Genomic DNA, 247382 nt, shown 5'->3' with positions numbered 1-247382 from the left:
GGATTTGAGAAAAGATTTCACTGAAGCTCGTTACAATGGAAATTGTGATGCCGGGCAATTCTCTGTAATCACGGTCACAATACTTAACAAAATCGAAAATGAAATATGAATTGGTATTTTTAACCAGAACGGCACTTCGTGCACATATGGTCTAAATGTCGATCTCAGCAATCTCTGATGTCTTGGTATAGTCGTAACAAGTTTCAACTAATGACCAAAAACAAGATTGAAAGTGAAAGCCAACAGTGCCTAATGGCCACTAGTATAGGTGTATGTCTCTTGGAGTCGGATAAGAGGATTTACTGTTAATTTTATAACACGCTCAAAGCTACAAGAGTATAGCGTATTTAATGGCGTCACATCTCGAACCTTGGAGCCTTCAATCAGTAGCCTGGCACACTAACCACTAGACTACTCTTTGCCCTATCAACAATGAAAGAAATAATTCCCAAAGCAGCACAGAACCTGAAATATTGTACGATTAATTTCATTATGTTGTAAAAATACACACTAAATTCATCGCTGGGCACTGGACTAGCAAGTTTTGCATTTTCAAAGTACATTCTGAGATCAGAATGGAAGAAGTCTGCGTTTTATTTTTTTCAGAATGGAAGAGGTCTGCGTTTTATTTTGTTGTAACAGCTTAAGCACAGTAAAAATAACCAATTGCGTAACTTTACGCTTAAAACAAAATAAAACATTTTTGAAACGTAAGTCGTTGAAAACAAATTATTATTTTTTGTGCATGTGTCTCATTTGATCGTGTCGCTTTTTAACTGATGCATGCACAGTGAGCAGTACTTGAGCTTAATTTATAGCATATATTCAAACATTTTTCCAAACATATTACACAATTGTTTAGTATGGACATAAACAAGCTTTTGATCTTCATACATGTTTCAGGTAATTATGAAATATATTTTATGTATTTTTCCTTGCGATTCGAAAAATTAATTGATGGTAAAAAGCCTGAAATATGGATTGGCATAGTTAAACATATAAGCAACTTCTGATTCAGAAAGTTATTTGCGCTCAGAGACTTTGTGCAGAGTATAACTGTACAATTGTTAAATCAGACATTATTTGAAATATTTCCATAAATAATTTAAACATTAAGTGTAATGTAACTTTAAAAATAATTACACTGTTGCTTTATAAAAATGTTAATCAAAGTGTCATTCTAACACATGCTTCAATATATTCAATACATTCCAAAGCTAGTTGAATTAAAGTGAAATAATTCCATAGGTGAAATAGTTTGACACTATTTTTGGAATGCAGTATTATAAGTTTTAAAAATGGCGGAGTTCTAAATCTAAAATTAAAAAAAAAAGAAATTTAAATCATTATAACTCAGTGCATACCCAATAAAAATGAAGAAATAAGCATATACTTAGAAGTTAATAACTAGATAACTATCATCTTACTGCTGACTCATTCACAACACTTTAAGATAATTTATGTGAAATCTATAAAATCTTCCACCAAGTTTATGACTCTGTTAGATATATACACTCCCATTATAAATATGACTGTTAGATATATACACTCCCATTATAAATATGACTGTTAGATATATACACTCCCATTATAAATATGACTGTTAGATATATACACTCCCATTATAAATATGACTGTTAGATATATACACTCCCATTATAAATATGACTGTTAGATATATACACTCCCATTATAAATATGACTGTTAGATATATACACTCTCATTATAAATATGACTGTTAGATATATACACTCCCATTATAAATATGACTGTTAGATATATACACTCCCATTATAAATATGACTGTTAGATATATACACTCCCATTATAAATATGACTGTTAGATATATACACTCCCATTATAAATATGACTGTTAGCTATATACACTCCCATTATAAATATGACTGTTAGATATATACACTCCCATTATAAAGTTTGGCCGTTCTTTCTGAAACACATAGATTTTTCTTTTAATAAATGCTGCTAGTTTTATACGCACAAAGTGCAGGCCCTATTATAATATATAACCTTGTTATCGAATCTGGAACGACTTTTCAGCAAGTACATACTACCTTCAGTATCTCCAATAATAAAAATCAATACTCTAACAAATACGAAAAGGTGACTAAAGAGAACGAGCGGGTCAAAGGATATTGAGGTAAAGTTAACGCTTTCTCGACAACAGTCAGATTTCATTCACAAGACCAAGGTCTAAAACACTAATGCTTTTAGTTCTTAATTATTTTTTTACACATTACATTATGGTGATTCTTTTCTTTTTTTTTCAGCGGTTCTCTTGAAAAAGATCAAACATATATATTATACTTTTTGTGATTCGTTTTTCTACCTTCTATATCTGTTATACATTTTAATAAATCTGTTTTCATAAGTACAGACTTTAGAATATGTTACAATTACAAATCTTTAAAATTGTGTTGCAAAATAATTTTTGTCGTTAAGTGTGGCAGAGCTACTGACACTTGAGCGTAAGACTCGTGTATCTAGGTCTATTCTCACACTCACGTGCAATAAAAATATCACACGTTTTGGTCAAATCAGCAGCTCTCTATAACGTATTTTCATAGAATAGCCGGCTGGATTCAGGCCAAATTCATCATCACATTGATCCAGGAAATGCATCATTTTGCTTCATTGAATAAAACATTTTACAGAAAAATAGACTTCAAGTCCCTCTGTATGAGGCGACCATCTTTAGCCCTTGCAGTGTTTCACTGCGTATAAAAATTTAACCTTTTCAAAAGTCTCTTCGAACAGTAGTAGCATTAGATGTATGGTTATTACACGACTTCTTATATATAATATTTTTGTATCTTTGTTTAGTTATTATGCATAAAGCTACACAAAAGGCTATCTGAGCGTTGCCCATCACGGGGCTATATATACAAAAATATGCCCTCTAGTGGCACAGTGGTATATCTGCGGACTTATATTATTAGAAACAGTTTCGACAACAGTGGTGTGCAGAGCACAGAAAGCTCTTTGTGTTTTGTGTTTAATAAGAACAACGTTTTTCTATATCAGCACGGAAACAAAAATAACTTATAGCAGTCCTACTAAAGCTATTAAATATTTTATTTACAGGAGAGTAAAATATTTCAAACTAATATAACAAAACAGCTTTAAGTTAGACATATTTATCAGTATAAACACGATATCTTAAGTTACTCTTTTCCCTGAATATTTTTCAAAGAAGCAACAAAAAAAAAGATTAGTTAAGATTCGATCCCACGATTTTCTCTTCACTTCGATTTATTTTTGTTCTGCTTACTTTATAAGAATAAACTGAAACTGTAAAAGTTGGTATATCCAAAATAATAACTTTGCGTGTTCTCAAATAAAATTATCTCCTAGATGGCATTCAGCGCCGCATAAAGTTGCAACCAAAGCTCGTAAATACTGCGACACCTTTTGACACTTTACTCTTTCCTAATAATGCGTTAATTTTAGTTGTGTGTATATTTTCTTATAGGAAACGGATATTCTGATCAAAGTTATTTTCGTCCGACGTGAGAACTATTGTTTTTCATACACTCGAACTTAATCAACTCAGTAAGAAAATGTCCGCCTTATTTTACAGGTCAGAATGACACAGAATGTTTTAATAAACATACAAACAAATCTTGAACCTTGCCGAAACTTACCAGTAAAAACAAACAAACCACCCTAACATCTCTAATACAGAATTAATAGCCATTAACAATGATTTTTAACTACTGCAGTTCTAACATTACTCGAATAGTCATTGCGATAAATGAAAGTAATAACCCATACCGCTGAGTACAAGACATCGCATTTCCTGGCTTTCCAACTGTGTGTGGGTTAACTAATAGGCTCGCACTAGTTTCAAAGATATTGCTTACGTTAACAATCGATCATCCCCAAGTGTCAATACATTATGAAAAATAATATTAACACCGCATTTAGTGGAAGATGTTATATCTAAGTTTATGATGTTTGAGGCACTTTATTTTATCTCTTACAAACTTAATTATCGTGAATTTTGTTAAAAACATGATCAACTGCTATGTAGAAGTAGGGTTACGAAAATAATTGTATGAATTGGCTTGAAAATTAGAGTAAGACAATGTAACTATTAATTAATGTAAAATTCATGGATCGTTGGCTTTCATAAATTATTATATGACTTTTCTGGTTAAATGTACCAGTTTCCATTTCTGGTACTTAAAATTTAAATTTCGTCAAATTTCAAGTTTTATTTTAAATGAAAGTATTCATAATTCAAAAGTTTGTCTGTTTATAATTAAGCGCAAAGATACAAAATGGGCTATCTGAGCCTTCATATTTACAGCTGAGTCACCGGTGAGCAATTGTAAAATAGTTGGATGTTAACAGACGTTAAGCGTTTTTTTAATTACAAATTTTCATCGAACTTGTGCATGTCTTTAGATATTATTTTTGATGTGATTTAACCCGAAATTTCGATTATATAGAATTGTATTATATAGTATCGGGCAGAAATAATAATACTTTTAGCCGAGCTTAAAATAAATTTGCCTTTTAGACTTGTTTGTGATCAGGTCAATAACTATAAAGTTTATTAAATTAAATCTGAAAAGCATTTGAAACCAAAACATCTGAATTTAAATGTACTAATAAGCACATAATTAAAACACAAACAAATTGAAATGGTACGAGGCGTCAGAAACAAAACAAAATAATAAATGTTAGTCGTTCCTCATCTTAAAATTAAATGTTTCATGAATTGTTTAAAGTACATACACCATACGTTTTACTAAAGTGCTTGTATGTGATAACCAATGCTGAAGTGTTTCATTTCTATTGGATTAGAGATATAAAATTCAATAAAAGTTTTAGAGTGCAATAAAAACCATCCGAAACTTCAGTCACTTTCTTTTTAAGATACAAAACTTACGCAGAATGTTTGAAAGGGTTTTTCTAATATATGAGACTCAAAGCTAATATATACCGTGCAAGGCCCGGCATGGTCATGTAGGTTAAGGCGTTCGACTCGTAATCCGAGGGTCGCGGGTTTGAATTCCCTTCGCACCAAACATGCCGTGGGAGCATTATAATGTGACGGTCAATCCCACTGTTCGTTGGCAAAAAAGTAGCCCAAGTGGTGGTGATGATTAGCTACCTTTCCTCTAGTCTTACATTGTTAAATTATGGACTGCTAGCGCAGATAGCCCTCGAGTAGCTTTGGACGAAATTCAAACAAATAGACCGTACAACGCCAAATCAGCATTCCAAAGGTATTGATGCCCTCAGAAAATTTGTAAAAAAAAAGGTGCTATGAGATTAAATGTGGAAAAAATTTGCATGAATTATAGCTTAAACAACTGTATGACTGTTTATATAAAATCTATAAACATCCAATGAAAAGTCAACAAATCATTCTGTTGTAACACTGCATGGAGAGCCAGACTTAAATTAGCATAAAAATGCATATTTTGTTATATTAAAGTACTGTATTATCTACATGGAGAGCAGTTATTAATGGTTAAATTATATTACTATTTGAACAACTCTGTACAATAATAATATATTAACAATTTCAATCATTAGCTGTCACATAATTACATGTATGCACTACTGAAATAACACGTAAGCATGCTCCAATCTTCGGGAGTGCTTTTTAATAAACAACTTACATACAATTTCGATGTTGATATCAGTGTCATAAATAGTGTGTATTAAAGTCAGAGCAATCATTCTTTCTTTGCTTTGTGTATAATTCAAATAATTATTCAACTGTCGGAGTGCAGATACCGAACGTTCGCATGAATATGACCTTAGTGGCGATAAAGGAAAAATATCAGTATTAAAGATATTTGTTACAGTGAAGCACGTTTGTAAGCAGTCAGCCAGTATTTGTGGCATGTCCTGGATAAGTATACTAAACAATCTTGTCTTCCATCGAGGAAGTTCTTCATCAAAAATATCAAGATTTGGTAGATTATTCCTATAAAATTCTATAGCCTGTGTCTAATGTAAGAGATAGAAATATCTTGTGTGAGTTTTCTTGGCATAAGTTTCTAAAATGTTGCTGCTTGCTTTACATCTGCATCCAATCTGAAGAGAGTCAAGAAAAGGAATGATTACTGTTTTCCCAAAGTAATCCTCCATGGAATTATTTTCTGCATTTGCACATTTGGCTTTTTGTTAACTATGGTGTATTAACATTAATATTAGATTTGTCTGCAATATCATTACTGTGCTTGAAGATACAATATGAATAATCATTTACGTTCACTCCCAGTGACGGTGGTCTTCACAGAGTTGTTCTGTTAGCGAAACACTAGAAAGAATGTTTTAGCTTAGATCTTAAACTTATAAAAGGCTTCATTCAACTAGCAAGGGAAACATTGTAAAGCTACGAAATGAAAAAAAAAACATGAATTCAAATATTTTCAGTATTTTCAGATAAGCCATGGAATTTTCTTATTTCAAAAAGCCCTATTGTCATGAAAACTTCAAATTTATCATCTTCTTATGAAATAACCTGACACATGTGAAGTAAGAATGAATGATATAAGTAAAACCTTTCCCAATCTCAACCCGGTATATAATGCACACATTTAATAGTGGAAGATATTAAGAAGCTGTTTCATATTGAATGTCCTTTTCATAGATTGCCTTCAATAGTTCCCCACGTTTAAGTAAGAATTTAATTATTCCTTTAATTTGTTCAATACAGATCCATATTGGAGAAATTAAACAAAAATTTATAATAGCAAGGCTAAGTACAATTACGACAGAAACTGTTCGTACCCCTGCGTCCCGAGTAGTTTTTTGATCATAACTTAAAAGGTATCATGGCTAATAGACGTAAAATATATTATAAATAGTATACTAACACACATCTACATAAATTTTTATGTAAATTAAACGACAAATAAACTGTTTATAAACAAACAACCAAAAATAGGAGGAGCAGAAAAAGTTCGTACAGTTCAGAACATGTGAAAAAACTGATATTCCCATAAAAATTTTGTTTAGGTTGGCAAATAAACTACATTATACCATTCCAGAACTAGACACTGGGTTCATAATTATTGGAATTTAGCCAGCAAAACATTTACTTCCGGCAATTTAGCGCCGTCTCCGTCATTATCTGCTTGGTCATCATGGCGAACAGGAAACAACTGTCCAGTGATTTAAAAAACCGAATTATTGTAAAATACGAGTCTCGTGTGTCTCTTTCCGGTATTGCTACACAACTTAATGTGCCGAAATCTACTGTTCAAAGCATAATTGTCAAGTTTAAGCTTACAGGATCAACTGCTAACCTCCGTCGTTCTGGACACCCCACCAAAACTCCAGAGAGAACCAAGAGAAAGGTTCTCAGAGAAGTTAGTAGGAACCCTCGTTTAACACGTAATGACATACAGAAACTGGTAAGGGAAACTAGGGTTAAAGTAAGCACCTCTACAGTTACGAACATGTTACGCTCTTCTAGGTTCAAAGCATGCCGTCCTCGTAGAACTCCATATTTAAAGCCTGTTCATTTAGAAACACGATTGAGGTATACAAGAAAGCATGTAGGTAAACCCTTTACCTATTGGAAAAGTATTATTTGATGAGACGAGTCTAAAATCGAGCTTTTCGGCCACAATAATGTTCGCAATATTTTCCGTAAGGGGAAACGAAATCTTCCAAAAAACACCGTCCCTACAGTTAAACACGGAGTTGATTCGATCATGCTATGGGGTTCCTTCAGCTCTTCTGGTGTAGGCAGCCTTCACCGCGTCAACGTAATCGTGAAAAAAGAAGAGTACATTGATATATTAGGCACTTATATCAAGAATAATGCTCGGAACTTGCGACTTGGGCGTCGTCGGATCTTCCAGCACGACAATGACCCGAAGCACACATCGAAATATGTGCAATCGTGGTTACAGAGGAACCATATAAGCGTTCTGGAGTGACCATCGCAGTCACCCAATCTCAACCCAATTGAAAACGTTTGGCATGAGTCGAAGATCAGGGTTCATCAGCATCATCCGAAAAACTTGCAAGAGTTGGAGGCCTTCTGTAAGGAAGAATGGAAGAAAATACCAGTCGAGTAATGTCAAACGATCATGGAGGGCTATGAAGAGAGATTGCGCCAAGTAATTCACCTGAAAAGCTACACAACTGACCATTAAAATAGACGCATGAACACTTTCTGCCCCTCTTATGTTTGGTTATTTGTTTATAAACAGTTTATTTGTCGTTCAATTTACATAAAAAATTATGTAGATGTGTGTTAGTTTAATATTTATAATATATTCTACTTTCATTATCCTAATCATGATATCTTTTAAGTTATGAGGAAAAAACTACTCACGACGCAGAGGTACGAACACTTTCTATCGTAACTGTGAGTGTCTCGCGCATATCTCGAATTGTTTCTTGGACACCAGATCTTTCGCTAGCTGTGGTGGATGCTCCATCATATTCTTGACTGCACAAGTCATTTAGAAATAATCCGACATTAGTCTATATTTTTGTAATTGCAAATGCAATATCAGTTGTTCTGACCTTTAGTAGCTTAACAAAGCCAATAACTTCTTCCCTAATTTCATGGCTGTCATATACAAAACGGAGACATATTGGTAAATGTTCGACATTGTGAGAAGGCGCTGAATAAGAACAGGGAAGAAAACAATCTTTCTTAGATCGTCAGTAACATCTACTCAAATTAAAATCATATCCTATGACACTGATGATGTGAGTTTGTGAAGGGGGAGATAAATATGTATCATTTTTACCTTGGGATGATACAAATTAACTATCAGTATTTTGTCATTTTCATCATAATGTTTCAGCAAGGTTAGAAATTTGTCAGCGTCATTGGCAGAATTTATATCTTTGGTATTACCATGAAATGCCAAGACTTATTTTCCTAAAAAGAAAATGGCAGGAACAATTTGGTGAAGAATAGGTTTATTCTGTGTTATATGTGATTGATAATATAAATAATTCTACTGGATGATGGATGTTAAATGGAAGCCTTCAAAGCATCAACAGTTTGCAAAGAATCGCGATGATAAATAAGCTTAGAATGTTTGCTTAAAGTATTACTAATTTAAATTAATACTTATTTGTTAAATGATTTGTTGACAAGTACTGCTTTATCACATCGACTATAGTGGACGAAGGATGAAACAAGGACTGCAAAAATGCCATCCAATTTTGGAATGTATAATAATTAAAGCGTGGCTCAGTGACAACAAAAATGCCGTGACAAAAATCTCTAATGAACCCATTTGCATTGTATCGAAATGAAGTGATGAGAAAATTTTAACACACACATACTTACATTGTATCGAAATGGAGAAGTACAAGTAACATGCATATGCACTGTTTCAAACTGTAGTAAAAACTACTTGTAACAAACACTTGCATTATATCGAACTGTAGGAATAACAAAGATAATTTCCACGAAAGGGTACCGAAGACCGCCTGGAAGTCGTGCATTGTCTGTCAGTCGATAGGCACTAAAATGACATCACATAAGGATTTGTTTGTTTGTTTGGGAATTTCGCACAAAGCTACTCGAGGGCTATTTGTGCTAGCCGTCCCTAATTTAGCAGTGTAAGACTAGAGGGAAGGCAGCTAGTCATCACCACCCACCGCCAACTCTTGGGCTACTCTTTTACCAACGAATAGTGGGATTGACTGTCACATTATACACCCCCACGGCTGGGAGGGCAAGCATGTTTAGCACGACGCGGGATCACATAAGGAACGCCTAATGTTGCAACTTGAATATTTGTGACGTCAGTAAAACGTGCACATGCCATGAATCACAAGAAAAATTATACACTCAGTGGGTTAGAGCAAAACATGACATATGAGCTTCAAAAGGAAGAAATAAAAATATTTGCTCCTTGATAACGAGAAAACCCACTTGTAGAGAATTATATATTTAAAAACAGCTGATGATGACCGAAGAAGGTCGAAACGTTGTTCACTCTTCTACTAGTGCTTTCTCTACTCATACCAGGCGTTTTTAAATATATAAAAAATATTTGTTGTTCTTAATTTTGTTTTTTTCTACTCTCGAAACAAAACACTTTTAAGGATCCTACGGAAATAAATCTAGTCTGTATTTCAAATAACAGTAAGTAGCAATAGTTGTTGCAAAAATTGTATTAATGTTTGTTTGTTTTAGAGCAAAGCCTATTGGCCTACCCGTTGTGTCCACCACGGAGAATCGAGTTACGGTACATACATCTTGTGATTATCAAGAATTAAACTTACTTCTTTGTGTTTATATTTTAAAACAGTTTTCAAAAACACCGCTAGAAATGGGAAATTCCAAGAGCTGTATGATGTTGATGTATTTTAATGTTATTTTATTCTATCACAGTAACCTTCTGGTAATACAGTTTGTATAAAGCAGGGGTTCCCAACCGGTGGGTCGCGATCCCTTGGGGGGTCGCGAAGCCTTGGCAGGGGGGTCGCGTAGCCTTGTTAGAAGTAGCTTGGGATAGCATTAATTTTATTTCATCAATTACATTTTCATGTCGCGAGTGCTATAAAGGTTATCATACAAAGACAAATTAAGATCTTTGAACCTTTCTTTTGAAAAATAAGAGTTAGAGGGGACCTGATTGAAGTGTTTAAGGTTCATTAGGAAATTGATAATGTTGATACATCCTTTTCTGTTTCATAGTTAATGGTGAGAATGGTAAGATTAGGGAACACAAATATAAATTTTGACAGAATAGGAGTCACATTCAGGTGAAATACTTTTATTATTTTTTCTAACAGGAAAGTTGGTCTTTGGAATGAGGTGCCTTCAGATATGGTAAATTTAGGAGATTTTAATAGAAAGCTTGATAAATATTTGAAAAATGAAGTTTGGCCTTGAGTGATTTTAGTTTTTAATTTAATTTAGTGGAAAAAGGATAACCTAGATAGACCAAAAAGTTTCTTATTGTCCTTTAATGTTTTGTTGCGCTAGTTATATGCGTGTTTATCACAAAATATGTTTTAGGTGTTAGCATTTATTATATATTTAGATAAGTTAAGTCTTAAAATATACACATGAAAAAATCAAGTAAAGCCTACTTAGGACTAATGTTTAGCAAGCAGTTAAGCTCCGTAATTCAAATACATCAGTTACCCGTAAAATAAACGGCGAGAGGAAATGGTGATGGAGTAAAAATATTAGTCTTGAATTTTAAATGTCGAAATTACAGTTTTACCTGAATAAACATTAAACATGCAGTCTTGCAATTGTTATTTTACTGTTAGCTCTATCCACTTGACTGTTGCATATTTCAATGTTACAAAGTATTCTGGCAGTCTCGAATTCTTGAACTCTTGCCACCACAAATAAACTAGATAATTTTCATTCAGAACGTAGTGCTACAGTTGAAGGATTAAAAAGTAACTATAATTAATACCGGTAACTGACATATAATAATACTCAATTAGAATTCTTGTATTGTTTGTTTGTTTGGAAATTTCGCACAAAGCTACTCGAGGGCTATCTGTGCTAGCCGTCCCTAATTTAGCAGTGTAAGACTAGAGGGAAGGCAGCTAGTCATCACCACCCACCGCCAACTCTTGGGCTACTCTTTACCAACGAATAGTGGGATGGACCATCACATTATACGCCCCCACGGCTGAGAGGGCGAGCATGTTTAGCGCGACGCGGGCGCGAACCCGCGACCCTCGGATTACGAGTCGCACGCCTTACGCGCTAGGCGGAATTCTTGTAAAAAAAAAAAGGTATAAATTCACTAACTTTGTTATAAGTAACGGTAGTGTGTGATCATTTAGTGAACATAATCGTAGAGTTTTTGCAGTCAGAAAAAACATAATCGTGCAAGTTTAAAAAAGACCGTGGCAAAGTCTATATTCACAAGCCAGACAACTTAAAAACTACAAAATAAATCACAAAATATTTGGCTTTAACGGTCTATTATGCAACCCTCTCGTGACCATTATTGTTTTATATTTTACGATAAACTAATAGAAAACATTACAGAGAAATGTTATAAATCCCTTTAGCTCTCAGTGACATTTATTTTGTTGCATTTTTTTTTATTTCACACTGATATTTCACCAAATGATAAATTTTCCTAGATGAAGAATGTATTTTATATAACGACACCAAACAAAATGTTTTAATCGGATTCAGTATTTCATGGAGAATAGAAAAACAAAATTGTCCTGAGTTTTACAGCAGTGTTAAAATTCAAGAAAAATTGTATAACTTAGTCTATACATTTATGATTAATATTTTCGCATTAGCAGTCTATCTTCAGCAGTTTGTCCAAGTATTTTCGATGTTTGTTTTACCAAATTTTGTGAAAAACACAAAATTAAAAAGGCAAGTCAAATGAACATTTTATATATGTATCGAGTTATTCTACATGAATTTATTGATTTATCCTAAACTGTATACTGTTTCTGACCATTATCTTACGATTACTACTGTAGTTAACAGTTTATGAAATAATACATTGAATAAAGAATTAATTTCCAAAATAATTGTCAAGATTCTAACTAAAATATCTGCATTGTAAAAAAAAATATATAACATTACTGCAAAAAAGAAGAGATTTGCAATATAACTAGAATATAATATGTTTCTTAACCTATTATGGAATAATATTATACAAACAAGATATTATTACATTAGAAAAACAAGAATAAATCCTCACTAGTTACATCTGCAATTTTATCTCAAATCGCTATGAGCTAAAAGTTTGTACTTTAAAAATCAAACCCAGAGCCAATCTATGAGCCATTATACTGGGGCTGGCATTAATCGTTTACTTTAAAAGTTCAATTTCAATTTATTTCAGGCAATAAGCTTTACATCTGTTTGGTGTTTTTCACATTAGTAACACACTCATTTTTAAATAGGGTTAGTGAGCCAATGAATCTATAATTTGATATGATTTCCAACTTTTCTTTATTCTTTTTTGTATGGTGTTTAATATAACATGCGATACATTTTCATAATGCTTAGGTTAACAACATGACTATTGATACATTGTGTTCTGAATTAATGAAACAAGTGTTAAAATGATGATTTCTACAAAGAATAAAGAGAAATTGGGTGTAGAAAGTTAAAGTTTACCAATCGTTTATAACTCTCATTATAATGACAATAGATACATCTTACGATGTTGCAATGCTTTCAGTGCATAAACCATTAATATGTGATGAATTATGTTAATATTTAATTATAGGATAATTTTAATTTTAAAATGTTCTTGTTAGATAAAAACGTATTATATAATGACTAAGAGTTCAATATGGTTAAAAAGTTCTACTTATAACCTGTGTTACGTATGATTAAAACCCGTCGCTGAACATGTATGCCTCCTTTTCAGCCATGAGGTCATTATAATATAACAGTCGTTCCCATTATTTGTTGGTAAAGAGTAGCCTAAGAGTTGACAGTGAATGATATGATATTGGCTCATTGTCTTCCCTCTGGTCTATCACTTTAGTATCATGGACGGCTAGCACAGATAGCCCTCGAGTAATTTAAGAAAGGAGTCAACAAACAGACTTAGTATAAATATTAAAGTCAACTTAAAAAAAAAGATAGGGACAAATGAGCGCTGAATAAAATATGGAAGATAGACATGTCAAAGAAATAACAACACAAACTTTTATGTATTTTCTCTTGTACGAGAATATGTCTTAACAGAATAAATAAAAATTAAATATAAAGGCAAGAAAAAGTATAAACTTCTGAGAAATTAAAGGAAGAAATATTGGTATTGGAAAAATTATAAAAGAAACGTAATCGAAGCTTGCACTAAAATATAGAACACATACTTTTGTGAATTTTTACGATAAACATTTAACGTAAAAAAAAACTTAAAATTTTTTGTTATTACATGCAGAAAAGCACAGTGGACTATTTGTAGTATATCCACTGTGAAACCCCCAAGTAGCACAGCAATATGTCTGCGGACTTACAATGCTAAAAATCGTGGTGGGCAGAGCACAGATAGCTCATTATTCAGCTTTGTGTTTATTTCAAAACAACAACAACAATTCGCCTCGGAAATTTGGCCCTAATTTTAGCGTTATAAGCTTGTAGACTTGCCACTGAGCAACCTTATGGGCTTAAGCTTAGAATATTATTTGTTTATACTTAAAACCAAAAAGACATGAAAGGTTATTGGTGCTCTCCCCACCCGAAGTATTGGAGCCAGGATTCTAGTGTTATAAGTCCACAGACATACCTCTGAGCCACAGGGTGCACCAAGTTTAGAAAACCAAAGCTTCACAAGTGAAATTAAAAATGAGAGAAATACACAGATAAAACGAACTTCCTTTCTGAACTACAAGTGTTCAGCGGGTGTAATGGTGAATAAAACGAACTGCCTTCCTGAACTACGAGTGTTAAATGGGTGTAATGGGGAGAAAATATATACGAACAAGAATGCAAATAAAATATTAAGTCTTTGTTGAGTTATGTATGTGTGTGTGTTTTCTTATAGCAATACCACATCGTGCTATCTACTGTGTCCACCGACGGGAAACGAGTCTATCCGAAGACTTACCGCTGTCCCAACGAGAAACTGTTGACTTCTGTAAGATTTTAATTTTTTACGACGGTAGCTCAAGCAGTTGCTAGCATTTTTTTGTGTTCTCTAGGTTAAATCTGTTATTTCTTTACTGTTATTTTCATTAACAATGTTGGTTATATTACTTCTGATTTTGAATGTTTTTCATTGTCGTAACTTTTATTTCGCATTGTTAACATAATATGTGTATTTAGGAGTAACCCAAAACTCCTAAGCTCGCCGAACATTGTGAAGTATTATTGGGTCGAAATTATTGGATTAGGTCGAAAATGTCGTTAATACTGAGCTGATAAAACAATACATTCTAGCATTTATAAGTAGAAACCTAAAAACATATATATATATAATTAGCTGTATTGATTACCAGGTTTGTACTTAGTTTTGATTTAAGTAAATGCTTGCTCTGGTTGGAATTTAATATTAATGATTAACAAATTGTCCTACAATTTTGGCCATGGCTCTAATTGTGTTTATTCTATTTTTATAAAACTGTAAAGTAAAAGCTGATAACTTTTAATTTGTCACAGATGGCTGGCAATGACATGTTTTAATACATTGATGTTATTCAGACAGTTTGATATTAAAGCCATGTATAAAATGGTAGTGATGAAAAGAATATATGTGAGTTTACTTTAGGTAAATACCTGTATAATATTATAACTGTATAAAAGGGAAAATTCATAGATAAACTCTTTAGTGATTGGATAAACTAAGAATTTTTCTCCCCCCAGGTGAAACTCTGTAATTAAAACCTTAGACAATGTTGATTTAACAATAAATAGGAAAATAAAATAAAATTTTAACTTTGTGATCTTCATAGCTAGCTGAAACACTTCTACATTTGACAGCTGAAGTAGGGATTGAAAATCGTTTTAAAATATAACCGACTAGTGTCACTTTTTATTGCCGCATTTGTTTTGGTTTATTTTGAATTTCGCGCAAAGCTATTCGAGGGCTATCTGCGCTAGCCGTCCCTAATTTAGTAGTGTAAGGCTAGAGGGAAGGCAGCTAGTCATCACCACCCACCGCCAACTCTTGAGCTACTCTTTTACCAATGAATAGTGGGATTGGCCGTCACATTTTAACTACCCCACGGCTGAAAGGACGAGCATGTTTGGAGTTATGGGGATTCGAATCCGCGACCCTCAGGTTACAAGTCGAGTGTCTTAACCACTTGGCCATGCTAGGCGCATTTGTTTTGTTTCAGATACTTAAAGCAATTATATGAATAACGAGTAATCCCTATATGCCTTTAAAATTGTATTTTATATTTTCCTGTTTATATACTATGTATATGTATATATTCTTGGTAGCTATAACATTTGCAAAAAGTAAACCACAATAACAAATTTATAAAATGTAATCCTCATTTTGACCTACAGATAAGTATATAAAGCTGCTAAAGTAAATATTAAATTTTATAAATTTGTGATTGTTTTTAATTCTTGTTTCATTACTTTTTATAGCAAAATCCGTACTTTATTTTAAAATTCTTTATTTTTAATACTCTTTTTTGTTTACTTTTTATATTATACCTGTATAAAGTATATACTTTACCTTTAGAAACTGTCCCGTGTTTGTCTAATATGTAGCACCATCTGTTGGGTTGAATTCAATTGAAAAGATCTTTAACTATGTGCATATTATGTTTACCATTTATATTATATCTGTGTATCCATATATATATATGCATCTCTGTGTGTGTGGATTTTTTGGGGGGATATCCAAAGTGAAAACCACAAACCAGTTTAGACAGCTGAAGAAATCTTGTAACCATAATCCGAATTGTCTAGGTGCTGGCCCTGCTGATGTGACCAGGTGGATAGCTTACAAACCTTTTGCTGTTTTAAAATTATTTTAATTGTTATATCGGAAATGTTAGTGATTATTTTATCATATTGTTAGTATATACATGTATATGGTTCTGTAAATATATACAGTATATGTGCGTGGCCTTTGTCTCCATATGCCCGCCGCTAGTACAGCGGTATGTCTACGGATATACAACGCTAAAATCAGGGGTTTGATTCCCTTCGGTGGGCTCAGCAGATAGCCCGACGTGGCTTTGTTATAAGAAAAAACACACTTGTCTCCATATTTTAATTTTGACCTAGACCTCTTTAACTATGGTTTGAATGTCAATTTTCAGTTTGAAAATAGCCAATAGCAAATTAATATGCATTATTTATATTCTAATTTATTAATAATTGTGTTTTGTTTTATGGTTATATTTTTTCTATATTTAATTTATTTTATTTTATTTTTTTACATTTTCAGTTGCAAACATGTTATTTTAATAAAGACACAAATTTAACGCAATAGAGTGCGCATATTCTTTTTTATGTACTAGAAGCTAAAAGTTTCCATAGCGGCATGGAATGTTTTAAGAATTTATGAGGTAATATTAATGTTTACTATCATAATGCATATTGTATAACATGCGAATTTTAAATACTTGTTACTTGTAATTAATAGGATGCTAATTGTTAATGTTGTAAGTTTAAAAAAACACAAGTTTATTGAATTTAACATAAGTTTAAAAATCCCATGACCATTTGGAAAATTTCGCTCACAGTCTTACTATGAGTCATAGTCATAGTGAATGAAACGTATTAGTTTCCGATCTTCTTACCAAGTATGAAATGTTAATAAAACTTGTGTTTTAGAAAACGTCTTATGCATATATACGTAAGTAAATTAATATAATGTACTGTGTATTTTAAGACGTTACTTGATTATCGACAAACGTATTTGTGAAGTGCACTATTTGTAGTGTGTGGGATTTTGTGTTTTTGCTAGACAGTGAACCTATATGGGGATTTCGTACTACTGATTTATTATTTTACGTTGTTCAGCAAGCAAAGTGTTTAAAATGAAAAAATAAAAAATTGAAGTCCAATTCATTATTCGTTTCAATACTGTTCACTGAGTTACGCCAGTTTCACTTTCATGGAATTTCACTTCCCATTAGTAACCTTCTAGTACTCTAGTGCACATTTCAAATGTGTAATCCGACGTCATAGTCAAGCACTTTTCACATTGTAATGTATATACATTAATATTGATAAATATTACTCATTAACAGTAGTAGTACAAGATACTTGCAAAAATAAAAACTATGTACCTATTTAAATGAATAAGTAGTGAAAGAGTAGATTGTTGAAAATAATATGCATGGTTTTGTTCTTTATTATTTCAGGTAGTACCATTATGTCAAAACATATTAGTAACAAATTCTTATTGCTGTATGGTTCTCAAACTGGACAAGCCAAAGCAATAGCTGAAGAAATACATGGAGCTTCTCAAAGGCATGGTTTGTTTGCTGAACTTCACTGCCTAAGCCTAACTGATAAAAAGGTGATATGCTTGATTAATGCAAGTACATGTAAATGTGCTCTTGATGGGCATGACATTTCTATGAAATGCTTAAAAATCTAAAATTAAAAGGATGTGTTGCTTGATGGTATGAAACTATTTCTATTACGATGAATATTAAAGCAGACGTTTTTCATTCCTTAAATAATACAAAGTGTACAACTTAAATCTGTTTAACATGTTTATTCTTTGATTTGCTGATAGTTGTGATTTGATACATGTTTACTTCATGATTACATTCAAACAAGCTAATTGTACATCATTGCATTATTTCTCTATCTGGCAAACATTTGAATTAAGGTAAGTCAAAATATATTAATAGAGCCATTTTATTAGCCATAGTTAAAAATTTGTTGTTTCTTTTTTGCTTTAGGAAAAACTAAAGAAACACCACTTTCCTTGTTATTGATAAAAGTGATTAAGGTGTAATATATTGTGATTGTATAAATGTAGATGTTTCTGACTCGGAGGTCTAATTATATATGACAGTTACTATACTCACTGGAACCAAAGACTACATGGGTCTTGATCATGTAAGGTGATTGATGTTAAACTACAGTATCTTTCTCTCATTCTTTGATTGCTATAAAATCAATGTTCATTCTTGCCATTTCTGCTCCTACACTATAGTAGTTGTGCACGTATATTGATAAAAGGATTGTAAACATATGAATTAAAGTCAGTACAAAGCTAGGATTTAAATGCAAGAATGTAAGTACTGGTATAACATATACATCTAAACATATTAAACAGTTTTTTGCAGAATATTTTTTTTAACTTGACAACACATTTATGCAATTTAGTCTGTCTTCCAACATATAGAACTTCAAATAACAGTAACTTTAACCTATGAGTTGCAATTTTATTTAGAATGGTAAGAAAGATATAATAGCTTTGTACATCAGTTACACATATAGATATGTTAATTAATAATATTCTTATACTTAATTATCAAGGTTTTCTGTATATATAAAAACATGTTGATCCACTGAACCCACCTCTATTAAAATAAATTACTAAAAACAAAGCATAATTTACAAATTTAGATATCAACATCATTACTCTTACAAAGTTCTCAATAAAATGGACACTTTAAACTTTGCATTTTTAAATACTAATATTTCAAGTATGTTATTTTACATTTACTACTCACATATTATTAGATAAAAAAAAGTGTTCTTGATTGAGAGTTTTTGTGGATAGAGCTTATAAACTATAATTTTTCCCAAATGAGATTTCTCATTGCACATTTTAACACAAAATTCATTCATTTCTGTGTGAAGTTTATCCTTGTTAATTACTGTGGGCTTAGAACTTTTACAAAATATCACAAACTTTTAAAAATCCTCATATGTACATGCTAATTTCTTGGAAGAAATTGTTAAAGGAAACTGCTTTAGTACATTATAGCCAATGGTTTTACCTCTTCATTAGTTTAAACTCTTTTTTTTCTTTTCTTTATTTATATATATATATAATGTTAATACCAGCTACAGCTACATAACAGTTCTGTATTTAAGTTTGGTATCATATAGTAGAAATGGGCCAGACTTGTAATATGTACAACACAAATTAAAATCTCAAACACTGCAAATATGTAAACAAAACCTTATAAACAGTATTGAGTGGTAAACAAACCAACTGCAGAGTTACAAGCTGCTAAAGTACTTGAGAAAATCAGTACCATAAAAACAAAAATTTCATATAACCATAAATTTGTCAGTCTGACAATTTGACTAATGTTGTTGGAAAGGCATAGATCTCTTTTGCCTTCAATTTGTGCAAATGTTAATGTATATGATTGAATTATGTTACTTTGGCTAAAAGTATATTTCTGAATTTTACATAATGTTGGTAATAACATTTAATTACATAATTTTCATTCTGCATTATTGCTATTGAGCTAACAGTACACTAGTAGTCATATTCTGTGATTGCGAGCATACTCCGTGAATTACCAAGTAACAACCCACCCTTATCTCATATGCAGATGCATGACTGTTTATGTGTATGCACTATATGATCATCATGCAGCTTTGTAAACTAGATTTAAAAAAGTAGATTCTCTAGATCTAGGTTCTTACTATGAATCTAACCTTTGGAAGTGAAATTTTCAGTTCTGTACATCTATGTTAAAAATTCTGTATTGAACAAAGTCTATCATAGCAGTCAGTACCTAAAATGGGTCTCCTATGTGAGAATGAATGCTACTACTGTCAAAGTCCTGCACATGTTTGCTGGAGAGTTCTGAAATGAAAACATGAACAATGACTTGTATAATTTACCTTTGAATTGTTTTCCAATGAAGTGTGGCCTGTTGACATCTGAAGTTGTTTTTGAAACAGTATGAATTTTAAAATGTATTTTCCAAAAAGTTTTATCAGAAGCTAATCCTTTCTAAATACTCAAATTTAAAAACTTCAAAAATCAGTGGTTTTGATACTGTTTTTTTGGTCCATCCCTAAACAGTCAGGTAACTATAATGTCTCCCATAAGCAAACTGTGACTGTTGAAGCTTTGTCTCATTTCTGACATCAAACACCCCACTTACGGTGCATGCATTTCATTAGGGTTGTGTAATGTGATTACATACATGAACTATTGCTGAAACAAAGTTTACAACAGATAAATGTAACCATATACACCTTTCATTTTGTTTGAACAAGTATAAAGTTACAAAAATAATACGAAGTATGAATGGATGGAAGATGGATATACCACTTTTGAAATTGTACCATATAAAAAAAGTAAAACAAATCACATCTATTCCTACCTTGTTTTTTTACCTTTTGGGTGAGTGGGTAGGTTTGGCATTTTATGGCACAAAGCAGCTAGGTTACTTTTTGGTGTTCACATTCTTACTTATTAATATTTTATTTCAAAATTTATGATGCTTGTATCAAGTAACATCATTAATTACTTTACAATAGATTTTGCTAATTATATTCTTTACCAATTTAAGAAATGTAATTTTTTATGCCTTGTTAATATTCTTGAACATTCTGAAGACTTATCATTCTTTCTTTTTTAATTTATGGAAAATTTAACTATACATATTAATTCTGTTTCATGCATTTTGTTAAATGTTAAAACTTCAACTGGAAATAATTATGTTAGACATACCTCATAGTACATGTAACATATTCTTATTTGTATTTTATATAACATTGTTATATTTTCATTACCAAATCAATATTCTAGCTGTTTATTTGGTGATTTAACTAATCTTTAAATCTGGATACTAAGAAAACAGTGAGACTATAAATTCAATTTATTTTATACAAAATTTTCATATGTTCCTGGTCTGTTTGCCTTGCTACACCTTGGTCCACTATATATACCTGTTGACCACCATCTGACCAATCACATTTTTTTGCTTTCATTTCACCAGATTTTCAGCCACTTCTACTCACTTGTAGACCCACACTGTGGTGTTTAAGTTCTTTTTTAGTAAGATGTAAACAGTTTCTGTTGCTTTTCTCTGTTGTTTATTCATTCCTTTGCTGATTATTTTAGTTTCCTCTTATTTAGGCAGGTGCCCTGCTTCGTCTGTATGTATCTTCTGACATCTGCTTTGTGTTTATTTAGTCTTGTTGTCTGGCCCTTGTAGTTTCACCTGTTTAGACTTTACTGCATACCCAACAGCACAAAGAGAGATTCAAGAGATGAGAGATGATCTGCCCTTCCCAAGGGAACATTACCTAAAACTCGTATCGTTGTATGTAAGATTCAGACTTTTTGTGTTCATGGGACAAGAATACCATCAATATAATGGGCTTACCATTAACTACTGTCCTAGCTTCTCTAGTAGTGGAGTCATTGGAAGAACATGATGAAGCCATCATAAGCAAACACTTGATGTGGCTAAGAAGTATGGATGGCATCCTGGACATCATACCAAGAAGACAAGACACATAGGTGACATCAGCAAGACTAAGTGGTATGATAGAATTATACAGTTCACAGTATAAGAATATGAAGATACCATTCCTTGACACTTTGACTTGTAGAGGTGACAATAGACCTAAACTCTGTATAGGAAACAAACTGACAGAAATGATTTTATACACTTCTTAGCATATATCAATAAAACAAAGGCAGATGTAACATTAGACTTCTTCCTGAGATCATTACAAATATGCAGCTCTGAATTCTGAAATAAAAAAATGAACACACAGTGGAAGCTTTCAATACCTTACAGGCATATTCATAAAGCTACAGCATACAGCAAGGAACACTGTAGAAAAGAATAATGAAAGCAAACAGGATGGGATAAACAAGAAGTTCATAGTGGTCTCTAGACTATTGAAGCACATAAATCACAGAGGTGATAATGAAAACAAGAATAAAAATAGGAAATATGGTAAAGAACAGAAAACAAACACACAACAGACAGCAGCATAATATAAAGCATTTCATGTTGGGGATGCAGTAAAGTTTATATTGGTGGAGCTTACAAGAGCCTGACAACAAGATTAAATAAACACAAAGAAGGTGTCAGAAAGCACAACAAAACCAGTACAATAGCAACACTTGCAGGGAAATCATGGTACCTGCCTGAATGGAAGAAAACTAAAATCATGAGCAAAGGAAGGGAAAAAAAGCAGAGAAAAACAATGGAAGCTGCTCATCTCTTACTGGAAAATAAACACCACAGCAAGTGTCTACAAGTAGGTGGAAGTGACTGCAAGTATTGTGAAATGAGAGCAGAATGTTGATTGTTCAGGTATTAGTTGATAGTTAGCAGTGTGGACCAACTAAGGTGTGACAAGGCAAAACAACCAGGAACTTAGTCCAGAAAAATGAATACTCTTGTATAGGAAATGCTGAGAATAAAAGATCTTGTTATAACATCCATTTCTCAACATGAATAAAACTAATCTTTAAAAACCATTATCCATCATTTTGTATTTTCATAAACAAATTTTGGCCATACTCTTGATGAATTTTTATTACTTGATTTGACACAGTCAAAACAGTAGCATGTCATAGCAGTTCATTTCAGATGTTACACTTCTCTAAAGTTAAAATGATAGTGTTTTTTAATGGGTTTTTATTGGTCACAGCATATGGTTAGGGAGAGCGTGAGAAAATTCAGGTAGTTATGCTGATGTTACATTTTACAAAGAAAATTAATTTTGTGACAGTTGTTGAAACTAACAGCTAATGTTTATATGTTTCTTAAATAAGGTATACTGTATTATTCCTGCAATGTTACTTTTACTTATAGTACTCGTAAGATTGTTTGTCTTTGTTTATTACAGATATTGTGTAATAATGTTTGCTGAATGCACACACAGTTAGGACCAACCAAAATTTCCTAAGCTGGCCAAACCTTGTGAGGTACTGAGACTATAGTTGGAAAGATTAAAACTTTTGAGAGAACACAATTGATGGAACAGTGCATTCTAAATTTCATCTGTACTCAGTATCAGGTTGATGTGACTTAAACTATCCAAACAAGAAGCATGTCATTTTCTGTTGTGTATCAAAGAAAAAGTCAAGATATTTTTATTCAACCTCAAGTTTTTGCAATGATGTCAACTAGAAATAATTGAAAGTGGCTAAATTTCTATTTCATAAACAAAATAAAACTAGTTACTTAAATGGTTGTGTTTACTTCAAGTTCTCAAACAGATTTTAGAGTATTCATTTCTAATTTTGTGCCTGTAAACTGTGTTGGGTCACAAGGTTTGAGTTTTATAATGTACACGTTAACTCACTGTATCTATTTATAGCTCTTTAGTTGTTTAGGCAATTTTCAGTTAGATTGTTCATTAAACAAAATTGTTTAATAACACATTTTGATGTTTTCAAGCTGAGAAAGTTTGGAGTTGGAAAGTGAGTTGTGAATTAAGCATTGGTAATTTATCCTTAAAAAAAAAGACAGTTAGTAAAACACAAAAAACAAATTACACAACTTTATTCTAATTGGCTCAGCATGGCCAGGTGGATTAATCTGAGGTGTTGTAGGTTCAAATCCCAGTTGCACCAAACATGCTTGCCCTTTCAGCCATGGGGAAGTTACAATGTGACAGTCAGTCCCCCTATTCATTGGTAAAAGAGTAGCCCAAGAGTTGGCAGTGGGTGGTGATGACTAGCTGCCTTTCCTCTAGTCTTAAACTGCTAAATTAGAGGCAGTAGCTGTGTGCGAAATTCCAAACAAACCAATCTAATGTGAAAGGATGAGTCAACTGAATTTATGGGAAGGACGTTAATATTAGTAACCAACTTTATGTACTGTTGTGTAATTCATGGCTAATGCATTATTTAATTTGAATTATTCTTTGATTTGATTTTGCTGTAGATATTTTCTAGCTGAAACACCAGACACTTTTATGGCATAATCAACTTGTATAGGAGAATTTTGTAACTACTGTAAGTGGCAAAGAAAATTTCCTTTTTCTTGTAATGTGGATAATAGCCAAGAAAATGCATGCCAAAGAAATGTAAATTAACATTTTTCAAAAGTAATCATTGTATAGCCTGTGGTCAAAAGTTATTATGTGATAAGAATGGCACAATTTTAAATCCAGAGGAAGTAAAAGCATTGAAAATGGTTAAAAATGTAATTTAAGTAATGATAGAAAATTGCCAATACTCTCTCATCAGGTAAAACATTTTAGAACTTACAAAGTAGTAGTTTAGCTTAAGAACAAATCTTGATTACTTTGTATCCTCCATTTTTATTGCATGTCAAGGAGGGGTGAAGCATGACAGCAGGGAAGTGGCCATGCACTGGCTCATTTAAGCCCCTTCTCTGTGTCTTTAAACATGGCATTTATGTACATTTACACTGCTTGAATTGAAAGATTATTCCATACATCCACTACTCTTTTAAAGAAAGAGAACTTCCTAAAATCCAGTCTTGAACACTGCTTATGTATTTTACACTGGTGCTCTCTGGTTGTACAGTTTTAACTATAAATAAACTTAGTGTTTAATCCTTCAAAGATCTCAGTTAAATTGCTCCTTAAGCAATGGGTTTCAAATGATGTGTAATTTCGGTAACCTTTCATGAGAAAGATTATGATAATCTGTTATCTTAGATCTTCTTTTCTGAACTTATTCAAATACACAGTTTTTTCAATGTGTGGATGCCATATTTGGAGAGAGTATTCTAGGTGAGGTTTGTTTAAACTAAGCATCACACTACTTTTTTTTTTTTAATAGTTCTTTTAATCTTTCATAAAATCAAATTTGTGGCTTTCTTAGATTCAGCACATTGTTTCCTAACGTGAAGGGATTTGTGGATAATCATTCTTGGGTTTTTCCTTTCATGAACAGATTCATTAAAACTGTTGTGTAGAAAGTAGTCATGTTGTTTATTGTTGAAAACCAGGTATAAACAAACAACTTCTGGGTTTAAAAAATATCTACTTAATTGATCAGTTTGACATATTCTGAAAATCTTTGTGTAGACAAGCTGCAGAAGCTACAGTTGCTACTCTGTGGTAAACTTTCAAATCATCTGCAAATTTTGAAAACCTACTACAGATGTTTTTATCAGTGTCATTAATATAAATAAAGTGGGAGCAAGCTGTATTATCTATAACATCTAAGTTCCTATATCCAACATTATCATTGCACCATTCATAACCAATTTTCATTGGCAGTTTTTCAGGACTCATAATAGTATAAACATATAAGTCATTTTTAGTTATATACAAAAGAACAACTGGGCAACAGTTGTAACAAGGAAACCAAAACTACATTGTGGAAGTTCACATGATGCTTTATCATAATCTTAGTAGTAGCCTTCTTACTCTTACATTAAAATTTATGAAAAGTGACAAAACTTTAGTTCCTTTCACCACTATTAAACTTATTGTAAGTTTTGAAGCTATTGTCAATAATGTTAAATCATTATTTTGACATTGTTACTCTTTGATTGGCCCTTCTAAAATTTAGATACTCGTGACGTATTAGCTATCTTACACATCAAAGATTTGAAAGTTATTTTCTGAATTTTAGCTGATTTATTAAAACTTGTTAGTATTAAATAGAACTTACTGTATGTTTTTATTTTTTCAACAGTTAGACATTCATTTTTACTAAGGAAGATATAGGGTTGTTTCTATAAGAGAGTCTTCATAATATTCAGACAACAGTGGATCATTTTGTACTTTAAGGCTGTCCTTGAATACCCTTTAGAATAGTAAAAGTTCAAACCTACTTTTTGTATGTGCTAATGTTTTTCTGCAATATTTTGAATAGTGCCATATGATTCGAAGTTAGTTAATGGTACACCTCTTTTTGAAAGGTGGTGATGAAAATTGTTCTAATTATAGACATGTTTGTCTTAACTTAGTAATGGGAAAGGTTTTTAAATGATAAAAATGGGCATTGCTAAGTCGTTTAACAAATTTTAAAGTTTTGTTGGATAATCAGCATGGTTTCACTAAGAATATCTTGTCTTACTAATCTTTTTTTAACATTCTTTGAAGAGGTTACTAATTATGTAGGTGAGGGAAGGGTATGGATTTAGTGCATCTAGATTTTAAGAAAGTATTGATAAGGTGCTGCATAAGTTGGCTTTTTAGATAGGGAACTGACTAGATTGAAGAAAGTAGAGGGTCTTTGGAAATGGAATTCAGATGAACTAGATTAACATCACTAGTGAGGTACCTCAGAACTTGTTAGGACTTTTGCTCCTTTTGATTTACATCATTGACATCGTTGATGATGGAATGGTTAATATAGTAAGCCTTATACTAATGTGTTTTTTTATAGTTAATTCTAATAATGCTTCCCCTGTTTGGTAAAGGTATTCATAACAGTTGTTATGATAACTCAGATAACTGGACCAGTATTTAAAACCATCGTTTTTTGTTTTATTTATAGCACTACATGTGCCTTAAAATTTGGTTGTAGTAAGTGTTTGCTTCCTTTACTATACCATGTGCAGCAACTACTTGATATGAAAGTGTAAAACTTAAGCATGTAAATAAATAGATAAATAGAGCTTAACTGGTGATTTAATTCATGTCTCATTTGTGAATTCCATTAGTTATATCTATGTGGCAACATCCAAAAGAGTAATTTATTGAGTGGTTTCAGCTTTAAATAGTCCTAATGGTAAATAATTTCTTTATTAAGTAACTGAAGCGTGATGAAAGTGTGCATCAGTGAATTAGCAGTAAAATAAAAGCAATTTTTGTAACAAATCCTCTGAAACAGTTTTTCTCATATGTTACTTGTATGTGTAGTTCTGTGTAGAAAAGGAGCACTGTGCTGTGATTGTAATTTCAACAACAGGAGATGGTGAATGTCCTGACCAAACCCAAAAATTTATTCGTCGTATCAAAAAACGAAATCTACCTGCTGATTCTCTGAGTAACTTGAATTACAGTTTGTTGGGTAAGTGTATTTAGGAGATAAATGCTATTGGAATTTGTTTGGTACAGTATTATCAAGTGTTTCTATAGATTTTAGTGTTTTGCAATAAATATGAGGAATTTATATATAACTTCTAACTTGCACATGTGCATTAAATATAATATTTATTTAATGTAGCATAGGTTTCTGCAATATTCAGAAATAATGTTATTTAATGTTTAGTTGATAGATTACTCAGATAATCATAAGTCTTCATTGAAGATCTGAACAGTCTAAAGTGATTTACATTTGCACTAACTAGAGATATGTAGTTGTGGCAGATTTAGTATATTGCATTATTTTAGTAATGAAATATAACTAAAATATAAAGTTAATCTTAAGACAAATTGTCTCGTAATTTCTTGTTTACAGATTGGCTGTTTTTTAAGTTTATTACATAAGGTAGCTCAATGTAATACATAGTATTCTACATTAATGGTAAAGTATACAATAGAACAGCAATTTTAATTTATTTTTTAATTTTTGTGGTTACTTATATAACCAACAGCCACTAGGTCATACCCTTACATTCATGAGTTATACCTAAGTAGTCTTACCAATTGATATATTAATAGCTAATATTAAAATTACTTGTACATTTGAAAGAATAAAAAATAGTAATATTTCAAAACACTAATTCTCATTAATTGATTATTTTTGAGATAATACCTCATATCCACACTTGCAACAGTTTAACTACTTGTTCTCTTGACTATAAGATTTGCATGTCATTAGCCTTGAACTAGCTCTCACCTAAAAATCACATGACACAAACTATTCCAGTATGTGTAATGATTGCATGTGATAATAGCCCTCTATCAATAGAAGAGTGACACAGCCTTCTTGTGTGTAACTCCCCTAAACACTTCCCCTTGATGTAGATTCTTGTATGTGGTGACGGGACCATCCAGAGAAGGTTCTGTATTTTCAGTTTACCTCCTCTGGGATCTAAACATTCACCTGAGTGTTTGCCGTGCATGGTGACCCATGAAGGGGAGGAGAGGATCCTGGTGGTTGAGGGGTCCAACTCCAACATACCACTTTGGCCTTGAATTCCTCCCCAAGATCAGTTGACTAGTTCATTTTGGCCAGGGTCAACTGAGTGCCAGCGTAGGATGTCCTCAACAGGTGTGGTGGACGTTATGTCTGATACTGGTGTTCGGGTATAGTGCTCACAAAACCCTGGTGTCACTGCAGTGACCTTATATGGCACTGTAGTGCATCCCCTCGTAGGGCTCCATGGTGGGTGGGGTCAGTTGGCACCAAAATATTCTTTTTATTATGGATACCCCTCAAATAAAAAAAATAAACAAGCATAACAGCATAGAGGAAAATCCGACTACTGGCAAATGACTGCACATTGATAATTTTGTATGGTCAAACTCACAACTTGAATCTGTCCCACAATTTTTAATTATACATTCTTTAACTGAAAAACCCTTAGGGTAGATGTCTCCAGTTTTTATTCAGAAGGGCTTGTGGGTTCACCTAAATCAGTAAATAAATTACAGTCTGGGGACATTTTAATGGAAACAGCTTCATCACAACGTTCTAAACTCCTCTTGAAGTCGAAGATCATTGGGGATATACCCACTGAGGTTACTCCTCATTCTACTTTGAATTCTTCCAGAGGAGTTATAGTTGAAAGGGATCTAAAGACCATACTAGAATCAGAGATTCTCGCAGGTTTCACCAGCCAAGGTATTACAGCCGTGCGCCAAATTTTTACTCATAGATACAGGATTATGGAGTTGACAGATGTTCTAATATTAACATTTACAATATCATGTCCTCCTACCACAATCAAGGCAGGATATCTGAATTGTAAGGTACGGCCTTACATTCCTAACCCTGTTAGATGTTTTCATTGTCAACGATTTCGTCCCTTGAAAACATCTTGCCATGGTTCCTTAACATGTGCCTGTTGTGCTGGTAAGGACCATGCTGCTTTTGAATGCCAGCTGGAACTGCACTGTGTTAACTGTAATGGTCCACATTCTTCCTGTTTTACTTCTTGCCTTAAATGGTTCGAAGAGAAAGAAGTACAACATCTCAAGACAGTTCATAATATTACTTATCCAGAAGCTCGGAAATTAATATTCCCAGTTCCATCTCAGACTTATGCTGCTGTAATCCATTACACTACTACAGTAGGAGTCCAGACAGACCTTTCTGTGCCTCCTACAGAATCCTTAACAGTGCATCTTAATCTAGTACTCTCCAAAATCAACAAAGTTAATAAATCAGTAACTACTTCTGTCTCTGTTCATACCACATCTTCCAATCCTTGCCCAACTTCACCTTGTTCAAGCTAAGGTGTTTCCATGGGGTTTTCCTCTCTTGACACCCCAAAAATTAAACAACTCAATCGTTCATGTCCTCAGTCACTGGAACATCTCTACAAACTCCGACCTGCCTACTCAATCCAGAACAGGATCACTAGAGAGTGACCGACCCACATTCAGTAAAGAAAAAAGCACGAACTCAAGCAGAAGGTCTCCATGCCATATTCTCCTGTGAAATAAAGAAAAATGGCCATGCTAATCCAATGGAACTGTCGAGGATTTCAATAAAATGTGAATGACATCAAGGATTTGATTTACTTTTATCATCCCAAATGTTTTTTTTTTTTACAGGAATCATTTTTAAGACCTACTAATACAGTTGAAATTTGACAATACTCCTTATATTGCAATGACAGATCATGTGTAGGACAAGGACATGGGGGAGTAGCACTGCTGGTTGATCATGTACCCACCCAATACTTGTCATTGAATATGCCCTTGGAAGCTGTAGCCATCCATATCTCCTTGGGTTGTACCATCACTGTTTGTTTTCTGTACCTTACCCATAGAAAAAAATTATTCCTCAGACCTTGATGCCTTTATTGAGCAACTGCCAACCCCCTTTTTAATTTTGGGGGATCTTAATGGGCATAATCCCCTCTGGTGTGGTTCTAGTATTGATGTGAGAGGTCATGCTATAGAGCATATACTCCTGAATCACAACCTGTCTCTCTTCAATACTGGCTCTTACACTTATTTTCATACTCCTAGTCAGTCATTTACTGCTGTAGATCTTTCTGTCTGCTCCCCTTTGCTTTTTGCTTGGTTTTCTTGGGAGGTTGACATAAATCCATGGGGTAGTGGTCATTTTCTTATCATATTAAGAGAGATTGGTCGTGGTCAGTGCCACCTGACTCGTGTGCCTTAGTTGAAGTTGGACCAGGCCAACTGGCCCTCTTTCACTGCTCTCTCAGAACTTGATCCTGCTGTCTTATGTAAATCATTGATAGATGATTGTGTAGCAGCAGTAACTAACTGTACTGTCCAAGCGGCTGCTAAGTGCATCCCCTAAACCTCGACATCTTTCCCATGACATCCACACCCTTGATAGAATTCTGCTTGTTCTAAAACATGAAAAGCTCAGAAACATGCTTGGGCTAAATTTTGTAGATATCACATGCTTACAATCTGCATTGCATTTCAGCAAGCCCATGCACAGGCTCGGCGAGTTAGACGTCAAAGCAAGAAGAAATCTTGGATGAAATATACCTCCATCATTTCTTCAGTCACCATTCCAAAAGTTATATGGGACAAGATCCGGAAGGTGAGTGGACGGTATACTTCTGCCCCCTCTCTATCTTAATATTAATGACCATAAAGTTGCTGATGCTCAGAACATTGCCAATATTCTTGGTGAACATTTCTCTTATGTATCTAGCTCTTCAAACTCATCCCCTTCCTTCTTAGCTATTAAAACACGATTTGATCATCTGCTTCTTTCCTTTTCAACCAATCATCCCTGTGACTACAATCGCCCTCTTTCACTGGTGGAACTCAAACTTGTTTTATCTATCTGGCAATACATCAGTTGGACCTGATGATGTACATTATGAGATGCTATACCACCTTTTTATGCCTATCTTACTATTCTCCTGGCTGTCTTTAACCAGATATGACAGGAGAATGTCTTTCCTGATGCTAAGTGCCAGGCTATTGTTCTCGCTATTCTTAAACCTGGGAAGGATCCAAAGATACCTTCGAATTTTCGTCCAATTTCTTTGACAAGTTGTCTCAGCAAGATCTTAGAGAGGATGATTAATGTTGTTCTTGTTTGGTTTCTTGAATTAAACAACCTTCTCTCACCCGCTCAGTATGGGTTCCAAAGACAACGCTCCATGATAGACCACTTAATTCACCTTGAAACATCAGTCAGGGAAGCCTTTTGAAGCGACAACATCTTGTTTCTATTTTTTTTATTTAGAGAAAGCTTATGATACAACGTGAAGATATGGCATCTTGCAAGACCTTCACTCATACGGATTGCTTGGTAATTTGCTACGTTTTGTTAAGCATTTTTTAAGGAACAGCCGATTCCAGGTCCATGTGGGCTCAACGCTTTCTCATTTTTTTCCACAGGAACTTGGAGTCCTTCAGGGCTGTATACTGAGTGTCACACTTTTCATTATAAAGATTAATGCCATCAGTGAACAGCTACTCTCTACAGTTGCAAATGGTCTTTTCAGTGATGACTTTCACATCTCATGTCAGTCATGAAACATGAGGTTTATTGAGTGGCAGCTACAAACTGCAATCAATCATATGCTTAAGTGGACCACAGAAATGGTTTTCAACTTTCTCTCTCTAACACTGTTTGTGTACATTTCTGCTGCCAATGGGGTATTCATCTAGATCCAGAACTTTGTATTGATTATGCTGTACTTCTTGTCATCCCTGAGGCAAAGTTATTAGGTCTTATATATGACTGTAAATTAAACTTTATTTCCCATATCAAGCAGCTTTGTGTCAAACATGTAAGAGCACTTAACATCCTCCATGTCTTCTCTTCCACCTCTTGGGGAGTGGATCAATACTTCGTGTTTAAAATTTATCGTGCCCTTATATGATCCAAACTTGACTATGGGTTTATGGTTCTGCCAGAACCTCAGCACTGAAAATGCTGGATCCTGTCCATCACCAGTGGCTTTGGCTTTGCACTGGGGCCTTTCATACTTCTCCAGTCCAAAGTTTGTATGTGGAATCCCATGAACCCCCTGTATATTTGCTGTTTGCAATTATGTATGCTTCCAAACTTTGCTCTTTACCACAGCATCCCACTTGGGGTTGTGTTTTACATCCTCAGTGAGCCACATTTTCTATAATAGAAAATCTGCCATTGTTCCTTTTAGCCTTTGTATTTGGGCATAATCAGAAAAATTGGATATATCTTTGAATAGCATAGCAATATCAACAGTTTGGCCTCTTCCACCATGGCTAATTAGTATCCCCAACTATGACCTATCTTTGAGTCATCTGAGGAAAGCCGGTACTCCCAATTGGAAATATTGCTCTTTATTTGCTGAACATCTTTCAAACAATCCATCCATTCCCATATATACAGATGGTTCAAAATCAGGTGACTGTAGGTTCTGCCATGGTTTGTTACAGTTCGTTTGTAGCACACAGACTTCCCTCTGCAGTTTATGTGTTCACTGCCAAATTGTATGCCATTTCTCTTGTCCTGAATCATATTGAAACTATACAATATACAAATTGTGAATCCATACTGATTCACTCAGCTGTCTATTGACCCTGATATCATTCCATGTTAGTTACCATCCTATTCTTATCAATATCCAAAACAAACTGGCCCATTTCTTTCTGTCCATTTTTTTTGGATACCAGATCATGTTGGTATTCATGGGAATGAGCTAGCTGACAGAATGGCAGAAGTTCATCTGCTCTGGCTCTATCTCCACCATCCATGGTCCAGTTTTCCAAACCCGACTATACACCAGTTGGCAGTCGACCTGGAGTGAGAAATGAAATGATAAGCTTTTTTCAAATCAAGCCTTCTTTAGCTCTTTGGCCATCTTGTTTCTTAAAGATTGAAGGAGGAAGTTGTTTTGGCTAGGCTACATATTAATCACAGTTTTTTAACTCACCACTTCCTTCTATCTGGTACTGATGCACCAATGTATGGTCTGTGTGGCACTCAGGTCACATCCGTCCATATTTTATTATCATGGCGTCATTACAACCAAGAACGATGACACCATTTTAAACATATTTTTAAGGTAGCTTTCCCCTGACATTAGTATCATAGGTGATACTGGCTGCCTCACTCATGTTTTTACATTTTTAAGAGCCATTGATCTTTTTACCTGAATTTAAGGTTTTTATTGGACTATACACTGTTTTAGCATGATTTCTTTTACACATTTTATTTTGACCTGAACCCAGGACTGGAATGACCAACTTCAGGTGACTGACAGCAAGTTTGAACTTAATGCTTCAGTCTTCCTGGCGGGTCTTGATTTTACGTATTTTACATATTTTTATCTTCATTTCCATATACCATTATAATGTACTACATCTTGTTTGGCACAGATAACCTAGTAGCTTTGTGCTAATAAACATGAAGTACCTACCTACCTACCCCTAAACACTTACACTCCAAATAACTTTTATTTTCCTTGGCATTTCTAGAATGGATGTGTTTTAACTTATTTTGTTATGTGAGATTTGCAATAATTAATAAATTTTCAATTTTGTACAAATTTAACTGATTTTTTTCATTTGTAAAAGAAAAAAAACCAAAAAAAAAAACATTTTCCTGCTTACTTGTCAGAAATTTTCAAGTGAATGTAACTTCTATTTTATCCTGTGGGGTTGATGGTGTTACTATTGTAGTACCTGTGCCTCAGTTTCTACCAGGGAGTCATTGTCTGTAGAGAACTTGACAGGTCTTATTCAATGTGTTGATTGTTCCCTCATGCACATTGGACCACCAAGAGTTTGATCTAGGCACTGCCTTACCTGTGGAAGAAAACCCTCAATCTTCTAATCTCATTTTAGATGTGATTTTGCAAGTGTTCTATTCTTTCTCCAATGTTTTTTGATATCTACACTAAATCCATTTTCAAGGTTTCTTTATTTTCCCTACTTTGTCTGATATTGGGGTTCATGCAGTCTTATTTCTTGAGCAACCTCACACCTGTACTAACATGCCTTGTCCTCCTTGCTAACATGTCTCTTTTGTCCTGGCTTACAGCTATTCAAATTTTTTTTTCTTTGTTCCCGATCTTTCAAACCTGTTTTTTTACCTGCTAGGGTGGGAAGCAGATCTCTTAACTTCTATTTCACTTTCTAGTGCCTAGTTTTTACATATTTTATGTCTTTCTTACCACTGTCTTATGATACCTCTTCTTCCTTCACCTTGTTTCTAAAGCACTTCATAAATTACTTTGGAAAGGTATTCTGGAAAGGTTTGTTCTCATTTTTACCATTTCAGCCAAAACTGCTACTGCTATATTTCATCTTACTTGTTTCTTCTGCTGTTGGGACTTGTTGGATTGTAATTCTCTCCCCATTAAGGGTTTCCTTTCTCTTTCTTATATCTGCAATTTTTATTATTCTTTTTTTTTCTTTGCTCAGAGGTATTTGGAGGAGTTCTTAACTTTTTGAAAACCCAAGCCAAGGTGACCCAGCTTCAATCCTTATTGTCTTTGTCAACTTTGTTTTTCTGCTCCTGTTCCAAGGCCTGTTCATTGCATGTCTTCTATTACCATTCCAAATTCCTGATCTTCCCATCTCCTCCCACTTTCAGATGTCAGAGTGGTCACTTGTCTCATCGATGACTATCCTGTTGTGTCTGACTCAATTTTTGTTGATCTGTTATTCTGAAGGTCATTTAATAGTACAGTTTCTAATAATTTAATCTTGATGTTTCACTTGGATATTGCAAAGTGCTGTTTTTAATAACTTAGTGTTGATTCCAAATAAAAGTTTGGCTAATACTACTTTGTATTATGTTCCCATTATTTCTAGTGATGTCTGGTTTTGGACTCATCATGGCATAGTGACTAAGATGCTCAAATCATGAATTGTAGAGTTTGCTGTTCACATTGTATTCCCATAAAAATATACTCTGTATTTTTATAGCTCTTGTTGCTGTATAAATGTTGTGATCAAATCCCACAATTAAGTTGGATAAGAATAGCCTCAGGGGTAGGTTCTGTTGACTGTCTTCCCTCTAGTATATAAGGTCAAAATTAGGAAGAGCTGTGTACTGATAGCTACTTTGTTAAAGTTTGAAAGAAAAACTGTGAAATGAATGTTTCATTCAGATGAAGCTGAGTTCCAAGATATTATGCCTGAAAGACATTTGATTTATTAATTTTTAGACATTATTTTCATGAAGATTAATTAGTGCAATTTTAGAAGAAAGTGTGTTATGTCTTATCATTTCAAGTGACCTGAAACTTAGTTAAATTATAATTTAAATTTAGAATTTAAATAAATGTTTGTATGTTTAATTTTTGATATTTGCCAACAAGATTGATACAATTTTTTTTATTAACCATTTAGCGATGAGTTATAGATCAAAGGCCATGTCATTGCATTTGTTGACTTGCATTCAAAATTTTATTGAACTACTGTTTTATGAATTTATGTCAATAAGTTTGGTATCAATGTGTAGATTATACTTCATACTTTAGTGTTATATACGAGTTAAGTTTTTATTCAAAACACATCTAAATATCAATTTTTGTGAGTCATGGTATGTTGAATGCAGCATTGGTTAAAATTAGATATTTGTGATATCAAAACACAAAGTTTATAGTTTTGTATCAATTAGAAACTCAAGTTTCCAATATTAACGAGCTAGAATATAAAATAAGAACCTCGTGTCTTTTTATTTTGCCGAGATATAGCTTGTATATTGAATCAAACACGTTGGCCCCATTTACCTCTTTCCATTTTTGGAAATGATCACTTACATACACTTACTTCAATATGTGACATGTTAATAACCAATTGACAGCTTAGAATGTTTCCTTAGAGCTTTTCTCAGCCATTTTAATCTGTTAAAGACTACCAGAAATAAACATTAATAAATATATAATGTTCTGAGACCTAAGCTACATGGACTAAACATTTGTACTTTCGTATTATAATTTGTAGTAATTCTAGCACAAAATAAAAGCATGATTTATTTTTCCTAATTTTTTTATGATGGTTTTGAAGTTCATCAAATTGATGGACTCCATGCAGTTAGGGTAGAGAAAAAAATAGTCTTACTCAAATCAAACATTTGAAATGTATTTGGGAGGTTTTAGAGATTACACAAATAAGATTTGAGATTTTGGGATGAAGAATAGTTCTTAATCATAACATAAAATCACTTTGTACTCATACTAATAACTAAACAGACTCAAAAGAAATCTTTAGTAAAAATATGTCATTGAAATTTTTTTTTTTTGTACAGAAATATTGAAATCTTCACTAAAAGTCCACCAAATTTTGTGAAGGTGCACCTACTACATAAAAAGTTATAGTATAAATGCTTAACATGTGTTAATGTGTATACAAACTTGTATGTTGCACTAAGCCCATTGCAAAAGCATTAATACAAATACATTTTATTATACAAACAGTAATTCTATTTTACAGTAATGGTGATTACAAATAATGATCTACATACAGAAACTTTTACAACTTAAACATTATTGAATCACCTGTATGGTCTGGAACTTCCTTGATACTTTATCAAGGGTTTACAAATTTTGAGTTAGGTAGATACTGTAGGGAGCAAGCTAGCTCTGTATTTTTCTTACTTTGCTGATCTCAATTTTTTCACTGCTGAATTCACTGTCCAGTGTGAATCTCTTGAAGTTAGCAGTGTATGATGTTTGAAATCTATGAATGTTCCTGGTCAAATGTTTGAAGTTTCAGATTAATAAGCATTATATCAATCTCAGTTATAGCTTCTGGGGTTTATAGCACCCCAACTATTAGAAATCATTAATATATACTGTTTCTTGATGCATCACATTGGCTATAATTAAATATGTGAGGATAGTTTCTAGAAATTTAAATTTGCACAACAATATAGACCCATACCCCAGTGTTTATGTACACACACATTGTTGATTCTTACACTCAAGAATTTTCTACAATTTTAGGGGATAGACAGGAGTTACACAATGCTGATTTAACAGTATAAGTTATGCACATTTTTAAATATAAAATCAACTGAAACAGTGATATTAAAATAGATATATGATAGTAAATATGTCAAAAGTGGTACTTAGTTCAAAAGTCATAGTGAAGTTTTATTAGAAATACAACATTAATAACACAAGTATAACATACTGAATAATTGTAAATGTAACATGTCTTCTTGTGAGATATCAAAATTTTTTTGCTGCTTCAGTTATAACATAGCACTTAAACAAATCTATATGTGAGCTGTCTCAACAATAAACTGAAATATTCCTTCTTTATTATGAATTCCCCAAATAAAAATAAAATAGTGAAAAAACAAACAATATGTAAATGACCACATCTTGAAGATTCTGAACAGCAATCTTTAACTTCAACAACTGTACCTCATTTTCTGATATTACATTTTTTATCAGACAAATCTTTAGGGCAAATATCTCCCTTTTTTTTTTTTTTTATTCAGAAAGAATTAGAGAGGCTTACTAGCACTCCAAAGTTAGTCAAACAACTATGTTCTGGGGACATCTTGGTAGAAACATTCACTTCAAAACACAGTGAACTCCTCTTGCATTTGAAGGCTATTGGAGATATACCCATTGAAGTGACTCCCCATGTTACTTTGAATTTGTCACGAGGAGTTATAGTTGAGAGGGATATGAAGAACATTCTCGAGTCAGAGATCCTTGCTGGTTTATCCACCCAAGGAGTTTCTATAGTGAGGCATATCTCCACTTGCAAAGATGGAATTATGATGCCAACCAGTGTCCTAATTTTGACATTCATATCACCATGTCCACCTTCCACCTTCAAGGCAGGTTACCTATATTGCAAAATACAGCCACATATTCCAGACTCTCAGATGTTTCCAATGTCAGCAGTTCAGTCACTCAAAAACATCATGTCGTGGTTCCTTGACATGTGCTCATTGTGGTGGCAAGGACTATGATGCCTGTGAGTGCAAAATGGCCCCTCATTGTATTAATTGTAGTGGCTCTCACCCCTCTTACTTTCATTCATGTCCGAGGTGGGTGGAAGAAAGAGACGTACAGCATTTGAAAATGGTTCACGACATTTCTTGCCCTGAGGCTTGAAAGTTACTGTCCACTACTCCATCTCAGATGTATGCTGCTTCACTCTGTTCCACTGTTACAGTTGGAGTGCAGACAGATTTTTGTGCCTCCAATAGAATTGTTCTCAAACCATGTGAAAAGTCTTTTTCCCTCCATGGTTAAGAGAATTGATCAGGAAGTCAACACCCATCTCTGTCCCTACCATTTCTTCTAGCAGATTTCTGGACCCACTTTCTTTTGTTCCAGGTTCAGGCATATCCTCAGGTCCATCTTCTTCAGCTTCAGGATGCAGAAAAATTATTCATTCATGCCCTCAGTCATTGGAATTTTCTAATGACAGAGACCTGCACACTTGACCCAGGGAAGGATATGTGGAGGTCGACAGACCTCCTTCTAATGAAGAGAAGAGTCATGGTCGAAAATAGAAGGGCTTTCCGCCCAATTTTCCTCCACATAAATAAAAATGGCCACATAGGTACAGTGAAACTGTTGAGGTTTCCATTCTAATTTAGATGATATTGAGGCAATGATTGATTACTATTCATCCTGTGTGTCTTTCCTTAGAAGAAACATTTCTAAAACCTGCTGATACAGTCACCCTTTGGGAGTTTTATTTGTAAGGAAATGACAGGTTGTGTCATGGACGAGTGCATGGAGGGGTGGCACAACTGGCTGATTAGCATGTACAGGCAGCTGTTCAGTGTATTCCTAAAACCTCAACACATTTTTTTCATGGTATCCTCATCCATGGTGGAATCCTGCCTGCCATGTGGCACAGAAGGCTCGAAAATGGGCCTGGGATACCTTGCATAGGTATCCCCCACATTCGAACCACATTGCTTTTCAGCAAGCCCATGCATTTGCTTGGCAGGTAAGACGTCAAAGTAAGAAGGAATCTTGGATTAAGTTCACAACCAGCATCTCTTCTACCTCTAGTTCGAAAGTCGTATGGCAAAAGATTCAGAAGGTCAATGGGCAGTATAATTCTATCCCCCTGTGAATGTTGCTTTCTGATAGCCAGAAAGTTGATGCCCAGAGCATTGCTGATACTCTCAATGAAAGCTTTTGCCAGGTATCTAGCACTCCTGCTTCATCCTTTACCTTATTAGCCATCAAGACTTGGGCAAAGAGATCTTTCTTTTTTGGCTGATCATCTCTATGACTGTAATCACCCCTTTACATTGGTGGAACTCAAGCTTTCTATTCATTGGTCTGGTAGTACATTGGTCAGACCAGATGATATGCACTATAAGATGCTGCACCATCTCTCTCCTGCTTCTTTTGGTGGTGTTCTGGTTGTTTTCAAATGGACCTGGCAGGAGAATGCTTTTTTTGATGTGTGGCAACAGGCTATTGTCCTACATTTCTCTAAGCCTGGGAAGAATCCCATGATTCTTTCATACTATTATCCAGTTACTTTGAAACATTGATCAGGGAAGTCTTTCTTAAGCTACGACATTTTGTGTCAGTATTCTTTGACCTTGAAAAGGTTTATGATACTACATATAGGTATAGCATTTTCCAAGATCTCCACTCATATGGATTGCGTGGCCATCTGCCCATTTTTATTAACTTTTTTAATAGGCAAGCAATTCCAAGTTAATGTGGGTTCAACACTTTCCTGTTTTTTATTACAGAGCTGTATCTTGATTGTCACACTATTCAGTATAAAGATTAATGTCCACATCTTGTGTTGGTCATCAAACATGAGATTTATTGATCAGCAGCTACAGACTGCCCTCAATCATTTATTGAAGTGGATCACAGCAAATGGTTTTAACTTTTCTCTCTCTCAAACCATTTGCATGCACTCTTACTGCCAACAGGGTATTCACCCTGATCCTGAGCAGTGTATTGGTGAAGTTGTGCTTCCCGTGGTCCCTGAGGCAAAGTTCTGGGGCTTATCTTTGACTGTAAACTGATCTTTATACCACACATCAAGCAGCTACAAGTCAAATGTACAAGGACACTGAACATCCTCCATGTCCTCTTTTCCACATCTTGGGTAGCAGATCAATGTTTTGTGCCAAAGATCTATCGTGCCCTCATTCAATCAAAACTGGACTATGGTTCTCTGGTCTATGATTCTGTCAGCATCTCGGCCTTGAAGATGCTGGACCCCATTTATCATCAAGGGTTTTGGCTCTGCACAGGGACTTTCTGCACTTCCTCAGTCCAGAGTTTATACATAGTCTCATGAACCTTCTATACACCTCAACCATTTGCAACTGTCTTTACTGTATGCTTCAGAACTTTGATCTTTACCACAGCATCCATCCTGGGATTGTGTTTTCCTTCCTCAGTGGGACATGCTTTTTCAGGACAGATGATATGCCATTGTTTCTTTGGGCCTTTGTATCCAAGCACAATTGTATTAATTGGGTTTGTCTTTCTTGACATTGCTGTATCCACTGGTCAGCCCATCCCATCATGGCTTATTACCATCCTCAAATGTGACCTTTATTTGAGTCATCTGAGAAAGATGGATACTCTTGATTGGAAGTATCATCTTTTATTTACAGAACATCTTTCGAACCATCCTTCCTTTCCCATTTATACGGATGCTTTGAAATCAGATGACTGTGGGCTCTGCCATAGGTTTTGTGGTTCAGTGGTTGCACAGAGAATCCTCTCTACAGTTTCTGTGCTCGTTGCCAAATTATGTGCCATTTCTCTTGCCCTGGATCACATAGAAGCTAAACAGTACTCTAATTGCACTATTTATACTGATTTTCTTAGTTCTCTAATGGTTCTGGAATTGCTTCACCCTGTTCTCACTGATATTCAGAACTGACTGACACCATTTTTAACATTTACTTCTATCCAGTTCTTCTGGATATCAGGCTACATTGCTGTTTGTGGGAATGAGCTCCCTGACATCACGGCTAAGTCTGTCTGCTCTGGTGCTATCACTGCCTTGCCTGTTCCTTGCATGGACATGGTCCTGTATTCAAGGCTCAGCTCCACGCCAGTTGACTTGGAGTGAGCAATGTGGTAACAAGCTTTTCTGGATAGAACCCTCTATTGGGCTTTGGTCATTTTGTTTCCAGAAGGATCAGAAGGAGGAAGTTAGCCTAACTAGACTATGCATTGGTCACATTGTTTTTATTTTTAACTCATCATTTTCTTTTATCTGGGACTGATGCACCAATGTGTGGTCTGTGTGACACTCAAGTCACAATATCTTACATTTTACTATCATGCTTTCATTATGACTTTGAATGGCAGCACCATTTTAGACATTTTATCCACAGGTTTACCCCTGACACTAGACAGTGTCATTGGCTATGGTAACTCTGTGTCCACCTTAGAAATTTTTTTAATTTTTTAGGGCCATTGCCCTTTTTAATACTATTTAAGTTTCCAAATCAAAAATTGGACTTTGTTTTGTTTTAACATGATTACTTTTTACAAATTTTAATAATTATACTTTGTTACTTTATTTTTTATCAGTTGTTTGGTGCAGATAACCTAGTTGCTTTACACCATAAAATGCCAAACAACCAACCAACCAATTGTTTTTATTTTTATTTTATTTTTTTTTCACATTTTCAACACTTATCAAAGCGAACAAGTAATATAATTGAATTATAGTCTGATCAACCAGTTTTCAAATATAATTTCCATTATATAATTTATAAAATTATAAATGGTACACATGTAACTGAGACTGACCATCTGTTTTGTTTGTTCTCATCACTGTTTAATTACATGTATAAAAATATATGAAAACATTAAAAGTTGTATAATTTCAGGAATATTAAAAGGGAATATTATTTGTTTCTAGTTGTATTATTGCAGACATATAAATCTAGTTTTAAACAGTTTGCTCTATATCGTAAGCTTTTATTTTTTTATTAAACTAAACATTAGATATGGGCTTCAGCTGAAAATAAGTTACATTTAGGTTTACACTGTTGTCTGCCTGTTAATTGTGCTGTCTTCTTAGTAGCTATGTGGGATTTTCTTCTCTAACAAAACATCCTTTTGTAAGCTCTAGGTGATTCAAACTATAATAATTTCTGCAACTGTGGTAAAAGTCTTGACAAACGACTAAAAGAACTTGGAGCCAAGCAGTTCTACCAGTCTGGATATGCTGATGATGCTGTAGGGTGAGACAATTTTATAATACTTACCATTTTGAAACACAGTACAGAAATATTTACTAGTGGTAATTACTTTTATCAATTGTATGGTTTGTTTGATATATTTTAAATCTTTTATTTTTGAGCCTGATAATATCAACCCTTATACACGTATATGTAGTTCTTATGTGATGAATTATCTTAAGTTTTACATTAATATCTATATCATTAGAAACAGAAATATAGATTAAGAAATAATGGTATATGAATTTTAAAAGAAATAAGAAAAAATCTTTGGAGGAAAACACGTGCAAGCTGCACTCAAAACCATTGGAGCTATCTGTAACTCAGAATTGCTGAAGGGGTAAGTAGGCAGCAGCAAAAAAGTGAGCATTTGGAAAAGGGGTAATGACTCATGTTTTAGGCTAGAATGTCCATATCTTTGTTATTAGTCACCACTCACAACAAAGTAATTAGAATCCACCAAATATTCTACTTAACCCCAATTTCCATCCTATTACCACAGCATAATAAAATATTAATTAAATAGATTTATTTATGGATGGATAAACAAATAGATAACTACATAAACTGTATCTGAAAATTGAGGACGTGCAACAAACTTTCTCATCTCTACCCTTGCATTAAAAATGTATTATGTTTGTACAAACAACTGAATAATTTGCAAAGTATAAAATTATGGATAAAAGAGCTGTTTATAATCAATCTTGGTACTAAACATTTTCATGGTTTATAAAATATTTTTAGATAGTTATGATGATAAGTTTAAAGCGTGTAGGAATAATTGTTAACTTTTTGTTAACAACTAAAACAGTTACAAGAAAGCTGCATCACTAAATTTTCAATATTTGGTGTTCGTGTACTAGAATTCCTTTTCACTTTCAGTAATGGATGTTTTTTATGTGCCTTTAAGTTTCAGTCACTTTTTTGTAGGTTTTGTAACTGGTAGTTAGTAATTGTAGATGTACATGTTATTTTTATATATATTGTAATGGAAATTATGAGACGCTCAAAAAGTACGTGTGCATAGGTCACAAATGATTAATGAAAAATGGACAGTAAATTTGTTAATGTTATAGAACATTTTTATGAATAATACAAAATGGGAAAGCCAAATACATTGTATAATTCAGTAGTATTTTGTATTTTTTTTGCTTTACAGAGAGTTAGAACTTGTTTTCATGTTGCCTTACAGTTTATTGATCTTTTATTGAGAAATGTTGTTTCAAGTGTCCTGTCTCTGTAATTCAGTGATGTTCTTTGGTTAATTTTCATTTATATTGGTATTTTTGAAATGAGATTGCAAACATAAGCTAAAAGTACATAAAGTCTCATGTAAGTTTACATCAAATTACATTTCTTTATATCTGTTGATAGATATGTGGATCAAAACAAATCGGCTGTGTATATATGTGATTGACAAAGAATAGTGTTTTATATTACTGGAGATAAAACCTGTTGCTTGAACACTGGCAAGTTAATCCAACAACATTAAGAATTACCCATGTGATAGCAGTCAACTTGAACTTTAAACAAAGATTGTTGTTTGATTATTTTTTAAACTTATCAGATAATTAGGTTAATAAATGTTTAATGTAACAAAAATTAGTTATACTGTCATAGTTTTTTTTCTGCTTCATAATGGAATTTTTCTTTCTCCAGCTTAGAAATAAAAGGCAACCTTTTTTATTATTAGGTTGGAAACTGTAGTTGAACCATGGATTGATGGTTTATGGGAAGCTTTGAAGAACATTTTGAATATACAGCTACCCAAAACAAACATTGATACTGATGTTATTCCTACCCAGTCTGAAAAAAATAGGATCATGCCATTCACAGAAAAAACATTATCAAGTTCTGTTTCAGAGAATGGAATCTATGTTACTAAGAAAGGTTTTTATTCCAAGGAAAAACATATAGAAATTAGATCTAAAGAAGGCCTTTCTAACCATGCTGCTGATTCTCTAGCAATGAAGAAAGAAGAAACTGATTTTGTTCAGGAACAGTCACATGAAAAAAGTTGCTCTCGGCATACTTCATCTTTCAGTGTAAATATACTTGTTCAGTCCACGTCATCTTGGAAAACTACTGATCTTAGGGTACCGAATTTACCTAAACCATTCCTTAAGGTTACTTTCTGCCCAGAAGAAAATGTGGTATGTACATGCATACAAATTTAGTAGATATTTTTGTATCTATATCTGCTAGTTAAAAAACATGTTCCTTTTTATTTAAAAAAAAACAACAGAAAACTATACTTTACTTATGGGTTTTTTCCTTGTACAACACTTTAGTTTCACATTCTCACTGAAAATGTAGTTTTTCCAGTTTTAGAATATAAATATTTTGTTTGAATCTATTTGTAGTGTTTAAATGAGCCCAAGATGACAAAAACTACACAAGTTTGTTATAATGGAGTTTTAGAAAACAAATTAAAGTTAGCCAAAACTTCTGTATGTGCAACAATTCAAAGATTACTTCTGAAACTCTTTAACATCATCATCTAAATCTGAAGTAGTTTGATTTAAAGAAACAAATCATATATACTAATTAATGTTCCAGTTTTTCTGTACATCCCACAACTTAGTTTCACACTGACAACAAAAACAATAAAAAATATCATTTTGTCATGGAAGTAGCATTTATAATATCTTTCTATTCTTCAAGATGTATGCTTTATGGTGTTATTAAAATTACACTTTATTTCAAGTTCCTTATACCTACTGCTAAGCTAGAGCTGCAGTCAAGTGAAACTGTTCAATCTGAAATTATTCAGTTTTAATTGGTTACTGCACAGTTTCTAATAAAATACTTAACATATGTTAATGGGTCTTTGTAAGTGAAGTTTAAGGATAAACAAAGTATTGTATTTCGTGTAAGGTTGCATTCTTTGTAATATATTAATAATTTGTGTAGTGAAACATATCTCACCAGGAATATTTGTTCTTTGAAACTAAAACCAACAAATGTTTTACGCTAGTTATAGTGGTTTGAGCATAGCGTAATTGAAAGTTGATGTCCTGTAACCAGTAGTTAGTAACTGAGTTTTTCACATACACATTGCTGAAAATTTTGTTCATGCTACCAGGTGCATCAGGTATTTAGTGTTAAATTCCACACTTAGCAACAGATGTTTCTGATTGGTATTTATAATTTTAATGACCATGACTATTAGAATTTCATCTTCTTGGGCTGCTTCATCATGTATGTTCTTACTATGATTATCATGTACAGCTTATATTCATTCATACAGATAATGTTCATTAAAAAGTGAGGCAGAAACTAAGAGATCTTCAGAATGATAATACTATTAACATAAACACAGTATAGTAATATCTAGAAATCTGTCATTGGTCATTCAAGTTGGTATGTGTTTGGCAGCATACTGTGGTAAAATATAAAGAAAATGAAAGAATTACAGAAGTTTTAAACTTAATGGAAGAATGCCTTTAACTTCTTGAACAGTAAATTAAAAGGATTATGCTGTTGTTACTTCACTGAACAGATGAAATTTTGTCATTGTTAAGATAGATTTCATAGTTCCTAAACATACTTACCATCTAGTGACACTATAACTATTTCTCAATCTTCAGGGTTTCTGCTCTTTGTTCAGTTAAGGTGATTTGCTAACTTTTCATAATTCCAAAAGCTCATTAGTCCTGCCCTTGGTTGAGAACAGGTTCTATGTCCCCTACATAATTCTGGGGGCATGTGGAATACTCTTTGTCCACTTGGTTGGGGGAGTGAGGATGAATGTTTGCATTTCCAGACTGGATGAATTCTGTTCCTTTGCTTGAGTATGATGTTGCCTTTTGGACGTCTTCAGGTGGAGGAGAAAGAAGTTTGTCCACTTAGGTGTTGCTTACTTTTTTGGCATGATTCCAGTGGTGTGAAACACATCACTGTAAGACTACAGTTGGGATCCAATCAAAAGAATATATGTATATATGATATTGCAATTCAATAACCCTAGCTACTAACATGAAATATAAATACCATTACCTCTTGATTTCAACACAACGTTGTGGAACCTTGGCTATCTGGTTGGGGCTAGCCTATACTGGTGATTAGTTTTATTTTGTTCTTGATGTAACTATTCCTCTTGTACCATCTTTATCTTAGTAACAATCCTGTTCTTTACAGATGCTTTCTGTATGTATCATGCTACCACCAGCTCTTCCATCTTCTCAGTGTGGGACTCTAGTTATAGTGTCAGCAGGTAGTAAGTATGTTTTGAAAGCTAGCATTTTCTTAAACTAAAAATGTATTTCCAATAATGCTTACCTCTTCTGACACTCTCCCACCATACCTCCCATGAAAAGCCAGTTTGTCTCAAAAAATTTGATTACCTTATCAGAATGAGGTGCTTATATACATTTTCTAAATAGAGGGTGGAGAAATTTGCAAATTATTATTTTCCTAAGACATCGGAGTTGGATAGAAAAGAGTGGAGGAAGTATTCTCAATGCTGAGATGGGCAAAAAGTGGAAATTCTAGAGATCAAGAAATAGCTGTAGTGTCTGTGTAGGTCAGTATTACTAAAAATAGGCCTGACATGGCTAGGTGGATAAGGCACTTGACTCTTAATCTGAGGTTCATGGGTTCAAATCCCTGTTATACCAAACATGCTCACCCTTTCAGCTGTGGGGGCAGTATAATGTTATGGTCAATCCCACTATTCATTGGTAAAAGAGTAACCCAAGAGTTGGTGGTGCGTGATGATGACAAGCTGCCTTCCGTCTAGTCTTACACTGCTAAATTAGGGACAGATAGTCCTCATGTAGCTTTGCACGAAATTCAAAACAAACCAAACCAGTTATTGGAAATACATTTTCAACTTAGGAAAATGTTAACTTGGATAATATTACAATACTAAATCATTTGTTGTGACAATGTTTGATTTTTTTTTTTTTTTCGTGACAATGTACATGGGGACTATTTGCACTAGCCATCTCTAATTTAACAGTGAAAGACTAGAGGGAAGGCAGCTAGTCATCATCTGCCACTGTTAAGCTACTCTTTTACCAAGAAATGGTGGGATTTACCATCACATCATAATGCCTCTTGGCTGAAAGGTCAAGCATATTTGGTGGGATAGGTATTAGAACCTGTGAATCTCAAATCACAAGTCAAGCCATGCAGGACCTTATAATAATGAATTTGATAGAGAAATGTATGACACTATAAAGAAAACATTTCATTAAACACTTGAAACACACCCTATAAGCATAATGTGTATGCTAATTAAATGATTCTTACATTTAACATCTTATGATGAGGAAGAATATGAAATATAGCAGGGATTAGACATTATTCCAGTCTAATATCTTTCAATTAGTATAATACATAATCTTTTAAAATATGCTTTTTGTGTCATGTTGTTGCAGTCATGCTGAAAGATTATACTTTTTTAATGAAATTTAGGAAAAGTTGCATAGATATTATTTTATGAAGTTGATTTAGTTTAATATATGTGTCAGAATGCAGAAGCATTTTTTTTATATTTTAATCCTAAGTAAATTTCTGGTGAAATGTTGAAATATATTGCTGTATTAAATTGTGTTATTTAAGATGCTAAAATAACTAAGTATCAGTGTATACCATCAAAAACACATACAAACTTTAAAAAAATCAACATATGCAAGAAACCTTACCAATTGTTTTATATAAGAACTAAAACATGACAGACTGAGTGCTTGGTTTTAGAAATGTTTCAGATTTCAAAAAGTTTATTTCTACCAGACTTTTATTTAGTGACATATTTGTTTGTAATCATGATGTTAGAAAAACATGTAGGTGCAGGAAGTCTTGATAGAAATTAATAAAAACTCTGTAACTGAAGTGCTTTTGAAAGGTCAACCTTTCATTGGTGCTTGGGTTATAGGGTTTTTATACATATTTGTTTGTATATAACTTTTAAACTTTTTTTAGGACCTGAATAAACTTCCAATTCAGAACAACTGTCCACTTCCTGGATCTTGTTCTTCAGTGCTTGAGGCAAAGATTTTGCAAGCTAGATTTTTGACAAATCCGGATGCTGTGAAAACAACCTTGGAAATGATGCTTGATATTGAGGTAAGCTTGAGTTTTATCTCTGGAATATTTCAAAAGAAGAATAACAAAAATTTATAGATTGCACATTTTATACATGTTTCAAATTATTGCAAATAATAGGAATTTGTAAAACAATTAGCTTATGGCTTTAACATTCAAACAAGTTTAACTCCATACAATGTGCAAGTACAGACATGTAGTGTAATACAAATATGTCATATACATCTTAACTCATGTTTGGATGTCCTAATTTAGAATAGTGGAATATCTTACCAACCTGGAGATTCATTTGGTTTTATATGTCCAAATCCTGATGATGAAGTTCAAGCTTTATTAGAAAGGTGAGATTAAATTTGATGGAAGTTTCTACATGATCTGACTGAGTTTTTACTGTAACCTATACACGTATTAATGTATTTCTTAACATCTGTTTTAGATGTTAGGAGCATATTCAATGGTCAATATGAAACTGGTTGATACTGTAACCTATACACGTATTAATGTATTTCCTACGTCTGTTTCAGATGTTGGTAACATTTAATGGTTGATATAAAACATGCTGTGTCTTAGAGATTATAGCAGAAACATATGTTTAGCTGCATTTATGTTCAAGCAAAATGTTTGACTTTCCCAGTTGCAAAGAAATTAAACATTAAAGAAGTCTTATAATGATGAAATATTAAGGAAGTTAAACTGAAAAAAGCAATATTATTTCTATATGCATTATCTTGCCAATACGTTATTTCTATTTCTCAATCTTATAGTCACATGGTGTGTAATTTGAGCCACATTTTGTGTATTATGTTTGGAGACATTTAAATAATTCAGTTTATATTGAATTTTATACTTCACATCTGATTACTATGGTATTTTTATCAGTGGCTTATTGGTGATTATGAATGTTTATAATACTTAAAACCTGGTTTCATATCCACGTTGTACTAAACACATCCCTTTGTGTAACTTTGTACTTAACTGTTGTATTTACAGTAATGTGCAGCTGTTTTCTCTGAAAGCACATGTAATCCTAATTTACCAAGATATTAGAAAAATATTAGAAAATCATGCTTAAATTTAATCTTATAAGAATAGGGTATCTTAGCAAATAAATGCTTTCATGATGTATCCATTTCCAAAACTTTTGTGATATCTCTATTTAATATTAAAAGTGTTATTCCAGGAAGCCATGTAGCCTTAACTGGTTGTTTTTGCCTAGGACCTGGGTGCTCTTTGATAAATGTCTCACCTAATTCTGGTTATTGTTAATAACCTTTTTTTTTTTTTCACTAACATTATTTTTTTAGATTAAAGGTGGCAGCTGAGGCAGATATTTGTTGCAAGCTTTCACAAATTGACACAAGTGGAAGTAAGTCTCTTTCTAAAGTACCTCACCTACCTCACAGATCAACATTGAGATTTATTCTGTCAATGTGTTGTGAAATTAGAGCTGTTCCTAAAAAGGTAAGTTACTATTAGCAACTTAATTTCATACATGGTTTCAGTTAAGATGACATTATAATTGCCTAGAATTTGGAGATGTAGTATGCAGAACATGTAAATATTTTAACAGTATATTCATACACATACAAACATCGTATAAAGTCTATTTTATTCAAATTCAGGTATAAGAACGTGGTAATGTTCTGTAGTCAGTTTTTCATGTGCAGTGTATATTTTGACTTGTGTGTTGTGATTCATATATTTTTTTGTAAACCTATTAAGGAAGGAACATGATATATTACCCTAAACATTCAGTTGTATCATAAATCTGCTATTGGTCTTCACTATTTATAGATAAATATTTTGTGTACTTTATATATTTGGTTGGTTGATGTTTGTTATATTGGAAATTTTAGACTCTAGGAAATGTTTGATTTATTAGAAAATGACAAGAAACCAAAATTCTATTAAAGAATCTCATAGTTTATATCATGGCACATGGTTAGTTTTCTATCACAATGAGAAAATAACTAACTCAATCTTCTTCTTTTGACTGAGTAATACAAGTTATGTAGATTCTCTGATCCCTGAAGTAGTGATAGTGAACCATTCATTAGCACTTGTATTCGGTTGAGGAATAATTCGTGAGCGTTTTTTTCAAGTTAAAAAAATATATTCATAAATGAAACGCTTTCGCAAAATATTTCATGTCATTTGGTAGATAATTTTTTGCTCTAATAGATGGTGTGTTTGATTTTCATATGTCTTTAATTTTTGCTTTCATTTTCAGCTCATTAAATGAAATGTCAAGTGGACAAAATCGAGCATTTTCGACACCATCTGCTTTTCGCATTTAATTTCTTGCAATTTCGTTTAAAACAATGCATACTATATACCTAGGTATTACATGAAATAAAGTATCATAATAAATGTTTTGGGTGTAATGTGTTCAGGCATTGAAGTATTGTATAGTCTTGCATGTAATGCTTGAATGAAATTATTTAAAAATGCTCACGAATTGTTCCTCAACCTAATACTTTCTTCAGTCACGCATGGAGAAAGTCTTCAACAATATGACTACAGTTTAGAAGCTGATGTTCCAGTTAGCTGCAAAGTCTGAGGTACTTCATTTATGTAAAACTTTACAGCATAAAACTGAATAAGAAATTAGCTTTTTTAATCACATGAGAAAGAGGCCTAAAGAATCATCTGCTATAGCAGGTTATCAACTGTGATGGGATAATACAAAATGCTTATTAAACATTGAAGAGTAGGAGGGAATATCTGTTTTCAACTAATATCAGTGTAGCCAAACTACATTTACATCAATATTTTTTCAGCCTTTAGTCATATTTTTTAATGAACATCAGCATGTTGTAAAGGATAGTTAATGCAACTTTTTTTTTCTTGTTTTAGTTTTGGTATTTATTTACTAATTTGGGTGAAAATTAAAACTATTACTTAAGGTATTTTAAGAATATAATAGAGTTGTGTAGACTTAAATTTTATTATTTTTCTTAGTTTAATTTATATGAATAGTGTGTATTAGAACGTTATTTACACAGATAAATCTGATTGGATATATTAAATTGCTTTCTAGGCATTCATAAGAAGCCTTGCTGAGGCCACTTCTAATGAGAAAGAGAAACTACGTTTGCTTGAGTTATGTAGCAGGGAGGGTAATGTACTTTACATGCAATATATTAGAGAGCCTGAACTCTGTCTTCTAGATTTACTAATGGCTTTTCCATCCTGTAAACCAAGTGTTGAAATCGTGCTTGGTAAGATTTGCTTAAAAACTGAACTGTTAGCATGTTCTTATTAAGAATTAATTAGTTTTCCCCCAATAATATATTAACCACAGACATGTTTTTGAGTAATACTCCCCCACCCACACACAGTGGATCACCAAAGTCTGAGGGATTATGTCACTTAAACCCTGGGTTTCAATACTCATTGCAGGGAGGGTAATGGATATCATAACATGAAACTTTGTGCTTAACACAGACTGTAAAGAAAATGAAAGATTATATTTTGTTTTATCTTTTATCTCTCAGTGTTTGATATCATTAAACAAAAGGGTTACAAGTTTAAAAATGTAACAGTTTATAAACTACTATTAACTACTGTTAAGGTCCACATATTGCATCCTATCAAGTAATTTTATGTTTTTACATGTTACAATATTAGGTGAAAAGAACTGAGCCAAAAAGAAATTGAGTAAAATCTCCAGTTTTCTGTGCAAAAAAAAATAAATAGTAAGATTAACTGCAGTGTTTACAATATTTTTGTTTCCATTTTTGGTGTGTGACTGTTGTGCTTATTAGTGACTCTGTGTAGCAAACAACCAATACAGCTATAAGCAATTTGGCACATAAATAATTTAGAAAATGTCTTTAGAAAGCCAGTGGGCACAAACAGTATTTGTAGGGATAAAAGCTTAACTGAAACATTTGATGCTTTGATGTGATATTCAAATCATATGCATTTGATATATAAGTATTAATTTTTTCTTTGAGACTATTTGTTTATAATTGTTTTTCCTAAACTATGGTGTATTTTGTTCTTCCCTCTTTGTTTTTAGTTGTATCATCTAGCCACGTAGTAACATTTTGTTGTGCTTTTTGGTAACTAAGCAGTAGTGTATTCAGAAGTATTGCTTTTTTTGATAGTATAATATATATACATACATACATACTTTATTGTTTTTTTCATTTTTAGAGCATCTTCCAAGACTCCAACCCAGATTTTATTCTGTCACAAGGTAAGAGTTTGTTTTAAGTGTTAAGTAGAGAGTATAATTATGATGGATACTTGTATAAGTAACTGAAACTTGCAGACTGTTAAAGGATTAAAATAATAGCATGGGAAAGAAAACACTTTGACTGCCTTTCCAGTTAAACACAGGTGGAGTACAATATGATCTAAATACTTGTAGATTTTCAGCAGTTTTATTTTATATTTTGAGAATAGTTACAACTTGAAATGAGTAAATTGATTTGACTATGGTAAACTGAAACAGAAAACATTACACATCTGATATTTCAGTAAAAATTATCTGCTTGTTGGTTACAGAGTTTAGAAATGTATATATATTCCATAGTTGTTGTTTTTCATGTGTAATTGAGGCATTTGAACTTAGTGTTTTCAGTTCTAAAAGAATTTAAAGTTTTTATAACTAATCTTTTAAGTTGTCAGCAGTTAGTGTAGTAATTATTTTAAAAATGTGAATAGTAACCAGTAGTGTATTACTTTAATGACTTTTTCCATGAACTATTTTGCCCCAGAAACTTTATCTTCAGTTGAACAAAGTTCAGCTTCACACAATTATAGTTGTTTATCTGTAGACAGAAATTTTAAACCAAAATGTGCAACTAATATTTTATGCTTGTTCTGAAAAACAGAAACTTTAGTAACTATTCTTTTCTTTAAAGCTTTTTGAGATACTTGCTCTCCAGTTTCTTTCAGCTACTGCATTTTTGCTATCTGTATAATTTACAATATGTATGTTGAAGAATGTTGATTTTAGCCCACAGTTGTTGGATTAAAGAATTGTACAAGTTTAAATAATGTGAACTGTTGTGTTATATATCATCAGTCTTTTTACTCATTTATGCTAGCCACATGTACTGTTCTAGTCTAAAAAAAATTGAGTTTTCATTTTCAATTTCCTTAGTTATTTGTTATGGAGAGTGTGCAATTACGTATACACAGTTTTCGCAATAAATACATCATGGCACTTTAAAATGCTTCTGTTAAGAGGCCTTTGGATTGTCAATATTATTAGGGTAATAATCTATGGGAATTAATATAACTTTTTATCTGCAGGAATACACCTCTGAATTGACATAGTTTGAAAGATAATAAGTTTTGGTCATGGACTGTCACCCTCAGAAAAAAATTACTTTTATGTAACTAATAGTATGTAAACATCTCTTTTCTGTCATATTTAGAAATAGATGGTTTTTGACTTACTAAAGATTTTCATTCAAATGGAGATTTAAGAATAACTTTCACCAAATTGATACAATAATTTTTCAATTTAGATCCTTAAATAAACCACATAAACAAATTGAGAGGTTCAGTACACAAAAAATTGTGAAATGAATTATCTGTCAACAAAAATTTTTGTTTTTGATTTTCCTTTGTTTTATACTTTATTAAACTTCAAGATCCATTACTGTTCAGGCCTGGCATGGCCAGGTGGTTGAGGCGATCAACTCCTAATCTGAGGGTCTCGGTTCGAATCCCCATCGCACCAAACATGCTTGCTCTTTCAGCCATGGGGGCATAATAATATGATGGTTAATCACACTAATTGTTGGTAAAAGAGTAGCCCAAGAGTTGGCAGTGATTGGTAATGACTAGCTGCCTTCCCTCTAGTCTCACACTGCTAAATTAGGGACAGCTAGCACAGATAGCCCTCATGTAGCTTTTCACGAAATTCAGAAACAAACAAACCATCATTGTTGATATACTGTTCACAAACAAATGTAAAAGAAAAACAAAAATACAATGGTTAACAGTATAAATTTTCTATATAAATGCTTTTAAGTTATTTTGCACTATCTCAAGTAAAATGAAATGTATGAGAAATATATTTTGGTTTAGTTTCTCTTACAGAAAAAATGTAGAAAAATATTATGTTTCTTTTTATTTCATACTAGCTCCCCACTGTTGTGTCCTGCTCAGTTCACCATAGCTTTTAATGTTGTACAATTTTCTAAAGAAGGTGGAAGATGGCAAGCTCGTCAAGGAGTGTGCACAGGATATTTACAGAGAATCTCGTCACATGTACAAGGCTTTTCAAATCAACCATTCTCATCTCTTGAAGAATCTTTGAAGTCAATGGTTTTGGAATCTTCTAAATGGGTAATTTTTGTTATATTTTTATTATACCATTTTATGAGTAAAAAAAATTATTTTTTTTAAGAATTAAAGTGATACCTTGTTTATCACCATATGCCAAAAGTTGTTTTTAGCAAAGTTTTAACAGTTGCTAAAGAAGTTTCAAAAAATCCTTCCATTAAAAGGACACCCAAGTTTTGCTTTTATAACATTTTGATTATGATTTACAATCAATGGTGTACATGTATAATTGTAAAAGCTGCTTTTACTTACACCTACAGGGTGTCTGTCCTTTGAAGCAATAAGGTGAAACACTGAGGTAATAATGAATTTCCAATGGATAGGGACTGTTTCTTTTCATTGGATCCAGTCCTTTGTTTGAATAAACCACTAAATCAATTTGCATAAAACTTGACACAATTTTTCTGTTGCTTTTAGAACATGAATAATAATTTTATAAATGAATTTCAGGTTAAGATTTATCACAGACACAACACTCGTTTCCACTTACCTAATGACATCACTGTTCCTCTAATCATGGTGGGACCTGGAACAGGTGTGGCACCATTTATTGGATTTTTACAGCACAGGTAAGAAGGTGTTTTAAAATTTAAACTCAGTTGAAGTGAGTGGAAGTTTTGTATTGTGTTATGCAATATTGGGAAAAGTTGGCTTGTTACCACTCTTAGGTTGTATAGTTTGTGGTACTAGTGAAGAATAGTCAAAACCTTTGGTTTATTTATTTTGAGGTTTAGTTCAGAGGTAAAATAAACACTTTTTGCATGTAATTCTTATGAAAATTGAAATTATTGAGTAGAAGGCTGTAAAATAGGGGAATAGTTTGCATCTCAGAATGGCTGGCATGGGTATTAACACTTTTATTGATAAGCAGAAAACATTGTTTTGACCTTCCAAGGTTATCTTCAGATTAACAAAAAAAACATCACAGCACTTTAAAAAATATTTGGATTGTCAATACTGTTAGGATAATCTAACTAACCTTTTTTTTTGTTAACCTGAAGGTGACCTAGGAATGTCGAAACATTGTTCTCTGCTTATCAATAAAAGTGTTAATACCCATACCAGCCATTCTGAGATGCATTTTTATTTCAAGTGGGTTTCTTGTCATCTTATTATTTATTATTAAGCACAAAGGGCTATCTGTGCTCTGCCCACCATAGGTATTGAAATCTGGTTTTTAGTAGTGTTAGTCTGTAGACACCCCTTAGCCACTATTGAGCCTTGACACTAGTGTTTACTTCAACTACATTGTTTATGATACATAATCTGTAACCAAATATTTTTATTGCAATTAAATTTGCAAATCTTTGGCCTAAGAGAAGATAATGTTTGTTATATGCTGACCGTAAGTTCAGTTTTTTTACACGGAATCTCAGCTCTAATTATAATGAATATAGTAATGATAGTGATATAATAGAAGATATGGTCTCAAGAGTAACTAACAACATGGAACTATAGTATGCATCTAACTCTTAACTTTAAAGTCAGTGAATGATATAAATCCCACCTGTCCTGCATTTTTTCATGTATCATGTTTTTTCATGTATCATGTTCTTAAGATTGAGTTATTGTTTGCCTTCAAGTTTTCCAAAGTTGACAAATCTGATATTCATTTATTGTTGTATTCTCCTCTAAATCAATTACATTTTAATATCTAGTGGCTTTGTTCCTATGATCTTTGAAAATAAACTTAAATACAATATTTACATAAGTAAGCCAGGTATGGCTAGGTGGTTAGGGTACTTGACTCAAAATCTCAAGGTCATGGGTTTGAATCCCTGCCCTACCACACATGTTCGTTCTTTCATCCATGGGGTCATTATAATGTAACAGTCAATCCCACTAGTCATTAGTAAAAGAGAAGCCCAAGAATCTGAGTGATGACTAGCTGTCTTGTCTTTAGTCTTTTAGTACTAAATTAGGAATAGCTAATGCATCTAGACCTTGTGTAGTTTTGCAAAAATTGAAACCAAGACCAAACCAATTATATTACTCTGTAAATATTTATGCCCCCTATTGATAATGAAAACCACTTATTTATTTTATTTGTACATGAATGCCTACTCATTTTACTGTTGTCAGATTTGCTTTAAAAATCAGTAGTCAGTCTTTTTATAATTAAACAGAGACCTTGGGAATTTTTAATGGTTATGTTCTGTGCATTATAAGTTGCAATTGATGAATAAACCTATTTAGTAATGATCTCATTTATTCAGTATCTGTTTTTTTTATTACTTTAAGAAATGTATTGTAACCATCCCCTACAATAGAAACCTTATCATGATTTCTTTGCTAAGGTTAACCTGTCGAATTTAATTAAGGTTTCTTGGTATTCACATGTATCTGACCAATAAGTCACCTTAGACAGTTGAAACTGATCATTATCTAACTTCTAAAGTAACAGGCTTGAGTTTTTGATCAATTTTTTACATTAAACTGTTTGACTAATTTTATTTGTGAAAGCTTACACAATTTGAAATGTTACTCTTGTAATTTACTACAGATGCCTATGGAAGTTTATAGTTATAAAAACCTGAAAGCTTTAAAGTGTAACTATAATATTTAGCAAACATAATGGCAAATTAGAGAATAAAACTTAAAAGCAGAAATAGGAGATCAGATATCTAATTCATCAGAAAAATAGATGCACTTTCAACAGGGAAACTTTAGAGGATTCAGGGAATACAATGGAGGTTCATCATTTGGAAGTTGCAGATAGAAAAAGAAAAACTAACTTCCTATTTATCTAGCAGACAAAACCACAGACTTAAAATATTTGTCTTATTTAAATTAGCCTTTAATTTCAGCAATATTAAAAGAAACTAAGTACAAATAAAATGAATTCATTTTTAGGATAAACTTGTATCATATTTATATTTACTATTTGTTGCCACAAGAACACAGCACGATAAAATTATTTCAATTTGAATTAACACATAATGAACTAGTATCAGCTGTATAATATTAGTATTTAGAAATATTCTTCTCTAAATTATTAGTGAATTAATTCACTTGTATTGCAATAATTAAATTGTTTTCACAATCAACTAAATTTGTGCAGTCAGCACTGGTCACCACTCATCAAAGCAATGGTGTAAGTTTAGAGGCCTGTGTAATAATATGAATTTCCACTGTTAGATTTCCAAAATATCTATGACACAAGTATTAGTTTCTAGGTAAAATGTAATATATTTTACTTGGCCAATAGCACTGTTAAAAATGGTTAAATAATACATTAAATACATTTCTGTTGAAAGATAATATGATACGAAGAGCATGTGATGATGCAAATGCATTAGTTTCATGGTGTGTGTATATATTTTTTCTTGAGTGATGGTCTAAACATCGTTTTTGAAAAGTAAAAAACAAAGTTGAAGGTATGAGGAAATAGTAATTCAAAACTGAGAAACATTATCTTTGAAAGTAGTTAAGTGTACGTTATATGCCACTGATATTGTAACTTCCTTCAGTGAAATGATATTAATATATTTTTAATTTGTTCTGTGAGTACAGGCTGAAATCATTGAAAATTTATTTACTATTGTACCAAATAGTAGTGATTTTTCTCTTTCACCTTTTTAAAAAATAAAGCTGATGCTTCAAAAAGATTGTATTAGATATATATTTACAACAAATTATATGCTAAAAGTTTTAATCATGTAATCTCCTTCATAGATTGATAATTATTTATATACCACAAGAAGGTTCACATATTTCTATTTAAATAATAAAAGTAAACATTTGGTTTGGTTCCAAAGTATTCACATTCTTTGTTGCAGTGAGTTTCAAGTAATCATTATGATGTTTCTAGATTTACCTGTTTAGTCTGAAAGTTTTGTTTGTTTGTTTGTTTGTTTGTTTTTTGTAACATTAGCTCTACTATTTTATAAATAGAAATATTATTATTAATCACATGTGGTGTCAGTGCATTGCATTTGCTTGTGATGTATTCGTATCATTTCTGCACCCTGAGAATGGAGAAAAATAAAGTTCTCTGCAATAGGAATAGGAAAGCAAAATGGGAAAATTGTGGCCTCTACTGTAAATCTACTGCCAAAATTACCTGATGCTTCACACACAATTTTTGATAGTATACAGTAGTTATACTCAAAGCATAAGTCTTAAATTTGTCTGTTTCAAGTCAAAATTTGTTTCCTTATTTTTTGGGCAGTTTGAGTGTTTTGTTTTCATTGAAATTTAATGGACACAACACGATTAAAAGTATGTGTACGGTAAATAACTTTTCTGCTTTATGGGCAGAATGGAGATTTTAACATTTAATGATATTTTAAAATGTTATCATTTTCATTGAAAATCAAAAGTACATTTGGCTGTTGTATAAATCAAATGATAATTTATTTTTGCTAGCAAAATAATCATATTAATAAAATCAAATGCAAACTATGTTATAAAGCACAGATGTATAATTTGACAGGAATTACTGGATATATAACATGATTATAATCAATATGCATATACAAGTAGTGAATTTTGAATATTTTGTTTCTATGTTTTTATTTAATTTTAGAGAGCAACAAAAGAGGAATTCTCCTTCTCATGTAAAATTTGGAGAAACATGGCTTTTTTTTGGTTGCAGACACAAGAATAAAGATTTCCTTTACAGGTACTTTTAATATTTTTTTCATTTTGCTCAGTCTGATATATTTCAACTTGTTTAATACATTTTGATTTATTGATTTGTTATAATTCATTGTATTTTGATAGAGAGCTGCTACAAGATTTTTTTTTTATGCTTATAAATTTTTTCTTTAATGATTTCAGATTTCACGATTTTTTATTTCTGTTAATTACTCATTCAAGTGCAAGTCTATATAATGTAAAATTGCTTAGCTTCAAAGTTTTTAGTCATTTTTCACATTCATTGGTATTACTAAGAATACTTTAATATTTTTGGCATATGTCTGTACATTTATAAAAATGGTTTAATAAACATCTAATAATGTTGGTCCTGGCACTTGTAATGCAAATCAACTATTTTATACTTTAGTAACAAAGTATGGTGTAACCATTACATATGTACTTTTCTTTTACAATAAGTAAACTGATTTTCAATAATACTTTTTACCTTAAAATTGCATACTATCTTATTAAAGGATAAATAAAATAGCAGGTCCATTGCTCATTAGGGTTCGTATCAAGTGATTGATGTAGTTACAGGAAAGTGGTAATGCCACAACTTTCAAGCCACCATTTTGTTACTCGGGCTGAATGAGCGGTAGCCATATTTTGCACAAAAACAGTGCTTTATTTGGCAAACTGATCATTGTATACCCAGGTGGAAGCATACAAGTGTCTGTCCCTTTCCATACCACTGACAGTTCAAATGTCAAACCACACCATAACAAGAACATTATTTTCATCATAGAATCAGGAGGTGAAATGTTTAATGGCATGATACCATCTGTGTTTCTTATTGCTGTTAACAAATGATATTGCCTTGAATATATAATATCATCTGTCTAGCTACTCTGTAGACCATACTATGAATATAATTTCTGCATTTTTATCCTCTTCAGTAATTCAAATAAGTTTACAATTTCTCACTCATTTTTACCACCCTCATGATACATGTGACCTCATTAAGATGTAGTTAATTTCCAGGATACATTTATTCATCTATGTCTGTACATATCTGGTAGTTTTTATCACATTATATTTGTATTTATGTATTAGGATTATTTGCACATGATGTCACAGAGATTGTATAATTGTAGGAAACTGGTTACTTGATGGTCTGTGTACATTTTGTTGTTTTCTTACCTTTTGCAATGAGAGACATTCTTGCTGCTGCTATGTGATGCACTTAAATTTATTACAAGAGAACATAATTTTTTTCATCAAAATCTATTATATTGAATTTAATGAGCATACTTCATTAATAGAACAATAATCAGTATACAAAGACAAATTTATCAAGCAGTGACTCTAAATGTTACTCTAACAAAATACAATTGAACTTAAATTACTGTATTAAAAGTTAAGTGTAATTTATTTTTGTGAAATACACATATAACATTGTGAATTTGTTTTGATCCAAATTTGAAAAGAATACCTAGTTATGTGTGTCCAAAAGCATTCAATGAATGTTTTCATGAAGAGCTAATTATTTCAACAATATCATGATGTATTTAAAATCTTCATCAACTTTTCTCCAACTCTTAATCATTTTAAGAAACTAATTACTTTGATTGTTTTCATGGACGTGGACTACATTTCTGTTAAATATCAGATTAAGATATCTTACATTTTGTGCAAAAATAAGTTGCAAGTTCTTTATTATTTCCATATGTGATTTTTTTTATTTTTTAAATTTAGTGATCTTTATGAAACCCATAATGAGATATTGCATGTGTAGTATATATATATTAACAAGAAAGTTAAGAGTTGGTTACCATTTCTTTAAATAAAAGACTGCATTCTAAAAGGAGTCTTGCATATATTACTTTATAAGTATAATAAGTAATCTTTAATAAAATTATGAATTCATATGGTAATTAATTTTCAGTTGTTTTACTTCTGACTAATCTTTCAGAGGAAAACATGTTCTGTGTTGAAAGGTTTAGAAAAGTCTGACTCTATTTTCAAAAAAAGTTTCTTTTTTTTCTTACAGAAATTGTTTTACTATTTTTGTAATATTCTGAATATTTCAAGAATGTTTAAGTAGTCTAATTACTATTAACCTTTTTACACAGAAAAACCATAAATCCAACCTATCAGTCAGTATAGTTAATTGAATATATTTTCTTATATTTCTGCTTATAAAGATTATAATGTATTGTTTCATCAGTTGGGAACCTTCAACATTAACAATATTTTATTCTGATTGTTTTAATATTCTAGATGTTTACAGATTAATTTGAGTGGATATTCAAAATTATTTTTTCAATACTCACTATTGGAGAGCTACAAGTTTTTCTTTTCGTTATGTCCAAGATGTACGTTCATAGACATCTTGAGGATTAGTAAAATAATTTTGTTACATAGTTTTTACTTTTTTGCATGTTTTTGTTGTTTTCAAGTAACTGCAAACTTTTTTGTGTAAGTTGCAGATCTCATTTCATTGAACTTTTGATGGTATAACTTTTTTCATTAAGAGATAAGACAATCTGTTTTATATAAAAGTGGCTTTTAAACAATACATTTTTCATCATGTCCAATGTATAGCTGATGAACATTTAGAAAACAAAAAACTGTTACTTATAAAGCATTAATGTATGTTTTATTGCAGTTTTAACTAACACAGAATATCATTTATTACTGATTTGGTGCATTTCAGTGTTTTTTTGGGGTTTTTTTGCATAATTTATATTAGGGAAGAACTGGAACACTTACAAGCCAGTAATGCTTTGACTAGGCTTTTAATATCTTTTTCTCGTGACGAAACTGAAAGTGGTGAGGTTGAAAATTTTAAGCCTCGTTATGTCCAAGACAATATCAAAGCAAATGCCTCAAGCATTGTCCAGTTGCTTGAAGAGAAAGCTGTAGTTTATGTTTGTGGAGATGCTAAACATATGACAAAGAATGTATATGAAACCTTTATCTTATGTTACCAAATGGCTAAAGGTATGTGACTATATATAGTTGTTAAAACTAAAATTATAATGTATATATAGTAAAATATTGTAAATTAACTCATTCATTGTGGCTGTTACATATATGGGTTGGACTAATTTTTTCAGTACATTGCAACTGTGCTGTTTATGGGATTTCATTGTTGTTGTGAGAGGTACCAATGAGAAAAGACAAAAACTGATTGACCCATTGTCTAGTAACAATGCTTTAGTAAGAGGAGAGTGCCTTCACACACATAAATGCTCCTTACCAGTACACACACAAAATTTAAAAATGAAGTTTCAGATACAATACAGCTGTAGCATACTTAATAAAAACATCTAATCTGTATACATGAGAGTTGCAGTGAATGTATAAAGAGATTTGTCTTACAGCAAGAATTTTAAAATTGCTCAATTGTCATTTTATGTTTCAGTTCTCTGGTGTAGTTTCATACTGTGATCAAAAAGTGTTTTTTTTCCTTAATGATAATACCTGTCTCACACACAACTATCTCAATCATTGACTGCTTTCTAAGCATATCTAAAATAATTTTAGCAATCAGCATACCAGTCTTAATATTCTCAGTTTTGTGCCATTTGTGAACATGTATCGTGACTACTCTCCACCTATAATAGTGCAACTATCTTCCTTTGCTATTGTCACTCAATCCTCACTTTCTCAATGGATGTGATAAATATTATGGGTTTAATTTTTTCAAATGTGACTACAGTTGTTGATTGTGCTTTGTTGCCATTTCCAAACAGTTTCTTCAATTTCTCATTTTTGTTTGATTTCATTTATTTTCATTTGAAATTTTCTCATTCCTGAATTCTCGTGTATTTTAGTATGAATTTGAGGGTTTGTTTGTGGTTGACAATGCTATTACTGCAACAGCTAACAGTGCACATGGCACAACTTCCCAGGACAGAGGTTCAACTTTTTCTGATTCCACTATTCTTTGAAACCCTTTAGTTTTTAGTGTAAGGTTTGTGTTGATTACGTGTGGCTGGCTTATTCAGATTTGTGCATGGAAGATTGTCATCTCCCAAACACCTCTTTGCATAATATACATCTCATTACTATGTCTTCTCGCCTTCATCATTCTTTGAAGGAGATCGTTTGACTGGAATATGAACTACCCCCTTTCATTCATCTCTCATTATCTGCTAGGTCTGGCTGTGCCTTCCTCTAGTGATTATTGTTTTCCTTGTATGGCAGCACTGAACACATCTGTTCACCTTTAACTGGGTAAATCTGCTTACTTCCTTTCTTTTATGTTTTCAGCTTCCCTAAGCTTATTTATGAATCCCACATAATAGTGTGGGTTGCCTGGTCAGTTGTGCCTTGTCCTAAACCTGTACTAAAAGTGGTAATTATATAATACACACTGTTCAGAATGGGTGTTTCTGTAAGACTGCTGGTTCTTTCTTGGTGGTGTATGTCTGTATATTTACACATTATATTTAGTACTATATGAGTAAAGCAGAAGAGGACTTCTGCTCATCCATGTTGATCCTGTGATTCCTCAGTCAGGTTCAGTCTGCTTTTCAAAATTAAGGAAACAGACACTGACTGCATTATTTCCTGTGTAACGTTCCTCCAGACTCCCCACTGCCTTCTCAATTTTTTTATATTTTGTTTTCTTTGAGTGGACCATGGGAGTCCCTACCAATCTCAGTTGCCAACTGGGAGGGTAGACCATGGAAGCTTCCTTTTGAGTGTTACTATATTTATGCCCATTTATCCACTCAGGAGAAGAGGGCAAAGCTGGTTCCATGCTGGCATAACTCTCAGATGTTTTCTGAATGGGTAGACTGCACTCAATAAACCAGTAATAATATATTATTTGTGGCAGCTACCTCCTTGGTATTCTCCTCATAATTCCAGGTTCAAGATGACAATGCACTAATCCTGCAGCTGAGTGCAGCATATGCCTCTCTTCTCTTTAAAGCTTGTTACAGAACATTCTTTTCTGCTTCTACAGCTGGGCTTAGAGATTTTGTCTGCCTTGTAAAATCTGCAACAGGGCCCATGAACTCTATTCCTACAGTTAGGCAAATGCTGCTTGCCTTTCTCATACTTCCAGTTACAGGATGTCTCTACCCTGTCATGTCCCTCTCCCACTATGGTTTTTTGGGTGTGTTTCAGTTACAACCATTTGCTCACTTCTTTTTTTCATTCCAGTTGCTTGACATATGGTGCTCTTTTTACTTATAGTTGAAATTGTCAGATATTGATAACATGTTGCATGTTCTCTGGCCATCTGTCATTATTCCAATTTATTTTATCTCATCATATGTTGATACAGCTTGCACATTATTAATGCTGATTACAGTTTTGCAAGCATTAACTTTTCCACCAACTTTATGTTTCTTTCCTAATTCCTGAGTGAAGAACACACCTCTTTCAGAAATAGTGCAATCCCTCTAAGTGTTTCATTTTCAGAACCAAGTAAACCTATTCATTGTAGGCAATTGCTTTCATCTTGGATTGTTCATTGTACATCTAAAGTGGCCCTCCACCATTGCAATGTTGGGTTCTAGCTTTGTATAAGATCGTTTTAGAAGTTAACATTTTCTCAAACTGAAAATGTATTTCTGATAGATACTTCCTCTTCTCAATGCCCCCTACCAATTTTCAAAAGTGAGGATTGTACAGGAACAGCAGAGGGAGCTAGTTGTGCCATTATAGGTTGCACAGTTCTATAAGTGGAGAATAGTCGTGGAGTATGGACACATTAAGAAATGGCGTGAAATTGGTGGGGTATAAAGATCTGTGTACTTAATACTAGAAGTCTTGTAACAGTGCTTAGAAGGACAGTCAATGATCAAGTCTCGTATGTGAGAGGAAAGAAGCACCTTTTAAAAATACATTTTCAGTACAAGGAAATATTAATTTTTCAACAGTTAATGTATAAATATCAGATGTTTCATCTTAATAATATAAACTTAATTTTCACTAAACTTTCATCTGTAAAAGTGCTATAGTACATTTCTTATTTTAGCTTTAAAATGTCAGGTGATTTTTATGACACTTTTTTTTAAGGTTGTTCTGAAGCTGATGCTAAGGAATACATCAAAACAATGCAAGAGGAACATAGGTATTTACAGGATGTGTGGGCGTGTAGATGAGCATCTCATCCATCTTTCTGGGCATTTTCATATGGCTGATACAGGAAGCAAAACATATATATATTAATGATTAATTGTGCCAGGTAATTGTCATGAAGGATTGACATTGAACACGGTTACACTGAGTGTGTTAATATTCATCTCATATAAAAATATTTGTGTATATCCAAAGACATGAGTGTTTTAGGGTTGTGTATTTTATTTACTTAAACAATAGAAGGTAATCACTCATGAAAATTACAGTCATTGTAAAGTTTTATTTTTTTACTTAAGCTTCCCATATTCCTCTAATTGAAAGCAATTTTATATCATGTGGTATTACTACAACTGTCATTTGTTTGATGTTTCTCTTGAAAAGTAAAGTGAAAAAAATACCCACTTTTTTGTTGTTTGTAAAATATAATGCTCAGTAGCATTTTAATACATGAAAACATGCATTCTTCCTCCCTCAACCCCAAAAGTAAAAATATTTTTACATTCTGAGAAGCAACAAACACTGTTAGAGAGTTATATGCAACTTTTCTTGAATAAGGGAGTTCTTTGGATGCTTTCAAAGAGCCTACAGGTTTGAAACTATCCCATTAAACATGCAACTACAGCTTTTAATATTTATTATTAACCTTACACTTAGCTACACATTTTTAGTTGCTTAACAAATGACTTTTTTATAATAAACATTAAATTGATGTATACAATATCTGTGAAAAGATGATTTATGTTTTAACTTGTATGAAAACCTTTGATTTTTACTTAATGAACTTTTGCTCTAAGGAGCAATTTAACAACTGCTCAAAAGTAATAAATTTTACAGGATTTTGAGATGAAGTGTATTAAATGAAGCTATGAAGATCAGACAAATGTTTGATTCTGCAGTGAAGTTTGTTTCCACACCTTTCTTGTTAAACTTCATTTGTTCAAGAAGTTTCAGTAATTCAGGATTTTATATAATACTGTTTCTTTCAAATACTATAAAATATAAATAATTATTGGTTATAATAAGTTCTCAAGTATTCTTAAAAGGATTCATATCACTAATGTTGATGTATCAATTTTATATTGCATGTAATCATGACAAGCTCAAAATTTTATTGAGATATGATAGAATAAAGTGATAACTGAGGTCATATGTAATAATTTTGAAATACTGGAGGGTAGTTCTTTACAATACTTTAAATAAAATGTATTTTAATAAGAATTTTTACATTATTAGAACAAAAGGAATGTCTTAAAATATAGGTTTTCATATAAATGATCGGCTGATAAGTGGATCTTGACCTTTTTGTGCCTGCACCTTCAATCAGACATTTGAACCAGCAACATACCACAGATACATATAGTTGTCACAGATCTGGAGTGGATTATATTAACAGAAAGCTGACAAAAAAATAATTTGAGGATGAATCAAATATTTGTAAACACTGAGGGCTGGCTTGTGGAATATGTCAGTACATCCCCAAAATTGTCCACAAAGTTGTATCTTCTTTTAGTGTTTTTCTAGGTGCTGAAAAGGTTTCCATTTACTACAGGTTAGCACACTTAATATTCTTGTATCAGTAACATAATCTGGATATCAAGTATATTTGTTATAGACTTTTGATGAAGAAAGGAAAACAAATTAGAATATTTTAAATAAAGTTAAAATGAAACAACTGACTATGTTATATGCAAAGCTTTAGAAGAAACCAATTATATGTTAAAAATAAACATACAGGACTAACTAAAAGTGTATAATTAAAAATAGAAATGTTGGAAGTTGGGTGATGTATTGTTTATAATTGAAATTGGTTGGAAAAATTGTGCAAAGGTGATTGTGTATACCATTTTATGTGTCATAATAATTAAAAGTACTGAAACAAACCATTATTAATACAAAAAATATTGTAAAATGAAATAAAGTAACCTGTTCAGTGTTTAAGAATTCTTTATTGTAATGTAGGATTCTGCATTCTGTTCATTAGTATATTATCTGGTAGTAGTTCACAAATTTGTTTAAAGAATAAAAGAAATTGACTTTACCCAAATAAACTTTTGTACTGCAAAATTATATGACCTTGTAAATGTAGAATTTAAACTCCAAGAAGCAATCCAACAACTGCTCAGAATTGTGAGATATGAATTTATGAAGATCAGTAAAATGTTTAAGATGCACTGAATTTTCTTGAAGTCTATCTTGTCAAACTAACTTGTTCAGTAAGTTAGATTCTAAGCTTGCCACATCACAAAAAAGATTAGTTTGAAAAAGATAGTACATTATATCCTACACAAGTACAAGTATCTTTGAAATTATATACCTTGCAAAGCAGTTTTTACATCGCACACACATAAAGAACAATTCTAATGTCTTATTGTAAAAGTGCAGAAGACTCATTAGACCCAAAAAACTGTAAAAATTGTTGTAAGAGTTTTAACTGTTGCAAACTATTCAAACAAGATCAAATACATACCAAGAGTTAATGAAAAATTCTGAGGCAGTGCAAAGATTTAGATCAGTAGAATGAAATCATGAACAGAATAAAGTCAGTAGATGAGGTCATATTTTCAAGTGAAGAGCAATCAGTCTAGTTACTTTAAGAAATAGGTAAAAATGAAAATCAACTTAAGATTTAACTAGCTTGATTCTTAAATATCAAAGTGAATTATATGTGCCATAAATTTATGAGATTTTACACAATTCATGAATGTCGTAGTGTATATTTTGGGAGATGGAGAAGCTTTGGGATATCCATTTTGCTAACAGGAGATGTCTAGTTCCATGTGGTTAATGTTAAGGGTGTTTCTTCTAGCAAGATTACTTAGATACATTGTCTTAATTATCTTAATAAATAATTCATAGAAATACTAAATTTTTGATGGAAAGTAAAAAAAAAACCTAAAATAAAACACACAGAAATACAGTTTGCTTTATTTTAATCTACTTCTTTTCTGGACTTATTAGAAAATTAATCATGCATTTACAAAATTTAGAACCACTAGAGAACATCGAGAAAAATGTGAAGTAACAAGTTTTCTGGATTCATGTTATATTTTGATATTTTCCATCCTCTTTACAAAATTTTACAGTTCTGATGAATAAGAAAGTGTGAACAGGCAGCATTCCCTGTCTTTTAGGGGTCAGTATCTTTTAAGCACATGGTAGTAACTGTAATGAAAGTTAGGTGATGAGAAAGAATGAATAATTAAAATTCCAATAAATGAAAATGTGCATTCGAAAACAAAGTAGCATACGACTTGTAAGAAGATGTTATAAATTATAAATAGTGTTAACCTTTCCATGACTGAATTCATACCTATTTACTAAAATTCAGGTAGTAAGATAGTCAAAAAGTGGCAGTAAAATGGTTTTAGTAAAATGCTGGCACTGTTATGTAAATATTGGAATTGACATTGTGGTGTTCACAGATAAAACCAGTTTCTCCTGATAGCAAAATAATGGGGCTGCAAGGTAACAGTGGATTTGACAAGATATTTATGCCAAGCTAATTTAAAATTTTTTATGTCTAACTTTATGAGAAATAGAGACTGGACAAAAATACAAACAATAAGAAATTATTCAAAACACAAAAACTGTGTTTTAGCACTGAAGATGGTCAATTTGCTTCAAATTAATTCTTACATACCTATCTGTTATGGAATCTGTAAATTGGTTACATGCCAACAAATTCATTTCACATGGATCATAGAGGTAAGATAGTTAGGTAACAAAGGTCTCTTTTCCCCCTCCCTCTCTCGTTTTACCTCTTCCTGGATCTATGGTTTGGACATTTCAAACTTGTTGGATAAGGCAGCTGTTGATAGTTGTTGTGGCTCTGAGCAAGTTACTAAATGTGACCACAGCTGACCCTTTTAAATGTACAGCAAGATGAATAGTCTGGTTTTTACTGTTCCACCTGTCCACTCCAAAAGTTATTCTTAACTAAACCTAAAATGTCTCCCATGGTAGCTTTCAGTCATAGCCCATTGGTTTCTTGATTTGTTAATGTTGTTGAACTAGCCAGATACATTCTGGAACTGGATTTGGTTGTGGCATGGCTTAGGTGATCCCAGAAGGATCTGCAGTCATGAATGTCGATGGAGTAGTTTCTCGTCATCCATATAGAAAAAGGTGTTTCAGTCTGTCGTTGATTTTTTTACTTTAATCTTGCCACTGCAGCCTTTTTTGTACTTTAATTCTGTCATTTCAATCTTTCAGTTCTTTGTTGATGTATAACTGCACTTTTTAAAACTTGCAATCCCTGTGAAAATCTTTGATAGCTTTGTAGTTCTTGTCTTTGTTCCGAGTTGCTTTATTTTTGTTATTCTTTAAGTTTCCATCTTGTTCTATTAATTCTTTACTGCTTTCTTTTTGATCATTTAATTTTCTAACTCTTTCTTCTTTACATCATCTCTAATAATTAAAGTTTAGGTCTAGCTTTCCAATGGAGTGGTCATCTTGAAATTGATGTTTAGTCAAAGTTAACCAACATACTCAACTTCTGGCACCAGTATTAGAATGTGTCTAATGCTTCCAACTGTAGCTCAGTGGATTCTTGATTTGTTGAACTGGCCAACTAAATCCTGAAACTGGATGTTATAGTGGCATGACTGTAATTCTGGGAGGATTCTGCTGTCACGAATGGCGTAACATTAGTGGGGATAACCTACCTCCTGACACCAATATTAGAACGTGTTCTATCAGTAGCAGGTTTGTTTGGATAACTTGATAAACATAATGCCAGGTCTGGTCCCCATAATGTTGACAACTTGATTTGTTCTTTCAATAATGATTTCCTATGGTATAATTTAATTAGGTTTCCAACATTAACTTCAAATACAACATTTCGACAAAAATTCCAAAATTAATCAGGCCAGGTGGTTTAGGCACTCGACTCATGATCCAAAGGGCTTGAGTCCAAATCTCCGTCACACCAAACATGCTCGCCCTTTCAGCCGTGGGGTCATTAAAATGTGACGATCAATTCCATTATTCATTTTTGAAAGAGTTGCCCAAGAGTTTACAGTGGGGGGTGATAACTAGTGCAAAATTCAAAACAAAGCCATAATCCAAAATTAATTGTATGTATACCTAAGTTGCTCAGCTTAGATAAAGAAACATACGGACTCATCAAATAAGTGAGTAAAAGAATAAACTAGAAAACACTCACTTCCAACAAAATAACCTTTTTAATATTGAACTGAATTACAATTACATCTCGCTCCTTATTTTTATACATCACAAGAAGCTTCTCGATTTTCACCTTTCGAGGTCTTAATGGCCTTCGTCTTCTAGAAAGCATCTAAATTAAAACATTGAAAATAGAGCTTACAACACAATATAATAATTTTTCATCATGGAAACCGCTTTTCATACAGTGAGCTTAATTAAAAGCAGCCCATAAAACATCATAACAGAATCATAGTCACTGCTGATTGGTTTAATTTCATGCATTACTTTGACAAGTAATTTCATGTTATCTCAAAGATATGGACATTTGGTGAAACACTCAGCCACAAACTACAATAGTGAAAATTTTCATTAGTTTTTAATTTATCTGGAAAAGGATATTAGTATTTTAATCAAATACTCTCTCATAATCACAGGTGAAGAGAAATAACTTTTTAAACACCGAACTGAGTGTGGCTAGTAGCTAACATGCCAAACTGTAAAGCTGTGGATTCTTTTTTCATGTTCTACCACTGCAAAAATAAAATTCTGCTCTGAACTTTAGACTGCAGAATAAGGATAATGGTCAAATACCAACTTTCAGTCAGATAAAAGTAACCTAACCATTGGTGGTGGGTACTGTTGACTAACCACATTTTTTCTAATCTATTATTTCAAAAATACAAGCAGCTAGAAATGATAATCTTGAGGAGCTTTGTAGTTTGTGAAAATACCCAAGAAAACAAAGAAATATCTGGTCAATAAGAGCAATATTTTGTGGAAACATTCATACTAAATTCTAAGGTCAAGAATAATGATGAAACTTTTGATATTATCTGTTGAAAAGTGTAATTTGTTGTGTTTTTTTTTTATATAGAAGAAACAGTTAATTGCACAATTTATTTAAAGAATAAAGGTACCATTTTATATTTTAAACTATAAAACTGAAACACTCCTGAATGAATATTTGTTAATTCTTGGATGGAAGTAGACCTTTTTACGGAGTAATAAAATAAAAGATAATACAATATACATATAGAAAAAATAGTCACCACTAACCTTCATTATGTCTCGGGACTGTTGCAGATTTCTTGTTACTATGTCTGCACTATTTGCATCTAAACCCAGCATATCTGAACTGCCCTAAATGTATCTGTTTCTTATGACAGTGCCTCAAGTCTTCATCCTAATAATACTAAAGTGCAGACCTCCATTCACGTTTCTGCCTGAGCTTGGCAGTGGTGTCTGATAGCAGCAGTCTGTTGAATGGTATAACTCTTCAAGAGTCTTTATGGATCCATGATTGGCAACTGCATGGTGGATGGAAGGTGATGCAATCAAGTTTGCTTGGATGTTGGTACAGTCATTACTGTTGAAATGCAACATTAAAATCCATCAAGATTAAATGTTTTGGGCAATGGAGGCTACATTAATAGAAAGCATCATAAGTTTTAGAACCAATGGAGATGAATTTACTTGGAATACCTCTAGCTGGGTTTGGACTCTGTAAATTATCCAATTTCCCTGGAAATTGAGATGCACGCATACTTGGATCCACCAATGAGTGTTGATAAATTAATCTCCAAAGGGATGGAAGTCAGCCATCAGCCCACATCCAAAGCATATTTTTCAGCCCTCTCTTCCAAAGCAATGTATGGGTGGAAGAATCGTCAGCATCTACTACAACACAAACATCATGGTTTTATGATAATGTACAGCATCACTTGCATATGAGTGACTCATAATTTTTTGTTAAATCCACGTGACAAATTTGATTCACGGTACTTTAAATTTATAAAAGAATGTTTGAGTCTGGTTCATAAGTCTTATTCTAAAGTTTTACTTATGTTTTTAAAATAATGTTTAGGCAGAAAAACAAGTATACACATGTATTATATCACAGTACAAAAAGTGATTATATGTATGCATATATATTACAAAAGAAGTATTTGAATTCTAAATCCTTGTCAAAAGTAATGTTTTGTTTGTTCAATTTTTCAACTAGGTTATTTATTACAAAAATAAAATATACCTCTTGTTAGAAAAAAACTGATGTAAATTACATGGCCCTGGAAGTAAATAGACTTTAATAGAGGGCCATGTCACTCAGTTTTCTAAATTGAGAAAAAAACCATAACTATAAATTTGGCAAAAAAATTACTATTGGGTATAAAAAATTAAGTTGGACCAAAACAAAATCCCACAAATATAACCTTAGGAGCAAACTTGTTCACGTTGTGAATAAAAGACTAAAGAACCAGAAGTTATGGGATCATCAAACTGAGTGGTATTGAAACATCAACTTCCTATGACAACATCTAGAATACCTGAAAGGATTAGTTAGACAACACAGGATTGAGAAAATAAGCTACGAGACAATACGTGTTTCAAACTTATTATTTAAAGAAATATATCCACCAGTTCACAGGTTTATTGACGGGAAGTCTTACTGTGTGTCAATTCACACAGGTTCTGCACCAACAATAATTTGACCTGATTTGATAACAAAAAGTGGTAAATTGCCTCCAACATTGATGAAAAAGATGGAGTGGTGTGAATAACAAATGGATATGAAGTTCCAACAAAAATAAACATTGGATTTTAAGAATGATTAATAAAGACTCCACTTTCTCTTCACTTCCCTGGAATGAATATTCCAGTATTGTCTAAGTGGTTTTATACCTCTCATATAATTTTTTTTGCCAGAAAGTGTTCACTGCACACCCTGTGATGCCTGAAATCCTTCACGACTTCTTCGACCATTGTTGACGAACTGCTTCATCAAAAGGGAACCTAAGTATGAAATTGTACTGTAACTGATTTTGAAGATACACTTTCCGACATCTCTCCGCTACATCTGTCTAAATTTTGTCTTTCCAACTTTTAAAATCGGATAAGAAAAAAACAGCACTGGGGCCAAAAACGTGTTTAGTCTGCGCCTAATTTTCACCAGCGCCCTTTGCCATTCATGATATGGCTGCTTTATTGTTTATTCATACATAAATACTGGTATATTTAATACCTCAGTCTAAATCAGTACCATATCAAACTCAATTCTGACGTCCAATATCTTAATTAGGCCTAAAGTGTATAGTCTAGTAGAAATTGGTATATTACAATACAGTTTGGCCCTCTGGGCCTTGACAAACGCAAAGCAGGCAACAGTTTGCAATTGCTCGAGCTTCAAAGCCTTCGTTTTGAAAGAAAAGTTCATAAACGTGAACACTTACTCATCGAAAGAGATTCCTGAAGCGTTTTTACAGTTATTCGTGCACTTAAAACAAGCAGAGTTCTCAGACTTGTTTGAGAAGTTTGCAGTTATCTCTCAGTGATACTTACACGTCCATACTTGTTTTGACATTGGCGGCGATTTCCCCATGTCGTAACACGGTCACGTGACCAAAGCTCTCTCTCTCTCTCTATTTATAACTTTGGAAATACCACGTATATGCGATGTAGTTTGCTTATATATGCTTCTATAAAATTGAATGTTGAATTGTAACAAGTACAGCTCTTAAGTGGCATTGCCATCAAATTAAGTGATTTCATGATTTTTATTTAATTACATAAAGTAATAAGATGTAGCGGTTTATAGCCTAAGACGTACTCATCGATATAACGTATCACGCACGCTGCTTGCAGTTTGATAAAGTGGCTGCTGTGTGCATGTGTTGTGTATGTGTAACTGGTAATCTTTTGCACGTAAATAAGGGTATTGGTTCAATATTCTGACCTTCAATCGCGGATACTGTAAGAGTCTGGGTATATCTAGTTGTTGTCTTGTCCAAATGGATAGTATATATGTCAACTGTAATTGGCATTTTAAGAAAAAACAGAACAACTATACAAAAAGTACTAAACACATTGTTTTGTCTGTGTTTATGTACCTAAGTATATTAATATTATCGTGGTTTCCTTCAACGTACTGTTTTTATTATCTTAATTTAGATGGCACGTGGACAGCTTCAAATGGAAATAACAGTAAGTATATATTATAATATAAAATATATTCCTGTACTAAGTATCATAATATGATTCACTTCTATAAGTGTTGGGTGTAGTCCTGTAGTACAAATTTAATTTGAGAGGGGGCTAATGTTTATGGAGGCCATTAAACCTGTGGAAGTGGAAGGTTTTGGAATTTATAAAGTGAAAATGCAATTATATTTGGCCTGGAATTGAGTTGCATTGTAGATTTATATCTTTCCCAATAAAAGAGTAAATTTGAGGGTTTATTTTCAGGTTCTTATAACAGTTTGAAACATTAAACAGGATAAAAATTAGTATATTGTTCAAATTATTTGTTCGTGAAAGAGCTCTCTTTGCACTTCACAATACAGTTCTACGTACACTACATGACTGTATTACAATACGTGTAAGATAAATACGAATAATACTGTTTGACAGAAATGTTTATTTTGTGTTGTGTACTGAAAGTACGTCTATAATACTTTTTTTTTCCGAATTGTGTTCTGATTAATGCAGTCGTAAGTCTCACATAATTTTTATCATTTTGAACATCCTGAAGTACGCTGATTACTGCGTGTAAGCCGTGTAACTTAAGCTTGAGCCACTGTGAAACTGAATTTCTACAGAACGAAAATCTAAAATACTGTAATGGCAATATTCGTTTGAATGCTTGTATAATACCGTATGATAATTAAAACATAAAGCAGAAAGAAACTTTGTTCTAAATCACGAGAAATCACGAGCTCCACATTTAGAATTTATACATGTCTAATTTACAGTAAACCTCCCAAAATTCAAAATGTAGTGCCACCATCATAGACTTGGGCGAAGAGATCTTTAATAGCAGTTTCAGAGAAAGGTTATTAGTACAGCAAAATTTTTGCATAAATCAAAGAATGCGAGTTTAATAAGAAAAACTAATTCGTTTAAATCATAATTCATAACTTTTACAACTTACTTTAATTAATTAAACAGTTAAAGATATGAGAGACAATAAGTAAAAATGAAATGTTTTTAACATTTGAAATGATTTATTGAAGCTAATGCTCGTCACTTTGGGTTAGCATAAAGAGATTTATTTTACAATTTACAGGCATACAATTACTGATGAAGTGTTACTATAAAAATAATAACAACTTAACAGTTTAAACGAACATTTAATAAATTACAGTAACCTGATTAATAAATAAAAAAGGTTTCTTGGTGCCTCCTTACTGGCTCAGCATGGCGTATGAAGTTATATAACACTAAAGTTTTGATACCTGTAGTGGGAACAGTACATATTGCCCACTATATATCTTTGAGCTTTACAACAACCAAAAACAAAACAAAGTATAACTAGAAATCAGCAAAACATTTAAAATAGAATAAAATTTAAGTTTCAAATTTATGTAAAATATGCAAGTTTTTCACACTACTTTTTTCTTTTATTTTCAATATTTTAAACTCAAGTTACGAAAAAAAGTGTTTTTAGTGATAATTTATTGTCAGAAACCTAATTGAAAGGAGTTTTTAAATTGGCATCAAAATTAAAATATATTTTTAGCTTTAATAGCAAAAATGCTATAATATACAAATTTCAGAAACCAAAGGTGTTATTTTAGCTACTTTAAGGCTATCTGCGCTAACCATCTCTAATTTAAGTAATGATATATTGGGGGGAAATGAATTAGTCAACACCACTGTCGGCGAATATTGGGATTCACCGTCACATTATAATATTCATACCACTGAAAGGGCGAGCATGTTAGGTGACGGAGATTTAAACCTATAAAACACAAATTACGAGTTGATCGCTCTAACTACTAAAAATAAGACACTTGATATATTTGCCTACGTAAAAAGGAAAGAAAAACTATAAAAGTGGAAATGGAGACCAAGTTGTGAATTAACCCTTTTTATCTATGAAATATGAATGCTGTTTTGTTACAGTCTCAGATAAATATTCGTTAATTGTTATTAGTGTGTGTGTGTGTATATATATATATATATATAATTTGTTAGCTTCCATTTCCACTTTTATAGTTTTTCTTTCTGCGTATGCAAATATATTAAGTATCTTACTTTTGTCTTTATTTTTTCTTTTACATAAGAATTTTTTACTAATCTCGGTGCCCCGCAGTGGCACAGTGGTATGTCTGCAGACTTACATACTAAAAGCCGGGTTTCGATACCCGTGGTGGGCAGAGCACAGGTAGCCCATTGTGTAGCTTTGTGCTTAATTCAAATCAAACTTATCTTGATTTTTACGATCATTTTAGGTATTGTTGTTTCTGCTAACGTACCTGGTGGAATATACACCGATTTGGTGAAAACAGGTGCATTGGGTGATCCGTATTTTAGGTACAACGACTTAGAATACCGCTGGGTGGCGTTAGAAAACTGGACCTTTACTAGAGATTTCGATGGTAAGATCTTCAGGAAATTATGAATACATAATAAATCCGTTATTTTGGGTAAGTCTGTTAAGTTACAGTTTGGAACTGAAAGAATTACGAGGCTGTATTTTAGTAACTTTTAAAATATTTTGTTTTCTTGCTTTACGATTTTACTGTGTGATGCATTACCACAAAAACAAAATTTCAAAACTTCAATTTTACACTGAAAAATATGCAATAAAAAAAAAAACTTGCAAAGGCCATTGCAATAAAACCACATAAGTTATCTGTACTTTTTCGCTAAATTATATACACACTAGCAAAACTCAATAATTCTTAATGTGATAACTATCATTATTTCTTAAGCCAGTCTACTGGTATTAACAGCTTTAACTTTCTGATGCTTATATGGAAATAAGGTTTTGCTTGAAAATACTATAAAAACTCCAAAATCTTATCCATATCAACCTGGCTTATCAGAAAACTAATTATCAAAAAGCCCTACACCAAAAGTGAATAGAAGTATTTCCAACCGCCTGGTTACTTTCTAAACATTTAAAATTATTTTCACACCTTTGGAAGATAAAAAACATAGGTAACATTCATGTTTTTATCCTTCTAACTCTTGCTTTATATTCAACAACTGAGTATCCATCCGTACTGACCTGGAACAAGTTCAGATAATATTTTCCTGGAATAAACTTACCTCTTGTTTGTTTTTTTTTTTTTATTTTGCTCAAAGCTACTCGAAAGCTACCTGCACTAGCCGTCCCAAATTTAGCAGTGTAAGACTAGAGGGAAAGCAGCTAGTCATCACCACCAACTGTCAACCCTTGGGCTACTCTGTTGCCAACGAATAGTGGGATTGACCGTAACATTATAATCCTCGCGGCTGAAAGGGTGAGCATGTTTTGTGCGACAGGGATTTGAACCCGCGACCCTCAGATTGCGAGTCGAACGCTTTAACCCACCGGGCCATGCCGGGCCCACCCCTTGTTATGTTGTTTGTGTGTTGCTGTTAAACGTAAAAGTATACAATAGATGTTTGTTCCTCTACCCACTGCAACTACTGAGATTCTGTAAGAATTAACGCTGAGCGTCCGGGGGGGAAGGAGATGGTTCTTGGTACCCTGAGAGGAGGCGTGAGCTACAAATATTTCTCAACCTAAGAAACAGAAATTAACATTAAGCCTGATTAGAATAAACTATTTATTTGTCCAGAGAAAAAAAAAGTAAAAATGAATTATTGATATTAAAATAACTTTTCTGATTTCCATTTTTAGTGCCAAATGACTTTTTGAGCAAAACGAGAGTGTCATTAGTGGCTCATGGATTAGACACCGTAGGAGAAATTTCTATAAACGATCAGCGAGTGGGGACTTCCAATAACATGTTTGTTAGATATGTCTTTAACGTCAAGGATATCCTCAAGGTATATTTTATTTTTCGGATATTTAAAAATAATTAATTTACATGTTGAAATTGCCGTGTTTTTACCCAGAAACTATTGCTGAATTTAGAATTCGTAATTTCTAGCTCGAATTTGTCACACCAGCTTCTTTCTGAATATCTTTAAATCTGTAGGAATGATTTAGGGAAGGATGCTTTTAAGGTATACGTTTAGTTTATTTTGATTACCATATAAATTGTTTTTTCTTTCTTGTTTAGACAGGTGAAAATTTCCTGTTCATTTAAAATTTTCAAATATCCTCACGTGTGTGTGTGTGTGTGTGTGTGTATAGTTATTACAACTAAGGCCACATCTCCCGATGGGATAGCATTAAATCTTCAGACTTGCAATGGTACAGTCTGGAGTTTGATTCTCTTTAGTGCACACAGCAGATAGCCCGATGTGGATTTGCTGTTGTATATTTATTTTAATATCGATGTCTGTTTTTATTAAACATTTATTTATAAATTCAAGGAACTTTACTGTTAAATGCGTATTGCGAAATTACCGCATATTCCATAAATTTGTAGAAGATTCTCGAGTGTAAGAATCAACAATATACGTTGTGTGTATATAAACACTAGTGATTACCACTATTGTTATCAGATGAAATTTCTAGAACCTTGCCTAATGTTTATCAATGAATTAGCTATCGCAACACGCGGAGAGACAGTATATTGTTGTTTTGTTTGCTACATTTCTTATACTATAAACCTGGGAAGCTATAATGATTATTGACACTTATCAATCGGAAGCTATAGATATTTGACCAGAAACGTTTCATAGATTTCGAACATTATTAACTTCGGGTGTTAGTATTTTTTGAAAACATTGCATAACTTCAGCGGTGAAAAGTCAGCTTGTAAACGGCGCGACACCAGCGAACAATAGAGAGAGCTAATTAGCTACGCATTAAGTGAATCGTACTGATATCAACTCGAAAGTAATTCGCTCATTGTGAAACATCGATAAAATATTGAATTCCAGATCAGATAGAAGACTCAATACCATTTATAAGTTTGTAGAACTCTTTTATATAAATCATTATTTGTAATAACCGTTATTATAAATTGTATTATTGTTTGTATATTAAAATATAGTTTGAGTTAATAAAGAAAATTGTGTGTATCAATTATGTTGGCAAATATCAAAAATTTAATACAAGTCGGCATTTAATTAACTTCTAAATTAAAATTAAACTTAGCTTTAGGCTATTTCAAATTATAATACGTAACATAATAAATTGCAGGCTCATCCGAGATAAATTATAATACGTAACAGCTATAACAAATCACACGCACTCACCAAAGACTGATTGTCCACGCCAGTGTTGTTGCATAAGCAACTTTGTCTATTTTATTTTTTTCACAAAGGTTGTTGGCTCTCCGAAACAGTGTTCATCATATATGTAAATACGTTTTTCATATTTATTTGGCAAGTGATGTAATTTGTGATATCTGAGTAATGGCGCCATTCTTATACCTCATGATTTAGGTGCTATAGTACTCGTAAGATGTGATACGTACTATATAACTAAATTTTACATAAATGTAATACACACATGTAAATATAATTTCACACACTGTTTAGTATTTAAAGATGAACAGGATTACAGGAAGCACACAAACCACCATGCTGTTTAATGATTGTGTCACCTGAAACATATTTTTTCTATAAAAGTTTATTGCTTAGATAAATTGTGTACATCAAACCCAATGTATTTGAAATTAGATACAAAATAACGGAAAACAACGTGGTATTATCATGTGAACTGTTTAACTCTAGAGGTAAGAAAAGATAATGGGAGAAACATAGGAAAATATTACACGGAATTAAATCCTAATTTCAAACTGACTAGGTTGTAGGAATAGACCAAATACTTAGTAAAAGAAAGCAAAAAATGAATATTTCATTAGTTCAAAAGCAGTTAAAGTGACGAGTGCACACAGACACATGATAATGCTATTTTCTGAGTAGAGACTGACTAGGTGATCCAAAAGAAAATATGGAATCCATCTAAATAAAACTGAAAGAATACGACTTCACATAGAACAACAAGAATATACTCTCCCAGACCACATACGTTGTTCATTCATCAGAAATAATTATAAGGTTATGTTTTCGAAGTGTCGCCAAATAGTCAAAAACTCTACCAAAACTACATGACGTATAAATCTACGTAGTTCTACAGCTACGTCTTCTGTATAAAAGCTTTAGGTAATATATATTAAACAGAATTGTTCGTCTGTTTCTGGCATCATAAGTCACTGAACCAGTTTTGGTGCAACTTCGAATAATAATTTAAGTAGACCCCAAAGATAGAGTTTGAATAAGAAAAAGAATCAGACGAATCGTTTTTATCGTTTTATTGATCGTTGTTTGGTCAAGTGACCTGGGAAGATCAAGTACATCCTTGACCTGTAACTACCACCCCTCCTGGGCTGTCAGTCGAATGGTTCACATTTAGCAACCACTTCAATTTTACAGCTTTACTACTACGAATGAGGGTAGTAAGTACGTGAATCCTGCACCACAATAACGTTATTTACACGGTTACGACAGAGAGTGTTCGTACCCCTGCGTCCCGGATGGTTTTTTGCTCATAACTTAAAAAGTATCAAGATTAGGCTAATAAAAGTACAGTATATTATAAATATTATACTAACACACATCTACACAAATTTATATGTAAATTGAACGACAAATAAACTGTTTATAAACAAATAATCAAAAATAGGAGGAGCAGAAAGTATTCGTACATTTCAGAACGTGTAAAAAACTGATATTCCCGTAAACATTTTGTTTAGTTTGGCAAACAGGAAACAACTGTCCATCGATTTAAAAAACCGAATTATTGTAAAATACGAGTCTCGTGTGTCTCTTTCCGGTATTGCTACACAACTTAATGTGCCGAAATCTACTGTTCAAAGCATAATTGTCAAGTTTAAGCTTACGGGATCAACTGCTAACCTTCGTCGTTCTGGACACCCCACCAAAACTCCAGAGAGAACCAAGAGAAAGGTTCTCAGAGAAGTTAGTAGGAACCCTCGTTTAACACGTAATGACATACAGAAACTGGTAAGGGAAACCGGGGTTGAAGTAAGCACTTCTACAGTTACGAACATGTTACACTCTTCTGGGTTCAAAGCATGCCGTCCTCGTAGAACTACATACTTAAAGCCTGTTCACTTAGAAGTACGATTGAGGTATACAAGAAAGCATGTAGGTAAACCCTTTACCTATTGGAAAAGTATTATTTGGTGAGACGAGTCTAAAATCGAGCTTTTCGGCCACAATAATGTTCGCAATATTTTCCGTAAGAAGGGGAAACGAAATCTTCCAAAAAACACCGTCCCTACAGTTAAACACGGAGGTGATTCGATCATGCTATGGGGTTCCTTCAGCTCTTCTGGTGTAGGCAGCCTTCACCGCGTCAACGGAATCGTGAAAAAAGAAGAGTACGTTGATAATTAGGCACTTATATCAAGAATGATGCTCGGAACTTGCGGCTTGGGCGTCGTCGGATCTTCCAGCACGACAATGACCCGAAGCACACATCAAAATATGTGCAATCCTGGTTGCAGATGAACCATATAAGCATTCTAGAGTGGCCATCGCAATCACCCGATCTCAACCCAATTGAAAACGTTTGGCATGAGTTGAAGACCAGCGTTCATTAGCTTCATCCAAAAAACTTGTTGGAAGAGTTGGAGGCTTTCTGTAAAGAAGAATGGAAGAAAATAACAGTCGAGTACTGTCAAACGATCATGGAGGGCTATGAGAGAGATTGCGTCAAGTAATTCACTTGAAAGGCTACACAACTGACCATTAAAATAAACGCACGAACACTTTCTGCCCCTTCTATGTTTGGTTATTTGTTTATAAACAGTTTATTTGTCGTTCAATTTACATAAGTGTGTGTTAGTATAATATTTATAATATACTATACTTTCATTATTCTAATCGTGACACTTTTTATGTTATGAGTTAAAAACTACTCACGACGCAGGGGTACGAACACTTTCTGTCGTAACTGTACCATAGCAACTACAGCATCTATCCATCAATGAACGGGTCGTGTAATATGACTGAAAGTAGTGGCTGTGCAACTGTTCAGTCTAAAGCATTACGGTGTCGAGTATCTTTATAGTACATGTTTACGTGGAAAAGATGAATGTAACAGAATCCAATTTATACTATAATTTGTGATTGAATGATGAATTTGTTTCCTAAATTTACATATATTTATATGTATTACATTTATATTGAGAATATACTCTTCCTTTATTTCCAAATATTAGTGTCAAAGAGCCCAAGCAATGGAAAAGACATTTGTGGCATAACGTAAATAAAATAGATTTATTGACTATCCATAACAAACTGCCTTGCAATGATGTGAGAAGTTTTTCTACCGACACTAAACCAAGGCACTCGGTTTTCTTTAAATGATATTTAGATCTTGAAGTGTAAAAACTTTACAAAAGTGTAAGGACTGCTCTCTGGTCTTTCAAACATTGGGAGAGGGGTTTTGTTTATAACCAGGAAGTGTGAAAGTTACACAGCATCACGGTTTATAGAACCACTAAAGCTATTATATTATTTTCTGATAAAAATAAGTCATAAAATTCGGGAAATATTGTTTGAAATAATTATTTTAAATACATCAAGAAACTTTTCTTTAAAATGAGTTTTTTTATTCATGCAAACGAGAACTATTTCTTTCTTTAAACCCGAACATTCTGTTTTATTTGTGCTTGTATTGTGCTAAGTCTTGAGACATGTGATACTTTACTTTCCTTACAATGATGGCTATTGCAATACCAAAATTTGACCAAAAGTAGTAGGTTAAAATTTAACTTTTACTTTCCACTAGATTATTATTAAATTTGATATATATGTTTACAATGGGACAGGATGCAAAGTCTAATTTTTTAGAGTTTATGTTTAATTTTATCAATAGAAATTTTAAGCACTTCAGAACTTTTGTTACAAGTTCCCTACAAAGTGTAATTCTTAGAGTGTCGTTTATTCTTTCTTTTAACAAACTTCAATGTGATAAATCTGTTGTATTTTTTACTTTAAAGAGTGTTTCGCTCATTTTAGAAGAATGGTTCATCTTTTCGGTTTCAGAAAGAAAATAACACAATTAGTGTGAAATTCCAATCAGCAATATTTTATGCTAAGCAGAAACATTTGGAACAACTGGTGCACTATGTTATACCTCCCGTATGCCCTCCTCCTACTCAGAAAGGTGTCTGCCACGTAAACTACATTCGAAAGATGCAGTGTTCCTTCAGTTGGGACTGGGGTCCAGCCTTTCCATCCCAAGGCATTTGGTGAGTTTTATATGCTTACATGTAGGATTTCTACGTTCCCTTTTTTTTTGTTGTTGTTGGTCGTTTAGGGATTCATTTCATTTATTAATACAAATTGTTAGGTGTACCTAAAGAATCCTAAGCAACGTCTACAGTAAATACAACTTATTATAACATTTTCAGACTATAATGCAATTAGTAAATATACTTACCATATGCTGAATCACCCCTCCAAAAGCAGTTTCTTATATCGAAAATAAAAGTCACATATTGTAGAATTTTACTTTATCATTTAAAACTAATATTATGCCCCCCGCTAGTACAGCGGTATGTCTCCGGGTTTACAACGCTAAAATCAGGGGTTCGGTGGGCTGAGCAGATAGCCCGATGTGGCTTTGCTATAAGAAAAACACACACTAATATTATACTGAGAAATTCAATAGTGAATAAACTTAAGACTAACTAATTTCAGTATTGAAAGTGTGGTATACGAATATATTATTTACTGATATCTTCTTTTTATATTTATTTATTTTGAATTTATCATTTATTCTGCATATGAGCAGGTCTCCACTTAACAAGTGGTCCATAAAGCTGTTTAGTTCTTGCTACCTTTGTTCCCTTGTTATTCTTAAGCAAATAATATCTGTATAATGTGCTGGAAGATCTATTGTAATACTGTATATTATGCAAGGATGTTCACACCAGTATCGTTTCGTCGTAATTCAGGTAATGTTTCATGTTTCGAAAATTACTCATTCTGGGTAATTGCATTGCTCTTTGTGAAGTAAGGATCATTGAATTTAGAGAGTTTAGCCCACGGATTTGGCCTGATCATTTGAAGCTAGAACATCCAGTAAAAATTATTATGCCATGTAAGTACACACACACAGTTTGTGTTAACTCTGTTTTAATAAAGATTGTTCTAGTCATGTTTCATTTTGTTTGCAGTTTGCAGCAAATCCAACCCATTGCTCTAATGTTTACTCAGTTTTACTTGAATATACCACAGCAGCGTGAATGTTAATCTTTACCTACGATAATGTTAGCTAAAATTTCTTATTTTAGCTGGATTCAAACAGTGATTACTTATTTTACGATGCCTGAAAAGGAAAATGTTGAGTTTCATGGCGCCTAGATGGTAGCAGTTCACAATTCTGCAACTGCCAAACTGTGGCACAGAATGGTTACAACGTAAACTATAAGTAATGAACATATATGGCAATATAATTATTTAAATAACAGTGTGTAGTCCCACACGTGTGTAGGGTCATTACATGGAGTCATTCATGGGAGTGGGGGTCCGGCATGGCTAAGCGTGTTAAGGCGTGCGACTCGTAATCTGAGGGTCGCGAGTTCGAATCTCCATCGCACCAAACATGCTCGCCCTTTCAGCTGTGGAAGTGTTATAATTTAACGGCCAATCCCATTATTCGTTGGTAAAAAAGTAGCCCAAGAGTTGGCCGTGGGTGGTGATGACCCGCTGCTTTCCCTGTAGTCTGTAGCTTTGTGCAAAATTCAAAAACAAACCGTCAACAGTCACATTCAAACTATCTCTTTCTTAACCTGAAGATGACCTAGGAAGGTCGAAACGTTGTTCTCTCCTTATCAACAAAAGTGTTAATACCCCTACCAGCCGTTCTGAGATATATCATGGGATACATGTTCTATTAGTTAACTTGAGCATGAGTACATGTGAATCCCACAGAAATTCCATTGGTCAAGATAACCTGTTGATTACTCTGCCTCTAGAAGTAATTTTTAGAGGGAAGTGATAATAATAACCTAGCAGTTATGACCCTTTTTTAACCTAAATATATAACTGACCTGACTAATTTGAAATCATCTGAATTTGCATTTTCAAACCAGGCTTTTACAACTTAATATTGAGTTCTTTATCATATTGGGCCTATTGTCTTTAACTACCCAGTGGTGTTTTCCTTACTCTTTTATGTGCTGAATCTTCCATTATTTTAAATTGTCATGAAAATCTATAGTTAAAGGTACAAGGATGAGCATACATCCAGGACTTTCTATTTGGTGAGGAGTTGGTCTTGTCCACTAACCTAAAGATATCTGGAGTTAGTCTGACCTTTCACTTGGTAAATCTGTAGATAATGATGTGTTGCTGTCCAATGCATTGGATGTTGAGAATTTCACCAAGTCATTTATCTGACCAGCTGTGAACTTTCCAGAGGCCAAGTAGCCCCAGTCAATTGTCAACATGCTCATTGGACCCAATCACTCACTGGATTTAGCGATCATAGTATCGGCAGAGATCACACTGCAGGGCACTATCCCTACAATGGTCAGTCTGAGCGTTCCAGAGACTTGACTACAGTTGCTGATTGTCACAATACAAGCTGTTAAAAAGGAGAAATTAGATATGTCTGAGGATCAAGAACTTGCCCTTATGTGTTTTGATAGAGAATCTCTAATGACAACAAGAAAAAAGCACCAGAATTGCACCTATCCCTTTTGGAACCACTCCATCCCAAAGCTGAGGAAGATCTTTTAGAGTTAAGTTTGCTCTGAAGCGTTTACTGATGGATTGGAAAAGAAGAAGAAGAAATACAGTACTTGGCAGATGCAACATCAAGTATAGTGGAAATTTCATCAGTCAGTATTACTGTTACCAAGGGCTAGAGTTTGCTGGCTAAGAATGCCTCAGTGCCTGTATCACTACTGCCTCCAATAATAGTAAAAACCTTCAGAGTGAATAGAAAACTCTTATCTTAATGGTCCACTAGACCACAACATAAACAAATCAGGGAGTCTTTACCTCCATAGAAGCCAAACCACTAACACCAAAGAAGTCCTGAAAGTTGACTCAAAGGCAGCTGAGGTTGACATTTTCAACTGCACCAACAACCATCATGAAATACCATTCTTCATTTCAGTAGATGCAGCTTTTGAAGTGGTATTACAATTAAAACCAAGAAAAAGATTGGCTGCAGCAAAAAAATAACACCTCCATTATGGCTTATAGAGGCCTGCCACTTAGGCCAACCTGGTATATATGAGAAGAGCTATAGATAAAGTTTGTGATATTATCAGGGAGTTCACTGCAATCAATCCCAGGACAACTGCAATTTTTTGAAGAATTTGCTGATCAATCTGAAATGAGGGCAATTATATTGTCATATGGTAAGTAAGCCCTAAGACATCCCATTTCATACAATGATTTTTTTTATATACCTACAAGTCTGGTGTACATAAAAGGAGAATTAAATCATGAATTTTTGTCCTTTCAAATTTTTTTTGTAGTATTATCTTTTGAAAGAAATGGGAAAAGTACCTGAAATGGAATTGGTCATATAAGCATGTAGTATATATACTTTAATTTTTGTTTTAATGCTAAAATGAAACTTGTGTAGTTTTTCTTTGTCTTGAGATTGTTCAATACATTTTAAAAATAATTCTAAAGTTTAAAATGATACATACGTAACTCTGCATGTGATAACGTGTTCAGTTTCAAGAACATGAAATTATGAAGAATCAAAATGTAGTATACATAACATGAGAATGAAATGATATTTTTGTTGAATGTTTCACAACTATTTTTGTAACATCACTTTTGAAACAAACAGTAAAAATTACCACAAATGAAAAACCAAAGATCAAGTAAAGTGTAGTCTAATAGTAATATGAAAAATATAAATAAATATTTACATATGTATAATTGGAAAACATATTTTTCATCTATTCAATGGAATATGATCTTGTAATCATTCGAAAAACTAAAATCTTGTATGGTACCAAGCAGGGTCGTAGATCCTGGGGGGGGATGGTGGGATACATACCTCCCCTACAGTTTGGTCTGTTGAATTGTTTTATTGCATCACAGGCCTACAAATTGTGTTTGTTCTTGTGATTCTCGTGTTCTTACCAATTGAATTACATAATTAGGCTTAGATGTTGGCTTTTTTAGTAGCCGAAATGTACATCTTTAATATAGGCGTGCTTCTAAGCTTTTCGATCTAAGCGATAGTTCGTATCAGTCAGTAGGCCTAAGTATACATGCAAGGCTTGCAAGCACTATCACAGAATCTACCCACGTCTTGTACTTAGTGTGAGATTAAGTAAACTTTTCATCACAGCAGATTGAACAGAGCATGAAATTCGAAAATATTACTCTCAAGTGTAAACTCCTGTGATCTAGATCTGGCAGGCCATTTGTAGCTTGCAGCTGCATCAATATTATGTGTATATTGTGCGGTTTTCCTACGCCATTTGTTCTTATGCATGTATAGCCGGTTTTATTGTCAAACGCCTTACTCTCATTAGTGTACAGTTAACGACAGGTTCGGGCCGCTCGGATCCAGACGCGCTTTACATCACACCCCTCCGCTCCCTTTAGTCTGAGCCTCCATGTTACAACAGGGCTCATTAGACCTGTGTTTGTGGCCCTCATTAATCCATGAAATTTCAGATTATCACCGCCCTCTAATAAAGTGCTGGTGCTTTATGGTAAAAGAACAATATGTCCTCTTACCATAGATAGTAAAAATATTGTATTTTCTTGTATAATTAGAACACAAAAGGAGCGATTTCAACTGCCTGAAGCCTCTACTCGAATTGTATTGCTAGTTTTTGTTTAGGTGTTTTTATTTAATAGATGTGCTTATAGACATTATATCACAACGTGTTTGCTTTTTGATGAGCTTTAACAGGAATATAAACTCAAACTCAAACTAACGTGGCAGGGGTTTAGTTTAGAGAGAGAGAAATCAGAAGAGTTCTCTCTCCAACTGGGGTGTTCAGGAACGTTGTGGTTCCTCTTCGTCCCCTTTCGTGAATTGTTATTAGGAATAAGTTTTTTTTTTAATTATTATTATTATTTTTAACTCTTTTTTGGGTGGAGGATGTCTCTCTAAATGTTGCCTTGGGTGGAGGCAAAGGCAACACTGGAAAGAATGGCGGGACCCGTCCCGAAAGGAAGTCTAGCAAATGTCAACATGAATACAATTCAATTCAAACGGCGCGATTCAGGGTCTGGCAATAAAGTTGCTTGGGCTGGGATCTAGAAATCCAATGCCTAAGTTTTTGCTGTGGGGGGAAACGGGAGTGCCCCGAGAAAACCCACTTTCACAGGACAGGCGCCGAAAGTTTTGCCTGTCGTGTGCCCGGTATCTGAAAAAAAGGAATACATATTATTGACATGAATTTATTTATTTAGATTCTTTGTTGAGTAATTTGTGATTCTTGAAATATGTTGTAAGGTGAAATGTATTTTGTTGGTGCACTGGATAATTTGTGTAGTGATGCCATTAGTTTGTTTCTATTTTCTGCTTTGAGATAATAAGTGATATTTCCGTTATTCTATCTCTTAGTGTTGGTAAATTGCTAATTTGATGTATATAATTTGTTGGCGTGAATGATGGTAGACTGAATGCAGATTTTAATATTCTGTTCTGTTGAACTTGGATTTTCTGGAGTGTGTTGTTTAACATATTGTATGTTACTTGACATCCGTACTCTATTAGTGGACGGATGTAAGCCTTGTATATTTGTATAATGGTGTTTGGTGAACATTTCGATTGTTTACTGGTTAGAGCCATTAGATGTGAAATCCTTTTGCTGATTGATGAGTTATATTGTTTATATGTTTTTTCCATGTTAGTTTTGTGTCAAAAGTGATGCCAAGGAATGTGATGTTTTTGCTCATGTTAATGGTTGTGTTTCCGAGTGATAGTTTTATTTTTTCTAGATTTTTTCTTTGCTTCTTTAATTTCCTATAGAAGGTGATTGCTTGTGTTTTGGTTGGATTTAACACGACTCTCCACTTGTTGCTCCATGTTGAGACGTTGTTTAGTGATTCTTGTACGCGAGACATGGCCATCACTGGGTTTCTGGAGGTGCTCCAGATAGCGATGTCGTCTGCGTATTGTGAATTATGTGTTTATGTTAGATTTGGGAAAGGTATGTCATTGACGAAAATTATGTATAGAAGTGGAAAGAGGACTGATCCTTGGGGCACTCCTGCAGTTATATTAAATGATTTGGATATAGTTTTATTGACTTTTACTTGTGCTGTTCTATTGGTTGAGAAATTTGAAATCCATTTAACTATCGTGGATTTATTTGCAGGTGATTTAGTTTGTATTTGATGGCATTGTGCAAAACGCTGTCGAATGCTTTTTTGACATCTAGGAATACCCCGATGGTTACTTGATTGTTGTTGAAAGCTTTATAGATTGATTCGGTGAGTCGTGTGAGGTGATCTGTTGTTTGCCTATTTTTTCTGGAGGCGTTTTGAGATTCTGGAAGGATGTTATTCGATTCGCAAAAATGGAGGAGACGGTTGGAGATAATTCTCTCCATCAGTTTGCCAAGGCAGCTTAACAGACTGATGGGGCGGAAATTATCTGGATTTGTTCTTTTGGTTTGTTTCTTAGGGATCGTTGTTATGATGGCTTTTTTCCACGTGTCAGGGTAATATCGGGTCGCTAGTGAAATGTTCATGATGTTTGTGAGGTGTTGTAACAGGAGAGTGGAGCTTTTTTTTTTGGTATTTGGTCATATCCGGGGGAAGTGTTCTTCAAGTTTTTGATATTAATTTTTAGTTCGGTTATGGTTATTTTTCTATTGATTGAACTTGAGTATGCTTCTAGTGTCTCGCCAGGGAATCGTGGTGAGAATGAAGCTTGGTTTGTATATTTATGAACTTGTTGACATGGTGTTGGTGTTGTGTGTCAAAATCTATTGAGTTAAGGTCGCTAAATGAGGATTTGTAGTAGTCAGCTAATAAGTCAGCTTTCTCTACGTTCGTCCTTGCGATTTTATTGTTGTGTGTGATATGTTGTAGCATGTGATTTGTGTTTTTGTCTGAAGCAATACTCTTGAATTTTTTCCAAAATTCTTTTGGATTGTTCTTGGTTTTTTCTAAGTTTTTACAGAAGTTTTGCCAATTGTTTTCTCTTGCTTTTTTTAATTTCTTGTTTAATTTTTGTATTTGTTCTATTGATTTCTGTTTTAATGTGTGTATCGCGTGTAACATAGTGTGTTCGTCTTAATTGTCTGCATTTGATTATTAGTGCGTGAATTTCTGGTGTTAGGGTCCATTGAATAAGTGATTGCTTTCTTCTTGTTTTAGAATTGTGTTTTTTATGGCTCTGTAATTTGATCTACATAATTGTCTAGTTCTGTTTTGTTGTTAGCATGTTCAATTGGGTGAGGTAGGTATGAGTCCAGAAAGGCATTAAAAGTGAGCCAGTCTGTTTTAGTGTAGGTGTATGCGGACGGAGTCACGTACGCCACGGCAGGGTGGCGCGGGTAAATCATACATGACATGGGGAAGTGGTCACTGGTGATTTCATCATGTACTTTAAAGTTAGATATTCTGTTTACCATGTCCTTGGGTGCGATGATGAAATCGAGTACATAGTATGAGCCGTTGGCGGCTGAGAAGTGTGTAGGTGTATGGTCATTAATTAGGTGCATTTTGTTACTAGAGATAAAAATTTTTATGCACGATCCTCTGCGTGTGTTTCTGTTTCCCCTTAATTCTGTATGTGGTGAATTAAAATCCCCCATAATAATTGGTTTGGGTTTACGATTAGCACATTTTTGAAGGAAGTTAATGTCGATATCTTTGGTTGGTGAGCAATATATGGCTAGAATCGGAATAGTTAGCCGGTTGGTAAAGTGTATATTACAAAAAATGGTTTCATTTATGTTAGATTTAAAGGAATCTTCTATCGAGATTAAATGCGATATTTTCGTACTAAAGTAAGCTATTATACCTTTGTTGTTTTCTGAGTGAGGTATGCTGTGCGTGATGAATCCGGGGATTGTGGTGTTTTGTTTCTCTGTGCAAAGTGTTTCTGAAATGATGATTATGTTGGCGTTTATATGTTTGTTTATGTTGTATATTTCTATCCTTTTGTCTTTGAGATTTCCTTGGCAGTTGATGTGTAAGATTTTAATGTGTTGTATCATTGTGTTGTTTTATTTCCCTTGCATGAATTTTGAGTAAAAGATGGTGTGGTTTGAGGTGGGGAAGGTGAAAGTAATAACTTGCAAGGCTACAAACAGATTTGAGTGATTCGTGCCTCGATTCGAATGTGGTGAGATTACTCAATTCTATTAGCATTGCTAGTAAGTTTGTGGTGAATTCTGTGGGGTTGAATGCTTGTGTTGTTTTCGGGCGTGTGACGTCTGCGTAAGTACGTGTTGGTTGAGGTTGAGAGTGTTTGATTTGTGAGTCTGCTGGAGTTTGTAGTAAAGGTTGTTTGGTGATATGGGTGCCTTGGGTTTGATTGTTATTGTTCGTGGTTTTGAAAATAAATCTATTACGTATTTGAGTGTATTTAGGGCAGCTTTTGTAACTGGCTGCGTGAGGGCCCTGACAGTTTGCGCATCTCACTTGGTTACGCTCGTTAGGACACTGAGCAACCTCATGAGGTTTGCCACATCTCACACATCTGTCCTTGGCCATACAATTGGTTTTTGTGTGTCCGAACCTTTGACATTTGTAGCATTGAATAATGGGTTTTTGGTGTGTTTTTTCCGGTTCGGTCGTGTGTCTCTTGAAAAATAGGAAGCAACCGTTTTTTAATAATTTGTCTTGATCGTCTTTATTTTTGACGGTTACCTTGATCAGTGGCGTTTTTTGTTTCGTTCTAAAGGAGATGATTCGGTTTTATGATACAATGTCGTAGCCTTGAGTTTTTAATTCATCTGTGATTTCATTATCTTCGATGTCGAAATCGACACCTCTAATAATGACAGTTAATTTTGGCGTGTTGTTTTTTGGTGTACTAATGGTGGCTTGGACCCCGAAGGCATCCTTGGGCCAGTGGGCCAATATATGTGCAAATTCTTGTGGTTCAGAACATTTTAACATGATTTTTCCATTAGGAAGACGTTTGATGTCCTTAAACTGGATGCCCGGGTAATAGGCCCTCAGTTTTTTTACTATCTGTGGGATGCGTGTTGTGTTGTTAATTCCTTCAATGAACAGAGTTGGGATTCTGTAATGAGGAGAATCATGTGTTTGTGTGACAGTGGTGGTGTTCTTAGAATTAGTGGCGTTAGCGGTGTTGTTAGTATTCAGGTTAGTTGCGTTATTTTTGTTAGAACTAGTGGCTTTGTCATTCTTAACATTGGTTACGTTATTAACACTTGAATTTTTAGTGTTGTTAGTAGTGTCATTAAGGTTAAGGTTAGTAGTATTGTCCGAAACCATATTTACCTTGTCCTTTTTCTTCTTCAGCCTCCTCTTGTTTGAGGTCGCATTTGCTTCTTGAGATTCTTGTCTCGATAATTCTTCTGCTCCTGAGTATTCGCTTTCAGAACTCTCTGTCGAACTGCTCAGGGATTCTGAGGCTGGTCCTTCGATCGCCTTGTTTAGCATTTCAATTATTTCTTCGTTTGATAGGGCTTTTCCGTTAGATCGCGTTGCGATCTTCCTCCTCTTCATTCTGTTTGTTTTACTAGTCCTGATAAGGACTAAGGGTAAACCTTTTAGAGTAAAACTTGGGAATTATGCACTTCAACAAAGTATACCTAGTCTTTAAAGTACGTGTCTCGCAGCTCTCGACTTACACGCCTGCTCTGCTTGACGGCGGCCTTGAAACTCACAGGAATATAATATATTTGTGATTGTTTAAGTATTTTTCGAGAAACTTTCAATTACTTGTGTTGTAACTAGCACACATTATTGTCCCAGCGATGCCCAGGCGGTCAGTCGGCTCGGTAGTCACTGTGAGGTTCGCGCGTTCGACTTAAATACATTGTACAGTTCAGTCCTACTTCCAGCGCCTCACTAGTGAAAGTGGGTTTTCTCAGGGTACTCCCGTCCCTCCCCCCATCAAAATTCTTTTCGCTTAGGATTTACAGATCCCAGCCCTGAAAAGAGGCCAGTTAGAACGCATCTTAATCATCTCCAAATTTTAATATAAAAATTTAGGCTAATGAAGATCATGAGTTTTAACCAAGCTGACGTACTGTTTGCGTCTCTGTGCTCACTCCACGTCGACGTCGACTATATTTTCACTACACAATTCTTCGGACGCTTGCGAGTGTGGTGCTGAACCTTCCCCGTCTTCCTTCGTTTTCTCTCCGGCCGGCAGAACTGCTTCTCAGCTCTTCCAAACGCTCCTCAATTAAATACAATAATTTGTCAACTTCTAGGTCATTCGTGACCATCGCTGTGGATAAATAACCAACATGCCACTCCAATTCACTTAATTATTTCCGTGATCAGTTGACTAATTTATCCTTACCTTGTGTGGGGTGAAGAGAAACAATAGTTTCTGACCGCCCCTGGTTATTTTTCGTTCGACATTTGGAAAACGAAATAATAATTTAACCAAAATACCTACCAAGTAATTCCATTCCTACTTCCATTGCGCGCTGGTCGTGAAAGTGGGTTTTCTTGGGGTACTCCCGTTTCCCCCCACAGCTAAATTTCCGTTTCATAGGATCTATAGATCCCAGCCCTGAAAAGAGGTCCGTCACATTAGTTCCTAAATTTTATGTGTTTAAAGTCCTGTTGATCAGAGTCATGAGTCTTAATTATGTCGGCGTACTGCGTTTGCATCTCTCTGCTCCCTTCACTTTGACTGTAATCACACCTCGTAATTCTTCGGATGCTTGTGAATGTTGTGCTGAACCTTTTCCTTTCGTTCTTCGTTTTCTCTCCGGCTTTTCGGCCTGCTTCTCAGCTGTTTCCTTACGCTCCTCACTCAGATACACAAATCTGTCAACTTCAAGGTCATTCGTGACAATCGCTCTTGATTTACAACCAACAAGCCACTCCAATTCATTTAATTATCTTCGTGATCAGTTGATTAATTTATTCTTGCTTCGTGTGGGGTGAATAGAAACAATAGTTTCTGACCGCCCCTGGTTATTTTTCGTTCACCTTTGGAGAACAAAATGATAAATTAACCAAAATACCTATCAAGTTCTTTTCTCTCCTACTTCCATTCTGTTCTACCTTCGTTCGTTGTACGTTATAGAGTTTTTCAATAAAGACTGTATTTTAGTCTGTTGAGTCATCTGGGAAACAGATTTCAATTATGACAAACAAGCGTCTGAAACTTTCCGATATTAGACAGTTCTGCAAGCCAGTTACTAGTAGTACAAGCGACAATGCAGATGTAGATAATCCAACAACCTCAAGCAAAGGAATAGAAACTTGCCATACAGAGGAAATACCATGTTCATCAGAGGACGAATCTGAAAATGCTTGTGCAACTATTGCACATCATGAACCATCAGATAGTTGTGAAACAATTTTGTGTGGTAATGAAAAATCTGACACTCCACAGATACAGTGTGGAAAGCCATATCATCCAGAAGCACAACTAATACCACAACAGAAAGCAAAATATCAACTTCCAGGGCATGTGGTTTGATGAGTTCCCATGGCTGCACTACAACAGTTAGACTCAAAAAGTCATATGCTTTCATTGTGCCAAGGTGGAAAATAGAGGCCTTTTTACAGGGAAATTGGAGAGGCCAGTGGAGTATACCTTCATATCCACTGGTTTTTGCAACTGGAAAAAGGCAAAACAGAAATTCAACAAACACCAATCTTCCTCTCAGCACAGATTCGCTATATCTCCAGAAGGTTCACTTGATGTAACTCCAGTAACTGTCCAGCTGCATGATGGAAGAAAGAAGCAGCAGGAAGAATGCAAAAGAAGTCTAGCCAAAATATTCAGAAGTTTATGTTTCTTACCTAGTCAAGGTTTAGCATTACATGGACATACTGATATGGAGGGGAACTTCCTGCAGTTAATGAAGCTCCTGAAAGAGGAAGATCCTGAGTTGACAGCCTACTTGTCAAAGAAAACCACATTCACATCACCCCAGGCTCAGAATGAAGTAATGGAGATGTTCAGCCATCAAATACTGAGGAAGATAGCACACAAAGTGCAGGAAAGTAAAATCTTTGCATTAATTGTTGATGGCACTCAAGATGTTACAGGTGCCAAACAGGAAGCAATATGTGTACGATACGTAGATGAGAACCTTAACATCCATGAGACATTTCTTTGTTTGTACAGTGTTTCCAATACAACTGGTGAAACAATATCCTCAACTATACTTGATGTACTGACTAGACTCAATTTACCACTGTCAGGATTAAGAGCACATGTTATGATGATGGAGCCGCTAACATGAGTGGTGCGTACAGTGGATGCCAGGCAAAAATAAAAGAGAAGCAACCATCAGCTTTGTTTTTTCACTGCAGAGCACACAAGGCTAATTTAAAATGCAACATGCAGTTGAAGCTTGTGAATGTGTTCAAGATTCTATCCAGTTGGTACATGAACTTGGTGTCTTGCTTCAGAGGTCAGGCAAATACAAGACAATCTTTGAAAATATTGTATCGTCAGACAGCCACAATTGTCATGTTAAATACATCTGCCCACTGTGTCCAACACGTTGGTTGTGCCGCCTATCTGCCCTTACATGTGCTAATGATCATTACAGTGACATTGTTGATTTTTTGTCTGAATTAGCAAATGAAAAATCAGATGTAGTAGTGAAAGCACAAGGTCTGCTGGACAGATTGGACAAAGGAAAGACAGTTTTAGGATTGTTGATGGCTCAGCATCCATTAGCTGCATTAAAGGAACTAAACCGTGCATTCCAAGCAAAATCAGCAACAGAATCTGGCATGATTGAAGCATCTGCAATGACAGTTGAGCAATTGCGGGTATTGTGAACAGAGGAAAATTATAACAAGATATTTGATGAAGCTGAGAAAAAGGTAACTTCCCGAGATCTGGTGACAATTTAACTACCACGCATTCGCAGACCCCCCAAAATGATAACAGGTGATGGCTCAGCACACCTTTCTGCAACAGCTAGAGATTACTACAGAAGCCAATATTTTGAATTTGTGGACATAGTCATGGAACATCTGACCACTAGATTCAATGCAGACAACAATGACTTGAGGCAATATCTGGCACTTGAGAACATGATCACATCTGGCAAGATTGACAACTTCTATCCAGAAATCTCTGCACAACGGCTTGAGTTTCAGTTGCCCATGTTCAAAGGAACAACAAAAGCAGTATCTCTGAAAGGTGCGAATGATGCTTACTGTAAAATGCATGAAATAAGCCAGCAGATGTTTAATGAAGTGTTTCTTCTCATGAAAATTTTGCTTGTATGTCCAGTATCCAGCTGCGAATGTGAACGCAGCTTTTCTGCATTAAGACGGTTGAAGATGTGGTTAAGGTCAACTATGTCTCAGTGCCGCCTCAACCATGTGGCAGTTTGTCACACTCACAAAGATGAGGTTGACAAGATAAATATAGAAGAGCTTATGAAAGAATTCATAAACAGATCATCGCAAAGGAGGTCTATGTTTGGGAACATGGAGACTAGAGGACTAAATGAATCTACTTCAATGAAAAGTATGGATAATTATGTGCTACATTGTATTGATGTGTAATTTTCAAGAGTTCGCAAAGACGTTTTAATTATTTTTATCAAACAACATGAACAGTTTTTCAGTAGATATAAACTTATCAAGGGTAATTACTAATTTTATTAATATTTGAAAACGAAATTCATGCAATGAAAGTTATTAGTAACGTCAAGTATAATGGCCATCTTTTATACTGTGTAGTGTGCAGGAATAAATTCATGTGGCAGTTACTTTGTGACACATTTGTCTTTATTCTATTAACATTTTGAAAACTGTTCACAACATCTCATTTATACAAACCTACATGGAAACCTTGAAATACCGTGGCAACAAGATTACTCTGTGACTGCATTATTACAGCTTTCAGGTTCACGTAATCAGAGATTACCAATTTGCAAATTGATCAGTCCACATAAGTGGTTGCAAAAATCATCTCTTTCATCAGGTGTAAAAAATCTACACCCGTGGTACCAAGTATATCAAGTAAATGCAGTTACAGCTTCACCAAGTTTGAAAATAATACAGTTAAAATTGTTGTAATGAAAATAAAAAATATATGGTCAGTATTTTGGTCAATAAAGCCTCTGGAGATTGTTTGGCTGAGACCATTTAACCACATCCCCACCTTTAGTGATATATATAAATATATATTACACACATACACCACTTTTTGTAATTTTCAAGTTTGTAGATATCTAAAGATTTACTTGCTACACACACACAAACACATAGTGTGAACTTTTAGTTTCTTATGATATATTTTCTTGTAATGTAGAAGTAAAACACTAGTGTGTTTAACTAAATAAGTTAATTTAATATAATTTATTTTTACCCTACAGTAAGATTAAACCACAAGCTTTTCTAGTTCCAATACATGATTAACAATGAAGGAATAACTGTTGTTTGTTATTGTTTCCAAAGCTTTTACTATATTAATTTTTATTAATCCAACAAATGTTAAACAAAGTTATCATGGATATTAGTGAACTTCTTTTGCCATACTATTGATAAAATAATTTAAACTTTTTATAATGTCATATGAAAACTTTATATTTTGCATACTTTGTTAGTCTTCTTAGCACAACCTAAGAATTCTTTGTAACTTACATACTTTTCTCCAATTTGTAATAATATTAGTTTTCTATGCAATTTTAAGAAAATTATGTTGAAATGTTCATTCATATAAAATTACTTTGAAACAAACAGTGAAATTATCACAAATAAAAAAATAGTATAAGCTATTTAACAAAATATACCTTTTTTTTTAGGAAATAGTTAGGGACATTAATTTTTTATGCTAAAATAAAGTTTATGACATTTATTTGTTTTTGAATAGGATGTTACTTTTCAGGTTGTTCAATACTTTTTGATAGTTCTAAAGTTTAGAAAAATATGTACATAACCATGCTATATTGTTCAAAATATCCATCAGCATTCATTGTGTAGCAATAATAAAACTAAATAACACTTTCAGTTAAACATCATTTCTACACTGTAATTCAAATACTTCATTCTTTTTCCCTCTTTGCTGAATACCAGAATCGTTTTAAAAATAATATTTTAAAACTTATAACAATACAAAATTGAGCTTATACTTTTGTTATTTCTTAATGTTTTTTAGGAAATCAGTTGGGCTTGAAGGTTATGACAAAGCTATTATCAGAAATTTAGTCGTAAATACCTTTCCTGTTAGTAAGTATGTGATAAAGTGTGACTTTGAATTTGAGTTTTTATTAATTAAGTCCAGACATTATGTTCACTGTGACATAATTAATTAATATATGCATTTATGTTGTGGTCTTTTACCCTGTTATCATGAATTGAACATTGAAAAATTGCAATGATATTCAGATATCTAATATCACCCAGATAATTTCTAAGTATCCACAAACTTGTTATTAACCAAAATATTAGTATAGCTAAAATAATATAATATATGCAGTATTATATGACAAAAACTTGTAATAATTACAATTCATTAATCTTTATATTGGGTTGCATCATAGTTAATGGTATTTTTGGCAGTAATCTCTATAATGTCTTGCAGGTTTTATTAAGCTGTGAAAGTTTAGTTATCCGTACATTCAGGTACAAAATTAAAAATACAAAATAATTATATTATCAAATAAGTAGATTTGTCAATATACAAATTTTTAATGTATAAGAGCAAACAATAAATAAATTAAATAATAATTTAAACTGGTTATACTAATTTTATGTATAACTTAAATTGGTAGCTTTGGTAGAGAGAGAAGGTTTTCAATAAACAATTGTCAGAACAAAGACTGGGTCAAAAATAATATCTAAAGTCATAGAACTATCCCTCTTTTAAGTCAGACTGCAGTAGTGCAGTGTCCCACAATCTTTAATTACTAATGTCAAAGAAACACATTAAAGAGAGAAATAATCTGTGCCATCTTTTGAAGTAAGTATGACCTTAGTTCGGGATGGCAAGACACAGAAATAAAGCATGCACGTATAAGCCTATGGAGCAAACATTGTAGCATGTGATCTTTGTCTATAAACTAAAGGATTAATTTAAGTTTATAACTTTTCTACATAAAAAATTGTTTGAAACAAAAGTATTAGGCTTCTTATATATACACATCAGTAGAGTTATGAAACTTATTCTTAGCATATGCCAAGAAAATTTCTAGTGGAACTGAGAATAATAAATAAGTTATGGAAATTATTATAATGCATTGATGTTTTTTTTTTATTTAATTACAAACTGACTATTAATCACATGAATATAACTGAGTAGCAGTAAAGAGGTATACATGAAATAACATCACTAATGACTAGAGTGATAATTAATTTAATATTATTGAAATTCTGGAGTATAACATTTTTTTTATTTATTAATTTTTAAAAAATATCAGTCGAGTTTGAATCTTACTTCAAAGCTACCCTGAAAGATTTACTATTTTCAAGTTTGCATATGACCATTTTCCTTTAAAAGAGAAATAAAAAAATACAATTTGAACTAATAAAAAACTGTTTTTTCACTGTCTTATTTTTTGTGTACAAGAGCATGTTTTATTGATTTTTTTCAGTTTTAATATGACTATGGAATATGTTTTATTCTATGCACACAAACAGAGGTGTTTAACTTTAACTATTTGTACTTGGCTGGTAATACTTTTTGTATAGTAATATCATTTGTAAAAGTTTTTTTTATGAACATGTAATATACACAGAGAACCGTTAAAATTTGGTAAATTTGTATCATTTACAGCAATCAGCAATGTTTTTTCAACTTGGGCAATATCAATAATTGTTCACTTTGAAACAGTAAATTCATCACCTGCAGATGGCACCCTAGAAGTGAAATTGGATGAAAATCTTTTAATAAAGTACAACAATGTTACAGTACAGCCAGATGTTAAAGGTTTTGCAAAGATCAAGTTCAACATTACAGTACCAAGGGTGAGAGTATTTTTTGTAAAAAGTTATTTGATTAATCATAAATATAAAAGAATAAGTTGCACTAATATATGTGGTGCATATTGCTGAATATTTTTATTTCTTTTAAAATAAATGACTTCTCATAGATAAAAAAAAATCTTACATTATCATTATTATTTCAGACTTTCAGTTAAATTTTTTTGTGAATATGTTGCAAGTATACAGTTTTTATTATCTTATGAACTTAATTAAAATTTATTTACATGGCTTATTTTCTTATCTTTCTGCAGAACATTTCAATATATGAATGGTGGCCAAATGGTTATGGGAATCAACCACTCTACAACCTCACTGTCAGTTACATTGAGGACAGCAATGAAGAAAAGACATCTAAAACTGTTCGAATAGGTTTTCGAACAGTTGAACTCATTCAAGATGTTCTGGATAATGGTAATTAAAGCAGGTGTAAAAAACATGAGTGCTATAAACTTGTAATACTTCTAACATACATATGTTGAAATTATGCTCTTCTGGTGTGTGACTGTGTTATGTGAACTTTTACTTTATGTAGAATAATATATTTATCACACATCTCATTAAAGTAATATTTTATATTAAATTGTGTTGAATAAAATTAGACTATATTTTAAACTTTCTGTTCAAAAAGGAATTATCTATAAGTAGAATTAAAGACCACTTTGGTGGGAAATTGTTAAAATTAAGTAATACCAATGTAATGAAATTGAAACTTTGATATTATTGTTTATACAGGTGATGTTTCCAGCACTTAAAATGATTGCAGGGACAAATGTCTGAATAAATTTTAAACATTTGTCAGCTATATTTATATTTGGTAGCTAAATTGGATATCCTGTTACTAATAATAAAAATAATTCTTTAGAACTGCTCACACATCATTTGGCCAATTCAAACATACATATTTAATTAGTAGTATTTCAACATTTGTAAATTTTATTTTATTTCACCATTAGGTTTAAGCTTTTACTTCAGAGTAAACGGGATTCCAATTTTTGCTAAGGGTTCTAACTGGATACCTGCAGATATATTCCCAGAGAGAGTAACTCGAAATTACATCCAAAAGCTTCTCCAGTCTACTAAGGATGCCAATATGAACATGTTGAGAGTGTGGGGAGGCGGAATATATGAAAGTGATGAGTTTTATGACATAGCGGATGAACTAGGTATCTTAATTTGGCAAGACTTAATGTTTGCTGTTGCTTTGTATCCAGTAAATGATGAATTCTTGTATAGTGTAGCTGAAGAAGTAAAACAGCAGGTAAGTAAAGTACTAACTTTTATTTTGCCCATAGAAATAGCCACACCTTACTGGTTTTTTTGTGTGTGGAATTTATTGTTGTCTATTATTTTAATGGTTTATTAGAATCATTAATTAAAACACTGTGCTGCATTTGTAAAGAAATATAAAAAACATTGATAAATACTGACTGATCCTTGGATGATTTTTTTAACTGGATCCTCATGAGCCAGTGGGGGGACATATTTGTTAAAAAAATAAACAATCTACCTAGTCTGGTTTTTCTCAATTTGAACTGAAAGTTTCCAGGAATTTTTATTGGCTAAAGAAAGCATATCCTGCATGTTTTAGCATTAGGACTACTAAAAGTGATTTGAATTGCTCGACTGAAATCTGTCAGTGTATCGTAAGCTAAACGGCCAAGCACAGGATGCATGGAAATTTCCAAATTACACATAGATGTACTCAGAAGCCATTTAGAACCACCTTGGTAGATATTGTGCAGCAAATCAAATGCAGTATTATGTGCAATAGCTGATTTAAAAGTGTTCCTGTCTATTCATCCTACTGCTGACTATTATGTTGTTTCAATCATCCCTACAAAATCATAGGTGGAACTGTTCATATCTCAATTGAAAGATGAACATGAAAAGGTGATAGCAGAAGTTTAATTAATGATGCTGAGAATGAGGCTTATTGATATACACTGAATGATTTCCCAGCAGGTAGACATTAGTAGTAGCTAGTATAGAGGCTTAATGATGCTGTGTTTCACTTAAAATTTGATCAATTTACAAATGAAAACTTGTCTCAAAATTATCTTAAAGATACATCCAAAATCATCTTGTTTGGGGGTTTCTGGATCAAGCTTACTTTTAATATTCAACAGTTTGTAGTGTAAAGAGACTCCTTAGGTACTAAAAGATGAGTTTATAATATACTGTTAGATCTTTGTTACATTTAAATATATTATTTAAATTTGTTTACAATGTTGAAGAACTGTAATTAATTACCTCGCCCTAACTTGTAAATCAATCAGTGAGCATTAAGGATTAATGTATATTAGAAAGCCACATAATTTTTACTTAGTGAGAAACTGTTCAGTCCAGTTTTTATTAAGCCATTGTCTATGTGATATCAGCATAGTAAGTATATACTGAAGAGATAAATTTCATTGATTAATAACCCCAGTTGTTTACTAAAACTTTATGTTAGTTTTTCTCATACATGTGATGTTTATTTGAAAATCTTGTTAAAAGCACTTATTTCATAATTAAGTTTGTTAACACTAAAGAAATGTAAGATAAAATATTTACTACACATTAATGAACCAGTGGGAGAAAATACATCATGTATGACTACTGTCAAACCAAAAAATTAAACTTTAAATTTTAGAAATAATGTTACTGATAATTTTCATAAACTTTTCTCATAAATAAATATTAAAAAAATGTTGTTGTGGCAATTCTTCATTGATTTTACTTTATGGTATGTAATATGTCTTCAATCCATTTACAAAAAATGCATTACTATTACTAAATTATGATCTTCTTCAGAATAAAGTGTGATTTTCAAAGATAAAATAACATTTCATTTTTTTAATAATGAAAAGTAATTTCTTTAACACAGATACTTCTTTTTGAATATTAAACGAGCAAAAAAGCTGCTCAAGGACTGTCTTTGCTAGCTATACTAATCTTGAACTGATACATAAGAGGAAAGATAGCTAATAAACATCTACTTAAATCTACTTAAACATGTCTGTCTGAATAGTGAAATTTGACCATCACTCTTATACCTAAATTTTGTAAGTGCAATTTTTGTGTATGTGGTAAAAAGAAACAAATAATAAACCCATAAATCCATACTATAGTACACTGGGACGTGTTTGACCACATATTCACATCTGTTCTACATTAATAATAACCACGAATGCATACAGAAAATGTATCTAAACAGAGAAGTAAAATGAACAAGTATCGGTTTTATGTGAAGGGTAATATTATTTTGTATATTACATATAATGTATTAGTTGCAGAATTTATGTTCATAGCAAAAGCAACATTATTATATACTTGCAACATTATATACATGGATTATATTATTCTAAGTTTTTTACCTGTTTCAATATTTCAGATTAGACGATTGCAACACCATCCTTCAATAATTGTCTGGGCTGGAAATAATGAAAATGAAGAAGCTTTGGTTTCTCAATGGTGGTATGCTATTAGACATTGCATTGAAGTTACCCCACTGTTCCATATAAATAGGGCATTACTCTTATAGTTAAAGTGAAGTGTATGTTTAATCAAGCATAACAAAAGATACAGAAAATTAAAAAAGTATGATGTGGCTATATCTTCCAAAAAAAGAAGATAAAATGGGTTCTAGATCTCAGTGATGTCGAGAAACCCACTTGTTGAGAAATTTATATGCAAAAACGGCTCGTTTGGGTTGAGAAAATATTTTACATAGAAGAGCGAACAAAATGGCTGCTAACCATTTATGGTTTATGAGGTAAACCAGATTGTCCATTACGACCAATAATGTCCACATATGAATCGTTTAATTACAATCTTGGTAAATACATAGCATGGGCATTCTCCAAATATGTAACATCAGCCAGCTCATTCATCAAAGACTCTTTTAATTTCAAGTCTAATCTAAATCAACTTAATCATAAAGCCTTAATGGCCAGTTTCGATGTTATATCCCTCTTCACAGAAGTTTCAACCACTGAAGCCTGCAAGATAGCCTTAGAACTCTATATCCGAGACCCTAACCCAACTATAGACATTCCCAGTAACCAGTTAGCAACCTTCATAGAATTCACCACGATAAAGACAAACTTCATGTTCAACAATCAAAACTATATACAAACAAATGGCCTAAGCATGGGCAACCCAGTATCACCAGTTCTAGCCAATATTTTTATGACACAAGTTGAAACACAAGCAATTAACACAGCATTACATCCACCACTATACTGGTACAGATATGTATATGACACGGTTGCGGGATTCAAATCTACAGAACACATACTTAATTTTTTCAATCACATTAACTCTATACATCCCAACATTAACTTCACATGTGAACAGGAAGAAAGCAATCAAATATCATTTCTTAACCTCAAAATTACAAGAACCGACACACAATTCAAAACAGAAATCCACCGAAAAATCACCCATACTGGACTATACATTCCTTGGGACTCAGCACATGAAACAAAACAAAAAACTCAACATACTAAGAAACCAAATAAACACAGACATAAAACTATGCTCACCAGATAAAATTAACGATGAATTAGACAAAATAAAACAATACTTCATCAACATCAATAAGTTTCCTCCACAAACCGTAGAAAACATTATACGCACACACCTAGACAGAAAGCAAAATCAACCAACTAAAGTAAATATATCTCACGAATCAAAAAATCACGAAACCATATACTGCTGTATACCATATATTCCAGACATCAGCAAACAAATAACCAACATTTGGCAAAAACTAGTAACAAAATATGACATTCCAGTTAATACCAAATTTATTCAAAAACCAGGCACAAAACTGTGGTCTATACTATGTAAAAACTACACTGACAAACACCACACCAACATTATTTATAAAATACAATGTGATAACTGCCACGACTTCTATATTGGAGAAACAAGTAGAAAAATGGAAACCAGATTCAAAGAACATAAAAAAGTCACCTTCACACGTTTTCGAACACTGCAAGTCAAATAAACACAACATAACCATAGAAAACAATCAAATACCAAATAGTGAAAGAAGCATAAACAAACGCAAAAGTAAAGAAGCCTCACTTATACAACAACTTAAACCTAAAATAAACCAATATAAAGCAACGCCTTTATACCTATATTAATATAATAAAATAAATAAAATTATATATTCAAACATCTAATACCGCCCTCTACATTCCGACACTCAGTTACACAACCCCTTTCAAACATGTGGTCAGCTTCCGGTCAGTTACCTCTTTCTTTGTGAACCTGACGATGCCCGAAGAAGGTTCTAGATCTGTACACATTATAGTAGTGTACATAGTAGAACTTGTGCTATGTTTTTTTGTTATTGATTTGTTTTTGTTTGGGGGGAGCTGTAAAGCCTAAATTATCACATCTTAGATGTTTTAGTTTTTACATGTGATAAAATTTGCATTGTACTGGTTAACTAGTGACATATTTTGCACATTAACATTGAAGCTTTTAAAGATAAATTATTTTTGCACCTCTACAGGCCAGCTATAGGTACTCGGCAGGAACAATACAGAAAGGATTATTTGAAGCTCTACATAAAAACAATAAGGCCTATTGTGATTAGGGAAGATAATTCGAGACAGTTCTTATCTTCAAGCCCTTCCAATGGCTTAGCAACTGAGCAGGCTGGCTGGATTGCTTGGGATCCCCAGGATACTCACTTTGGTGATGGTAATGTTGAAATAAATTAGATTTAAAATTATTTTTTAAATAGATGGCTGGAAGATAAACCTGGTTCTTAGTGAAGTACTTAAATCTATATATAAAGAATGATATACATTTTATTGCTAAAGATGTTGACATATCTTTCATTTGACTTTTTCACAGGTACTTAGGTGGGAATTAAAAAGCTATATAGATCATTAGTTCTAAATATAATTTCATACTGTGTAACCTAAAAAGTAATAGTTTGTAGTGTGAATGGCTAGTTATTCATTTTTTTTAATAGCATCTCCCTCTCTCTTTTTTCTACTGTATTTAGAAATAAATAAATAGTATTGCTTAAATCTAAAGAAAAGCTTCCATAAATCCTACTAAAAACTTTAACATTTTAGTATACCTGCACAGAGTAATCTCATTAAAGTAATATTAGTGTCTTGTAGGGTGATACAGTAATGATAATGTCTCTTACAGTTGCTCCTAAATTAAAACAATATTTTGTGTTCCTAGCCTGGGAATCATCAGGAAAACATAATTAAAGTTGGTGAATTTCATCTAATGCCAAAAATAAACACTTTTAATAAGGTTACAAACATCAAGACTTACATTTAACATTTCATAGTCTGATAAAACTCTTTTAGTACAATCATTAAAAACTCTTTAAAGCAGTTACTTACTTACATCAACTCTACTATAATTCACTATGCTAGCTGATGTTAGGAATAATGGCATTAAATTACTTACAGAGAGTTTAGGCAAGAGACAGTTGGAGTATTCATCATTTTAGTAGTCATGGTTTTTTTCTTGCTTGAACAACTGGCTGAAATTTCAGAGGCTTTCTTCTGAATGCAGGAGAACTGATTTTTCAGCACCAGACATGAATTTTTATTCAAACTCTTCCTAGCATTCTTATGATCTTCAAACTAGTTTACACAACTACCCACAAGTCGTTCTGATACATAATTAGTTATTTGTTCTGTGACCATGTACAATAACTAATAACAAAAATAAAACTGCTCATTTATTGGTTGCAGTTAGAATCAGTAAATTGACAGTCTCTTCTCTTGTATCAATATATACATTCTTGTAATCTATACTTCTTCAAAGATTTGATTTGCATCCTTTTTTGGCAGTTTTATACACAATATTCATTAATCTTCTGCTGCTTTAGCCCATACTGTGGGGTCTTCAAGTTGTCACAGAATTTTCTTAGTTCCATTTTAATGAAACTTGCATAACCCTTCTCTGACTTCAATAGCAACAGTTCTGTAACCATGTAAATGTACCAGTGGCAAGCTTCTCTGCACATTTCTCCTCTTAAGCAGTCATCATTATATAACCATTTTTTATATTTCTGTGCCTGTACATAACACTTCTCCTTAATACACAAGATTAGTTAATACTTGAAGCATTTGAAATGCTCAACAATGCTTCACAACAAACAAAATGCTAGGGACTGGAAGGAATAAAGACTGAATGTAAAGATGAGCATGCACAGTTTGACAGAAGTATATTGATAAATCTTTTATTGTTTTGAAATTATAGTCTCTTGAAATTGAGATATTAATTATTATAGAGATTGTGTTGTGGTAGTATTGTGAATTATGGACAATGTTTTTGTTGCTTTGTTTCTTTAGTCTTTTTAATTCTAGCTTTGTGACATAATTAGGTCTAAATTAATAATAAATATGGTATATGTAAAAATATGGAAGATTTCAAATGTACTATAAACATGTTGTGGGAGTTATTGAAAATTATGTGCCCTTCTTTGATGATTTTTCCATTTTTCTTCCAAAATTTGACTGCTTTTTCTGTGTATTTCCCATTTTAAAGCATAGAAATCAGTACTCTTGATAATAGACATTGTTTAGGAAGAAAACTCAAACTTTTCAAAAGGGATATTAAGTAACTTGGGACACACTCTTTACATAGTCCAGTAGTAATATTGCCAGTGACCTAATTGTGCATACAGATGTTAATATAAAATTAATATGTAAGTTAACATAAAGTGAGCTCAATAAATGTATAGTTACTCAAAAACATTGCTCAGAAAATACAACCAAATCAAACAGATGAAATGGACATTAGACTTTAAAAGTAATGGGGTGAGAAAAACTGGAGGAGAATACTCTTTGTAAAAAATATATATTAGTTAAAAAAGGAGAATAAAATACAGTAAAGCATATGGGGGAAGTTACCCAAACAAGGGTTACATTTCCATTAATGGTTTTAGAGATATACACAGAACTGACTGCACTCTGACTACTGATTAGGTACAAGCAGATTTTTATACATCATGTCACTCCTTCATGAACAAGATTTTTTAGGTAGAAATTTCTTTTCTAACAAGACAGTGGTTCAAACAAGAAGCAAGTAAAGTAAAATTATGCCTGCAGAAAAAAAAAGGGGCCAATGGAAGACTCAAAATCATATTTTGGCTTGGACAAAATACAATATGAACGTCATTAAGGAATATTTTGCATATATTGAAAGTGAGAAAGTTAAACAGCAACCAAACAATGTGGCTGAATTGTGGGAATACAGAGCATTTGAAATAATTTTTCAGAATCATGCACTGGTAAACTTATGACAGCTTAAAAGCAAGACATGCAGCTCTGTTTAAAGGGAAGAAAATATGGTAGGGTATTGTAGAACTCATTTTACTATTATGTTTTTTGTAATAATACACTGGATAAATGAAAAATTGACCATTTAGTTCTAATTATATACTGTTTGCTACTTTTGTATATGAATCACCTGTGCATTCTATAATATTTTTCAAAACTGTAGTGTTTAATAAATCGTGAGAACTGTTGTTAATATACATCTCAGAATTTAAAATATTTGGTTTGCTTAAAAAATGTTACATCATACATGCCATTGACCATAAGGTAATATTATAGCATGTAAAAATTTTATAAATTATTTCTTGGATTGTACGAGAAAAGCTATTTTTATATTGTTAAAGACAGCATATAATTACTTCATTGATGCAAATTTTGTTATTAATAAACCAAATTATAAACTTGGGTAATAATATCTGGTAATTTATCAGTTTCTTTGATGAAATATATAATATTTCAGAATTCACTGTTTTTAACTATAAGCAGATACAAGATTTCATAATGAAGAAGCATGTTTTTGTAGCTGACTATTATATACCTATATTAACAGAGTGTGCTTGATTACAGTTCATTATTACAATTATGGCAATGATGGCTGGGACTGGCACATATATCCTCGTCCCAGATTTGTTTCCGAATATGGATTTCAGTCCTACCCATCATTTGAAACATTGAAAAATGTCTCAAAGTCAGACGATTGGACCTATCCTTTCAGTAAGTTTCTAGAACATCGGCAGCATCATGCACTAGGTAATTATCATGTTATTTTATCAATTGTTTTTACAATCATACAGAAGGGAGATATTGCCTACAGGATATTTGTTGCTTTGGTTTTATAAGTCTTTTTGTCCAGAGGACAATTTAATGAGGGATGAACATCAGGAAATGATTAAGTAGACATAAAAAGTAATGGAATATTATATATATGTGTGTGTGTATTTTATTTCATACATTGTTTACTGTTCCAAACAATATTGCCATGATTAAATAGCAAGGAATAGGTAAATTTGTTCCTTATACTCTATTTTCATTTTATTTTTTAATATGGCTAGCTACACCATGTATTTTGGCAGGAAAGTTTGACATAATATTCACACTAGTGAAGAGCTAAAAGTGTATTATAAGTTACTTCTCTAGGCCCTGCATGGTCAGGTGGATTAATCTGAGGGTTGTGGGTTCGAACCCCTGTTGCACTAAACATGCTCGCCCTTTCAGCTGTGGGGGCATTATAATGTGATGGTCAATCCCACTATTCATTGGTAAAAGAGTAGCTCAAGAATAGGTGGTGGGTGGTGATGACTAGCTGCCTTCCCCCGTAGGCTTACACTACTAAATTAGGGACAGCTAGTGCAGATAGCCCTTGTGTAGCTTGGCGCAAAATTCAAAAACAAACAAAAAACAGTTAATTTTAAACTGAAGTTAATAGATATGTATCAAAAATTTGAATAATGTTGCTGCTTCTTTATGATAAATATTGAATTGGTTCTTAAAAGTTTTTCTGTTCAACAGTTTTTACTTTAGAAGAAACTTCATCATACTCTTGCTTATGTATAAGTTGCAGGTTAAATACGTTTTATTATATTTGGAATGACAGATTAAAGCTCTTTGATTTAATTATTAATCCCTATTCTGTGACCTTGTTATTTGCATGGATATCTAATTGTTTGACTAGTACAGGAGTTTTTAGATGATGTGATTGCGAGACACATTTCAATATATCTGTCTGACGAATATGATGTGAATTACAATTATGGCAAACTTACTAACTGTTTGTTTTTTAGAAGTCAAAAGTTTGATCAGTACTATCACAATACCATAAAAGGTAATATCATGGAAATAATATATTTTACAATCTTAGTTAATTATACAAGAAAGCAGATCTTTCTGTTTTTTTTTATGCTCTATATATATATTAGAGAAAATTGATACTAATAAAGTAAACAAAATCAAAAGGAAGGACTGCATTAAAAACAGAAAATCCGTACCTCTGACTATTTATATTGGTTTGTTGTAACCTGAAAACAAGCCAAAACAAAAATAAATTAAAAAAGAATAAACAAAACTGCTGCACTAGTTGAAAATACTCCAGGGTACAAGCTATAATGTGGGATATAAAATGTACCCTAGGTTTCGGATGTAACTACAGAAGAAGGTCCCACATTGTGTAGGGATATTAGAGTTGCAAATGTAAGAATAGTTTTCTTTGAAATAAGTATTACAAGGTGTAACCATGTAGGTGAAAGAAATATATTCTTACATAGTGTGCCTTCTACTGATAAAAAAGTATAATTTTTAAACTGTAAAGACTGAGGTATTTTTGTGTAATTTTTTACCATTCTAATTATAGGTGGTGTGGAGATTAACCTCTCCATTATACGTCACATGAATATTCCACCTTATGATGCAGGAAAAAAAGGATTCAAACAACTTTTGTATTTATCACAGGTAATTTAAACATTAGTTTAGAAAATAAACTAATTCATATTTTTAAATAAAATTTAACTACTGTAAGAGCTTTAAGTATATTTTATATGTTCAGTAATTAGAATTTATTATTTTCTTTCTTTTTATCATATGTTTTAAATTATCTTAAAGATTTAGATTGAAGCAGTTAGAAAAAAGTTGTTTACTGCAAAAGCTCTTTGCATTTTTGCACATGTTTAATGGATATGTTTTCCAAAAGTATAATATAAACAAGGTGTGATATGTTCATCTCCCAATTCGATATGCTTGATCAGATAACTGTATTTTCAATTTTGGTACTTAACAGATTAATCAAGCAATGAGTATCAAAACTGAGACTGAGTATTATCGACGATGTCAAAGTGATATTGTAAAGGGAGAAGGCCTTACTAGAGGTGCCCTCTATTGGCAACTTAATGATATTTGGCAAGCACCATCATGGTCATCCATTGGTAAGGTGTTTCTCAATTTTATTTATTGGTAACATCAAAGCTGGACAGTTTTTTTTTTTACTTTTTCTACCAAAGAAAATAATGTTTTTGTAAGCAAAAAGAAAATAAAAACTTTTAAGCAAGTGTAATGAAATTTTGTTATATAAGTTACTCTTAAAATGTAAGTGGTTTAACATCTGACTAGAAAGATGAAATGTTGAAATTTACAATTAACAATAAACTAGTGATGAGAATACAATACTGTTTATAAAAATTAAAAATAATTAGAATTCACACTTTTTTGGACTCTGACGCTAGTTTTAGTGGCTTCACATGACATCCATGGTTAAACAATGTCTTACACAGAAAATGAGGTTTGTTTAGTGCATCTTGCAGAGAAACTGCATTGACTTGGAAGTGTGGTTAAATGTTTTTTTCTTGACGTTATTACACCTTATTGGTACTCTGTGAATGTAGTATTCCTCACAACATATTGGTGGTATCAGCATATTAGAATGATAGCATGCAAAGCTCATCTTTACATTTTTCTCAACTATTTGGACGTTTTACTTGTCATTATAGTTATAATTTGCAACCATTATCAGTCTCTTGGGAAAGGGCCTGGCACGGCCAGGTGGGTTAAAGCGTTCAACTTGTAATCACAGGTTTGAATTCCCATCGTACCAAACATGCTCGCCATTTCAGTCGTGGGGGCGTTATAATGTGACGGTCAATCCCACTATTCATTGGTAAAAGAGTAGCCCAAGAGTTGGCAGTGGGTGGTGATGACTAGGTGCCTTTCCTCTAGTCTTAACATTGCTGAATTAGGGATGGCTAGTGCAGATAGCCCTCATGTAACTTTCCAAGAAATTCAAAAACAAACAAACAAACTCTTGGGAAAGATTTTGTGGCATACTCTATACCATTTTTGAGATGTTGTATTACTGCCATGATGGAAATAAAGTGCCTTGAATCTTGCAGGAAGTTAAATAGACATTTGTTTCATCCATTGTTGTGACATACTTCTAGTTGGTCTTCTTTAATGCTATGTGTTTGAGAGAAGTATGTGAACATGGCTTTTATGATGCTTTACAGTTCTTTGTGTAGTTGCAATGAACCACCATTTTATTGGGTTACTTCCAATGACTAGCTTTTTATCTTTCTTCACTAACTTGTGTATATGACTGAGAGCTGGTCATGAAGTTACCTGTTTATTTCCTGTTGGAAAGTCTTGCAATTTGACATCCTTAGAAATGGTAAAATATAAATGTCATCTGCATAATAATTGAACTGAATAGTAAAGTAGGATTAAGACTTTTAGCCAATGTTGTTTATTATATTCTAAGGTGAATATATATAGAATTGGTTAAGATAGCTTCTCAGCAACTCTTAAAGATGACCAAAGATCACTTTATCAATTTTTAGTTTCCTATCTCATTACCCATACATGCTAAAAGAAAGAAGTTACCTTCAGAAAATACTTGATTTATCAGGTTTCTTTTTTGTGATATATTAAAACAATGGTATCTATAAATTGTTTTTATTTATTTTGGAAACATCATAATGTTATTTTATGCACATTAAAAAAGTCAGTACACATATGTAAGGGACATGGTATTTCACGATATACTTTTTCATTTGAAATATTTGTAATTAACATGAACAAAGTTACAAGCTTGCCTACTGAGATATTTGAACAGTATTTAATAACTTGTAAACATTTTAAGGCAAATATGAAAAAAAATTCATAATCATTTGGCATGAAATATGCATTGTCATATTTTGAATTTTGCTAATAAAAAAAATCAAAAGTTTTGACATAATCTTGCACTTGAAGCTGAGAATGAGAAACTGCTTCTAAGCATATTTTCTTTTAAAATATTTGGTAGATTGGATAACTACATCTTTTATGGTTGTGGCCTTTTAATCCTTTAATTTTTATTATGAATATATCAGATTCATATTACAATTAATTTGTACATGAGTTCATTACCTTATTTGTGTTGTGTGATGATATCTTTAATTTAAAAATTCCTCAATGAAGCTAAAGTATATTTATAATAGAATACATGTACATCCAGCTGGTAAACAGATCCAAATCTTTATATTTTTCATAAGGTGAAACACAGGAACACTTCCACACAATTTACAAGTAGGGCACCTTATTATGTATAGCCTAACTACTGTATATTTGGTTTAGATATATATATTTTATGCATTTAAAATTTCATTCTTCTTCTTGGTCAGAAAGGTAGTCCAGTACAGAGGAAAAATACATTTATATCAAAAGTAAAAATTCCACATCACTGCATGGCTTAACCAAGTTGTATGAATAATTTAATGTCTTATATCTCTATATAGCAGATATATTTCGAAATTACTTTAAGAATCCAATTCTGAATAAATTATTGGTTTTATATCTTCCTGAATTCATAAGTCTATCTCAAACAGATTCTCATTTATTAACTTTTGATTTCCAGAATATGGTGGTAAATGGAAAATGCTGCATTATTTTGCTGTCAAGTTTTTTGCTCCCCTGTTAGTTTCACCATTTGAAGATGGAAAGGGAAATATTAGTGTATCTGTAATATCTGATTATCTTGCACCACAGCAAAACCTTACTTTACACACAGTTGTCCACAGATGGAACACGTTTTTACCCAAACTGGACATTGCAACAGTGTTTGATCAGGTATAGTCTTCACTTTCACAGTTTTAAGTTTCTGTAAATAAAGTTGAAATTAATTCTCACACAAATCAAATGCTTGGTCTTCAAAGATTTTATTTACATTTTAACAAGGGATTAATTAAACATAATTTTATATGCATTAATTACAAAGTATCTCATCCATGAAACTTTGTTTTTTCACTGAAGCTCAAAAGCTACATATATTGTACACAACTATTTTTGCCAGTAGTGATTTTTAAAAATGTTGCTTTTTCATACCCAGCTCAAAGTTTGCATGGCTGTTGTCTTGAGAATGAAAAATATTGACCATCTTGAGAGCTTGCCAGTTCATAGATTAAATCCATTCATTTTCTTATTCAGCACACTGTTATAAAATGTGAAAGAAATTTTTTATACACTGTATTGTATATTTTCCCATCATTCTACCTGATATCTTCAACCTCTTTCTACTACTGTTAATCCCTGTGGCAAATAATTTGATGTAATCATTACATATATTCTTTAAAATTATTAAATATGAAAGTTAAAGTTACCATAAAACAAACACTATTTGCTTGAAAATTTAAAAAAAAATCCTGCTGACCCAATAAGGGTCAATTTCTGGTCGATGTCACAAATTTATTCAAGTGCAGTGGGAGTACAAAAGGCTCAGAATAAAAGGTCTTATGTCTCTTCAGCTGGGCAAGGAATACAAAAAATTGTTGGCAATGCCAAAAAAAAAACTGTAGAAAATTCGACAATTGACCATACTTTCCCTAACAGTTTTCTGAACTGAGCTTTACTGTTATCACTATGGCATGTTATTCCAGACATTATAGTAATTATGCTACATTAAAATTACCTTACAAGAAAAAAGTGAACAGAGTGCATTTCTCATCATTACAACTAAATCTTGTATCTATTAACACCAGACTTGACAAATGTAAGATTTTTTTCATCAATTTCACTTCCAATAAAGTTTTTCTTTATTCTGTTGTCTGCATCATATCCTTTTCTTGAATTAAGACAAAACATTGTTCAAATATCACTTCAAGAGCAGTGTGGATATTTTACAGGTACATTATTATAATACATTGTACACTGACCGTTAGAAATGTATTTTATTTTATAATGTTTGAAGTTTTTCTTTTATGGATGTCTTAAAAATTAATAATGAGATTTTGGTGAAGTACACCTCAAAGTGAAAAAGATCTTTCAAGAATGATTTAATTAAGTTTTAAAGGTTTTACATGAATTAGTTCTTGTTGTACAGAGAAATTCTTTCAAATTTATTAAATGTGTTACTATAGAAAATACACCAGCAATGAGTGTAGTAAAACTGTTAAAGTTATGAGTAATTCAGTTAACTTTTGATCAGTTGTAATTTCTGTGTTGAAATAAATTAGTTAATAAATTAACTCTAGAGCTTTTATTATATAGATTGTAGGTGAACAATGTATTCTACAGAAAACATGTTAACACAGTGAAAATGACCAATTCGTTAAAACAAAAATTAGGCACAAATAAAGATGAGCATTTAATCAGCAAACCAATTTCCTACTATTACATAAGAAAAACAAGTAATTTGGGTAACAAATTTCTTCAGAAAGAGCTAGATGGTATAGGTTTACAATTCTCAACCTACAGGTCACAAATCAAATCAGAATGTGTGAACAGACTTCAATAACAGACAGAAATCAATAATATTTTATTTAAACTAGTAAACTAGTAATTTCTTCCACTGAAGCTATTCACTAGTTTATGACTGGCAAACATTGTAAGCCATTGCAATAACTGTTTGTTTTTACTTTTCAGCCTCCACAAACTTCTCAAGTGATTTTTACATACTCACTGGATGAAATCCTTAAAAAGGCAAAATGTTCTAGGGAAGAATGTGTCTTCCTCTTTTATCTTACAAACAGAGATGGTAAACAAGAGGGACCTTCAAATGAAATTTTCTTATCACCATTGAACAAAGCTAGAGGAATTCAAAAGCCTAAAGTAAAGGTAATATTGTGATATTGTAACTTTCTAGTCTATATACAAATACTAGATGATTCTGGAATTATTTTAAAGTGACCATGAAAACACTTTATAAAAAGAATGATATTTAATACATTTCATCATTCTGATGAAAATAGTTTAACAGTTAGTTTCCTTGGACATATTGGAGATCCATTCATTATGTTTTAAATTATGTAAAAAATTATTCAGCAGTGTTAACACCATGCTGGGTTCACAAGATATGTCCAAACAAGATACTGTATGATTCTAACAGTTTCTGGCACAAATATTATAGAATTATGGCTATGTTGGTTTGTTTTGTTTTTTGAATTTCACACAAAGCTACTCGAGGGCTACCTGTGCTAGCCGTCCCTAATTTAGCAGTGTAAGACTAGAGGGAAAGCAGCTAGTCATCACCACCCACTGCCAACTCTTGGGCTACTCTTTTACCAACGAATAGTGGAATTGACTGTCACATTATTACACTGTCACTGCTGAAAGAGCAAGCATGTTTGGTGTAATGGGGAATACATGGAGTGAAAGAGAGTGAACTGAGAAAATAAGGAATTAGATGTCACAATTTATAAAATTCATCATTAGTATTTCTTTCTTAACCAAATAATTTTTATATTTACAAAAGGATAAATACAGTTTTTAGTCTGTCATATTTAGCAATTGAAATTCATGTTACATTTTTTCTTTATCTTTTTTTAATTCAAAATTTAGTGACTTAGAACTGGTTTTAAAGCCCTTACATCAGTCATACCCTACTTAGGCACTATTTCATGCATGAGGAAGAAGAAAATGAAAAAGTTTATCAAACAGCCATATTTCCCTAATTTCAGTTAAAACATGTCTAAAACAGAGGCTAGATTAAAAGTTTTAAATACAAACACCATCAGTTGAATACATCACTAATCATATACGAGTTCTCACGTCCAATGTACAACGAGAGATGTATGTGATCAACCACTAAATTGCTCTGAAGTCAAATAAAAGAACACAAATGCTAAAAGCTACAACACAGTAATATTACTAGCCAGTATTTAAATAATTCTAATGCTGTGCCTGACTCCGGTTTCTTCTACATCACCCTCCATTCCTAAGAATTTCTTATTGAAATCTCTTACCATTAAACTAAGAAAACTACATTTTAACCAAGTGAATAAACTATCACTAACTCTTTAATCATGAAAATGTAGAGAAAGAACAGTATGTGAACTTTGATCATTAGATTGAATACATGTAGATAAAAAAAAAATCCCTGCCAAATAAAATACTTAATCATTTAAACTCATTTTTTGGAGATTAGTTACCTTTTCTTTTTATTGTTCCTTCATAAGTGATTTACGTTATTTAGTTTTTTTCTCACAGAGTGTCTAATAATTAATAAAAACTGTTTGAAAAATTTTTCTTATGGTAATTATCATCTTTTGTAATATTCTAAAATGCTGTCATTCCACCATTACCTTTTTTTGCTCGGTGGCAAATTTTACCAGATCCACTGTTACTATTCTTTTGTTTTTCCCAGGTGGTAAATGTTACCAAATCTGCTGTTACTTCTGGCACTTTTGATATCTATCTAGAAACTGATGCCATCATCCCATTCTTATGGCTTGAAGCTGAAGACATCAAAGGACATTTTTCAGACAATGGTTTTCTTGCCACATCTTCCAAATTTGTTGTTCATTTTTTTTCAGAAGAATATATAGACACAGAAGAAATGCAAAGAAAACTGCAGATTACGACTCTTATGGACAGCTAAACATTTCTGTTTTTGTCTCATATTGGAGACGTATGTAGACATACACAACACACCTACTGCCGTCACAGCAACCTGATATATAGTTTGTAGTTGAATAAGGTGCTACATTCAAAAACAAATATTTAACAACTGAATGTACCTGCTTTGTCTAGCATAAATCACAATTAAGTATGTTATAACTTCTGTGAAAATATAAATACTGTATAATTTATGCTTAAAGTAGGAGTATTTCTGAAATTTAAACTAATTGTGATATCTTCCAATTTATCTACAAAACGTTCTTTAGTTTAAAATATTTATAGCTTGTGCTAACTCTTTGAAAATTGAAAATGTACCATATTCTACTACAATATTGCTCAAAGATGTTTGTAACAGTATAATGTTTTCAGTGTAGCATTAAATAGCCATACAGTGGTGAAATTATGTGTAAAAAGAAAAATTATATTGGCATATTTCTTGTGTAAAACTATCCTGCTTTCAGTCTTTCTAATAATTTTGGTAGACAATTTTTTTTAAGAAGCTAACAATAAAATAATATTGAAATCTTATTTCTGTAAAGCAATTTTTGAGACCAGTTTACTTGTACTTCTTTATAATAAAATTACTGTATGATCATAGCCAGATATGAAAAATACAATAGCTGTAGTTACATATATAATATAAAACTTGCAAATCAATTACATAATAGTCTGGTTAGTTGTTAAGCAAAATGCTACACAGTGATCTATCTGTCTCCTGCTGGTGCAGCGGTAAGTCTGCAGATTTACAATGCTAAAATCAGGGTTTCAATTTCCCTCATTGGACTCAGCAGATAGCCTGATGTGGCTTTGCTATAAGAAAACACGCATGAGCTATCTTTGCACTTCCGACCATAAGTATCAAAACCTAATATTTAGAATTGTAGGCCTGCAACTTACCACTGAGTCACTGGGAGAGGCTCAAATATACTGAATTTTCATATTTTGCTTTACTAATTTATGCAATCATTTAAAAATCTAAAACTAACTAAATTACTCACTTTCTTCCAAATGCAATGATAATCATGTTATTCAAATTAATCATATTACTTGTATATTTTTAAAAAATATATCATTTTTATCTATGTTCAAACAAGTTACCTTCATTATATATATATGGAAGTACTCAAATTTTTAAATTTCCTATCACGATTTAGGTATCTAGAAAAATTTAATCCAAGTTGTTTTTTCAGTTACCCTATAAATAATACATACATGCACATTTGAGGAACATTTGTAAAATATATTTGTTAGTAAGTTTATTATGGATACAAATGAGATTGTGCTTTAGTTTGTGGCTAATGAAGACATGAAAAAACAATTTTTGGGGAGCAAATTAAAATTAAAAAAGACAGCACAATAGTTAAGAAAAAACTAAATTTAATAATTAAAATGTGTGTGTGTGTGTATATATATATAACAATACATATCAGTTTTGAGGTTTTCTTAGAAGTTTCTTAGAACAATTTGAATGATAAAGATAATCCTTTGTACAGCATACAATGCAAGTTTTTCATATTGGATGGAGGTTTTTAGATAGCTGTGAAGTAGACAAATTAACAACATTCAATTAATTGATAATAATTGACCAAAATTATATGTTGCAAGAATTATACATTTATGTCCAAAGTTGGCAAAGGATATTAATAAAAAAAAAAGCATATTCATAAACAAATGGTTAGTTTCAATTTAAATACTTTTTTCAATAACTAAATGAAATGAGAGATACTCTATAAACTTGTGAAATTTAACATTAGCACTGTTTAAACATCTAGTTTTGAATGAACCAGTGTGTTACATATGTTTCAACATGGAAATTATAGTCCAATAATGTGTAAACTAAAGAGAATAAAACAAGTAACTTCAAGGAAGTAAGTATTTTCTAATGTTGCTTCAAAAATGTATAATTATAATTTTTTTTAACATAAAGTGACATGAGATCCTAACTTTATTTGAAAGTTTCTAGGCTATAAGACAGAAGTTCATCTATAAATTACAATACCAGCAAACTATGTGAAATAAACAAACATACATGAAATTATAAACACTTTTACTAACTTTCACAAAAATATATACAGTTAGGAAATTTTTGTAGTAATCTATTTACAAAACTGCAACAGTAAATTTGAACAAATGACACTTTTGGGACAAAATATAAGGATTCCATTTACTGTATTCCAATTTTTCTGCTTGTAACAAATGTATATTGTTTCATTTTCAGTTAACTATAAAACTTCACAAAGTATAAAAAACATATATGTATAAGTGAGATATGCAGATATAAAATGATTTCTACCTGGTTTTAGTTGTACAAGGATTTTAAAATGTTCCTTGTGTTTGTATGCAGTTTTAGTCTAAACACATGGTTCAGAAAATTCTAGTTGTTTTGTTTCCTGCAACAGATAACATCTATTTTGTCTTAGAGGATATTGTATTAACATATAGTATCTGAGTTAAAAGGGTTACTGACTTTAATATCCTTTACTAGTTGAATAAAACATTATCTGTATGTTACAGCTCACTAATTCTATTAGGAAGAAAAAGTCATGAGGTGATGCTCTTGAGTGGACAAACAATGTGAATGTAACTGTTGAACTCTTGTGTGTTTTCATAGCTCAGAGTTCTACCTGGAGTTCTTTGAATAAAGAGTTATTTTAAAATCATCACATTCAGTTTGACATAGTCTATTCTGAGAAAGTGGATAGCAATGGGGCTAAAATTACAATTTAGTAGAAGCAACTATCTATTTGCATGCATGACAAAGCTGAGTTGCCAGATGCAGAACATCCTTGTCAAACCTGTTGTTATTATTGGGTCTATATTATATAATACATGTCAATAAACATGTTTCTACCTGGAAGTGTAAAAAAAAACTATTGATACAAGTTTAGCAATTTAAACATAATTCTGACTCTATCTTGTCTACTTCAAGGAATAAACTATAAAAAGAGAAAAACAATTATAAACTTTTATTCCTGTCATGAAAATCATGGATCTACAACTCTATTGTCATGGTTTACTGAAGGTTGAATATGTAAGGAACAAGTGTATAAAAATATACTAGAGATGGTTAAATTTTCTGGGCATGGAGAGAAATATGGTCAAAATTCCAACCAAAAAACTTTGACATATCTCATTATAACAAAATCAACAGTTAAATGAGCAGACTCAACTACAGTTTTTTTTTTTTTATATAAGTAGTCTATAACATGTTTGTTTAGTTCATTACAGTTATGTGTATATTGGTCTGACCATTGAACATGAGAAAAACTTTAAAATCTCTTCTTAAATTTGAATAATGTAAATGTTCCAGCTAGTGTGTGGTAATATTTAAACATAAACAAAATTAATAAATTACTTTTATAAAATAGAAGTGTGAGTAATCTTTGAGTTAAATGACAAATGAACAAACAATGAAAATTTATGCACAAAATAATTTATTATAAAAATAAAGAACTTTATATTTTTTCTTCCCAATAACATCAAATTGATGCTAAAAAACAAGGACTAACTTTTAACTCAACTTTTTTTTTAGAAAGCAATCATTAAAGACTCATTTTAAGGCTATTGGAGCAATTTCCTTTAGAACAAGCTCTGTACAAAAACTGTACTAAATTTTTTCTCCTAGCATGACCATGTTTACTTTTGTATGAACATTCTGATGTTGTGATATTAAGGTGATTTTTCTATTTGTCCCAGACTCTACAGCAACTGAAGGGAGTTTTTTTAAGGAGGAGATACTGGTCAAGATAGTGAAGGGAATAGGTTGTGGAAGTTGGTTATCTAGATTTTCAACCTGTGATAAAAAACATAAAAACAAGAAGTCACACAATAAACTTTTCATAAGTTTGAACATTTACCTTTTAGTTGGATCATATATTTAGAATTGCTTATTTTATGAAATTTTGCACTTCAATAGAACAACAAACAACTTTATAGATACTTCTTGTATTACTACTGAAATGATACCTATTAATATTTTGTGGCAGCATAAAATAATTTAGGTTTATAACATTAAACTGCTTTCTAATCTGGGTGTCTAATAATTAATAAAAACTGTTTGGAAATTTTTTCTGATGTTAATTATCATCTTCAGTAATAGTCTAAAATTACAGGATTGAAAATAAAATAATGTTATAATTACTAAGAATTCAAGTTCAGAATAATATGCTATTAGAGGATAGCCTTTTTAAGCAAATCTTGAATAGTGTTTGATGTTCTTCTCTCTTTCCCACCAGTAGCTAAATTACATATAGAATGTAAGCTGCTATCAAGCCATTTTTGATACAAGTTAAAGAAGTTTTTCATTAGAACTAAATTTAGGTAATTTTGAGTGTCACAGTAAGATGAAAGAAAAATTCACTACAAGATAAAACTATTACTTACATGTAGTGTTGATACCAATTAAGAATATATATGCATGCAGTCTAGTTATTTTACACATACACTACAGGCAGTAAAGAAAATCACTTTTTAAGTTTCTTATTTGTATGGTAATCCAGCATTGCCAGGTGGATCAGGCACTCGTAATATGAGGGTTGTGGGTTCGAATCCCTGTCACACCAAACATGTTTGCCCTTTCAGCCATGGGGGCATTATAAAGTGACAGTCAATCCCATTATTCATTGGTAAAAGAGTAGCCCAAGAGTTGGCGATGGGTGGTGATGACTAGCTGCCTTCTCTCTAGTCTTACACTGCTAAATTAGGGATGGCTAGAGCAGATAGCCCTCGAATAACTTTATGCAAAATTCAAAACAAACCATTTGTATGGTATTAGTGTTTGCATTCATTTCATACAAATCAACGTTACTAATTTAGGCAGACCAAAGTTGCCACATCTTAACAAACATTAATACTAACAGTTACTACACTTAGTATAAAAAGAAAAAAAAATAAGTACATTTAAGTTTAATTTGAAAATTCTTTACGGCTCGACTAACTGAAGGTCATAAATTAAACCTAAGGCAGTTACCATTAGTAATCACCAACTCTCTATCATATGAATGCACTCCACATGACTAGGAAAAAGCCTAAAGCACTATTCTATTTCCTTAATGACAATGTAACACAACACCCAACAATTATGATACATTGCAACATAAAATGACTGACAAAATGATTTGCTGTACTGTCACTAAAAGTTTCACCACTGTTTTGAAGCCAGGTTATAAAAGTTAATTTACTGATGTTTTTCAAGGAATTTTGTTCACAATTTTTAAGATTTATATGGCATTTTATGTACAAATTAATTTTTCTTCTCTTACTGAAAGATTATTTACTAATATTTTCTATAGGGTGTTTGGAAAGTCACTGTGCAGTTATATATTTATTAACAGACATGTTTCAATACAGAATACAGGAGGTAAATATGAATGACAATTATAAACAATGTTGAAAGTGACCCCCGTTGGCATCAATACAGGCTTGGATCCTTCTTATTTTATTTCTAAACACAGCTATCAGTTGCTGGCTTGAAATAGACTGAATGAATACTGTTATACAAAATTGCACAGTGACTTTCTGAACACCCTGTATGATTGTTAGATTAAAATTTCATTTCCTTTGTGTTTGCACTCTCGTAAAATTCTGGCATTTAGAATCATCATTCTTTGCTAGAAACTACACTTCTCAAAGTAGTATTGATATAATTTTATTTGTTTTTTTAACTTGTATAGTATATTCATATTTAACAATTCCACTCAGTAAGCTGTAAATAAAACCTTAGTGCTATATTAAACTTAAAAGCTTAACAGCCTCAGGTACTATTATCCAATGAAAGAGAACAAGAGTGTATGTTAACATATAAAAACAAGAGAAATCACTGAACTTGTTCACTTTTTTAAAATCTTGAAACCCTACCAATTACCAAAGGTGAGAATAACTGCAGTGACAGAAACACTAAGGGTAATGCAGTGATTTAAAAGCTTTTTTAATACTGACTTCCATATTTCCATGAGCAGAATTTATTATTTAGTTATAACTATTACCACACAAGCAATATATTACAAAGCAAATAAATGCCATTACAGTATCTTCAATAATGATGCTTACGATCCAAGAAAAAAGCTTTGACATTAGAATAATTTAAGGTGCATGTATAAACAATAAATCGTAATGTCAAACTTTCAAATGCATAAATAATCAATAATAAGCATATTAAGTACTTTTAGTATTGTTTGTGATGCAGATTCCACAAACTATAAAATGGTGTGTTTACTAAGATTCCCTATGAGTGGCCTGTTAATTTGTGTTTGGTAGAGTTTGTGTTGAAGATACAAGGAAGCTGATATAACAATAACAACTATTTATTTAAGTGTGGGGTAAAAACAAATCACAAATTTCTCAGTCTGATCACAACAATGAAAATTATAAAATAATGGCTTCTGTACAATAACAAGGTATTTTTCTATTTATGTTGTTAAATACTAAGCCTACATCTGATGGTTTCCTCCCTCAATAGGGTACTTAACCCCCACAAATATTCATGATAAATTTTATCATTATTTACTTCTACTTTAACTTATGAGCAGACATGAACAATCATTCTGTTTTTCTCACTGAATCATGATCTGGGGAAATGTATGATATTATCACATTAATCAAGCTATAATCAATTAGTGAGGTAAAGAGATTAACACTTGCTTAGATAAGGTAACCATGACAACTTGTTTAATGGTCAGGAAGATAACCAGTTACTTCAAAAGAACTAGATTTTATGAAAATTTAAAATCAGTTACATAAATTCATGAAAGTTCCACAACTCAGGGTGGGAATTCAAGGGTTGTAGTACCTATATCCCATGTTGGTGGCTAGGGCTATCAAACTGCAATGTTTTATATATATATATATGTTTGATTGGATCCCAGCCCATAGCCATAAAGTGACACGTTTCAAACCACCAGAATCACAATGAGAAATTAAGCAACACCAACCGGATAAATTTTCTCTTCCACATGAAGACGTCCAATAGACAACATCCCAACTCAAAATTACAGGATCTTGTATACCATACTCAACCAAAGGAACAGAACTCATCCAGTCTGGAATTATGAACATTCATTCTTACTCCCCAGCCAAATGGGGAAGGAGTATTCCACTTGCCCCTGGAATTAGGAAAGGGAGATGGAACCTGTTCTCAACCAAGGACCTAGAATGAGACAAATCCTCAATCAGAATTATGATGAGGTCATGGATCTCCTTCTATGAATGGTATTTGAATCTAACATTGATCAAAAAGAAAGGCTATGTACTCCAATCTAGTGTCAAACCTTAATTAGAATTGAGTAGGTTCTTGCAGAGGCTGGTGCCATTCATACTGACTTCTGGGAAAAACATGCAAGGACCTGAGTAGGATGGCCTCCAAGTTTGCCCTTTTTTCCAAGAGTAGAAGACCACACTCAAATATTCTGGAGGAAAAGCCTCTGTCCATCACTCCAACAACTGGAAACTGGGGATGGTGAGGACTCCCAAGTTCCACTTGTAGAGTCTTGGGAATAATACACGTTGAGAAGTCCTGAGAAGCAGTGTTCTGTAAACTGTGCAATAGGTGAACCAAGTTCAATTCGTTTAATCTGAAGATCAGAAGAAATGAGCTGGATCCCATTTAGTTTCCCAGTGGTGGTCCATAATAATATGGTAATTCCATCCAGTAGGTACGTAGATGGTCTCATGGAACACTCCATTTCAATAGAGCCTGTTTTAACCTGTAGTAATTGCAATGAAAGTGATTCCTACCATGAAATGGAAAACAGAAAGCATACCTGCCTGTGCAACACTCTCCACAGAGTGAGATCTGGTAAAGAATAAAGGTAACCTGGAAGTAAAAGAGTATATGATTGAGGAAGATATGCACCTCTGGTTCAAGTATAACATATGTGGTCAAAATAATTACAGGAGTCACAAACCCTCAGACAAGGAAACTGCCAGATCATTTAATGAGGCGAGAAAGTGTTAGTAGTAGTCCACATATGATGCCTACCAGAGGGAAATTCAACAGGTTGGCTAATGACATACAGATAAGACAAATCTGGCAAAATGTAACACACACAAAAAATTCCTCTTCTGTAACAATAATCCATTACAGGTTACGTGAATCAATTTGTGAAGCAACCTTGTTACAGTTATGGGAGATAAGTCATGGGAAATTAAAAAATCCTAATGAATGAACAATCAATTTCTAGTACTTAGAAATGAGTTAGTATGAGCCATGTAACACCCAAAGGCTCTGCCAGGACACAAAAATTATCAGAATCAGAGGAGTCTTTAAAATGAGAAATGGCTGGCAGATGAATTGGTGAGAAAAATCCTTCCCCTTTCCTAGCTGTCAATCTTGGGAAGAAAATGACTATCAGGTAAAGCAGGACAAATGTGGAAAGACAAAAAGGCCAAAACATAGATTGCAAACAACTCTGATAAACAACATTAACAAGCCAACAAGAACAAGAAAAATACAATTTCTGAGGAAGGTTAAACAAAAAATAAAAAACTAAAGACTCAAAGGGAAGATGAGACAAAGCATGTTAAACAACTATAAAATTCCAATTCAAAAAGTGAAAAGGTCATTTGGGCCAAAGAACACAAAAGGATTTAAGTAGACCTGATAGAACTGGAGATTTAAAAACCTGGTATTTGTTATACCATAAACAGTGGATAATAATGCCTTATATTACAGAAGAAACGTGTGTGTTTTTTAGTGCAAAGCCACATCAGGCTATCTGATGAGCCTGCTGAGGGAAAACAAACCCCTGATTTTAACATTGTAATTCCCTAGACTTACTGGTGTGCTAGTGGAGAGCACAGAAGAAGCAAGCCCCCTCTAAAATACTTAAGTCATAAAAGTGATACAGTAGATTCTTAGGATGAAGAGGGTTGAAAATTCTTTTAATACACCACTGATGATCAGTATTCCATTTCTGTTAATAGTTACAGTCAGTCTATGGAGAGATTAAGTTAAATACACGAAATCTTAGAAGTTAAGTTATACCACAACTTCATTTAATCTGTCACATTAAATAGAAGTTAGACTGCTATTTCAATAATAAAGATATCTTAAAAAGCTAAAATCATCTGTAACACTTGGACATAAAATTCCTACAAAAATAAGCTAGGCCTTTCTTACTTTGCATTTACACAGCTTAACTTAAAAAGATAATAGTAGCAAAATTTGAACTATGAAATACTTTGTACTTACTAATGGTTTAATGGCTATAATTGCATCTCCACCAGTTGTCCCAAACTTGGGATGATGAAATATTCTTTCTTCCTGTAATAGTTTCTTCCAGATCTTGTTAGTTGGTGTTTTAAATTGATAATTATGGTCTCCACAAAACAAAAAAATGAAGACAGATACAGGAAAGGGTCTTGAAATTAACTTGAAGAAGCTTACAAAAAAAAATTTTAGCTGCATTTTCCTTCTGGTTTTCTTATGGATGTAATCAGGAAAAAGTTCACATTAACTCAATATAAAACAATAAAATGATTTTCTTTAAGTTTGACATACCATGCAATCCATATTCTGTGTTTAGAAATAAAAGCTGTCCTATAAACATCATTTTGATGAAACAAAAGTAAGGAATTTTAATTAATTTTTTCAAAGAGTACCAGCTTTTATACATGATCAAACACAGTTCCTTTAAAGTGCAATGCTTTTTTAATATGTGCTACTTTAATTAAAATATATTCTGAGAAAGCATTGTAAATTATTATAAACATTTTAACTTCACCAATTTACTGTTGAAAAGTTGTTCTTCATTCTGAAAATACTCAGAAAATACATTGTACTTATTAACTTCATTATTATTATTTTTTTAAAAAAGAGTAACATACATTCATAAAATTTTAATTCACTCCAGAATTATGCCTATTGAAACTTGTGGTTACAAAAGATATGACAACAACAGGAATGATTTAATTTTACACACAGAAATATAGTCTCAAATATGTGTTCTTTTAAAAGTGTTTTTATTATTTCTCAAATACTTGTGAAAGCCATAAAAAATTTACTTTGATACATGTGTGAAACTTTATAGTATTGTTGCTGGTTAACTTGAAGTGATTGTGAAATAATTTTCACAGAAACCAAATAGTGACAATAGTTTTTAAATTCTTTGGGTTCATCTTCATCTTTGTTACTTCTGTTTTATAACTTTTTGTATAATTTCTTTCATTGTATAAGTCCATTATTATTTCCTGCATTAATTACATATTGAAAGATTATCATGATATTCTGTGGTCTATCTCAAAGTACATAAAACAAGTCTGTCAGAATGTTACAGGTTTTGTTTTTATTGACACATTACAACTTTTCATTACATGTATCTATTACCTCAATATAGAAAGATAAAGGAAAACTTATCAATGCTATTATGCATGTAAGAGAGCATAACAGCATATTATGACTTCAGAAATAATATATGATACATCAATAACTCTGTAATTAAGAACAGAGAATAGGAATTGTCATTAAACATTTTTTTTTAATTTTATGAGAATTACTGTCCATAAAACTTCTGAAGAAATCTATATATGTGTATCGGGACAGTGTCGTATGAGGGTTCAGCATTTGAATCTTGTAATTCTTAGCAGACATATTCTGTATAGCAAAAAATTTATTATGGGAATTAACTTAATAGAAACTTAGGGATGAAATAAGAGATAAACTTTACATTTCAGAAACTGCCTTCACAAAGCTTTGGAGTCTGATAAAAGATACATTGTAGGATCATTTACTGATGTTCAATTGTTTGTCAGACAAACAACATGGCTTTACAAAGGGAATATCTTGCTTTATATCACTATTAACTCTATTGAAAATGTTACTTACATAGACAAGGATAAAAGTGTATATCTTGTTCATTTCAAATCTCAGAAGGCTTTTCATAAGGTACCACATACAACATTGGTGATATTACCATAGTTCAAGTAATGAACAAACTAGTAAAATGGCTCAAAAACTGACTGGATCTACCTAGACTAACATTAGAAATGCTGTCCCTCAGGAAACTGTGGTGGGTCCAATGTCATTCCTCAGTTACATTAATTAAAACAATAACTAAACAATAGGGAAAGCAGTTAAATTTGTTCATGATGTAAGAGTCTTAGATCTGGCTGGTAATAATAAGGATGCTATAATTTTACTGGGGCCCAAGCTGGTTAGCTGAACATGTTACATGCCATTTAACTATGATACATTTATGTGTAAGGTTATGAATATGTGAACCCTTTAAATTGTGAGGATAAGAAAAAAGATCTTTTGTTATTGATTGATAACAACCTTCAAGACAGTATTATATTTCTGTTGTGTAGAGGGAAACATTGATTATAAATCTATAAAATGATATGCTTCACTACATGTCACCAATTTGGTGGAATATTGTGTGAAGTTTTTGTCTGACTTATAACGATTGCTACATTGGAGAGGGAACTAAAAGGATGGCTATTACGATAATTCCAGGTGTGAAAGAGTCATTATATACATATGTTGAGATGCCTTTTGCCATGAAAAATGTAGCCCTTAATCATGTTTTTTCTCATTTTAAATAGTATATTATGGAAGGTAGATGGGTTCTTTTAAGCTATTTTAACAGCAGACATTGTAATATTAAATTCACAGCCAAACTCTAACAACATCCATTCTTATGCCTCTTTATTCGTAATGAAGTTGGTAAATTTGAATGTATAACTTTTCAAAAGACTTTCATTGGTTTGTACTCCAACTTTCCAGTTTTATACTATTGTCTTTTAAGAAACACCTAGTTAAAATACTAATTCATAAGACATGTAAATCAACCAGTAAGTATGTGAATTTTCATAAAGATGTAGAGAATATTAAAAAACATTTACAAAAAAAACCTTTTCAATAGGTATTATAGATCATGTCATTGAAGCCTTTTCATAAGATAAATTTTTCTACATAACCTAATTGGAATTTTACTAAATAAAACATTTCTTCAATCTTGCCATATACAAGATAACAAGCTATTTAGTTTAGCAACAAGTTACACGAACACCCCCAGTTTGAATTCAGATGTTAAGTCTATACACAGATTAGAGGTTTTTCTTCAGATATAAGGATCAAATACCTGTCACCAAAACTACTAGTGTGATTTATGAATATAAATGTCCTAACCATATTTTAGGTCCCACTGGATACACCATAAGATGGATAACAGTTCACAAACAAAAAGATACAAATTTAAGATAATTTTCAAGCATCTAGAAATGTGCTGAATGAGTGTAATGAGCCTGTAAACACAGAACAATTAAAGGGTGATCTAATTAATGAAAAATATAACATATTAAGATAATTTTGTGATGAATCCTGTAAGCAATGAAACTAGTTTGTAAATATAAGAAATGAGAAATACAGAATCCAGCTGCAGTTTCATTTCTCCAATAGGAAGATAAATCTGTGGAATAAATTGTCATAAAGTGGCTGTGACTTTATAAAAATTTAAGAAAATAGTTGATGAATACCTGGGGAGCCATGGCACATTTTAATGATTAAATTTCTGTTTATTGTGGGGTGCTGTGAGTAAGGGCATCTTTTATGGACCAAAAACCCCTTGATATCCTATAATTTAAAATGTTTTTGATTATTATAAATCTTTTTATCACTTTTCGTTCCAATTATAAGTTTTCACTCTCATACGTTGCCTTGTTTATCAACTTGTTTGTTTATGATCCCTTAGATTATTCATTTTAATTATTTTGTTACCAGTATTATCTGTTTTGACTAGTCTATCTTCTATGCAAGTGTTCAAAATTGTTTCCAAGACTTGTAACTTTTCTGTATTGTTTCTACCTGAAAAAAAATAAGGGAATCTGGTTTCTATCACATTACAATGGTCATAATACTTGAAAGTTGAATCTCAGTAGTTCAGTTGGCAAGAGAATATTTAACATGAGACAAGGGTCCAAGGTTTAATTTTTACTGCAGCAGATTTTCTAATATGTCTGGAAAAACATTACCTTTTATGCCCAATTACTGGTTCTACCACCCTTAAGATAGGGCTGAAGGGATGATAAATCAAACCATTTGTATATATGCTTGGCTCAACAGTTAGACTGGTATGCTGCATGTATAAGATTGTGTTTGTTTTGTGGCTTCTTTCAGGTTGTCAGATGCTGGGTTTTGTCATGTATTTACAGAATAATTTACCAGGATGTGTTATGTGTTTTCTCTTGGGAATAAAGCTTGTTTGAGTGAAAATGGTATAATGTGATGGTCAAGATGTTTAAAACTCAGCTGGTAAAAGCACTGGTATGAGTCAAAGGTTCAAGCCTCATTTAGAATAGTATTTTACAATCCTTATACCTTTACGTTTTAAAGAAACAGCATTAAAACATTAAGCAATATAATTTAAAACAAAGTTACTCTGATATTTCAAATTTTGTATTTACAAAACAATACCAAAAAACTTTAGTGTTTTACACAACAAAAAGTAACATTGTTAAGATCCCCTCGATTTTTATAAATTGGAACTTCAAATATTGCATTTGCATGTATGGTCAAATAATCTTCATGAATGGAAAAATACACTTTATAAGAAAAGGATTCAAATATTAAGTAGTCTACAGTAGGTACTTATATAGCATTTTCTTCATATATATCATAACAAGCCTACCTTCTAAATTGATTTAAATCAATAAACAATAGATGATCATAATTTTTCAGTTCATCAACTCCAGGATATGTTTTTTTGACAACCTGCTTCTTCTTCTTCTTTTTAGATGTTCCTTCCATACCACTGTTAAATTATGTAAATTAACAGTTGAGAACAATCTGTGTTTCTGAAAATATATATTTACCTCAGTGAAGCAGATTGTAGACAATGTGCATGAGAACATCAACAACTAAAAAATAAAACTCAATTTTCCAATCCTGTTTAAATATTCACATATGCATTTTTTTATTTCTACATAATAATTTCAGTTTTTCAACATGCATGTGTCATGTCGATTTATTAACCAAGGAATAAACAATTCCACAACCTAATTATTTACGTTTTTTCTCATGACTGATATTATTCTGTAATTGAAATTCCGACGTCTAAACTTTTTCAGTTTTGTAAAATAAACAAACATATAACTACCACATTTACAGTAAACACAAAATATATTTCGTTATTGATCATGAATATAACAGCCACAAAATTCGTCATTGCTAGTCGCACTAGTCACGTACTGAAACAAGTTAACCTAACGTTAACAGCGAATAAGGTACTTTTAAAAAAACTATACATTTTACAACCAAAATATAAAATTCATTCAAACACATACACAACAACCTTTGAAAAATTCACTGGATTTTAAAAATATTGCATACAAAGCAATTAATAGTTGTGATAAAGAAGCTTACAAGTAAACATATGATAAAAAACATGTACGATAAATATATTATTAAAAAGCAGCGTTCTAAGTTGTTATTCTTTTAACTAACTTCGAGTTTTCCAACTTCAAATGATATTCAATTTTCAAAGTATTCTGAAGAATTTTATTTTATTTTGTTATTTAGAGCATGTTTTCCATTAAATTAACAACATAAAAAATAGTAGTAACCATTAAAACTAATTAAAATAATAAACATTGACTTTTAACGTTAGTAATTACAACGATTAAAGTATAAAGGCTAGTACTACTAGAAATTGAAGCAATAAAATATAAAAGTTCAACTTTAGAACAGTAAATTTCACATTTTCACTAATTCAGGAGCTTTCTTAAAAGTTACAAATTACAGAATAAATGGCATTCACAATCCACTTTTTCGTTAGGATTGCACTAAATTATTTTAACATGGTAGAAATTTGCATTTTTTATTTTCTTTTTATGTGACTGAAACTCAAGAGAATGATCGCAATGAACTTCTGACAATTTTTAAATTTTTTCACGTAGTTTTTAGACTGAAAATGTAACGGAGGTATCACACACACATTAATCAAAGCCGAGTTGAAAAATATGTTCCTTGCACTGGCACGTAGTCCTAATCATTACCTATAATACGAGCCTTAATTGTATATATATATTGAGTTATCTTTTTTTATTTATTTTTTTTTACTTACCTCAAATACGAGTACACTATTAACGCTGATAGCCTCGTGTAGCTTTGCGCGAAATTCAAAATAAACGTTTCCACCGCAACCGCCAGAAATTGTAATATTAAGTGTGTTTTTTCTTATAACAAAGCCACAAAGTGCTATCTGCTCAGCCCACCGAGGGGAATCGAACCCCTGATTTTAGCGTTGTAAATCCGGAGACATACCGCTGTACTAGCGGGGGGCTGTAATATTAAGTGAAACCTTACTATACAAAACCAATAAATTTAAAATACCATACTAGACAACCATAAGGAAAGACAGACTAAATAAACAGGATAAAAACAGAGTAATGTTGTTGCTACACGAAACAAATCTATCAGTTACTGAAATTCATATCAGCAGCAACAACGAACATATTACTACCAAAATCCTGTTAAATAATCGTTCTACCGTCACAATAGCAGGAATTTATTGCTCACCCACAAAACAAATAGACTTAAATTTAATTAACAAAATATTTTCCAACAATCAAAATACCATTTTAATCAGAGATTTAAATAGTAAACACATCAACCTTGGATGCAATTCAACAAATGCAAATGGAAGACTTCTCCTACAATTCATAGATGAACACAACATACAGTCATGTGAAAAAGTTAGGACACCCTATGAAAGCCTGTGTATTTTTGTAACATTTTTAAATATATAGATATCTAATCTCAATTTTAACAATACTGAGAGATTATGGGAATATAACTAAACAATTAAAACTGAAGAAAGAGATTCTTCAAGATCTTCTGAAAATGTAATTCTACAAAAATGCATATTCTAACTGAAGAAAGAGGTAGGACAACCCCACATTTATTCCCACTTAAAGTGGCTCAACTCACACACAGATGTGTCACACCAGGTGCGCATGATTAGAAGATCGTTACTCAGCATTTTAAATGAGGCTTGCCCTATTTAAACCTCAGACATTTAGTTTGGTGTGCTTCTGACTGTTGAAGTGAGAGTGAGCACCATGGTGAGAGCAAAAGAGCTGCCTGAGGCCTTCAGAAACAAAATTGTAGCTGCTTATGAGTCTGGTAAGGGATTTAAAAAGATCGCAAAAGATTTTGAAATCAGCCATTCCACTGTTCGGAAAATAGTCAACAAGTGGAGGGCTTTCAAAACAACTGCCAACACACCCAGGTCTGGTCGTCCAAGCAAGTTCATCCCGAGAGCGGACCGCAAGATGCTAAAAGAGGTCTCCAAACACCCTAACATGTCATCACGGGACCTACAGCATGCTCTGGCTACTGTTTTTGTGAAAGTGCATGCCTCTACAATCATAAAGAGACTGCACAAGTTTAATTTGCATGGGAGGTGTGTAAGGAGGAAACCTTTGCTCTCCAAGAGAAACATCAAGGCCAGACTGACGTTTGCCAGAGAGAATGTAGACAAAGACCAGGACGTCTGGAATAATGTTCTTTGGACAGATGGGTTCAAAATTGAATTATTTGGACACCAGAACAGAGGACATGTTTGGCGTAAAACAAATGCAGCATTCCAGGAAAAGAACTTCATATCAACTGTAAAGCATGGAAGTGGAAGTGTCATGGTTTGGGGCTGCTTTTCTGCAGCATGACCTGGACAGCTCACAATCATAGAATCCATCATGAATTCTACTGTGTATCAGAAGGTGCTTGAGGATCATGCGAGACCATCTGTACGAAAATTAAAGCTGAAGCGGACCTGGACCCTGCAACACGACAATGATCCAAAACATACCAGTAAATCCACCAAGGACTGGCTGAAAACTAAAAAATGGAGAGTCCTGGAATGGCCGAGTCAAAGCCCAGATCTTAATCCCATTGAGATGCTCAATCTACTCGTTGGAAATTTTTGTGTATGTACCATCTGATAAATTAGTATTAAACAAACACAATATATATATTACTCTTAAATATTGTAGATTATTTAATGATTATGAATCATACATTGATAAGCGTTCCACATGATGAAGCTTCCTAAGTTTATAAATAGTACGCTTGCGTATGTTTATCGTGAACTTTTTTGGAAATTTCTCAATCAGTTGCTACAAATCTCATATCATTAGAAAGGCCTTTATCCGAAGAGTCCGAATTGCTTATTAGCTTTTTCAATAAGAATCACTTTTCTTCTTTTTTGTATAGTCAAACATTTTAATGCAATAAGTATGCTACACAATGGTACAATGTCGTTGTCATCACGTGACGAATGACTTCCATTTGAATTTTAGTCTTTTTGTTTGTTTGCAAAACATTTCACACCAACAACACTTAACTCCCGTGTAATTTTATATGAAAATTATATGAAAATTATATAAAAATTATATATATATATATAAATGAACGTTACACTAAATAAAATTACTATGGGATTTATCGATTTATTTAATATAAAGAACTCATGCGTAATTCGTTCAAAACTATACCGGAATTACTTTGTGAATATGCATTCAGGCGTTTCTGCATAATCAGCTAAGTATTTCTTCATTACATTTTTACACTTGCTTTACTTTGCAATAAATAAAATTCTGTTCGCTCATAACAGTTTCATACTATGTACGCCATCATAAATAATATTACTTTATATTATTGTTTACCTTCCATGTGGTTTTATTAAATAAAATTACGCTTGTGAGAGTTTGTTTGTCCGACAACGTAATCTTTCAAAACGATAGATTATCATTTATAGATCTAACAAATACTGCCAGCAGAAAGCATAGCTTAAATTGCTTGCATAAAAATGATTGAATAAGAGAATTTTAACTGAACTGCATGTAAACTACCCAACTGTTTTTGCGGCTAGTATTCAATGATTAATATATATATATATATACATACATATATATGTATATATATTTCAAACTCTCAAGTAAATGAATGAATTGTAATGTTTTGAACAAAAACTAATTTATACTATACCTTTTCTGTTGGGAGAGAAAAAACGAAATGCGTATTACCATTATTGTAACTGATTACATTAATAATAAAATATTTAAAAAGTACATTAGTCAATTGTACTAAATCTCTTAATTCAAAACAACTATCTTAAACAGAAAGGGCCCGGCATGGCCGGGTGGTTAAGGCACTCGACTCGTAATCCGAGGGTCGCAGACTCGAATCGCCGTCACACCAAATATGCTCGCCTTTTCAGCCATGGGGGCGCTATAATGTGATGGTCAATCCCACTGTTCAGTGGTAAAAGAGCAGCCCAAGAGTTGGCAGTGGGTGGGTGATGACTAGCTGCTTTTCCTCTAGTCTTACACTGCTAAATTATGGACAGCTAATGCAGATAGCTTTCGTGTAGCTTTGCACGAAATTCAAAAACAAACTAACTAAAACGGAAAGAAAATTAAAATACACAGTACATCCAAATACTACACTTCCTAAAATTCCTGTCTTTCCTCCCACAGGCTTGTTTATACTTAATAACTGTTACGTACTATACTTTACCACGGACGAGCTTCCTATTTATTATGTTACGAACTTGATGTATTACGATTTCAAATAGCCGTAAAATTTTAATTTTAATTTAGAAGTTAATCAAATATTAACATGTATAGCTTTTACGATATTTGCCAACAAGACTGATATACACATTGTCTTTTTATAACACAAATAAATTTTAATATACAAATATAAAAAACTACAGTTTATAATAACGGGTATTACTAATATTTATTACAAATAATAATTTATATACAAAAGTTTCACAAAGTTACAGACAACATTGAGTCTTATATCCAGTCGAGAATTGAATATTTTATCGACGATTCAAGTTCACGACAAGTAAATTAATCCTGAGTTGATATTATTACACCTTGTTTAAGCTAGCCAGCTTGACTGGCCTCACACCCTTGACTTTTTACCGACAAATATATTTAATGTTTTTGCAGTTAATTCACTGAAGTTGAACTGTTTGCAATTTTCAAAATCTATAAACGTTCCTGGTCCGATTTTGTGCTTTTCTGATTAATGGTCGTTAATCACAATTATCACTTCCAAGGCCTATAGCACACTGACCGTAGCTGACAAATAATTACAATAACTCTCTTTTCGCGTTTCTTTATGTAGTTTAAGAAGAGTTTCTAGAATGTTAAAAAAACACTATAGCATTTTTGTAAAATAAATATTGATGATTCTTACTCTCAAAAATCTATAAATTTAGAGAACAGGCGGTACTTGCGCAATACACATCCAACAATTTACGTCACATACATCAAACTGAAACGCACATATGTATTAAAATAAACGTATAACGGTAAATCCGATGAACAATTAACTTCAATTTAACTATCAATGAATTTAAATTCGCACAGAAACTAATAGAATGACTAATCACTTACAAAGCACGTGAACACTACTTTGTATTACAATTTTTGTAATAAGGTACTGAATAAATTGAAACATTGCAATGTGAATTATTTTACTGTTATAATAGTACAGTTAATTTGTCAATAGGTTTACTACTCTGTTTGCCATCTAAGGTTGGCAAACTAAGCAAGTGTGTATTTATGCACTTGGTTTTGTTTGTAAATGTAGACACCCCTTCTCTACAAAAATAATCTATCTTTGCTACATCTAAAAAGTAGGAAAGAAATATGAGTACAGTCAATCCTTTGTCATAAACATTTAAGAAACGTAGACCACCAATACATACAAGACAGGCTTGTCTCTTGGTCATGCACAACTCGATAAACCAATAAAAGAATAAGTATACTTGCATGTAACTACAGGTTACAGTTGTTTTCGCTAGTTATGGGTGCACTAACCTAGAAGTGGACTGTTCGAACTGATCTAAACTTGGATTTTCAACGGAAAATTTATAAAATGAATAAAGCTGTTGTTGTCGTTTTGAATTATGTACAAAGGTACATAATGGGCTATCTATGCTCTCTCCAACACATGTATCGAAATTCGGATTTGAGTGGTGTGGCTACGTAGACAAACTGCTGTACCAATGGGGGGCGTGAGCAAAGTTCATCATATAATAACAAAATGTAAAAGAAATAAATTCAGTACAAAATTGTGGGTAGTGATTTGTGGGAGGCAAAAGCAGATCTGAAACGATGTTTTCACAAGCCTTTAATTCTGAATCTATAATGAAAAAGCCACACTCCCGCTACATTAGTGGTTACTGAACTTATAACTTAAAAATCAGGTTTAGATAATAATGGTGAGATCAGCACAAATATCCCATTGTGTAGATTTGTGTTTAGTAACGAACAAACAAACTGGCAATAGACAAATTGAGAGTAATGTACAGTTAACGTGATTCTATCACAAATTTGATGATTGGCTTCTTTAAACACTGTACATTGAGTAAATCAAGAAATAAGGCAATTAAAAGAGAAATATATAGAATTGAAAAATATAAGTTTTGAATTTAGATAAGTTAAAAGAAATTTAGTAAGGAATCAAAATTTCGAAAAAAAATTGGAATACGATAAGAACCAAGAAAAAATGTACATGAAATTGTAAAACATTCTTATTAAGATAAATGAAGATGACATAAAGTCTTTCTCTGAACTATCAATTGTAAAGAGAGAGAGAATGAAACTATAAGAGTAAAAGTTAAGTCTATAGTAAAGAAATAACTGGCTTGGACAAAACAGAAATGAAAATTATCTTGTAAGGAATACTGACACAGATTCAAAATTTGAGGATTGTTTTCTTTTAATTTTGCGCAAAGATACACGAGAACTATCTGCGCTAGCCGTCCCTAATTTAGGAGTGTAAGACTAGAGGGAAGGCAGTTAGTCATCACCACACACCACCAACTCTTGTGCTACTCTTTTACCAATCAATAGTATGATTGATCATCACATTATAACACCCCCACGGCTGAAAGGGGCAAACATGTTTGGTGCGACGATGATTCGAACCCGCGACTCTCATCTTATGAGTCAAACGCCTTAAACCATCCTTCCATGCCTGGCACCAAAATTTGAGAAATGTATAATTAACTTAATTGATCATTTAACGTTTACATTAAAACAGTTATTATATGAAAAAATTAAAAACATATACATTTCAAACTTCTGTGAGCAAATAAGAAAAACAATATTTAAGTTTTATTATTTTGAGACGATGTTTAAAATTCCAGGCTGAAATTTTAATCAAATCTGTAGTCCATGAGAAGAAAAGGGATAGGAAAGGTAACGCAGCCGACACATAGAGCTCTCAGATATGAAGAATGTTGATTAATTATTGAAAATGCTGTTCAATCCTGCTTTTTTTCAAGTTTCTGCATAATATTTTTTATATATTACTAACATCTAGACTAGAACTCCGTTGATAGTTAATCTGTGAGTTTTTTTTTTTAAATTTTACTAGGTATAAGAGGTTTCTGAAAAAAGCATTTTTTCTCTAGTTTTCTATACGATCTTTACAAAAAAACAAATAAATAAGTTATACAAAATTCAAGACACTGACCATACATGTTTCAAAATGAAGCCGCTTTATTAATGTCATAAAGTACAGGTGTGTTTTAACTTGTTTTCTTTAGATATCTCTCAAGGGGTATAATGCTAGAAATCGGGTTTCGTTACCCATGGTGAGCAGGGCACAGTTTGTTTCGAATTTTGCGCAAAGCTATACATGAGTTGTCTGCATTAGTTATCCACAATTCAGCAGTATTAGACTGGGCTAAGGTAGAGCAGAGATAGCTCACTATGTAGCTTTGTATTTAACTATAACCAACAAACCTTTATATAATTTTATGTCTTTATAATGATATTCTTTGTTGAAACAATTGGCTGTAATGTAATTCAGTACTGAATAAGTGATTACAATAATGAATGCCAACTGAAATTTTAAGAACATTTTCAAATAATAAATTTTGGTTAATATAAAATGTTGTTTTATTAGAAGTTACAGCCCTTACAGCAAAAAAGAATATTTCTAAACCAGATGCGACGTTTCGAACACTGGTGTAGTCATTTTCAAGTACTTAAGATGTGCACCTACTTGTGTACTTGAGAGTGATTGTACCAGTGATCAAAGCGCCAAACCTATCTTTAAAATACTTTTCCTTACTGTAAAAAGTTGTAACTCACAATAAAATACTGCTTATAATAATTAAGCAAGCTCAAAACGAAACTATTAATATAGAACGTTACGTCGAGCTCAAATGTCTATAAGTTTATAACATTCATTCTTTCAGTTTGTAAACATTTACGATCATTCCTTTTATACACCCATATTTGTTGTCCATTTGTTGGCAATCGAATTATGGATTTTAGCGTTGTAAGTCTGTAAACTTACAGATGACCCAATAGAAGATGGTGTATTAAAATATATCCAATTTTTACAACTTTACAACTAGTCCGTTGTTTTTGTCCACTTCATCGTGTCTTAGACGATGTTCAACAAAATCGATCAATATATTTGATAATTATAGGCTTACATTCTTATCAATCAACTTTTCAAGAAACCCAATAATTTTGATCAGAGGCCAGTGTGTCCTTCATTTTATAAAACATCTCTATTAGAGTAAAACAAGAAAAAATCAAGTTTAAACAAATATATCTTACCCTTCACTCGCAATAAAACAGTGACAGAGCCAGACTTATTAGTATTAAAAAAAAACAACTCATGTTAAGTCATGTCACGGTGAATTTACTAAGTGTCCATTACACTGCCGAGAATGACATTTACACGAAACTAGTAGCTGTAAACTTTCAAGGGTTATTTTATTACCTCAGCAGGAAGTGACTGTACTCCCATGGTGATCACTCAGTTCTTTGATATCGCCCTCCCAATGCCACAGTGGTATGTCTGCGGACTTACAACGCTAGAAACTGGGTTTCGATACCTGTTGTGGGTAGAGTACAGATTGTACATTGTGTAGCTTTGTGTTTAGCTTAAATACACACACAAATATCGAAACAATAAACGTTATTGACACCTTAAACGCTTTTTTGTCATTGTCATGTTTCTAGAGTGACTTGACAATTAATATTAAAAATATATATATATGCTAAAGAAAAACATTAAGATATTTTTATGTTAGTTACATTCATTTTATATACAATAGTTTTCAAACGTCGTTTGCTGAACAATTTATATTAGTACTGCAGTATGAAAGACAGTGCTAATACATTAGTCTGGCAACCGTAACTGTAGGTGATATTCGTCAACAAACGTAATTAGAGTTTAATGTCTGATTAACAAATATATATATATATATATACTAATAAACCAGATAAAGGAAAATGGTAAAATAATACTCTTATATACAACATGATATTATTACCACAAACTGCACCAACTAGAAATAAAATGATCTATTTTTGGATGGACTATAACGGAGTATCTCGAAGCAATGAAATATGTGATTTAATGCGGAAAATTACCAAACATTTGTGCCTTTATGAAGAGTTACACTTTCCTTCTCAACAAAAATAATATAAAGTTATATAATACAAGACGTCTTATAGTAATATTTATTTTTTGTTTGTTTCGGAATTTTCGCGCAAAGGGTTGTTTGTGCATATCAGTCCCTAATTTTGGACCGATAAACTAGTGATAAGTTGATCTAGTCAATGGCATCCACCCACTCAACTAAATATTTAGAATACTTTTCTCTGACCGATTAATGAGATTTGACCATCAGTTTTATATTACACTCAAGATCCCGAAATGTAAAGCCAATTTCTATGATAAGTGACAACGAACCATAAACCCTCAATTTCATATTCAGAGCACGATAACCATTAGACCATGCCAAACAGGAAACATTTAGTAAAAAATCAGATTGAACAAACTTCTAATAGTTACAAGTTTTGAATCGTCAGTAATTCTATGAAATGTGATTTATTTCATAGACATATTTTACTCTTACAAATAACGGTTTCTATCATTTATGTTCTCGAGTTCACACACTCATAGTATTTTAATACAATTTGCTGTATGTTCATGATTGCTTCCTTCTGCTAAGGAGTAAATAGCATACAGTGACATTCTCTTTGGAATGCTTTGCTTGTTTTTGAATATTCGCTCAAAGATGCTTAGGACGGTTCCATAATTTTGAATTAATGGGCTAGAAAGGAGGTAGTTCGTCAACAGCACCCATTTCTTGGGTTATTACTGTCTGACCAAATAATGAAATTTGATCGTTTCTTATAATTCACTCATAGCAGCAATTAATATTAAAATTAAAATTTCTAATTCGAACATGCCGCAGCTTTTATAGCCACTACTTCGTTTATCTTAGACCTTGAGGATACATTGAAGTTGAGATAGTCATACGTTTTTGTTTTTAAAGGCGCGAATTTAATCTGAATTTTTGTGTCGTAGATCATACCGCCTTTTTGATAAGGATTTTAAGAGAGGATGTTCTACAGAATAATCAATATGATATATTATCAATAGTTGTTTGAATATTTGTCAAGATTTTTAGCAGTTAAAAACTTGCATTTTTTATTATTTAAGTACAACTGTGATATTTGAGCAGCTAGCCTGCGTTTGGCAAACTATTTGTTTGTTTGTTCTGAATTTTGGGCAAATCTACACAAGAACTATCTGCGTTAGCCGTCCCTAATTTAGCAATATAAGACTAAAGGGAAAACAATTATTCATCACCACCCACTCTACTCTTACTAACAAATAGTGGGACTGACTGTTACATAATAACGCCATTATGGCTGAAAGAGCGAGCATATTTGGTAGAAGGCGGATTTGAACCCGTGCCCTTCAGATTACGAGTTGAGTTCCCTAACTACCTGATCAAGTAATGAACCCTTTTCATATAATTTGAGTTGAATATTTGGCTCAAATAATCTTCCAAAAAGAACAAGATATAGCTTATAAAGAGATGCGAAGTAATATTAATGCAATGAGTATTCTTAACGGCAACAAAACCAGCTGTTACGAAAAGTATTTCCATTTTAATATAATATATTCATATGTTGTTGGTGTTAAGCACAAGGCTAGACATTGTTATTGTTTCACTTCAATATTAAGATGTACATTTGATAACTTCGTTTCTGAGGCGATATTTCTACGGCATTGATACAGTATTATGTGTTCAGCACATGTCTTGTTTGGAATACGTAGACGAAAGTCATTTTAGTCTCTCGTCATAAATGACTGACAATGGTTTTTGTTTAAATAACTTTTTGAACGATTTATACAAGTGGAGTTATAAAGCAATAAACGTTTTTTCTTCAGTGGATTAGGGTCTAGTTAACAAATTTCTGTTTGTTACAAAGCACAAAGGGTTATCTGTGCTCTGTCCACCACAGGTATCGAAACCCAGTTTCAAGCGGTTTAAGTCCGCAGACATACCGCTGTGCCACTAGAGGGCATATTCGTATGAACGAGATTAGATAAATCGTTAGAAAAATATAGGTATTAATAATTTCAGCATTTTTAATAACTATTAGTATAACAAAAACGTTTCTTAAAGCAAAATATAAAGAAAATTGTATATCAAACCGTTTTATACTTTTAGATACAACTGTAATTAGAAATTAGTTCTAAATGAAATAGTTTGATACAATTATACTTTTTGTATGTATACGTATATATTGTATAAAGGAACATTGTTCGTTTAAAACGCAACTTCTGGAAAGTAAACATATTAATATGTTTATCGAAATTTTTCTTCTCTTATCGACAGCACAGAAGTTAATCATAAATTATTTTAATAACTGCACTATTTAATGAAATTTTAAAACGTTCTTTTTGCTTGGGATTCTGTAAAAAATAATACACTATTATAAAAAAAATGTTGAAAATATTGGCGGTGTAATTTTCCCTTAAAGTGTATTGGTTCGCGAATTTTGAATCACCCTAAATTTTTTATCGAAGTGTTTTTTTTGTTTTTTGCACAAAGCTACTCGAGGGCTATCTGTGCTAGCCGTCCCTAATTCAGTGTAAGACTAGAGGGAAGGCAGCTAGTCATCACCACCCACCGCCAATAGTGGGATTGACCGTCACATTATAACGCCCCCACGACTGGGAGGGCGAGCATGTTTGGCGCGACTCGGGTGCGAACCCGCGACCCTCAGATTACGAAGCACACGCCTTAACGCGCTAGGCCATGGCAGGCCGTTATCGAATAGAGAAAAAAAAAAAAAATTCCGAGATCATCTTATATCAGTTAGGCCCAGTAACCGAAGATTCAAATGATACTGGATTAAAGAAAATAGTTGAGTTCTTTGATCTTTAATGAGTGTTGTCTAGAAGAAAGACTTGATGCCATTAGAACCATAAGAAACAAATCTTTATTAACACAGTACAGTAAGAAAGTAAAATAAAAGTATGTGTGTTTTTTATAGCAAAGCCACATCGGGCTATCTGCTGAGTCTACCGAGGGGAATCGAACCCCTGATTTTAGCGTTGGAAATCCGTAGACTTACCGCTGTACTAGACGGGGAACGAAATAAAAGCAAGTGTGTACATTTGCATTTCAAAGTTACAAAATGATGGAAAAAAATTCTATCCAAAAGCTTTTATCACCTTTGCATATATCCCCGTATAAATTAAATTGAAACCTCTAAACGTAAAATGAAAATGGAACCTATGAAATATTTAATCAGAATCGATGTTACACTTTAAGTGTCACCTTCATACAAATCAAAATTCAAATCGCAAATTGCATAAAATAAAATAACTTCTAAAAGTTTACTTTATCGAAGTTACTCTTCCAATAGTTATAGCATAAGCTACGAAAACAGACAACGTTCACGGAAACCCTAATACAAAACGTTGTTCTGAGTGAAGAAAGTTCCTAGTAAAGTTTCATGTTAGTTACCTTCCCAGCAATAAACTCGGGTAATTTGCCAGTTAGGGAACTCACATCTTGAATGCACCAAAACAAAGGTAGTTCAAGCATCTACTCGATCAATTATCAGCGTCCAAGCTGGAAACTCTGAAAAAACGGAAGTTCAGAAAACAACTGCATTTTAGTTAATAGTAGAAAACATGCGGTATCGTCTTTTACCACAGAGGTAACTCAGGAACTGTTTACCTGAAAACTTTAAAATATGTGTTAAAAGTTGATCTCGGGAATTTTTTTCACTTCGATAAAAAATTTAGGGTGATTCAAAATTCGCGAACCAATAGGATCTTTGTAAGACACAATAATATACACAACAATAAATAAGTTATAATGCCTTTGTAACTCTGACATATTAGAGAAAAGTTTAAGTGAACGTTCTACCTTAAATTTTACCCAGTTCTAAACAGGAATATTTCAGTGTGCAGAAGAATCACTTTTGGTAGTAGTTAAGTTTAGAACTATACAGTGGGTTATCTGTGCTCTGCTCCCCGTGGGTATCGAAACTCAGTTTTTAGCATTATAAGTTTGCAGACATATCACTGTTGGGATAAATGAATCACTAATAAAAACATTTGAAATATTAGTTTGTTTAAAATTTTTTAGCTAATATGAGTTCGTGAAGTTTGAGTTTTGTCTTCCCATAAGCTGTGTACAAAGATAAGTATTAGAAAACCTTGATACTTACAGTGTGATGTTAGTCTGGTACAACTAAGTTGTAGGAATACTTGAATGTTTGAAGGCATGAAGATCGCACAGTGTATTTGTTTGTAAAAAAAAGCTTGATACCGCGGTGCAAGAAATGGTAGTTTCGGGATAATATATTGCTGAAAAAAATACCTTGAAAGTGTTTATGCTTTCTGATGGTACGGGAAGGTAATATGTTTATGTATGTTTGCTAGTGCGTTTAAAATGTTCTTAGAGTTAAGTTGACAAACATGTTATGCATGATTGAAAGAGCTTGAATGTCGTGATGATGTTTATTCATTAATTAAAAATCTTCGTAATGAACAACACATATTAAAATTCTCATTACCGAACTGGCTTTAGTTACATGAAATAAAGTTTTAAAACATTTGAAAATTACATGTCGTAAAAGAATTAAAGCATTTATTGCTCGATATGACACTTCATAAATAAATGATGCAGTTGACCAAAGGTACCAAAAGTTGTATACTTGATTAATATTAAAGTTGATTAAATGGTTTGAAATTCCCACAAATTTAAGAACTTTAATTCTATCTAATGACGTTTGTTTCAAATTCTTAAGACGAAATGTTTAACAACGTTTAATTTCATTGCAACGGCAATTAATCTTCCTATTTCAAGTTTTTGTTTCAAACGTTGTTTCTGAATGACCACTCATGTTAAGAACACATTCATCTGAACAAGGATTAACTGTAGTAGAATTGGTTGAACAACATTTCTGTGGTAAAAAAACTGTGATGTGTGTTCATCGATTTAAGATTATCTTACACTTCATTAACCTCACAAAATCGTCGGTTAAACAACTTGTCGTGTTACATTTTATATGTCAAATGTATATAATTATCTAACTGTAATTTGACATGCTGAAACAAAAATTACGATTTATTCACTTACGTATTATCGAATCCTCTGTGTATGATACAGAAAACAAGAACAAAATCTGTGTACCCCTTTTTGAAGTAAAGAGTTCTCTCTAACACAGAACTGTAGGAAACAAAGGGTATCAGAACGTTTCACAAATATTTTATGGTTTTGTCAGCTGAGATATTATCGGGTGCTCTGTTCCTATTTGTATTATAACGACTTTATTTCACTTAACATTATAATGGTTTAAGGTGGTTCAAGTGTAAACTTCCACTGAGTGTAATCTATCAGGAAGTAACTCAAGGTCTGTTTAAATTTATAGAAACGCCGTTCATTCACAACTTGTTGAGATAGACATCGTGGTTTCTCAATATAGTTATACATCAACTTAAACAATAAATGCATCCATACTCAAGAAGTCAGCAAGAAAGCTTACGAGATTACGCCCAAGAACGCCAAAAAAAAAGAAAAGATAGAGAAGTAAGACCTTCATAAATTATTGCCCGCGTTGCGTCATACCCAACATGATAAAGGGTTCATAGTTGTTAAACTTACATACACATACATCTTGACTTTACATTGACCTGGACAAAGTGTTTAGAATAAAGTTACGATTACTTAAGTAATGAAATATATAAAATTGACACTTGCAAAAACTGCATTGTTTTACTAGTTTTCATTTTGAGCTTGTATACTTATAGAAATGGATTGGCCCACCTAGACCATTACTCGTTGAGCTGGGCAAGTACTTTTGGATGCATTCTAAAAAATTGATTTTAATTTTTTTAAGTGTTTAGCCAGTAGGCAGCATGTGATATATACTGCTCGTGTTTGTCCTTTAATGTCAATCAGTCCCTGTACACTTGCAACTATTTGCCATTGACTGTTAAGCACAGCAGTATGGAAGTCACTATTTTCACACTAGTCAGTTATTTTATTCCCACTACAAAACAATGAAACATATCTTGATAATAAAGTGAGGTTAAATTACAGAAATAAATATTTTCTTTATTTACCTGTACATCAACTCCTTTTCAAAAGTGCATTGCTTTGAAACAAATATAATTTCTCCTATTTTTCAAACTCACGTTCTTTTTCTACCTTGTACATTTCCATCGTGCTTATTTATACATGTATATATTAAATATTTCTAATCGAATAAATATTTTCACACTTACTAACCGGCAGTTAACTCATTTTTGTAGATATTTACTAAGTATGTGTTTACGTAATAATACTCCACGAAAATCTCAGTCTTGAACAATAAAGAAAAAGTTCTTACACAGCCATACTCTTGAAATCCCACATTTCATTAAACGAGGTTTGTAGTTTTTGTTTTACCTTTGAAAGCTGATTGATCCTGAATTATTTCTTAAACTTCTTAATAGCCTGATATCCTTTCAGCTTTTCTCTACCCTAAATAATTTATCTGGTATCTTTCTAATTTCGTTTTTGTACTTATTTGTAAATACTCGAGTATTTTAACAACTTCTTCATTATTTGTTTTATATATTTTTAAATATCATCTTTCCATGATGTATTATCCGTTTTGTTTATGTATATTATTCGTCATAAAAGGGGAGTAAGTAAATACAAAGATGGTTAAAACTGAAGATTAGAATTGTTAAAAAGTAATTTTATTAAATGTTATTACTAAGCGACAATTTGGTTAATAACTTTTATTACATATATCAGTTATTGTCAGATAAACTGTGTGTAAACTGACAATCGATTTTAATGGAAATTTACTTTAACTTTTCTAAATTAACGCTTAATTCATTGATTTCATGTAATTCTATTTGAAGTTTATTAAAATAACAATGATCATGTTAATAAATCCTCAGGAAATTTATTGGCCCAAAAATCATAATTTACAATAATTTTATTAAACATGGGTATAACTGATTGTGGAACACTGGTATAACAACATCTACCTGGTTACTTAAAATAAAGGTATTTCTATTTTGAAAATTTCATGTGACATCATGATTACTAAAATTATTTAATGATTTCTCAAGTATTTGGTTATGTCAGTCATTAATAACATGAAAAACAACTTGTTTCTTATCAATAGAACACTAGAAACCTGGTTTCGATAGCCGTGGTGGGCAGAGCACAGATGGTTCATCGTGCAGTTTTGTACTTAATTAAAAACAACCTTATCAGTAGGTATGAAAGTAACTGCTTTTCTCAGTTGAAACAATAAAAATTCTGTTAGCTGCGTAAATTGAAGTGTGGAATTAGCAAAACATGAGGTTAAATATGTTACTCAAAACAATTATAATGACTAGGAATTTATTTATGTACTACTTCCCCATATGGGGCAACGACAAGTATACAGATTTACAATGCTAAAAACTTAGGGTTTGATTTTCCGCGGTGGATACAACAGATATCAATGCGATTTCATTCCGGAACAAACAAACAAAGTATGTTCTGATATTTTCTAGAAGTATTAAAAAAAAAGTTGCCATAATAGTAAAGAATAGATTTCTTCTTGATTGCTTAAACTACTTACAGCTCACTACATTTTCTTATGCTAAAATATCGATTTTTAAGATATTTAGACACTTTTACTTGTAATAATGGTAACTAAATAACCAATGAGATTTCTTTCGTTGAATTACAGTTTAATGTAATTTTTCTTTAGCAGCAAGTTGTTATATTAGTAATTTATTTTCATGTTTAATTTTAGAAACATTTAAGGTATTTTATTGAATTTCGCTAAAAACAAAACGAAAACTATTTGTACTAGATGGCTTTTTGAAGCGATAAACAAAAGGGAAACGGCTAGTCAGTATCACTATTCACCAACACTTAGGCTACTGGTCTTTGATTTCGCTCTTATAACGCACTCATGCACATTGGATTGTTTTTTTTTCTTTATTTTTATATGGGAACAAGCAAGAGTTAACAGGAGGCAAGCCACAGAATCTTAATCTCACAATCCGCCTTTCTAAGGCTGCGTTCGGCTTGTATTTTAAAAGGCGATTTAATTTATATCAAGAAATTGTTTTGACACTTGAACAAGTTGGTAGTGGCTCTGTTTTTATAAGATCTTCACAATATAGAATCTACAGTCCGACCGTACTTTGTCTCATGCGTTCTTGTCTCTGGCTTGGAACCCTGCGGGCATGCCTCTGCTCCTCTCGTTTCTCCACACTCCAATAAGTCTTCAAACTCACTGCACAACGTAGAACCAGCCTCCCAAGAAAAAAAAAAGTATCCCACGAAAGTAACAAACGTAAAAAAAAAAAATCATCTCGAGTGGGACAAAGGGGGATAGCAATAAGAAAGTTTACTTCTTATAAAAACTAAAATCTTGTCACGAAATATTTTTTATCCCAAGGGTTTTATTCTAATTTTCCTCTACGAATGTTCTGAGTTATCTAGTTTAGCAAACGTTTGTCCAGTCTTAAATAAGTACCTTAAGATTCATGTATCAACCTACAAGTAAATGCTATTGCACGTTGCCAGACATTAAAATAACTAAGCTAAAACTCTCTCTCTTTCTTCCGTGACAATTTAATATATTCATTATATGCAAACTACAAATCAACTAAATTAAAGTATGCTTGTAAATTGTCTGTCTCTGGAGGACTTGGTAAATAAAGCACACCGTTTGGAGGATAATTAACTACACGTTTAATAGTTTTTCCTATCGAGAGCTCACACCTTCTGTTTGTTTTTTTCAAATGTTGTTTCTAAATCTCTGCTGTAAGTTCAGACTAGCAATCACTCTCTTGAATCTTCAAATGAATTATACATTCATCTCTGTTTGCTATAGTATCGCTGTTAGCACCATCTGTATCGCTCATTGGGTTCGTGGTGAGCAATACTTGGTGTATTTCCCGTCCATGGTGTTACGTGTTGTTTTATTCCAATACTTGGAAGCCACATTTAATGCTTAGTTAATTCAGTCACATACTTTTATATTTGATTAAATTTTATTTTAATTATTGTCAAAAAATTGTTCTTAAAATTTGATAGCATGGTTATGGACTTGAAATTTTGAATGTTAACGGCAAGTTATACATATATGGGTTAAAATGCTAGATTTTAGATCCCTTAAAGCTTAGGTGTAGTAGTTCTTAATTTTGAAATAGTTATCAGAGGGAGATAAAGCCAATCAGAAGCACTCGCCGCCATAAAAACTCTATACGGCTCTTTCAACCGAATGCCAGAAGTGACTGTTATGTTTATAATGCCACACCTGAATATGCGAAGCATATTTAGCAGTATCAAGTTTTGAACCTTGGATCTTTTGATTCACAGCCTGCCACGCTAAACACTAGGCAATGCCTGCCCAAAAATATTTTAAGGTATATTTATAAAGTCAAGTGTACCAGTATTGATACATTATTTCGTCGCACCCTTTGAACTGTCAAAGATTTCTAGTCCAATACAATTTACATTTATCTTAACAAGAGGTGGTATTTTACAAATGATAAAAATGCATTAAATGATATATTATTATGAGAGAAGTTTCGTTTTGATATATACTGATTGTGAGTTGAAAACTAAAGGATATTAAAGTGCTATAAACAATATCATGATTTAAAGCTGATGACAAGAAACCCACTTTTTAAGAAATTAAATTTGAAGACGGCTTGAAGGGATAATGAAGAAAACTTTATTACGAAGCAATAACAGGATTTCTTTCTTTCTTAAGCTTTAAAAATAACGAAGCTCTTTAGATGTAATAAACGTGATGAAATATTACATCAAAACCGCATTCTTTACTTTATTACAGTTTGCTGGTTTGGTATTGAAAGGAATTAGAAGATTGTAATAAAATATAAAAAAATAGTAACAGAACAACCCGCGTTATCCATTCGATAGTCTATGTAAAAGTTAGTGGTTAATGGGGAACCTACTGAACTGATTAATTAATTAAAAAATACAGATCAGAACTTTTACAGTAGGCAAGTTCTGATTCTAATGATTACAACATTTCAACCCGATTATCAGGTCATCATGAGGTAAAAGTTCCATTCAAAAACGAAACGTTTTACTTGAAGAGGACTCCATACTATAGGTCAAAACGTTTTAATCATTAAAATCAGAATTTGCTATTATAAAAGTTGCTGTTATTGTATTTTTTAAAATTATTATATGAAAGATAATTTTAGAAAAGGAAGTAATAGATGTTTTAATACATAATATTAAAGTGAAATACATTTGTGGAAAGTCAGAAAATGGTACTAAATTTTTGAAATTAAATGGGCTTTGAATATTAGGTAAATAAAAGCAACAGTGGATGAAACAGAAATTTATATTGTAAAAATCAACATTATTATATTTATATAACTAGCGAAAGTATCTGGCTATGATCGGGTATTAGGTTGACAGTGTGTGTAACATCAATCCATTTTAGCATAAATCTATGCTAATCCATGTATAATCCATGTACTTTTGTTGCAGAGCAACATGGTATAAAAGCCAATGTTGGAACACATTCATACTAAAACACACTTACTTTTTTATATATTAGAAGTTGTTATATAAAGAACCTCCTCTTTTCTATGTGGTTTTTTGCTAGCTTGCCTCATTAAAAAGATTTCCACGCACATGTGCGCAAGCACGTGAATAAATAACACTTAGGTACACACCCTCATGGTTCACTTTGTATGGGTGCAAAATTCCAGGTTTCTAGGTTTTTTTCCTCTTGGAGTTGTAGCGGTCACACATACATACACAGATTTGCCATTTTATTATTATATATTACAATACTAAAATGGTGAAAATGTTGTATTAAAAAAAGGACGTGAACTATAAAATTTTCTTTTTCTTAAACTGTTTAAGCTATAATATAGCTGTGTATGTTTTCAAATATTCTGAACTGCAGGATGTTATATACTGTGGTTTTATGGATTTCATTAAAATAGAATATGAAAACGTGATCCCCATAACCAACATAAAGAAAAAGAGGGACAGAAAAATATTATTCTTATGAATGTACTTCTGGGGATTCTCCTGCAAAATTACACAGGGATTTTCTCTGCATGTTCGCCACTCATTTTTAACGGAAAGAAGGCAGTTTTAAACATCCCTCACTATCAACTCTGTAGCTACTTTTACATGACTAAATAGTGGAAACTGGCCGCCACTTTTATAATTCATCCTAAATTTTAATGCACATAAATAAAGTTTAGTGCATCTAAGTAAATATAATTGTTCTGAAAGGTTAAAGTAATAGCTGTTTGATATGTACCGAGCACAGTATAAAAAAAACATATTAAATAGAATTTATGGTCTGTGTATCTAGATGCTTATTTTATAATGTCATGATAAATAAAACCAGAGAATGAACGAACATAAAATACTGTGAACTTGTGCAACAAAACGAACTTGTGGTTGTTGTTTTTTATAATATATACATATTGTTGTTAATCGAAAAAAATACGAGGAGAAGATGGAACAGTCAGAACGTACGACGGGATCAATATATATCAACTACCAGTCCTGCTTCAGAAACAGTTAAATCGATAAGAAGGTTGTGTTTGGAGGTGAAGGTCCGTATCTACGTGTAACCATTCTACATTGTCGGTTCTGTTGAACTTCTTTATTTAATGATCTTTCTCAGTTTAAGATCAGATCTATAAGAGTTTCCAAAACTGTTATTAAACATAAAAAACAGAACTTTAATAGTCAGAAGTGGTTATACCATCATTTATAGTAAAAAGAAAATCATTTTCCGTTTCATTTATGTTGACGAAAAAAACAACTAAGTTCCGTTAAACGTAGCCTAAACAATGTCCTTTCTTTTCCTGTATTGAATATTGATACCATTTAAAATCAGCTTAGCTTTTAAAGCCAGACAACAAATTTCACTCTTCATTCATGAAAACAAAAATAACGTAACCCGATGTTTTATTGAAATATGAAATAGTGTAGGAAAATACAGTTTAATTTTTAGGTAACATCTATGATATAAACCATCGAAACTGTTTGGACACATGTTCTAAAGGAATAAAATGTGTTGGTATAAAAATGAAGTTTAAGTCTTTTAACAGTGAGTTGGAGACCTAGTACCAATAGAAATATACTTTAAAAATTAGCTTCAGGCCTTTATATCTTGGTATTTTTTTCATACCACCTACCCAGAGACAAGAAAATGCTCGTAGAAACAGCTTAAATCGTACCTGTTTGTAGTTCTTAAATTGTTCATTTGTTTCTCGTTTCAAACATTTCTCACTGAGTTATTTTATTTTTGTCATTCCTTTTATGATTGTTCATTTACTACATAACGTAATTTGAGATGTGTAAAAGTAAAAGAGTTTATATTATGGAATAAAATTTACAAAAAATATGCATAAACTTTGAAGATCTTTTAGAAGCGATCCACACAGTAGTTAACTGTATTAAAAATTTACTTTCATTTTACTATCTTATTTTACACATATTTTGTATAAAAAGTTCCCGATTGTTTGAAGTTAAGCATAAAGCTACACATTGGGCTATCTGCGCTCTGCCAACCACGGATATCGAAACCCGATTTCTAGTGTTGTAAGTCCGCCGACATGCCGCTGTGTCACTGAGGGCGTTTCTGAGTTAGAGATAACAAAACAAAAATAACGTAACCCGAAGAGTGAGATAGCGTAGGAATATAGAGTTTAGTTTTAAGGTATCATCTAAGGAAGAAGTAACCTGTTTGGCATCTCGTCCTCCTACTCTGCAATAAATTGTTAATCTTACCGCCGCCACCAGGCTGAACCATGTCAACAATCTCACCCACAGCCTTCTAAGTTAATCTTTACTTGTAGAAGAAACCTTATACAGGTTTCAATTTAAACTTAAGCAATGTGTTTGATACTAGTTGTTGTTTTTTCTTTCAACTAGTTTAATTTGTTTATCACGTTCTGCACGCTCGGCTTCCTCTCGTCTGTAATACTTTAAGAAGTCACGTGAATCTCGTGTACTACGTGATGTTTTATCTCAAGAAGATATTAATCGGCCTCTGATCTATCTATAAGGGGACTTAGAGGAGGGGTTAAAAGTTATGAAAAACTTATTTCATTAAACGTTTTATTTATTTATTGCATCCCAGTCTACCTGTAATAGATTTTAAAAGAATTCTTAAACGGTTGAGGAGTATTACAGTTTCTATCAGACGTCTGAGTTAGAGAAGAACTTCCTGTTCTTTCGGCCTGACAGAGCAGCCAATCAAAACCTGCTTTCAGCTCAGACGCATGAAAACGTAGAAAGAATTTAAACTGGTGAACTCTCTGTATTAATAAACCAGTTCGTAGTTTTAAGCTTATTGTTACTATTAAACAACTCAGGCTCATTTGTTGAAGATCATATATGAACGCCATTTTGAGAATGTTTGTATGTTTTCACAGTTGTCGAGAAACATTCTCACGCCTATAATTCTATAAAAACGATAGTTTTGGAAATCATATCAGTAGTTAATGCTATTTTGTACACACATATGCACAGGTAGGTCTGGTGTAGATGCTGGTTTCCCATTATACGCTCAGTGTGACAGCGACGGTTAATTTATTGCATGCAATATAAGCTTCAGGGACATTTCAAACAGTTCGTCTTTTGAGTCCATACCTCGATTTACAACCTTTGCCCAGAGTTAAACGAGGGGAAGTTCTAAGTATAGAAAACGTCTTACCGCTGGTAAGATTTGCACTTAAACTTTTCATATTCTCATGCAACAAAGAGCATTGAGGGCAAAATCATCCCAGAACTGAGACTGGAGGGGTTTTTCAGTAGGTTTTTATATGTTTGAGACAGAGTACGGTCGGAATGTAGATTCTGTACTGTGAGGACTTTACTTATAAAAACAGAGCTCCTACCAATCTGTTCAAGTGCTACAATAATTCTAAATACTCAGATAGAACTATTGATGTTTACTATGTTTCATCGTAGCATAGACTACACAATATAATGTAATTCGTAATTGGTTTCTGCTTGCTGATCAAGAACTGATCGTCTGTGCTGGTGAGCGAGTCGTGTTTTTTGAGTATTGGCGAAATTCTTCTGTAGTTGCTGAGTGTTGATATCAGTTTGGAATGGTTTCGCATATTATGGAACTCAGATACTTCAAATAAAATAAGTGAAGAGCAAGTAACTTGGAATAGTATTATACATTCTATCTATATATGACTCACTGTTTGCTTATCAGATAAAAATATCAGTAACTGGAGCAACTGTAGCGCTAGTATGGATAGGGAGTGAGTTGCCACGGTCACGAAGCCATGATTCCGTAAGGCGTTTTTTCACGTTCACAGGTAACTGGATATAATAAGTTTTCAGAGTTATGCACAGTTTATGAAGTGCAACAATTAACTATTTATATCATTATGCTTTTCTATATTTTTTCGTTTGTCTATAGTGTAAAGTAAGTAACTGCAGTATCTTATCTAACCGAAAAAGTTATGATTTAATTCTCTATTTTAATTCACGTAGAAAGACAGTCGTTAAAATATTAGACATTTGAATATTCAAAACATAGGAGTTACTATTTGTAATAATGTTTTACGTTTGTTTATTTTGCAGGGAACTACTACTAGCATTAACTTATTCAACTTTTTATAATACATAATGATCGATACGCACACAACATAAAATCATTTTAGATTGTGCAATTTTGTGAAACTGTATTAAAAAAATATTTTCAGAAGAAAACTCAGAAACATTGACAACTCTGTAGATAGATAAAATATTTTTATATCATTTTATTGATTTCTGTTTTATTTTCTATTGCTCTTTATCACAGTTATATGTAAATATAGTTTTAAAATTTTATATAGAAGTATTTCATGAACGTGGTTTTACCTAGGTTAAACGGAAAACAACGAAAAACGTTTATTACGTTTCTGTAAAATCAAAATATTTATACAGAAATATTTCATGAATGTGGCTTCATCTAAGATAAATAAAAAATAAAAAACATTTATTATATTTCTTTAAAAATAAATGTATCGTAAATCAATATATATATGATTTGTATCGTGTTGATCTTTGTTTTAAATGTGTATTAAATTGTATCTATTTGTGTGCAACTTAATAATCAGTTTTTACCAAACTGAAGCTCTCGAATTTATAGAAGTAAATATAGTATTTTGATAAAATATTTGGTGCGAAACAGAAATGGAAGAGTTTCTATCGGCTTTTGAGCATCAAAATGTAATATATACTTACATCTTTTGCATGTGATATTTCAGAATGCTATAAGTATATTAAGATATTTCATGTTCCTGTAAAAAGAAATTAACGTACCTAAATTTCTCTGAAAGCAAAGTTAAAAAAATTGCTCCAACGTTTTACGGTTTAATTTCATAAAAACAATTACATTTTGTATAATGTTTTTTTGTGATGAAACTTTGCATTAACAGTTATATCTTAAGCGCAATAATTACTTTATCGAGATAAACTGATAATAGTGTAAACTGTGGTTATTAAAATCCATAATTACCTAACTCTTATAGAATACTGTACGCTATAGTTAAGGTAGGAACTATTTTAGTCATCGTAGTATTACATATCAACTGTTTCTTCATTGATGGATTTTGAAACACTATATTTAGAATATACCATATAGATTCAAGTTTATTAATACAAATTAATGAGAGATCTCGTCGGACAATTAGATATTCAAAATGGTTTCATTACAAGTGCAAAATTATTTTACACCTTAAAACATTTTAATATATAAATGGTCTTTATTTTAGATTCAGGCTTGACTGTGTAATGCAATTTTCCGATTTCATTATTTTTTTCTAATTTAAAGTCATTATAATTATTAATTCTTATGTTTATTTTAACCCAAATTAGAACACGCTTTAATGTTCGTTGTTTAGAGACAACCGCTTTGTTCTGCATTTTTTACACACTTTTGATCATTCGAAATTATCTTGCAAAAGGACTAAGTACATAACAGTGGTAACGAACAAACTTTTCTGCCATATTAAGTCCAACAGTCTCCTGGTGGGTCAGAGGTAATTCTATTAACTCTCTCTCAGCGTCGGGATTTGGTCGTTGAAATCTTGGGACGGTCGGATGCATTTGATCTTTCCTTCCCTCATGTTGTGGGATCATGAGTAATATTGTTACAATTACCACAAGCCACTTTATGGACTTACAACATAAAAATCTTGGATTCGATTTTTCGAGATGGACAAAACACATATATATTATTAGATGGCTTTGAATTAGACAAACAAGCTTTTACGCTGTGAGGTTATACTATGATTGGAGGACAGCGTTTCAAAATACCTTGTTTGGTGTAGTATTCCTCTTTAGCAATTCATGAATAGTCCTTCTACGTGTCCAATCTCGTAAATACATAAGGTTAACTATGAACTTTGAAAGTTCCTATATTCTTTAAATTTAAATTTGATATACTAATTCTTGAAAATTCGTGTTATAGCACTACCATGAACGTTTACTAAAGCGATGGTTTGGTTAACATCGTTTAACTGTAACTGGCAAGAACGAGTTCACTGGGAAAGGTGAGGAAGCAAATAGAATACAATCTCTTGAACACAGTAACCAAGTGACATGGTAATGCTATAACACGAAATTTCAAGAATTAGGACAGCTATACCTTAGTTTTAAGCTGTTTGTCTAAAACGCTTCTGTTTCACAAATATTAATAAATGTTCACATGAAAAATAGTTGCGCACATAGTGTAGTCTTTCTTATTATAAATGGCATTCAATATTTACACTATGTGCGCAACTTATGTATATGTGTGTTATGTGAGGATTTTTAAATTCAAACTCGATGCATGATACTGGCTTTAGTTTTTTTAAATGATAAAAGTGATGTAATGTACATTTTGAAAAGTTAAAAGATATAAAGTGTTCAGTACTTTATATATGTAGTATTGTTTGTTTGTTTGTTTTGGAATTTCGCACAAAGCTACTCGAGGGCTATCTGTGCTAGCCGTCCCTAATTTAACAGTGTAAGACTAGAGGGAAGGTAGCTAGTCATCACCACCCACCGCCAACTCTTGGGCTACTCTTTTACCAACGAATAGTGGGATTGACCGTCATATTATACGCCCCCACGGCTGGGAGGGCGAGCATGTTTAGCGCGACGCGGGCGCGAACCCGCGACCCTCGGATTACGAGTCGCACGCCTTACGCGCTTGGCCATGCCAGGCCATATATGTAGTAAAGAAACATTATATGCACGTAACTTCTTGAAAGTAGGTGAAAGTGTACATAGTGTTTTCACATGCTTATTGAAATTTAAGAGATATATACTCTAGTCTTGTCTTGGTAGAATTTCATCAGTTAATTACGTTGGAATTTTTCTGTATTTGAAGTAACATTTTCCTGATGTATAATGATTATTTTAATAAATAATATATATATATATATACATTTATCTTCGTGGTTGTGTTTTCCCTCGTGTTTCAAATTCAATGTATATGTGCTAATGGCATTATTATTAAAAAAACTTCGACATAGACTCAATCTGTTATTATTATATTGAACTGAATATTTTAAACACACACACGGACTTGCCTAAAAGGTAATGCAAAAAAGTAAAAGGACTATAGACATCTCTAGTATTGTAAATTTAATAAAATATTACCTGTGTGATATTTTATTATGTTCTTTACTCTTATTGTTAGAAAGCTTTACAACGTACCCGGGTCTAGTAAAAGCAGACGCGTTTTGCTTTGGTGGACTAAAAGTGACAAAGTGCAGTCGAAATGATATCATTTGATATTCTTACAATGAAACAAGAAATCGGTAATAGTAGAGGTAAGAGCGATGTTTTTAAAATGAGTATTACTTTTATTTGTCAGATTTTTCTGGGATTCAAAATTGCTTTGCTTGGAATTACATACCATATGAAACATGAGGAAAACACGTTTGGTGTGATGCACTGACTCTAGATTAATTCACATCATTAAGTTGTGTTAGGTTCTCGCAGATCATCGCTCACACTTTCTGAGTTGTTGCACGTTGGTTTAACATAAATATTCAGCTAAGCTGAAAGATAGTATGCGTTATTCATATGTTAGCCGTGATGAAAGAACTAACACAAAATATCATCCAGGAAAACCAAGTAGTATCAAACTGATAAACCTAGTCTATCCATATAATACATAGAATATATATACATATGATTAAAATGTTACCTAGGACATAGGTACAACAGAAAACATACAAATAAAGACGTCTTCTCCTCGTATGGTTATATTACAATTATAAATTTGTGTATATCTCTTTGCATTAAGTGAACTTGAAAACAAAGATTTATACTCATCCATGCATTCTCCATATACTAAAACCTTAAATACATCGAAAAGTTAACAATACATTTCATTTAACTAGTAATCTACATGGTTTTGTTAACAACACACATTCACTGTTCCTTATTATAGGCAGTTACACGATGAACGAGTCTTCCAGTCTATTTATTGTTTGACGAAGAGGAAATTTTATGAAAACTTAAAATCTTTATAAAGTTCTTACCTGTGTCAAAACTTAAGATTAAACTTTACAATTTTGGTAAGATGTTTCCTAAGTTGTTTCACAAAGTAATAAAAATGTCTTGGCTGATAATGACTTATGAACGTCCCGGGAATTTATGGATCTTTCAAATCATTGCCGATGATCAGCTAAATTAAATAGAAGTTGTGTACAAAATGTCTCAATGATTTATTAATTTTTTTACTTATTTTAACAAGACTGTTTTTTAATCCTAAACTCTGCAAGTCAAAGAATCCTTTTAAACCGGCGGATTATCCGGTATTCGCTAAAAACGGTCACCTTTCACCTTGTTTCTTTTGTGGTACAAAAATACTTAAAACATATTTTAGATACATAAATGTAATTTATATTAAAATAAGAATATTTATCCTATGTAATTTTACGCGATGATCATGTTTATTTCCATCTTAAGACACCTATTTACTTATTGTGAAGTTAAGAAAAGGCTTAAGAGAAGTTTTTAAGGTTCGTGAAAATTTCCACAATTGTCGATCTTATGACTCTATAATATCTTTGCTCATTTTTGTCCAAACGCACATATATACACACACAGAGAGAAACTTTTGTTTTACTAACATCGTACTTAAACCGGTTGTGAGGATAAATCTCTAAAAATCATTAATTACTGTAACTTGTTAAAGGTTACAAACGAATTAAGTAAGTATTGTAGTTACTTATAATAAGTAAAATGTGAATGTTTATTCCACTGCTAGTTTATTCAGAACAAAAGACATGTTATATAGTAATGAATTTGAAACTAATCGGCAAACACACTGCACACTGTAGCTATTATTTACTACAATATACGCACATTAGTGCCTTTCGTTTATTACATTTGTAATTACAGATTAGAAGAACATAAAATTTTATTGAAGAGAAACATAAATTTCAGTCACATTCATTGTTTTATAAAGTTTAACACATCCATTTATGTATCTATAAGTCATTTCTGTTGATGTCAAATGTGGGACAAAAATATGAAATAAAATATATACACATTGAATGTTTGTGATAGACTCTACCTTTGTTCTCTTTTGTCATAATTTACTCAGACAATGGAATATGCAAAATTTAACCTTTTATTTTAAGTAGCGTAACATTTAAATACAGGTGTAATTTTTCTTGTCAAACATTCGTCATTTAGGTAGGACTCAGTTTTATTCTTTATACACCAACAGACTAAAAAATAAAAGCATTTTTGAGAAATGTAGCAGCAACTACTTGCTAACAGTGCCTCATTAATATTATTCGTAACATGTTATCTTCGAAGTGTCCTTTTATATATTTTTATAGATATGGGAATTAGACTTATGGATAAGGTATTTGAGTTAGTTAAAAATTTTTTTTGCAATATAGGAAATACGTATTTTAGAAAGTTCTAGCTTTTATGGCAGCCTGAATTTGATTGTTGGATGATGTCATTCGTTCATGAAATTGTGTCACCATTTACACCATTCACGTATTTTACCATATTAATTATTAACGAATTAATGCAATTACCTCTTCGTACTTTATATAGCACTCTTGCTTTAATCTTTTTTCTGCAATACTGCGGCACGACGCCATCTTGTTTTGCCTACGAACAATGCTGTTTTATGGTGGAAGCCGCACCAGCCATCGCCCACTTTGTTTGCTCCGCCTCTATCCGCCGGAGATGTTTTCTTCACTAACGCTGTGGTTCTCGCCTGTACCTCTTGGGTACCAACAAAATACACATATATTACATTAAACGAAAGAACCATCGCTGCGTTCCGATGAAGTGTATTTTTTATTTCTATTGTTTCACCATGCTCTGTAACAGAAAAGTGGAATAACAGGAAATGCTTATAGAGAGAGAAAATGCTAAAAATCGTGCGTTGTCTGAAGCCTAAGTATGTGAACAATTTGTAGTGAAATGGAATAAAATATCAATGTCTTAAATTAAACGTTTTATTCTTTAATGTATATACTCTTGTGTGAATTATTATTCAAGTTGAGCTATCTTATTTTATGTTTTAGCAGCATGCATCTTCTTTTAGGGCTTTACCGAGACGATACGTTTCTTCTCTTTCAAGTAAGACTTATTCAGGTTTTTATACATTTTTACTTGCAAATACTCTGTTTAGCTTTATGCTATTGCTCTAATTTAATACATTGCCCATTCATAAATATATGTTTTAAATGCAATAACATATTCCAGAAGTAATTCACAATTTAATCTAAATAGAAATAATAACCCGACTGTTTTTACGTTAGTTTTTAACGTTACCTTGCTGAGTCGTTCAGGGTTTGGAGCAATGACTGTATTCACTTTTCAGTGTTCAGTTTTTTATGTTTCGTGTAAACATTTTTCTTTCTTGTTTGTTAGCACATGTGTTCTTATACAAGAACCAAAACAGGCTACCGGTTTTATGATGGCATCAGACAGGTTATATCAATACTTTGGGAAACACAGAAGTTTCTCCCAGTGGTGAGTAGGACAAAAATAATGGAAAATTCCAAAATCGCTTGATGTCAGAATCGCTGTATTCTTTTACTGTATAGACGAGTAATTAACCGCTACCTCTATTAAAAGTAAGTCAATTTAATTTTCAAAGTGTAAAACTGTAAGAGAGAATTAGTTTATTAGCTATTAAATATTTCAAACAGGCGGTTTCATTCACATGGAATACTATTAGCCTCAGGCTTTTCTCAACTTGTTGAGGTGTGAGTTACTAGGCGCTAACCACTTACACCACGTGTATTGTGTACTAATATAGCTTAATGAGAGGCAAGTCAGCACGTAATACTGGACCTTTTATGTATCTTGTTAAATGTTAAATTTTACCTTGGTTAACAGTTTGATGATGTATCTAGTCTTAGAGTAGGTTTACAAAACGATACGTTGTATAAACATGTCAACAGTAGGGAGTGTTTTTTCTTCAGATCGTGAAGTAGACCGTAAAGAACTTCCAGCAATATGATACCTTTTACTCATGTCCTTAATGACTCTGTTATTTACATCTTATAAAATTTATATAAGCTTATATATTTTCTGAGTCACTTGTGTGGAAGCAGAAGATGTAGTTCGTTGCTGTTTAAAACACAACTTCTATGTTACGTGTGTAGTTAACTGTGTAAGAGACGGGAATCATTTCATTTCGAACCGGCGAAGAACGACTGTGGCTCCGGGAATGCTGTTCCAAATACACGGCGATGAGTTTTATTTATGTGGGTGATAAGAAATGTAATAACATATTTTATGTTATTGTTCTTTACTTGAAATGAATGAGTATCACAGATAAACACCTTGAAGTAACGATAGCTCATTTATTACACTTAGAGATAAAACAATAGTTTTGTTTCATGTCATTATACACAATATATGATTTTCATCTTCCTTATGTACAAAGAACTTTGTTAGTTGTAAAGTGTAAAATTTTCCTCTAAATCTGTAAGACTGCTTACGATAAACGTTAAGAAGGCTGCATTAGTCTGTAAATTATAGAACTGCAGGTTTTATAGAAAAAACTGAGTGAGTCTTAACAAATTATAAAACGTATGTTTTTAAGAAAGCACATTAGTGTCTGTAAATTATAAATTGTAGATTTTGTAGAAAAACAACTGAATGAGTCTTAACAACTTATAGAACTGTTTGTTTTTAAGAAGGTTGCATTAGTGTCTGTAAATTATAGAACTGTAGAGTCTGTAAAAATAATGAATAGGTTTCAGTAACTTACAGAACTGTAAACTTCAACAAAGAACGACATATTCAGGCATACAATATAAGTTGTATAATTGACATTAAGAAATTGAAAACTTATACGTAGTGAATGGTCGCCATGTGCATTATCTTATATGGCAATCAATAATTATTTACAAAATTATATAATTGTTTTCATTAATGTACAATATACCCTATGCACTTCGATACATCTAAATGACCAACTCTCTCATCGTTTCATTAACATTTACTTCGATTTTGTTTCAGAGGTGTAGAAACTGTGTAGCAATGAATCGATTCAGATGTCAAAATCTACAAAACACCTACAATAAACGGTATGTTTATATTTAGCCAGATAATTAGGTTTAGAACTATGTGTTGTGAGGGAACCGCACTTGCTATGATTTTTGTTGTTATCATGAGACTTATATGTTCTTAACACTGATGCGTTCATTTAGAGACTGCTTCTACGACAATTAATAACGCATTTTAAGCACTCGCTGCATTACATATAGACTGCATGCACGCTTCCATTAATAAATATCGAGTATAATGAAAGCATCACAACAAAAGGCATACTAGACTTACTGAAGTAATCAATCAAATGACGAAGTCAAACAGAAATTCATCAAATGGTTTAAGGAAGACCGCTATATACGTTTATCTATACACATTCATCGGTATATTAGGGCTGCCTGAGCTCTAAAATCAATATTTATATTATGTGTATAGAACGTTTCGTTCACTGTTATATTAGTCTACTTAAATTCCTCGTTTTCCTTTTCGACATTGTTAATCAGAGAAGAGAAAATTTAACATTTTTTTCTGCTCTTAGTTGTCTTCCTTCTTATAAAATGATTATAACAATTGACAAATGTTAGATTTGTTTATGCTTTAGCAAGCTAAGCAGTTTTTAAATTAACACTAAGTTGTGTATTACTTTTACATTTATTAAAAATATTAAAACTTATAATACACATTTATAATTATATATAAGTACAAATTCAACTTAAAATTATTGAAATTTTCGACAAAAACAAACAAAAAAGAAGTAGGTCATACGTTTCACTAATTTTACCTTTTTTATTATAGTTAATAATCAAAGTGAAGTTTTTCTTAGTTTTAATATATTCTGTTGTTCTGTACTTTACTTTAATTAAAGTTTTAATACCCATACCAGCTGTCTTTAGAATAGATTTTTACTTCAAGTGGGTTTCTCGTCATCACGAATTTTCTTAGTTTTGTTTTTAAGTTTAAATGCTTTTTGAGAATTTGTTAGTCTTTTGAAACGCAATTATCTAACAAAATATTCATTGCTTGTATGATGATATTAAGAATTTAATAACGAATTGAGATTTATAATCACTAAAAATACAATAAGTTTGGCTTGCAGGAAAGAAACAAAAATCTAAGTTTAAACTCAATTTTACTCGAAGTATTTTATAAAATCGATTTCGTATACATTGGTAAAAATGTCAGTATTAAAGTTTTAAAATGTAATACTGAAAATGAAAAATAAAGTTAGAGATAACTGTAGAAAAAATTAACAACTAAATATATAGTTTGAAAACTGTACTCTTGTTTTGTTAAATTTATGAAAAATGACATTTAAAAATTCTAGATAAATATAAAATAATATATTTTAATTTAAACCATTTATTCGCCTTTGCGTCTTCTTCAGGGTTAATATGTATGACTGTTTAACACGCTATAACATTAAATCCTGTATTTGTTAGCTTTGTTTTCGTGTAAAGTTTAAATCCGTTCAATTATAGATTATTTTTCTAATTTGCAGATATGTTAAGATATCGCCCTGTATAGTTTTGTGATGTATTTATTATTTAAAAGGCTTTCTTTTTTTCAGTCCACATATTCAAAACTGGAGAAATGTTGAAAAAAAATTCTCTTAAATTATTTATTTTCTTGAAAAAGCTAATTTAGGGTTACATTTATGACATCTACGTAAGTTCTCTAATTTTCAAGTTCTCCAACATAAATCTCCTAAAATAGTATATAACTAGGCTCCCAATGGGTTAGTAATAAGTTTATGGACTTAAAACATTAAAATTCTAGATTCGATTCCTCTCGGTTGGCAAGGTGCATATAACAAATTTTGTAGTTTTGAGTTAAAAAAGAATAAAAGGAAACGAATGAACTAGAAGTACGGGAACAGTAACATAAATAAACCGCCAAAAGAATCACGAATACAATTTTCTTCCACAATGTAACCTTTCCAAGACAAGCCACAATTTTTCCTTCTTGTTGATAGGAAGATTAGGAATTATATAATACATAATTTTTTTTATAAGTGAGTCCATAATTTCTTAATGTTTTTGCTTAATATATATATATATATATTTTAAATTTACATTCATACTTAAACAATGGCTATAACAAACAGAAGAATGTCTGCTGTTTGCTATGCCTTTCTGGTTTCTCCAAACTTTACACCAAACATGCTCGCCCTTTCAGCCGTGGAGGCGTTATAATTTGACAGTCCAACCCACTATTCGTTGGTAAAAGAGTAGCCCAAGAGTTGGCAGTGGGTGGTGATGACTAGCTGCCTTCCCTCTAGTCTTACACTGCTAAATCAGGGAAGGCTAGTGCAGATAGACCTCGTGTAGCTTTGCGCGAAATTCAAAAACAAACAAATTCTCTGAACTTTGTCTCGGCGGACTAAACCACTAATATTTAATATTTTGTCTCTTAGCACAGGGTTAGAAAATAAAATATACATATACTTTCATAAAACATATATACGTACACTCTTGTCATTATCCATTTTATATACTCCAGTTTTTTATCTCATTATTATCCAGGTTATTCTTCAGTTCTTTATTTCGTTATTATCCAGGTTATACTTCAGTTCTTTATCTCGTTATTATCCACGTTATACTTCAGTTCTTTATCTCGTTATTATCCACGTTATACTTCAGTTTTTTATCTCATTATTATCCAGGTTATACTTCAGTTCTTTATCTCGTTATTATCCAGGTTATTCTTCAGTTCTTTATCTCGTTATTATCCAGGTTATACTTCAGTTCTTTATCTCGTTATTATCCACGTTATACTTCAGTTCTTTATCTCGTTATTATCCACGTTATACTTCAGTTCTTTATCTCGTTATTATCCACGTTATACTTCAGTTTTTTATCTCATTATTATCCACGTTATACTTCAGTTCTTTATCTCGTTATTATCCAGGTTATTCTTCAGTTCTTTATTTCGTTATTATCCAGGTTATACTTCAGCTCTTTATCTCGTTATTATCCACGTTATACTTCAGTTCTTTATCTTGTTATTATCCACGTTATTCTTCAGTTCTTTATTTCGTTATTATCCAGGTTATACTTCAGTTCTTTATCTCGTTATTATCCAGGTTATTCTTCAGTTCTTTATTTCGTTATTATCCAGGTTATACTTCAGTTCTTTATCTCATTATTATCCACGTTATACTTCAGTTCTTTATCTTGTTATTATCCAGGTTATTCTTCAGTTCTTTATTTCGTTGTTATCCAGGTTATACTTCAGTTCTTTATCTCGTTATTATCCACGTTATACTTCAGTTCTTTATCTCGTTATTATCCACGTTATACTTCAGTTCTTTATCTCGTTATTATCCACGTTATACTTCAGTTCTATATCTTGTTATTATCCAGTGAGTACTTCAGTTCTTTATTCATTAAATTAACACTGAGCTTTAGAAATTCATGAACAAACCCATAAAGAAATGTTACTTACTGAAGAAAAATTAAATGAGCAAATATATGCTCTCCTCGGTAAAAAGTGTAGTTTTTATTGATCATGATTCATTTTGTTGGTATCTAAGATATTTTATTATATAATATACTCATACATGGGTGCAATCATATTAACCACCTAATTATGCACATAATGTTTTCCTTACATTCTATTCTTCAAGTTTTTTCTATTATTTGTATAATCCGTTTCACTTTCTTCGATACGTGAATACACTTCAGTATTCATGTTTTTCGGTTAGGTCGTTGTTGAGCGTGTTATCTGACAAGTAGTAAAATGATGGGCAATATCAAGATCTGTTATCTGCTTTTACATTTGTGACTCTCTGATTGGTATTATGAGGCAATGGCCGAGCCCACAGCCCGTGACCGCCCCCGGGTGGCGAATGGTAGATCGACCTGGGACGTTGTGGCACGTTCTTCTTTAGTTGGTTACATAAATAACAGTTTTTCACCTGCGCAGTGGATATCATTTCCGTAGTTATCTTCCAACAGGCTCATACGTTTTGAAGCTGATTTGTAATAGGTATAAATGTTTCGTCCTGTGCGAGTTAAATGTTGTGACTAATATTTCGTATTACTTATATTTTGGCTACTTGCAGTTGATTCTAATGAGTTAATAACTTATTATATTTATGTATATATATGTATGTGTGTGTGTGTGTGAGTGAGTGAATGTGTAAGACTTGAAAACACATATCTGTGTTACACGTTAACTAACAACCAAAATGTATATCGGATAAAAAATAGGGGTTATTAGTATTTCTATGATCCATTAAGTTGAGAATGATTGAATAAGAAAACTTCAAGCGAAGGGTATGAAAACTATGACAAATGTTTTTCAGATCGCGGGTAATGTATTACAATTTAACATATTTCCAATTAGGATGTTCTAATTTCTTCATTGTGATTCATAGTGAAGAAATTATAACATGCTAATTGGAAGCATCTTAAATTGCAATACATTAGCCGCGATCTGCAAAACATTTGCCGTAGTTTTCATACCCTTCGCTTGAAGTTTTCTTATTCTATCATTCTCACCCACCCACCATGTTTTTTGCAAGCGTTATGTGTTAGGACGATAAATGCTGGTGTATTTGAAAAACATTTTAGGCGATCAGATAAACAAACTCATGCGGACGAAATTTTGTTACAATAAAGTACAGTAATATTATTTATAAAAAGCGTTCAGCGTATGATACAGTTCTACGAGTTAAAACAAAGAAACTCAGAAAAGCGAAGAACAAAAAAACCCGTACTATAGAGAAAAGTAATTAAAAGGTGTTTATAAAATGAACTGAACTAAAGCATTGCAAAGTAAATTAAATGTAAAGTTGCAATAAAGACAAACTTAGCTGTAATGCAGAATCGCCTGAATGCGTGTTCACAAATTGATAAGCATGTGGTTATGGATGAACTGCGCATGCGTATTTTAGACGTAAACAAGAAAGAAAGCCCATAGCAATTTTATTTAGTGTATTATTATTTTTTAAGGAAATTACATGTGGGCTAAGTGTTGTTTGTGTGAAATACTTTGCAAATAAAATTTAAAATTGAAATCGAATTCAGTCGTCACATGATATGCTGACGACAACGTTGTGTCATCGTGTATATATTTGTTGCATTAAAACGTTTGACTAAACAAGAAACAAGTAGGGTGATTCTGAATAAAAAAGACAGTAGAAAATCTCGACTCTTGAGACAATGACATTTTTTAACGATATTAAAGTTGTATCGTTTAACTGAGATATTTGGGAGGGAAGCTATTCAGGTCAAACAAATGCAAACGTAATATATATATAAATATATAATCAAATATATCGAAGACTGATGCTCTTAGGTGAAATTCAGTTATTTTAGTTGTTGAAGGAAATTAAGGAAGTACAGGAAGAATTTGTTTTCCTGAACCAAAATAGAAACCATTTAAGACAAAGAAATAGTGAAGATTGCATCTATCATTTTGTTAAAGAATTTGATTTATTTTGAATTTTGCGCAAAGCTACACGAGAGCTATCTGCACTAGCCGTCCCTAATTTAGCAGTGTAAGGTTAGAGGGAAGGCAGCTAGTCATCATCACCCACCGTCAACTCTTGGGCTACTCTTTTACCAACAAATAGCGGGATTTATTGTACATCATAACGCCCCTACGGCTGAAAGGACGAGCATGTTTGGTGGGACGGGGATTCGAAACCGCGACCCTCGGATTATGAGTCGAGTGCCTACAACATCTGGCCATGCCGGACCTATTTTTAAAGAAAATGCTGCTACATTTGAAAGAGAAAAATATTTATATACATATATTCACTGATTCCAGAGAAACTGATTCGTATGAATAAGGTGGACAGTAACAAACCCCACAATAACGATGTTGTATGTTATGTGGATTTTTTACTTGTAGGTCGCAGACTAAAAAAAAAAAAGGTGATAATGCGTATAAATAAAGTTGCTGACTTCTTCATGCCCTGGTCAACATCTTGACTGTTACCCAATGGTATAGTTGAGTAGGTTTTTGATGCTAAAATTTGTTTGTTTAAAATTTGATCGTGAGTACGTTTATGTAGACATATTGTACTTAAGATACCGCGATTGTAGAATGGAGACACCAGGTGCTATCAGGAAAACATCCTGAGAAATACGAAAATTGATTTGTATGATATTTATTTAGATATATCTAAATAAACTGCAAAGTATAAAGTGGGAAACCTCTGTGCAAGATATTACGGAGCACTTGTTAAGGTAACGGTTACTTATAAACCAGTATGTAGTGTGTCCTTGCTTCACCTTCTGTAACGAAAACGGTGGAATAGAGAAAAAGATTTATTAGTGATCGTAGTTCGCCTTGATCTTGGAAAGTGTTCTCTAGAGGGACATTTAGTTACTGTAAAGATAGTGTACAGTCAAACAGTCATATGTTACTATAATGTCCATATATCAGTAAGCTGTAAAATAAGCATTGCTTATCCAAGGGAGCAGTAAGCCTATAGGTTTTATCTGTAGACTTTTAATTTGTTTTTGTCAAATAAAATAATTAGATGGCTTTAAAATTTAACAAAATCGAGCTATGTCCGACATATCGAAGTGTAAACGATCACAATAACACACAATGAAATATTTTTTAGGGGTTAAATATATGAAATATTTAAATGTTGATGTAAATCGTATAATTTCTTGAAATTTTATGTCGGCTGAGAGTCCAGAGTTTTAGAAATTAAAAAATAATAAGTTTATACTTTTTCCTGATAGTTGATATTTTAATTTTAATATAACTTTCCGTAATCTGTAAAAAAAAACAAAAAAAAACGAAAGGTAATAGAAGGAGATAAAATACAATATAAACAAAAGTAAACTCAAAATGACATATAACAATGAATCGTTCAAGAGCGAACGCAAGAAAACATGTTTATACGTTTATCTGTGCACCAACCATATGAGCTCTAGGAGCAAGACGCTACCAATTTCCAGCGAAAGCGAGAAGTTATTTTATTCAGCCAGGGCCACCCCTCTGGAAATGGCTATATTGATGTACACTGCGTTGTACATGAAGTTGTTTTATTTTTTATTATTTTCAAAATAAATCTCTAAGGTAAAAAAATAAAAAATTCTATACGAAAACACTTTTATTTTTGAATCTAATAGAAATTGTAAAGTTTTTAGTTTTTCAAATTACACAAGAATAAACTTCGTTATTAATCTTGTCTCTTATTATTCTGTTTAGGTAGCAATTAATCATTTTTACACTAAACAAGTTGAGTGGTTGAATACACATAGGCTGGCTTTCACTTAATTAGCTTATAATTAACCAATTTTATCTAAGTGCCTACATACGTTTAGGACATTGTTAGGGTAAATCGCGTCTATTCAGAGTCTATTGAAACAGTGTCAGTAAATATACCATTTCACCCTCGAAGAATACAGGTCAACTTGTAAAGATACGTTTTAAATAGTTTTAAGATGTATCATTTGGATATTGCTCATGTTTGGTTCAGATGTAGCTGCTAGTGAATTAGAGTGACATATTTTGTAGAGAATTACAGATGTGTGTTAATATAGTAACAAACTAATAAAGTGTATTCTGTTTTATAAAACATGAATGAATGTAGTACATAACAAATAGAACAGTACTGTATTTTATGTATTTCATGTGAACGCTTATTTTTATATTACCAGTATTCAATAAAGTTAAAATATATTAATTGAAACCCTTATTAAAATACCTCACATAAACATATGTTTGTAGAGAACTCATTTCAATTGCGTACCAAAAACAGACTCATTATGTGATGTATCAAGTGTTTGCTTGAGATTGTGATGAAACAAAATGGCGACCATAAAAATCGTCAGTGTAAAAACCACCTTTGAAATGTTTGAATATTAACAATGACTATTTCCCAACATTGGTTGAGCAAAACTAAAGCTTATTGTACTCATAAAATTGCCTAAATCCTTATGGAGTGATTCAAAATTTCACAATTTCAATGAATTTTCATCTAAGTGACTTTTCTAGACAAGCATTCAGAAAAAAATAATGAATCCGATAGCTCTAGTTTTGTTACAGAAGTTTTTCGTCTACAGTCCCATTGATGTATTTTCTTCACACACACACACACACACACACACACACACACACACACACACACACACACACACACACACACACACACACACACACATATATATATATATATAAAACGGACAATGCACTACTTTGGGCAGATATATAATGAAGACAGGTTGGTAAAGGTAGGTCCTTATGAGTAATAAAATTGAATCGGGTATACGCGCGCTGTTATTGTTGGCACATAAAATATAGCTGATAAAAAAAGAAGCATACAAGCACAATAAAAAAGTTTGAACTTTATAAAGACAAGTAGTGATCAATATATACGTAAGCTAGCAACATAACTAACACAATTATAGTGAGTTGCCAATGTAGGGATAAAAGTATTAAATTTTAAGTAATTTAGTTTTTTAGTTTTAACTTTCTTATTTCAAAACGTTTTGTAGCATTAAATCTTTCTATGTCACTATAGCTAATTATGTGAGTATATACCAATTCCTACTTGTCTTTATAAAACTAAAAACGTTTTCATTTTACTTGTAAATATAGAAATGTAATTACATCATATTGAACTTAAAAGTTCACTTGTAAGAGCAAAGAACTCGCACCTTCATAAGGGTAGGATAATCAACACCATACATCCAGCAAGAACCTTAGTTTCAAAGTCCGTTTAGTTTACTGGCTTTTCATAGAAGTTTAGAAAAAGGGGCAATTGGAAAGACCTAAGTATCTCATTAGATAACCTTCTACCGACAACTGTTGGTGATTGCACAAGAAAAAAAAATAATTAAGTTTGTAATGTACAATGGACATAAGACTGTGTCTAAATTGACTGCTCATGTCAATAATAAACAGAAGTACAGAGCTTTTAAATGGACCAAGTGAAGAATATTAAAAAAAGTAGTCACAAAAGCCGACAACTGAACCAAACAACACTTATTTCAAATTAAAACAAGAAAGACGACTTCAGTTTACAGTGCTGATTATAAACAATATTTAATGAATTCCGATAAGTCACGTTTCAATATAAGAGTAACAGAAAATATAGAGAAAAGAAAAAAGACACTGGATTATGATAGTGTTGTACCTACAGTGCAAAATGCTGATAGTGGTGTAATGGTATAAAGAAATGTTCTCTTGGCAGAGGTTTTATCCTTTGAAGAAGAAAAAATAACATTTAGACTATACGAGGGCTGTTCAAAAAATACGCGGACTGACGTCATAAAACAAAATATACTTTATTTAGAAGTTACAGGTCTGGGACTCCTTCAAAGTACTCTCCTCCCCAACGCACACACTTATCCCAACGGTGTTTCCACTTGTTGAAACAGTCCTGGTACGCTTCTTTTGTAATGTCCTTCAGCTCCTTCGTCGCATTTGCCTTAATCTCGGGAATCGTCTCAAATCTTCTTCCTTTCAAGGGTCTTTTGAGTTTGGGGAACAAGAAAAAATCGTAAGGAGCAAGGTCAGGTGAGTAGGGGTGGGTGGGTGGGGAAGAACAGTGATCGAGTGTTTGGCCAAAAACTCACGAGTTCTGAAAGCTGAATTTCGCAGCAACGCGGTGCATCTTCAATTTTTCGGTCAAAATCTCGTAACAAGATCCAACTGATATCCTACACTCTTCAGCAAGCTCCCTGACAGTCAGACGTCGATTTGCCCGCACCAGGGTGTTTATTTTGTCGACGTGTGGGTCGTCAGTTGACGTGGAAGGACGTCCAGGACGCTCATCATCTTCAATGGACTGTCGACCATCCTTAAAACGTTCATGTTACTTGAAACATGCCGTACGCTTCATAGCAACATCACCGTAAGCTGTGTTAAGCATAGCAAAAGTTTTAGTCGCAGATTTTCCAAGTTTAACACAAAATTTCACAGCAAGTCGTTGCTCCTTCAGGTCATTCATTCTGAAATCCGCCAAACGAAAAAATCGCACTTCACTTAAAACCGCGTAGCTAATACACAAATGAAGATATCTGCAATCGGGAAATGGCGTCGTAATCAACTGATCTGTGCGTACCTAGCGACACCAAGCGGATTCCCCTGGAACCAACTAGAGCCGCGCAATTCAAACAGTCCGCGTATTTTTTGAACAGCCCTCGTATCTACGCTTTCATGCCCATTATAACCCACCGAATAATCGTACATTTTTATTTGTTTAACATTTTTTAGTATTATAATGTAAAGTCCACTCCATCCAAAATGGCTGAAGAAAAATATAGCGACTTCGTAATCTTCTTTAGTAAACACTACCAGATTGAGTATCTTAGGAATGAAGCTGAACATCTTATTAGTCAATATACTCCTATAAAGTCACGTGGGAATGAATAGCAGATGATATTCCTCGACAAATGAATTACGATCGAAGAAGAAACGTTTTATTATCTCGTGGAGACTGTGGCATCACAAATTTAGATTATTAAAAGTGGTTTCAACATATCATGTTAAACATGGATGTAACTCATAATTAAGAGGGGGTCTCCATAAACTGCATATTTGTTCACGATAACACTGAGTCCTGCTTTTGTTGTAGGCCCGGCATGGCCTAGCGCGTAAGGCGTGCGACTCGTAATCCGAGGGTCGCGTGTTCGCGCCCGCGTCGCGCTAAACATGCTCGCCCTCCCAACCGTGGGGGTTTATAATGTTGCGGTCAATCCCACTATTCGTTGGTAAAAGAGTAGCCCAAGAGTTGGCGGTGGATGGTGATGACTAGCTGTCTTCCCTCTAGTCTTACACTGCTAAATTAGGGACGGCTAGCACAGATAGCCCTTGAGTGGCTTTGTGCGAAATTCCCAAACAAACAAATGTTGTTGTTTAATGTAAGTGAAAGATCTTTGTTAAGCAATGGCTCAGTGATTGATTTGATATGTTTATTTTAACACCGTGTTAAAACTGTCTTCTTCAAAGCTGCACTGAAGAAAAGAGGCACAACGATTCTTTCTTTGTTTTATTTACTTTAATGGCTGTATTAGGATATTAACATTTAGAAAGATGAAATAAGTAAAACAGAATTATTAGTATATCTCTTGTGTTTGGAATAGAGTTGTAAATATATAGAAATTGATGATATTTTAAGGTGGTATCAATATATAGAGTCATGTGAAAAAGTTAGGACACCCTATGAAAGCCTGTGTATTTTTGTAACATTTTTGGATATATAGATATTGAATCTCAATTTCAACAATACTGAGAGATTATAGGAATATAACTAAACAATAACAACTGAAAAAAAGACTTTTTAAGATCTTCTGTGAATGTAATTCTACAAAAATGCATATTCTAAGTGAGGAAAAAGTCAGGACACTCTACCCCCTAATAACTAGTGTTACCCCATTTGGCTAAAATAACTGCAGTGAGACGCTTCTTGTAGCCATCTACCAGTCTCTGACATCGGTCTGAAGAAAGTTTGCCCTACTTTTCAATGCAGAATTCTTTCAGCTGTGAGATGTTTGAGGGGTTTCTTGCATGTACAGCTAGTTTCAAATCATCCTACAGCATCTCAATGGGATTGAGATCTGGGCTTTGACTCGGCCATTTCAGGACTCTCCATTTCTTAGTTTTCAGCCAGTCCTTGGTGGATTTACTGGTATGTTTTGAATCAATGTCGTGTTGCAGGGTCCAGGTCCGCTTCAGCTTTAATTTTCTTACAGATGGTCTCGCATGATCCTCAAGCACCTCATGATACACAGTAGAATTCATGATGGATTCTATGATTGTGAACTGTCCAGGTCATGCTGCAGCAAAGCAACCCCAAACCATTACATTTCCACCTCCATGCTTTACAGTTGATATGAGGTTCTTTTCCTGGAATGCTGCATTTGTTTCACGCCAAACATGTCCTCTGTTCTGGTGTCCAAATAATTCAATTTTGAACTCATCTGTCCAAAGAACATTATTCCAGAAGTCCTGGTCTTTGTCTACATTCTCTCTGGCAAACTTCAGTCTGGCCTTGATGTTTCTCTTGGAGAGCAAAGGTTTCTTCCTTGCACACCTCCCATGCAAATTAAACTTGTGCAGTCTCTTACTAATTGTAGAGGCATGCACTTTCACATCAACAGTAGCCAGAGCCTGCTGTAGGTCCCGTGATGACATGTTAGGGTGTTTGGAGACCTCTTTTAGCATCTTGCGGTCCGCTCTCGGGATGAACTTGCTTGGACGACCAGACCTGGGTATGTTGGCAGTTGTTTTGAAAGCCCTCCACTTGTTGACTATTTTCCGAACAGTGGAATGGCTGATTTCAAAATCTTTTGCGATCTTTTTAAATCCCTTACCAGATTCATAAGCAGCTACAATTTTGTTTCTGAAGGCCTCAGGCAGCTCTTTTGCTCTCACCATGGTGCTCACTCTCACTTCAACAGTCAGGAGCACACCAAACTAAATGTCTGAGGTTTAAATAGGGCAAGCCTCATTTAAAATGCTGAGTAACGATCTTCTAATCATGTGCACCTGGTGTGACACACCTGTGTGTGAGTTGAGCCATTTTAAGTGGGAATAAATGTGGGGTTGTCCTACCTCTTTCCTCATTTAGAATATGCATTTTTGTAGAATTACATGTACAGAAGATCTTGAAAAGTCTTTTCTTCAGTTTTAATTGTTTAGTTATATTCCTATAATCTCTCGGTATTGTTAAAATTGAGATTAAATATCTATATATCCAAAAATGTTACAAAAATACATAGGCTTTCATAGGGTGTCCTAACTATTTCACATAACTGTATATATATTGTTAAAGTTTCGTTCGGCATTACAAACGTAAGATCATTCAAGTAATTTTTTAATAACCACTTTACGTTTACAAAAAAATAAAAATAAAATATTAACGTATAATAACTAGAAGAGCAATAAGGTGTTTTCTGTTCAAATTTCCAATTAATTTATCTTCACTTGGAAATTTTGTTAACCGAGAAATAATATTTGAGGAGACTCCATGACATGATCAGAACACGTGTGGTCGGACAATGTATTACAGTTATTATTATTTTGAATCTTGCGCATAGCTACTCGAGGGCTATCTGCGCTAGTCGTCCCTAATTTTGCAGGGAAGGCAGCTAGTCATCACCACCCACCGCCAACTCTTGGGCTACTCTTTTACCAATGAATAGTGGGTTTGACCGTCAAATTATAACGCCTTCACGGCTGAAAGGGCGAGCATGTTTGGCGCGACGGAGATGGGATCCCATGACCCTCAGATTACGAGTCGCACGCCTTAACACACTTGGCCATGCCGGGTCATTGGAGAATGAATGCGAAGAAATGCTTGTCAATCCTCAACCTGACTGTTGAAACTTGTGCTTGGAAATCGTTGTCCTCGTACACTGAATTTATTATGGAAAGAACTCGGGGAGGAGTGGTGTGTTTTGAACATGATAACCTTAAAACAAATCGTTCGCAATAAAAGATATTCTGGTGATGTGAAAAGGTCACAATATAAAATAATATTTTTAAACACTTTTACATATTATGCATAGGTTGAAGATATTATAGTAAAAGGATTTTGGAGCCTCACCACGTTGCCAACTTAGGTTATGCACTAAAATGTTTTTACTGTAATATCTTCAACCTATGTATAGCATGCACTAAAGTTCAAGATACGATAGTTACACGACAATCTTAACTCTTAAGATAGCTGCTTTATCAAGTATTGTCTAATGTTCAAACAATAATAACTAATGACTTATTCTGGGTTCTGACGAAATGTAAAAGTGTTTAAAAATATTATCTTATATCATAACCACTTCACATTGCCATTAAATTTTAGGCTTTCCGAGAAAAAGAAATGCTTTTATAGTAACTACTTGGCTCATTTGTATTTATATTAAAAATATTGTTTGTTTACATTTTACATATCGCAGAAAAGCTAGTTCATTAGTGGACTTAATGCTGTCTTTTTTTAATTTTCTAATGATCAATAAAAAGCATCGTCATGTGTATGTCAGAAGGGAATATAGAAAAAACACACATTGATTTTGTATAAAGAAATTGCTGCGTCGAGGAGGATATTCAGAAATTGAATTCTTTATATATTGTTTTGGTAAAGATTCAAATCATTGTTCTCAGAAAAATCTTTGCTTTAACTTACTTTATGTCACACAGCTAGGTAATCCAATAAAGTGTTGAAAGGAATATTTATACGTTGATGAAACATTACTTCGGTTTTACAAGATTATTTTTAACGCATTATACCAAAACTCCAATTCCGATTTGGCTTTTAGGCTTCATTGAATATACATTACAACAGCTGCTTTAAAAGAAGTCCGTGATGCTACCTCATTGTCCTGTCTGCTTTACATAAGCTTGTAATAGTTCACATTGCGAAAGGTTAGACAAATAGCTTCATAACCATACAACAATTTATATTATGACAAGAAATATCAATATAAATAACTGTTTTAATGCCAATATTTAAACTTTTGTCTCTGCAAAATCCTTTGAAACAAGTCTATTATTGTCAAATTAACAAAAAAGCTGAAATTAATTTATTTAAATAAAAATAATTAATCCTAATGTCTTATCTTTAGGTTGTTGAAGTGTTATGACTGATAAAATTCAAGTGCTGTATGTTAAAATTGTCCCTCCACTAGCACATCCAAATTTATACTTTCCAGCCACAACACCAGAGGGTGGAATAAGAAAAGAAGCTTCTGAAATACCTTTTAATACCATAAGATGTTAAATTTTAAGTAAATACTTACAGCGATTTAATACAGATAATATCCAACCAGGTAGTAAACATAGTCGTTTAATACAGACAATACCCAACCAGGCAGTACAAATTTATTGTGATTTGATTAAGACAATATCCAGGCAGGTTGTAAACACTTACAGTGATTTAGTACAGGCAATATCTAAAGTGTCTCGACTTTAAAAGCTTCTTTCTGAGATTGTTGCAAAATTTTCAAATTTCAATTTTTTTTCCGCTTCTCATACTGAATAATTATTACTTATGTTATATAATTAAGTAGTATTTTCATGATAATAGCGTGAATGAAGTTACAAAACAACTTATCAGGGGAAGAGGATGAAATATTTTTTTCAGATTGAAACTTCTTCAATGAAATGCATCTGAAATGTTACTTTTATTCTCATTCTACTGATATAAAACTAGCTCTACACTCGTATTCAAACAAATCCTTTTAGTTATATGAGACATTTAAAAGAATGAATAAACAGTTCACTAAACCAGCATTGTGAGTATATTCTTCTAAAGTTAAGTTGAAATAACTTCTGACTGTTATACTAATGAGCTAAAACGTTTTCATCATTGTAATTACAAATACAGAAATCCAAAAATCAAGCGGTTTTGGAAGTTAAAAACTTTCCCTTTATTTCATGTACTTTTACTGTAAGATTTGTTGTTCGAAAGAATGTTTGAAAAGTTATAAAAAATTATTTTAGTAGTTATTCAAGTAATGAATTACTAAAATGTACATTAAGCCCACGGCAATTATTGAAATATGAAGAATGGAATCAAAGCAATTGTTTTTCTATGAATGGTTTTGGAAATATTGTAGATATAAAAAGTAGAAGTTTTACTTATAATTGTTTAAATGAAAGAAATAAGCAGAAACAACTGTATGGAAATTTAAAAGAAATGACCATTAGAGATAACTTCTTTATTTGTTTGATTCCCTGTCAAAGCCTTAAATAAGATCCAACGACAGTCATCAAATTCATCGTGGAAATTATCTACAGAAAAATAACTCGAATTATGTTGTACTCTGAGGAGTCTTTGTTTTGTTTTTGAGTTTCGCGCAAAGCTACATTATGGCTATCTGCGCTAGCCGTCCCTGAAATATGTTTAAAAAATGATTTTTTGGTATTAGCTGAATATGACATTATGAACTTGCAACTGATTCATACGGAACCACTCTACTATACCGTACATAATCAGTAATCGCCACTATATATGCAAAAACGGCTCGTTTGGGTTGAGAAAATATTTTACATAGAAGAGCGAACAACGTTTCGATCTTCTTCGGTCATCGTCAGGTTTATTTTTGTTTTGTGAACCTGACGATGACCGAAGAAGGTCGAAACGTTGTTCGCTCTTCTATGCAAAATATTTTCTCAACCCAAACGAGCCGTTTTTGCATATATATTTCTCTACAATTGGGTTTTCTCGACATCACTGAGTAATCACCACTGTTGGGTTTGTTTGGTATGTTTTGAATTTCGTGCGAAACTGCTTGAGGGTCATTTGTGTTAACCGTCAATAATTTAGTACTGGAAGGCTAGAGGGAAGGCAGCTGACCATTACTACCCACATGGCTGAAAAAGCGAGTATGTTTGGCGTGACGGGAATTCGAACCCGAGACCCTCAGATGTCGAGCACCTTAAACACCTGGCCATGACGGTCTACTATCACCAGCGTCCACAAAAATTGACCACCTATTAATGATAAAAGAAAACCTCGATTAATACCTATATAATACGTTACTAATTAGTGTTTAAAAACATTAAGACAATACAGCATTTGCTAACAAAAATATATCCGACTAAGATGTCAAAAAATTTGATAATAGTTTTTCATACCAAATATATTAATATTTATAATATTGTTTTCGAAATCTCTGAATTTATATTTTACAAAATCATCGTAATGGATAAGAAACATATTTCTACGCATGTTCGTTATTATGATTAATTTAGCTCGTGAAATAAATGTATTATGAAAGTCAAACACATTACAATAAAATCAAGTCTATAGAATAAATAAAACTACAGATTTGTCAAATTCAGTGTCGTATAAGAAAAGTAATTTACAAAGCATCGTATTTGCAGTATTGTTTTAGAACTTCCGTCTTCTTTCTCTTTGAAACATTTTCTACTTGTAATACATGTTAATGGATAACCAAAAAACATCCATAGGGTTGTATTTTGGAAGAACCAGTTGAAACTTAACATTCTTCATATAGCAATCTTTTTTGGAATATATCTATATTTACATGATATATATTTTCAAGATGAAAAATTCATGTTCTCAAATAATAGATCACATTACAAGAGTTAGAGCAGAAAACTAATATTTAATGTAAGTTACTGTTTTTCTTTAATTTTTTAAGTATTATCACAAATTTAAATAGATTATGCATATTTGAGTGTAATACAGAAAACACACTGGTCTATATTTAAAGTCATACATGTCTCGTCCACATGTGAGAAGTTCCATTCCCATAGATTACGTTTTATATTTCATTTGTTAGCACGATGGAAAGCAATTCTGGTTCAGTTAAACATTGAACATGCGTTGTAGTAAATTAATCGCATTTCAGCTAAATTTTTGTAATGAGAAGTAACAATCTGGGAGTTTAATTTGGTAATTAAATTCATTATGTTTTAAATAATAAAAATTAATCATCGTTAAAAAAATAACCAAATTTAAATGTAATGGTAAACTTTTCGAACTGTCCCACAATGGCTCAGAAGTAAGGTTACAGACTAAAATCCGTAGACAGATCATAAGTGGTGTTGCGATAAAAAAACAACAAAAACTTATATAATGTATTTAACAAGCACAGAAATACCCGCTAACTTGTAACACTGGTTGTTTGTTTAAAAAACCTACAATCAGTCATGAATAATGTTTGTTTTATTCGTGAAATAACATCAAATTAAAGTAAACAGTATGTTATGTGATGATAGGAGACCATATTAAATGTTATGTTTACGAATACATGATGAAAATGAAAACTATTTTTAGAATGCCACTCAAGTTAGTGGAACGGTATATATACTTGTGTATACGTGTTTATAGAAAATCGTGCAAATGGAAAAAAAAAAAAACACTGGGAAAAATCGAGAGTTAGAAATCTATACTCTGTGTTTACTTTAGACGAATGCATTTTTGTACAGAAGCGTGAAGAAAAAAACATTTTCATCAAAATATAATATGTAACTATAACAAAGAACCAAAACCAAGTTAATGAGATATTACAAATACATAAAAATCTAACTAATCTTCATTATACTGAGGTATTTAAACAAACAGTCTAAGAATCCTATCTCTTTTTTGGTTCTATTTTAGATCATCTACACATTATTATTTATAATTATCGTCCTTTCTATACAATCTATTCTCAACTAACATGTTTCTGGTTAAATAAAACTTTTTGAAATACTGATGATCTTGTATTCACACGATACTTTACGTTTGTATAACGTTCAAATATGATTATTGTTTCAGTTGTATTGAAATATAACTCACCAGAAAGCATACGAAAATATAAAAAGAAAAGAAAAAAAACACTTGAGGTATATTTATTTAAATGAAAGACGAAAACATAAATATGAGATACTAACTATCTGCTCGGCTCTATAGCAGTATCAGTCACGATAATTTTTAATTTGGTTTATAAAGTTAATATTTTTGTAGACATATTCTTTATCAACAATCTTTATTTGTGTCTTTCGTCCCCAGTAGCATAACGGTGTGTCTGCGGATTTACATTGCTAGAAACGGGGTTTCGATAGTTATGGTGGGTAGAGCACAGATTGCACATTGTGTAGCTTTGTGCTTAACTTCAAACAAACAAACCTAATGTCTTTCAAACTAAAAATAAATGCTGTAATCACTTGTTACCGTATTTTTATATTGATGGATAGACTTTCGTTGTCGTTGTTGTTCCAGATTTCTTGAAGATATAACCAAAAAAATCCTGCTTAAGATTATTTGCTTGAAAAGCCATCTGAACTTTGTTTAATTAATTCGTTACAGGCTTCATCTTAAGTTAATTTATTAACCTTTTCAAGTTGGAATCTAAGAAGGAAGTAAAGTCAATAAAACGCTTTATAGGAGTTAGTTTGAAACTACAAAGAAATGGCTTTTGCCATGTGATGTTTCAAGTAATGACTTCAGCCTCCCACGTGTTTGAATTGTTTGACAATTCAATAGTCAGGATACTGCTTAAAGTAGAATTGTTTGCACTCATTACCATACTGACATTTAGCTTATAGGTTGAAAGTTTGTGATTTAACTATTCTACAAGGGAAGGTTCCCCATTAACTCAGTGTGAGCACCTGCCATAAAACCTAAGAAAAATGTGAACGGTTGCAATAAAACATACTAAAATGGCCAATTAATTCTTTGTTCACGGGGGAACAAAAGTAATTTATACAGACGACACCTCATATAAAAAGACTCATTTAATGTCACGAATCGAACCGTAACAACACTTCCTGCTAGACCTAACGATTATCATTGTGGGAACGTAAATCGTCATTGTGTAGTCATCATGTATTATTACTCTAAGAACATGAACAGTATGTTAAGCTGCCATTTATTTATTCAGTTCAACTACATCTGATATACTCATACAAGATGTTGCAACTTTAATTTTGAAACAGAAATCCACATTTTGTTCCCTTTCAGAAAAGTAATATAAAGCCTATTTAGTTACGTCTGGTTATGCTCTGTCTAACGATTGTGTTTGTTTGTTTGTTTTGAATTTCGCGTAAAGCTACACAAGGACAATAAAACTGGATTGTAATTTGTTTTTTAATTTTGTATAAAGTTCATTTAAATAATTTACAAATCAGAATTAGCGTATATTATGAATAACATGAGTTACCTTTTTAAATAAAGGTGTGTTGTTATTATTATCTCATATGAATTAGCTTCACTATCATTCAGGAAAACTGGCGAACTAGCAAATTAATCTGCTTGTTCCAAAAGAGGGTTAAGTAACTACTGCATCAACAAGAGAAACTGTATTAGTAGTTCTAAAAAACCCATGAGGGAGAGAAAAATAATGATAACCCAACCACATTGCATCTGTCATATCCAGTGCGGATAAATACTTTTGCCCAGTACAGGTGTCCATCAGGCAGCATGAATACCTGTTTCATTTTTTAATGCCTTGAAGTATACATAGCGGTTGAATTGACATGTTGCAGAATCAACTTGTGTCGCTTCTCTACACAAATATTCTTCTTGATGATGTTTCGTACTGTTGCTGGGGACACGTAGACAGCTTTTATCATTAATCAGTGTGTTCTCTATCTGTTATAAAACATCGCCTTTTGCTTACCACAGCTGGAATACAACTTGTTGCAGATCTCTTTTTGGATGGTCGTGATACCTCAAGTTAATTCATATTCCTTTTTTTTTTTCTAAATTCTCAACATAAATTCATCTTCATGATCTGAGCGTATGAATATTTTGCGTCAGATAGGGCTATTAAATATTTTATCCAAAGTGATCAACTTCGGTGACATCACAGTACCTACGAAACGACAATGTTGAGATATAGATCTGATACATCCGTTATATCAGCTATGTTTGTCACATGATTTAGATATTTGAATATTTTATATTGTTTTAATATAATGTATTCCATCTCTCTGTATAACCTGATTCAAGATATGTCATAACGCTTAAATAAATATATTGTATGATCTAATTATAAATATCATTTAATCATTTCATGGATATGCACGCAAAAATACTCAAAAGTAAAAAACTTATTACTTTACCTGTTTAAAAATGATACTGGGCCATTCGAAATGATTTAATTTTTTTTTTTAAGTTTAAACATCTAAAATCTTTAAATTTTAGAAAAGGAAAAGATGAACAAAGTTCGACTGTTTTGCACTGAATAATTTTCTTATTCATTTCAATAAGTAGTTAAGCTATGACTTGTTTGTCTTCTTGTTGATAACCCGTTAAAAACTAAGTAGCTTTAGACATTTCATAACAATATGTCTTCTTCCTCATCAAATATAAGCATGAATCTATGCAAATATATATTCAGCTTACTTAGGTGTAAAATAATGGACATTTTGATGAAACGAGGTAATATGACGGGGATTTAGGGAGGAGCCTCAAACCAAATATGTTTGGGAACCACTGAGCTACAGTACACGTTGTTGATATATATCTAATATGCTTTTAAATGTAATGGATACGCTATACATGGGAACTTGACAACAAATGATATATTTAACCATGTTACTGTTCGTTTTACAATAGTTAACTATTTATTTGTGAATTTCTTTTCATCAACAAAATATAAACTTAAGTGAAGAAAGGATGATTTAAAGGGTTAATATATTTTTCAATTCGCTATTTCTGTTGCAGCAGACGATTGTTGTTTAATTTGCAGCTCACCATCTTCTTAAGAAAAGAAACAAATAAACAAGCTAGATCTCACATATTGGTGGGATATAGTTTGTGTAGATTTAATCTATAGTGTTTCACTCACCACTAATAATATAAAACAATATTTTGCATGCTATCTATAGAAATTATAAGTACTGTGGAAACGTGTTAGGACAAAGGCTTTTTTCAAAGAACAATGGAAGGTAAACTACGAGTGGACATCAACATTTCATCGATCTTCATATTTGTTACAATATAAACTTTACAAAAATGCTTGAATTCAGTAAACTGTTAATATTGTAAGTGTCCCCCTTTTGCTTTAATAACTGTAGACAGTCTTCCAGGCATTGTTACAATATATTTAATAAAAATATTCTTTGGGATTTTACTTCAAATGTCTCTAATACACTATCAAATCCCAGATCTGCTTAATTGGGTTGAAATCGGAGTTCTGTGGGGGCTATTACATCCTTTGAATGACTCCAGTAGCTTATATTTTAGCTAAGTAATTCCTGTATATGGTGGATGAGTGTTTTGGGTCATTATTTTATTGATAGTAGAATTCTTTACCAATAATACGCAGATCATTGGATATGTCATAACGAATTATTATGTGATAATACTTGTGCTGGCTATTATTTCATCTATTTTGGAAATTTCTCCCAATCACCACACTGCCTCCCGTATTTGAAAGAATGTCAATATGACAATATATTTTCTTGTTCTAACACTTCTTTATAGTATTGAAAATTAGTAAAAACGAAATTTATTATTTACACTAGATTAGTTTAAATAAATTAGTTATTTGCTACTGATATTATATTCTATATTTGAATAGTATAGATCCTATGCAATACAATTGAAATAATATTAGTCAATGCAAATTATATACAACAGTGGATGTATAAAAACATCATTGACGATTTTAGGTACGAGTTTATGTATATAATATTCTGATGTCACAAAGTTTCTCATACCTATGGATGTCCATTCGATATAACCATTTTGTATAGTGCACGAAGCTAAACTATTGTTTAAGTTTTATTCTATTCGTAAGGTAAAATTATAACGTAAAACAAAAAGAAATTAATAGTAAACGTTATATTTAAACTTATAACTTCTGTTTAGACTCATATTTTCTGCAATGTTTTAGATATATACGTAACGTTTGTTCTGAAAACATTCCAGTTATACTCGGGTGTACTGTGTTTAAGAAACAACCACAACTTTAATGACAGCACACTCAATCCTACATTCTGTAATCCCATAAATATTTCAGTTGAGCCTTTAGTTAAGTGTACCGAGTCATAAGAAACCATAGAGTTTTTGATTGAATGTATGTGTACTATAGGCATTAAAATAAGAATGTAACTTCCCTAATCCTTGTGCAAATCAAGCATGTTTGAAGTAAAGAAAGAATAACTTTCCATACACAGATATATTGATTCCAAACGATATTTCCCCCTGTCTTTCAGTTTGTCCCTAGTCAGCGATTCGACAATTAGATGTCTGAATTCAGTGCTCAAACCCCGAATATAGATAAAGCAGAACATAGTCTTATGCAAGTTTATACATATGGTTTGTGGTGTTTTCCTTACAATTTAATTGTAGTTTTAAATTGTCCAAAAGGTGCTTTTAATGAAGTCTTTCATTCATAGTGAACTATAAAACATTTGATACCGATTAAAGTAAGGTGTTAAAATGAAATCGTTAGGAAAGCATGTGTTTTGGGGGAAACCTCACTGAATAATTTTAATGTTTAATTTCAAAGTATCAATATTAATTTCAAAAGCAAATGTTGCACCAATAACGTTTGATTGGTAGGGTAACCAAAAGGAATGTAGGTTTGAAAGGTTGAAGTTAATTTCCACTCAAAAATTTAATTGGTTTCACCTATTTGCTTAATAGGTTAATTAAATCCATTCAACGATAAATAATATAATAAATAAGTATACTATAAGGGTAAATTATATACTGATTAAATGAATCGACTCATCAGTTCGGTACCTTTGTTGCTGATAAAATTTCCATACATAATCCTGTTTGTTTGTTTTTAATTTCGCACAAAGCTACTCGAGGGCTATCTGTGCTAGCCGTCCCTAATTTAGCAGTGTAAGACTAGAGGGAAGGCAGCTAGTCATCACCACCCACCGCCAACTCTTGAGCTACTCTTTTACCAACGAATAGTGGGATTGAACATAACATTATAACGCCCCCACGGCTGAAAGGGCGGGCATGTTTGGCGCGACGGGGATACGAAGCCGCGACCCTCAGATTACGAGTCGCACGTCTTAACACGCTTGGCCATGCCAGGCCCATACATAATCCTAATATTACGTTACTAGGTTCAGCTAAATCAGTAGATTTAGGCTAGTCACAATTTAAGACATAAACCCCAGGAAGGTATTATAAATAGTAAAACCAATGAAATTCAATGAAAGTAAGTATAAGAAATTGGGCAGCTCATTACCTGTTGTTTGCCACTATAATCCTCATAACATTAAAGCACATAAGTATGTAACATTTGTGTAATTACATCAATGTATATCCAGCAACAGTAACTAAAACAAAATTATGATAAAAAGTACTAACGAGCCACCAACTGAATTTTCACTTAGAGGATATATATCCTTATGAAGAACTATCTGAATCTGTAACATTTTAAGTTCTGATAGAGAAAATGTTTGTATAGTATGTAATTGTGATGTTCGTCAGTATAGAAAAGGAGTTTAAAAAACATGATTAAACATTCACTGAGAAAAAAAGAAGAGAAGGCTAGAAAATATTTTCATATCAATTCTAGTCACAAAATCATGTTGTGTTTTCTATTTAAAGATTTATTTGAATCTCAGTTTTACTTGAGCAATTTAAACACTCCCGTTTCGAAATAAAACATGATTTTAGATGTTTAGAATATAATGTTGATTATTTGTACATATTTAGTAATCTCTCAACTTTGTCTTCTCTCTTTTAGTTTCATGTAAATCTCCGGTTATTAATCTATAATTTCTTACACCTATTCTTATTAAAGACTTTTTTGAAAACAAGTTTCATAGCTCCCTGACTATTAATTGTCGTCTTTTGTTTTTACTGATTCTTAGTTACGCCATGAACATGTTTTACGTTTCTCTGTTTTAAGGTTTTTATTGCCCCCATAAATCCCAAATTATTTTACACTGAAATAACCTTGTTTGTATTTTAACGTAAAACTTAACGTTTGTGAATGCTTTCATTGGTACGTCCTTGCAATGGATAAAACTCATGCACAAAATAAAAACCTAAATGCCTTATAATTCTTTTGTTATGGTGAATCATACAATGCATGTAATATTTGTTATCAGCGTTTATTATGTAATATATTAGAATTCATGATTATGCTCAATCATTATTACAGCTTTAAAAATATTTTCAGTCTCTTTCCCCCAGTTTTAATAGTTCAATACACAATATAAAATATTTTCATGGAAAATTACACATTACTAAACAGAGATGAGTATAATTCAGCATATCTATTCTAAGTGTAAGAAAGGGTATGAAAAAAATTAAATATAATTATAATAAAGCCTCTGTTCCCTGCTGGGACAGAGGTAAGTCTTTGAATTTACAAAGCTAAAATCAAGGGTTCGATTCTCCTCGGTGGCTTTGCTATAAGAAAACACACACAAAAAGACCCCCGTAATGAATTTCTTTAAAATGTGCATTATACTATAGATGTCACCACAGACTGAGAAACAGGATTTGTAAGTGTGTGTGAGTCTACCGAAAGGAATCGAACCCCTGATTTTAGCATTGTAAATCCGTAGACTTACCGTTGTACTAGCGGGGGCAATTTGTAAGTGAATTAGTGTTGTTATAAAAAGTTAAAATTATTTTTCATTTGTATTTTTAATTTGAACAGTTTAACAAGTAAAAAGCAATTATTGTTTAGAAAAACACATAAATCTTACACGTCTTTTATACAGATGATTTGATCTGTCACTTTTTATGTATTACGTTTCGAAACATTGAGAAATAGTATAAAAGTAACTCTAACAAAATATCATTTAAATCTGACAAAACAACTAGCACACCGGTTCACACATAACAGAAGTAACAAAGAAAAAAAAAAGATACCTCAAACCCTTAATTTTGTTAATGCTATTTAAATATTTATGAGCTTAATAAGTTGGTGATCAAATTATTTTTATAGTTTGTTAAAAGTAAAATTTTGCTTTAGAAGTTATTTTCACAGTAGGATAAATAATTTTCAAATAGTGTGCTAATATTTCTATCAGTAAATTTTAAAGCATGTATTTACGACATTTGCGTTTATTCAAGTAAATTTGATATTGACTTACACAAAACGTTTACATGTGCCATTTCACTGATTATTATACATATATTCTGGGTTGTTGAAAGTTAGAAACGTATATCAAATTCTTCAAAATATATTTTATACTGATAGAGGTTTTTAATAAAGTAGCGTGGAATTCTTCTGCAACTATATATTAGTGGCTGGCACGGCATAGCCAGCTGTTTAGGGCGCTTGATTCGTAATCTGCAAGTCTTGGAATCAATTTCCCGTCCCCTCAAAAATGCTTGCCCTTTCAGCCGTGGGGGTATTTTAATGTTACAATCAACTCCACTATTCGTTGGTAAAAGAGTAGCCCAAGAATTGGCGGTGGGTGGTGATGACTAGCTGCCTTCTTTCTAGTCTTACACTGCTAAATTAAGAACGGCTAGCACAGATAGCTCTCGAGTAGCTTTGTACGAAATTCAAAAACAAAAAAAAACAAAAAACAAAATTACAAGCCATCAGGGGGATTGTTGAGCTATTGGGGGTAGTCTTTATAGCTCAAAAAAAGAAAAAGAAAAACGTATCTCTAGTGGCCTAAATTTATACCAGGCTTGATGTGTCGCTTGTTTATTTGAATAAAATGTACTTTCTAGAAATTCGTTTAAGAAACCGTATAAAAGCAACTCATTGGAAATGAAACATAAACAATATTGTTATGATATCAGAATTGTCATTGCATCGGTTAAAGAACGTCGCTTAATGGTCACTCATTCATTTGATGCCTTATAACAAAATACTAATTTAACTTCGGCCAAGCAGTATGTGAATATGTCCAGGAGTATTTTGCTACACAATGCACTATTTGTGCTTTATGTATAAATAAATACATATATTGAAAAAAATGTAAAACATTGAGAGGATCCATTTATTTTTTATCGAAGAAGGATGAGCATTTTATACCGGAATAATGCTTCTGAAATACAAGTTTTACCTTTAGCTTCAGCACTTTCTTATACAATGAAGAACAGTAATTTCAGGTAGCTAGATATTGATAACTCAATTTGGAAATACTATTTGTAAATAAATTTTATTTCTCTAAAATGTATTCGCTATATCGCGTTTTTTTTGTAGCGATTTCATGACTTAATTAGCCTCCTAATGTACGAAAAGCAATAAAGAATCAGATTTTGATAAATTATTCTTATATACTTTTGTATTTTATTTCTTCGAATAAGCATCTTTTGATATTGCATAGATGGCCCACAGTAGTAACAATCTATCTCATCAGTTACTTTTTAGTTGGTATTTCTGCCAGTTTTATATATTTGGTAGTCTTTGAATTTATCAGTTTTGTTTATTTTTATTACAACCATCTAATCATTAGCTGGGTGATCATTCTACCATGCATTCCTTCCTCCAACTATTGATCAGGCTAACTTAGACTAATCTGTTTATTGAGTATTTGATAAATTAATTTTGAATAACAATTACACGTATTGCAACAAGACTGAACATCTTTAAATAAATTTGTTTTGTATGACAATTACACGTATTGCAACAAGACTGAACATCTTTAAATAAATTTGTTTTGTATGACAAGTGCACGTATTGTAAGAAGATTGAACGTCCTTGATTGATTATCTATTTATTACAACATACTGTGTTCTTAACAGTAATTTACTTTCCACTCATAAACATAAGTAGTTTGTTCTTGAAGTTATTGCACAAGCATAAATTTTCTCTAATTTTCTCTATACCAACTGATAACTTACATCTTGATCTGGGTCCTGCTGTTGCCCATTCATTTTAACTTACATCTTAACTTGGATCCTGCTGTTGCCAACTGGTAATCTAGGTCTTAAATCTAGGTTCTCTTTCTCTCAAGTGACAACCGAGATCTTAAGTTTTGGCTCTGTTGCTTTGAAAGATTAATTTCATTGGTACCTTCACACATATTTTAGTTTCCTGTGACAGTTTGAGGCCATACATCATTAGCTTAACCTGTTGTTAAAACTGTATATATTAATTGTCACCTAAGTTATAATCACCAATTTTTCAGTTTCCTTCTGATTATAAAACTTAAGTGTTTTTTATAATGATAATATGTGCACCGAAGCTCAGTATATATGTTGATGAAAATTTATATATATACTAGACGTTTTTTGTCATATTTCTACCAATGAGTTATTCTTAAATAATATTAGTATACGTAGTGTACAGTTTTGGATCATTTGATATTGTCAAATATAACGTATACCATCTAACATTTAATATTTACGTAATTTCTAGTGACAATGTCTGATTAAGAGAACAAAAAAGATTTTACTACATTAAAAAGTGGCAATCAGATCAGATAAAATATATCTAAAAATTACATCTTACGCGTGTTTTTTATTTTCGAATTATTTGTCCCTTTTAACTATATGTGACATAACTTAGAGTCTGCACAATATTTTTAAAGTATACGTCAGTAATTGTCTACGTATTACTTGTTCGGGAAAGTCGAAGCTAATGTTTAACGATATACTAGAGTAACTTAAGATTACGCTGAACGCGATATGCAGAATATCCAACAAAAGATAAAATTTATAATATTAAATAATAATAAATATTTGTTAAAATTCACTTGCAAAATTATACGTTGTTTTCTTAAGTTAATAAAAAAAATTATCTCCTTTGTCATTCATTGTAAATGAATGTGCTTTTTATTGTTATACACAATGGGCTATCTGTGCTGTGCCCACCACGAGTAACGAAAAACCAATTTTTAAAGTTGTAAGTCTTAATACTTGATGCTGAGTCACTGGGAGAAATTACAAATTAAATTATAAAACCGAATATAGCTTTGTATAGTTTTTAACATAATCACGATTATTTGATATTTTGACTGTCCGATGTATTACAACACCAGTTTTGCACCGACAATAAATTTGTTCATTTGATAAAACAATGTAAAAATATACGTAACTCTGTTATGAATAAAACTTGTAATGTTTATTTATACAAAAGTGGTAAATTATTTTAAGATTATTTTCAGCAGTTTTTTCATGATTAGACAAATGAGGCAAAACTGTAAACGATGGTTACTGTATTGACTAATTATAAACCAAGTGTAGTTAAATGCTTTCAAAACTATGTTTAATTGAATTTTTTTAAAACAATTGATAAGAACTTTTGTGATTGAGTTTTGTTATATGCTCTCCAATTCGGGGCCCGGCATGGTCAGGTGGTTAAGGCACTTGACTCCTAATTTGAAAGTGACTGGTTCGAATTCTCGTCACACAAAAGATGTTTACCCTTTCAGCCGCTAGTAAAAAAGTAGCCCAAGAATTGGCGGTGGGTGGTGATGATTAGCTGCCTTCCCTCTAGTCTTACAGTGCTAAATTAGGGACGGTCAGCGTAGATAGCCCTAGTGTTGGTTTGCGCGAAATTCAAACCAAACCTCCAATTTGGTATAAATATTTTAGTCTTGTCAGCTCCCTACACGAATAGCATATTTGTAATGTTCATGATAGAAGCGTACTTGGAGGTAAGTTACCTCCGGGATACTAAAAGAATCAATGATTTAATTGGCAAGTAAAGTGCTAGTGAAACTAATACAAGCCAAAAATTATGAGGTGGCTGGTGGAATGTACTGTTCAGAATGACTTGAATGAAACCATAGTGTGACAGAAAAATAACGTAGAATATTTTAATTTCCAAGTGCTGCAGTGGTGTTTTGTTTCCATGGGACAATAATTACACTCAACAGTGACATTAAAGTTAATCAAACTACAATAACTAAGAAATAAGGCACTATATAAATTAAACATATTGAATAAGAGATCAGTTAAAAATCGGTGGCATTTGTGTACACCTGTGTCGATACGAGGCCAGTGACCCCATAAAAAGTAATTGTTTAATTTCGTTTGTATGAGATATCATAAAGATTGAATATGAAAACATAGTTCGCGTCTTTTCAGGTGATTAATAAGAAGTAATTAAAAATTATTTGTGTATTTAAAAATGGTGTCAAAACTTAGTCATTAATTCTGAGAACTCATAAGTGCGAGTAAAGGCGAATATGTTACGACCTATCAACTACACTACTCTGACATGCCGGCGCCTTTTGCCTAATAGCATGGTATGAAACAGCAAGAATGGAGGTGGTTTCGGTGCTGTATATATAAATACATATATATATATACCATCAGTTTTCATTACAAAAACTGTTAGGGTATAAATGACATTAAACAAGTGAACTATTATTAATAAGAATTTTATTTAAGTCATTCACAAGATTAGTTAACACTAACGCAATGTGGTAGTGGAAGGGGGGAGACGTGGTTTTGAAACAGTGACTTTAGTGGAGAGATATTCGGTAAGCGATTACCATAAATAAAAAAATAAAAAATCGCATGAGCTTAGTTTGGTTTGATTTGAATTTCGAGCAAAGCTACACGAGGGCTATCTGCGCTAGCCGTCCCTAATTTAGCAGTGTAAGAATAGAGGGAAAGCAGCTGGTCATAATCAGCTACTCTTTTACCAACGAATAGTAAAATTGACCATCACATCATAACGCCCCCACGGCTGAAAGGGCGAGCATAAGCTTGGTAAAATATAATTGCAAAAAATAACAAATAGATGCTAAACACATTTTGTATGTTTGAAAATGGTTAGTTTTTAGTTTAAAAAAGGTTTGATAAAAGACTAAGTATATTGTACAAAATGAAAGTGGTATATTAGTATTGTACTGTAAAAAGAAAATTAGCGTAAAGTTTAATGTACGTTTTCTTATAGTATCCACATCGGGCTGTCTGCGAAGTACACGGAGGGGAATTAAACCCCTGATTGTAGCTTTTGTAAATCCGTAGACTTAACCTCTGTACAAGCGGGGAACTTTAAGGTATATAATTTTTCTTTATTTATTGTGTATATTTATTTATGTTTCACCTCTGCTGATTTAGCAAGGTTAGAACCTGACTTACAGGTAAATAAAGGACGATGGCTACGAATATAAATGTAAATGCAATAGTAAACGGAGTGTATTATGACAAGAATTAACATCCAAAGAATCAACAGAGAAAATTATAATAAAATGTTTTATTCGTTATTTTAAGGAACAATAAATCTTAAAAATACAACTGCAAATCACCACTTATTACGTACAAACGACTGACATCTTTTAAGATTTGGACATAGATATATATCAGTATTAAAAAAATCAGACTTTAATTAAAAGTGTGTTTATAATTTAACCGATACTTGTAGTTGCCATAACATAAGATAGCATCGATAGTACTTAAACAGAAACCTATATCACTGTTACGTAGCTCACGTTACATGCTGTCTAAACATTCTGGGTGTGTCTTCTAGCTATCAGCCAGCCTCTTGCCGCGTCGGAGGCGTCATTCCGTCTCCCTTGTTTCCGTCGAGCAAGAAATCACAACGGTTCAAAATGGCGACGTTAGCGCTGTCAGAAGTGATTCATGACAAGAAGGTCAAGGGTCCGAAATCGCTCTAAAATCTTATTTTGCCACCGATGAAGATAGAAGTATACCAGCGATTTGTTCGTGATGAAACCAACGGTTCAAGCAGATCCACTATTCACAGCAGACAGGCATCTACTGTATGGTATCCACACCACGTCTCTGTAGTTTTTAACCGTGTAGACCTGGACTTCGAGATCTTCCTTCAACTATATTTGTGCGGCCCACCACAGGCAAGCCTAGGTGAGGAGTGTCCCCGCTGTGCTCGGCGTTGTTACAGCGAAATCTAGACCAGTGATTAATTGTTCTTTAATTCTTTTGAATACCCAGTTTGTTTCCAAAACAGTATTTAAATACTGATTAAAACACTGGAGGCAGAATAGCAGTTATTCATAGTGTCTATCCAGCTATAAGTTTTTTCTTCTTTTTCTTCAAAGGTTTTATTACGCCTAGGGGGCGCTCATGATTATGTAATCTTCATTTGATACACATCCAGCTTGAAAAAGACGTGCTTGAACACAGTGAAATGGTAGGGTTTTAAAGAACCATAGCAGTAGTTTAAAAAAATGTGACAGAAATGATTAGTCTAAGCTTTTCTTTTTGTTCTATTGTGTGTGTGAATGCATGTGTACATCATTTCATAAATCAACTAACCCTAAAGCTTCCAGAGGGCGCTGAATAACGGACTAGTGCTCTACATCTACCCTGTAGATCCGAATTTGTCTTGGCTTTGGCTACAAATTCGGTTCTAGAGAGGTTAATGTGGTGCACGTGAACCAGCAACGTGGTTTTAGACTCAGATTACAATATGCTGATGGCAATAATTTCATATCAAAGTCGTGATCTAAGTCAGATTATTGCGAAAAACAATAAATTTATATAGGATTACAAATGTACGTAAAAATATTTTCTTGATTTTATACCAGTACTGACAAATTACACGTAGTTTTTTCGGTATGACTGGTGTTATTTACTACAATATATCAATTTCAAACTGACATTTTTGATTATCATTATCAGTACCTATTTGTATTTGTTACATTTTAATAGATTGAAAACTTGCTTGCATCTTAATTAGGCCTTTAGTTTATTACAACAATATTGTTATTTATGTGATTCTATTTTTCACTCTCCGAATAAGTTTATTCACCGCAGAGGGCACCTTCAGTAGAGAAGTAATTAGTAAGTTAATTTTATTACCAGATAACTTTTAATATACAAAAGCTTAGGGAAAAAAATGTATTTTATTAGCTTTTGTTGGCATTACATGAATAAAGATCTTATTTGACAAAGTCAAATTGTTGGTAATTTATGGAAGAATAATTTTCAAATACGTTGGACAAACCAATTTTACTATTTGTGTTGATCTATACGATACAAAATATCTGTATTAATATCGTTTTTCTCACTAATGTTTACAAGTTGTTTTGATATCAAATGTTGAGAGGTTTATTAAAGTTTCATTGAAGGGTTTATTATTATGAACAATACATTGTAACTTTATTGCTTCGCACTTTTCATGTATTATGCTCATATCTCATATATTTTGTGATTTCTTGTCCACAGTCGAAAATTAATTATAATTTTTATTTATTAATTTATTAGAAATTAGAATATATTAAACATCTTATCTGTCTCAGCTAAGTAAACCTGGAGAAATTAAGCCTCAAAAATATTGTAAACTTCTAAGTTAGGGATTCTCAAACTGTGGTAGATGGGGCTAATGTCGATGGTACACAATTAATGAAAAAAAAAAATCATAAAATGTGTGACAACACCTATCTGAAATTTTCCTGTATATATATACATAATACTCTCCTTAATTATAGACTGAACTACATAGAGTCGCCAGTATTTTCTTTTCTTAAAATTGGCAAAAATGGTACCATATAATAATCAGTGGTGCCATAAAAAACAGTCGCATCCTTCGCATTAATGGGTAAGTATTAAATATATGAATTTTTGTAACTAGATTTTTAGCTTTTTTTAAAAAAATTAAGCCTGATATTTTAATTTAAAAAAAAGTGCATATGCGAGTCTGAACTTTTGGGAACCACTGCTTTAAGATATTGAAAATATGTTTTCAAATGTCAACATTTAAAAATTATGGTTCGACAATTTTAGGTTTAATTGTTTAATTAAAACTACTGTACATTTGTTTTAATTTTAATCATTTTCATATACGATCTAAAGTTTAATTCCTGTCAGATTACCGCATTATCTGACATGTGTCCAATAAATGTTTTGTGGTAGTTTCTTAGAAGAACTTGGATATTTTCCATTAGTAACGCTATTCTGTTATTATTATTTCGTTAATGAACTAAGATATGCCCTGTCAGCATTGTTAACATCTGGACAATTCTCTCCTCATGTTAAAAGTTACATGAATATCTGATTCTTCATTTGTATTTTACTTCTAAATCGACAACCAGTTGCACAGCAGTATGTCTGCGGACTTACACATTGTGCAGTTTTGTGCTTAATTCCAAACCAATCAAATTGCAAATATATTTTTGGTTACACGTAAAAACGAATATATATTTTCACCAAATTTTTAATATAAACCTTTTCCGCATTTTGCCCTTCCGTGGCACAGCGGTATGTCTGCGAACTTAAAAGCTAGAAACCTCATTTCGATACCCTGGTGGGAAGAGCACGGAAAGCAGACCAGTGTGAGCTTATGCACAATTACAACCAAACTGCTGTATCTTACTTTCAACTGATAGGGCCTGGCATGGCCAGGTGCTTAAGGCACTCGACTCGTAATCTGAGGGTCGCAGGTTCGAATCCTCGTCACACCAAACATGGCCTCCCTTTCAGCAGTGGGGGCTTTATAATGTTACGAACAATCCCACTATTCGTCGGTAAAAGAGTAGCTCCAGAGTTGGAGGTGGGTGATGATGACTAGCTGCCTTCCCTCTAGTTTTAAACTGCTAAACTAGGAACAGCTAGCGCAGATAGCCCTCGTGTAGCTTTGCATGAAATTCACACCAAACCAATCGACCGATAGTGACTCAGCGGTAAGTATAAAGGGTTTCTAACCCTAAAAATCGGGATTCGATATCCACAGTGAAAACAGCGCATATAACTCACTGTCTAGCTATATGATTAATAACAATCAATCAATCAATCAATCAAACAAACATTACTTTCATTTATTTCTATTATGTTATTTGTATCATGATACTGGTTCACACGATTTTTTTTTTGCTGTGTTTTCCCTATTCCCATATCTTTTATTGCTGGTTTATGACTTCACTGTTTTGACACCTGTGGTAAAAATAATTGCCTCTAGGAAAAAGAGGTGTGTAGGCGATTATAAGCCAGTTCTTTGTGTGTTTGCATAATAAAAAATAATGCAGACAAATAACGTTGAAAAATTCTAGAATGCTTACTCCAGAAATCATTATCTTATAAGTTCTTTATGTGACGAGCATTCATTCATAGTCATCAGAGGCGGGGGATCAATGAGCCATTTGCCTACCTGCTTTTTAGAAAGGGGACTCTACGCCCTTCTTTTATCAGAAAGAAGAAGGATATTTAACGGAACTTGTCACAATGGAAGCTCTAAAAGTATTTCTGTTCTTGTATTGTCTATTAACCACTTGTTCTGTGCGGGCGGCAATTTAAAAGGGAAAATTAGGGCTAAAGGTTTTGGTTTATGTTTTCCCCAATTGTCTGAAGTTAAGGAAAAAAGCTACACAATGGGTTGTCTGTACTGTGCCCACCATATCTATCGAAACACGTTTTTCTTTCAATTATTTCATACAAAACTAATATTTATAAAATGCTTAAAATCTCAATATTTCATTAATAATTTTATTTTATAGAAAATTTGTAAGAATACATCAAACATAATTTTTCAAAAGTTAATGCCATGGTGGCGCACAAGTTTGTGTACATATTTTTATTTACTTTTTCTATATTAAGATGTGCATTTAATAACTTTTTTTATAAGCCAATATTTCTACGGCATTGGTACAGTATTGTGTGTTCAGCACATGTCATGGTTGCACGTGTTTGTGTTTTTCTTATAGCAAAGCCACATAGGCTAAGGCTATCTGCTGAGCCCACTGAGAGGAATCGAACCCCTGATTTTGGCGTTGTAAACCCGTAAACAACGCTGTACTAGCGGGGGGCATCTTGGTTGCAAAACCTAGACGAAAAACATTTTCGTCCCTCGTGAATGATGACTGACAATGGTTTGTATTTTAAGAATTTTTGAACGCTGTATATAAATGGAGTTATAAAGCAATAAACGTTTTCCTTCAGTGGATTAGGGTAATATTTTATGAGTATGCTCTTTGTTATAAAGCACAAAGGGCTATCTGTGCTATGCTCACCATGGGTATCGAAACCCGATTTCTTGCATTATATTTCCTCAGACGTACTGTTGTGCCACTGTGGAGCAATATTTTATGAAACATGATTTCTCATTTCCTATTAATTAAAGGTTATGTAGAGAAATACATATATTTTTCCCGAAAATTATTATTTTAAACATCCGCTTAGTAAAATTTTAAACGAGAGGTTTTGGAAGCTAAGGGTGTCTTTCACAAACGAGACAGTACGTGATTAATAAAAATTGTACATATAAACATTCAGTAGAGGGTGCTATAATAACTATGCAGTAACATGGTTTTTATTGTGTAACTTTTACTAGTTACTTTAATAAAATTGAATGAATTTTTTACCTACTAAAAATGCTTAGCCAACAACAAATAAAATATTTTTGGATGCCATCAGAGAAGAGCAATGATAATTAAGAAAAGATTTATTTCACACAAATGTTTCAGCTTAGTAAGTAAAAACTACTACAACTATATTCTCAAGGTCATCAAGTTGAATGTCTATAAATGGATTAACAATACGTTTTTCACACAACCCAAGCATTTTTTAGACGTTTATTTAGAGTCTCACTTATGACAAACTATATAACGATAGCAGAATATAAATTACGTAATGAGGTAATATCTTGGTCTAAATAAAACATTTTAATTTTTTAAAAGGAAACGTGTATATAAAACAGAAAAAATCATAAAAGATTAAAAGTAGCTCAAGAGTTGGTGGTGGGTGATGATGGCTAGCTGCCTTCTTTCTAGGCTTACACTGCTAAATTAGTGATGGTTAATGCAGATAGCCCTCACGTAGCTTTGCGCGAAATAAAAAAGAAACAAACTGTAAAGTTTGTTTGTTTTTGAATTTCGCACAAAGCTACTCGAGGGCTATCTGTGCTAGCCGTCCCTAATTTAGCAGTGTAAGACTAGAAGGAAGGCAGCTAGTCATCACCACCCACCGCCAACTATTGAGCTACTCTTTTACCAACGAAAAGTGGGATTGACCGTCACATTATAACGCCCCCACGGCTGGGAGGGCGAGCATATTTGGCGCGACTCGGGCGCGAACCCGCGCCCTCAGATTACGAAGCACACGCCTTAACGCGCTAGGCCATACCAGGCCCTAACAAACTATAAAAGCACTAAAGTCAAAACACTAATAGTCAAATGCCGAATGGAAATGGTAATTTTTTACAATGTGTTATACATTCATAGTTTATAAACCTTGCTTGTAAGTAGATACATGTAGCACTTTAAGTAAGAAGTCACTTGATACTGTTATTTTTATTTTTGAGGTAAAAAATATCTGATTAATTGTTATGGATATCTATTTGTATTCGAGATAAAACCAGACCTCAGAAGTTTAAGCACAATAATGAATATGTTGTATTGCTACGTTATTATTAGTACATATGATTTAAACTGTTTCTATTTGTTTTTATGCACTAATCTAGATAAATGGGTTGTCTGTGCTGAGCCCACTGCGAGTATCGAAACTAGTTATAAGCCTGAAAGCTTATTGTTAAGCTACTGGGAAGCATATGATGCAACAAAGATTATATCTACAATATGATCTTACACATCTACGTCTTTAGAGCTTGCATCGGCGATATTCTTGTTTAAAACATATTTATCATAAATATATTTTATACATTTTTAAATACTAAAAATTTGATCTGAGAATAGAACATAATGATGTAAAATTAATCTATAAACAACTACGTATGTAAATAGTAAAGTAAATACGAAAAAATTTCTAATCCTTGACAGTATTATCAAAGTTTTCTTTTAAACCTTAGATTTATCACAAGAGCGAAGAACAATTATTGGTCAAGATTTTTATCAGAAACCAACTTTATTAAGTTCATATATTTTGTGCAGTTCCAAACTATTTTTTTTTTTTAAAGGAAGAATAAATTCCACAAAATATTTAAATTAACTTCCATATCAAGCGTTACTGGCAGGTGGCTCAGCAGCAAGTCGGAAGGCTTACCATACAAAAATTTGGTTTGTTTTGAATTTCGCGCAAAGCTACTCAAGGGCTATCTGCGCTAGCCAACCATAATTTAATAGTGTAAAACTAGAGGTAAGGCAGTTAGTCATCACCACCCACCGCCAACCCTTGGACTATTCTTTTACCAACGAATAATGGGTAATGGGATTGACCATAACACTATAATGTCCCCACGGCTGAAAGAGCGAGCATGTTTGATGCGACGAGGATTTAAACCCGCGACCTTCAAATTAGGAGTCAAACGCCTTAACCCACCTGGCCATGTCGAGCCTCGATAATAAAAATCAACTTTCACTAGTACTGATGAGAAAAGCACTAATAGCCCATTGTGTAGCTTTGTGCTTAACAATAATCAAAATAGCTATCATATAATTTATCTTATCTCTTGTTTCTCAGAAACGAGCTACTTCAAAAATAAACAGTTGATGAATGGATTTATTATTATTATTAAAATTTTCATTTGTATTATAATACTTGTTGTTCACTCTAATTATGCCAATAACACCTGTCTGAAGATAATTCTAAAAGTACCACAAATATTTTACGCTATTTTAAGAGTATTTAGCTCAATCGTTTTTTTAAATCTTTAAATATTTTGTATATAATCACCTTTAAAGAGATAGTCTAATAAGATAAACGACTGTTAAATATTATGACAGGATAAAGGCCCTCGTACATAAATATAAAAAGGCGCGAATAGTTTTAAAAATTAAGTAAATAAATGTTGTACTAAATATAAAACAAACAAACAATCATAAAATACTATATTTCTTAGCAGATTGCCAGTGGACCAGAAAATCGAAAAATATATAAATGAAAAGTTTGGTTTGAATTTCGCACAAAGCTACGTGAGGGCTCTCTGCGCTTGCACTCCCGAATTTAGCAGTGTAAGACTAGAGGGAAGGCAGCTAGTCATCACTACCCACCGTCAGCTCGGGGGCTACTCTTTTACCAACGAATAGTGGGATTGATCGTAGCATTATAACGCCCCTACGGCTAAAAGGGCGAGCATGTTTGGTGTGACGGGGATTCGAACTCGCGACCCTCAGATTACGAGTCGAGGGCCTTAACCCACCTGGCCATGCCGGGCCTATACATAAAGGCTTTAAATTAACCATTCTACAGATTATTTCAATCTACCCAATACTACAAAGAGCGAGCATGTACGGGTCTTTATGTATATGTAATACTGCATAATTGTTAACGTATGTAAGATAATGAAAAATAACAATTATTATTAAAAACAGGATCAACAAAGTATGTAAATTGATAATGCGATTAACCAAGTGTGATTGTCAACGAGAAAGGGTTAGTGGCTTTATACTTAAGATATTTTGAGTTTAGTACAAATACCTTTTGAAAACATTATATTTTAGTTTATTTAATCTTCTTATCAATATTCATTTTCAAACTGATGTGACGGGTTGTTATTTAGCACAGAGATACACAATGTGTTATTTACTCATTGTCCACCGCAGGGTATAGAAACGCGAACTTTAGCGTTATAAGTCCCTGAACTTACTGTTGGCCCACCGGGGGAATGACGTGTTAGTAACAAAGCCTTTACATTTAAGTAACAAGCTTTTCAACCAGAATATCTCCAACAATGAGGTTGAATCAGTTAAAACATTTCTCATACTGATATGTATTTCTTTTTCTTCATTTTTGGGGTCCTCCGCTGATACAGCGGTAAGTCTACAGATTTACACCGCTAAAATTAGGGGTTCGATTCCTCTCGGTGGACTCAGCAGATAAACTGATGTGGCTTTGCTATAAGAAAACGCACACACTCATTTCTGAGTGAGAAAGCTATGCATATTACTTAAACGTATCAATTGAAATTAGAAGGATGACAGTTCCAAGTTTGCAATCATGCATACCTCAAATTATATGTATTCGATTTAAAATATATATATGTATTGAAAAAACGAGACAGTTAAATAACCATTACTAGTTTCATTACAGACACGTTAAATTGTTCATCTTTGCCATTTGGCAGACAGGTGTAGAAACCCGTCCCCATTTTCAAGAAGACAAGAATATTAATTAAGCTGTCAATGTTTCTTTGAGCGGCTTAAATAGTAATCGGTATTTGGCTGCAGACAGTTCTATGACAGATAACAACGTATATAATGGATGCAAAAACGCCTATAAACAACCTAGCTACGTTTCAGTAGTTCATTAGAATGTGTGATATCAAGGAAGTACGCTACCTTTCATGAAGGTAGCACTGAAATGAGAACAATGGAATCCATGATAACGACTAATAACATTGCAGAACGAATCTCTGTTGAGAATATCTCAGAACTCTCTCTTCAGCAGATTTTTTATCATATTCAACAACAATTTTTTTTTATTAATACTGCCTCTCAAGTCAACCGCAATAATCGTACTATTACAAGTAAAACAAATCACTCATGTATTATGTTTTACTTTGTTTGTCAGTTGCCTTATATTGCGCTATGTTTTCAAATTTCTATTTTCCTACGTTCTTTTTGAAGGTTTAAACAGGAGAATGAAACACATTCCAAAGTTTGGACTAGTATGTCTTAAGCCTCAACAAAATTACTTAAAACTTAACACTTAAAAATTAATTAAGCGGTTTACGTTTCATTGTCAAATGAAGGTATCACTGACGTAGCTTGACTTCTAAGAGTCCAAATGACTATATATGTCCTATCCCAAAGGATCAATCACACAGAGGGCGCGTAATATGATTGAAGTTTTCAGTGTTTGTTGGAAGCTTAGATCCTGAGAAGACAAGAAGAGACAGAGTAAGTGGGTCCTCAGGGACCTATTCATCTTCCTGACCACAACTAAATGGATAGAATCAGCTACTGCAGCTCTCTCGTTGACACTGCTGTCAAGTCAGCCAAGGTGAATGTCTGATTCTCTGAATAAAACTTCTGACAGAACTCAGTCAGACGATAGTAACGAAAATTTCTAGCTACTGAGACAAACGCATTTAAGAAAAAATCGACTTGTGTTCCACAAAAAACAACTGAAAAAAAAAGGAATTACTGAAAACATCATAATCCATCTTGGTTTTAATCAGTAAACATTCCTGTAAAAGGAGTTATCAAAATAACAATAAATAAATCATTCGAAATTAATAATAATACATAGACAAAATAGACTAATCATTTCTGTCTTGAAATCGTGTAATAAACGTTTAAACTGTAAAGCTGAAGTAATATAATGTACCATATTTCAGATATATCTTTATTATTACTTAAAGAAATGTTTTTTCTACATCTTTTTACGTTTTAAATAGAAGTGTTTATTGGTATTTAGGACTAAGGATCTATAATATTTTACAGAAAACAAAGTGTAAGAAATATGAATATTGTTTTACCTCCTTAGAGTTTAACTCTACAATATTGTTCTAACCAAAGGTAATGAAGATATTTCTTCCTTTACAATTCTACAGATTTCAAATAATATATATATATATATATGTATGTATGGTTTCATGCTCTACAAATTGATAGATTAATATGAAAAAACGTATATGGACCCACAGTATATATTATTATTAATAAGATTTACTGAGCATTTTTACACTATGCATATAGTAATGATGATTATTTAACACGTGCACAGAAAACCTCTAATAGATTATTGATTATATTATGGGCATTATGTAAATCCAAGGTTTGTTATATCCTCCTACAAACACTAATGTCTTAATATTTTTCTCTGAGCAATATGATTGCTATAAACTCTAACTAATGATCAAGTATTAAAAACTTCCATGTTAAAACATTTGTTTGGTATTTATTTTGTTATACAGACAGATAAATAAGCCTTTTAATGGTACCACCAAACATCCAATAATTTTTAATTATCACTTTTTAATCATTGACTAGTATTTTGCAAAATAAAGTTACAATATGTGTATGCCTATAAATTAGCTTGAAATAGTTTTTTGCATATTGTTCTCATCATGACTAATATTTATTATACAGGCTGGCCTGGCATGGCCAAGCGTGTTAAGGCGTGCGACTCGTAATCTGAGGGTCGCAGGTTCGCATCCCCGTCGCGCCAAACATGCTCGCCCCTTCAGCCGTGGGGGCGTTATAAAGTTACGGTCAATCCCACTATTCGTTGGTAAAAGAGTAGTCCAAGAGTGGACGGTGGGTGGTGATGACTAGTTGCCTTCCCTCTAGTCTTACACTACTAAATTAGGGACGGCTAGCACAGATATCCCTCGAGTAGCTTTGTGCGAAATTAAAAAAAAACCAAAAACAAAAAACTATACAGTTCCAGTAGTGCATAAATAAACAAAAAATAGAACAGTTGTTTCGGAAACAAACTACAGAGAAACAAAACAAATCTATATAAAACTGAGTGTGTGTGTGTCTGTGCAGCTCTGTAAAATAGAATACACTAGGTTTATTGCTGTATTGTAACTCATTAAAATTTAGTTTGTCAGGTTTAATGTTTTACAGTAACTCACTCAGTAAAATTTAGCTGTCAGGTTTAAGATTTTACAGTAACCCACTCGGTTATATTAGTACATTAGGTTTAATGTTGTATAGTAACTCAGTAAAATTACATACGTCAGCTGTAATATTCTACAGTAACTCAATAAAATGAAGTACACCAGGTTTAATGTTCTACAGTAGCTCAGTACAATTAAACACACTAAGTTTACTGTGGTACAATACCTCAGTAAAATTAAGTACATCATGTTTATTGTGGTACAGGAACTCAATACCGTTGTGTACCTCAGGTTTAACGTTTTATAAATAAGGTAAATCAGGTTTAATGTTGTATATATGTACGAATTTATATAGGTTTGCGTTAAGCAGTATATATAAAACACATAAGAACAATAACTTTACATATTTTTACATCTACGTATCGAAGTTGTTGTCCAACAGTCTCGTAAATATCGTTACATTTTAAAACTATGGATCGATTTGTTTTAAGGACGCAGATTACAAACTGTGAAAACGGTATTTAGACTGAAGTTTATTGGTAATAAAATATCCGGGAAGAAAAGGATCAGGATTGTTTGACTCTATAAAAACATATGTCATTGATTCTTGCTTTGTTCTCTTGCTAATATAACTGGTAATTTTGCTTTGGTATATCCTTAGATTGGAATAAGAGATGTGCGTTGCATTGTATAAGTTTGAAGGTATTTTAAAACATTACATTTTATTACAATATTGTAGTAACGTTTTTAAAATAATTCTAATAAACTATTAGAAGTAAGAATTATAGTTTCTTCTATAAATCATGTTATGTTTATTCAACACCAAATCACGGTATTAATGAATATAACATAACCAGATCGTTTATAAATCCACAGTGTTTATGTTGAATGGAGAAAAACCTACATGATTCTTTCCAAAAGAGCGTATACTAGTGTCTCCACCCACGATTTATTTTTAATGGATATTATTTTATTTTCAATTTCGTAAACAAATAAATATGGTTATGAATTTATTCTGAAGTACTCTCATATAAATATAAAAAAATATATAAACTCACCTGCGTTAGGGATTTATCATGAATTATTCATGATCATGCGCACCATAAATCAACAATTTCCCAGAACTTCAAAGGACTTAGTAATTTCAGACTTCAAGTTCTATTACGCATCGAAATGGAACAAACTCACAGTAGTTAACTACTTTTATTGGGATTCAGTCGGATGATCATTTAAAAAGAAATCTAGCAGTGGTGTTACTTGTTAGTGTTTTTCCAATGTACTGACATTTCTTATTCCACTCTTGACAGTTGGTAGTTCCTCATGCAAGTGCATCTTTATCTGAATGCATTTTACACTTAAGCTTGCAGTTGTATTAAAGCTATAATTTGTGAAGTTGAGCTTTGTGAAACGTATAAAGCCATAACCAGAAATACAGCCGCCATATTGAAATAATACATCTATGTCAAATTCTCTCGTGACGTCCCGACGGCCGTCCAGTGGTTAGACATATCACTGGCTTACTACGGCCATGTGATATGGTAATTTCCTCAAAAGGGCGGAGTTTAGGCCCTGTTAAGCGACATACACGAACGAAAACTATTTCCATTCAACTCATTCAAAAATTAATGATCATGAGCTCGTTTTTGATGAACTCACCACCGCATATGGAGCCAAAATTTCCACCTTGCGAAGAATATTTACAAGCTAGCTACATTCCATGCCACGGCACCAGCTATTTCTCTCCACAAGGGCAGCATCATGACGTGTTCCACAGCGCTGACACTCAGCACGCGCCGATAAATTATGACCCTAACACCGGTGGAGCCAGAACAGCCCCTTACACAAATCACGGCCCTGCTAACTCTGTCTTTCCGGCATCATGCTCAACGTCTCAGAACAGTATATCAACGCTTGAAAAGCTTACTAATCTAGGCTCCTCCATAAATTGTGTAACGGGCGTACGTTTTCGGAAAATTAATGCTACTTCCCACGGACTAGGACAATCTCCTGATAGCAATGATGCATCTCCTGAATCGTCTCCACCACCATCAGAATCTACTTTACAAACAATACCAGTTTCTTCTTTACAAGTCCAACCATTAACCAGTATTCACAATAGAGATTCGTCTGTCAAGAATTCTTCGAGTCTGAGAACGAAGTCTCCTGAATGTGTAACTTCCCCCGAAATACAACCGACAATCTACCCTTGGATGAAGAAAGTTCATCTTGGGTCAGGTACGTAAGCAATTCAGTTCAAAATGTTAACTTAAATGCTGTATTCTGATAAGGGATAACGTGCGTAAATACGAAAAATAACCACCAGGGTAATAAATTACCAGCTAACGTGACTTTGCTTTAGTTGTGACGTCTCCGTTTACAAAGTCTGAAACAATATAAATCAATTCAGAAAATTCGTTGTTTAACCTTTATATTTCTCCATACTGTTCCAACTTTCTCACGAGGCATAGTCCATTGTTGGGGAAGTTATAAATTTAAGGGCCTACAACACTAAATTCGGGGTTCTATTCCACGTAATATATACAGCAGATAGCCCAACGCAGTTTTGCTCTTTAACAAACAAAATCGGAGTATAACTTTATACTGGTTTGTCCCTTTTCACAAAGTATAACTTTTGTCATCTATACTGATTTCTCCTTTTTTCTTTTTCTTCTCTATACTACTTTGTCCCTTTCTTTCATATGGTATGACCTAGGTTTTTCCGTACTTTTTCTCACAAGGTTCTTCTTTATACTGTTTTGTCCTTTTCTCTCACGACGAATAATCTATGCTCTATTTTCTTCTCTATACTGGTTTGTGTCTTTCTCTCACAAGTATAACCTTTATTTTTCTCTATACTGGTTTGTGTCCTTTACTTCCTCAAGGAATAGCTTAACTCCTCTTATATACTGGTTTTTGTCTTTCCCTTATAACCTTTGATATCGTTTATACTGGTTTATTTACCTCTCTCACAAGGTATAACTTTAGTTCTTCTCTATACTGGTTTGTCTCTTTCTCTCATAAGGTATAACTTTAGTTCTCCATACTGATTTGTGCTTTTATCTTACAAGGTGTAACTTTAGTTCTTCATACTAGTTTGTGCCTTTATCTTAAAAGGTGTAACTTTAGTTCTTCTCTATACTAGTTTATGCCATTTTCTTACAAAGTATAACTAGTTCTTCTCTATACTAGTTTGTGCCTTTATCTTACAAGGTATAACTTTAGTTCTTCTCTATACTAGTTTGTGCCTTTATCTTACAAGGTGTAACTTTATTTCTTCCCTATACTAGTTTGTGCCTTTATCTTACAAAATATGACCTTTATTCTTCATCATACTAATGTGTCATTCTATGATATTTTATCTTCTCTATGCTGGTTTGTTCTTTTCTCTCACAAGGTATAGTTTACCAGTGGGGCAGTGGTACGTTTACGGGCTTATTAAGCTAAAATACAGGGTTCGATTTCACACGATGGACATGACAGCTCGTCCAACGCGATGTTGCTCTTAAACAAACAGACACAAGATACAGCCTTTACTGGTTTGTCGTTTTTTCTCACAAGATGAAACGTGTTGTTCTCTATACTTGTTTGTTCTTTACCAGACCAGGTGTATAGTGTTTCTTATAGCTTCTTTTAACTTTGCTTTATAAAAAAAAAGAAATCCTCCTAATTCCCAAATTACCGACTCGTTTATATAACGTTTATTACCACAGAGGTCCACATGTTATACCTTTTTGAGTATCTTTATGTTACTCGGTGTCGTAGTATTTAGTCTAAGGAACTTGTAGAAAAGACTAGGTAAAGACATTTATTTTCTACGTAAAATACGTAAGAAACACCAACGTTAATTACTGAAATTATCTGCAATATTGATGATATTTCTGTATGACTCCTATATTATTAGATGGCTTTGACGTACAAGCAATTTGGTGCATAAATAATTTAGAAAAAATGTGAGTTAAAAAGTAGATGGGTGTGAATGTTAATTCTAGGGTTTATTATTTTTACCTTATCTTTATAAATGCGACAGATGTATAGCTATCTATTATACTCATTAGACATTCGAATATCCCCCGATGTAAAAATCACATAAATTTTTTTTTCACGTATATACGGTAAGATGTTTCATCTTCTTGCTTAATAAGTTTCTTTTTGTTCACTTTTACTTTTGCTGTTTTAGCAAATGGAAGTTGTTTTTCATCAGGGATAGAAACTAAGCGCCAGCGGACAGCTTATACTAGACATCAGGTTCTGGAGCTAGAGAAAGAGTTTCACTTTAACCGTTATTTGACACGACGTCGCCGGATTGAAATTGCTCATTCACTTTGCCTTTCAGAGCGTCAGATTAAAATTTGGTTTCAGAACCGTCGCATGAAATGGAAAAAAGACAACAAGTTACCGAATACGAAAAATGTGAGAAAAGCTAGTCGGCAGGTCGAGAACCTTCACCACGGTCTCTCAACATCGCCCAGTGTAAGACCCATGTTTAGTTCGCTTGCGAATCGCATTTCTTCGCGACAAGACAGACGCACGGTGGATCTAATGAATATGGCAAATCCCTCAAACAGCGAAATACCACATACTGGATGTAAAAGTCACTATGGATTAGCAGAACTTTGACTCAGTCAATAAAAAAATTGTGTAATCGTTCGGTGTTTCAAGTTCTGCAACTGATTTTCTTCATGAAAGTGGTCAAATTATTTACTTTACGGCTCACTGGCGTTGGCACGTAATAAATATCCCTAATACTTTTTGTCTCAACACTTTGCTTTTGCTATCAGAGACTAGAAGGACATTCTACATATTCGTGCACTTCGCTGATAGGTGAAGAAAACCAACTAAGAGATACCATCAAAACAACAAAACCAAGAATCCAACAATGGAAGGGTATATACGAGTATAAACACAGTAAGGAATGAATATCTACGTGCTTTCTGATGTGTTGTAACTTAAGTTATAAGTTTATGAATATGCTGCTACTCAAGCGTATGGTATTGCAAAATTATCATTTTATTTTAAAATATAATATAGAACAGAAATATGTATTTTTTTTTCTGGCTTAGGCCAATGCACTATCTGGACTTCGAAACAAACATTTCAAGTGATATTCCTCTGGGAATAGATCAACTCTGTTTGTTCAACGTTAAAACTCAGGGTGTATTTTTTTAAGTTTCATGTTTTTAATTGTTTAAGAGTGTTTTGTTTTGTATTTGTTTCAAGTTAATTCTTTGTATTGTAGCGCATTTCTTTATATTACTTTTATATTGATGAGTGAGAACGTTAAAATGTTTGATTTTCTCAGACTGTTTGTTCGTTGAGGAAACTTGCCAACTTTTTCTGAGACACAACTTTATTGGTTACAGTTTCTCTTAAAAGTACTATAGGTGTGTGTAATTTTTGAACGAGTATTGTTATTTCTTTTTCATTTGTAGTTAAGCACAAAGTTACACAATAAGCTATCGTTCCTTCGCTTTGCTCATCTTGGGTATTGGGAACTTATTTTTAACGTTATAAGTTCTCAGAATTACCTCTGAGCCACTGAGTAAAGAAAAAAAAAAACCTCTTATAGTAGGGAAAGAAAGACTTAGCAAGTTTTATTGGATCAGTCTAGTAAAGCAAATAGTTTAGTTACTCAGATATTTTCTCGATTTTATTAATTACGTTTAGGTTACATTTCCTTTATTACTTCCAAAGTATGTTACTCATTGCTATTCAACTACAGTGCCTCCAATGCGTGGTTTTGATCTTTTAAATATTTCAAATATTTTACGAAAATAACCCTTATGGATCCTTTTTTTTAGCAAAGTATTAAGTATATCATTTTACAGATAACTGATAAGACAGAAATCTTATTCATTGAAAGTGCACTGAAAGAAATGAGTGAATGTGTGTCTGTACTTATAGCTAGGTACCTCAAGTTGATACCGTTGTAACTTGTTCACTATAAACAATAAAAGCCTATAGACATTTTTTTTACTGAAGGCACAGAGAAAAAAAACACGTCCAAATTATATTGTTTTTATTAATTATTTATGGTTTTATATATTGTTATATATTTTGTTTATATATGTAGGGGCCAAAAATGTTTATTTTTTAATAAGTTGAAATTCTTCTTTCCCGGTAAACTGCCTTGAAATAGGTCGCGTAATAGTAATTTTTTAAACTTAAACCTACAGTGTGTTGCAAAGTAATTCAGAAATCCCTTCCATTTAGTGACTTAAGTATAATACATGTTCAAAGTTTAAAATCGTGCAATTGTCACAATTATGTCATTCGGTCTAATTCTAAAACATATAACGAGCCAACCTTTATCGAACACTTTTATCTTTATACGTTAGTTTTTATTACATTTGTTCTTCACTGAAATAAATTAATGAACTTAGCAGTTCTACATATTAAATTATGTGTAATTTAAGGTATCTTGGTAAAGAAATGGTTCTTGGGCACATCAGATTAAGGTGTTATGAAATACTGTGATTTCCTAAATTCAGAAATACAATATATTTTAAACAATGCTAATGTTTGAGATTACAGCTCTAGCGAGCACTAGTAATATCCAAAGTATCAATGTATGTATAAAGTTTAAACATACATATATATGACATGTGAAAATTAAATTATATAAGTTTGTATGTGTACATATATTTAGGCATGTACATATAATTAAGGTTGAATTTTATCAAATATAGATTGAATAATGGTGTTTTCATACTTCTTGGAAATGTTATATAGATCCTTATGAAATGCTTTAAAACCGTGACTCGTCATGTTATTGTGTTTAGTTTTCTTTTAAAGTGTATGTATTCTCTGGAAATATGGTAATACTATGTATATATAATGAAAAAGCAGTAGTTTTTTTTTTAACCGTATCATGGTTTTCGCTGAATTAAGTTTTAGGAAGTGATAAATAGAATATTCGAGACTCCGAATCTTGAAAAGAAATGTGTACTTTTTTGATCTGAGCTTTTGTCGATCAAATTGGAAATTTATTAAAACTCAAATAAACTATAATAATGACAATTTCACACTTAAGTTGGAGATAATGATCAGTTCTGTAGTTTTCCCAAATACCACAACAGAGTTCTGCTGCAGTGTTTTATCTGGTAGACTAAAAACATTTAAAATTAGCACTGCCCACCTACAGCAGAGAAAGTCATGTTAGTTAATAAAAGTAGTGGTGTGACATACACTTTAAGAATATCCCTATTTAAGCATACCATTATGTATATATTTACTTATGTGTACGATTTAGAATTAACTGGCTTGGAAATACTCTGAGAAATCTGAGAAACATACCTGTATGAATTAACACGTTAAAATATGTTCACAATGTGTTGGTGAGTTTACGTATATACCATGAAACGTACACAGTGTGTATGAAATAAATGTATAAACCTACATCAGTTCCTACATGTATTATTGTGCTAAGTGTTTTAAGTAAAGACCTAATATTTTCTCTAGTTATTTTTTGATACTGAAGTGACTGTTGTCATGACAGGAAATAAATGCTTTGCTAAATATGCAGTAAGTCTTAATCTAATACTGAAGTGTTTATAGTCATTACTTGACAGTGTAAGCGTTAAATAATTTGTGGTTATATTTACTAACACGAGTGCTTTATTCAAGCTTAATATTTTTACAAGGTAACAGCCTCAGTCTCAAACCAATAATATGTGATCTGTAACTGGATAGAAACCAAGTCCTAGACAACTGAAACTGAAGGATTAATAAAGCTATAGCCAACCTATGTTGTTTCATACACAAGTTTAATAATTCGGAGAATCTTATATGTAAAGGTAGTTTTACAGATTTACAGTTTAAAATATACAATAATATAGACACATTCGTCATATGGGAGATTAGTTTAGTTAACTTCAAGTATCTGTGTTGGATAATTGCAAGAAAATAATCTTCATATAGCCTATTTACCGAGTTCGAGACTTACCACTTGCCACGTTTTATATTAACACTTAAAGCACGTATTTGTGACTTGTACTGAAAGTCACGTGCTCATTTATTTGATTCCCTAAACATAGATGTTATTCAGATTCTAATAAAAATGGTGTGGTTATTTTTTTCCTTAACGTTTTACATACTGTTGACAGATTATACATGGCGTAAAAAATAAAGCCTTGTATCTGTATATGTTGTTGTTATATATATTGTTATGTCTAGACATGTTAACGTTTCTTCTATAATAGCTAGAAACCTAAAAATCGCAGAGTTATGTGAATCAGACAGTCCGGAGAATCAATGCCGTTTCTAATTATTTAATACAATATTGATTTCACTTACCAGTGCTATTATCGATCTAAACACAAACTATATCTTTTTTTATTGTATTCCCAATATGTTGATTTAAGAGCATATTTACACTAGGATAATGCTCGTAGTGGAAAAATGTATAGTTAGATTTCTTTACCTATAATTATAGTATCTTAACTCGATCTGGAGATCGTAGTAAACTGAGGAGCACTAAGACAGTCTGACAGCTACCATGTTTATGTCACAGTTTCACGTCTCCTTATTAAACTCTGGGGATGATTTTCTAATAGGAAGATTACCACTGCTCGAGTCAGTCTTCTATATTTCTTCACACTCGCTTTCTGTATTTTGTGAACCTTCTATATGCATAAAGAGAGAGATTTATAAAACTCGTCAGGTGTGTGATTCGCCGATTAAGCTACGAACAATTGAATATAACACCTTTCAACAGTAATCTGACTTTTTCAGTTACACTGAATTTAAACAAATATCTCTTTCTGTAACTTACGAATACAAATAATATTACAGTTTAATGACGACTACTTTTAGGCATACATCAATGTTAAGGCTTCACATAATTTGTGTTAGATGCTTTTAAATTATTTATGTATTTTTTTCATATTTATTTGCTTTAATTGTTTTTCCTCAGTGAACTGATGTTGAAGTTGTTAATGAATGGAAGTATTGGAAGTAACGACTAACCATGTTTATTTTATGCAACTGTGTTTAAGTTTCTTCGGTAAAAACCAAACGATAGCAGTTTATTTCTATACTCTTGGATTTGCAACTGGAACGTTATCCTTCTGCTTTTACTTTTTGTTTTCATAGAAAATGTTTATAAAACATCATTATACATCCGTCTTGATATGAGTTGTGAGAAATAGGTTATTAGGTTATCATTGTTACCGTCCTTAATTTCGTTATTAAGAACAAAGTTAGGCTCGCTGAAGGATTATTAGCTACTGCTTGCTCAGTTGAAAGCTTGCCATGTTTTATTAATGATGTTTCGAGTTTACCCGTTTGATAGAAGTTAAAATATTGGTATTAATTAGCTGCCTGAAATGTTCTTAGTGCCTAAACATCGTAGAATGTTATTATATTTGCATTGTGTTTTACCATTAAGCGCGAATTAAATCTAAAAGAGAAAAGAGAAATATTTCAAAAATAGTTTTGTGACGTTAAATCATATGTATTTGTCTCTTCAAAAACAAACAACATTTATACACACAAACCTGCAAATTTCTGCAAACTTGTATATGTATTTAAATATAGATATATATACATAAAACTTTCAGATTTACCATTTACTCTACACAAGTCACTCAAGCAGTAAGTTAACGGACTTTCTATGCAAAAATCCGTACTTCGACTCTTCCCAGTAGGAAATGTGCAGACAATCAGTTCTGTTACTTTGCACTGAAATAACAACAGGAACAACAAATTCTTTAAATAAGTATTTTATTATATTTAGGTCTTCACTCAGATTCATTACTTAGTGCAAACAAAATATAACTAGGTGTAAATTTGTTTTTACAAAGTGATTCATTAGTCATACCTTGATGCTCAAGGCTATACTTTTGGTTTAGGAGAAAAACACTTCGAAGAAATCTCGTCGCTATTACTGACAAAAAGAAAACGCGAATACCTTGATTATGAGCTGTTTATTAAAAAGTACTAAAAATAAAAGTTTGTTGCACACCTACTCTGATTGGATCAGTTGCAGTGTTAGTTGGGAAGTTTTACTTAAACAACTTCACATAAATATTTTTTTTTCAACGAGTTCCTTTCTTTGCAGTTTTCAACTATTTGCAGTTGTTAGGACTACGAAGTAAACACTAGAGGTTTGATCAATGAATGTTATTTGAATCTGCGGAAGGATTCATATACATTATATGTGGAAATGCAATACGAACTAGGGACGAAGTAAACTTATTTAAAAAATGATGAACTAAGCGAGAACGTGCACTGAGCAACGTTAGTTTTTTTAAATCTTATTTAACGTTGAAGAAACGGTCTGAAAGATTTATTTATAGAATGGAATCTGGTAATGTCTTTAATAAATCACTGTCAGATTTTTTATCTCTCGAAGTTACATCCTGTACGGGGTTGTAAAGAGAATTTAATTATCTTATAATTATGCATAATGCTCATATTATAATTTGTATACTGACGTTATACATGTTCCTTCAATTTTGTATTTAAAGATAACTATCTTTATTACTTTATATACGTTTTGGTCCTATTAAGGAATCGTAATACCTCTTATTTCAGCTTTGTAACGTTACGCGACAGAGACAAAAATCATTACGATTCAGAAGCCACGCATGGAAAACAATATAAATATTCATAGTTATAAAGCAGTAAGAATGATGTAATAAAAAGATATAAAGCTGATAATTACTGTGTTAGAAAAAGAATGTTACTTTATATCCAAGTAGTTATTTTAATTTTTAGAGAAGTTTATTCATGTGTTTGACTTTATGTTGTTTCCTCGCTCGAAAATGACATATTTCTATGCATTTAGATATTGATGGTAGATTTGGAAGTTTAAACTGTTAGATTTTCAATCATAGTACGAATTAACGTCCTCATAATGCTGAAATATTGTTTTTACTTTATTAGACACTCGGAATTTCACTTTACATGACGCTTCGTACTGTCAGTTTCGGATTGCATTTTAGTGCACCCTCGTAAATGAACTGTAAAGCGAAATGTTGAGTGTCTAATTCAATAAAAACAACATTTTGGTGTTATAAAGTCGTTTACTTCTATTGTTAATATGTCTTTTACACAACAATATGCACTACAAAAATTAAATTTTAAATTATGTTTTCGTTTAAAAATATAACAGCAGGTGGTGCAATATTTTCTTTTTATGTTAGATTATTGAAATTTGTTATAAATACTTCTTTGAGTGCCCCCAGTCGCACATCGGAATGTCTGTGGATTTACAATACCAGAAGCCGAGTTTCAAAACCCGTGGTGGACTGAGAACAGACAACCCATTGTATAGCTTAACTTTGGCGAAAGAAAATTGCCAGCATCGTAAGATAAAAAATAACACAATTCAAAAATGTAGTTTCATACAAAGTAGTAATTTTGCAAAAATGAAAACAGAATTAATCGTTTTATTATTATTTTCAAAAACACATTTCACTAAATTATAGAAAGCAAGTTTAAGTATGTGTTTCTTACAGCCACATAGGAATACCTGCTCAGCCCACCGAGGGGAATCGAATCCCTAATTTTAGTGTTGTAAATCCGAAGACATACCGCTGTACTAGCGGGGAGCTAAGGTTAAGTATGTAAACAATGTGATGTAAGGAAACTTTATAGGTTTATTTCACTGTGATGATTTAAATATTTTTCACAGTATACAAAGTAATACAGTTATAAAATTTTTGTGTAGTCGTCATACTATATACTTTCTTCCGTAATTAGATTATACGATTGAATCTTTTAAACAGTATGTTTGTCAAGTAAAAGTTAATAAACCAAGAAATAACTTCTGTAGCTGTTACAACTGCAAAATGAAAATGGGTTCACTGAAAGAGAGAAAAGAAAGACGTTTTTTAGTTGTTTTCCTAACTACCCAAGAAGTACCTACTGTAATTGCTGCCGACAAACATAAAGTTTATTCTCTTTTCAATCTAACTACGAGGCACTTGCTATAGTTGTTAATAACAAAAAGTTAAAGCTAATTCTAAAATAATTACCGCACTTGTTGATAAAGATGAAAGTGTTTTGAAGTCTTATTCTGCTATAAATGAAGCATTTACCGTAATTAATTAATTATAAATCATTTTAACCCAATTTATAGTAATAGTGGACTCGGAAACTTGTTAATAACGATTAAAGTAATTTGTCATTTGTGAAGTACTTACACAAGCCAGTGAAAACTAAAAAGTGTTTCAACCTGTTTTCTGTATACAAGACCTGGCATGGCCTAGTAGTTAGAATAATTGACTCGCAATCTGAGAGTCGCGAATTTGAATCTCTGCCTCATCAAACTCTTTCAGCCGTTGGAGAGTTATAACGTGACACTAAATCCTATTGTTCTTTGGTAAAATAGTAGTCCAGCAGTTGGCGGTGGGTGCTGTTGACCCCTCAGTAGGTTTGCGCGAAATTCAGACCAAGCTGTCTACAGAGAAGATATTTTACTTCAAGTCTTATCATTAATAGTGTTATGATAGATGTCACTGAATCGAATTGTTTACAAAGAATTCTGTTTGTAACGTTTAAGACAACGATCTCCCACAGCAAACGCATTGTTTCAAGTCAGAAGCTTCTCACAATAAAGTATTAAAAAGTGGTTTGCACAATAAGGTGATTTTTTTTAAAAGTAAAGTTCTTGAGCTGTGTTTTTAAATAATTATTATTTCTCATTTTTTGATGTGCAAACTCTTCATTCTTCAAATTCCGAAAAAATAACAACCAATATTTTGACTTTAAACTTCCTACTACTTTATTTAAACTGAGTGCTACTTATAATTAATTGAGCTTATTTATAAGTATTATGATTTCAAAATAGAGAAATTAAAAGGAGTGGAAGAAATATAATCCGTATTTACCAAATTATTATCACAAAATTTAGGCTTATTTGTGCCAAATACTTCTCCAGCTTCTGATGTTTAAATTACATCTTTTTCTTTATTAGAAAGTTTGACTGGTTGGAATCAAACAGAAACTACACAATGGACTATCTGTACTCTGTCTACCACTGGGTATCGAAACACGGTTTCCAGCGGTGTGCTACTAAAAAGAATCGCACCGAATGATCTCGCAACATCACATATTGGACAACAATCAAACACTGATAGATCCAAATTTCTGAACCATATATTTTAGATCTGGCTTTCTTTTGTTATTAGTAAAAAAAGAAACATTTTACGTATATTACTAGTTTATATTGATAAAACAAAACCTGGTAAATGTAAACGACAAGGAATTGATACACACACACACATACAAAGATATATGTATTGACAGGTGTTATTATAACTAAAGGAATTAATGTAAAATAAGATATGGAGATATATAAGACAATCAACAAATTGTATGAATATATCAATTCTTATACGTCTATTAATGTTTCAAAACCAGACCAAGATTCGATTAGTGAGAATAGTTTTAAAGTGTCCAACCTTAATCTGTATTACTTGCTAAGTTTAAAGAACGTATAAAAAATCTCTTCTTTAAATTTTATTTGTGTGAGTTTTTTTTTAATTGTGAGTGCTTTTGTCGTAAACTGTAAATTTAATTATCTCGAAGGAAAATAAAGTCAACAATTTTTTGTTTAAATTACAGCCATTATCTATAAGATTATTCTTGTGCACTAAGATGTTTCAGACATGACCTACTACATTTGAGTTTGGTAACATAAGACTCAGTTACGCAGTTCCAAATTAAAGCACTGGTGGGCCCTTGACGAGGCATTAGACTAGTGGTCTCTCATTGCCTTTAAGAAAATATAGTAAAATTTGACAAACTAAAATTATCTGTGAAAAGAATTTAAGGAAATGAAAAAAGGGAATAAGATGTTTTTGTAAAAAAATTATTTATTTTTAAATTAAATGAAACAAGAACGCTTCTCCCATTTTCGTGGTGGGCCCTAAACAACTGCCCCTTTTGCCCATTTGATAAAATACTCCTGCAGTTACGTGAAATAATTTATTAATGTATTTTATAATAGTGGATAAAAATCAATGATCTGATAATGATCAAAATAGCTATAGCATATACATTAAATTAACGACGATCGTATAACGTTGACTATGCAAGAATGTGAAGGGCAATTTGGTTATAAAAGTAGTAAACATATAATATCGCAATAAAAAAGCAAAAATGCTTAAATAATATTAATGTAAATGTTTAATTGCACCTGTTTTCACTGTGTTGTAAATGGCAGAACAAAAACTGTAGTGACGCAATGAGAAAACTTTGTACTATTTTCAAATGCATTTCTTCATTCCTTTGTTTGTTTTTTTTAATTTCGCGCAAGTCTACACGAAGGCTATCTTCGCTAGTCGTCCCTAACTTAGTAGTATAAGACTAGAGGGAAGGCAGCTAGTCATCACCACCCACCGCCAACTCCTAGGCTACTCTTTTACCAATGAATAGTGGGATTGAGCGTCACTTTGTAACGCCTTCCACAGCTGAAAGGGTAATCATGTTTGGTGTGAGTGGGATTCGAACCCGCGACCTCAAATTACGAGTCAAGTGCCTTAATCACCTGGCCATGCCGGGCCTTTGTGAATGCGAACTAGAATAAATTGAAGAAACGACAAAAATCAACAAAGTTCAGAATTAGAGAAAATAATACACGTACAAGTGTTTGACTCTGATCTATCTGCAACAGCTCATCATTCAAAGGAAGAACACAATAAAAATTCAATAGTATTAAAATAATGACATACATGATTTGTATGTCACAGATAACTCATTGTATAGCTTTCTGCCCACTGTGTGTTTCTAAACCCGAATTTTAGCATTGTAAACTGTGAGATCGTTAAAGCATCGGAAAGCAAACGGAAAGATAAAAGAAACTTTCAACATTCATATAAATGATAATACACTTTGTCAACCTAGCAGATAATTCAGCTAAATCTGGATGCTTCTGTTGTCAATATTCGGGTATTAGTTTATTAAATCATAAGTGAAATGTGTTGAGCCCGATATTGCCACTACACACTGTCTTACTCAGGACTTCCTTGAACACAGTAAGAGATTAGTAACCAATACATAGATTATTAATTAGTTAGCAATTAGTATTTAGGGCAAAAATAAAATTAATTAACTATAAATTAGCTTTGGGTGGTTGTAAATGATATGATTCATATTTGGAGTTAAACAATATATTTAAAAAGTGAAAAAGAAAGCATCGTGAACATGAGGCAGTCTATGTTTTATTAATTATTCTCACTAGCTGAAGCCATTTATTCTTCTTCTGTTAAAGAAAGGTCTGAATTAATCTCCACCGCTAAAATATCTCTTAAAACAATTTTAAATTTAACAGCAAATTATCTGTATCTTCACAAGTTTCTTCCTGTGTCATAGCCGGAGATGCAAGTGACAGTGAACCGATTCATTCCGGCTAACAGTACTTTTAAACAGACATAATTTGTAAATAAAACAGAATAGTATGACATACAATGAACAGACTCGGAGTTAATATTGTAGAGATTTTGAATTAACAAAAAGTCTTATATTATTAAATTTATGCAATGTCTAAAGCTCCAGTAATATTTCAAATAGACAGATAAACATTTACATTTAGATAACTTCTGATCACGTAGAAGTACATTCCTTTTTTATACAATACAGTTATTGAGAGAGTATAAAATATGTTTTTACTTTTTATAGCTTCGTGTAATCTACACGAAAATTTATACTTTAAACATTATCACACGTTACATATGCCTGATACACATATCAATATCGTGACTGGAAAGTGGGAAAGAAAAGATCTACTAAAGTTTCTTAGAGTAAGAATAGATCTGAGTGAATATAAATGATTACTGTGGAACAACGTGACTAAGGTAGGACGTAAGGACTTTTCTTCTCTCTTCCTGCTCTTGCATTCCTTACAGCTCTCATGCGGTTAGTCAGTCGAGACCTATGGGTAGAAATCGGTAACCGGTGAAAGATTTATGACGAGTGCCATTGATTCCAAAGAATCTCAAAAGACAGAGATTTATGGTTTCGTTCATACCTTGTGCTCCTGGGCAGGCCTTAATTATACGGCCACTAGGGGACTGGTTTCCTCTGCATAGCAGCGTACTGCTTGGGAGCGTAGGACTGGTTGTTCATTGGCTTCTACTCGTGTAAAGGGATCATGCGTTGGCCGTACCTAAGAGCAGTATTTATGGACAGTACGATTCCTACAGGTGATGAGAAGGCTAACTGTACAAGTGAAACGCGGAAATGAAGTATTCAATAATTCTTATCCTGTTAACAACGTAATTTCGTATTGTTATTGCAGGTACTCACCCACTGATGCTAACAACCGATCTTCAAGAAATTACGTTCAGTGTGTTCTCTCTTTTAACACTAGAACACAAACAAAATCACGAATGGTGGAACTATGGGCCACTAAACTTGTAAAATATAAAATCCCTGTTGATACTCTCAATGACCGCATTAATCAACAGGGAGAGAGTTTGTAGATTTACCATTTGTAACAACTATACCGGAAATGCGATACTTCTATGTGAAAATATTATTTTAAAGTGTTTAATTTTTGATCCAATTTCACCTATTTCTGGTTGCAGGTTTCATATTTGCATGAGATATCTTGCTTCTCTATTGGTCATTTTTGTCCTCTTCGTAACTTTTGTCTAAATTCAGAATTATCTCGTATATGATTTTCATGTGATTACTTGCGATGAATCATTCAGCTAGAAAGTATAAATAATAATCAAGCACGACTGATATTGGTGAAAGCGATATTAGCCAAACAGTACTACATAAATGATATAAAACTTATCTACATGCCTGAAAAAAAGAAAGTTCAAGTGAACCTTGAATGTGTATTTTTGGGAAAGCACTTAGTGTAAATATCATGGTTCTAGTTTTATATCATCAAAATAAGGATATTCGGAAAGTTACAATTTACAATCTTTAGTGTGTTTTTTCATATCATCAAGATAAGGATAACCGAAAAGATACAATTTACAATCTTTAATGTGTTTTTTCATATCATCAAGATAAGGATAGCTAGAAAGATACAATTTACAATTTTTAGTGTGTTTTTTTCATATCATCGAGATAAGGATAGCTAGAAAGATACAATTTACAATCTTTAGTGTGTTTTTTTCATATCATCAAGATAAGGATAGCTAGAAAGATACAATTTACAATCTTTAGTGTGTTTTTTCATATCATCGAGATAAGGATAGCTGGAAAGATACAATTTACAATCTTTAGTGTGTTTTTTTCATATCATCAAGATAAGGATAGCTAGAAAGATACAATTTACAATCTTTAGTGTGTTTTTTCATATCATCGAGATAAGGATAGCTAGAAAGATACAATTTACAATCTTTAGTGTGTTTTTTCATATCATCGAGATAAGGATAGCTGGAAAGATACAATTTATTGCCTCTGGTTGAATTGTCTCTTTGCTACATATGGCAGATAAAGAGTGGTTTGTGAATTACAGCAAATTGTAGGTGACGAAAGCATCAAAAATACTGATTTCATGTTCAACATGTTTTCATATTTAGTTTACACTTACTTTATTGTTGGTCACGATTCAGATTCATCCTATCTGTTTTTGTTTGTTTTTTGTAACAACGAGAGCAGTAATTAATAATTCAATACATCCTGATCATTACGAAATTTTGTTTTCTGACATTCCAAACTCTTATATGTATACTAACTTATATATATTAATTAATAGGCTAATTTGTACTTCTTATCAATGCGGGTATCTTGTTTTTATCATTAATTAATGATAATAATTAAGTTATGAATTATGTCTGTTTTTTCTCTTGATGTGAGGAAAACACGTAATTTCGAAAAATCAACTTACTACAGTAGTACGAGACCCTGTACAACCAGAATGCTTTACGCGTTTATGTTAATATATATTTTTTTATTTTTAGTGACATTTGACATCTATAATTTATTATTTTTTAGTGATGTTGTTTAATACATTTTTATTAAGTGTGGAAAAACAAAACGGCAAATGTAAGTAAGAGAAAATACAAGTGAGATATGACAAATAATTTGTAAAATGTTATCCCTTATAAAGTAATGTCGATTAATTTGCACTCCTTACCTGTGCAGGGTTTCAGTATATCCAATTAAGGTTTCGTCTCATTCTGTTTATTTTTGTTGATTCAACTCAATTTTAGCGCGCTTAAATTAACATGGCAACTTTTCAATGCAGTTCTTACTTTGTAATGAAAAATCAGTTTTCTTAATGCATTTGTCATTAAATTCTTTGGTAATTTATTTCAGAGTAAGCTCATTATTATATAATTATTATTACATTTAAATAGGGCTTGGCTTTGTCAGGCGATTAGGACGCTTGTCTCATAAATTGAGAGTCGCGGATTTGAATCCTCGTCACACCAATTACATTCGCTCTTTTAATCGCACGGGCGATATAATGTGACGATCAATCCAACTATTCGTTGGTAAAAGAGTAGCTCAAGATTTGGCGGTTGGTGATGATAAGTAGTTGCCCTCCCTCTTGGGTAACACTGCTAAATTAGGAACGACTAGCGCAGATAGCGCCCTCGTGTAACTTTGCGCGAAATTCAAAACCACCATATAATTAGATAACACCAACTAACATAACAAATTAATATACGTGATGTTGTCAGATTACATTTCAATATGGAAGTAAGTTCGTGTATTGTAATTAGGTCTATGAACGGTGAAACGCTTCTTCATTTTTACTATTAGCCTATTAATGAAGCAAAACGTCTACATAGATATGTATTTCCAAAGTAAAAAAAACAACAACATATCTTCTCATGTCCTACAATAAAAATGTTTCTAACATTTAGCAAAATACTACTTTGATTATTATTTTGCAACACTGCAATCAACACGTCTCTTTCATCTTAGCCTGTCGTTGTGTTGAGGTTTTTAAAGATCCGAGAATGATTATTAAAGTTAGTGCAGCAAACCTTGCATTATAAAGAGAGTGAAATGTGAAATTATTATTGTTGTTTTCATTGGCCTTAAGGCAATACAGTTATTTGGAATTCAAAACACAGTCTTTAGAAGCGGTGTTTCTAAATAAATTGTAATTGTAAGTTCATTTACTTTTCTTAGGTTTTCCAAGAAGAATCTTTTTTGGGCAGCTAATGCAATGATAATAAATTAGACTATTCTGTGGTATCTATGAAAATCAGTTGGATCAGTTATTCTGAAGTGACTAAAATATGAACTGAACAACAATCAAAATACCGTCGATTACGCGTACGTTGTACTTTGAGCTCAATTTATTTTCAATATCTGATCTCTAAACACTGGTCAGAGAACTGTATGTAGAGGAATATCTTAAACATTTCTTTACCAAGTTAATTTTTTCATGCTTCATCACTGTTCACTAATCATTGTAACGCAAATAACAAATAAACAGACAACAATAAATTAAAGATATTCGATGCAAACCAGTTTTCTGCTTTTATGACAACAAATGAGACAGCAGATGTCGTTGTTTTAAGTGCTGAACACTTTTCCATTTATTTTGAATAGAAAAATTGAAGACTCATTTAAGAATACAGATTCAAGTTGGTAGACTTGCGTAAATGTTCCAGTAGAAACTAAGAGAACGCAACTCGAAAATGATGGAATTTCGTAGAGACAAGCATGTAAAAACCGTAAAAAACTAAGACAGTTCTGTGAATTATACATATTAATTCCCAAATTACCGTTCACTCTGAGGTGAGTACATACGTTGCTTCGTATTGATTAATTTATAAAGACAAGTAGAGTAAAAGAAAACTTTTCTTTTCTCCATATTTATTTCATGGCTTCACTAGGAGGTTATCACGAGTACGCATATTCATTACTATGAGCATATGTAATGAACGGTATACTCTTAATGAAGTGGAAAGGCAAAATATCGAGCAACAAACATTTTCTATTTTCTGTTAGTAGAACTGTCGTCCTAAAGTAATTAAAGAAATATGACATAAAATACCACAGTTAGCAAAACAGAGAATCAAGAATAAGTAATTTTATGTCACAACTCTCAGTATAAAAAAAAAACTGATCAATTTAATTGGTCGATAATTTTTATTTAAAATACGCTTGGGACCTCGATAGTAATAAATTGTTTTAATTTTAATATTTATTATAGTTTCATTACATTTTTATGGTCTTCCAGTGGCAGAGCAGTATGTCTTCAAATTTCCAACTTTGGAAACCGGGTTTTGATAGCCGAGGTGGGAATAGCACAGATGACTCTTCGTGTACCTTTTTGTTTAACTACAAACATATTTTTATTTGGCTCGTATTATCCTATAACCATAAAGCAATAAACTCACAAACAGTTTGGCTTATAAATAGTTTAGAAACACGTGAACCAGTTCAGTAATTCCACAGAAAATCAGATGCATGCTACATAGTTTGGATCAGACGTGGCGTAATGTGCCGAAATGTGACACACAGAACATAGTCCATTACCGCAAAATCACCCTCCGCCGTGACGGTCTAACCCAATTATCCAATTAGAGAAAGACAAAAGTTGGTGATGGTTATAGCTAATTACCTGAATTCCCTCTAGTCTATCAGCTAAGAACTGAAGGCGATTAACGCAGATAGTCATTGCGTGAATATCCAATAGCCACTGCGTAGTGTGTGAATATTCGGAGAACCCAAGCAAGTTGTGTATTTATTATTTTATAAATGTATTATATACGATACAAAAAACTAAATAACAATTTAGAACATATAAGAAGGAGCACGCAATTCTTAAGCAAAATATGTTCACGTTTCCTTGGATTTCTTGATTACTACATAATTCCATATTTATTAAGCGTGTTCCTAATACGTTGATTTTCTCTTTGTTGGCAGTTGCAGTCACTCATAAAGTGGAATTATATTATGCGCATCTTTCGATATGAATGTCTACGCATATGTCGACACAAATGAGTAGTTTGGAGAACGTAAGACAGTAATATGTTCTACATAATATTTTAAGCAGATTTTGAAGTTTGTGTCTTATAAAAATTAATGGAGTCGTAAAAATGATGTTACATGCGATGTCAATATTTTATATTTATCAGTTCTTCACTTATTATGACCTATGTTTGGCATTAATTTGTGTGTGTGTGTCTGTTAGTATTACGTGACATCTGTAGAAGTTTGTAATTCCTTTTTTCTATTTCTTTATCTTGACATTACAGGATATAGTTGTAAAACTCCACTTATATATATATGTATGTCTGCTGTTTACTTCTTAAACCAGTCACTCACCTTGTTTAACAATGTATTTATTTACAAATAATTATTGTATTCCATTAGCATTATAAATGTGATAAGAACAACTAATTAGAAGCTATATTGCTGTTTTGATGAACTATTAACTTTAACACTAACTTAGACAAGTAAAAGTTTATTGAAAATAAAAATATATATACATACACTACTGGCCAAAATCTTAAGGCCTATGAAAGTAGAGAAAAAATATGCATTTTGCGTTGTTGGACTCAACCACTTATTTAAGTAGAGCTTCGAAAGATAAAAATAAGAAAAGGGAAGAAAAATACCATTTAATAGGGAAAATGTGAATGTATTTATTGGTTTAGATTAACAAGACGTGCACACGTGTATAAAGACGTTAAAAATAGTCAAACAAATTTAACGTGAAGTCTAGTTACTCCAAAGGTTCTCAATCTTTAACACATCTGAATGTTACTTTAAGTTTAACTCATTTGTGACGTCATATGCTGTCAACTGAATTGAAGCTTGTAAAATAGAATAAACAATATAGTCCAAGCATATAATACTAAAAATCGTGTTTCGACATCCGTGGTGAGCACAGCACATATAGTCCATTGTTTAACTTTGTGCTTAACAACAAATAAAAAAAGCTGCTAACAACAATTAGAAAGTTGAAATGCAGATTAGTAAAGTATGCTATAGTATTTATTAATTTTAGTTTCAAACTGTATGACTTATAAGAGTTCTTTTATTTTACAGGCGTGTGTATATATATATATATTTATTTCTATTGAGAATTAAAGATGAATGGATGAAATGAATGGCCATGACTGGACATAGATACAGACCATAGAAAAACAATCAGGAGGCTGGACCAGGGTCGCAAAATGGCTACATATGCGGTAAACAACAGAAATGTGTAATATTTAGTCTTTAGACCACACCAGCAGCGCTAGGAGCCTCAGGAACAAACTTCAGCAGAACACAGAAGAACGTTTATCCTGCTCAACGATCAGAAACAGGCTTGATGAAGATGAACTCAGGTTTAGGTTACTAGTTAAAATTCCTGTACTAGTCCCAAGGCACCGAACAGCTTCGATGATGTTTGCTCAGGAATATGCCACCTGGACCCTTCAGCAACGGTCCTTTGTACTGTTCACAGGTGAGAGCAGGTTATATTATCTTCAATGGTCGACATGTGGGTGTCTAGAGATGTGAGGGAGAACGATATTCGTCCTGTATCGTTATCCACCATTATACCTTTAGAAATGGTTCAATCATGGTCTGGGATGGCATCAACATGCAGGAAAATACAGACCTCTATGTTATGAAAGGAAGATTCCTGACAGTAAAACGTTACGTAGAAGAGGTCCTTCTACCCACTGTTTCTCTTTCTCTGGTGTTGTCAGAAATGAGTTCGTGTATCCGCAGGATAACACCTATCCTCATACCGCCAGGATCATGCAACAACTTTTTTTTTCAGAATGTTGAAATAGAGGTATGGGACTAGTCTTTAAGTCAATGGACATAAATTCAATTGTGTGGGACTTGGTTGGAAGAACAGTTAGAGACAAACAACTTACTCCTACAACTGTACAAGAGCTCACGAACATATGTATACTATGTTCAGGAATGGACTGTGCTGCCCCAGAAAATCACCCGAAATGTCATCAGCAATACAGGAAACAGGTGCAAAGAGGTAATAAAAATTAGAGGGCCTGTCAACTACTAAAGATTCATTTTATTAAGTTTGCTCATTTTAATAAGTTATTTGCTCATGGTTATTTGTGCAGCTAAATATTGATATTTTTCGTCGATTTTTTGTTATTTGTGTATAAATTTTCGATCTTCTTAGTACAGTTTACCTGTGATATCTTTAATAAACAATTTTTGTCGATATTGAATATCTCACTGTGTTTTCTTCAATTTTTGATAAAAACAACGCATTATCTAAACCACACTGTCCTTTACACTATGTAACACAAATTTTGTTCCTGGATAGTATGTGATATTTCTTAATTGCTTATGTTTTAAAAGTAGAGAAAATGCTCATTATTCCCTTCAAACTTTGCCTTTGTGACCTACATAATGAAATTTAGAAATTAATCTATTTTCTATGTAAAAACGGCAAAACTGCACATTTTAATTTACATAAGGTCTGAATAGAACAACATATGAATCAAGATTTACATGTATTTATACTAAAGTTATACAAAAACGAACAAAAAAGTTTAGAAGTGAGTAGTTTTTCGAGATTTGCGACTGCTACATAAATCACTTTCACGTACCAGCCCCCAAATATAGTGTCCTACCATGTTTCGTTATACGCTTTTTGGTAGCGGCGTTCAAAGTCCAGTATGTCTTGGTGGAAGCGCTCGCCTTGCTCCTCTGAGTATGCTTCCATATTCTTCTTAAATTTATCAAGATGAGCATCAAACAATATTTCTTACCTGTTACTGTCCTCTACTCCATCTTAGAGATATGCTGCTTCGCTCTGTTCCACTGCTACAGTGAGTGTACAAACAAATCTTTTGCTTCTAACAGAGTTGTCCTCCAACTATATGAAGAGTCTTTGCCCTCTGTGGCTAAAAGAGTAGACGAGTTAACGTCTACTCCAAAGTCTGATTGATTGATTCATACCATTCTGTGTGTGTCTCTCCATACAGGAAACTTTTCAGAAACCTGCTGATGCAGTCACCTTTCGGTAGTTTGCGACAGACTGTGTAATGGACGAGTGCATGGAGGGATGGCACTGCTGGTCGATCAGTATGTGTATTTACCCGTCCTGTCTTTGCCACTCGATACACCCTTAGAGGCCGTAGCAGGCGATGTTTCCTTGAGTCGTACCATTCCTGTTTGCTTTCTACCTTCTCCTGGATAAATCTATGATCAATCATACCTTGAAGCTCTCATTGAACGGTTGCAGTCTCTCTTTTTAATCCTAGTGGATTTTAATGCACATAACCCCCTGGGGTGATGCTGATACCCATGAAAGAGGTCGCTTTGTAGCGTGCATGCTCTCGGATCACGACCTGTTTCTATTCAGTCCTGGTTCTTATACTTATTTTCATGCACTTATTCAGTCTTTTACTGCTGTTGATCTCTCTATCTGCTCCATTTCATTTTGTCTCACTTCTCTTAGTGACTGACAGTAACCCACAGGCAGTGATCATTTTCCTGTCATTCTGACGGAAGCTGGACTAAGCAAGCAGGCCCTCTTTTACTGTTCTTTCAGAACTTGATCCTGCTGTTCTGTGTAAGCCATCGATAGACGACTGCGTGGAAGCAGTGACTGACTGTACTATCCAGGCAGCTGCTCAATGTATTCCTAAAATAGCGACACATTTTCCATAGTATCCTCGTTCCTGGGGGGAATCCTGCCTGCTACATGGCACAAAAGGCTCGAAAGCAGACCTGTGATACCTTCTGTAGGTATCCTACACTTTCAAACCGTATCACTTTTCAGTGAGCTCGATAGGTAAGATGTCAAAGCCAGAAGGAATCTTGGATTAAGTTCACAACTAGAATATCTTCTATCACCAGTTGCAAAATCATATGGGACAAGATTCGAAAGGTCAGTGGGCAGTATATTTCCATTCCCTTTTGATTTTGTATTCCAATAGTCAGGAATTCCTGATGCCCAGAGCATCGATGATACTCTCAGCAAAAGCTTTTCTAATGCATTTAGTACTTCTTTTTTATTCCCCATCAAGACTCATGTAGGGCGACTGCTTTTTTTCTTTCTGGTTCATCATCTCTATAACCATAATCTCCCCTTTACAGTGATGGAGCTCAAGCTTGCTCTTCATTGGTCTCACAGTACATCAATCAGACTTGATGATATATTCAGTACAAAATGCTTTGCCATCTTACTCCTGTCTCTCTTACTATTCTTCTAGTTGTTTTTAACCAGATATGGCAGAATAATGCTTTTCCTGATGCTTGGCAATGGGCTATTGTCCTCCCTTTTTTCTAAGCCTGGGAAAGATCCTAAGATTATTTCAAATTACCGTCTAATTGCTTTGACGAGCTGCCTCTGTAAGATCTTAGAAATGATGGTTAATGGTCATCTTGTTTGGTTCCTCGAATCAAACAATCTCCTCTTGCTCACCCAGAGTGAGTTCAAACGACAATGCTCCATTGTGGACCACCTGATTCGACTTGAAACGTCAATCAGGGAACCCTTTCTCAAGTGACAATATTTTGTTTCCGTAATTTATTTACCTTGAGAAGTCCTATATAACTACGTAGAGATAAAACTTTCTACGAGACCTTCACTCATATGGGTTGCGTGGCCATTTTCCCATTTTTATTAAACATTTTTTTAATGTATCGGTGATTTCAAGTCCGTGTGAATTCGATACTTTCCCGTTCTTTCCCACAGGAACTTGGAGACCCTCAGGGTTGTGTTTTAAGTGTCACGCACTTCATTATAAAGATTAATTCCATCACTGGACAACTCCCTTCTACAGTTGCAAATGGACTCTATGTCGACGACTTTCACATCTGGTGTCAGTTCTCGAGCATGGAACTTACTACCCTCAATCGTTTACCGAAGTGGACCATAGCAAACGGTTTTACCTTCTCTCTCTCTAAAACCGTTTGCATACACTTCTGCCACCAATCCCACGCTTCATCTCGGTGAAGTTCTTGGGGCTTATATTTGACTGTAAGCTAACCTTTATACCACACATGAAATAGTTACGCGCCATGTGTACAAGGGTACTGAACATCCTCTATGTCATCCCTTCCACCTCTTGGGAAGTGAATAGATGTTCTCTACTAAAGATCTATCATGGCCTTATTCGATCGAAACTAGATTATGGGTCTCTGATCTGTGGCTCTATGAAGACCTCGGTCTTGAAGGTACTGGATTGCATTCAACATAAGGAACATTGGCTCGGCACGGGGACTTTCCACACTTCTTCAGTCCAATGTTTGTACCTCGTGAACCTCCTTTTCAACTTTACCGTTTGCAACTGTCTTCACTGTATGCTTCAAAACTTCGATCCTTACTGCAGTATCCCACTTGGGGTTGTATTTTCCTTCCTCAGTGGGCCATGCTTTTCCAAGGTTTGACCTTGAATGACATTGCTGTTTCCATTAGTCAGCCCATCAAACCATGGCTTATTACCATCCCCAAGTGTGACCATACTTTTTCAGAAAAGACAATCTGCCATTGCTCCTTTTGGTTTTTGCGTCCAGGCGCAATTGGATGAATTGGTTCTGTCCTTGGATGACATTTCAGAATCCACTGATCAGCCCATCCCACCATGGCTTATTACAGTCCCCATATGTGACCTTTCTTTAAGTCAATTGAGAAAAGCAGATACTCCCGATTTGAAATACTGTCTTTTATTTGCTGAACATCTTTCGAACCATTCTTCCATTCCTACTTATACTGTTGGTTCGAAATTAAGTGACTCTGTGAGCTCTGCAATAGTTTGTTGTGGTTCGGTGGTTGCACACAGAATCCCCTCTACGTCGGTATTCACGGGATCGAGCTAGCTGACGGAAGCAAGAAGTTGACCTGATTAGGCAACGTTTTGGTTACAGTTTTTAACTAATCGTTTTCTTTTATCTGGTAGTGATAAACCAGTATGTGATCTGTGTGATACTCGAGTCACAATAGCCTATATTTTAATGCTGTGCCGTCGTTACGACCATTATCGACAGCACCATTTTAGATATATTTCTATTATGGGATCACCCCTAACGTTCGACAGTGTCATTAGCGTTGGTGACACTGCTCACTTCAGTTGTGTTTTTAAATTTTTAAGGGTGATTAGCCTTTTAAATTCTACTTAAGTTTTTAATTTACAAATTGGCCTTTATTTTGTTTTAACATGATTTCTTTTTACAGATTTTACTAATTTTACGTTTATTTTTAATATTGTGCATGTTTTTCTTTTTGCGCAGATAGCTTAGTTGCTTTGCGCCAGTAGTTGTTAAACAACCAACCAACCCCATTTAAGAATGGATAGCAGAAATAGCCATTGAGTAGCTTTTCTCGAATATCAAACAGCAAAACAAACATATCACTAAGAAAATCAAGATTACACTGCCTTTCGGAAATTTAAAGAATTAACGGATCGTGTGATTGGTCGAGGAACGTACACATGGCGAACATAAGACTAACCAAGTTTCTAATCACATTGCTTAAGATTTGTTCTTTATAATATTCCACATTAGACAGGGGAAAAAGACACTGAGAAAAGCATTAGAAGCTATGTTTGAGAGTAATGTATATTTATAAGAGAATAATTGGCATTTATATTAACTTGTATTAGAGAACAAATAAATAAACGAGACATTGGAATCTCATATTTATAAATTGATAAATTATGTATACTCGTTTCCATATATCAAAATTAACAAATGCACGAAAAAACAACAACAGTAAATACAAATCTAATATTAAATATACGTTATACAAGTTTGTTAGATGTTAACAAGACTATCGATATAGAAAGATGGAGAACACCAGTAAAATGTTAGATTTGTTAAATATAATTTTCAGAATATATGACAACTACATGCGTAACACATTAAGAAACGTGTTTAGAGTTTAAATTGTATAAAACGTCTGTACTTTATGCAGTAGGAATCAAAAAAATTAATCTGATTGAAAAATGTATTAAAAAAAGTTAAAAGTTTGAAGTTCGAGTACTAATCGTAAGAACTTTAAATTGGTTCTCGGTGGTTCATTGGTGAACTTGAGTGTTTATAGCGTGAAAGTTCGGGTTTGATGCCTACGTCGAACACCTCAGAGGTGTCCTTTGGGCAGTTTTTTGCTAAAATAATATAGAAGTTGCAAAGTTGAAGACAAAAAGGTAATTAAGAAAAATAATTAGTCATGTACAATTCTTAAGTCACTAATTCATAAAACGGTTGATGAGCAAATGAAGTTTAAAACTTATTTTAAAACATTTATGTAGTACAATAAAATATCTAATTTTGTCTTTTACTACAGATCAAATGGAGTAAATTTTGTTTGTAATTGAACACAAATCTACACAATGCATTATTTATAGTAAAAGGAGTCAAAAAATGAAAAATATTAATTTTTGTCAGATACAACATTCGATTCCCCTGGGTAGACTCAGCAGATAGCCCGATGTAGCTTTGCTATTAAAAAATACACTCATTTTGTTGGCTCACCAGTGAATTTCAACCACTTCAAAAAAGAATTGAAAAAATAACAACTCGTAATTGATTAAGAAGAAATGTATACGAGACATGTTTTACTGTTATCATGGCAACAACTTTAGTGCTTTTCTTGCTTTCTATTTCATTTATCAAATTTAGTCTACAGAGGACAAGAACTTCAAAATAAACTTCATTTGAATTGTTTAAATACATAAATCTAGTTTTATATTTTTTTACTGCTGAAGTTTCTTATTGCTATAAATAATTTTTATTGAAAGTAACTATACATTTCACCAGTGGAACTTAATGTGACCCTGATTTGTTTCGCAGTCAAGTGATAAGAAAGATCTTTAGGCCTTATTGTAACGTTAATTAATATTTTACAAGCACACAATAAAGAGTGTACAAACTACATTATCATTTTAATTATGCATTTATGAAAGTTAATGATTAACTGATCTTTTGTCAAAATCAAGTTGACTTTGTTACTAACTCCAATTTCAAATAGCCTAAAAGTTAATTTAGTTGTAATTTAGATTTAGAAGTTAAATAAATGTCGATACGTGTGCAATTCATGATATTTGCCAACAAGACTGATGCACACAGTTTCTTTTTCAATACAAATATATTTTGATACACAAACAATAATACAATTTAAAATAACTGTTACTATTAGAAATAATGAGCTATATCCAAATATTTTACAAACTTAGAAACAATATCAAGTTTTCTTTCTGGTCTGAAACTTTCTTGCTGTCTTATCGAGTGTTCACGATGAGCGACTTAATTTCGAGTTGATATCGAAACAATTCTTAGAACAGGGAGCTAGCTAGCTCTGTGTTCTTTGCTCCTCGCTAATCACATGTCGAGTTTTTACCACTGAAGTTATATAATGCCTTCGTAAAAATACTAATAACCAATGTGAATCCATGAAATTAAATGGTTTATAATTTTCAAAATATACAAATGTTTCTGGTCAAATATCTGAAGTTCCCGATTAATAAGCGTCACCCACAATTATAGTTTCCGAGGTTTACAGTACACCAATTATAGCAAACCAATAACATATACTGCCTTTTGGTGCGTCGCGTTGATTACAATTATAGACGTTAGGAGAGTTTCTAGAAATTTCAGCCTGCACAACAATATAGATGATACACTAGTGTTTCGGTACACACATACATTGTTGATTCTTATACTCGAGAATCTTCTAAAAATTTAGTGAACAGGCAGGAATTGCATAACAGAGATTTAACAGTGTAAGTTATGTACACTTCTAAATATAATTTAACTTAAACAAGTATCGATATTAAAACAGATATATGATAGTAAATCCGTCATAACTTTTACATTAGAGAAGTGCTTAATTTCTTCTTTTACAACACTAATAAACGGGCCTGGCATGGCCTAGCGCGTTAAGGCGTGTGCTTCGTAATCTGAGGGTCGCGGGTTCGTGCCCGAGTCGCGCCAAACATTACCCGCCCTCCCAGCCGTAGGGGCGTTATAATGTCACGGTCAATCCCACTTTTCGTTGGTAAAAGAGTAGCCCAAGAGTTGGCGGTGGGTGGTGATGACTAGCTGCCTTCCCTCTAGTCTTACACTGCTAAATTAGGGACGGCTAGCACAGATAGCCCTCGAGTAGCTTTGTGCGAAATTCCAAAAACAAACAACTAATAAACGTGTTACCTAAATTCAAAGTAATTATTGTTTCCTTTCTCTCATTGAAGGACTAAATAAATATTTTTCAGAAGTTACTGAAGTGAGCTGATGAACTTTTTATAATTATAGTTTTAAATCTTTTGAAACATCTTACCCAATCTCTTGAAATATTTATTATTAGAACTTAAAGCTGATGGTACATCTATGTATTTTGATTATTGACTGTAGTAAAGTATCAATGTTACTTTACTCTGAGAATTACAGTATTTTTTACCAATGTTTATTTTTAGTTCGAATACATGACTAGATACTAAAGTTTGAGCTTATAACTTCACTACGATGATTGAACTTACATTTTCATATATAAATAGCTTCAGAATAAACAACAATCATTTTTTTATTCATGTGCCTAATAACCACAAAAAAAAAACCTTCTCGTTCGAACTTCCTCTTTCGCAGAAATTGGAAGATAAATATCAAATATGAAACATTTAAGTATTTGTTATAGACGATGACAGTGTCTATGTATCTTTAACTGAAGGAACTCTAGCGACATCTGGCAATACATAAACTGACTAACCAGCAAAAGTTGAAACAGAAGGTAGGGCCAATGCCTCAATTATGCAAAACTATTGGGAATGGCTTTGATTTTCAATAAATGAAGAAAACCATACAGCATTGTAGATATCAGGTTCACAATAAATTATTAGAAAGTCAAAACCATACGCTGATATCTTAGCTTTTTGTTTTCCTAGTTTATAATTGCAATACACCAGTTTTCCCTATAAAATGCAGCGGATTCACTTACTATTCAAAAATAAATTTATGGAGATACTATATTATATCTGTTGATTTTAATCAAAATATCGAAATACTAACGCTTAGAATATAGCTCAACCTTACTAGCTTTAATTTTGTAGAAAAAATAAATATTAAAATACACCATCCTACGTTGCGTGATTTTTATAACAACATACAAAAAGTATTTTCAAAACCTGTAGCACAATAATCTAGTAAATAGATATATATTTGTTAACGTTCATATATATATAAATATATATCTATTTACTAGATTATTGTCATGTTCAAACTAAGTGTTTCTAATCTTATATCTTTTTATTGAAACATCATGCAAAGATGAATTTCTTTTTCTCATCCATTGCATGATTGCGAACCGATGATCTTTAGGCGTCAGTAAGGATGTAAGTACTCTATTACAAATGAAATAAAATGTATGTCTATTCTATACTATGGAAGAGCTAATTTTATATAATATATTTGTGAAGGGTTTCAAACATTTATTTTTTAAATACCATAAAAACAGGATTGCACAGCAGTTATTAATTACTTTTAGATTTAAAGTGATTTTAGACCATAATGCAATCAAGCTTGTTATGATCAACTTTTAATCATTTATAGTTCATGTAACTACTAATTCCTATTATTGATAATTAAATACTTCAATTAATGAGGTGATAAAAATTCACCTTCCTTTAAAATAGAGTCAAAACTAATTAAATGATCTTAATTAACACTGTGATTTCGAGCCCGCAGACCATTTTTTATTATCAGGTTTAAATATATTTCCTGTGAGTTTTTGTCTTTAAAATGATGATATAGCAACAGCATTTTAAACCATCTTTTAATTTTTCTATTGTACTCTATTTCAACATTACCATGTGCTAGAGTAGTGTTTCTCAGAGAGCCGCGACACCTCTAGAGGCCGTGCAACTTTTTCTCGGGGCCGCTAAAAATAGCCCGAAAACAAAGACGTTGAATTAATTTTAATATTAAATAAACAATAACCTGATAAAAATTATGTTGAATAAATTAAATGATAAAATTGTTTCGAAAGGTGATGTTATTGTTCTTACAACGGCACAATTTTTCAATCACCATGCTAAGTTTGGGGGGCTTCAAACCTTTTTATTCACTTTAAGTGAGCCGCAAACTACAAGTGTTTGGGAACCACTGATTTAGAGTACGATACATTGTTGTTGATATAAATCTAATCTGCTTTTAGAGGATGTAACGGATACACTATGTGTGAGAGTTTGACAATAAAAAGTTACATCTACCAACCATGTTACTGTTCGTTTTACATAATTGAATAATTTATTTGTGAATTTCTTTTCTCAACAAAATATGAAATTATGTGGAGAAAGCATGACTTAGATGGTTAATATATTTTTTAATTCACTATTTCGGTTGCAGCAGACCATTGTTGTTTAACTCGCAACCTACCATTGCTTCTTGAAAGATAGTTTTGTTTTGTGTTTTAATTCTGCGTAAAGCTACACGAGGGCTATCTGCGTTAGCCGTTCTTAATTTAGCAGTGTAAAACTAGAGGGAAAGCAGTTAGTCACTGCTATTTACTGCCAACTCCTGGGCTACTATTTTACAAATGACTAACGTTCCCACGGCTGATAGGGCAAGCATATTTGGTGTAACGGGAATTCGAACCCACGACCTTTAGATTACGAGTCAAGTGCTCTAACCACCTGGCCATGCTTTTTGAAAGAATGAAGAACATAAAAAGGTAGATCTCACGTACTGGTGGAATGTAAGTAGTTTGTTTGGTTTTGATTTCACTCACTATAATAATCTAAAACGATGTTTTACATGTTATCTTTAGGATTTATACAGTGCTGTGCAAAAATGTTAGAACAAAGTTAAAAATTAAATTTCAGGCTAGTTTCAAAAAACAGTGGAAGGTAAATATTATGTGAAATATCATAATTTTACTAATCTTCATATTTAGTACAACAGAAACTCAGTAGAAGTGCTTGAGTTTAACAAACAACTAATATTTTAGGTGTCAAACTATTGCTTTAATAACTGCAGATAGTCTTTCAGGCATTGTTGCAACATATTTAATCAAAGTATCCTTTTTGGAAGTTACCCCAAATGTCTGTAACACACTCCAATAAAGTTTCTTTGAAAGTAACTTTTGATTTGTCAAGTTTTTGATTTATCAATTCCAAGGTCTACACAACCGGAGGGAGATCGAAACTCTGTGGGGGGCCCATTGCATCATTTGAATGACTCCAGCAGCTTACTTCCTTTTCAGCTTAATAATTTCTGTATATGGTGGATGAGTATTTGGGGTAATTACCTTTTTGGTATGAGTTATGAGTTATATTTTCTTTTCGAGAGGAATATACAGATACTACTTTCAGGGCAAAATGAGGATTATGTGGGTTAGTTAACAGGCATTATTTTATAATTTCAAAGTAACTTCAATTTTCCTGGTATTCCATTCAGGTATTGTGTTATTACAATCAACCAGAATAGAAGAACAAGTAATGCGCTACAAATTGAATCATTTGGGTGTAAAGGAACATTTGGCTGTGTGTTCTTGGTATCAGAGCGCCTCCTTCAGTAACACAGCGGAATGTCTGCGGACTTACAACGCTAGAAACTGGGTTTCAATACCCACTATGGGCAGACCACAGATAGCCCATTGTGTAGCTTTGTGCTTAACTTCAAAACAACAACAATATCAGGGGTTTAAGTTTTTGACAATGTGAGGTTTGTAAAAGGGTACTTGTTTTCTTTAAACTCGCCTACCATATGTTCGTATTAACTTCAGTTTTTCTAGTTAGATCGTTGCTCAAATTTTCTTTTGAAATAGCATATATATTTTTTATTTATGTTCTGCGCATACATTCAGTTTAATTATAGTAAAACCTTTACTTTTGTCACTAGACATTACAGTGACCCATAAATATCTTCTTAGTAAAGGTTTAATGTTGTTTGAGGACATATCTTATTCCTATAAACGCAATGTTGTGCATAAAGAAATCTATGGCCCCACAAATAACTGCTTCAAAACTTCATCTTTACAGTGTCTGTCTGTCTGTTTGTTGAATTTTGTGCAAAACTGCTCGAGAGTTATCTGAACTATCCGTCCCTAATTTAGAAAAGACAGATTAGTCAACAACATTTACCATTAACGTTTGGACTACTTTTTATCAATGAAAGTTGGATTGAATACATATTATAGCTTCCCCACAGCTTAAAGGGCATGTTCAGTGATGGGATTCGAACCCTCAATAAACAGATTGCTAGTCAAGCGCCATTATTTTTTGTTCCTTTTGCCGGAAAATTTCACGTCTATGTCCGGATGAGCATTCTTTGGAATGATCTTGGACGTTTCGTTCACCACCGTAGTCTTCTGCCGTTATTTCTTGACGAGTGGGCTTCAACCAGACAAAACACATTACAGAATCTTGTGAAGTGCAGTGTCATGGTATATCGAGGTAAATGGTGATGTAACTCGATATTAGGAGGAAGTGTGTTTTGAGCAAATAGCCCAGCCAGTGTAAGAGTAAAATGAATTTTATAAAAACTGGTCGTTTGTTTTTTGTTTGCTGTGTTCATCACAGATATCGAAACCCAGTTTTTAGTTTTATAAACTTTATGACTTGCTTAATCATTATAATCCTTTCTTCATAAGACACGTCTTTTAATTTCAACTGTTATTTCTTGAAAGTCACAGAAGATCCACTGTTTGCCGAGGTAAATATTCTCTATGTGGTGAGTATTTATAATATGAGATATGCAAGAAACTGGCAGAAGTGAGAACATTTTCAAGAACAGTTGCCAACGATTTACAATTATCAGGGGAGGATATATTCGTATCAGTATATATATTTCTTTAAACATCAGCCCTGTGAGATAGCCAATTGATACTATTGTAGATTTAAAAATAATATTTTTGTCGGAATTTACTCGGGTCAGTATTTGAACCTGTATGGAGAGGTGACCACTACCTACAGGATAAGTCATGCTGAGAGAAAAGGTAGAACAATATTTGGTGAAGAGGTTGATTCCGGACAATTGGTAGAAAGAAGAGACAATAAAGATCCAGTAATAATATGCAAAGTAGATCGAAATTGCTCGACTTATCAGATGTTAGTTAATAGTTTTTTTTCAATATAATATTACTTCTAAGATTGCTATCCAAGTAGTAGAAGAAGCCACGATGTAGGAGAACACTAAAATTAGCATATATAAAAACCAATTCTGACCATTCTGTAAGGAAAAGATACAGTGAGAACAAAGTATCCAGGAAAAGAGATCATAGCAATATAATAACTAAAGGCAAATGAACAAAATTACAGAATGTCATCCCCCGTCTCTGTGAATACCTGAAGGATGGTCAGAGTGATAGAAATTGTAGCCTTTTGTGACAATGCAATTACAAGATCCCATAATTAGTAAAGTTTTCAAAATGGTTTGTTTAGAAGGAACGATTAATAAAGGAAAAATTTGGCAGCATTTTAAGATCCCATAAATGAAGGAAATGAAGGTATGTTTAAGTACGTAAATGTTACGTAGCTTTCATGTTGATTTTAAATATAATCTTAAAGGATAATTCATGATCTTTGAAATAGGTGAATATTTTAAAAGTAATATTGCTAAATCGGAGAGTGTCGTCTATGGTTTGGGAGTTGAAAGAAAAAGTTCGAATGAGTCATAATTAGATTAGTGGTACCAACAGGAGCCACAGTAAGAGGTGAATCAGATTTCACCTTTGGTTTTCTTTGATATTTGTAATAATATGTGGGATGCTCTAGGTAATGCACCTCTGATTGACTGGATGACGACTCTAACAATGTGAACAATATGATTTATTAAAACACTTTGCAGTTGTATGAGTGTTTGGTACAGGCGCTTTTCACGTAACATAAGATAGAATGGAAATACTCTAGAAGCTTACTCTGTATATCCTTGTTTACAAATAAAAACATCTCGTTGAAGAAGGCGGCCAATTACGATACTACTTTTTGCTAAAAGACGAATCATGGATGTTGGTCATCGTATCAGTAGCTTTCTTTAAGTAGTTCCGAAAATATTTATTTTTTAGAGACGATTGAGCATGCTCCACAAATGACGCACAAATACAATGAAATTCGGCAAGGTGAAGGCCGTTGTTTAAGAGATTCGATATTCTGGTGGCATTAAGTTCTGCGTTTTTTATCTCCTTTTTAATACAAAGAATGTGAAAGAATGTGAAATGAAATGTTTCATTTTGTAGACGTTATCCAGAAATCGCCGAAAGATAAATACTCATAAAATTCACATAATAGTTATCTCATTAGGAGTTGGTATAAACTGGTGGATGTTTGCTTAAAATTATACTCAGAGATCTTCAAAGATTATGAATTGCACAGAACTTGGAGTCCAGTTGAGACAATAAACCACATATAACTGTGTTCTTATCTAGTATCCATAAAAACTGATGACCAAACTGGACTGACTGGATGAGGCATAGAAGATGGTGTGACTGAAGTTGAAGTTTTTTAAACTGTATAACAGAAAAACAGACGATGTTCAAAATGTAACTTCGGCAGATGAAGGCGTTGTAACAGTATCAACATAAGCAGCAGTGGTGAATGTAGAGTGATATATTTTTCCAGTGTAGTAAGCCATAAAGTGAGAGTACTGTACAATATGAATTTCTTTGGGTCATTAACGAGTCAGTAATAGGGCTTAACAAGATGTATAGTAATAAACAAGCCTTTTAACTCAGTCATATATATATATTATAGATATAAATCTTGGACATCTCTTAGTACAAACTACGTAAGAAACTTTAGAAACGATTTATAATAACAATAAGACAAATTTTAATTTCAACTGCAGAAAAAGTCTAATTATCAATCCGTTTCATCACGTAGCTTCAATTGACAAATATACAGCGCAAACTAGCATTGAATAAAGTGAGAATACCTACATGATATTGGAATGGGAATTGATAACTAGTTATCAGTAATAAATCAAGTCTAACATTAACAAAGATAATCCTGGCAATGGTTGCTACATCTCATCTTTCTCACATACTACATTCATGATTTCTAATGTTGTTCAGTTCAGCTGGTCCTTCATACCAAATCTCCTATCTTCAAATATACTTGCCATCAGGGATCCACTTCAAGAGTCGGCGTACCTATACTGATTGAGCTTGAGCCTTTAGCATTTACAATGGTCCTCGTTGTGTGTTGTGAAGCCAACCTGGTTTTGACTTTAGAGGTTAAACTTGTTCTATAAGTTGCAAAAACTGATTCTTAATTTTTTCCATCATATTCTGATACCTTACGAACTCTAAGAGTTTGTAGAACCTTTATTGCTGTCTGATCAAGTTCTTTCACAGTAAGGTACGGGGAAATACGGTATCAATGAATACGGGGCATGATGTCGTGCATTTACCAAAAGTACTATTATTAAGTCGGAGTAACAACGACTGAAGTCAGACATGTTACTTCGAATACAAATATTGTTGGTCGGGTTTTTACTGAGTGTTCTAGCGTTTTCAAACACACTTGCAACCGTGTAAGAGGCACATTTTACGTTCTGAATTTAAAGTTGTTTTTATTTTTATTTAAGAGAGTGTATATTAATGTTTCATTTTGTAGACGTTATCCAAAAATCGCCGAAAGATAAATACTCATAAAATTCACGTAACTCGCGAGAATAGCAGATCTAAACATTTCATACGATTAAAGGTATCTGTCTTCAGAGATAACGTATTGAACGTGTTAGCTTTTTCAGTAGTTGTGCTGCAGCAGTACGTCTATGATTATTTGTTTGTTTTTGAATTTCGCGCAAAGCTACTCAAGGGTTATCTGCGCTAGCCGTCCTAATTTAGCAGTGTAAGACTAGAGGGAAGACAACTAATCATCACCACCCACCGCCAACTGTTGGGCTACTCTTTTACCAACGAATAGTGGGATTGACCGTCACATTATAACGTCCCCACGGCTGAAAGGGCAAGCATGTTTGGAGTGACAGGGATTCTAACCCACGACCCTCAGATTACGAGTCGAACGCCTTAACCCACCTGGCCATGGCGGGCCGTAAGTCTATGAACTTACAACGCTGAATTCTGGGTTCGAATCTTTGAGAGATACGGTAGGCAACACCTTGTGTTGTTTTGTTTTTTTTTAAACAACCAAATACATGGTTACAAGTTACTTATTACTCTGATCTATAAATATGGTCCTCCATAGACTCGGCAGTACGCATGCGGATATAAAATGCTAAAATTTGGGTTTCGATACTCGTGATGGGCACAGTACAGATAACCTATTGTATAACTTTGCGTTTACTGCAAACAGAGCTATAAAAGTATTGCTGCTGGCGTCATCTCGTGGAATTTTCAGTTTCTTAAAATATTAATTAAATCTTTTTTTATATGATAAATTTGTTTGTTTGTTTAGAATTAAGCAGAAAGCTACGTAATGGGCTATCTGTGCTCTGCCTACCACGGGTATTGAAACCTGATTTCTAACAGTATGAGTCTGCAGACAATGGGGAGCTATATGGTAAAGATTTCAATTATCATTAAGCTCCTTTTAAGTAATTGAAAACGCGTAATTTGTCCAATTCAGTAATAATGTACTTACCGAGCACTTGTAATCCTTTTGATAGAATAAGATCTTAATAAAGTGTAAACGTCTTTAATGGTGTACGAAAAATAATTCATTAAATAACGATGATTAACTGTCAGAATTTCGTAAGCAAAACTATACAATTAAGTATTTTTTGTTTAGGCTTAGCAGCAGAAATAATGTCTGAAATGTACACTAGAAAAAATATGGTGAAAAGTATTTTTAGATCATGATCTGATATACACATATATCTACACAATTGGTTTTGTTTGTTTGTTTTATTTTTTGAATTTCACACAAAGCTACTCGAGGGCTATCTGTGCTAGCCGTCCCTAATTTAGCAGTGTAAGACTAGAGGGAAGGCAGGTAGTCATCACTACCCACCGTCAACTCTTGGACTACTCTTTTACCAACGAATAGTGGGATTGACCGTCACATGCTGAAAGCATGTTTGGAGTGACAGGGATTCTAACCCACGACCCTCAGATTACGAGTCGCACGCCTTAACACGCTTGGCCATGCCGGGCCCTAGACAATTGGTTTCACACAAACTCTTTCAGACGTTGGTTTGTCGTCAAGTATTCAAGCCAGTTCATGTCGTCAAGGTTAACAACTTTGAGAGATAACACTAATTGGAGACTGCAAACACAGAGAGCATCAGAGTAAATTTGCAAAGAAAATTCATTAAAAACAAACGTAAGCATTTAATCTTTAAAATTTAATTTTATAAAATTCAACACTAATTAGGGACGACAAACACAGATAGTCCTAGAGTAACTTTGCATAGAAAAATCTCAACAAAAAACAAACATAAGCGTCTAATCTTTAAAATTCGTCAGGTAGAAGGAAGCGTAGACAATTTAAACTAAGAAATTATATGAGAGTCCAAAACAATAAGTGAATATGAAATTTGATTAGCAGTTTTCTTAAAGGTGGATAAATTAGCAAGATTGGGATGTAATGTCCCAACTCATTTAATGGAAGATGTACAAATAGTGCTAATGTTCACTTCTTTATAAACAATAGGTTTGAATTCTGATTAGCTTTCACGATGTGTAATAACAATTGAGTTTGAAGCGTAGGAAGAAGTTATGATTTAAATGTATAACGATATAAATTTACATTAAAATAAAGAAAATTTGATTTCATCATAATTGATATATTTTGTACTTTATGTTCAAAATACGTATTGTTATTATTGCATGATGAATTTTGTTTTGTCGGATACTTATACAACCTACTGTTAAAATCTTTATTTGATGACGTTTGGATTTTTCAGTTTTTAATATCAGGTAAAATATCAGGTAAAATAAATATACTTTCCTAATATGAAAAATATATATTAAATTATATACATTTAGTAGTTATAGATACATACTTTCACACAAACAACAACTGAAACGTACAATAATAAATATGTTCAGGACAAATAAGTACACTTTTGACTTTACTTCTTATTTGATGTTATACGATTCGTTATTTATCATTATTACAGAAATCCATATCACACTAAGGCGGATGCACTTTAACGAAGTTCAGGTAGGTTAAAAAGTCACTGGTGCTTATAATTATTTTATAAACTGTCAAAACAAATGTGGTGTTTGCAGAATAAATCAGAGTTTCAGCAAATTTCTTCTAGATCAGATCCATAAGTTCATGTAATTGATGTTCCGTAACAGAATTAAATTATCATATATTACTTAACATTCATTAGGTAATTGAGGATCTAAAAAGAGAAGTATTTCTCCAACTGTTTTATTATACTGTACCTAATGCATTAATAAACATTTCGTGTTTATCTTCAAGCACGCCGAAACTCTAATCAATAATGTTTTTCTTGATGACGAGAAACCCGCTCGAACTAAAAATGTATCTCGGAACGTCTAGTATGGGTATTAACAATTTTATTGATAAGGAGATAACAACGTTTCGACCTTCCTAGTTCATCTTAAGGTTAAGAAAGTTCTGAGATACAATAATGTTTTTTTGTGTGCTGACATCTAGTGTCAATACAAGTCGTTAGATTTTCAGAACGTAGGAAACACCTTTCAAAACAGTGGATAATGCTAAAATATCCAACGAATTAATACAAAGATAGAAAACGCATAAAACAATATTCTTACTAAAATGATGAAGTACATAATGTGTCTAAAGGTATATATTTAACTAATAAAACTGATAATATATATATTTAATGACATTCTTAAATATTTATTATTATTTCATAAAAGAAAAATGGAAGAATCAATTTCTTTTAAACATATACTGATGGCTTTAGCATGAAAATGATTGATCTGAAGCATATTAAGTATTTCTGTCTTTAACTTAGTTTTTTTACGAAACTTAAGATGAACTAGGAAGGTCGAAACGTTGTTATCTCCTTATCAATAAAATTGTTAATACCCATACTAGACGTTCCGAGATACATTTTTAGTTCGAGCGGGTTTCTCGTCATCAAGAAAAACATTATTGATTAGAGTTTCGGCGTGCTTGAAGATAAACACGAAATGTTTATTAATGCATTAGGTACAGTATAATAAAACAGTTGGAGAAATACTTCTCTTTTTAGATCCTCAATTACCTAATGAATGTTAAGTAATATATGATAATTTAATTCTGTTAAGGAACATCAATTACTGAACTTATGGATCTGATCTAGAAGAAATTTGCTGAAACTCTGATTTATTCTGTAAACACCACATTTGTTTTGACAGTTTATAAAATAATTATAAGCACCAGTGACTTTTAACCTACCTGAACTTCGTTAAAGTGCATCCGCCTTAGTGTGATATGGATTTCTGTAATAATGATAAATAACGAATCGTATAACATCAAATAAGAAGTAAAGTCAAAAGTGTACTTATTTGTCCTGAACATATTTATTATTGTACGTTTCAGTTGTTGTTTGCGTGAAAGTATGTATCTATAACTACTAAATGTATATAATTTAATATATATTTTTCATATTAGGAAAGTATATTTATTTTACCTGATATTTACAACCATGATGACAAGAAACCCAAATGAAGTAAAATTGACCTTTTTGACCTTCTTAGGTCATCTTCATTTCTTTGTTAACCTGAATATAAGAAGGTCGAAACATTGTTCTGTACTCTATTTTAACTAAAGTTTTAATGCCCATACTAGCCGTTTTTAAATAGATAACC

The 247382-nt window shown here is 32.7% G+C and overlaps 4 protein-coding genes and 1 long non-coding RNA gene across 21 annotated transcripts; 3 read left to right on the top strand and 2 right to left on the bottom strand.

Moving 5' to 3' along the window:
- Positions 1-16841: 16841 nt before the first annotated feature.
- On the top strand, positions 16842-67593 carry LOC143232683 (methionine synthase reductase-like). Of its 3 annotated transcripts, none has more exons than XM_076468405.1 (15): positions 16842-16958; positions 17760-17917; positions 27145-27295; positions 42388-42505; positions 44196-44655; positions 48431-48574; positions 48809-48894; positions 49858-50014; positions 51594-51672; positions 52715-52757; positions 54661-54865; positions 55313-55431; positions 59391-59486; positions 62196-62446; positions 65483-67593. In XM_076468405.1, exons 2-15 carry the CDS (start codon positions 17771-17773, stop codon positions 65566-65568), a joined length of 2142 nt encoding a protein of 713 aa, XP_076324520.1. In that variant the 5' UTR covers positions 16842-16958; positions 17760-17770; the 3' UTR covers positions 65569-67593. The 3 variants fall into 3 exon arrangements, with proteins under 3 accessions (XP_076324520.1, XP_076324518.1, XP_076324519.1); XM_076468403.1 differs by having other exon boundaries at positions 51594-51774; XM_076468404.1 differs by lacking the exon at positions 16842-16958 and adding an exon at positions 17120-17248 and having other exon boundaries at positions 51594-51774.
- A 3086-nt stretch (positions 67594-70679) lies between these two features.
- Positions 70680-74191, bottom strand: LOC143232686 (uncharacterized). Of its 4 annotated transcripts, XR_013017662.1 has the most exons (4): positions 73939-74096; positions 72194-72388; positions 71768-72077; positions 70680-70841 (listed from the first exon to the last, which is right to left on the bottom strand). It is a non-coding gene; the product is annotated as an uncharacterized LOC143232686 (long non-coding RNA). The 4 variants fall into 4 exon arrangements; XR_013017664.1 differs by having other exon boundaries at positions 71768-72388; positions 74048-74191; XR_013017665.1 differs by having other exon boundaries at positions 71768-72385; positions 74048-74183.
- A 264-nt stretch (positions 74192-74455) lies between these two features.
- beta-Man (beta-mannosidase) lies at positions 74456-120992 on the top strand. Its single transcript, XM_076468402.1, has 16 exons — positions 74456-74689; positions 76939-77085; positions 78339-78487; positions 83636-83841; positions 98841-98911; positions 100458-100648; positions 100918-101077; positions 101620-101924; positions 104040-104122; positions 106176-106366; positions 109546-109728; positions 111326-111423; positions 111749-111893; positions 114353-114564; positions 116356-116547; positions 118076-120992. The coding sequence occupies exons 1-16, from the start codon at positions 74497-74499 to the stop codon at positions 118307-118309; spliced, it is 2760 nt and encodes a 919-aa protein (XP_076324517.1). The 5' UTR covers positions 74456-74496; the 3' UTR covers positions 118310-120992.
- A 781-nt stretch (positions 120993-121773) lies between these two features.
- LOC143232685 (E3 SUMO-protein ligase ZNF451-like) lies at positions 121774-161835 on the bottom strand. 10 transcript variants are annotated; one of them, XM_076468413.1, is made up of 4 exons: positions 161714-161835; positions 131952-132117; positions 127517-127706; positions 121774-122122 (listed from the first exon to the last, which is right to left on the bottom strand). In XM_076468413.1, exons 2-4 carry the CDS (start codon positions 132068-132070, stop codon positions 121937-121939), a joined length of 495 nt encoding a protein of 164 aa, XP_076324528.1. In that variant the 5' UTR covers positions 132071-132117; positions 161714-161835; the 3' UTR covers positions 121774-121936. The 10 variants fall into 10 exon arrangements, with proteins under 10 accessions (XP_076324528.1, XP_076324532.1, XP_076324529.1 ...); XM_076468417.1 differs by lacking the exon at positions 161714-161835 and adding an exon at positions 133386-133499; XM_076468414.1 differs by lacking the exon at positions 161714-161835 and adding an exon at positions 133257-133297.
- A 45543-nt stretch (positions 161836-207378) lies between these two features.
- Positions 207379-218892, top strand: LOC143232684 (homeobox protein Hox-D4-like). Of its 3 annotated transcripts, XR_013017660.1 has the most exons (3): positions 207379-208078; positions 210021-210748; positions 218763-218892. XR_013017660.1 is itself a non-coding variant. In XM_076468407.1 (2 exons), the coding sequence occupies exons 1-2, from the start codon at positions 207379-207381 to the stop codon at positions 210458-210460; spliced, it is 1116 nt and encodes a 371-aa protein (XP_076324522.1). In that variant the 3' UTR covers positions 210461-215378. The 3 variants fall into 3 exon arrangements, 2 of the variants coding, with proteins under 2 accessions (XP_076324522.1, XP_076324521.1); XM_076468407.1 differs by lacking the exon at positions 218763-218892 and having other exon boundaries at positions 210045-215378; XM_076468406.1 differs by lacking the exon at positions 218763-218892 and having other exon boundaries at positions 210021-215375.
- Positions 218893-247382: the final 28490 nt, after the last annotated feature.

The sequence above is a fragment of the Tachypleus tridentatus genome, chromosome 11 (genome assembly GCF_004210375.1).
Source record: "Tachypleus tridentatus isolate NWPU-2018 chromosome 11, ASM421037v1, whole genome shotgun sequence".
NCBI lineage: Eukaryota > Metazoa > Arthropoda > Merostomata > Xiphosura > Limulidae > Tachypleus > Tachypleus tridentatus.
This window is presented reverse-complemented; position numbering and strand designations above follow the sequence as displayed.

What these genes read in the sequence shown, in the direction of transcription:
- LOC143232683 (XM_076468403.1), top strand. Translation starts at nt 17,771, where the DNA reads ATGTCAAAACATATTAGTAACAAATTCTTATTGCTGTATGGTTCTCAA. An exon ending in CTTGAATTACAGTTTGTTGG is followed by an intron (nt 27,296 to 42,387) that starts GTAAGTGTATTT and finishes TCCTTTTGTAAG; the next exon opens with CTCTAGGTGATTCAAACTAT. An exon ending in AAATGATGCTTGATATTGAG is followed by an intron (nt 48,575 to 48,808) that starts GTAAGCTTGAGT and finishes GTCCTAATTTAG; the next exon opens with AATAGTGGAATATCTTACCA.
- beta-Man (XM_076468402.1), top strand. Translation starts at nt 74,497, where the DNA reads ATGGATAGTATATATGTCAACTGTAATTGGCATTTTAAGAAAAAACAG. An exon ending in TCAACATTACAGTACCAAGG is followed by an intron (nt 100,649 to 100,917) that starts GTGAGAGTATTT and finishes ATCTTTCTGCAG; the next exon opens with AACATTTCAATATATGAATG. An exon ending in CTGAAGAAGTAAAACAGCAG is followed by an intron (nt 101,925 to 104,039) that starts GTAAGTAAAGTA and finishes TCAATATTTCAG; the next exon opens with ATTAGACGATTGCAACACCA.
- LOC143232685 (XM_076468413.1), bottom strand. Translation starts at nt 132,070, where the DNA reads ATGGAAGGAACATCTAAAAAGAAGAAGAAGAAGCAGGTTGTCAAAAAA. An exon ending in GATTTAAATCAATTTAGAAG is followed by an intron (nt 127,707 to 131,951) that starts GTAGGCTTGTTA and finishes TTTTTTTGTAAG; the next exon opens with CTTCTTCAAGTTAATTTCAA. An exon ending in TTATAGCCATTAAACCATTA is followed by an intron (nt 122,123 to 127,516) that starts GTAAGTACAAAG and finishes TTTTTATCACAG; the next exon opens with GTTGAAAATCTAGATAACCA.
- LOC143232684 (XM_076468406.1), top strand. Translation starts at nt 207,379, where the DNA reads ATGGTAATTTCCTCAAAAGGGCGGAGTTTAGGCCCTGTTAAGCGACAT. An exon ending in GAAAGTTCATCTTGGGTCAG is followed by an intron (nt 208,079 to 210,020) that starts GTACGTAAGCAA and finishes TTGCTGTTTTAG; the next exon opens with CAAATGGAAGTTGTTTTTCA.